Source organism: Nicotiana tabacum, chromosome 3 (assembly GCF_000715075.1).
Source record: "Nicotiana tabacum cultivar K326 chromosome 3, ASM71507v2, whole genome shotgun sequence".
In the NCBI taxonomy this organism is placed as follows: Eukaryota; Viridiplantae; Streptophyta; class Magnoliopsida; order Solanales; family Solanaceae; genus Nicotiana; species Nicotiana tabacum.
In genome coordinates this window covers 208,020,113-208,308,470 of record NC_134082.1, presented here as the reverse complement: position 1 = coordinate 208,308,470, position 288,358 = coordinate 208,020,113, and the positions used below count along the sequence as shown (strand labels likewise).

Here is a 288,358-nt window from a genome sequence, read left to right as displayed (position 1 = left end):
TTCACCTGCGGCCTCTTGTGCCTGCAAATCATTGTTGAAGGTGATATTTCTCAACTCTTCTCGTAGATAATGGATGGTGGCCTTATATTCCTTTTCCTTTTCCTTCTCCCCCCAGGCTAACCTCTCCTGAATTTTATCATCAAAGGCATGGACATGAGGCCTTTTGGCGGGCCTCTTGGGCTCTGGCTCGTTGTTTACATAAGATATTTACTCAAACCAAGCAGCATAATTTGGATCTACTTCCCCTTTGGCTATGTTTGGTACCTGGGTGCCATTTTTTAGATACCGGTAGCTATTCCAATCCTGCTAAACTATAGCCTCGGGCAATGCAGCTTCCGGATGTAACTCTATGACCTGGGTGCTTAGATCTTCATCTTCAGGCACAATCTGATACCTTCCCAATTGCCTCAAGACCCTCTGCAGTGCATATGGATGAATACTCCTTACGCCCATTAACCTCAGGTAGCCTTTGGTAGCAGTCATATAGATGGCTTCTATCCTCGGGAGCCATCCTATAGTCCACTCAACTTGACCTGCATTAAGAACTTTCAAGTGAGAGAACCATGCTTCAAACCCTTCTGGTGCGTTGTAATCTTTTACCCTCTCCTCGTAACTAGTGATGAAGTTATTCGGGCTCGAACCATAACTCATGAATCTGGGTTGATGGCGAAGGTGATCGATCAACCACATTTGCAGAAGAATGTTGCAACCTTCAAAAAATTGAGCCCCTGCTTTGCATAGAGTCAATGCTCGATAAATATCCGCCAGCACCAATGGGGCAAGTGTATTATCTTCCTTGGTAGTGAGGATTTGTGCAATTCTAGCCATACAAATATCCACCGTCCCTTTCTCATTTGGAAAAATGATGATCCCCAAGAATGCCACAATGAATGCGAACCGGCGATGAATCTGCCAAAGGCCCTTGTCTTGCTTGTTGCTCAAACCTTTTTCATGCATTTCAAAACCAGCAGAGTGCCCGAACCTGAAGTATAAAAAATGGAAAGCACAACACCTGTTGCTCACACGTTCTTTATTCGTCTGTTTACTAATATTCAGGAGGTCAAAGAACTTGTGCACTGATGGAGCCCTTGGAAATATAAGTCATTGCTTCCTCAAATCCTGTCTGAATTCAATGTACCCGGCTATTTCCTCCAAAGTAGGAGTGATCTCAAAATCCAAGAAACGAAAGACATTGTGGACAGGATCCCAGAAAGTTACCAAAGCCTTGATCAAATATTCCCGTGGTTTGATCTCAAAAATGTTTATAAGAGCACCCAACTGCTTTTTCACCCATTTCTGACCATCTTCGTCTAGATTATTCCACCACATACGCAAGTGTAGCTGAGTCTGTTCCCTGACCACTTCTGGCGGTTCCTGGATGGTATTCATTTGTTCCTGTGGAAGATTAAGGTTAGGGTTGACTCGAGTGGACCCTTTTGTAAACAATATTTTTTTTTGGAAGAAGAAAAGAAAAAGAAAGGGAAAAGAAAAGAAGAAAAAAACCATAATTTCTTCCCCTATATGCCAACTTTAGCCAAGTGACTGTTTTTGCAAATGCGGCCCCTTCCCAATTTCATGCGAATTTTGAGGCCGGGGGGAATTATTTTATGACCCTACACAAACTTGTCTATTCTTTTACGAAAAAAGCCTTTCGACAATGGCTATCTCCGCAAGAACGGTTTAAGACATTGCCGAAGCTGGATCGGCTTATTTTGACCAAAAATCAAGATTGCATTCATTCAACCACCAACTCTCTTTTCTTGTTTTTCTTTCTTTTTTTTTCAAAAATAAGGCCGAACCTTATGTAGGTTGCCTACGTAGCCCACATCCGGTGAGAATCAGACCTGCGTAGTTCGATCAGTTTTGACACAGTGTTTGACTCTTTTGAAATAACTCTTTTTGAAAAATTTTAGCAGAGTTTCAGGACGTTTTTCAAATACCGGGATTTTTAGAACTGGGCTTTATTTCCTTCCCTATATCACTCTTGGTTTTTATTTTTGCTTTATTTTCCCTGGCCGGTCAGCATGCATGCCAAAACAAATAAATGTTCACATAGAACGTAAAATGCATCAGGATGGTCTATTATTTCGGGCACACCTATCCTAGACGGACCCAACCCCTGTGTTGAGTCCCTTAAGTCAAATGTATATGACGCAAACAAACGTTCCTACTAGGGATCCGACATGAGGCTGTGTTTTTCTAGGTTTAAATCCTGGGGTTTTGTTCTAGACTTGGGTACCCGAGCGGACAACTAGGGCCGAGGAGGGGGCGACGTACCGGGAGCACTGAAGTCTACCTGGCCTTGTCGCTTGCCCAGCCTCGTTCTATTTTGTATAATTTCTATAGAAAAAGCGGGCTACGCGAACGTATGCACCATTTCTAGAAGACTCAGATGGGTGGCGTAAGAAGACAGTTCTATACAATTCAAATAATAATAAAGCAGTAAACAAATACATTTAGCACAAAAGATTCACAGAATACAGTAATATTGATAATAAATGAAGCCAAGTAAAAATCATTAATAAACTCGAAGTCTTGAACCCTGAACCAGAGATTCTGGGTTCGGTTATCAGACCTAGATAGTGTCACACCTCCTTTTTACCTACACCCCGTAAAGGGCATAAGGGAGTTTTTCCAACTTAAAGTGACAATCGAAACGGGATTAATTATTGAATTCAGAGTCGCCACTTGGGATAATTTATGGTGTCCCAAGTCACCAGTTTAGATCCCGAATCAAGGAAAAGATTGACTCTGTTATATAGTCTGCGAACACAGAAATCCGGGTAAGGAATTATGTTAACCCGGGATAAGATATTAAGCATTCCCGAGTTCTGTGGTTCTAGCACGGTCGCTTTGATCATACTTGGCTTATTAAAATTGTTTAATTACTGACTTTAGATCTTATGTGAATTTACCCTTTACCGCTTTTTAATTAAGAAAATTATCTTGAAACGGGTCACGCGTACGTGTACCTATCTGTTTGGCGTGTCAAAATCATGTCACGCGAACGTGTCCACAATTAATAACGCATTATTATTATTATTAAGAAAATTTAGTCAAAGTTGCGCGAACGCATACTCCAAATTAGTTTTTTTTTTTAAAACGTAATTATGTTACGCGAACGTATACACAATCACAGTGGTATATTAAATGGGCCTAAAACAAACTACAAACATTTGCTGCTTACACCTAACACGAGAATTAATAAAGGGTCGTGTGTTAAGGTTTGTTTGGTGCGGCACCCCCTTGACTCCAACTTTAAAGGGAATTCATGTTAACTCCCAAAGGCCACGACCGCGTCCAATGTAACGACTCGCCTCCGACCTTTTTTTCTTTTTTTTTTTAAAAAAAAAAACTTAATTACTTACTCGTTAATGAAGCGGGGATTATGCCATTGTCCAGGGCAAATAAAGAATTGTTTGTTATAAGAGTGGGTTGATTATTTAAAGCAATTGTTTGGGCTTAGCGTGAAGCCCAACAGCCTACATGGCACAAAGCTGCTCCAAAACTGCCTTTTCATTACGTTGGGCCCGAAAGAAAGCCCAAACTAGAGGACGAACCAGTTCCGGCAGCTTTGGGTCCTGAGATCGAACCTTCACATGACATAAAACAGGAGGCACTCAAATCCACAACTGCGAATCATATCATTGCATGGAAATTTAAAACAAATATTTGTCCTCTTTTACACAAATACCATGGCATATTTAACCTTAATGGATTTCTGTACAGAAAATACAATAGGACAATGATCCTTTTTGCCACCCAACATTTATACCCATCATCATTTTAACCAGTCAGCATACAGATCCTCAAGGTGACAGGAGTAAAAAAATCTGCTAGCCTATATTCCTAACAAGAAATGATATCTCAACCTTTACTGAATAGGGCAACAATCAACAATCTACACCAAACAATCCACTGATTCCAACTGTACTAGCACAGACGTAATACCACAACTTGAATGTAAAAATGACTTCGATTCTAACTCGTGCAAAACTAAAAGAGCTAAACTCACAAATTATTCCCTCAATACAAACCACGTTCAAAAGTAAAGGCAAAGATGAGCACACGGAGAAGCAAAATTCGACAATGAATGCAGAACTTGCTAAGACAGAACGTAAAGGAGCAGCATTTAATGAACCAACACGTTCCAGATTTCGACTACATCATGTTCATTGACAAAAATACTAATCGGAACATCTTCTACCTGGTTCAATGAAACAGTAATTTCATTGACATTTTCCGATGTTTTTCTCTTTGTTTTGGTTTTTATTCCTGAATCCCTCTTCCGCCTCTTAGCTCTCTTTTTCTCTGCCTTGAAAGGCAAGAAATGATGCCTTTATAGGCAAGAAAGTAGGGCAGCAAAGAGTGAGTTTAGTTTTGCAGTTGAACCCTTTTTGAATTTTCATTTTTGCTCTCATATCCTCAGTTTTAAAATCAGTATTTCATATAAGTCCCAATCCCAGCTTCTAGGAAGCTTCCCTATTCAGTTACAAGAGATTCCCCCACCTAAATTTCCTATACTAACCCCTAGACCCTCTTTTTTTACTTTGGGAACCAAATGGGTCATATTGACCCAATAGCTCAAACAGACATGGGCTCAAATCCGACCCAATGACCTAAATCAACCCCATTGGGGTGAGGTCTGCAATGGCTTCAAAGCCCAAACAACAAGATGAACTAAATAAAATCAGTCAAAAAAACAAAGGGCAAGCATTTGAGTGATTTCAAGAATTAAAACCTACACTAATCAACTGATTATTACACAAATAAACAAGAAATTAACCAAGTCATCAAAATAATCCTAATTAAATTAACTAGGTGACTAAACGATATATGAAGCCAGAACTTTAAATGAGCTGATAACACAACTAAGGAAACAGAGACAACTTTCACAAAGAAAGATGAAAAAGAAAAACAACTAACAGAAGATAGTCTACACCCGAAGGGTTGGTCGAGTTTCAACAAGACTAGTAGAAGAAAATTAAACCAAAGCAAAGGGAAGGAGAGGAAAATAAAACAGTAAAAGAAAGACCAGACAAAAGAGGAGAAGGGAACCTACCGATTCAGACTCGAAATCTATCGGAGACACAGGGTCTAACAAAATTAACGCCGATCATTTGAATCCAGACTTCAAAACTCGAAGAACAACCCTTATGACCATGCATGCACCAGGTCCGATAGAAAAGGGCTTTTGAACTTTAAAGGCTCGAACTCAGATCTAAGATTCGAGAAGCTCTGGCAAGATTTGAGGAAAACGGAGTGAGGATTCGGCATGAGGGGGTCGTAGTGGCTATGTGGTGTTAATCTGGGGCCATTTGGGAAATGTTAAGTTTTTGGACTAATCTTCGATTTAAGATTCGAGATGAACCAGTGGGACTCAAAGGACACAGGTTAGGGATTTGGGAAGAGGACATGAAGGAGGTCTTAGGGTGTATGTTTGGTGGCGATTTGCGGTGGCGCCGCCACCGACAGTGGAGGACTTGGGGGCGGCTAACTAGGGTTTCGGGGGTGTTTATGATGAAGGTGATGAGCAGAAAGGAGTTCAGAGGGGGGGTAGGGTTATTCGGACATTTATATATCAAATGGCCCTAGCGTCTGAGCCGTTAGATTGATTAACCTTGACGGCTGAGATCCACCCCAAGTGAAACGAGGTCGTTTTGATAAAGGGGAAGGTTGGACCAGGTCAAGGTGGTATTGGGCCGGATAGGGGTGAAGAATCCATTTGGGCTAAGTTTTTTTAGACCAAAATTGGCCCAATTTCTAGTCTCTTTCACAAATTGTCCAAAATTCTTTTCCTTTTCTCTATTCTTTTGTTTTCAAAATTAAAACTTCAAAATCTAAATTAATTCTTGATAAAATTATCCTACAAAGTAAAATAAATAAATTAACTTTAAATAAGTATTACCACAAATAATTAGATACCAAATTAAAAGAAAGACTACCCAAATTTGAAGCTAATCAATTAAAAATGCAAAATAAGTTACTTTTTTTCTTTTGATTTTTCCATTTTTATAAAACAATTAAATGACTAATTAATTTTTAAGAAAATGCAAAGTTAAACTCTAAATGCAAATGCGATATATTTTTTATTTTTCATTAATGAAATAGAATAAACATGCACAGACAAATGCAAACAATTAACAGAAAATGCCACAAAAATCCAACAAATTGCAAACAATGGAAAAAATTATTATATTTTGAATTTGTAGGAGTAATTCATATAGGGCAAAAATCACGTGCTCACAGATATGATAGGGTGACGTGGGATCACCCCTGGGTATGCACATTGTAAGGCTACATGTCGGTTTGATGGCATTGGGAACAACTCTTGACACATTCGAGGACGAATGTGTGTTTAAGTGGGGGAGGATGTAACGACCCGACCTATTATTTTTTGCATTTCCATACCGTTTAGATATTTGAAGTCTTGAGTACCGTTGTTTTGTGTATTATGACTTGCGAGAGTGGTCAAATTTTATTTTCAGATGAATCAAAATTTAATTGAAAGAATAATTCATGTTTTGGAAGCTTATGTTGAATAAATGGATCGGATGGTAGATATGTGTAAATGATCCCGAAATAGATTTTTGATGATTCCAATAGCTCCATATGGTGATTTTGGACTTAGGAGCGTATCCAGAATTCTTTTTGGAAGTCTATAGTTAAATTAGGCTTGAAATGGCGAAAATAGGAAATTTGAGTTTGAAAGTTTGACCGGGGAGTTGACTTTTTGATATCAGGATCAAAATACTATTCTGAAAATTTGAACAGCTCTGTTATGTCATTTATGGCCTGTGCGCAAAATTTGAGTTCAATCGGAATTGATTTGATAGGTTTCAGCATCGAATGTAGAAATTGGAATTGGTTAGTTTTGAATAGGCTTGAATTGGGGTGTGATTCATGTTTTAGTATTGTTCAATGTAATTTGAGATATCGACTAAGTTTGTGCCATATTATGTGACTTGTTAGTACATTTGGTTGGGGTCCTATGTGGCTCGGATGAGTTTTGGAAGAGTTTTTGGAAGAAATTGGTATTTTGAGCATAAACATGTAATGATCCAAAGGTCCATTTTTAGTTCTAGAGATCAAAATTTGATTTTGAGACTTCCAGAATTTTTATAATGAATTATAGGAGCAATCTGGAAAGTTTGGTCTAATTTCGTCAAGTCGCGATTCGGTTTTTAACGTGAAACATGAGTTAATTGTTTAACGAGCGAAATGGGTATCACACTAAGCAAATGAGCTCCAAATTGAGTTTCGATTGAAGGGCTAGGTCCGTATTATTATTTGTGACTCATAGGAATAAGAATCGTCGAATTCCGAGTTTGTATGATAGAGTTAGAGCATTTTTAGTGAAATTAAAGACTGCTAGTGCAGCATGATCTGGTGCGCACCTTTAGCGACCAGAGTTGACACTTTTAGCGACGGGAATTGGGCCTTAGCGACCAGAATCATGTTTTTAATGTTGTTCTGGTTTTTTAGCCCATTTTGACATTTTTGGGAGAAAGAACACGGCCTGGGGCGATTTTTGAGCAAGAAATCATGGGAAATCTTGAGGTAAGTCATTTGTGATCATTTCTACTCCATAATATTGAATTATTATCGAATAATCCGACTAGATTACATATTTTTGAGGTGTAAATTGAGGATTTGGACTTAGGGATTTGAAAATAAGATTTGAAGATTTGGAGGCCGAGTTGTTATCGGAATTTAGTAATTTTGGTATGGTTGGACTCGTGGTTGAATGGGTTGTCGGATTTTGTGAGTTTCGTCAGATTCCGAGATGTGGGCCCCACGGGCGATTTTTAGTTAAATTTCGGATTTTTGTGAAAAATTAATATTTTTTACATGGAATTAATTTATATAAATTGTATTGACTGAATCACATTAATTGTGGATAGATTCAAGGCGTTCGAATGCCGATTTACGAGGCAAGGGCATAGTGGAGTAAAGAACTTCACGGTTTGAGATAAGTAACTCTTTTAAACTTAGTGTTGAGGGTATAAACCCCGAATTATATGTTATGTGATTGATGTTGAGGTGACGCACATGTTAGGTGACAGGCGTGTGGGCGTGCACCCTGTGAATAATGACTCTGTTGTCCGTGCAGCACGTGAGTTGTCCGTGCATATACTGATATTGATACTATAGCACGTGAGTTGTCCGTGCAGATACTGATATTGATACTATAGCATGTGAGTTGTTCGTGCAGCACGTGAGTTGTCCGTGCAGACTTTAGCGCTTGGGCTGTAGGAGCCCATCCGGAATCTGCACACCCCCAGTGAGCGCAGGCGACTATAAATAAATGATTCGGGTTGCACGCCGCAACGAGCCTTCGGGCTATATATATATGGATCGGGTTGCACGCCGCAACGCGTATAGTACAATGTTGAGTGATTGAGAGTGTTGAGTATTGAGCATGGTAAAAGATAATGCGAGGCAGTGAGATTGAGTACTCTGAGAGTGTGAGTACATGAGTTCATTACTGAGAGGCATTGCATTTGGCATGTATACTTGAGATATATGCATAGAGTTGCATTTCTTTCTGCTGCCTGGTTTTGGTGACATTCATGATATTACCTGTATCTTGACATGTAGGCATAGAGATGTACTTTCCTCATGCCATTTGAAAAATGAAATCTCCTATTTTGAAAGAAAGTTTTATGGAAAAATCACAGTTTTTACACTTACTCATAGTTTGGTGATTTTAGTGAAAAGAATTGAGTTTTACTGTTACACTTGAAAAGAAAATGCTTATTTTTCCTGAACTGTGAACAGCTGAGCATTTTATTATTAATTTATTCTTTGTGCTGCTTATGAATATTATTGTGAAGTATTACTGGATGTGGGTATGGACCCTAACCTTGGTACAAGTTCGTCACTGCTTTCAACCTGAGTTTAGGTTTGTTACTTATTGAGTACATGAGGTCGGTTGTACTCATACTGCACTTCATGCACATTGCGTGCAGATTTTGGATGTCGATGTCGCCGTGTTTGATGAGAGCTGACTTGGAATATGTTCCGGCGTCCCTATTGTAGCTGCCTCTTGTTCATGGTAGCCTTAGAATCATTAAACTCTGTTTATGTACTTTTCAAATAGAAGATGTATTTGTTTCATATCAGTTTTGTAAATTCTACTCATAGAAGCTCATGATTTGTATTACCAGTCCTTAGGAGGTGTATAAGAGATCATTTATTTTTCCTCAGTATGTTATATTTTTATTGTATTTGATGAGTTGGCTTACCTAGCAGGATGGGTTAGGTGCCATCACGACTAGTTGGATTTCGGGTCGTGACACTAGGACCCAGTAGTAAAAGAAACCTACTTGAATCATAGTAGTCAATAAAGTCAAGTAGCCACATAGAACCAAAAAAATGAAGGAAACAGTCTAGCACATAGCAAGGAGATCAACACACAGAAACAAGAAAAGTCTTTAAACTCATAGCAATAAGTGAAGAAAAAGAAAAATTTATAAGGAATTAGGATTTTAATAGAGCTGAGTTAAAAAGGTAAGAACTTTAGAAGCAGTCAAGTTAAACAAAGAAAAGGATCTAAACACAAAGAACTCAGTCGAGACCAGTATACATGCAAGACAAACAAAGACAGCTTCAGAACTCAAAAATACCTAGGGTTGCAACACGATGAACTAGTTAGAAGTAAAATATGAACAAATCGATTAAACATAATGGAATCATAAAACAATACTGAAAATCGGAGAAGTGATCTTTTAAAAAGAGTTTAAGAAACCCTAATTTGAAAATGAAGAGTCACTTTGAAAGAAAATCGAAGAACCTTTGAGAAAACACCAAAAAGTTCATAACATGCACAGATCTAAGAAAGATCTGAAAGAAAATCGGAAAGCTCTTAAAGCTAGGGTTTCAGAGAACCCAGAAAAAGTGAGAAAAGACTTTGAAAAGTTACCGATCTAGCCAGAAAAGTCATGGATCTGACTTGATCGGCCATGAGTGGCCGCAAAAAGGCCATAGATAGAAGTTGAGCCAAGACTGGACTAGATCCCTTTGAGATCTATCCATGAAATCACGGAAACAAACGACCAGGAGCCATAGGAGATCGGTACACCTCTCAAACAGCCGTGGGAGTCCATGGATTAGGTGAAGATCAAAGGGGATTAGGGTAGATTTGGGTGGCAGCGGCTAGGGTTAGCTTTAGGTTCTCAGAGAGAGTTTGAGAGGAGAAGGGATTCAAGGGCAGCAGGTTGGTAGAAATGATTTAGGTTTAGGGGTTGTTCTGGGTTAAAAATGGTAAGGTGAAATAGTACGGCCTAGATTAAAAGGGGTAGGTGGGGGTCCGGGTTTGGGTTGGGTTTAAAAGGGTTAGGGGCGAGTTTTAATTGGAATTGGGTTGGGAAATTTGGGGTCTAATTTAGGCTATAATTGAAATACAAATGGGATGTTATTTAAATAGCCATATTTTCCTTTTTAATTTATAAAAATAGTCAATAGCTTCTAAAAATAAAATGAAAATACTAAAATAATTTATAACACATAAATAACAATTTAAAAATACAAGACTCAATTTTATGAATATAAGACACAGTTAAACCTTAAAATGACTAATATTGCAATTATGTGCAATTTAGCTTTAAAAATACTAAATGAAATTGTAAAAATATGTAAAAATTATTTGAGCCATATTTCGGCATAAATATAAAAATTCAATAGATGAATTATCAAGATAATAAATTTTGGAAATAATTACTGAGATTTTATGGATAAAAAAGGGGAAACGACCTTTATGAAAAATGCATATTCTTAGAGGCTTGTAGACATATGTCATGTACGTAAGATAATGTATGGCCTTGTCGGCCTATATTCTGGGTACACATGAAAAAATTGGGTATCAACAATATGTCGTTTCACATCGTTTCGGCAAGCCTACTCTCTGAGAAACGAGGGGACTATCTGTATACGGGTGAAATCGAATCCATGACTCAATTTTCCGATGAGTCAAACGGAGCAGGAACGTGATCGTAATGAATCAGAGTCAGAGCGAGGAGCTCCTCGTATCGGGGCTCGGGCAAAACACCTACCCTCGGGGATATCGGGGTCATATCCCCCGGGTTCGATTTAAGGATCGAGGCTTCGGAGAGCATTACTAAACGGCTGCACGACTAACAAAGGGCTGTGATGTCCATGCTTGATCGGATATCACGGTGTGAATCTCGGCCCGTATCGGCGAAAAATCAATGATTAGCAAAACGGAAGATTTTTACCTTTTTTAGAATTGTGGTTAGGGTAAAACTCTCAAACTATATAAAGGAGAGTCTGATTATTCATTAGACACTTTGTAATATGCATATCAAGGCAATATACCGTTATTTTTTTCTGTTCTTACTTTTGTTCATCAAGTTCTCTATTATTGTTAGCTCGGGACTGAAGACAAACACTTCATTAAGTTATTACTGAGTCCGGGATCACTGCCGCTATTGATTTGACAATTTATTACGTTTTTTATTTATTAATCTAACGCTATTAACCGTTTGTATTGAATTAATCCGCATATCTTTAAAACCATTTATAAATTTAATTGTTATCCGTTTTTTAGGGTAAACAATTCTCTTTGTTAAGTACTTCATTTCGTTCCAATTTAATTCTCATGATTTTCCTCATTAGAAAGCCTTATAAGCTAAATAACTGATTCTGGAAAAAATAAGAAATATAATCCGTGATTTGATTGTTCTCCATCCCGGAAACTACAGAATGGTTCTTTACACTTTCAGTAATACTTTTGCTCAAGATTCAAGAATATTGATAATTTAGTTCAGACCACCAAACTAACCTTTGAAATCATGGATAAGTAATGAAGGATGCAAAAGTGTAATGTCGTCTTCTTGAGCCGAGTGTCAATCGAAAATAGCCTCTCAGCCTCTCTATCCCTTCGAGATAGAGGTAAGGTCTGCGTATTCACTACCCTTCACATACCTCACATGTGAGATTTTACTGGGTTGTTGTTATTGTTGATGATGCAAAAGTTTAATGCACCAAGTTCAAATAATGCAAGAAAAATAGAGTTGATGGGGATTTTAAAGAACCTTAGCTCACATCCTAGAGATTCAAAGGCACCAGAAAGGTAAAATACTCTAAATTTACTTTTGACTATAACATCCTCCAAGCAAAGTCTTATTATTCATGTTTTGCCAGAAACAAGGTAAATTAAGTCTAGTTGAGTGTAATGCATATGAATTTCAACCGAGTAGCAAAATAGATGTTGAGGTTGAATTGCAAGTATTTTGACTTAAACCAACCTACGAAGTCAGCGAACCATAAATGAACCTTAACTAGTCATTCTCTTGATCAATTAGCAATTATAAACTAAATCAAGTGTATAATACCATAAAAATAAAATCATGTATATAACAACATAATAAACTACTAGTAGTACCTATAGCTAAGAAGATAAATATGGCACACTTTTTTTGAAAAGTTTTTTTAGACGGCCATAACTTGTAGTAACTAATTTAGCGGGTAACTTTTTGTTTTCCTTGGCTTCTCTTGAATCTTGATTTTCCTTTACCTCTTCCTTGGTTTCTTTTTGGTCTTGATTTGCCTTTTCCTTTGCCTCTTCCTTGGCCTCTTTCAGAGCCTGAATTAAGTTATTCAAGCAAATTTCAGGCCCTCCTGAAGTATTCTTGTGTATCAAATATTCAGCCACATCACAAGGACTCATGTTTACTTCCTCTAGTAATCGTTGAATTTCTTCAAACAAATCGTGAGTTTCAATTCTCAAGTAATTCTTAGCCAATACTTTGAATGCTTCAAATTTGCAATACGACATCTCAATGTGCATATCCATCCGTCCTCTGCGTATCAGAGCTGGATCAAGTTTTTCCTTATAATTAGTCGTAAATATAATGATTCTTTCTTGACCACAAGCTGACCATATTCCATCAATGCAATTCAACAGCCCTGAAAGTGTAAGTTTGCTGGATTTTTTCTTCTCGCTATCTGAGTCTGAGTCTGAATCGGAATCCGAATCCGAATCTGAGTCATCATCGTCAGAATTTTCTTCTTTCTTTTTCTTCTTTCTCTTGCCTGTCAAATCAACAGAGCAATCAATATCTTCAACGACAATAATAGACTTGCTTGTTGTTTCCATGAGCAACTTCTTAAGACCTAAGTTATTTTTAACTGAGGTAAGCTCAAGATCATAAATATCATAGTTCAAGAAATTCGCAATAGCTGCAATCATTGTTGATTTCCCCGTTCCTGGTGGACCGTAAAGAAGATAGCCGCGCTTCCATGCCTTGCCTACACTAGAATAAAAATTCTTCCCCTCACTAAAAGCAACGAGATCGTTTTTTATTTCCTCTTTTTTCTTAGGGTCCATAGCCAAAGTATCAAAAGTTGCAGGATGCTCGAAATTAATATGCTTCCACATACCATACCAACGTGTATAATAATTATCCCCATTATTGTCATTACAGTAAATCCTCTGTTTCTTGTTTTTGAATTCAATCGCTTTGCCTTCTTCCATCACATACTTCAAGTATTTTTCTGTGACAATTTCTCGATATTCTTGATTGAACGTTAAACTGTAACTTTTCTTCTCAATTGGAAGGGAATTATGCCCTTGAGAATCGTCCCTCAATGTTTCCTTATGAAAGCGCCAACAAAGTTTCGCACCTTGAAATTCATCAATAGTTGATTCTCCTTCATCCAAAATAACAGCACAAGACTTGATGTTCTTGAATTTTTCAGCTTTGAGATGTTTAGCATCATTGCTTATAGACTTCGTACTCAAATAATTGTTGACATGGTTGTAAATTTCATTGTTTATACCACTGGAGAATTCATCAATGGTGATTTCTACATAAGGGTAGAAGTAATTTTCAAGTCGATTCCAGAAGGTTTCGATTCGCCTACGGATTATTTGAGGGAAGAGTTGTTGAATTGTGCCCCATATGAACATTATTCCAGCAAGCCTGGACCCAACTTCGGTCAATGAAGTTCCCATGTTGTTTTTCCTTCAACAACATAAATTTTTAAGGGGTGTATGCTTAATACGAGAATATATATAGATATAGAATTGGAAGATGTGCAAGTTATTACCCAAAAAAACATTGTCTGGTCCTTGTCGGACAAGGAAGTCGACTAGTTTAACTCGGCAACAAAAGAGCCTTTTTTAGCAGTATTTTAATTATACTAGGATTCTAATTATATATATGGAAATTGTAAAAAAAAAATTATATTATTAGTGAAGTTTTAACCTGTGATAATTTGTTAGTTTCCATTTTTATCATATAAATAATCTATTACTAATTTTTTTTGGTCAAATCTATTACTAATACTTATAGAAAAAGTAGTCTTATGCACGTGTACTAGTGTTATTTATTATTTATTACACTAAAAACTAGTCGTATGCATGGGTTCAAAGCAACAAAAAAAAAAAAAAAAAAAAAAACTCCTATATAAAATTTCTAGGGTAGACAAAAAAGTTAAATGAAAAATGTGTTCCTAACACTTTTAATGTAAACTAGTCTCTCTACACGTGCACGGTGGGAAATTCAATCCGGATGGAACTAAATATTTCACATTTATAGGCTTCGACGGATTTAGATTTGGCAAAAGATTACTCCTCTTCAGGTGCAGATGAGGTTTATGGGGAAGAGGAGACAAGGGCTGACGCTTAAGCATCGGCTAGTGGAACCACTCCTGTATTGTTTGGGTACGACCGGACAACTACCGATATCTATTAATATCTTTTCTTAGAATGTTCTTTAGAAATATATATCTATCTATCTATATCGTAAACTATCGGATCGGGTATTACTTAGATGTGAAACTTGCAGACCTCATAGGTTGTAATATTTTTCTTACGGGGGGAACGAAATAAAAGAATATATAGACTAGTAGAGACCCTCTATGTAGTTGTCTATCTAGGGCGATCGATGTACATCTTTCCCTATAGCCCTGGGGCTGTGTCTCGTGAATTCCATATCATTTTTCTAGAATATGTACTAAAAATTAGTTAATGCACATATATTTGAAAATATTTATGTAAATTTTATTTATTCTCATGATCTCAAGAATATTTTTAAATATTAACTTAAGCTTAATTCATATCTTTCAACCTTGAAAATAATTGTTCATAATATCTTATGTGTGCTTCTAAATTATATACCAATTAATCAAGTTTATTTGGTAGAAGGAAAAACGAAATTAATCTATAAACATATGTTATTTCCAAACATCGCATGCCTACAAATTAATATATTTCAAAATTATCACATAATAAATATCTACCTTTAACTCTAGTAGAAACTTATAAATTTCATAAATCACAAAGCGTAAATGTTAATATAGACATAAATTATAAGTTTAGTGAGAAACTTGTAACTTTGGTTTCGTCAAACTGCTCCAATCTCTCCAAGCAACGGCTAGAACTAACATCATTTGAGTCCGGAAAATCATGTCATTCGACGCGTTTGAAGACAAAAAAACTTTTCATAGTCAATGTCCATGGATCACTTTTGAGTGATGAACTCCAGTACTCTCAGAGAATTCTTTTCAAATAGAAAGAGTTTGTTTTAATAATTGAAAATCTGTCGCATTACCGATTTTGATGGCACACTTTGGAATTGGTGGGCGTGAAATAAAATTCAATATTAATTCAATATTGACAGTAAAAATCCTTGCTATATGGGTGTGTTTGGTAGGAAGGAAAATGTTTTCCTGGAAAATGAATGGTGTTATCACTTATTTTCTCATGTTTGTTAGTGAGTGTTTTTAGTGTTTGATTAGAGAGTAGAAAATCTTTTTTTAGGAAAATAAATTTCTATGTTACTCTCCTCACCTCCATCCTCCCCCCAAATCCCATGTGTCCTGTGCTCCCCCACCCCCACCCCAAACAATTACATTTTTCTTCAAAAATTCAATTATTCTTCTGGAAAATTCACATAAACCCAAAAGAACTAATATGTTGATTTACTTTTTCACACAAGAACGTTAAAATTTGAGGTCCATAACTGAAAAAAATGTTTTTTCTTGTTAGAAACAAAATAAAAGTACTTTTTCTACAACACAAAAAGTATTCATTTTGTTGAAATAAAAGAAATTACTTTTTCTATATCATAGAAAAGAAAATACTCTATCTATAACATGAGAAAAAAGTACTCTAAACAATATTTTTATTATATAACCTCTTGCAACATATAAGATTCAGGTTAACAACGATAAACGTCTCATACACAGATAAAAGAGAAGAAATATAAGCAACTCCATAATAACCATTCTCAATATAGGAGTACTCAAGAAGCAAGTAGGCATGAGAAAAACCATCACAGAAGTATCACACACCATATTAGACAAGCAACAAAATATTTTTCTATAACAATTGCTTCCTATTCTAGCTTTGTTCTTCCAACCCCATTTGTGTATTTTAGTATTGTCGCTTGAATCTTTCCGGCCAAACCTTGGGGAGATTCTGATTTTTTGCCATGAATGCCTTAGCTAACATCTCTTTGCACCAAATAATCAAAAGCTTCACCTAAGAACTCTTCTTTATAACCTTCTGTTGCCACAATTTCTTCGTACAATCTTGTCACATCTAGTCGACTATCAGCTATCTTACTGATTGTCGTCACTTCTCCAAGCTTTGTTGATATATCACCGACCACATCTTACATCAGAAGAACGACTTCTTTTACGACTTGCTTTGACTTGAGAAGTTTCACTTACTACGCCTTGCACATCTTTTTCCTTTGATGGTCCTTCAATGTCATTATCATTACCTTTCTCCGGACTATAATCCAAGCCTATATCATCAAGGGACTTAGCACAATCACCCCTAGCTCGATCATTCCCGCACACAAGGGACATTTCTTCAAACATTTCAATCTTTCTAATATTCAAAATTAATTAAAAACTTAATATTTAATATGTTACCCACTGCAAACCAAGGGTAATAATGATGGTTGTTCCTTATCTCCGATTGGATAGTATCATTCAGTGATTTCACAAGGGTTGGATAGAGCTTCAAAATTGCTTGAAGTACTGTGTGGAAACATCGATGAACAGATTCAATCGACCTATAAAAATGCGACCCTATCTTGCGAAACCGTTCATTAAAACCAACAATGTCTAAGAAAATTAGTACTTGTTCTTGCGCGGACATATTTTTGGTTGATCTCAAGAATTTTTTCTTCTAAGAGCATTACACAATTCAAAAAATATGGGTTGGCTCATTCTTATCTGACTTATACAATGAACAGTACTTCCATTCAAAATGCTATTCATGTAAAATTCCCTCTCTTGGTCTTTATTGGTATAAGGTGCCCTAGGAATGTTACTTTGATTTTCATAGACTAAAATAATTGCAGCCCCGACAGCTAAGACAGATGTGGCTGCTGCTCCAACTATTGCATCATCTTCGTCAGTTTCAATCGAATTCATCTGTTGCAACCCAACTTTAGAACTTCTACTCATAAAAAAGGATTGATAAAAACATTAAAGAGAGCCTAAAAGAAAAGCCACATTGCACAGCATATAAGCTAGTCTGACCACACAACAATCAAATTTCCATGTTGTGAGTGAAGCCATATTGCTAAAATTTCATTGAACTTGAATCATATATTATCTTCTTGATCAACAGTATCCTAGCTAGAAAAGCTTCCAAGTTCAACACTTGTGCTTTGATAGGTAACATTAACTTCCAGTATTACATTGTTTTGTTTCATAACTTGAAAGACAAAAGAGGACATAGAACTTGATATCATACAGAAATTAATATTAAGCAGCAAAAATAACAAGAAAGTGGATCATGAACAAACAAACTCTATCAAATCCCAACATGAAGAACATTTACCAAAAATTTCGAATACTTAGATAAACCAAACTAACTGAAGATGTACTAATTTTGACTATATTCAGGTCAGAAATTACATTTTAGGATTCTAAATATTAAAAATTTGAACTCGTGAATTAATCTCTTGTATTGCAATGGATATCAGGCAGAGCATTAGACTATTATTCATCATTTCATCATGCAAAAATAGAAGGAACTGAAGAAAAGTTTAAAACCCTAAAACAAACGCAGGGAAGGGGGCGTGCGTTCCCTAAAATCAAGAGCCCAAGAGCGAAATTGAGGGAGATTTTAGACAGCAAGCTGGGCGTTTTGGTGCGATGGCAAAGATCTTAAAATTCGAGACTGGAGAGAGAGAGAAATCGGAGTGAACCGAGATGAGAGAAGGGAGAGAAATCAGAGAATGAAGAGAGAGAAATCGGAAAAAGAAATCGACTGATTTGGGAACCAACGATTTGGGGGGGGAGGGGAGAAGCCAGATCGTGCGTTTTGTTTTTAGGAAAATATTTTCCCTTCAAATTTTAGGGAAAACATTTTTCCAATTGAAGAAAAATGAATTGATTGGGAAAATATTTTCCAAACTATTTGTGTCAATCGAACATGAGAAAATGGGAAAATATTTTCCAGAAAATGTTTTCCTCCATAACAAACACACCCTATATGTTGATTCAAAATCATTTCATAATAGGTAAGGGGAGGAAAAAAAATCGTGTATTCATTTAAATTATTGAGGAACATAGAAAACCCACTATATATACTGTGCCATGTTGCTACTATAAATTAGTATGGAGTTAAGAATGTATATTATTTCGTATACAGATCACATTCCAACTAACTAAAAATAACTGCAACGAGGAGGAATAATTCTATCAAGCAGACGAATGGTCTGTGCCCCATTGATCTGGACAGAAAGTTATGACAAATTGATCGGATGAACAGCCAACCACAGGTGAAGGTGTGTCAAAAGCATAAGTAACGTAAGAGGGACAAGATTTCTTGAATAAACTCGAGTACACACTTGGCTTGCATTTGTCAGGGCTCCCATATTTGTTCCTGCAACAAAATGAGTCCAGATTGAATGCCAAGCAAGCACTTTTACATGCCACCACTTGTCCTTCATCATTTATAACCTGTCAAAAATATAAACTATGTGCCTTAAAGTGTACTTCCCTGATAATTTAAGTATTTAGATGAGATGGTCACACAATTCAATAAACCTGAAGCTCTGGTGGGCACATGGCATTCAAGTTTCTTGAGCAACTTGTAATGACGCACTTTGATGCTGAAGGTTTTGATGTTATAGAAACAGGGAGGTTATATCCGTCAACTAAGCTCACATCGTAGAAACTTGGTTGTTTTTTGTCAAATTGTATAGACATTTCTACTAGTGTAACTGGAGGAAGGCCTATGGTTCCTTCACATTCGAGTTTTCCGTCACAATCGCCTGTTTCGCAGGCGGGTTTGTGATTGGTGGGATCGTCGAAATTGCAACCAGTTCGAGCCCAAATGCGTCCACTCCAATCCCCTGGGGCACCATATCTGCGAGTTCGGCCTGGTGGAAGGTAGAAGCCGCCGTTTGCTATAACTGGATGGCCTGCATTTGGGGCTGTTGCTGGCCATATAGGAAAGGGGCATTTGTTATTGATGTAGATGATGCATGCCTCCACCTCTCCGAGTTTACCTGTATAAAAATGATACCAAGTACTCTTTTTTAACTTTAACTTTAAATAACTTTTATATTCAACCAAATATTGTACAAATACCAGCTTAAACTTTGAAAAAAAAAAAAAAAAGCCATTTGTAGCATTTTCAAACGTCAAAGGATAGCTGGAGATATGGATAAATTAAAATGAATTAAAGAAAAGATTCAAGGGGAAAAAAGAAATTCTGAAACAGCAACTACATTTGAGTTATCTTAAATACCTGATGTAGTGAAGTGCCATGTCAAGAAGAGAAGGATTGCTGGAGATATCGATGAAAACTTCATCCTGATAATTTGCAATTTTGACGAATGTAAGGAGCTAAATTAAGAATGTATTTATAGTTTGGATATTAATAGAAGTGGTCCAAATCCTTCTTTGATTTTACTTCAAGTCTTTTACATAGACAGTCTTTGAAAATAAGAAACAACCTTAAAGAGAACAGATGTTTTACCTCTCCCTTTAAAGTATGATTTATCTTCCAATGGAAGGCTATACATCATAAATGAGCCCTGGCATTTTGCCACAGGCTTAATGTATGTGAGGTAGCCGGTAGGTTGAGCTAATCAACGTAGAGTATTTCTTTCTTTATTTCTTTTTCAGCAAAACATAGTCTTCAAGAAATAGTTCACTCCAGCTATATAGGTTGCAGGGCAATGCTAAATTTACGATTGAGTGATAAGTTGAAGTAAAATATACTATATTGTATCACTTAACTATGATCAAATAAAAAGCCTAATGTAAAAGACACGCATCATGTGATGCATGGACGGTAAAAACTTATCCGGTGGTTATACCAATCCAATAACTAAATGACACTTGTCACTTAATCTAACTACAACTATTAATGCTTAATCATAGTTAACTTTCATTTGTTTTGCACATAATCTAAATTAATAATTAAATATACCAAATAATCTAGCTAGCTATTCCGAAGGTGTTTCTTTGTTCTTTAACTGGACAATGCTTTTGAAATTCTAGATTAGCAAAACGATAAAAATTATTCGCATAAACACTTAAATTGATCATCTCTTTTTTATTTCTTCTTCTCACTGTTTAACCAAAAATCTGAGTCCTTGGTCAAAGCTAAAAAAGAAATTCGGGTTACTGATAATCAGGAGACAAAAAATAAAATACTTTTGAGAACAATGGTAGAAGGTAAATAGATAAGTATTTCAATGAATTCTCAATAGTATTCCGTGTCCTTACAAATGATGATACTTCTTCCTTTTATAGATCATTCTAGGTAAAGGAATAAAGACTCAACTTTAATGATATAATCATGAGCAATAAATGACATTAAATAAGCCGTTATACAATCATTCCTATTAAATACCAACTTTATAACGTATCAAACGTTTAATAATGAATTTGGACTCTTTTCTGTCATCTGATCCTTGTTTTCAATGCCTTCTAATCCGTTGGCTGTAAATAATTTAAATTGGTACGAGACTCGTATCTATACGTCGTCTCGTGCCTATTTAAATTCTTCTTCCCGTGGCTGTTTTCACCGTGCCTCTTAGTCAATTGCTGTTCTTTGACCATTCAACTAATCCACGTGTCATGCCACATCATTTTTAATATAAATTCAGTTTTTTTCCAATACAGATAGTCCCCCCACTTTCCATTTTTTTATCAATTAAATAATTGGGAAGTGGATCTTCATGTAAAAAGAACTTTTGCCACAATTAATGCTCATGACAGTACTAACGTCTCAGCAGTCTTTTCCATTTAATGTTCTGTCCATGTGTCATTTTATAATTGATTCCGCCATTCATACCCTTCTTCGAGACTTCTTCATTCTCACTATTTACGAAGTGATAGCTGCCTTTATTATAGGCTTTTCATCATTATACTTAAAAAGTTGACGGTTCCCATTTTACACATAACTTTGTCTTCCTTTGTCTTCTTCACAAATCTTCAGCACATACTTCCTTCTTAACAATGTCTTCTTCAAACCCTAACCGTAAAAAAGTTCCAATTCTAGATCAGTTCCCCAACGCCCCTATTAGACACAGAAGAGGCGGAGGAAGTAGGCTTCGAACAGGGTTAGAATCTACGCGAGGCGGCTCCTCTGGTTCTTCTTCAAGGAGTTTTGTCCCAAAAGCCCCTTCTTCTAAAAGTAAGGAAATTCTTGATACTTCTCAAGAACCCTCAGTTGATGATATAGTTCCCGGCGATTTGTCTTTTGAAAGTGACAAAACGTCTCTTCAAAAACAAATTAAAAATTTAGAAAGAGCCGATACTTACCCAACATTAGTAACCGAGCTTACAATCCCCACCATAAGAAGAGATTGTAACTGGAAGGATAGTCTCCAAATGTCAATTCCTTCCCCAAATCAAAGAATTTCCTCTTTTAGAAATGGGTATTCTTCTGTTTACACTTACCCCTTCACTTTAGGTTTTAATCCTCCGATTGACCCAGTTATTCTCGATTTTTGTCTTTTCTTTACAATTTGTTTGGCCCAAATTGGTCCATTGGTGTGGAGAACAGTGGCTTGTTTGAGATATTTATCATCCAAGGCCAATGTCAATTTCACCTTTTCTCATCTCATTCATCTATACCATCCCAACTTAATACGCCATGGGGTTTTCACCTTAACTGCAAGGAGCAAAAAAGTTTTGGTAAACCCTGAGGATGATAAAGATCGTGGATGGTATATCCGTTACGTTGTTGTCCGTACTGTGGATTTGATTGGCGAAACAAATATTCCCTTTCCTGAGAAGTGGAATTTTGAACGTAAGTTTCCTCTTATTTACCGTACCTACTTTTGAGAATTTCAAAAGAATGTTGTTTTTAACCTCGTCCCTTCTTGGTTTTTTGTAGCAACCATGAGAGATGTGGAACCTATTACCAACTTTCGTGGTTGGGTAGACTCACTTTTGAAGATTGCTACTAGGGAGCAGAGAACTTGGAAATCAATTTCTTCTTTACATGGCTGGAAAGTCAAAACACATGGTATCCCCTCTTTTTTTTTAAAAACTTTTGTTTTACATGTTAAGCACTTTTTCCTCAACTTTAATCATGTATATCCATTCTTTAATCAGGATTTGGTATTAGAGGAATGACAACTGAAGTAGCTATGGCCATTCGCATGTCTGCGAATGCTGCTCTGGATTTAGATAAGGCTCGAGCCTTGCTGCCTAAAAGAAAAGCTACAAAGGAAAGTTCTGAAGAAGAAGAGGAGGGTACCTCCCTAATTACCAGGCCAAGGGCCAGGAGACGAATAATCATTGATAATGAAATTGAAAACACTCCTGCTCGTACCTCCGCCACCGAGCCTGTTTTGATTCAATCTGATGAGGATGCCGAACCAAGAGATAATAATGAGTCAATTCAGCACCTTTTTGACAGTGGTTTCGGGAGTGGCGAGCTCGGACCTGTTTTTGATGAAGCTCCTCTTTCCTCATTTATTCCTATTTCCTCCATTCCTCTGCCAGCCGTAAGTGTTTCTTTACCAGCTTTAACAACTTCCGTTTGTTTGCCAATTTCTACCGCTCTTATATTTGTTCCCTTGGCTGCTTCAACCGCACCTGCTTCTGCTCCGGTGTTGGTTTCTACATCTTTTCCCTCCATTCCTTCCGCTGCTCCTCTTCCCTCTGTTCATCATACAGAGACAGGTTCTAGCAGCGGAAATATGACAATGAGAAGTGTTACTTTGGAGGTTCCTGCCAATCATAGCCTCCTGAGGAAGACCGACAGAGCCAATGTTTGGCTCGAACCTCTAATTGGAGATATCGAGAAGAAGAAGATGGAGAGCCATAGCTGCTTAACTTTGATGAATGACGTAGTTCATTCTACTTTGAAGGTATTTCTACCAACAAGTTTTTTTCTTTTTTTTTTTAAATTATCTTCAATTTCTCATTTCCATGACTTACCTCTGTAGGCTAACCTTATTAGCACGGAATTAATGAGAAGAATTTCCTTACTGGAAAGAAAAGCTCGTGAGTCTGAAAAGTCTGTCCACGAGGCTGAGGAAATAGCTAGGGGAGCCCAACTTGAAGCAACCAATTGGAAGGAGCAGTTCGAAAATGCTCAAGGGACCATAGAAGAGTTGCAAGAAGATAAAAATCTCCTAGAGCAGCAAAACCGTGGTTTAACTTCTGAACTGGCAACAGTCAAAGCCTCTTCAAGCCAATTGAAAAGAGACAAAGAGCTTTTGGAATGCTCTTTGTCAGAACAATTATCCAGAGCTAGTGAAGAAGTTAGAGAGCTGAAGGCACTTTTGGCTAAAAAGGAAGAATATGCAGGAGAGTTAGTGCAAAGCTTGACTCAAGCTCAGGCTGACTTACAGACTTCTTCTGACGAGATTCAAGCCTTGAAAAGTTCTCATGCTTCTCTTGAAGCTTCCCTTGATTCCCATTTAGCTGAAAATCAAATTTTAAAAAACGATCTTGCTATGTGGGAAAAGGAATATGGACTTCTAGAGGAAAATTTTAACATAGAAGTGAGTTGGGATTTTCTGAATTCTCGTCGTGATGCTTTGACGGAAGCTGCTCAAGAGGGTTTTGACTTGCAGTCTGAACTGGCCAAAGTCATAGATACCATCGAGAAAAGCCAACAGTCTACTGATACTCCTTCTCCTGCCCTTGAAGTTCCTGAAAATGTTGCTATTCCAGCTTCAGAGGGTGAAACTTCTACAACCCAGTCTGTGGAAGTTGAAGCTTCCGTGACAACCCCCTCAATTGAATGATGGTTTTATCCCTTAGTTTTTTTAAAGGATTTTTTGGTGAAAGTCCCCAGTTATCATAATGGGGCACTTGTATAAACTTTTATTGACTAAGTTTCTACTTAGTCTTTTTAATTATATCAAGAAGTTTTGTTAGTACTTCAATGTGTTCTACTCTTGCATTTTCCTTACTAATTTAGGACTTATAGAATAGTTTAGCATTTTTATCCTTTGAAAATGCTTTATGATTCTTCCCATGACTTATTGACATGAGGCTTATAAAAGAGGGCCCTTTTATTTTATCGACACTTAATGAAGAAGACGTCTCAACTTCATAATGGTGTTAAAATACGATGAAAGTAATAGTAAAACACACGTTTTGTATGAAACAACTTTGGCAAGTTTTCATTCATAAACTTTTAACAAGTGTTTGACTGTTACATGTATTACAATACATCTACAACTTTTCTCGTAACTGTTTTTCTTGTAACAGATTTGTAAATAACATAAACTAAACAAGGTTTTTTTTATAACCTGTTTCAGTACATAGTCATGACCCTATCTTTACATGTTAAGAAGGGTTTGAGAGGTGACTTTGTTTATGAGTTTGAGAGATGACTCTGTTGTTCTCATGAATGCTGAAGACTTCGTAACTTCTTCTCAACACTTGCTTCTTTGTGGCCGATTTTTGTTCGATACTCATATCTGTTTCTTTGCACCTATCTGTGTATAATATGTAGTCTCCCAAGTGTTTGAGCGGTGAAGTATGAAGCCTCGAGCACTTGTTTATTTCTTTTACTTTGGCCCTTTTCCTGAAACAGAAAGATATACGGGACTCGACGGTGTGATTATAGATGAAGACTGCCTAACTCGTGTGTATTTCCATCAGATTAATTGTAACCCTGGGCTAGGAATTTAAGCATACTCCATTTTGCCTTGCAGGTTGTGACTCATCATTTGGCACGAGTTAGGATATTTAGCCTAGCATCTAAAATCGTTAGTAAAATATTAATAAACCAAGAGAAGAATTTTTAAAAGTAATACCTGACTGTAGGTACTTTCTTAAAAGTAATATCTTTTTAAGTGGACAGCATTCCAATGTGAGGGTAAAACTTTACCATCCATTGTTTCCAACTGATATGCTCCTTTTCCCGCAATGCCACGGACTTTGTATGGTACTTCCCATGTTGGACTTAGCTTTCCTGAGTTAACAGCTTTTGCAGATTTGAACACCTTTTTAAGCACGAAGTCTCCAATTTTGAAAAATCTGAGGCGTGTTTTCCTGTTGTAATATCATTCTATTACTTGCTTTTGTGCTGCCATCCTTATCAAAGCAGCTTCTCTTCTTCCTTCAAGTAAATCTAGGCTAACCCGCATCTCCTCATTATTGGATTCCTCTGTTGCCTGATCGTACCGTGTGCTTGGCTCACCTATTTCAACTGGTATTAAGGCTTCCGTACCATAAACCATCGAATATGGTGTTTCTCCAGTGCCTGTTTGGTCGTTGTACGATAAGCCCATAGTACTCCGGGTAACACCTCAGCCAATTACCTTTTGAATCTTGTAACCTCTTTTTCAAGTTATTGATAATAACTTTGTTAGTTGATTCCGCTTGTCCATTCCCCACTGGATGATATGGCGTAGATGTTATTCTTTTGATCTGCCAACTTCGAAGAAATTTTGTAACTTGTGCTCCAATGAATTGTGGTCCATTGTCACATACGATCTCCTTTGGTACTCCAAAGCGGCATATTATATTTCGCCATATGAAGTCTTTAACTTCTTTTTCTCGTACCTGTTTAAATGCCCCTGCTTCTACCCATTTAGTGAAATAATTTGTAAGTACAAGTAGAAATTTTACCTGACCTTTTGCTTGTGGAAGTGGACCTACGATATCCATTCCCCATTTCATAAAGGGCCAAGGGGCTAAAACAGGATGTAGTAACTCAGCTGGTTTGTGCATATTATTGTCGTACCTTTGACATTTATCACACTTGGACACGAAACTGGTTGCCTCTTCTTCCATCTTAGGCCAATAATATCCTGTGCGAATTAATGTTCTTACCAGTGACCGTCCTACTGCGTGATTCCCACAATGTCCTTCATGTACTTCTCTCATGACATATTCGGTTTGAGAAGGGCCGAGACACCTTGCTAGTGGTCCGCCAAACATCTTTCGATAAAGATTACCTTGATATAAACAATATCGTGCAGCTTTTTTGCGAAGCGCGTAAGCCTTTCCTTTGTCATTTGGCACGGTTCCGTGCTGTAAAAAGGCAACAATTTCATTTCTCCAATCCCATGTTAGATGATTAAAATTTACCTCGTTTTTGTCAGGTTCAAGAACGGAATGAAATAGATGTATGACTGAAGCATCTGTATTGTTTGCCACGTCTGCTGCGGATGCAAGGTTTGCTAAAGCATCTGCCTCTACATTCTCATCTCTTGGGACTTGCACTACTTTCCAAGTTTGGAATTGCTTTATTAACTTCCGTACCTTTGCGAGGTATTCTTACATTCGTGACTCTCTGGCTGTGTAAGTCCCCAGCATCTGATTAACCACGAGTTGAGAATCACTCTTGATTATAATCTGTGTTATGCCGAGTTCTCGTGCCAATTCTAAACCTGCAATTACAGCTTCATATTCTGCTTCATTGTTAGTTATAGAATGACATTTTATAGCCTGTCTAATGGTCTCACCCGCAGGTGGTACGAGGACTATTCCTAAGCCTGCCCCTTTTACATTAGATGAACCGTCAGTGTATAAAACCCAAGTCCCCGGGTTCGCACCATTAAAAACTAATAATTCTTTTTCTGCTTCTAAATGCATCCCCTGGCTAAAATCAGCCACGAAATCAGCTAGTACTTGAGACTTTATAGCGGTCCTGGGTTGATAAATAACTTCATATTCACTTAGTTCTATAGCCCATTTTGCTAATCTTCCTGAAAGTTCATGTTTATGCAAAATATTTCGAAGCGGAAAAGCAGTAACTACAACAATGGGATGACATTGAAAATAAGGTCTTAACTTTCTAGATGCCATGACCAAAGCTAATGCTAATTTTTCTAGCTGTGGGTATCGTGTCTCAGTTTCCAATAAGGACTTACTTACGTAATAAATAGGAGATTGTTTACCTTGGTCCTCGCGGACTAAAACAGCACTTACCGCGACTTCAGATACGGCCAGATAAATGAGAAGTTTTTCCCCTACCTTCGGTTTTGCCAACAACGGTGGTTTTGACAAATAAGTTTTCAAATTTCTAAGGGCTTGCTGACAATCTTCATTCCATTCAAAATGATCTTGCTTTTTAAGTGCAGAGAAAAACTTAAAACACCTTTCTGAGGATTTGGAAATAAATCTCCCCAAAGCTGCAATTCTTCCCGTTAATCGTTGCACTTCCTTTTTATTAGTAAGGATATCCGGGATTTCTTCTATTGCTTTGATCTGAGAAGGATTTACTTCAATACCACGGTTAGAAACAAGAAAACCCAAAAACTTACCTGATGCAACTCCAAATGCACATTTTTCTGGGTTGAGTTTCATATTAAATTTTCGCAAAATTTCAAAAGTAATAGATAGATGAGAAATATGATCATGAGATTGCTGGGTTTTGACGAGCATATCGTCTATATATACCTCCATTGTTTTCCCTAAATGTTCTTGGAACATTTTGGTGACCAACCTTTGATAGGTTGCCCCAGCATTTTTGAGATACCAAAGGGCATTACTTTATAACAATAAGTCCCCCTGTCTGTGATGAAAGAAGTTCTTTTTTCATCACCGGGATCCATTTTGATTTGATTATATCCTGAGTATGCATCTAAAAAACTTAAAAGTTCATGACCTGCGGTCGCATCAATTAGTTGATCTATATGTGGTAAGGGAAAGGAATCTTTTGGACAGGCTTTATTTAAATCAGTATAATCTACACAAACACGCCACTTACCATTTTTCTTGGGTACAACCACCGTGTTAGCTAACCAAGTTGGATATTTTACCTCACGGATTGATCCGATTTTTAATAATTTTTGGACTTCATCCTGAATCACCTGGTTCTTGAAAGCACCTTGTTTCCGTTTCTTTTGCTTTATTGGTGTGAAAGAAGGGTCCTCGTTGAGTTTGTGAGTCATCACATTTGGTGGTATCCCTGTCATATCAGCGTGGGACCAAGCAAAGCAATCTAAGTTAGCTTTTAAAAATTCGATTATCATACCTCGCATGTTCGTGTTTAAATTAGCCCCGATATAAACCTTCCGTTCAGGCCGTTGATCAAATAACATCACTGCATCAAGCTCTTCAATCGTCGTTTTGATGCTTTCATTCTCTTCAGGTTCTTGAATTGTGTCAGGCCTTGAGTCCAAATCTGTTTTCTCTTGTTCAGTTGAAGTTTGATCTTTTTTACCTTCAACTGTTTCCTGTAATTGCTATTTTGCTTTATTTACGGCGCTCGTACTTGTTACAGCGTTGACATTTCTGGCCATCTGCTGATCCCCACGAATTTGACAAATTCCCCATGGTGATGGGAATTTGATAACCTGATGCAGGGTTGATGGGACAGCATCCATATCGTGTATCCATGGCCTTCCCATGATCATATTGTAGGCCATTTCCATATCAACTACCTGAAATTTAGTTTCCTTCACAACACCCATAGCAAAAGTTGTTAGTATTACCTCACCTTTTGTTACTACACTTGAGTTGTCGAAGCCTGACAAGGTGTGCGCCTTGGGTAACATTTTGTCTTCAGCTTGCATTTCCCGCAGTACCCTTAGTAATATAATATTTACAGAACTTCCTGGATCAATCAAAACTCGTTTTACATTAGTATCATGTACAAGTAAAGATATTACCAGTGCATCATTATGTGGAGTTGTCACTCCTTCGGTATCTGCGTCATCGAACGAAATGCTTTCATTGTCAAGGACCTGCCGCACCCGTTTCCCGTATGTAATCGTTACCTTAGAAACCTTATTGGAAGCTGTGTAAGTTATGCCATGAATATCTTCTCCCCCGCTTATGACATTCACTGTCCTCTTGGGTGAAGGAGGTTGTGGTGGTTCTTGTCTGTTTTTCATATAAGCTTGTTTTCCTTTCTCACTAAATAACTCAGTGAGGTATCCTTGCTTCAATAAATGATCTACTTCACTTTGCAGGAATCTGCATTCTGAAGTTTTGTGCTCGTGATCGTTGTGAAATTCGCACCAATGATCCGGATTGCGTCTACTTGGATTTGACCGCATTTCTTTCGGCCACCGTACCTTATCTCCCATGCTTCTTAAAACAGCTACGAGCTCGGAGGTAGAGACGTTAAAATTATATCCACCGAATCGTGCCTTTAAACTCCTGTCATCATCACGTGATTCTTGTCTATTCCGATCATTCCTGAACTTTGAAGAAGAGCCAGAATCCCGGTTCCTTGACTTTTGATCGTATTGCTGGTTATCTTGCTTCGACCGTGGGTCCTTTCCTGCGGGTCCCATATATGGATCGTACCTATTTTTACCTGATCTTTTTTCAGAATCTGACCTTCGGGTACCGCCCCTTTCTTCATGATGGAGCTTAGGTACGGTATCTTCTTCGATTCGCAGCTTCGTGCTATACCTGTTGTAAACATCATTCCATGTGGTTGCAGGAAATTCTCGAAGACTTTCTTTGAGTCGTCTCGTGGCTTCAGAACTTTTGTCATTTAAATTACTTGCAAAAGCTATAGCAGCCCAATTGTCTGGCACACGAGGTAGAGTCATTCTTTCACGTTGGAATCTATCAACGAAGTTTCTAAGCAACTCTGAATCCCCTTGTTTGATTTTGAAAATATCTTCCATCCTTTTCTCAACTTTTTGTGCTCCCGAATGTGCTTTAATAAAAGAATCTGCAAGCTCAGCAAAAGAATTAATAGAATTTTCAGATAAAAGAGAATACCAGGTTAATGCACCCTTGGTGAGTGTTTCTCCAAATTTCTTGACAAATACTGATTCAATTTCTTGTTTGGTCAAGTCGTTGCCTTTCACGCCGGTTGTAAATGCAGCCACGTGGTCACGTGGGTCTGTAGTACCATCATATTTCGGGATGTCAGGCATTTTGAATTTTTTCGGAATTGGAAGGGGAGCAGCACTAGGCTTCCATGGTTGTTGTGAGTATTTGTCCATGTCTACTCCTTTTATTACAGGTGGAACTCCAGGGATTTGTTCTATTCGCTCATTTTGTTCCTTCAGCTGTTTCTGCAAGGTTAGTACTAAATTTTGCAAATATGAATTATTTAAATTACCTGGTCCCCCTTCTTGTGGTTCACTGGGGGTTGCTCCGTTTCCAGAATTATCAAGACCAGAACGGGGGTTCTCCAATGTATTATTATTAGGAGTTGGTGTAGGTGGCGCAGCAGGCAATCGACTAACAAGTGCCTGAAGAGCTTTGCCAACTTGTGCATCGATTAGCTTTTGCAAAGTTTCAGTTGTAACTCCTTCAAAATGTTCAGATTGCTCTTGTTGATCAGCACGGGATTCAGTAACAGGAGTGCCTTCACGAGATTGACGTGGTGAATTTAAAGGAGAGGGAACCACGATATCTTGATTTTGATGTATTTGATTCTCATGGTTTCCCAATGTGTTGTTACTGTTGTTGTCGGCGTTATTGTTTGACATGGTGACGATAATAGATAAGATATAGCTTAAAAGGAAAGATTATCAGATTCCCGGTAACGGAACCAATTTGTTTAACCAAAAATCTGAGTCCTTGGTCAAAGCTAAAAAAGAAATTCGGGTTACTGATAATCAGGAGACAAAAAATAAAATACTTTTGAGAACAATGGTAGAAGGTAAATAGATAAGTATTTCAATGAATTCTCAATAGTATTCTGTGTCCTTACAAATGATGATACTTCTTCCTTTTATAGATCATTCTAGGTAAAGGAATAAAGCCTCAGCTTTAATGATATAATCATGAGCAATAAATGACATTAAATAAGCCGTTATACAATCATTCCTATTAAATATCAACTTTATAACGTATCAAACGTTTAATAATGAATTTGGACTCCTTTCTGTCATCTGATCCTTGCTTTCAATGCCTTCTAATCCGTTGGCTGTAAATAATTTAAATTGGTACGAGACTCGTATCTATACGTCGTCTCGTGCCTATTTAAATTCTTCTTTCCGTGGCTGTTTTCACCGTGCCTCTTAGTCAATTGCTGTTCTTTGACCATTCAACTAATCCACGTGTCATGCCACATCATTTTTAATATAAATTCAGTTTTTTTCCAATACACTCACCGAACTTAAACAATTAGCTAAAGTAAATTAAATTAAACGAATATATTCTTGACCTTACAGTGGCCGATCAAATGGTGTATTATGTGTAATAATGGTTAGTCAATATTAATAAGAACTATATTTCTAAGGATTAAGAACTTTCAAGTTTATGGTTTTCGCAATCTTGTATTTATTCCTATAATTAATTATTGTAAAAGAAAACAAGATTTTGCCCAGGTATTAACAAAGAAACAGGATTAGAACTTAGATTAAGTTAGGGGGAGGGTGAAGATCACTATGAATCTCTAGAGTCACTTAAGTAGATAATACAAGATGCAGCAAGAATACCAAGAGGATGATTGCGGGAAATAAAACAAAGAAAGTGACAGCAACCCTAGAAGTATGTAACGTTAGTTATTATATAATTCCACTAGTCTCTTTTAAATTTCTTTATTTATTAAAAAGTAAAATTCCTAAAAGACCGAGTTTATCTCCTATATTTAATTTAACTACACCTGGAGGCAAGTTTTTCCCTGCATGGACCGAGTCCAAAACTAAAGTATTTTCCATGTAAACAATCCTCCCCTTTCACTTGTAGGACAAATTTTGCGGATTCATAATTTTAATACGTGGATGTAGAATATCATCAAAGAGCGGAGTTAGGTATGGGAGTTAGGTGGACGAAAGGGGTTCAGCCTTTCGTCAACAATGGATCTATGTTTAATATTATGGGAGTTCAATCACCCATTAACTTTGAATAGAAAAATTAGTAATTCTTATAAATATATTAACTGAACACCCTATCTCAGGAAAAATAGTTAAGCACCCACGAGTTAAGAAAAGAAAAAAAATGCCACTCCCTTTCGCCCAATTTTTTTCTTTCTAGCTAGTATACATAGATTATACAATTATTATACATATACAAATATAGTATATGACTTATGCATATATTATATATCTGACGGCTATTTTTAATTTAAGCGATTATGCACGCGGTATTTGGATTAATTCTACTTTAGTTTCTTACTATGTGCAATAGATTTCAAGCAGATGACGGTGAATGTGGTCGTAGCATTAACAAAAGCTACACTACCACTGTACAACAAAGTAGCTTAATTATGTACTGCCGTTAACTGTTACAGTAATTAAGTTGGAGACTTGAGTTAATTCATGCTTCCAATAATTTCTAACTCGAAATCTTTAATTGTAGTAGTAGTTAGTAAGTACTCCCTCCTGTCCAAAATAAGTGATTTTTTAGTTTTTTTCTTGTGGTCCAAAATAAGTTATTTTTTCCATATTTCAAGATGAATTAATTACTTTTTTCCTACATTACCCTTGGAGTAATTAATGTTGAAGTATGTATTAGGAGTGTTTATGTGAAAAGATAGTAAAGGTTAATATGATCAATTTCATTGTTAATTAATGTTAAAAGATAAATTTCTTAATATGCATGAAAACAACAAAAAAATCATTTATTTTGGACCGGAGCGAGTACACACCATAGTAAATGAGTAATCACAAATCTGTCTCCCTAGTGTCACTTAGCAGCATCTAGCCTATTTAATCCATCCCATAGCCTAGTTAAGCCATTTCAAACGCTCCGCCGTTTGACTCCCATTGGAACCAATCATTAATTCCTACTTACTAAATCAATGCGCGTCACTGTCTTCACTTTTTTTATTCAAATCATCCTCATCATCTCAAGATTGCTAACTAGTAGGTTTTACTCTTTTACTTGTATATTTTGAATTTCTATTTTATTTTATTAATTTAAAAAAGAAAAAAGCAATTCAGTGCACTAAATTCCGCTAGGAGTAGAGATAGCAGTGCGGCGGGGTAGAGGCAGTTGCGGTGCGGATTTAAGTTTAACCCGCGAAACTTCAACCCGCACCACATAGCGAAATTTTTTATTTTCAACCCGCCCGAGTGAACCCGCCCTGCCCCGTCGCAGCTAACGAAAAACTTCTGTTTTCTTCTATACGCTCTTTGTGAGCAAGTTCGTTTGAAACTTTTTGTTCTCTGTAACTTTAATTTTCTGAAGTATGTTTATTTAAGTCAGTTAACAAATTCTCATTTGTTAAATGATCTTTGAAATTTTCTTTTAGCTCTGGTAATTATATATTATTACTATTATTGAGTCTTAAATAAATTCATACTTCTACGTTGGCTACTGCATTAACTTTGTTTCTTCTCAATGTTATTTTATTTAGCATTAGCAGATTTTATTTCAAAAAGAAAAAAGGAAATAAAACATGAATGAGAAAAGAAAAAAGAAAAGAGGAAAGGAAGAATCATATTTTTCCAGTTAATAATAACCAGAACCTTTAAATATCAAACATACAAAATCTCTTTTTAGGGAAAAGTATAAGAAGAAATGCTCCAACAGTATGTGTATTGAGAAAAAACTGAGTCTGAATATTGAAAATGACGTGTCATGACACGTGGACTGGTTAAAAGGTCAAAACGCAATAAATAGCCAAGAGGCATGGGCGATAACAGATAGGGGGACAAGAAAGCAACATGGGTGTGGACCGTTACTAAAGTAGGTACGAGTCTCGTACCTATTCGAGTCGTTTAAAGATCAAAGATCAGAAGAAGTTGAAGATACGAATCTGATGACGTAAAAGAGTTTAAATACAGCATTAAATGTCAAATACGTTAGAGAATCTGAATTAAATAGAAATGATTGTGTAACGTTTCTTTTAAATATCATTTATTGCTCATAATTGTCTCATTAAGACAAAGACATTATATCTTCTCCTAGAATCAACTATAAAAGGGGAGAGACTCAACATCTGTAAGGACACGAAATACTATTGAGATCTTACTGAAATACAAAACTATTTACTGTTTTACCTTCATTCTCAAAAATATTTTATTTTCGTCTCCTGATTATCAATAACCCGAATTTCTTTCTAGCTTTGACCAAAGACTCAGATTTTTGGTTAAACAAATTGGTTCCGTTACCGGGAATCTGATAATCTTTTCTTTTAAGCTACATCTTGTCCATTGTTATCACCATGTCAAACAACAACACCAACAATAACAATGAAAACACTTTGGGAAACCCTGAAAATCAAATCCATCAAAATCAAGGAGATTTACATAACATTGAAGTGGTTCCCTCCCCTCAAAATTCACCACTGTCACACCTCCTTTTTACGCACCCGAGGGGCGCAGGGGAGTTTTTTCCAATTAAAGGACAATCGAAACGGGATTGGTTTAATTATTTCAGAGTCGCCACTTGGGAGATTTAGGGTGTCCCAAGTCACCAATTTTAATCCCGAATCGAGGAAAAGAATGACTCCATATTACAGTCTGCATACCAGAAATCCGGATAAGGAATTCTGTTAACCCGGGAGAAGGTGTTAGGCATTCCCGAGTTCCGTGGTTCTAGCACGGTCGCTCAACTGTTATATTCGGCTTGATTATCTGATTTTATACAAGTATGACCTTATATGCAAATTCTAACTTTTAACCGCTTTATTATTATTGTTTTTACAAGAATGTGAACATCGCTTAAAATATATCTTTGGACTGTGTCACATGAAATGCACCCACAATCCGAAACATATTTTATTTGATGTTTTAGGATTTGGATTTGGGTCGCATGAAATGCACACCCGAGTTTAGGAAAATTAAATTATTAAAGACGCGCCTAAAGCGACTATCGCGTTATTATTTTGCGGAGGCCGTAAAATTCGCTAATCGACCCTCCTGAATTCTAAGTAATTTTAAACAAGTATTTACTGAGGGCCCCGCAATTTGTATTTTTTATTCGGCGAGGCTCATCTCATTATGATTTTTTTAAAGAATTTGCAACGTCATGGAAATGCATCCCGGGCCACGCCACAATCAATGCGCCCGTGACTAGAGACATATTTCGACTCCGTTGAGATTTGGATTTGGGTCACATAAATGTGCACCCGAGTTTAGGGAGATAACATTATTAAAGGCGCGCCTAAAGCAACTAGCGCATTGTTATTTTTGGTAAGGCCGTGAAATTTGCTAAACGGCCCGTCCCAGAATCTAAATATTTTAATAAGGCTCCTATTAATCCCAACTTTGCTAGCGTATTGTTATTGTTATTGAATCCAACGTCTATTACTAAAAATGAGAAATATGGCTTTAACGCTAGTAGTCATGATTTTTTTCATTTTAGACGTCCACATACTTATTGCAACGAGAGTACATAATACACGTGAGTACTTACATTCGCAACAATTCACTGGACGTCAAATTGTTCCCTTAATAAACACAAATATATGCATAGAAGTAAACATTCTCGTAAAAACTTAAGTCCACGATACATTCTCTCATTTTCTTTAAGCATATGCAGTAACTAATCATAAGATGAACATTTTAACAAAGAAATGAAAATTGCATTGTTGACATTCATCTTAAACCATAATATGTGAAACGAACAAAATGAAACAAGGGACGAAGAACACCAACCTTCGAACCTCGACAATCCTAGAACGACAAACAGTGCCTCCTACAGAACTTGAACCGGACTTCACCGAACAAGGAACAACAACGAAACCCCGGAACAAACTCGACGAAGCGGACCTCGACTCAACTTTGGACTTTGGACTGGAACTCGACTCAGCTTTTTGGGCTTTGGACTGGAACTCGACCTCAACTCGACCTCACAGACGGATTGTTTGGTCGACGACTGTGGAGCTCGCAACGGCAATAATGGCGGATTCAAGGAGGAGGAAGGCGATGGTTATGGCGGTGTTTGGACAGTGTCAAGGAGTTGGTCGTTGCTATATTTTTCCGGCGCGACGTCTGTGTACGTGAAGCTGCAGTTGGAGAGGTCGTTTGGGCAGTTGGCGATGGGGTGTTTGGTGGGGGTGACGACGCTGAGGAGGCTGGTGGCGACGTGAGGAGGTGGTGGTCGACGCGGGTCATGGCGTTTGGACAGTGGTAGACGATGGAGGAGTTGGGTGGTCGTTCATGGAGGCAGGCTGGTTGGGTTTTGACGGAGGGTCGACGATGGAGTGTTTGGCGTGGAGGTGACGGGTTCTGCTTGGGTGGTCTAGCGTCGGGTTGTTGGTGGTTTTCCGGCGTTGATGGAGGTCAGCTGGTAGGAGTTGGGAGGAGACGGGGTGGAGGTCGGAGGCTTGGTGGACGTAGGGTGGTTGCCTGGAGGTTTTGGCGATGGGAGGAGAGCCGTAGGTTTTTTTTTTCTTTTTTCTTTGAAGAAGCTAGAGGAACAGTCGTTCCTTTTTCAAAATTAAAAAAAAAAGTTCCCCCCGTCCTGAAGAAAGAGGAACAGTAGTATGTTCCTTTCAAAATTTCAAAATCTCCCGTTTTTTCAACTTTTTCCAAAAGTCCTTTTGTTGGTCCCCCGTGTTTTGTAACATGCCCATGAAAATGAGCCCCACGCGTGGTGGGGTTCGAGGCATATGTCCCCCACGCGTGGTGGGGTTCCCCATGTGTCCTGGACACGGTTTATTATGGGCTAGGTCCGAAAATTAGGCCTAGAACCGGGTAGTTTGAACCCGAATATTATTCTTTTGCCCGGACCCGAGAAATAGGAACACGTTGTTTAACTAGTCTTATGTAAGCAAAATAACTACAAAAAATAAGACTAGTATTTAAACAAAGTTACATATTTTTAAATATTTTCAAGATTTTAAAATAGCTACAAAAATATTAATAAAACTATTTTTTTGTAATTTTCGTTTTTAAATATTAAGATAAAATATGAGGTAATATTTTTGTATTTTTCAAAGTTAAAAATGACTATAAAACCTTAATAGAACTATATTTTTTTTTGTAATTTTCGAAATTACATAAAGTACAAAAATAAAGTGCAATTTTTGTATTTTTCAAGTTTATGAGATTCATAAACTAAAATTTATATATATTTTTTTTGAAATTTTCTTTTTGCAACGAAATAAAGTAAAATAGTTAAAATAGCTATACTAGACCCAATTTCACATATTCACGCTAAAAATGTGAAAATTCTCGGGGAGGGTCAAAAATCACGTGCTTACAACCACGTCAATCTCGTGAAGACACTTCTGAATCTCGTGCTGATCAACAAGAACAATCTGAACACTTTGAAGGTGGTACAAATGAAGCTTTACAAAAGCTAATTGATGCACAGGTCGGCAAAGCTCTTCAGGCTCTAGTTAGTCGATTGTCTGCTGCACCACCCACACCAACTCCTAATAATAATACATTGGAGAATCCCCGTTCTGGTCTTGTTAATTCTTGAAATGGAGGAATCACCAGTGAACCACAGGAAGGGGAACCAGGTAATTCAAATAATTCCTATTTGCAAAATTTAGTACTAACCTTGCAGAAACAGATTAAGGAATAAAATGAATGTATTGAGCAAATCCCTGGAGTTCCGCCTGTAATAAAAGGAGTTGACATGGACAAATACTCACAACAACCTTGGAAGCCAAGTGTTTCTCCCCTTCCAATTCCGAAAAAGTTCAAAATGCCTGACATCCCGAAATATGATGGTACTACAGACCCACGTGACTGCATTTACAACAGGCGTAAAAGGCAATGACTTGACCAAACAAGAAATTGAATCAGTACTGGTCAAGAAATTTGGAGAAACACTCACCAAGGGTGCATTAACCTCGTATTCTCTTTTATCTGAAAATTCTATAAATTCTTTTGCTGAGCTAGCAGATTCTTTTATTAAAGCACATTCGGGAGCACAAAAGGTTGAGAAAAGAATGGAAGATATTTTCAAAATCAAACAAGGAGGTTCAGAGCTGCTCAGAGACTTTGTTGATAGATTCCAGCGTGAAAGAATGACTCTACCCCGTGTTCCTGACAACTGGGCTGCAATAGCTTTTGCAAGTAATTTAAATGACAAAAGTTCTGAAGCCACGAGAAGACTCAAAGAAAGCCTTCGAGAATTCCCTGCAACCACGTGGAATGATGTTTACAACAGGTATAGTACGAAGCTGCGAATTGAAGAAGATACCGTACCTAAGTTTCATCATGAAGAAAGGGGTGGTTCCAGAAGATCAGAAACCGAAAAAAGATCAGGTAAAATAGGTACGATCCATATATGGGACCTGTAGGAAAAGACCCACGGTCAAAACAAGATAGCCAGCAATATGATCAAAAATCGAGGAATAGGGACTCTGGTTCTTCATCGAAATTCAGAAATGATCGGAACAGACAAGAGTCGCGAGATGATGACAGAAGATTAAAGGCACGGTTCGGCAGATATAACTTTAATATCACTACCTCCGAGCTCGTGGCTGTTTTGAGAAGTATGGGAGATAAGGTGCGGTGGCCAAAAGAGATGCGGTCAAATCCAAATAGACGCAATCCAGATCATTGGTGCGAATTCCACAATGATCACGGACACAAAACTTCAGAATGTAGATTCTTGCAGAGTGAAGTGGATCATCTATTGAAGCAAGGGTACCTCACTAACTTACTTAGTGAAAAAGGTAAACAAGCCTATATGAAAAATAGGCAAGAGCCACCAAAGCCTCCTTCACCCAAGAGAACAGTGAATGTGATAAGTGGGGGAGAAGATATTCACGGCATAACCTACACAGCTTCCAACAAGGTTTCTAAAGTAACAATTACACACGGGAAACGGGTACGACAGGTTTTAGAAAATGAAAGTATTTCATTCGATGATGCAGATACCGAAGGAGTGATCACCCCACATAATGACGCACTGGTAATATCTTTACTTGTACATGATACTAATGTAAAACGAGTTTTGATTGATCCAGGGAGTTCCATAAATATTATACTACTAAGGGTATTACGTGAAATGCAAGCTGAAGATAAAATGATACCCAAGGCGCATACCTTGTCAGGCTTCGACAATTCAAGTGTGGTAACAAAAAGGAGAGGTAATTCTAACAACTTTTGCTGCAGGTATTGTTAAAGAAACTAAATTTCAGGTAGTCGATATGGAAATGGCCTACAATATGATCATGGGGAGGCCTTGGATCCATGATATGGATGCTGTTTCGTCAACTCTACATCAAGTTATGAAATTTCCATCACCGTGGGGGATTTGTCAAATTCAAGGGGATCAGCAAACAGCGAGGAGTATCAACACTGTAACAGATACGAGCACCGTAAACAAAGAAAAATAGCAATTACAGGAAAAAGTTGAAGGTGTCAGCAATCAAACCTCAACTGAGCGAGAGAAAACAGATTTAGACTCGAGACCTGATACAATTCAAGAACCTGAGGAGAATGAAAATATCAAAACAACCATCAAAAAACTCGAGGTTGTGATATTATTTGAGCAATGGCCTGAACGGAAAGTTTAGGCTGGAGCTAATTTAAACTCAAACATGCGAGGTATGTTAATTGAATTTCTAAAATCTAACGTGGACTGTTTTACTTGGTCCCATGCTGACATGACAGGGATACCACCGGATGTGATGACTCACAAATTAAACTAAGACCCATCCTTTACACCAATAAAGCAAAAGAAAAGAAAGCAAGGGGCTTTCAAAAACCAGGTGATTCAAGATGAGGTCCAAAAGCTATTAAAAATTGGGTCAATCCGCGAGGTAAAATACCCTAATTGGTTAGCCAACACAGTTGGTGTACCTAAGAAAAATGGTAAGTGGCGAGTCTGTGTAGATTATACAGATCTTAATAAAGCTTGTCCACAAGATTCTTTTCCTTTACCACATATAGATCAATTAATTGATGCAACTGCAGGACATGAACTTTTAAGTTTTTTAGATGCATATTCAGGGTACAACCAAATTAAAATGGACCCTAGTGATGAAGAAAAAACTTCTTTCATCACAGACAGGGGGACTTACTATTATAAAGTAATGCCCTTTGGTCTCAAAAATGCTGGGGCAACCTATCAAAGGTTGGTCACCAAAATGTTCCAAGAACATTTAGGAAAGACAATGGAGGTATATATAGATGATATGCTCGTCAAAACCCAACAGTCTCATGATCATATTTCTCATCTATATGTTACATTTGAAATTTCGCGAAAATTTAATATGAAACTCAACCCAGAAAAATGTGCATTTGGAGTTGCGTCAGGTAAATTTTTGGGTTTTCTTGTTTCTAACCGTGGTATTGAGGTAAATCCTTCTCAGATTAAAGCAATAGAAGAAATCCATGATATCCTTACTAATAAAAAGGAAGTTCAAAGATTAACGAGAAGAATTGCAGCTTTGGGGAGATTTATTTCCAAATCCTCAGAAAAGTGTTTTAAGTTTTTCTCTGCACTCAAAAAACAAGATCATTTTGAATGGAATGAAGATTGACAACAAGCCCTTAGAAATTTGAAAGCTTATTTGTCAAAACCACCGTTATTGGCAAAACCAAAGGTGAGAGAAAAGCTTCTCATCTATCTGGCTGTATCTGAAGTTGCGGTAAGTGCTGTTTTAGTCCGTGAGGACCAAGGTAAACAATCTCCTATTTATTATGTAAGTAAGCCCATATTAGATGTTGAGACACGATACCCACAGCTAGAAAAGTTAGCATTAGCTTTGATCATGGCATCTAGAAAATTAAGACATTATCTTCAATGTCATCCCATTATTGTAGTTACTGTTTTTCCGCTTCGAAATATTTTGCATAAACACGAACTGTTAGGAAGATTAGCAAAATGGGCTATAGAACTAAGTGAATACGAAATCATTTATCAACCCAGTACCGCTATAAAATCTCAAGTACTAGATGATTTCGTGGCTGATTTTAGCCAGGGGATGCATTTAGAAGCAGAAAAAGAATTACAAGTTTTTAATGGTGCAAACCCGGGGACTTGGGTTTTATTCACTGATGGATCATCTAATATAAAAGGAGCAGGTCTGGGTATAGTTCTCATACCACCTACGGGTGAAATTATTAGGCAAGCTATAAAATATCATTCTATAACTAACAATGAAGCAGAGTACGAAGCTGTAATTGCAGGTTTGGAATTGGCAAGAGAACTCGGCATAACACAAATTATAATCAAGAGTGATTCTCAACTCGTGGTCAATCAAATGCTGGGGACTTATACAGCCAGGGAAACTCGAATGCAAGAATATCTCGAAAAGGTACGGGAACTAATTAAGCAATTCCAAACTTGGAAGGTAATGCAGATCCCAAGAGATGAGAATGTGGAGGCAGATGTTTTAGCTAATCTCGCATCTGCAGCTGACGTAGCAAACGACACAAATGCTTCAGTCACACATTTATTTCATTCCGTTCTCGAACCTGATAAGAATAGGGTAAATTTTAATCAACTAACATGGGATTGGAGAAACGAAATTATTGCTTTTTTACAGCACGGAACCGTGCCTATTGACAAAGGGAAGGCTCATGCGCTTCGCAAAAAAGCCGCTCGATATTGTTTTTATCAAGGAAATCTTTATCGAAAGTTGTTCGGTGGACCACTAGCACGGTCTCTCGGACCCTCTCAAACAGAATATGTGATGAGGGAAGTGCACGAAAGACATTGTGGAAATCACGCAGGGGGAAGGTCGTTGGTAAGAACATTGATTCGAGCAGGATATTATTGGCCTAAGATGGAAGAAAAGGCAAACAGTTTCATGTCCAAATGTGATAAATGTCAAAGATACGGCAACAATATGCACAGACCAGCTGAGTTACTACACCCTATTATAGCCCTGTGGCCCTTTATGAAATGGGGAATGGATACCGTAGGTCCACTTCCACAATCAAAAGGTCAGGTAAAGTTTCTACTTGTACTCACAGATTATTTCACTAAATGGGTAGAAGTAGGAGCATTTAAACAGGTACGAGAGAAGGAATTTAAAGACTTCATATGGCGAAATATAATATGCCGCTTTGGAGCACCAAAGGAGATCGTGTGTGACAATGGACCACAATTCATAGGAGCTCAAATCACAGAATTTCTTCAAAGTTGGCAGATTAAAAGGATAACGGCTACGCTATACCATCCAGTGGGTAATTGACAAACGGAATCTACTAACAAAGTCATTATCAACAACTTAAAGAAGAGGTTACAGGATTCAAAAGGTAATTGGCCTGAGGTATTACCTGGAGTATTATGGGCTTATCGTACAACGGCAAAAACAAGCACTGGAGAAACACCATTTTCAATGGTTTATGGTGCGGAAGCCTTAATTCCAGTTGAAATAGGTGAACCAAGCACACGGTACGTTCGGGCAACGGAGGAATCTAATAATGAAGAGATGCGGGTCAACCTTGATTTGCTTGAAGAAAGAAGAGAAGCTGCATTGATAAGAATGGCAACACAAAAGCAAGTAATTGAACGATATTACAATAGGAAAGCACGCCTCAGATTTTTCAAAATTGGGGACTTCGTACTTAAAAAGGTGTTCCAATCTGCAAAGGCTGCTAATTCAGGAAAGCTAAGTCCAACGTGGGAAGACCATACAAAGTTCGTCACATTGCGGGAAAAGGAGCATACGAGTTGGAGACAATGAACGACAAAGTTTTACCCTCACATTGGAATGCCGCTCATTTAAAGAGGTATTACTTCTAAAAAAGTACCCACGGTCAGGTATCGCCATGTTAATAATTTTTCTTTTGAATTATTAAAGTTTTACTAACGATTTTAGATGTTAGGCAAAAACCCTAACTCGTGCCAAATGATGAGTCACGACCTGCAAGGCAAAATGGAGTGTTCTAAAATTCCCAGCCCAGGGTTACAATTAATCTGATGGAAATACACATGAGTTAGGCAGTCTTCATCTATAATCACACCTCTGAGTCCCGTATCTTTTTCTGTTTCAAGAAAAGGACCAAATAAAAAGAAATAAACAAGTGTTCGAGGCTTCATACTTCACCGCTCAAACACTTGAGGGACTACATATTATACACAGATATGTACGAATATCGAACAAAAGTCGGCCACAAAGAGACAAGTGTTGAGAAAAAGTTACGAAGTCTTCAGCATTCATCATCGTGTTCAACAAACACAAGACATTCATCATAATGTTTTTCCCATGAGAACAACAGAGTCATCTCTCAAACTCATAAAGGCTATGTACTAAAACAGGTTATAAAGAAAAACCTTGTTTATTTCACCACTGTAAAAATCTGTTACAAGAAAAACAGTTATGAGAAAGTCATAGATGGATTTTAATACATGTAATAGTCAAAAAAACTTGTAAAAGTTCATGAATAAAACTTGTCACAGTTGTTTCATACAAAATATGTGTATTCCTATTTCTTTCATCGTATTATAACACCATTGTGAAGTTGAGACGTCTTCTTCATTAAGTGTCGATAAAATAAAATGGTCCTCTTTTATAAACCTCATGTTAATAAGTCATGAGAAGAATCATAAAGCATTTTCAAAGGATAAAAATTCTAAACTATTCTATAAGTCCTAAATAAGTAAGGAAAAGGCAAGAATAGAACACATTGAAGTACTAACAAAACTTCTTAATATAATTAAAAAGACTAAGTAGAAACTTAGTCAATAAAAGTTTATACAAGGGCCCCATTATGATAACTGGGGACTTTCACCAAAAAATCCCTTAAAAGCTATGGGATAAAACCATCATCCAATTGAAGGGGTTAGCACATCAGAAGTTGCAATATTAATTTCATTTTCAGCCACAGGTACGGTGGCAACTTCTGAAGAAGCAGCAACAGGAACGGTTTCAATTGAGCTTGAAATGTTAGAATCAACGAGGGAAGCAAGAGTCACGGAAGCTTCAGCTTCCATAAACTGGGTCATAGAAGTTTCACCCTCTGAAGCTGGAATTGCAACATTTTCAACTTCAACTGCCATAGCAACGACTTCTTCATTTAAAGGTTCTTCAGCCACGGGAGCTTCAATTGACGGAGAAGGAAAGTCAAGTGGTTGTTGGGTTCTCTCAATGGTCTCTAAAACTTTGGCCAACTCTGAGTTTAAATCAAAGTTTTCTTGACTGGACTCCATTAAAGCATCACGGCGAGAGTTTAGAAAAGCCCAACTCACCTCTATGTTAAAATTCTCCTCAAGAAGTTCATACTCCCTTTCCCATATAGCAAGATCATTCTTTAACGCTTGATTTTCAGCTAAAGAGGATTCAAGGGATGCTTCAAGGGAGGCATGAGAACTCTCTAAGGTACGTACCTTATCAGAAGAGATTTTTAAATCAGCTTGAGCTTGAGTCAAGCTTTGCACTAACTCCCCTGCATACTCTTCTTTCTTGGCCAAGAGTACCTTAAGTTCTCTGATCTCTTCACTACAATTTGATAGTTGTTCTGAAAATGAACACTCAAGGCGCTCCTTATCTTTCTCAAATTGGCTTGAAGAAGCCTTGGCAACTGCTAGCTCAGAAGTCAAACCTCGCTTTTGTTGCTCCAGGAGATTTCTACTCTCTAGCAATTCTTCTATAGTTCCCTGAGCATTCTCAAACTGTTCTTTCCAATTGGCTGCTTCTAGCTGTGCTCCTCTGGCTATTTCATCAGCCTCGTGGATAGACTTTTCAGACTCACAGGCTTTCTTTTCTAGAAGGGAAATTCTTCCCATCAATTCTGTACCAATGAGGTTAGCCTGCAGTGACAATTCATAGAAATAAGAATTTTTTTTTAAAAAAAAAAATTGTTAGTAAGTGAAGGAAGAATACCTTCAAAGTAGAATGAACAATGTCATTCATCAAAGTTAAGCAACTATGGCTGTCCATCTTCTTCGTCTCAATATCTCCAATCAAAGGCCTAAGCCAGTTATCTGCTCCACCAGACTTCCTTAAAAGGCTGTTGTTAGCAGGAACTTCAAGCGTAACACTCCTCATAGCCAAGCTTCTGCTACTAGAACCCTCCTCTGCATATTGAACCGAGGAAGGGGGAACTATAGAAGGAAGAGTGGTAGAAGAAGTGAAAATAACATGAGTCATAGGACTCGAAGCAGGTAAGGGAGCAGAAGTAGGTAAAAAAGCAGGAAAAGAAGGAATGGGAACAGAGGAAGAAAGAGGAACTTCATCTAAATCTGGACCTAGTTCTCCACTTTCAAAACCACCAACGAAGAGACGATGAATAGATTCGTTGGTGTCCCTCGGAGTGGTTTTATCTTCAGAGGGAATGTGAACTGGTTCAGTAAGAGAGGCATAGACAGGGGTAACTTCAACTTCATTCTCGGAAACTATGCGTCTCCTGGCTCTTGGTCTAGCTATCAAAGAGGTGTTTTCGTCTTCATCGTCCTCAGAATCTTCTTCTACAACTTTCCTATTTGACAGCCTAGCTTGAGTTCTCTCCACAGAAAGAGAAGTACCAGAAGAGGCTCGAAGGGTAGTAGCCACTTCGGTTGTCATTCCTCGAATAGCAAATCCTGACAAAAAGAAGGATTTAAAAAAAAAGAAGTTAGGAAAAATAAAGGACTTGTCATACGAAAAATGATAAAGAAATGCATACCGTGAGTTTTCACTTTCCAACCATGTAAATTGGAAATGGATTTCCACGTTCTCGCCTCCATAGGCACGACTTTCATGATTAAATCTACCCAACCACGAAAATTAGGAACGGGTTCCACATCTCCCATGGTTGTTATAGAAAAGCAAAAAAGGATGAAATTAGAAAAGAAGTTGAAATTCTTAAGAGGTAAGAACGGTAAGTAAAAAAAAACTTACGTGCAAAGTTCCACTTCTCAGGGAAGGGGATATTTGTTTCCCCCACCAAATGAACTGTGCGTACCGCAACATAACGGCTGTACCACTCGCGGTCCTTGTCATCTTCAGGGCTTACTAAGACCCTTTTACTTCTTGCAGTTAGAGTAAAAACTCCATTGCAAAATAACTTGGGGTGGTAAAGATGAATAAGGTGGGGAAAGGAAAAATCAACACCGGCTTTAACAGATAAATACCTCAAACAAGCCACTGTTCTCCATACAAGGGGACCAATTTGTCCCAAACAAATTTTGAAAAAACGACAGAAATCAAGTATGACTGGGTCAATAGCAGGAATAAATCCCAAAGTGAAGGGGTAAGTATAAACAAAAGAAAATCCAATCCTAAAAGAAGATATTCTTTGATTTGGATTAGGGATTACTATACGAAAATCACTTCTCCAGTTGCAATCTTTTCGAACAATAGAAACCAAAGGTTCAGTGATTAAAGAAGGAAAAGTGTCAGCTTTCTCTAAATTGACAACTTGCTCACGAAGAGATTTCCTATCATTCTCAAAAGATAGGTCGTTGGGTACTATTTCCTCAACTAAAGGCTCTTGAAGAGGCTCAGGAAGTTCTTTACCTTTAGAGGAAGATTTCTTAGTGATAGAACCTCTGGAAATAGTACCGGAGCTAGAAGAAGGCATGACAGAACCAGAGACACCACCACAAACGGATCCTAGGCTACGAAGCCCGCCTCCTCTTCCTCTTCTATGTCTTACAGGGGCATTGGGGAAGCTATCAAGAATTGGGATTCTTTTAGGGTTAGGATTCGGAGATGTCATTGCAGAGAAAAGGATGAACTCAAGGAGAAAGGAGTAGAAATAAAGAGTAAAGGATCTGTTAAGGGTTTATGAAGAAAAGGACAAAGGGAAAAAGGATATATATGTATATAATAGCAACCAAGCAAAGAAGTGTAATGATGGAAAGCCTAAAATAAAGGCAACTATCGCTTCATGAATATAAGGGATGAATAAACCTTGGAAAAGGCTGCAAAATTACTAAACCAATCGGAAGGTAACACGTGTGCAGAGCATTAAATAGAAAAGACAACTGGGGCATCAGCACTATCATAGCATTGATTACAACAAAAAATCCCCTTTTTGTGAAGGTCCACTTCCCAAATATTTAATGGATAAATAAATGGAAAGTGGGGGGACTATCTGTATTGGGAAAAAACTGAGTCTGAATATTGAAAATGACGTGTCATGACACGTGGAGTGGTCAAAAGGTCAAAGCGCAATGAATAGCCAAGAGGCACGGGTGACAACAGATAGGGGGAAAAGAAAGCAACATAGGTGTGGACCGTTACTAAAGTAGGTACGAGTCTCGTACCTATTCGAGTCGTTTAAAGATCAAAGATCAGAAGAAGTTGAAGATACGAATCTGATGACGTAAAAGAGTTTAAATACAACATTAAATATCAAATACGTTAGAGAATCTGAATTAAATAGAAATGATCTTTTAAATATCATTTATTGCTCATAATTGCCTCATTAAGACAAATGCATTATATCTTCTCCTAGAATCAACTATAAAAGGGGAGAGACTCAACATCTGTAAGGACACGAAATACTATTGAGATCTTACTGAAATACAAAACTATTTACTGTTTTACCTTCGTTCTCAAAAATATTTTATTTTCGTCTCCTGATTATCAGTAACCCGAATTTCTTTCTAGCTTTGACCAAAGACTCAGATTTTTGGTTAAACAGTATGTACACTCAGTGAAAAGTTTGCTTGAAACTGACGAATCCGCCTCACATGATTATCAACCCGCAACCGCTTTTAATTTTTAAAAGAATGTTCAAACTTGCCCTCGCATCGCCCCATTGCCATCCCTAGCCTAGGAGTCGAGGGGGTGGCTTACTCTTTAGATCTATTGTAGGTAATGCTATTTTGTATTTCTAAATAGACTTTTTTCTACGGCTAGTTGAACTTTTGGAAACAATTATAAGCATTGATTCTGAACTTAGTCAGGAACAGGTTAACATGAAGGCATCTATGTTGATTGAATAAACAGGTAATACTTCAAGGATTGCATACAAGTATTCGTAACACGCAGCGGAAGATAATAACAATCCTAAGAAGATCCTTTCATGTTTAAAATTTATTTACATGTCAAAGATCGGATCTAAGATGTACCCGGTGAAGAGAGTCGTTTCAAAATTCTTCAATAGTGCGAAGACTCTATGTGTATCCACACCGAGATCGATCCTTGCTATCAAATCTTTGATTAATGAAACTCGCGAACAAATTGAATAAAAAGTACAGTGCTAAGTTTTTCTTAAAAAAACCTTCACCCTTAATGTAAGTATAGCATTCTTCCTAGTAATGAATATTGTTCTCTTGGTCTTTTGGTTCTATTGAATATTCTGTACGCCTCTGTTTCTTTTGATGATACATGTATATATATTGTTAATCACCAACACTTTCCCATTAGGTTATGGAAAAGTTAGAAACAATAGTTTACGTTTTTCCAAGTCCATTCCACAATTGAATTTTATGGAAAATTACAAATCCCATTCTAAATGGGTATACGTAACGTAAGTGCGTGTCCTTCGTGGACTTTCCATGTCCAACTCCAACTTGGATAAAAAAATATTTATTAATATTATACACATCATTATATATAATAAATATTAATAATGAGTACTATATATATATATATATATATATATATATATATATATATATATATATATATATATATATATATTTCAACCAAGAGATATAATTCAATTTTCTATTCCAAATAGAAAAGTTCAATTTGTTCACAATATTAATTATATTCTCTGTGCTAGTAAAGAATATAATAATATTTCATTTGGACTAATACCTAAATTTATTTGACTAATTAAATTCTTAATTTAATTATCAAATAATAAAGTAATCAATTCTTTAACAAAGATTAGAACACTCGTTAGTGTGTCGACCCCATAAGTTCAATATACTAAGCCGATAGTAAACTGATCACATCAATATACTAATCAAGGGTGATGTCTAGTAACACTCCTTAACGACCGGATAGAATGAAGTATACGATTTACTCTCAAGAACCAGTAGAAAAATAAAGTAATATTTCCTTCTGTCCTTATAGCTCTGAATCACCCTAGGATATGGTTCGACTGTCAAATCCTAATAGGCGACCAACTATGTGTTCATGTCAAATATAATCGACCATTGAATAACCTAAGAAACTCTTTTCTTCTTTTATTCAATTGCCCTGGCCAAGGTCTTAGTTTGGTCGTTTATAATTCATGATAACATAGAGCTTAAACTCATTACCAAGAGTTGACAGATTCCATCTTGATCAATCACTCATTCTACAAGTATTTAATTGTACCCAATATCTTTTCAACTATCGCCCTAGGGCCATAGGTGTCTAGTATCAAAGCACAATAAATAACTTGTTAATTACTATGACGATCTCAGGTCAAAGGAAACTCTTACTTCACATTCTTCAAGAAAATATCCTATTGGCAGTTTATGATAATTCTAACCATTAAAAATTATCCAATGAGTCGGTTCAATGATCATATCTCCATATGCATCATCTATCTATGTGATTTAGTTAATGAGATCAACTAATTTTTATTTCATAAAGACAATTACATAAATATTGATCTAACCGGATTACTAATGTCCAAATTAATAATCTTACGATCAAGATCAAATTTAGATTAAATTATAAGAAACTTTACTCTCATTATCATGATCTCCATCACGATGATAAGTCTCATAATTTAATCAAGGACCTTATCAAATTAATCAAGCAATTAGTAATAACTATAATAAAAGAATATCAAATGCCATATATTTTTGTAATATATAACGTTCACAAAAATATATTCAAATCATCAAATATGAGATTGGATAGGGCATATCTACTATATTTCTAACAATATGAACTTACTAGTAGGATTAATGATATTTGAATTGAAACAATATGTATTGAACATAGTTGGGACTTCAATTTTTTCGTGGTCAAATTGGTACTGAAAACTAGTTCCTTCTGGATCTTTAAATTGCCAATAAGTTCTAAGAAATATTTAAATTTTGGATAACTGAGATTCAAAATTGCTGACTAGGTCTTATTGATTAGCAACCTAACCAATCCACCCTATCTATCACTTTTTTATTATTATTTTTTTGTTGTTGTTATTTTCTTAAAGAAAAAAGCAGTTTAGTGCACTGATTCTTAAAAAGGGATCGTCGATATTAGTTTCATTATATGCAATTTTATCTTATATTTTCGCAAGAAACCATTTTACTATTTGAACGCATGAAAATAATAATTATTGATTCTCGACAAAATTGGGAACAAGTAAATATAAGAGTATCTATATTTATCGAATGAACTGGTAAATATTCAATTACTAGTAGGATGAATATTATTTGAATTATTGTTACTGAAAACTAGTTCCTTCTGCATGCTAAATCTTATGTATGTCAATACAATTCAGAGAAGTATTCAAATTTATGGGGACTGAGATTATCTTGGCACTATAAACTATTACCTCCCCGGGGCGAAGCTGTGTTGGCCCAAGGGTGATCAATTAACTACATATCTACGAAAAATTATATTATGTATAAGATAAAATATTACTTGTTATTGATTAAAATAAACTTTGAACACCCTTACATAACACACTGGCAAAGGGTGTTCAAAATTTAAACATCTTTATTGAATTCCTGGTTTCGCCATTGACCCGCCCAAAAAAAATACTCAAGAGAAATCGAAGAAGACCTAATTGGCCCACATTGCACTTTATGTGCAACAAGAAGTGACAGACTTAGGTAATATGGCATTAAAAATTGTGGGTTGGGTTGTTTATGTTTATAAAAATGTGATAGGCTTTTGCATCCTTGTTACTCCCAACACAAACACACAAATCGCTGTATTAAATAGAGTGGGTGTATATTTAACTGTAACTGGTCCTATATATTTTGTCTCAAGCTGTTTGATTTCTAGGAGTGTGTAAATATATGACTACTCATTCAAATTTGAATACTCTTTTGAGTCCTTATATGCACAGGTTTTAGTATATTCTCTTTCATTTCTCTTTTGACTACCTCGGCGTCACCAAAACCCCATTTGACCACCATTCATTTTCCCTCCTTTTGCCAAATTCTTTAGGCTTTAAACCCCAAATCTCATTTCTACTTCTTTCAGTCATTTCATCAAACAGGTGTCTTTCGTCCCTATAGTCAGTCATGAATAATAGAGGAGAAGCCAATAATAGCATAGACACTGAGCCCACTTCTCTCAAGGTCAGTTTCCAAGACCTTAGTATTAGCAATACTAACAGTACTAGCATTGATTTTTGTAGTACTAGCTTTACCCTATCTGAGAATAATAGCATAGGCAGTAAACTGAGTTCTGATGGTGGTTTTGAAGGGAAAAAAATGGAATCTTTGAATGTTGAATTGGAAAAGGCTGTTGAATATGTTGACAGTGAGAATACCAGTTTTAGTTCAGTTAGTTATTGTAACAGTGCTGACCCAAATGAGGCTAGTTTCAGGGGCATTTGTGCATCAAAACCTCACAAGGGTAACGATATTCGGTGGGATGCAATACAATATGTGAAAGGGAAAAATGGAGAGTTGGGCTTGGCCCATTTTAGGCTTTTGAAAAAACTGGGATTTGGTGATATAGGGAGCGTTTATTTGGCGGAGCTAAGGGGGATGGGTTGCTTGTTTGCAATGAAAGTAATGGACAAAGGGATGTTAGCTGGGCGGAAGAAGGTGATGAGAGCTCAAACTGAGAGGGAAATTTTGGGCTTGTTAGACCATCCGTTCCTCCCAACCCTTTATTCACATTTCGAGACAGAGAAGTTTTCGTGTTTGCTGATGGAGTTCTGTAGTGGGGGAGATCTTCATTTGCTCAGGCAGCGCCAGCCCGGCAAGCATTTTACAGAACAAGCTGCAAGGTTTGTCTTTTATTCTAGTTTCTGGATTTTTCAACTGTGTAGTTGCCAATTTGACTGCATATGTATCAAAATTTTCAATTTTTACTTGTTCCTTTGTTTCTCATAGTACTACCATTGGTATCTGGATTAAGTGTGTTATGTCGCTAGATGCTGTTTGATAAACTTAGTGCTCTGTTGCTAGTCACTTCATCACCGGTCTGACTTGCTGATTTTCCTTGAGTTCCCTGTGCAGCGTGTGTTACATTGGAGTTTTAATGGCAATTGCTCATTATTTTCAATCTTTTGTGTCCCCGGTTTCAAATCCCAGGAATGCAGATTGTTAAACACCTCCACTTAGTGTTAGCCACTGTTGAAGCATTAGGTTATACACTCTGCTTTCATCAAATCCATGAAAAATTGGAAATTCAGAATCTTGTAATTATATTCGAAATATTTAAGCATGGTCTATAGTATGATATTGGTCTGAGATGAATGTAAATGGGGAACATGGTCTATTCTTACTGGACCTTAATGCCATGCAACTTTGCATTTTATTTGGTCTCATTTTGGTATTAAACTTCCAATTTTCTGTCTATTTGAAGTCTCATAAAGAGTTTGTTTCCTTTTCCTGGTGTCAGGTTTTATGTATCAGAGGTGTTGCTCGCCCTTGAGTATTTACACATGATGGGAGTTGTATACAGAGATTTAAAGCCTGAAAATGTTTTGGTTAGGGAAGATGGCCATATAATGCTTTCAGATTTTGATCTATCGTTGAGATGTTGTGTTAGTCCCACTCTTCTAAGATCCAGTGATGAGCCATCTTGTGCTATCTCTTCATACTGTATCCAGCCATCATGCATTGATCCAGCGTGCAAATTACCTGTCTGTGTAGAGCCTTCATGCTTTCAACCTTCGTGTTTTAAGCCTCGTCTCCTCAACCAAAAAACAACCAAAATGAGAGATGATCGTGCACCTGTGGTGTCTGCTGGTTCACTTCCTGTGCTGGTCGCAGAGCCAACTGCAGCTCGATCGATGTCCTTTGTTGGAACCCATGAATATTTAGCCCCAGAAATAATTAGAGGAGATGGTCATGGTAGTGCTGTTGATTGGTGGACATTTGGCATTTTCCTGTACGAGTTACTCCACGGGAAGACACCATTTAAAGGCAATGGAAACAGAGAGACATTATTTAACGTTGTTGGTCAACCTCTAAAGTTTCCTGAGGGATCGACAGTTAGTTTTGCTGCAAAAGATTTGATCCGAGGTCTACTTATGAAGGATCCTCAAAAAAGACTAGGATTTAAAAGAGGTGCTACGGAGATCAAACAACATCCTTTTTTTGAAAGCGTTAACTGGGCTCTCATTCGAAGTACTCATCCTCCAGAGATTCCTAAACCAGTTGATCTTACATTTTTTAAACAATCCTGCAAGTCATCGTCTTATGCAAACGAGAAGGCTGCTTCTGATTCGGATAGGTCATCTGGTCCTTACTTAGATTTTGAATTTTTCTGAATAAATTTTGGAGGGTGCATTTGTAGGTGTCATTCTTGATGCAACTAAATGACCATCTTTGATGTTCATTTTGGTCAGAAAGTAATTTATTTCACTTTACAATTATGTTTTCTTTATTACATGCCAGAAGTATACAAGAAGTCTCCCACCAACTTTCTTCTTTTAACTGCTTTCCAATAGAAACATACAAAAAGATAAAGGAATTGGAATCTCCTGAAAATGGTTTTCCTTTTCATGTTAAATACTTTCAGTAAAGTGAAAGGAATATAAAAGTAGCAGAGAATACCTTTTCTATTCATTGTTTCATTCTGTTAATTAGATACTCGTTGATGACCCTCCGTTTGAGGTGGTGAAACCACACTTTTCAGGACACACTTTAACAGAGGCTATCTTTGTCTTGAACAAGGACAACACAAGGACTTTTCCTATAAAAACATCTTCTGCAGTTTATATAAAGCAACTTCAGCATGTGGACAAATGATGATAAAGTTTTCTTTTGTTACAAATTTTTGCAGTGTTGAGTCAGTGTCGTTTTCCACCTTATATGTCAGCGTTGCTTTGACTGAGGATGCTAAAAGGGGGGGCTTATTTTGGGTATTTTCTTTCTTTCTTTCCATACTGTACTTGAAAAAAAGAGGAAACTTGGGTGTATTTGGTACGAGGGAAAATATTTTTTAATTTTCTTATGTTTGATTGACTTAAATGTTTTGAAAAATATTTTTCTCATGAGCTTATTTTCCTCCAATATTTTTCAAAAAAAAAAGAAAAAGATTTTCCAAAACTCTTTTTCAACCTTCTCCACCTTATTCCTTATCCCCACCGACCCACTCCCAACCACTCTTACCCACCCACCCCCACACCCCAACCTCGCCCACCACCCACCATAAATAGAAGTATTATTAAGAGTATTTTCTTTTCATGATGTAAAAAAAATATTTTATTTCGTTTCAACAAAACGAGTACTTTCTTTTCATGACGTATAATAACATTTTCTTTCATTTCAACAAAACGAGTACTTTCTTTTCATGATGTAGAAAAAATATTTGTTTTCTATTCAACAAACTAAGTATTTTCTTTTCATTTCATGATGTAGAAAAAATATTTTCTTTCATTCAACAAACTGAGTAATTTCTTTTATTTTGTAGAAAGGATGCTTTCTTTTTCAACAAAATAAAGTATTTTCCTTTTATGTGATCATATTATGTGATCTTGTACATCCATATTATTCCGGCTCCACTTAGCTATAATTCAAAAATTAGCTCATAAGGCGAAAGGTTGCGGACTGTCAACTAGTTCTAGTATATTTGACTGACACCATATGTTTGGACCCGTCTAACTTTGATTTTAAAATCCAGCTCATCAGGTAAAAGATTGCAGATTGCTTATAAGCTGTTCATTAGAAAATTGATGCTGAAAAAAAGATAAAGAGATGGAACGATCATCTATGCCGAAAGTAGGGAGTTCAAATCGAGCTGAAAAACTGCACCAAAACGAAAAGTCAAATTAAACCGACAAAAAAACCCGATTAGATTTGATTTGATTTGGTTTGACATTGAGTTAAAAAACCCGAACCAAACCAATATACAAATATATAAGTTTTATATATATATATATATATATATATATATATATATACTTTTAAGACTTTATATTGAATTTTCTTTAAAAAATATCTAGAAATATTTGGGATCCTCTCATGGGATGCAATATTTAATAAAACTATGAATTGCATTTATTTTTATTTACTTTAAATTATGGCTCGTATCGCTTTCTTATCAAGTGTTATTGAAATACGTTAATTATCTCTTTGTTCTTCAATATTCACATGTCAAAATTTCTTATATCTTTTTCGAATTTGAAGCGGTATTTCGATAATTTAAAATTAAATAGAACATATCATTATTTAGGTATCATATTGATTTTTATGTTTAATTATTAAATTAGGTTAACTTTGAAAGCGTACATCAATGAAAAATACTTGTTAGACAACTAAGAAAATAACTATCATGTGTTACTAAAGAGATTCTCCTATAAGAATATTTTAATAGATTATATGTTTGTCAATTTTTTAAATTTTTAGTAAACATATATTCACTTATCAAAATATTATTTATAACTCTCACAAAGTTAGATTAAAATAATATTCATGTAACAAAAAAAACCCGAAAAATCGGACAAAACCAAACCAATCCAAACCGATGATATAGCGGTTTGGTTTAGTTTTGATAAAATCCGAACCAACCCAGTCCATGTACACCCCTAGCCAAAAAAATTCCATTATAATGCCAATCATGAATCCGAAAAATTTATTCTTGTGTGCATACAACAGGCCATAAAATGTCAGCTACATCTTGGATATGGCTCCATGATAAATCCTTATTGTTCCTACCTTTAATGACTCTTATTGATCGACGTAGCAATCTCATTAATATTGTAATATTGCTTTTCGAACTTTTAGAACTTTGATGGCTATGTTCAACATTAAAATGTAGAAAGAAGCATCTACAGATTGTTCAAGGGTGAAATCTGACAAATACTGGCGGATTCGTCAAAGATGGTTATAGAATATGCTCCACGACGAGTCAATTTTTTTAATTAACATCATAGCATCTTATTGAGATGGAATTTACAAGAATATTGTGGTCCTAAAAACCCACAAACTGCTTCTGAACTTTTTTTTTTTTTATAGTTTAATAATAATTAATAAGCTACATCCTCCGGTCCTTTTTATTTGTTATTTAAGTTTTGGCATTATTCTTAAAAACCAATGTGATAAAATTAGTTATATGTTATGGAATAAAAGCAATTTAGTAAAACATGAACAAGAAATAAAAGCAATTTAGTAAAACATGAACAAGAAATAGAGATAGAGAGAAGGAAGAGATTTTCTTCTTCAATTGTGTGTATTTTCTTATCTATTACAAAGCCTTTATATAGGCATGAAAAGTGAAGAAAATATGTCATGGAATATGTCATTGAACATAGAAAATATGTCATTGAATATGTCATTAACCATTTGAGAGAAAGATCATGGAGGAAGAGTAGACATCCACCATATTTTGATTTTTATCATAACACTCCCCCTTGGATGTCCATAAATAATGTGCCTCGTTAAAACCTTATTAGGAAAAAATCCTAATGAAGGAAAAAGAGTACACATATTTAGAAATACGCCTTTTGGTTGCCTCGTTAAAAACCTTGCAAGGAAAACCCAATGGGACAAAACCTTGTAAGGAAAAAAGAGTACAACGCGTATTAACTCCCCTGATGAGATCATCAGTTCACATCGTTGAGCCTTCGTATCCCAATCTTGTACACTAGTTTCTTGAAGGTTGACGCCGGTAGATATTTGGTGAACAAATCAGCCATATTATCACTTGAACGGATCCGTTGCACATTAATATCACTATTCTTTTGAAGATTATGTGTGAACAATAATTTAGGTGAAATGTGCTTTGTCCTAACTCCTTTATGAATCCTCCCTTTAATTGGGCTATGCATGTTGTATTTTCTTCATACAAAACTGTGGGTAGTTTATCACACTTCAAACCACATTTGTCTCGAATAAGATGTATAGTAGACCTCAACCATACACATTCTCGACTTGCTTCATGAATAGCAATTATCTCAGCATGATTAGAAGAAGTACCCACGATTGATTGCTTAGTCGATCGCCAAGATATGACAGTGCCACACATGTAAACACATAACATGTTTGAGATCAAGTCTTATGTTTGTCAGATAAATACTCCACATTGACATAACCAACAAGATCGGTATTGCAATCATTGCCATAAAATAAGCTCACATCGGTAATCCTCCTTAGATAACGCAATGTGTGCTTGATTTTATTCCAATTTCTCCTTGAGCGGAGCTATATCTTGCTAAGACATTAACTGAAAAAGTTATGTCATGCCTTGTAGTGTTAGCAAGATATATTAGCGCACCAATTGCATTAAGATATGGTACTTTAGGACCAAGAAGCGCTTCATTATTTTCATGAGGTCGGAGTGGATCTTTATTTATATCGAGTAATCTCACAACCATCGGGGTACTTAATGGATGTGCTTTATCCACATAGAAGCTCTTTAAAATCTTTTTAGTGTATGCTGATTGAAGGACAAAAATTCTATCTTTCATATATTCAATTTGTAGACCAAGACAAAATTTTGTCTTTCCAAGATCTTTCATTCCAAATTCTTTCTTTAAACAGTCTACTGCTTTAGGAAGCTCTCCGGGAGTTCTAATGATATTTGAATCATCAACATACATGGCGATTATAACAAATTCAAATCCATATCCTTTTATAAGGACACAAGGATAAATTGAATTATTCTTATACCCTTCTTTCAACAAGTACTCTCTCGGGCAATTATACCACATGCGCCCTGATTGTTTCAATCCGTATAAGGATTTTTGAAGCTTTATTTAATAAATTTCTTGGAAACCTTAATATGTTCCAAGACAATTTAAATCTTTCAATGATATCCACTATACGCATATCAAGTTTTTCATATATTGCCAGATTAAAACCTGAAGTGACTATATCCACTATAAGAGAACATGTCTTCATATATTCAATGTGGGGATATTTACTAATTTTTTTGTGCCACAAGTCGTCTTTATGTCTATCAACTTGAACCTTTCGCACAATAACACATTTATACCTCAATTGACTTTATACTTTCAGGTGTTGGATTATCCGTCCAACTTCACATTTTTCAAGTGAAGTCAATTTCATTGCGTATTTTTTATTTGGCCAATCTTTTATCCGTCCAAATTTCATGACAGATTTGATCTCAAGATCCTCGTCAATATTAATCATATTGAGCGCCACATTATATTAACAATATTGTCGACAATCATTTTATGTCAGTTCCATTATTACCCAATAACGACATAACTTATTGAGATCTCTTTATTTCATTATTTTCAGGTACCTGAGCCTCTCCCATGAGGTCTTATGAAGTGTTATGTCGTGGTGCTCTTCTAGGGCACTTGCCTCCTTATTATGACCATTTTGAATATTTGCCCCTCTCCTTCTTCAAGGAGTTTTATCTTTGGAACCGATTGGTCTGTTACACTTCATGCGTGCCATAGACTCTGTCCCTCATGGACTTTATTCTATTTGGAGCATTAGCAGCTGAAATATGACATTTAGCTTTGGGTCAGCAAATGCGTCTGGCAATAATTTGTAAATGAATTATCACTTGAACTTCAAGATTATATTTTCTTGTGCGAGGATCTATATGTATTCATAATAATTCATTTCACGTATCACTTTCTCAGCTGCCCATTTTCTCTCCCTAATGTTGGAATCACCAACACATTTCCCAACCATCTTTGGGAACTCATCTTTGTGCATTTTGGTGGCATAATTAAATCATATAGCACATCCATATTTCAATATAGAAATTATTTGGTTCCTAACCCTGAACCGATTGTGATAGGGAGAAATTTTTATAACTTGGCTAGATGCGTACAAGTGCTGCTGTATATTAAATAATAAATCTCATACCAAATTTTATTTTTGGGAGTTTTGTTCTCATAACCAATGATTTAGCTATAATTGGAGGCATATAATTTCTGCTAAACCAACTTGGATTTAAACTAGTATTATTAAGATAAATCATCATAATTTATATTCTGGAATTGTGCTCTAATAATTTGAGCAAGCAATCTTGCAAAAACCAAACTGCAAGTTGATAACAAATGCACATGTGACCATAAAATAAATGCATCTATTAAAATCATATTATAGTAAACGGTCCACATGGCAGGTGACTGGGCCCATATATTTATCACCTTTTATTCGTTCGAGAAATTAAGGGATTCAATCCCAACCTTAATGGTATATCATGAGAATAAGCAGCACAGGAGAATTCTTAAAGAATCTTCTATTCTTCAATATATGTCAATATAATTCTTAATTAATTTTTCGCATCATAATTGAACAGAGATGGTCAACCGGTCATGCCAATTTAATATTTGTTTTAGTAAACCTCTAGTTTACTTGTGGCATATGATTCCAGCATCATGCTTATATTTGTGTAGTACAAATAGAAAGAAGATCGGGTAGCGTTTCATATTTACCCGGTATGATTATAGAAATATGAAGATATTCAATCTTCCTTTCATTTATAGTCTCAATATGCCAATCACTTTGACTTATATATTTGAAACTCAAAAAGTTTCTTTTGAGACTTTACAATATCAATGTCATGAATAATTTTATTCATCAGGATAGTAACAAATTAGTTTTTTCGGAGTTCTTAACAACTTTTGTACAACAAGATATTTTATCATACCATTCATATGGTAAATGTCTCCTTCACGGAGAAAATTATATCATAATAAATTATCATGGTCAGAATTATCATAAGCAAAATCATTTCTTGCTTTAATTTTGCCTTTAATAACTTTTATAAGGCATGACAAAATAATATTTGGCATATCATATGTACGCGACCAATGACATATTCATGTAACCACACAATAATATTTATTCTCTTTATTTTACTCAAACCTCCCTTAGAGGTGAGTTGTGTGGCATTCATATAATCATGAATTGCATATCTTTATTCATTAGTTTTATCACATATTGCCATATTCAACTTTAGGAATGGGTTTGCATTCTTAATGCTTATCACAAGTCACATTCTCTTCAAGGAATGGATCATAATCAGCGACGTGCTTTATTATTTTCATACCAATTTGATGGTAAGCATTGCCTTCACATTTTGAAGGACTATTTTGAGAACCCTTATTGTTCTCCTTTTATAATCATAGTGATGATTATTATTATTTTGATATTTGGAACGCCCACGTTCATTGTTCAACTACTTGTCTTCATTGAAACTTATTATGCATTGTTATCACATTCACTTCAAGAATGGAGCAAATCAAGTGGATAATTTTTATGCCTTTTCATGAAAAATATATTATTTTTCTTTAGTCATCATTATCATTAATATGGTACATTGGGACTCAAACCCAATGTCTTACCAATATAAAGGCATGTTTGGCCATAATAAATTGGGACTCAAACCCAACTCTTATCATTATGGAGCATCAGGACTTGATCCCGATATCTTACCCTCAATCAATGGCATAATAGGCTAAACAATATTGAGATTGATTCTCAAGCCTTAATTTCAATCACATGCCAAGAAAGTTATACACAACTAATTTGCAACTTAGCAAATCAAATTTGCTTTCTTAAATAAGTGTACAAATCTCAAATCAGCGTAAAGCTTTATTAATTATTTGTAGCATCTATATGAAATACAATTGTTTGTAGTCAGAATATTTCTTCTAAATTCTATTAGAGTTTAAGAGGATCATAAAATCATTGTCATAATATTTATTGAGTCTCTCTCAAAAATATTGTTGTTTTCGGGGTATACCCTACCTATTGGATTTGATTTAACGTCATGACTTTCCTTCACTCAATTCAACCAAGCAATTAGTGAATAAATTTATCAAAAGTACACCTAACACATATATAGTAGCAATACATAAATTCAGCGTTTATATTACCTGAAAAGTGACATTATAGGTAACAACTTACCAGTTGTAGCTTGTGCATCATTCATATAAAATACTTAAAAATGGTAAGTCAGTAGCAAGCATCAAGTAGGTCATGGATACTCAAAAATACCTCTTCTAGTAGTCATACTAATCATTGTTTGCTTTCAAATGATACAACCATAAATTATGAAGTATACTTTCAACTAGCTGGTTTGTTTTCCAAATATCAAAGAAGTAATTAATCAACCTAGATAAAGATGTGAAGTATTTCTTGTTTTCTTCAAGACGATTTATGCTTTTAATCAGTATGACCAATTTTATTTTAGTTTTTATTCCTTTTTTTTGTACTATATGCAAGTGTAAAAATCCAAAAGGAAAAAAAAATATTCATCCAAGTAAAAGAAAATGTTTAAAGCGGCAGGACAGATTGAAGATAGTTAACACATAAATATGCATAGGACAATTTATATAAAATATCCTTGGTTACCATGACATGCATCATATCAACAATTAACTGCTACTATGATTTTCACATATAGAACTTCGAAAATTTTATTCCATTCATGTGATATAAAAGATGTAATATTAATATGTGCTTATGCAATACAAGTGTAGTACGAAGTTGTGTGCATATGAGATTTTAAAGGAATGACAAGTATAAGATAATCATACCTTCTTACATTTCATTACTTACCATATGTAATTTCTCTTTACATTTAACCATGTGATGATATGTATGGCTTCTAATTGTAATCTTTCTGGATGTAGGAAAAATTTTGTAGATATATATATACAATGTGATAAAATTAGTTATATGTTATGGAATAAAAGCAATTTAGTAAAACATGAACAAGAAATAAAAGCAATTTAGTAAAACATGAACAAGAAATAGAGATAGAGAGAAGGAAGAGATTTTCTTCTTCAATTGTGTGTATTTTCTTATCTATTACAAAGCCTTTATATAGGCATGAAAAGTGAAGAAAATATGTCATGGAATATGTCATTGAACATAGAAAATATGTCATTGAATATGTCATTAACCATTTGAGAGAAAGATCATGGAGGAAGAGTAGACATCCACCATATTTTGATTTTTATCATAACATTATAGAGGTTATTTGACTAAATTACTTTATCTCTTCCTTAAATGAGTAATTATATTATGCTTAGCAACCAGAGGCGAATCAAATATTTGAAGTTTATGGATCCTATAGCGACCAAAGTTGTATCCAGTGTAGAAATTATGGGTTCAACCAGGGGCGGATTTAATGGGAGGGGGTGGTTCACGTGAACCAATCCTCCTTTCCCTAAACCTTGTATAGCACCAGTAAATTTCAGTACAAAATACTTGAATTTGTATGGGTGAACCCATACTCAAGTGAACATTGTAATGCACTGGTAGAGAAGTGCACCTTCCATCCACTGGGTAGGTGGTTCGAATCCCCGCAATACCCTTTTTAAAATTATCCATTATTTCACTTTTTAATTAATAAATTGGCTACATACCCATGGTCCTGGGCCCGCAGTTTAAAGTTTCCCATGCTCTTTAGCACACATGTTCTTTTTTTCTTTTCCTCTCTTTATTACTACATAACTGCTTCTTAGTCTTTCAGTTATACTTTCAAAATCCCTAAATTAAAAATACCTCTCCACACAAAACTCTCTGGCGCTCTAAGTCTTCTGCAAATTAGCAAAATACCAACTTTTCTACAAATAAAAGTCACATATTTTTCCAGTTTCTTTATCAATCTCACTTCTTCTTTTGTTTCTTTATCTTTTTTCTTTGATATATGAAGTTGGGTTGAAAAAAAATAACGTTCATGAAGCCAGATTATTCAATAATGGTGTTCATATATTTAACATTCTTTTCCAGTGGGCTATGCAAGGGTGTTCAAAGTCTATTTTTTTTTAAAAATAAGTAATAGTTTACCCTATACATAGTATAATTTTTCGGTGAACGATGGTCAATTTGTCGTACATAGCTTCGCCCTGGGTGCACCCATTCTCGTGAAATCCTGGATACACCTCTGGGTTCAACTGAACACATAGCTTTCGCTCATACCCTATATTTTTGCCTAGAAAATCATTAAACATATACAAATAATAACTTTGAACCCATTAAATTAGATGAAGATGTGGTATAATTGTTAATCTGAATCCATAAAGTTCAAATCCTGATTTTGCCTCTGATAGCAACTTTAACTTAATATAAAATAATAACTAGCTTCGCAATTTAATATTTATAGATATTTAATGACTTTATTACTAAATATGCATGATATGGGCAAAAGATGTTGGGTTCATGTCACATGAACCCATATACTGTATACTAGATCCCAAGCGTGAAATTAAAGAAATAATAATACATTCTTATTTTTATCAGGTGACAAATATTTTGTCTAAAGTAACTAATAAAAAGGGCGGGAGGAGGTAACATACCCGTTGAATATATTACTTCTTCCAGTCCACAATAAGTAACTATTTCGTTTTTGGCACATTCTTAATAAAATATAAACTCCTAAAAAATAAATAAGTATTTTGACTAAATTACCTTTAATTAGATTTTGCATATTGTTAATTTGACACATTAAAATATGTAAATAGGGACAAATTTGAAAAACTATTGTTTTTATTGGGTAATAAAAGACTTTTATTCATAATAAATAAACTTCAAGAGTTATTACAAAAGGGAGATTCTCCTAGGTAACAAGGTACCTATTCTATCTCTTTCAAAAGCAGTACAAACAAAAGCGTAAAAATTGTATGGGGTAGCCACTTTTTAAATTGGTATTTACTTTTTATCCAGCATTTTCAATGTTTGGCAATAGTAGCCACTAGTCTATTAAAATTAATATGAAAAGACTGTGTTACCCTTTCTTCTATCTCTTTCATGTTAGGGAGAAGAACTATGCCGCCGTCTGTGAGACTTTTTCTCCATAATGGGTTCGCCGGAAAATGGATAATTCGCTGGTCGGAATACCCGAAACCAGGAGATAGTCCTTGAAAATGGAAGTTATCACGTGACACCCAATTTCTGAGTCTTGGTGCTATGGAACAGAAGAGACTATGAGAGAGGAATAGGTCTTGTTTGGCTTTCGAATAGGAACAAATTAGAACATTATTATCCTTGGTACATTAAAAAGTTACAATTAATTCTTTTTTTTGGCTATCAATCCATGACCTATTTAAGTGGAGATAATGTTTAGTAAATGATTAGTTTATTGAGCCCTCTGTCTTTTCACATTGAGCTTAATACCTAGGTCCTGAACTTAGGCTAAGAAATCCAAAAGTTAAGGACAATAGGTCCTGAACTTAGATTAACAAGCTCAAAAGTTAAGGATAATAGGTCCTGAACTTAGGCTAACAAGCTCAAAAGTTAAGGACACTTGGTCCTGAACTTATCGTTACAAGTTCAAAAGTTAAGGACACTTGGTCCTGAACTTAGACTAACAAGCTCAAAAGTTAAGGACAATAGGTCCTGAACTTACGGTTACAAGTTCAAAGGTTAAGGACATGTCGTCCTGAAGTCCTAAAGTTAAGGACATGTAGTCCTGAAATTAAGTCAAAAGTTAAGGACATGAGTAGAACGATATTTTCGTCCAGGCAGTTAAAGTTTATTAAAGCAGTGGCTAAAGACTTAGAATTTTAAATAGTGGCTTAAAAGTAAAAACATGTGTTATTAGTGGCTAACCGTACACTTCCTCCAACAAAAGCGGGGGGAGGGGGGCAAAAGATAAGTGAACAATCTTCCAAAAATGTCCATTTTGCATGCATTTTTTGCTAATTGGTCCGCCACTCCATTAGCTTCTCTAAACACATGCTTTAGTGGTGGATCACTCGCGCTCCTCAATAGGGACCTGCAATCATCAACCAAGTTTTTATAGAGACAATTATTATTAGCCAGTAGATTAATAAGTTCTTGACAGTCCGTTTCAATTACTACTGGCATCAAACCCCTTTCAATAGCTAGTTTAACCCCGTGAAGCAATGCTAGTATTTCCATGTAAATATTTGACTCGTGTTTTATGCTCATGCTAAAGCTCAAGACCCATTTTTTATTACTGGCCCTAAATACTCCTCCTATACTCCCCCCTCCTGGATTACCAACACAAAAATTATATTAATTAAAAAAATATATGAATACATTCATGGAATATAGCGAGATAGTGAATACAATGAAATACATAAAATACAGCGGGATACATTGAAATATAATGGAAAAAAAAGACAATGAATATAATGAAATACATAGAATAACGCGAGATACATTGAAATACAATGAAAAAAAGGTAACAGACTCTTCAAGTTGCTCAGCCTCAAACTCTGTCGTCTTTGTTCAAGAATAATCCTAATGTCGTCTCGTCTAGAGCGTCCAAAGAGCACAATCACAGAATCACACATGATTTATATTGTCGGCGATGAGCTTGATGAGGGAGAACAGATAGATGGAGATACCGGGGCTTCCAGGTAGAGCTATTTGCAGATAAGTTTGAAAACAACTCAGAGTTGGTCTCAGAACCAACATTATTTGATAAAACATGTCTTCAGAAACTTCTCGAAAACTTTCCTTTTGAAACTATTATCAAACTTAATTCCATTCAAATGGGTTTTTGGAGAAATTCTTGAAATTGTGCTTAGGTTAGCTTTCTGGGAAGAAGAAAGAAGGAAGAAATATGAGATTGACTTATTTTCTCCTTACAGCAATAAGCAGATCAGAGTAAAGCGCAAAATATTAGGTAGTTTCGAAGGAGGCGGTGAAGATGTGTAACTGAAAGAGGAAAGAGAAAGGAGGAGAGAGGGAAGCGAGAGGAGGAGAAAAAAATAATACACAGCGTATTTAATGGCTTAAAGGTAGGAAGTGGCCATAAATAGATATTTTCCTATAAAAATTAAAAGATAGCTATAAGAGATAATTTTTTAAAAGGGTATTTATTTAAAATAAATAAGGTGTTCCTTCCTGATTTCAACATTATAAACTTCAACATTATAAAAAGTCACGAATGCGGAAGGCCCGTTTCCTCCTAATTAATTGGAGTGCCCAAATTAGCATGACAATAACATTATGTCATTAACCTTGATCTCGGTAATCTCAAAGAGAAAAGAGATAAACCATTTTGGATATCTCGTTAAATGTTTGTCCACATATGAAATGCAGCTTGTTTTTACCGTAACTAAACTCTATAATTAAGGCACAAGAAAGTCAATCGATTTCAACATATTCCCTAGTTAAGTAGAAGTGATAAGCGCCATTAATTAGCGCTTAATACAACACAAATCAATGGCTAAATTAGATTCAAATTCTCCTTGTAAATTCCCAACGATCCAAAAATGTGAATCAAAGGGGAGAGAAAATCACACAGTAGTAGCAGACATGGATGGAACTTTACTAGTTGGACGTAGCTCTTTCCCTTATTTTGCACTTGTTGCATTCGAAGTTGGTGGTATTTTTAGGCTTCTTTTTTTAGTATTATCATCTCCATTAGCTGGACTTCTATATTATTTCATCTCTGAATCCGCAGGTATAAGGGTCTTAATTTTTGTGACATTTGCTGGGATGAAAGTGTCCGATATCGAGTCCGTGGCACGTGCTGTTTTGCCCAAATTCTATTCTACTGACTTGCACCCTGAGACATGGCGTGTTTTCTCGTCATGTGGGAAAAGATGTGTTCTTACAGCGAATCCTAGGATTATGGTTGAACCATTTTTGAAGGAATATTTAGGTGCTGATTTGGTTATTGGGACTGAGATATCTATGCATAAAGGAAGAGCCACTGGATTTGTGAATAAACCTGGAATTCTTGTTGGTGAAAATAAGGCTGTGGCTCTTAAAAAGGCCTTTGGTTCTACATCTGCACCTGATATTGGACTTGGTGATCGCAAAACTGATTTTCCCTTCATGAATTTATGCAAGGTTTGTATTCTATTTCTTTTGTCAACTGTTTTATTAAAAGCCACAATTTTATATGAGTTTAACTTTTATATTCTCGTAGTGTAGAAGAATATGTACAATATCAAGTCACTTAAAAGATAATTTCAGGTAATCATTTACAAAAATAAGAATATTGTACCTAAAAAATAGGGGAAGTTACCTGTTAAAACACGTTAAAATACATTTAGTGCATTTAGATCCTTCTTTATTTGGAAACCTTGTACCTATTTTATTATTGACGATCAACATGATTTTATAGCTATACAAATGACACGATATGACATGTTCAAGATCACAAGTTCTAAGAGTACGATTCATATGTACCAAAAGTCGTTCTTCTTAATTGTGTGCTGTGAAACACCGATCTATAAAATGAAAATAAGAGAGCAGCAACTTATTACTAGCACAAACAAGATCGTCTCAAATGCAAGTGATAAAATAACCTGCTATTACGTTTTTAAATGTATTATTAATATAAAAAAATTTACATTTAAGATAGAAATAATATGATCCATCTTCTATTACTCCTTTGCAGGAAAGCTACATAGTACGACCAGAACCTGATGTGAAGCCTTTGAGCCAAGACAAATTACCAAAGCCTATAGTTTTCCACGACGGCCGACTTGTTCAAAAACCAAGTCCTTTAATGGCACTTATGATAATTCTTTGGATCCCAATTGGTTTCCTCTTATCATGCTTGCGTATAGCCGCTGGTTCACTCCTACCAATGCCACTAGTCTATTACGCTTTTTGGGCTCTTGGTGTTCGGGTCAAAGTCAAAGGCAACCCACCTCCTCCGGCCCAAAAATCCACGGGCCAAACCGGTGTCCTATTCATTTGCTCTCATCGGACTCTTCTCGACCCAATTTTCCTATCAACAGCCCTTGGCCGGCCCATCCCTGCGGTCACATACTCACTGTCTCGGCTCTCTGAGATCATTTCACCTATTAAAACGGTTCGTCTTAGCCGTGATCGCGTAACGGATGCTAATATGATCAAGAAATTGTTAGAAGAAGGTGATTTGGTTATATGCCCCGAAGGGACAACGTGTAGGGAACCATTTTTACTTAGATTTTCGGCTTTATTCGCAGAATTGACCGATGAACTTGTTCCTGTTGCTATGTCTAATAAAATGAGCATGTTCCATGGCACAACGGCTAGAGGATGGAAAGGAATGGATCCATTTTATTTTTTCATGAATCCTAGTCCTGCATATGAAGTTACATTTTTGAATAAATTGCCATATGATTTGACATGTAGAGCTGGAAAATCAAGTCACGATGTGGCGAATTATATACAGAGGACTATTGCTGCAACGTTATCGTATGAGTGCACTAATTTTACTAGGAAGGATAAGTACAGTGCTTTGGCTGGAAATGATGGAACTGTGACAACAAAACCTGGACTTGCAGCCAAGAAAGTGATGGGCTGTTAATAGAGAAAAAATTGTATGGGGTTTACAAATTGTATTCAGAAGTTTTTATTTGTGGTCATGTTCCAAATTGTAAAGAGAATTAAACAGTTAACAGTTGACGAGAAAAAACAGAAATAAACTACAAAACCTCATTAAAGTGATTAGTCGTTTGGCTTCGAATCTCCATACACTAGTTGTATGAGGTATTTTTTTTTGTCTCACAGTTTTGTGAACCCAAATTTTTGGGGACCCAGAAGTGTAAGATTGGGGTCCACAAATTTTGTGAGACAAAAAGGAGCTTCACACAACTAATGTCAGTTGTGTGAGGCACCCAATAAAATTTCTCGACTAAACAAGAGTGTCATAGTTACATAATTTAGGGTGTGTTTGGTATAACGGAAAATATAAGAAAATATTTTTTTGGAAAACAAGTAGTAATATTATTCATTTTTCGGTGTTTGGTCACGCAAATTAATGAAGATAACTTCTCAAGAATATTCATAAATAATTTAGATATAATAAACACGAAGCCATAAACTTTCGAACCAACAACCTTCCGAACCCACAAATTTAATAAACTTCTGAACTGCTAAATTTTCGAAACCGCGAACTTTCGAACCCGTAAACTTCTAAACACATAAACCCCCGAACTCATTATTTTGGAACTTATAAAATTTCGGACCTGTAAACCGAAAGATGAAAAAATTAAAACTGAAAATATATTTTTTAAAAAAAATTCCAAAGGGAGGGGGCAGGGGCGGGGGGAGGGGTATGTGCAGAAAAACGAAAAAATAGAAATTTAAAAATTACAAAAAAAAAAGTAAACTTTTTTTGTGAGGGGGCGGGTGGCAATGGGGTTGGCGGGGAGGAGAAGCGGAAATCAGAATAGGAGCCAGAGCATGAAGAGGATCAGACTGCAGGTAATGGGAATGGTGTGAGTGAGGAGGGAACATCAAAGAAGAAGAAAAAGAAGAAGAGTAAGGAAAAAAATGGAGAGGAACTCCCTGTTGCAAGTGAAGGTAAAAAGAAAAAGAAGAACTCCAAGACCTAAGATGATGAATAAATCTGTAAGGTCTTGCAGACCTGATTAGATGAGGAGAGGGGGAGGGGGTAGCAGGATGGGTGGTGACGGAAAAAAAATTAAAATAAAAAAAATGCCTTTTGGAGAGAAGGGGTGGGGTGGGTAGGCGTAGGGTGGGGCTGGGTGGGTTGGTGCGGGGTGGGAAAGGTTGAGAAGGAGTTTTGAAAAATATTTTTAATTCTCTTGATAAGGAACACATTTTCCTCCAATTGGAGGAAAATAAGTTGAAAATATTTTTTAAAACATTTAAGCCAACCAAACATGAGAACATTGGAAACATTTTTCGGAAAATATTTTCCTTCATACCAAACACAACCTTAAACATTGCATTTTGAAATTCAGATTGAACATATTCTTCTTAATTAAATTTGTCCAATCATGCGAATTAAAAAGTGGTATTATCACTTTTAGCCCGCGTTAGAATCTATTTACTTCGAAAAATTGTATAAAATTTGTATATTTTTTAATATAACATACAAAATATTATTTTCAATGCGGCTATACAGTGTCATTTTCCCAATTAAAAACAATTCTTCGGGATACTTATTTCTAATGCATTTTTTGCAAGAAATGAATGGAAAAAGAGCAAACACGATTCAATTGAGATTTGTACATTGTGCAGTATAAAAGCTTCAACTTTCTTAAAAAGGTTTTCTTTTAATGAATAATATTTTATAAAAAAGAATGAAGTCACTGGTTGATGGTGATAGAATCTAGGATTGCATGAACAATTAAACTCTAATTTCTAGAGAATTCAGAGACAAGAGGGGTTGCTCTGATGGTAAGCAACCTCCACTTCCAACCAAAAGGTTGTGAGTTCGAGTCTCCCCAAGAGCAAGGTGGGAAGTTCTTGGCGGGAAGGATGTCGGGGGCCTATTTGGAAACAGCCTCTCTACCCTAGGATAGGAGTAAGGTCTGCGTACACACTACCCTCCCCAGACCCCACTAAGTGGGATTATACTGGGTTGTTGTTGTTGTTTCTAGAGAATTCAGAGAAGGAGAAGAGGAGGAAGAAAGACGAAGTTGATTTCTAATTCTCTTATCAATGTACATTCCATTTCACAGTATTTAACTATACTCTAACAACTTAACTAATCACTCATGTGTCTATCACATGTGTCAGTGTGTATTGTCTAAAATGCCTCTTCTTACATTCTATCCTTTAACTCTCAATACTCCCCCTCAAGCTGGAGGGTGGAATATATCTATCACACCAAGCTTGGATACTAGGAAACAATGTTTTGCAACAGTCAATCCCTTTGTTAGGAGATCAGCTAACTACAAAGAAGAAGAAACATGGCATGGATGTATGAGCCCTGCTTTGATCTTCTCTCTTACACAGTGACAATCTATCTCGATATGCTTTGTTCTCTCATGAAATATTGGATTTCCAGCAATTTGAATGGCTGCATTGTTGTCACAGAACAGAGAAACAAGTTTAGACACTTTGATCCCCAAGTCTTCCAACATTCCTGTCAGCCATGTGATTTCTGCAGTTGCAGCTGCCATGCTTCTGTATTCAGCTTCTGCTGAACTCCTGCAGGTTGTTTCTTTGATTTCCATGAAATCAAGGAATTCCCTAGCTTCACAACATAACTTGTCACAGACCTTCTTGTGTTAAGGCATGATGCCCAATCTGAATCAGAGTATGCACTAAGTTGCTCAACTCTTGCTTCCATCAATAACTCCATTCCTGGTGCTCCCTTGATGTATCTCACCACTCTCAATGCTGCCTCCATGTGTGATTGTTTGGGATTTTGCATAAATTGACTCTAGGTTTGTACTGCAAAGCTTATGTCAAGACTAGTGATAGTTAAGCATAACAATCTTCCTATCAGTCTTTGATAAGCTGATTTGTCTTCCAACTCTGAATCTCCTATCTTCCCAATGCTTGTGTCATATTCCACTGTTGTCAATTTTTGATTCAACTCTATAGGAGTTGCAATTGGCCTTGCACCACTCAAACCTGTCTCCGAGATTAATTCCAAAACATACTTTCTCTGATTAAGTAGGATCCCCTTCTTTGATCTTGAGACTTCAATTCCCAGGAAATATCTTAATGTGCCTAAGTCCTTAACTTTGAACTTACTATGTAAAATTATCTTGGCATCATTAATTAGACTGGAGCAGCTCCCAGTAATTAGCAAATCATCCATATATATCAGTATAATGACCACCTCTTCTCCTTGGTGCTTTGTGAATAAGGAGTGATCAAATGCACTCTGTTTATAGCCATTCTGAGTAAGTGCATCAGTGAGTTTTATGTTCCATTGCCTGGATGTTTGTTTGAGACCATAGAGAGATTTCATAAGCCTGCATACCCTCAACTCCCCCTGCTTGTGAAATCCCTGAAGTAACTTCATATAAACCTCCTCATAGAGATCTCCTTGTATAAAGGCATTGCTCACACCCATTTGATATAGAATCCATCCTTTTGCAACAGGTATACTAATAATGGTCCTGATTGTGACCATTTTGGCTACAGGGGAAAAAGTGTCATGGTAGCCCAGCCCTTCCTTTTGATTATATCCATTTGCAACCAGCCTTGCCTTGTATCTTTATACCTCTCCATTAGATTTGTATTTAATTTTGTACACCCATTTTGATCCAATAGCCTGCTTCCCAGCTGGTAAATCCACTATCTCCCAAGTGTTATTTTCCTCAAGTGCTTTGATCTCCTCTTTCATAGCTGCAACCGATCTGCTGTCATTGGAAGCCTGTTGGAAAGTGCTGGGTTCCACTTCAGCTGAAAATGCCTCCAAATATGCTTGATAACCTGATGAGAGATTAGCGTAAGTCAAAGTATTAGATAAGGGGTATAGACAGCAACCAGTGAACTTCTTGGTGGTCTGATAGTCCTTTAGCCAAACTACAGGCTTTGATGTCCTTGTTGTCTTCCTAGGACCTTGATCATCAACATGTGCCATTCTGCTTGTGTGAGGAGCAATAGCAATCTCTGTCGTACATTGTTTGGGAGCAATTCAGCTGAAATATCTTGCACTTCATGTTCACCTTCAACTGCTTCTGTATTTGGAGTTGTAGAATCAGTATCCAGCATTTCTGGAACTGGTATATTGACATCTCCTTTGACTAGATCATTGTCTCTGGGTGGAATAAGGACATCTGTGGCTATAGTGGGGTATGATTCTTGTGCAGTAGTAGTTGAAGCTGATGATGAGTAATCAGGTTGTATTGACACAGTTGTTTGGATAGGAAAACAGTCTTCTATAGTAGTTGTATTTTCTCTGAAAGGAAAACTATGTTCTCTAAAACTAACATCCCCGCTTACAAATATAGAGTTAGTTTCCAAGTCAAACAATCTATATCCTTTCTGAACTTCTGAGTATCCTATGAGGACTGATTTTCTTGCCCTCTTTGCAAACTTGTCTCCCTTTGGCAAATTGCTAGCAAAGCATAAACATCCAAATACTTTCAAGTGATCAATAGCAGGTAGTTTGTTATACAAAATCTCATAAGGAGACTTTCCATGTAACAAAGATGTAGGCCATTTATTGATCAAGGATACTACAGTCTTAATACAGTCTCCCCAAAACCTGCTAGGAATACAACTCTGAAAGCTTAATGCTCTAGCTACTTCAAATATATGCCTCTGTTTCCTTTCCACTACCCCATTCTGTTGGGATGTGTAAGGAAACTGCTTTGATGCACAATACCTAAAGATGCTAATAACTCATTACAGCTAGATACCATGATAAGAATGGACATTGGGTCTAACTCAACCCCAAAATCTAGCTTATGAGGTGAGGATTGCCCAAACCATATAAGGAGACCAAGGACCTCAAATCCCTCCGATGTGGGACAACTCAACACCCCCCTCACGCCGAGACCTCTGGAGCGTGGACAACATAAATGGGGGCCCAACATCGGTAACAATAATTGGGGTGGGCCTGGCTCTGATACCATGATAGAATCTAGGATTGCATGAACAATTAAACCCTAGTTTCTAGAGAATTCAAAGAATGAGGAGAGGAGGAAGAAAGACGAAGTTGATTTCTAATTCTCTTATCACTATACATTCCATTACATTGTATTTAACTATACTCTAACAGGTTAACTAATCACTCACGTGTCTATCACATGTGTGAGTGTGTATTGTCTAAAATGCCCATTCTTACATTCTATCCTTTAACTCTCAATAATAGGCATAAGTTCTTTCCTTTTTTTAATTGTTTTAACTTTTCTCATATCACTTAATTGAAGAAACATGTATTATTATTATGTGTTAGCATCATACTGTCACTATAATTAGTTACTTACCTTAATATATACAGGAAAGTAATCCACAAAAGTGTGTCTCAATATGAAAAAGTAGTTCACTTCTAAGTGCAACAAGAGACTACGCGCAAAGCATAGAAGTGTGGTTGTCTGAACTGTGATGGATTATCGACTATTTCTTCTTCTATATTTCATGTCCATTTTCCCCGACCTTTCTCATTCTTCTCTTCGGTTATCCTTATGGAACAGTTATAATGAAACGTAATTCCTATCATCTCTCTCTTTTACAAGTTAATATATTACTTATTTGAATAATGTTTAACAGTACAATGCCTTTGCTTTTCTTTTTTTCCCAAGAAAATCATCAATTATGAAATTGAAAACTTGTTCTTCGTCGACTTCAATTGATCCAACACGTGTCACTCAAATTTCATGGCATCCCAGGTTTGTTACCCTGTAATATTTAGTCTTTATATGGTTGATATCCGACAATTGCAAAGAATTCCGCTTTATGAGTAATGTGATGCTTGATATTGATTTTGTGGAGTTTTTGTTTAAGATGAAATAGTCTTAAAATTAGAGTGAATGGAAAATGGGATTTGGATTCGGATTTGGTCAAATGATCGATCGATTGATTAATTTTTTGGACCAAATTTATTTGTTAATAGTGAATATTAACGTGATATAATCCGTGTTTGTAACAGATGTTTTCCATTCCGTATATTGTGTTGCAACACTAAGCAATAAGCAGCCTAGTGCACCTCCCACAATGGTGCAAGTGCTCCTCCCACCAAGCAAGTGTACATTCCACCATGTAAGTGCTTCCTCTATGATAGCCTAGTGCTTGTTGTACCATGGAGGGGGCGGATTTCTCTCAAATAACTGCTATAAATAGAGCATAAGTTGGAGATAAAGAATAACACATCGGAAAAAACACTCGAAACACTCTGTATACACTGGATATACACTTTGTATATACTAGATATACACTCTGTATACACTGCGTATACACTGAAAAAATGAATTGCAATCTGATATTCTCTTCAGTAAGAATTCAACATTGGCTATACTTTGCATTCCTTTCTCTCAGAATTTCCATTCAACTTCTAAGTTGTCCTTTTTATTCTGCATTGTTTTTAACTACAAACAAAACATCCATAAGTGTGATTTGCTGCCGAACTTTGTGTTCGCTAAAACATTGGGGTTTGAAGCACCGCTACACCAGTGTGTAATTCATTCTATCCTGAGAGGAAATAATCCATAACCTTGGGTACTAGGAGGGGATTAAATTCCTTAAGGAAACACTGTGAATTCAGTGGGCTCGAATTAATTTCTGTTTTATTTATATTTACGTTTATAAGCTAACGTTCTAATTTCCAGAATCATTATTTACAAGTACAGAAGAAACAACAAGCTTAAGGAATTTAATAACTTTTATTTCTGTATTTGTGTTATTCTTAATATTCTGGAAACTAAAACCTTTGTGGTTTTTGTGTACTCCCGTTTGGAGAGTAAAGCCTTCGTGGCGGTTTGTTGGAGATTAAAATCTACGTGATTTTTACTCCAGTTTTAAAGCCTTCATGGCATTTTGTTGAAGATTAAAATCTACGTGATTTTTCACTCCAGTTTTAAACGTTTGATTGTATCATTTTTACAGTAAAAATGGCGAATGACGGAAATCAAGTTGTTCCGATGATGACTGCCAACGCATCGACAAGTCGAACTCCGGCGTTGGAACCGACAAAGAAACCCAGAAAAATTTTTGGGATGGATTTCAAGAGCTGGCAGCAAAAGATGTTCTTCTACTTGACTACGTTATGTCTACAGAAGTTCATCAAGGAAGATGTTCCTGATCTTCCAGATGAAACTCCAGAGAATGATAGCTTTCTCGTGATTGAGGCGTGGAAGCATTCTGACTTCTTGTGCAGGAATTATATTCTTAGCGGACTGGAGGATAATCTGTATAATGTATACAGTGGCGTGGAGACGTCAAAAGAATTGTGGAATGCACTTGAAAAGAAGTACAAAACTGAAGATGCCGGGATGAAGAAATTCGTCGCCGCAAAATTTTTGGACTACAAAATGGTAGATAGCAAGTCTGTTATTACCCAAGTCCAAGAATTGCAAGTGATTATTCATGATCTACTTGCTGAAGGTATGTTTCAAATAAATACTGATATTGAAAGTAAAATTTTTAGTAATTTTACTAACGAAATTTTCATTGAAGGTCTTGTCATCAATGAAGCATTCCAAGTAGCAGCAATAATTGAGAAGTTGCCTCCATTGTGGAAGGACTTCAAAAATTATTTGAAACACAAACGAAAGGAGATGTCCCTTGAAGATCTCATTGTTCGATTGAGAATCGAAGAGGACAATAAAGCTGCTGAGAGAAGAGGTCGTAGAAATTCAACAATAATGGGAGCAAATATTGTTGAAGATAACAAAAAGAGAAAGAAGGCTTCTGGCCCGAAATACAACCCAAGCAAGAAGCGGTTCAGTGGAAACTGCTACAACTGTGGGAAAACCGGACACAAATCTACGGAGTGTCGTGCTCGGAAGAAAGACAAGCAAAGGGGTCAAGCAAACATGGTAGAAAAGCATGATGATGTTGATGACTTGTGAGCCATGCTTTCTGAATGCAACCTGGTAGGAAACCCAACGGAGAGGTGGATTGATTCTGGAGCCACTCGCCATATTTGTGCTGTGAGGGAAGCATTTTCTACATATGTTTCTGCTGGACCCGAAGAGACGCTCTCTATGGGAAATGCTGCTACAGCAAAAATTGAAGGATACGAAAAGATATTTCTCAAGATGACTTCTGGCAAGGTCATGACTTTGAACAACGTCCTTCATGCTCCCGAGATTAGGAAGAACTTAGTCTCTACTGGACTTCATGTAAAACACGGTTTCAAGTGCGTTATTATATCTGGCAAGGTAGTGATTAGTAAGAATGAAATGTTTGTAGGAAAAGGTTACCTTACTGAGAGCCTTTTCAAGATGAATGTAATAGTTGTTGAAAATAATAATAAAACTCCAGCTTCTTCTTACTTACTTAAGTCAGATGATTTATGGCATGTACGTTTGGGTCATGTCAATTATAAAACCTTGCGAAAAATGATAAACTTGGAAGTATTGCCTAAGTTTGAATGCGAAAAATCAAAATGTCAAATATGTGTGGAATCTAAGTATGTTAAACATCCTTATAAGTCGGTTGAAAGGAATTCAAATCCTTTAGACTTAATTCACACAGATATTTGTGACATGAAGTCAATACCATCTCGCGGTGGAAAGAAGTATTTCATAATTTTTATTGACGATAGTACTCGATATTGCTATGTTTACTTACTTAATAGTAAAGATGAAGCAATAGACGCATTCTAGCAATACAAAAATGAAGTTGAAACGCAACTTAACAAGAAAATCAAAATGATAAGAAGTGATAGGGGTGGTGAATATGAATCTCCTTTTGAACAAATATGTTTAGAATATGGAATTATTCATCAAACAACAGCCCCTTACACGCCCCAATCCAATGGGATTGCGAAAAGAAAGAATCGTTCATTAAAGGAGATGATGAACGCATTGTTGATAAGTTCTGGTTTGCCACAGAACTTGTGGGGGGAAGCCGTTCTTACGGCCAGCCGAATACTAAATCGAGTACCCCATAGTAAAACACAATCCATTCCATATGAAAAATGGAAAGGAAGGAAGCCCAACTTGAATTATTTTAAAGTGTGGGGGTGTTTGGCAAAAGTGCAAGTTCCTAAACCCAAAAGGGTAAAAATAGGACCGAAAATAGTTGATTGTGTTTTCATAGGATATGTGACTAATAGTAAAGCATATCGATTTCTGGTTCATAAATCAGAAAATCTCGACATTCATAATAATACGGTTATAGAATCAGATAATGCTGAGTTCTTTGAAAATATATATATCCGTATAAAAAGGAATACGAGTCGATTGGTGAAGGATCTAAACGACCTCGGGAAGAAACAAAAGAAAGTACATTTAATCAGGGGGGTCCAAGACGTAGTAAACATCAAAGAACGTCTACTTCGTTTGGACCAGATTTTGTGACTTTCTTATTGGAAAATGAGCCTCGAACATTTAAAAAAACTATGTCTTCTTCGGAATCATTGTTCTGGAAAGAGGCAGTCAATAGTGAAATAGAATCCATATTGAACAACCATACATGGGAATTGGTTGATCTTCCTCCTGGAAATAAACCTTTGGGTTCTAAATGGATTTTTAAGAGAAAAATGAAAGATGATGGCACTATTGATAAATTTAAGGCAAGACTTGTTGTCAAAGGGTATATACAACGAGAAGGTCTTGACTACTTTGATACATACTCCCCAGTTACGAGGATTACGTCCATACGGATGTTAGTAGCATTAGCTGCAGTGTATGGTCTTGAAATTCATCAAATGGATGTTAAAACGGCCTTCTTAAATGGAGAGTTGGAGGAAGAAATTTACATGGAACAACCTGAAGGGTTTGTGGTTCCAGGTAAAGAAAATAAGGTATGTAGACTTGTTAAGTCCCTTTACGAACTAAAACAAGCACTCAAACAATGGCATGCGAAATTTGACCAAACAATGTTGTCAAATGGTTTTAAGATAAATGAATGTGATAAATGTGTGTACATTAAAAATATTCCAAATCACATAGTCATTGTTTTCCTATATGTGGATGATATGCTGATAATGAGTAATAACTTTGCCAACATAAATGCTACTAAGCGTATGCTAACTAGCAAGTTTAATATGAAGGACTTGGGAATTGCAGATTTAATTCTGGGGATTAAGATCCAAAAGATTCCTCAAGGTCTGGCATTGTCACAATCTCATTATATTAAGACAGTACTTGAAAAATTCAAGCACTTGGGCTTTAAAGTTGCAAAGACTCCAATTGACGTAAATCTTACACTAGCAAAGAATAAAGGCCAAAGCATATCACAATTGGATTATGCTCATGTGTTGGGATGCTTAATGTACATCATGAATTGTACACAACCAGATATAGCTTGTGCTATAAGTAAACTAAGTCGATACACGAGCAATCCAGGTCAATCTCATTGGATGGCGATGAAACGAGTTTTGGGATACTTAGAACATACACAAAACTTTGATTTGCACTACAGTAAATATCTTGCGGTGATTGAAGGATATTGTGATGCAAATTGGATCACCGGTTCAACTGATTCGAAGTCCACAAGTGGATATGTATTCACTATTGGTGGAGGAGCGGTATCTTGGAAGTCGTCCAAACAAACATGTATTGCCCGCTCTACAATGGAGGCTGAGTTCATAGCCTTAGATAAAGCCGGTGAAGAAGCTGAATGGCTCCAGAATTTCTTGGAAGACATTCCATTTTGGCCCAAACCGTTGGCACCAATATGCATACACTGTGATAGCCAAGCGGCAATTGGAAGGGCTGGGAGCGTTATGTATAACGGTAAATCTCGTCATATACGACGAAGACATAAAACCGTTAGGCAACTTCTCTCTAGAGGAATTATCACGATTGACTATGTAAAGTCAAGTGATAATGTGTCAAATCCACTTACAAAAGGCCTAACTAAAGAGGTAGTTGAGAAATCATCGAGGGGAATGGGACTATGGCCGAGAACAAGTCATTGTGGCGGTAACTCTACCTAGAAGACTGGAGATCCCAAGATCTAGGTTCAAGGAGATAAAACAAAGTCATTAATGACGGTTCAACATTGTCAACAAAATTTTTTTTTAGTCCATTCTCGTGATGAGACAATGTTCAGTACCAAGGATAAAGCATTAAGGCTTTTTAATGATTTCTAAATTTGATACAGGGTATATCAAATAGTGTATCTATGGGATGACACATTTAGGAATCACCTATGTAAGTGTGAAGTGTTAGCCGCTTCAAGGAGAATTTTGCAAGGCCAATTCTCTACGCACTTATGAAACCAGGCAGTGTTCATGGCTGAAACGAACACAACAATGAGAACCAAAGACGGTTAAGGGATTGATTGTGTGACTTATGGTTGTCTAGGTATACACTAAAGTTCAACGGTTCAAAGATATCAAATCTACCGATTGACCGAGTATATCCGACATAAGTTCACTACGGAAAGTTTAAAGGGAAACCTACTTATCCAGATGCAATTAATTCTTGCTTGCAAATCACACAAGTTTTTCATGCATCTTCCGTGATATAGCTATTCCCCATTCATGTGGGGGATTGTTGAGTTTTTGTTTAAGATGAAATAGTCTTAAAATTAGAGTGAATGGGAAATGGGATTTGGATTTGGATTTGGATTCGGATTTGGTCAAATGATCGATCGATTGATTAATTTTTTGGACCAAATTTATTTGTTAATAGTGAATATTAACGTGATATAATCCGTGTTTGTAACGGATGTTTTCCAATCCGTGTATTGTGTTGCAACACTAAGCAATAAGCAGCTTAGTGCACCTCCCACAATGGTGCAAGTGCTCCTCCCACCAAGCAAGTGTACATTCCACCATGTAAGTGCTTCCTCCATGATAGCCTAGTGCTTGTTGCACCATGGAAGGGGAGAATTTCTCTCAAATAACTGCTATAAATAGATCATAAGTTGGAGAGAAAGAATAACACATTGGATATACACTTAATATACACTCTGTATACACTTAATATACACTCTGTATATACTGGATATATACTCTGTATACACTACGTATACACTGAAAAAACGAAGTGCAATCTGATATTCTCTTCAGTAAGAATTCAACATTGGCTATACTTTGCATTCCTTCCTCTCAGAATTTCCATTCGACTTCTGAGTTGTCCTCCTTATTCTGCATTGTTTTTAACTACAAACAAAGCATCTATAAGTGTGATTTGCTGCCGAACTTTGTGTTCGCTGAAACATTGGGGTTTGAAGTACCGCTACACCAGTGTGTAATTCGTTCTATCCTGGGAGGAAACAATCCATAACCTTGGGTACTAGGAGGGGATTAAATTCCTTAAGGAAACACTGTGAATTCAGTGGGCTCGAATTAATTTCTGTTTTATTTATATTTACGTTTATAAGCTAACGTTCTAATTTCCAGAATCATTATTTACAAGTACAGAAGGAACAACACTTTGTTGATAGCACACAAGTTGATTGGTCAGTCAGAATCTCTTCCAACTCATCTCTCTGGTTAGCCTTTTTCCTCTTTCTTGCAGCTGCTCTCTATTCCTCTCTTTCTTTCTGAATTTTGGGAAACAACCTCTTGCATAAATACAGGGTAAGGTTGCGTACAATAGATCCTTGTGGTCCGGTTCTTCCCCGGACCATGCGCATAGCGGAAGCTTAGTGCATTGGGCTGTCTTTCAGTAGTGCAATTAATTAAAGGTCATTTAATGTAGTTACTACTTGGTATGAGAGAAAATAACTTCTTATTAACACTGCCGATTACTTGAGTGTTTAGTTATTATTTTTGTTTACTTGTCAGTCAACTACGACTCAATTCGATATAAAGTATCTATTCGGACCCTAATCATTTCCAAACTATACAATATAAAGATTTCACCTTTTAAGGCTAAATAAAACCAGAGGTTATCTAAATGCCACAGAAATCCTTATATATACTTGCATACAAAATCTCTAAAAGTAGTATAAAAGACTGTTTTCTAGTACTATTACTTACTAAGAATATACAAAGCCAGCCTTTTCTTTATATAGGCTAAAGGTAGACTGGAGAAATCCACGGTAGCTGACAATGTATCAGGAGAGAGCATAGAAAGTGAAGTTCGGACAAGCTCCGGCATGTTTCTTGTCAAAGCTCAGGTTAATTCATGTCCTGACTCTCTTGTCGGTGTTGCTATTACTTCTCCTTTTTGAATTTTAATATTGTTAGAAGTATTAGATGAGAAAGAACACTTAACATTTAATTTGTTTCTCTTCGTTAAAGGATGAAGTTGTTGCTAATGTCGAGGCCAGAATAGCTGCTTGGACATTTCTCCCAGAAGGTACTTTGGAATCTGTGGTGTTGATTGGCTTCATCGCTACATGCCTAAACTGAATTTCTTACTTTGTATAGTAACTTGTTATTCAGAGAATGGAGAATCAATTCAGATATTGCATTATGAACACGGGCAAAAATACGAGCCTCATTATGATTTTTTTACGGACAAGGTCAATCAAGAGATTGGTGGCCATCGTGTAGCTACTGTCCTTATGTATTTATCAGGTGTTGAAAAGGGTGGAGAAACAATTTTTCCTAGATCAGAGGTAATTCGGGTTTTGTATGATTGTTCTTTCTTTTTTCTCCATAGTTAGCGAAGAAAATTTTCTTCTCTTCTTTGTTATTATTGAGTTGTGTCCCACATCAGTGGGTTATGGGTATCTTGGTCTCCTTATATGCTCTAGGGCAATCCTCACCTCACAAGCTAGCTTTTGGGGTTGAGTTAGGCTGCAGAATCTCAGCCAAAGGGTGATGATTGGTCTTATTGTGCTAAATATGGTTATGCAGGTACGTTTGTCACCATGAATTTCAATGTGGCATATTCATGTAGGATGTATTATTAGCCATTTTCAGTAAGGCACATTGTATTTCGATAATAAAAGGAGAGGCGGATCCAAGATTTAAACCTGATTAATTCAACCCTTAAGTTGTTTGACACTAAAATCAATGTCCTTTTGAAATCATGGGTTCAAAATTAAATATTTGCTGAAATTTTAGTGATTATGTTCCGTATCGAAAAATACTAGATTCAGTTAAACCCATGAAATAGGTTGCATCTGCCTCTGAATAAAAGTAGGAAGGGTGATGCATTGTTGTTTTTCAGTCTACATCCAAATGCAACAACTGATCCTTTGAGCTTGCATGGAAGTTGCCCTGTCATTGAAGGCGAAAAGTGGTCTACTACGAAGTGGATTCATGTAAGGTCCATTGACGACACACCATCATCAACGTAACAGATCAGTGTGTCGATCAGAATCCTGAATGCTCCGAGCGGGCTGCTGCTGGTGAATGTGATAAAAATCCTTCTTACATGGTGGGCTATGAAGATCTTAATTTGTAGGTCATTGTAGGAAGAGTTGTAATGTGTGCTCATGATAGGAATACATACTCGGACTTTTCTATATCATTTTACCAGTAGAGAAAAGTGTATCCTCAATTGTTGTGTATCTGTTTGTACATTAAGAATAGAGCAATTTACTTTTCGTTTATCACATTATTTGGTAACTTGGTACTATAGAGCCCTGTGCCTCACTGCCTTGCTTGATGAGTTTATCTAATCTGATTCATCTAGCTTGTCAAAATTATCATAAGCGTAAAAGTTCTTAATTTAAGCATCAATTAATAATTAAATAATGGACTTTTAACTTGGGATAGAAAGATGCCCATTTTCTCCCCTGCTTAATTATTTCATACGTAAAGATGGAAATTCTAACGGCCAAGTGCCAACCAGAGAAGATAAAGAGGAAAATTATGAAAAACATAATAGCCCACAGAAAAAACCGTTAGTTTAGTTAGAAAATTAATGAACAGTTGAAAAACAAAAATCCAAAGAAAAAACAATGAGAAATATTCATCAAATATTTCCAACACAACTTTGATTAATCCATGACTACATTACAGAGATCATCATCTTCATTCCGGCGACAAGGATCCTCCGGCCGCATTTGGGATAACAGACTCAATACACCGGTTGATGGCGGGCCACCAACAGCCATTGCTCATGGAATCGGAAATTCTCAAAAATATAGAAGAATCCAATTTGACGAGGTTTCAAATGTTGCCACCACATCAATCGAAACGGAGACAAATAAAAACTCTTATGCAGCGACAGCCTCTGAACCATCTTCTAGATCTAAAAGTAAGCCGCCCAGGTGCTCTTTCATTGCCATTTTTAGAGGATGCACTAAAACTCATGCATCCTAAAAGTTTTGTAGGAGCTTTTCTTTTTTTATTTTCATGTGCCAAATGTTGTATTGCTACGCTAATTGTCAGATGTTCTTTTCAAGCAAGGATCATTATTACATAATGAAAGGCAACATTATCTATCGATTTTCTTTTTCCCTATAAAAAATCAATGTTACACAGAATTTTTTAACGAGTGTGATAGGGGTGTAGAAAATTTAACGTACCCGTACAAGAACTTGTATACACTCGTACCCAGCTTGTAGCAATAGACCAATTTGTACAACATAAATGAAATCCATTCATTGCTCATTTTGGCAAAGATGATCCGATTCTCAAGGATATAGAATTTCCAAAGTTTGGATCTTTTAAATTGATTCGTCATGAAAACATATTGGCTGCGCAATAAAATCAAGGGATAATTTCACATAAGTATACTTGGGGAAGCACTTTTCAGTTGCCTAACCCACAAATACAGTTTTCATGCGGTAGCCCACAAATAATTTTCAGCCGCCTAACCCACAACTTCATCAACTACACCCAAAACGCCTAAATCAAATTTCACTTTTTTCTTTCATTTTTATCTTTACCCTTTTTCCATTTTCATTCTTATTTATTTTTTACTTCCCTCTGTATAGTACTTCCTAAACTTCACAATATCAGGAAGTTAAAGTAAAAAATAAAAATATATTCATTCTTAGAGTCTATAATTTTATTTTTATATTTTTTTGCAAAATTTAAAGTTTTGTAAGGGAAATTCTTATTTCACTGGAAAAAATAAAAATTTACATTATTAAACACCTTATATACATTGTTATACACACAAATATACATGGTTATAATTATGTATAATCTTGTATACTTGTGTATAATCATGTATAATTCTATATAACTACGAGAATACCCACAAATATACATGATTATACAACGTATATAAATGTATATACAACATATACATCATTCTTCCTCCCTTCACAAGTTATTTAAAGTGAGAAGAAGAAGAAGGAGAAGAACAAGCAAAATTACCAAAACCCAAAAAGGAGATTTCATAACTTAGAAAAACAAGAACTTATTCTATTGAGCCGCTGTGTAAAAACCAAGAAGAACAAGTGAAGGGATATGAGTATGTCCATGGGCAAGAAAAATCGTAAATCCAAAACCAAAAGCAAGCAGAGAAAACCCAAGTTTTCTCCTAAAAAATCTCAACCGTCAGATCATATGCCGGTAACGTCCACCGCTAGCACTCATGATCATCAGAATTCTCAACAGCTCAATCTCTTTCCTTTGCACCCAGAAAATTTAGTCGACGACAAAGACAGTGGGGTGGGGAGCAAGAGATTGAAAATGAAAGAGAAAGTGGAATGGAGAGAAAGTCTGAAAGAGAATTTGGGAATCGAAAAATTTCCTCTGCATAAAGAAAAAGAGTGGGGGCGGCGATGGCTAATCAGTGAAAAAAAATTTCAACAATATAGAACTGGGCCATACCGGATAAGAAGGAAAAATATGGGCGGTATTTTGTTAATAGTGGGCCAAGTGACATAGAGTGTAATTTCTTCTAAAATCAATGGTCTAAAATCAAATTTTAGTAAGAGAAACACATTCAAAAAGTTAGTGTAACGTAACCTTTTTTTATTCGTATTGTTTTTGTAATGTAATATTATTACAAGACATAAAATACTTAAGTTATAATAATATTACTATATACTATGTTTTATAAGTTAATTCAAGTTAAGATGTTAACCATACATTTGCAATAAATTACTTTGATTTTGTCATAAAAAAAATTATTTACTAATATAAGGATCTAACCAGTTTACTTCAGAATTCTTAAATATTTCTATTGTTAAAGTAGGCTTTCTATTTATAAAGATTTTTTTTTCTACAAACTTCAAAAAGATTCTCTAAACGACAATAAAATGATAAAATTCGTTATTAACAATTTTGGGACCCCATAAAATTGGGGACCTAAAGCAAATGCTTTAGTGCTTCTCTCTTGAGCCGCCCCTATCAGATTGTTAATTGTGAGCTTTTTCCATTACATGAAATAATTGCTACAAGTATGGATAACATGAACCAGCTGTGCGATCAAATCATTTCCACTCTCATGGAACAGAAAATGTTGAAGAAAACTCCTTTCTCTCAATTTTCGTGTTAGCATACACTACAGGATAGAATTCAAAAAATGGCCAAGGCTATACATTCAGATGGAAGTTTTAAGAGAAGGAAAGAGTCGGCTCCTGTGTAGTATCAAGCAGCGCAACATTTGAGTATGTGTTGCAGATGTTTATGCAATGGTTTAGAAGCCAAGTTTGTGATACTTGGTGTAGTCAATCTCTTTCATTCTAATACAACACAACATATTTTCCGGCAAATCCTCTGCCTTGTTTCCCTGCACCATATATACAAGTAACATCAGATACAAGTCTTCAAGAGGTAGCCAAATCCTCTTTAGAGTTGTTAATAGCTACCTGAATTGTCAGACCGAAGTCAAGGACACAGTTTTTCAATCTGTCTTTAAACGATTCCACTCCTTTTCTAGCGAGGTAGTTGAATCTGTGAATGTCTAAATCAATTTCAAAATAGTTTTCTCCCTGCAACAGCCAACGCAAAAGATTTCAGTATGAACACCAAGAGAATTTGTTTGATTTTACATGCAAAATACATGAATGTCCGTACACAGCAAAAGGAGTGAATATCCTCATGAAAAGTTATAAGCTGTTGTTTAATTTGCACGACAAAAATGTGATCACGAAGATCTGTTCGAATATTCCTTTGTCCAGGTTCCACCACCATGCAAAAAGTGGCTTTCATTTGATGGAGAGGCATAAAAAGTTTTGTTGAAAGTTTGTTTTCGTAAGAGATAAAATCTGATATATCGTTTGTATGCAGTATAAAAATGTCAATATTTTAAGGGGTACAGTTAAAAAGTCTTGTTCTTTTTTACAAGTCTCATAAAGGTCGATTCAGAGTTCAATCTCAGAGCGTAAATATAACCAAGTCAGAAGAAAACAAATGCAATGATGCTAACTGCACAAAGTTTTTTAGATTAACGTACCAAATAAAATTCATGTTGAGGACGTGAGAGCACAGGCTTTTCATTGTATGCATTCAAGAGTTTCTTCTCGGCTGCACTTAATTGAAGATCATCCATGTTTGCAACTCGGCCCAAGAATTTCAATCTTTCCCTGAAGGGTGCATTTGTGTCCATGGGAAAACTTTTGATCTTCTCTATTTCGTCATGTATTAATCTCTGTCGCACAGATAGCAAGGAAAAGAATAACTAATCAGCAATTTATTGAAAAAGGGCAAATCTATATGTACACAGTAAAAACAAATATAATAGGTTGTACCTGTCTTACTAAGTGTTACTGAGAAATCAGAAAATGTAGTCATGTAAAGAAAATTCACCATCCTTACCTGGAGATTTTCTTGAAATTGGACTGGCATTTCTTTTGAGTAATTATCTGAAAGTTTGAAGTAGAGAACGATATTCATCCCTTCTCCATCGTATTCATTCTGGAAGATTGCTGGAGGGTATAACGGTATCTGAAACGAGAGAACCGTCAATCAATTTTTGGGACAAGCAGTCATTCATTAATAGCATAACATTAGCCAAAATCTTCTTTGCCAGCATCTTCACTTGGCAGGTTTTAATTGCCAGATCTGAGCAACAAAAAATAAATCTAATCTCGGAATAAGATATGAAAAGAAAAATATTCTAATACCTGAAGATTCACAACAAGAATAGCAGGAACTTCACTAGATGAATCGATGGCTGGAAGTTCCACAAAACGTGCAATATGATCAATTTTCCTTGCTGACAAGAATACATCAGCCCCAAAAGGATAAAATGCAGCACAGTTTGGAGCAAACTCTTTCTTCTTATCCCTGCCAGAGAATTTAGAGGGATTCAACTTGATATTCAATTGAACAAAAATAAACACAAGGAATTTACTCAAGAAAGAAATGGACAAAGTTGGAGACATGTCTTTTATAATCTCATGTCACAGATAGAGTCCATCATCAGTAGCTTTCTCTTACCTGAAGTAATTTTTACCACGGACCTTGAAAGTATTTGGCTCAACTGATGACCAGCAGTCGGACATTTTCCTCTCCAACGGGCTGCAAGGAATTTGAGAACCAGCTATTGGTCTTTGCAGAACGGCTTTTGGCGATACTGGAGATAGAAAAGCAGACAAGTCAGTAACATAACACAATTACATTTTCAAGGTTAACGTGAATTCAGCTGTAGCTCAATCTAGAAAAAGTTAACACCCTCAATTGTCATCTATGATTTTTTCCTGGAAAATGGTAGCAGTATACTCATCAGCACTAGAGACATGCTATCCACCCTATTTACAGATCAACTAGACAAAATCGTGTTCATCTTACAAGAACTACTAACATTTAATGTACGTTTAGATAGGTTACAGTTATGCATGGATCACTGATCAATCTGACCAACTACAAATGAAGTAATAGCATACTAATCTCAAAATGTTTTTAAGGTTTCAGAAGCGGTTTATGCAAGAAAAGCAGCCAATTGGAGACTTTGGTGCCATTAACAGTATATACAAGGTAAAAGCACTTACATAATGCTGAACTTGAAGTTGTTTCTCTCCATTTAAAGGATAACATCTGCGTTAGGGATGATTTTCTACGGGTGCGTGGTGAGCTTGGGTTTAGCGACTTTTTCTTTTCATCTGAAGAGGCAACGCAAGCAAGACAAGGCAGGCATGGGTTCTGACTTCCACAATTGTGGAAAAATCCCGTTTCAACCCTAGCACCAACTCGATCCATGCTTCGGGGCGTTTTATCAATAGGGCTTGGGCCACCCATCTCATTTTGAGGATTGTTGGACTTAAATTGAGAATCTGCTGATGAGTTTCTTTTCGCAACATCCTCTTTGACAACATTTGGTTCTTCACATCCAAACGGTTGTTCATGTTTTGCCAGGAGGTCAGAAGTAGCATTTCCATTGTGATACACAAAATCAGAAAACCTTGGAGAAACCCCATTCGAAAAAGAACCATTTTGTGAAAAGACTGCACAATTGTGAAATAACCATATAATATCGATTAGAGATCCTGCCTAAACAATGCAATGACCTTGAACTTCTGACGAGGCAGATGACTTACCATCTTGAACGCTATGAAAATCATCATCACAGTCAGATTCAATCACCATCTCGGGGTCAAACCAAGACTCTGCATTTCCTGTTTAGCCCACACAATATCACAAAAACAAATTTGAGTCGTCCTCTATATAAGCCTCCAAGTACAGAAATTTAAGATCTTTACTAAATAGATAGAAACATTTCCATAAGGGTGTTGACTAACATACACAAAAACCAAATGAGATTGGAAACTCAATAAAAGAAAAATAAATAAAAATGAAAAAGTTCATAAACAAATACTCTCAACAAAATATTTCAATACTCAAGTCATCCAAAGCTAATAGCAAGAAATCAACTACGTAGATTCAAAGAGCAACTAAAATTTACCTAGGTACTCAATTTGTTTAATGAATCTAATCAACAACTGCATCTCTAATTTTACCTATTTTCGAGCTAACAAAAACACCAATAACGACCCAGTATATTCCCACAAGTGCGGTCTGGGATGGTTAGATGTACCCAGCCTCACCCCTACCCTGGACGGGCAGAGAGACTGTTTCGGATAGACTCTATCTATTTTCGAGCTAGATGGGGAAAAATCTTAAAATGGAAAAATTGAAAAAACAAGCTAAGGATCAAAATTTCATGATTTCAGAAGGAAAATAGAAAGGGATAACAATAAATAAAGTACCTTGAAATGCAGGATTATTGTATGAAAGATCTGCAGAAGCAGATGGTTCAATCTTACTGAGATTATGAGAAGCCGAATGGGATTTTGACACATTTCTACTTCTGCTAATTTTATGTTTCTTCCTATGAACAAATTTCCGCCCCTTAATTCCTACACACCCTTTAGGTTTCGATCCACATACTCCCATTTTTTCCTCTTTCAGCTCTCAGGAAAAAAAAAACAAGAACTGAAATTCTCAAAATTTGAGACAATGACTCACCAACAAGAACATATATACACAACAGACAGATTCTTGATGCTAATTATCAATATTCACGTTTATTATTTATTGGGTTTAGGAATCAAATATCTAATCAATATAAGTGCAGCAATTTGTACAGAAACTACTAGTGTTAGAAAAGTTAAGGGACAACTATATATAAAAATAGGTTTAGTTAAATGTTGAGTTGGGAATTAATAGGAGTGGATGATTGGTCAACGACAAAATACTTCGACTGTGGATGAGCAGTTTGATACGAAATTTCCTATGAGCTTGGTCCCGCGTCTCTTCATTATTGCCACGTACCTACCCATACTCAAATTTACCTCTCCTTTAGAATACGCGCTTAAAAAAGTGATTTTTTTTAATTTATTTTTTACCTTTTTTACTGTTTAGTTTAGACTTTTAAATTGTTTTTGCATTGACGAATATGCATATGTCTTCCTTTTGTTTAGGGCGAATGTTGTGTTTAACTAGTTTATCCCGTGTTAATAAATGAAAGGTTCACTTTGTATTAATAAAATAACCATGTTTAAATTGAAGAACGAATTTCAATATCTTGGAAATCAAAACAAGACGTCTTTAGAAACCATAAATAACTTACAGTAGATTTTCAAGAACATTCAACTGCTAGTTTTCAAAAATTGGAACAAAGAACAAGTTTTGAATACAAATGTCGGGATTTTTACATAAATATCTAATCAGTTTATTATTTATTATTTCTAGTCGGTATACGTAAGTTATACATATGTATATATAAATTATAAATAAATTATGTATATTATACATATATTGACTATTTTTAGTTTAAGCGATTTGACGGACGACTATTTGAGTTAATTCTTCTATTAAATATATGCATCATAAATTCAGATTTTAATACGATAACTAAGGATTAGACAAAGAGATTAATTCATAGATTGACTATCACTGTAAAAATAGTCAAATCATAATCAATCTTATAAATATTGATTTGGTAGGAAATGGGACACGATGTTCCCTCACATCACCATGTGAATACGAATGAAATAGATCTAGATAAAGCATAATGAAATATAAGAATTTAAAACTAAAGTATACTTTTTTTATTCAGACATTAGATAGCATTACTAATATTCACTAATTGTTATTCAACGTATTATAGTTCCTATGTTATAAAGTTTTATGCTTGCAAACCAAACTATTCTATTTTATGTTGTTAAAAAGCAAGATAACGTGAAGTAACAACATAAACAAATTAATTAGGTAACTGTATGGGTCCAAATTTGACCGACCATGACCGACGACGAGTATGACGATTGACGGAACCTCCTTGAATTGACGCCATAAGGGAGACGACCTTGAGACAAACCAGAGACGGAACGACCCTTATAATAATGCATGGCCATCAGGGGACATGAGGAATATTCCTCCGAATATTCCTTATATTTTGTCTTTTACAGTTTAGAAGAATTTCTCTCTTAGTATAAAAGGAGGACAATAACTTTGTAACCGGCATTAAACACTCAGGAGACATTACTATTTATGATTGAAAAGAAACCTCGTGACCGATCTTCACTTTGTCTATCGATCTTTCTAGAGATTATTATCCTCATCTAAGATTTGCCCATTTATCTTTGATTGATTTGCTCAAAAAAGTTTTAATATCTTTTGAGTCAAACAATAACTAATTAATCATATCTTTCCTTTTTGTCTCGTTCGTAAGAACATACATCGCTAATGACTTTGTGCTATTTTACAATTAAATAGGTAACTTGATCACATGTTATATTCTATAGGCTTTACCTCAAAGTTAAGATAAGATATTAAACAAGAATTAAAACTAGAGAGAATTCGGCGAAAAGGATCTTTACATAAATAGCCGATAATATTGATTGTTTACTTTTTTTAACCGTATACATAGATTATACACTGTTATAAATAATTATATACATATAATACATAAATTATATTATATCATACCTTAACCGGCTATTTTTAATTGAAGTAGTTGGTTAAACGATTATTTGAGTTAATTCCTAAAAAAGAAAGGTAAAAAGGGAGAGCGGATGGCGCGTGAAGGAATCTTAAAATTTTTTAGATACGAGGCCGAGTTGTTAGGCTAAATACGTGACATCCACGACCTTTGAACTGTTGAAGAAATGGTCCGTGAAACTAACGCGTCTTGAATAAAAGGGTTAAGGAACATTGAAATAACGTTGTGAGCCCCACGTGTTGCTATTTATTTTGTGGACCCACTGCTTCACCACTTCTCTATTGCCCACTCTTGGCCCGCCCAACACTTAAAGCGCCCATGGACCAGTTGGGCTCTTCTATGTATCAGGCTTGACTTGATTTAACAAAAATATATGTCTTATATGTGTATAATATATATATTATATGTGTATAATTTATGTATATGGCTAGAAAAAATAAACAATGATTATGGACGGCTATTTGTGTAAAAATACCGACTTGATTTGAGGACCCAAACAAAGATACTTCGAATGATTTCCGACATACACCTGTATTGAATTCTTCGAAAATGCATTATTTTTGAAAATTTTGGCACACCTCCAACGGTATTTTTGTAGTAATGAAAGCAGAAATAATAGTGAAAACGAAAATTCCAGTAGACAAACTTGCATGAAGAGGAATAATTTAACTATAAAAGAATTTTTTAATGATCTCGAGGTAACTCAAAAATATAGGTGTTTGTGGGTTCAATATGAGAATTAATATGGATTAAATTATAAGAAATTTTTGAAATCAAAAAATAAATATTTGTGGACGATGTGAATATCATTTGATTAATGAGTCTGAGCAACAAGCTTATTCTGATCCATTCAAGTGTATATAGGATATCGGCCTTGATTTTTGGTGTTATTAATTAGAAATAATGTGGAGTGCTTAACGTGCACGGAGATAGCCTTGATTTTAGGTCTCCATCTTCGGTTGGTGTGTTTGGATAGTATTTCCTCTTTAGAGGAAAAACGTCTGCTGTTTCTAAATTATATGATTTCTTACTTATTTCCTTAATCCAGTTGCTCAAAACTAAAAATATCTGATGGGGATATGGTCCAAAGTCAGCAGAGAGGAAGAAAACAAAGTAGAAGTTGAATCTTGTTTGAAACGTGGAGATAGCAACACCTTTATAATTAGCTGTCGGAAAATTGCCTCACACATCTTCTAGTCAAGGCATCATATGCATTTAATTTATCGTACCAGACACTATTTATTCACATGCTGATTTTACTCCAATGTTCAGTGTTTCATAGTCATTTATATTTGGAATCTTCTCCTAAAATCCATTGACTTCTCGAACTGCAGCATTGGGCCTATCACCTCAAGCATGATTAACCGAACGCTGTTTGTCGAAAAATTTTATATTGTATGGGTTAAATATTTTGTTTTATATGTTTATTTTGAATTTTGATTACACTTAACTAAATTCTTGCCTTCGTCACGCCACTAGGTTGTCTACGTCCCTAGCTGCCTGATCAGTTCAATGACATATTTGTTGTTCATGAGTCACAATCAGCCAAAGTAAGAAGGCAATACCAGTTTTCTGCAATAAATTTCTCGTCCATGTATACGGATGTGACTTTAAAAATGTGTTACTGTTGGGTTTTGTTATTAATAACAAAAGAAGGTGTGAATGGAAAATGACGAGAAAAGAAATGGAGGGAAGTGAAGTTTTGAATTAGTTCACTTTACTAATGCACTTTGTCCCTCGGTGGAAGAAGAAATCTTTGTGTATATATATATAAGCTCATCATCTAGCTCTTAAAGAGTTAAGAAGAAGTGGTGCCTCGCGCCGTCATCGTCATCGCTCGCTCGGCTTGGCCAGCTTCGGCTTTGGCTTCGGATTTGGTCAAAGATTGATTGATTAATTTTTTTGGACAAAATTCTTTTCAATTAATTAATTAAATTAATTAACGAAAATTCAATCCGGGTAACCCATGACCCGCGACCCGGTCCAGTCCGGTCCATTTTCTTTCCCGGATTATTTTAAATCCGCTAGTTGTTTCCCGCGATTTTTTCCATTTGTTCCAACAACTATGGTTGTTCTGAAAGGTTGCAAACCTTTTCGGAAACAGTGCCAAATTTGGCTATAAATAGAGGGTCTTAGCCTCATTTTCAACCACCGAAAAATCTGAAATTTCTCCCCTCAAACTTCTGCATTCTGCATCGTTTTCCAAAACCAAAAACATAAGCATTTTGTGTGATTTGCTCCGCCATTTGAGTTCGACGAAATTCTGTGATTTGAAGTGCCGCTATCACAGAATAGTTATTCTGTTCTATCCTAGGAGGAATTAATCTGCAACCTTGCGCATTGTGAGGGGATTAAATTCCTTAAGGGAACACAAGAAACTTGTGGGCTCAGAATTGTCTGCTTTTGTTTTTAAACTAAGTTTGTTCATTTACTGATTTTTGAATACAGAGTTCTAACAAGCTTAAGGAATTTAACGTTTTATTTTTGTATTCAATCTCACTTTCTGCTTTGGGAGACTGAAATCTTATTGATTTTCTACTCCCGTTTTGGAGATTAAAATCTTCGGATTTTCTATTCCTGTTTGAGATTAAAGTCTTTGTGAATTTCTAATCAATCCGAGATATAAAAACTCGGTTGTTTGTATGTTGTTTGAAGATATAAAAACTTCACCGAGATACTAATTATGTTTGTCAATTTCTTTTACAGAAATATGACAACGAGTGCGGAACAACATAATGGTTCTGTTGGGACTACTGCTGCAACGACAATTGCGTCTTCAAGTCGCACAACTCCTGCACCGGCAGAAAAACCCGAAAAGTTTTCCGGTGTGGACTTTAAGTGTTGGTAGCAGAAAATGTTCCTCTACCTGACCACACTCAGTTTACAGCGCTTTATCAGCGAAGACATTCCAGTTCTGGGAGAAGAAACTCCTGAAAATGAACGATTTGTGGTCACTGAGGCATGGAAGTATTCTGACATTTTATGAAAAAACTATATTTTAAGTTGCTTGGAAGACGGCTTGTACAATGTTTATAGCGTCATGAAAACATCAAGAGAATTATGGAATGCTCTTGAAAAGAAGTACAAGACTGAAGATGATGGATTAAAGAAGTTTGTGGCAGCCAAATTTGTGGATTTCAAAATGGTTGACAGTAAATCTGTCATAACGCAAGTCCAAGAATTGTACGTTATTGTTCATGACCTCCTTGCTGAAGGTATAAAATGAGTCAATATTTTTATTCAAGATATTGATTATTTTACTAATTATAAATTTATAATTGAAGGTATGGTCATAAATGAAGCGTTTCAAGTTGCGGCATTTATTGAAAAGTTGCCTCCGTTGTGGAAAGATTTTAAGAATTACTTGAAACATAAGCGCAAAGAGATGACGCTTAAAGACCTTATTATTCATCTACGGATTGAAGAGGACAACAAGACTGGTGAGAAGAAATCTCGTGGAAATTCAACAATAATGGGTGCAAATATTGTTGAGGAAGCTTCAACGAGTAAAAAGAGAAAGAAGTCGTCTAGACCAAAGAATTATCCAAGCAAGAAGAGGTTCAAAGGTAATTGCCACAACTGTGAAAAGGTTGGACACACGGCTATTGAATGTCGTGCACCAAAGAAGGACAAGAGGAAAAATCAAGCAAACATGATTGAGAAGAATGATGAAATAGACGACTTATGTGCCATGCTTTCAGAATGGAACCTAGTCAGAAATCCTAGAGAATGGTGGATTGATTCAGGAGCAACTCGACATGTTTGTGCTAACAAGGAGTTGTTTACTTCTTATGCTCCTGCTAGACCCAACGAGACAGTGTTCATGGCAAATTTTGCTACTGCAAAAATTGAAGGAACGGGCAAGATAGCTTTGAAGATGACTTCTGGAAAAATTGTGACTCTAAAAGATGTTCTTCATGTTCCTGAAATGCGGAAGAATTTAGTCTCGGCATCACTTCTAGTCAAGAATGGCTTTAAGTAGTTTTTTGTTTCCGACAAGGTTGTAGTTAGTAAGAATGAAATGTATGTAGGAAAAGGTTACCTGACTGAGGGCCTTTTTAAACTCAATGTAATTACCATTGATATGAATAAAATTTCAGCTTCTTCTTACTTGCTTGAGTCAAATAATTTATGGCATGAACGTTTAGGCCACGTCAACTTCAAAACTTTGCGAAAAATGATTAATTTGAAAGTATTTCCTATGTTTGAAATGTCAAATATGTGTGGAATCAAAGTATGTTAAGCATCCTTATAAGTCAGTTGAAAGGAATTCAAATCCTTTAGGCTTAATTTACACGGATATTTGCGACATGAAGTCAATACCATCTTGTCATAATTTTCATTGACGACAGTACTTGATATTGCTATATTTATTTACTTAATAGTAAAGGTGAAGCAATAGACGCATTCAAACAGTATGAAAATGAAGTTGAAATGCAATTAAACAAAAAGATCAAAATGATATGAAGTGATGGAGGCGGCGAATATGAATCTCCTTTTGAAGAAATATGGTTGGAAAATGGCAATATTCACCAAACAACTGCCCCTTACTCACCGCAATCTAATGGAATTGCAGAAAGAAAGAATAGACCGTTAAAAGAGATGATGAACACCTTGTTAATAAGTTCTTGTTTACCTTAGAACTTGTGGGGGAAGCTATTCTTACAGCTAATCGAATACTGAATCGAGTTCCCCATAGCAAAACACAATCCATTTCATATAAAAAATGGAAAGGAAGGAAACCCAACTTAAAATATTTTAAAATATGGGGGTGTTTGATTAAAGTGCAACTTCCTAAACCCAAAAGGGTAAAAATTGGACCAAAAACTGTTGATTGCGTTTTCATAGGATATGCAACAAATAGTAAGGCATATCATTTTCTGGTTCATAAATCAGAAAATTCCAACATTCATATTAATACGGTAATTGAATCGGATAATGCTGAATTTTTTGAGAATATTTATCCGTATAAAATGAAATGTGAGTCGTCTAATGAAAAATCTAAGCGACCTCGGGAAGAAGCAAAGGAAAGTACGTTTGATGAGGAAAATCCAAGGCGTAGTAAACATCAAAGGACATTTACTTCCTTTGGACCAGATTTTCTGGCATTCTTATTGGAAAATGAGCCTCAAATGTTCAAAGAAGCAATGTCTTCCTCGGAAGCACAATATTGGAAAGAGGGAGCCGATAGTGAGATAGAATCCATATTAAGTAATCATACTTGGGAATTAGTTGATCTTCCTCCGAGAAATAAACCTTTAGATTCTAAATGGATTTTCAAAAGGAAAATGAAAGTTGATGGTACTATTGACAAATATAAGGCAAGATTAGTTGTTAAAGGGTTTAGACAACGAGAGGGTCTTGATTACTTTGACACATACTCATCGATAATAAGGATTACATCTATCCGGTTGTTAATAGCTTTAGCCGCCATGTATGGCCTTCAAATCCATCAGATGGATGTAAAGACGACCTTCTTAAATGGAGATTTAGAGGAAGAAATCTATATGGAACAACCTAAAGGGTTTGTAGTTCCCGGAAAAGAAAAGAATATATGTCGACTTGTTAAGTCACTTTACAGACTAAAACAAGCAACAAAACAATGGCATGCGAAATTTGACCAAACAATGTTGTCAAATGGTTTCAAGATCAATGAGTGTGACAAATGTGTTTACATTAAGAATAGTCCAAATCAAATAGTCATTGTTTGTTTATATGTGGATGATATGTTGATAATGAGTAACCAAATTGCTAACATAAATGCTACTAAGTGCATGCTTACTAGTAATTTGATATGAAAGATTTATGAGTTGCCAATTTAATTTTGGGAATTAAGATCCTACAGACTCCTCAAGGTCTAGCTTTGTCTCAATCTAATTATATTAAAATGGTTCTTGAAAGGTTCAAATATTTGGACTTTAAAGAAGCAAAAACGCCAATTGATTTAAACCATACTCTTGTAAAGAATAAAGGTCAAAGCAAATCTCAATTGGAATATGCTCGAGTGTTGGGAAGTTTGATGTACATTATGAATTGTACACGACCTGATATAGCTTGTGCAATAAGCAAGCTTAGTCGATACACAAGTAATCCCAACCAAGCTCATTGGATAGCAATGAAACGAGTTTTGGGATATTTGAAATATACTCAAGACTATGAATTCATTACAATAATTATCCCGCAGTTATTGAGGGATATAGTGATGCAAATTGGATCATTGGAAACAAAATCCACAAGTGGATACGTTTTTGCCATTGGTAGAGGAGCAATGTCTTGGAAGTCATCCAAACAGACATGCATCAGTTGCTCTACAATGGATTCTGAGTTTATAGCTTTAGACAAGGCCGGTGAAGAAGCTGAATGGCTCCGGAATTTCTTAGAAGACATTCCTTTTTGGCCCAAACATTTGGCACTGCAGTCAAGCAACAATAGGAAGGGCTGGGAGCGTTATGCATAACGGAAAATCTCGTCACATTCGGCGAAGGCATAATACCGTTAGCCAACTACTCTCTAGTGGAATTATCACAATTGACTATGTAAAGTCAAAAGATAATGTATCAGATCCGCTTACAAAAGGCCTACCTAGAGAGGCGGTTGAGAAGTCATCAAAGGGAATGGGACTATGGCCGAGGACAAGTCACTATGGCGGTAACTCTATCTAGAAGACTAGAGATCCCAAGATCTAGGTTCAAGGAGATCAAACAAAGTCATTAGTGACGGTTCAACATTGTCAAATAAAATTTTGGTCCATTCTCATTGTTTAACCAAAAAATAAATTTTTAGTCAAAGCTAGAATTTAGAAGAATACGGGTTACTGATAATCAAAAGAGTGTATAAAAGGAAGTAATTTAGGTAGCAAGAGAGTAATCAAGAGAAAAAATAAGTAAACCAAAGTTTATATTAATAGTATTTTGTGTCCTTACAATTGATCAGATATCTCCTTTTTATAGATATTTTGGAGATATATGTTTTGCCCAAATCATAATGAGGCTATTATGAGTAATTAAAGACATTGAATGCTACGTTACATAATCATTACATTCAATACAAATTCTCTAACGTATTCCACATTTAATACCTATTAAATGCCGTATCTGCACTCTTTTCTATTGTCAGATTCATTCCTTTTGATTCTCGGACATAAATGACTTAGATAGGTACGGGCGCTGGGTTATTTGTACACCTGCTCGTGCCTCTTCCTCTGCCATTTGCTCGTATCTGTTGCAACCCGTGCCTCTTGGCTAGTTATAATTCTTTGATCATTTGACCAGTCTACGTGTTTCGACACGTCACCTTTATATTTGAATACAATATTTTCCAATACAGATAGTCCCCCCACTTTCCATTTATTCATCAGTTGAATATTTGGGAAGTGGATTTCATTAAAAGAGAATTATTGTCACCATTAATGCTATGACAAAATTGACGCTTCAATTGTCGCTTTCATTTAATGCTCCATACATGTGTCAATTTTCCATTGGTTCTGCAGTTTTGCAGCCCTTTTCAAGGCTTTTTACGGCTCCACTATACACGAAGTGCCAGTTATCATTATTATGGTCCTTCCGTCACTGCCCTTTTACCTTTGGTGGTGGCTTATTAATATAAATATAACTTTTTTCCTTGTCTTTTACCACATAAAGCTTATTGAACACTTAATTCCTCAAATCTCAGTTCTCTTCTTCCTCACATTATTCTTCTTCGCCATGTCTTCACCAAATCCTAACCCTAGGAGAGTTCCCATTGTTGATACCTTCCCTAATGCCCCCATTAGACATAGAAAGGGAGGTAGGCTTCGTAGCTTAGGGTCTACTCGCGGTGGTGGTTCGTCTATACCTTCTCCTAGTTCTGGTCCTTCTTCTAGAACCAGAGGTTCCCTTTCTCACAAATCTTCTTCTAGGGATAAAGAACCTTCTGAACCATTACGTGAGCCTTTAGTAGAGGAGATAGTCCCTACAGAACTATCTTTTTACCATGATAGGGAATCTCTCAGAAACCAGGTTTCCGCTTTAGATCGTGTTGACGCTTACCCCACTCAAATAACAGAAGTTTTGACTCTTGTAGTTCGCAAAGACTGCCATTGGAGTAATAATTTTCCCATTATTATCCCTAATCCAAATCAGAGAATTACTTCTTACTTGATTGGGTTCTCTTTTGTTTATACATACCCTTTTACTTTAGGGTTCAAACCAGCCATTGACCCAGTCATTCTTGAATTTTGCCGTTTTTTAAATATTTGTTTGGGTCAAATTGGCCCAATCATATGGAGGGTTGTTGCCTGTTTGAGGCATTTAACCAATATGGCTGATGTTTCCTTTACTTTCCCTCACCTGATTTATCTTTACTCTCCTAGATTTTTTCGTAATGGCGTTTTTACCCTATTGGCCAGGAGTAAGAGGGTTTTAGTGAGCCCTGAAGATGACAAGGACCGTGGCTAGTACACCCGATTTGTTGCCGCCCCCACTATTAGTTTAGTTGGTGAGAATAACGTTCCCTTCCCTGAGAAGTGGAATTTTGCACGTAAGTCTTTTATCCATCTCGTGCCTTTTTCCTTCAAGTTTATCAACTTATCTAATTTTGCTTTTTTTAGCAACCATGGGAGTGGTGGAGGATATCCCCAATTTCCGTGGTTGGGTAGATAAATTGCTAAAGACCGCACCAATAGATGGTAAGTCTTGGAAAACCCTTTCTAACCGTTACGGTTGAAAAGTAAAGACTCATGGTAAGAGTTTTTATTTCATCTTTCACGCATGTATATATTTTTCTTTATTGTTCTAACTTCCATCCTTCTTTTTATCAGGATTTGCTATTTGAGGAGTTACTGCTGAAGCGGTTGCGGCCTCTCGTGTCTCTTCGAGAACCCGTACTCCTTCGGGAACCTGTATCTCTTTAGAAAGAGCCCGAGAAATAGTCTTGGGTTCTTCCTCTGCAAAAAGGAAAACTGTTGATGAAGAAGACTCTGAAGAAGAGGAAGATGGGGGTTCCCTGGTGACGAGGCCACGAGCTAGGAGACGCATCATCTCTGATGACGAAGCTGAAGTTTCCCCTCGTTTTTCTGTTCCTCCTATTGAAACACCAGTAATAATTCCTGACGATGACATCACTCCCCATGATACTCATGAGTCTATTGATCAACTTTTCTTCAGTGGTTTTGGTAGTGGAAGTTTAGGTCCTGTTTTAGATGAAATACCCTTATCTTCTTTTTCAACTCCCGTGCCCGTGATTCCTTCTTTACTAGCCCCAGTTGTTTCTGTTCCTTTTTCTACTGTTTTCACTTCCTCTACCGTTCTTCCTTCGACAATTCCCCCTCCTATAATTCACCATACGGAAGTGGGCTCCTCAAGTAGAAGTGCCACTATGAGGAGGGTAACCATTGAAGTTCCTGCTGATAGCAGCCTTTTGAGGAAGTTAGGTCAGGCAGATGTATGGCTGGAACCTTTAATTGGTCCAATTGAAAAAGCAAAGCTGGAGAGCCATAGTTCCCTGACTCTAATGAATGATATCGTGCATGCCACTTTGAAGGTATTTTCCTTCTCTCCCTTCTTTACTTTGTAAATTTTTTTTTATCTTTGGGATTCTTATTTCCCTTCCCTTCCTTTTTTTAGGCCAATCTTATCGGCACAGAAATGATGAACAGAATCCCTCTCTTGGAGAAGGTAGCACGTGATTCTCAGTTGGAGGCGATCAATTGGAAAGAACAATTTGAGAGTACACAAATTGATATGGAAGATTTACAAGAAAGCAATAGTACCTTAGAGCAGCAGGTGCGGGCTTTAACTTCAGAGTTAGCGGTTGTAAAAGCTTCCTCAAGCCAAGCAGAAAAGGACAAAAAACATCTCGAATCTTCCGTCTCAGAGCAACTATCTAAGGCCAGAGAAGAGAACAGAGAGTTGAAGGCTCTTTTGAGTCAAAAGGAAGTTTACGCTGGGGAGCTCGTGCAAAGCTTAACTCAAGCACAAGAAGACCTTCGAGTCTCGGCTGATAAGGTTCATGCTTTAGAGAGCTCCCATGCCTCTCTTCAAGCTTCTTACAACTCCGCCTTGACTGAAAATGAAGAGCTAAAGAATGAGATTGCTGATTGGGAAAAAGATTATGAAACCCTTGAAGAAAAATCTGTTGTTGAGGTAAGTTGAGCATTTTTGAATTCACGTCGTGATACCCTAATTGAAGTTGGCCAAGAAAACTTCAACCTGGAGTCGGAGTTATCTAAGATCAATGAAACTATTGAAAAAGCTCAGCAAACTCAAGACTTCCCTCCTCCCGTGGTTGAAGCTCTCGTGAATATTGAAGCTGATACGGGTATCCCAACTCTTTCAAGCTCAATCGAGCCTGTTGCTGCAAGTCAAGTTGAAACCGCATCTGTTGATGCACCTGCCCAAATTGAGCCCTCTACTATAGATGTTCCTGCTTCAGTTCTACAAACTTCTCAGTGACCAGTTTTAATCATTTGAATGATTTTGTTTTTGTTTTTATTTTGGAAAATTGTAATCAAACCCTTAGCTTCATTTGAGGGTTGATTTTGGAAACGCAAGTCCCCAAGTCTTTTATGGGGCAATCTGTATAAACAATTTCATAGTTTATGACTAACTTCGAACTTAGTCTTAGATTTTTTTACATATTAAGAAGTTTTTCATGTTATTATCTTAAACTTCTGTTTGCTTTATTCTTGCCTTTATTTTTAAGGACTTACATAATAATTTGCATTTTTGTTTTTCGAAAATGTCTGTTAACCTCATGACTAATTAATTTAAACATGAGTTTTATAAAAGATGACCCTTTTATATTTCGACACTTAATGAAGAAGACGTCTCAACTTCATAATGGTATTGTCATACGATAAAAGAAATAGGAAAATACATGTTTCTTTGAAATAACTTTGACAAGTTTTGAATAATACTTTACATGTATTTGAATTACATCTATAACTTTTTCATAACTATTTTTCTTGTAACAGATATTTTCAAAAGAATAATAGACACGGGGTTTTTTCTTATAACCTGTTTTAGTACATAGCCTTTACCCTAACTATAGTGAAGTTTTTCTTTGGCCTTAGCTCGTGGCTCCATCTCATGACCTTGTGACTTTTACTCTGCACTTGACTCTTTTAGGCTTGATTTTTCCTTAATTTTCTTTGCCTTCTTTATACACATGTGTGTGTATATTATGTAGTCTCCCAAGTGTTTGGGTGTTGAAGTATGAAGCCTCGAGTACTTGATAGTTTCTCTCATTTGGTCCTTTTCCTGAAAAGGAAAAACATACGGGACTCGGAGGTGCGATTATAGATGAAGTCTGCTTAACCCGTTTGAATTTCTATCTGAATAATTGTAACCCTAGGCCAGGAATTTTAGGTTATTCCGTGTGCCTTACAGGTCGTGACTCATCATTTTAGTACGGGTTAGCTTTTTGCCTTTCATCTAAAATCGTTAGTAAAATTTTAACAATTCAAAAGTTAAATTTAAAATGGTGATACATGACCGTGGGTATTCCTTAGAAATAGTATCTCTTCAAATGAACATCATTCCAATGTGAAGGTAGTATCTTGCCATCCATTGTCTCCAGCTCATATGCCCCATTTCCTGTAATATCACGAACTCTATAGGGTCTTTCCCATGTTGGACTTAATTTACCCGCATAAGCCGCCTTTGTAGATTGAAAACCCTTTTTAAGCACGAAGTCCCCCACTTTGAAGAATCTGAGGCGTGCTATTCGGTTGTAATATCGTTCTGTGACTTGCTTTTGTGATGCCATTCTTATTAATGCAGCTTCTCTCCTCCCCTCGAGTAAATCTAGATTGACCCGCATCTCCTCGTCATTATATTCTTGTGTCGCCTGTGTGAACCGTGTACTTAGTTCCCCTATCTCAACTGGAATTAAAGCCTCAGCTCCATAAACCAATGAAAACGGTGTTTCTCCTGTACTTATTTTTGCAGTTGTGCGATATGCCCATAAAACTCCAGGTAGCACTTCAGGCTAGTTACCTTTTGATTCCTCTAATCGTTTCTTTAAATTATTGATAATAACCTTGCTCGTTGATTCTGCTTGCCCATTACCCATCGGATGATAAGGTGTTGACGTAATCCTTTTAATTTGCCAACTTTAAAAGAATTCCATGATTTGAGCTCCAATAAATTGAGGGCCATTATCACACACGATCTCTTTTGGTACACCGAATCGGCATATGATATTCCGCCAAATAAAATCTTTGACTTCCTTTTCTTGCACCTGCTTAAATGCTCCTGCCTCCACCCATTTAGTAAAATAATCAGTGAGTACGAGCAGAAACTTTACCTGTCCTTTTGCTTGTGGTAATGGACCCATGATATCTATTCCCCATTTCATAAATGGCCATGGCGCAATGACCGGGTGTAATAACTCCGCAGGTCTATGCATATTGTTACCGTACCTTTGACGTTTATCACATTTGGCCACGAAACTTTCTGCTTCTTCTTCCATTTTAGGCCAGTAATAACCTGCCCTAATTAAGGTTCTTACCAATGATCTTCCTCCTGCGTGATTCCCGCAATGTCCCTCGTGTATTTCTTTCATTACATACTCCGTTTTCGAAGGTCCGAGGCATCTTGCTAAGGGACCACCCAACATTTTACGATATAAATTGCCTTGCTTTAAGCAGTACCGAGCAGCCTTCTTTCGAAGCGCATGAGTTTTCTTCTTATCATTAGGGACGGTACCATACTGCAAAAAAGCAACAATCTCGTTCCTCCAATCCCAAGTTAAATTATTAAAATTTACCTCATTCTTATCAGGATCGAGAACTGGATGAAATAAATGTATAACTGAGGTGTTTGCATCGCTTGCCACATCAGCTGCAGATGCGAGATTAGCTAGTGCGTCCGCTTCAACATTTTTATCCCTTGGTATTTGTATAACTTTTCAGGTTTGAAATTGCTTTATCAATTCCCGTACCTTTTCTAAGTATTGTTGCATCCTTGCTTCCCTAGCTCTATAAGTCCTTAGCATTTGATTAACCACGAGTTGCGAATCACTCTTAATTATAATCTGATTTATGCCAAGCTCTCGTGCCAATTCTAGACTTGCAATCATAGCCTCATACTCTGCTTCATTATTAGTTATGTAGTGACATTTAATAGCTTGTCGAATGGTCTCGCCCAACCTGCACCTTTTACATTAGATGAGCCATCAGTGAATAAAGTCTAAGTTCCCGGGTTAATTCCATTGAATACCTGTAATTCTTTTTCTGCTTCTAATTGCATCCCTTGGCTAAAATCAGCCACGCAATCAGCTAACACTTGTGATTTTATAGCAGTTCTAGGTTGGTATGTGATTTTGTATTCACTTAACTCTATTGTCCACTTAGCTAACCTACCTGATAACTCATGCTTATGATATATATTACATAAAGGGTAGGCAGCTACTACGGCAATAGGATGACACTGAAAGTAAGGTCTTAACTTTCTAGATGCCATGATTAATGCAAGTGCAAGTTTTTCTAACTGAGGATACCGCGTCTCCGCATCTAACAAAGATTTACTAACATAGTAGATAGGGGATTGTTTACCTTGTTCTTCTTGGACCAAAACAGCGCTTACCGCAACTTCCGAAATAGCAAGGTAAATGAGTAGTCTTTCCCCAGCCTTTAGTTTTGCCAGCAAAGGTGGATTTGATAAGTATGTTTTTAAATTTCTGAGTGCCTGTTGACATTCCTCATTCCATTCAAAATGATCCTGCTTCTTAAGGGCTGAGAAGAATTTAAAACACTTTTCTGATGATTTAGAAATGAATCTTCCCAAGGCTGCAATTCTCCCTGTTAATCTTTGAACTTCTTTCTTGTTTGAAAGTATGTCAGGGATTTCCTCGATGGCCTTGATCTGTGCAGGATTCACTTCAATACCACGGTTAGAAACAAGAAAACCCAAAAATTTACCTGATGCAATGCCAAATGCACATTTTTCGGGATTTAACTTCATATTAAATTTGCGCAAAATTGAAAATATGTCAGATAAGTGTTATATGTGATCTTTTGAATACTAAGTTTTAACAAGCATATCATCTATATATACCTCCATAGTCTTTCCTAAATGCTCTTGAAACATTTTAGTAACTAACCTCTGATACGTTACACCTGCATTCTTTAGACCAAAGGGCATTATTTTATAACAGTAAGTCCCCTTGTCTGTTATGAATGAAGTTTTTTCTTCATCTCCTGGATCCATTTTAATCTGATTATAACCTGAATATGCATCTAAAAAACTTAATAGTTCATGACCTGCAGTTGCATCAATCAATTGATCTATGTGTGGTAGTGGAAAAGAATCTTTAGGGCAAGCTTTATTAAGATCTGTGTAATCTACACAAACCCGCCACTTACCATTCTTCTTTGGAACTACAACAGTGTTAGTTAACCCGTTAGGATACTTTACCTCACGATGGAACCAATTTTTAGCAATTTTTGGACTTATTCTTTAATCACCTCATTCTTAAAAGTTCCTTGCTTTCTTTTCTTTTGCTTGACAAGAGGGTATGATGGATCTTCATTTAGTTTATGAGTCATCACCTCCGGTGGTATTCCTGTCATGTCAGAATGGGACCAATCAAAGCAGTCCACATTAGTTTTCAAAAATTCAATTAACTTACCTCTCATACCTTGGCTAAGATTGGCTCCAACATAGACTTTTTTATCAGGCCATTGAGCAAATAACACGACAGGCTCTAATTCCTCTATTGTTGTTTTGATATTTTCATTCTTTTCTAGTTCTTGAATGGTATCAGGCCTTGAATCTACATCTGTTTGCCCTTGTTTAGTTGAGGTTTGTGTTGTGGTGACCTCAACTGCCTTCTGTGATTGCTATTTACCTTCATTTCTCGTGCTTGTATCTGCAACAGAGTTGATAGCCCTAGTTGTATGTTGATCTCCACGAATTTGATAGATTCCCCATGGCGATGGAAATTTAATAACTTGATGCAAGGTTGAAGGAACAACATCCATTTCGTGGATCCATGGTCTCCCAAGAATCATGTTGTAAGCCATCTCCATATCTACCACCTGGAACTTTGTATATTTAACGACTCCTTCAGCGAATGTGGTGAGTGTTACCTATCATTTCGTGAGGACACTAGAATTATCAAATCCAGATAGAGTATGCGCCTTTGGTATCACTTTATCTTTAGCTTGCATCTCACGTGATACCCTTAGTAAAATAATGTTCACGGAACTACCTGGATCAATCAAAACTCGTTTCACATGAGTATCATATATAATTAAAGATATTACCAGTGCGTCGTTATGAGGGGTTAATACGCCATCTGCATCTGCGTCATTGAATGTAATGTTGTCTTCCTCTAAATCATGTCGCACTCGTTTCCCTTGGGTAATTGTTTCTTTGGAAATTTTGTTAGTTTCAGTATACGATATATCATTGACGTCACGTTGATAGTTCTTTTGGGAGAAGGTGGTTTTGGAGGCTCCTGCATGTTCTTCATGTAAGCTTGCTTACCTTTCTCACTGAACAACTCAGTAAGATATCCTTGTTTTAATAAATGATCAACTTCACTTTGTACAAATCTACAATCTGTGATTTTATGTCCGTGGTCATTATGAAACTCACACCAATGGTCAGGGTTGCGCCTGTTTGGATTCGATCTCATTTCCTTTGGCCATCGAACCTTATCTCCCATGCTTCTCAAAATAGCTACAAGCTCGGAGGTGCTGACGTTGAAGTTGTAACCACCGAATCTTGCTTTCAAATTTCTATCATCATCTCGTGACTTATAGTTGTTTCGCATTCCTAAATCTTGATGAAAAATCCGATTCTCTGTTTCTTGATCTGTGATCGTACCTTTGATTATCCTGCTTTGACCGTGAGTCCTTTCCCGCAGGTCCCATGTAAGGCTCGTACCTATTTTTACCGGATCTTTTTTCGATCTCCGCACGTCTCGAACTTACCTCTTCTTCTTTTTGAAATCGTGGAACAGTATCTTCCTCAATCCTCAGCTTCGTGCTATACCTGTTATAAACATCATTCCACGTTGTAGCCGGGAATTCTCGAAGGCTTTCCTTGAGTCTCCTCGTAGCTTCCGAGCTTTTTTCATTCAAATTACTTGTGAAAGTTATAGCTGCCCAATTGTCAGGTACACGTGGCAATGTCATTCTTTCACATTGAAATCTATCCACGAATTCTCTAAGCTGTTCTGATTCCCCTTGCTTGATTTTGAAACTATCCTCCATTCTTTTCTCTACTTTTTGAGCTCCCGAGTGTGCTTTAATGAAAGAATCTGCAAGCTCAGCAAAAGAATTTATAGAATTTTTGGGTAAAAGAGAATACCATGTTAACGCTCCTTTGGTGAGCATTTCACCAAATTTTTTGACTAATACTGATTCAATCTCCTACTTAGTCAAATCGTTGCCTTTTACACCCGTTGTGAATGCACTCACATGATTTCGTGGGTCTGTTGTTCCATCATATTTTGGAATATCAGTCATTTTGAACTTTTTTGAAATTGGGAGTGGAGCAGCACTTGGCTTCCAGGGTTTTTGCGAATATCTATCCATATCTACCCCTTTGATTATGGGCGGCACCCCGGGAATCTGCTTTATGCGCTCACTTTGCTCCTTGAGCTGTTTCTGCAAGGTTAGTACTAAATTTTGTAAATCTGAATTAACTAAATTACCTGGTTCTCCATCTTGCGATTCGCTGGGGGTTTCACCGTTGCCTGAATTAACAAGTCCGGAACGAGGGTTCTCCAGAGTGTTATTATTTGGAGTAGGTGTGGGTGGTGCAGCAGGTAACTGGCTAACCAAGGCCTGAACAGCTTTATTGACCTGTGCGGTAATAAGTTTTTGTAAAGCCTCATCCATAGCTTCAACATTTTCGAATTGAGCCTGTCCATCTGTATGAGATCCCTCAGGAGTGCCTTCACGAGATCGCCGAGGAGAGCCTTGTGGAGAAATAATCAGTGTGTTATTATCCTGAGGGTCTCTCTGAAGTTGTTGGTTTATTTGGTTTTCTTGGTTTCCTTGAATGTTGTCATTGTTGTTCGACATAGTTGATGCAACAAGGAAAGTTAAGCGAAAAGAAGATAGATTATCAGATTCCCGGTAACGGAACCAATTTGTTTAACCAAAAAATAAAATTTTAGTCAAAGCTAGAATTTAGAAGAACACAGGTTACTGATAATCAAAAGAGTGTATAAAAAGAAGTAATTTAGGTAGCAAGAGAGTAATCAAGAGAAAAAACAAGTAAACCAAAGTTTATATCAATAGTATTTCGTGTCCTTACAATTGATGAGATATCTCCCTTTTATAGATATCTTGGAGATATACGTTTTGCCCAAATCATAATGAGGTTATTATGAGTAATTAAAGACATTGAATTCTACGTTACATAATTATTATATTCAATACAAATTCTCTAACGTATTCCACATTTAATGTCTATTAAATGCCGTATCTGCACTCTTTTCTATTGTCAGATTCATTCCTTTTGATTCTCGAACATAAATGATTTAGATAGGTATGAGCGCTGGGTTATTTGTATACCTGTCCGTGCCTCTTCCTCTGCCATTTGCTCGTATCTGTTGCAACTCGTGCCTCTTGTCTAGTTGTAATTCTTTGATCATTTGACCAGTCTACGTGTTTCGACACGTCACCTTTATATTTAAATACAATTTTTCCCAATACACTCATGATGCAGACAATGTTCAGTACCAAGGATAAAGCGTTAGGACTTTTTAATGGTTTCTAAGTTTGATATAGGGTATATCAAATAGTGTATCTACGGGATAACACATTTAGGAATCACCTATATAAGTGTGAAGTGTAAGCTGCTTCAAGGAGAATGTTGTAAGGTCAGTTCTCTACGCACTTATAAAACCAGGCGGTGTTCATGGCTGAAACGAACACAACAATGAGAACCAAAGACGGTTAAGGATTGATTGTGTGACATATAGTTGTCTAGGTATACACCAAAGTTCGACGGTTCAAAGATATCAAATCTACCGATTGATCGAGTATATCCGACATATGTTCACTATGGAAAGTTCAAAGGGAAACCTACTTATCCAGATGCGGTTAATCCTTACTTGCGAATCACACACAATTTTTCATATATTTTTGTTTCGGATAGCCATTCCCCATTCATGTGGGGGATTGTTGGGTTTTGTTATTAATAACAAAAGAAGGTGTGAATGGAAAATGGTGGGAAAAGAAATGGAGGGAAGTGGAATTTTGAATTAGTTCACTTTACTAATGCCCTTTGTCCCTCATTGGAAGAAGGAAAGAAAATCTTTGTGTATATATATAGAAGCTCATCTTCTAGCTCTTAAAGATTTAAGAAGAAGTGGTGCCTCGCGCACCCGTCGTCGTCGTCGCTCGCTTGGCTCGGCTTCGACTTCCGATTCGGATTTAGATTAGGCCAAAGATTGATTGATTAATCTTTTTGGACAAAATTCTTTTCAATTAATTAATTAAATTAATTAACGAAAATTCAATCCGGGTAACCCATGACCCGCGACCCGTCCGGTCCGTTTTCTTTCCCAGATTATTTTAAATCCGTTAGTTGTTTCCCGCGATTTCTTCCATCTGTTCCAACAGTTATGGCTGTTCTGAAAGGTTGCAAACCTTTTCAGAAACAGTGCCAGATTTGGCTATAAATAGAGGGTCTTAGCCTCATTTTCAACCACCGAAAAATCTGAAATCTCTCCCCTCAAACTTCTGCATTGTTTCCCAAAACCAAAAACGTAAGCATTTTGTGTGATTTGCTCCGTCATTTGAGTTCGACGAAATTCTATGATTTGAAGTGCCGCTATCACAGAATAGTTATTTCGTTCTATCCTGGGAGGAATTAATCCGCAACCTTAGGTAATGTGAAGGGATTAAATTCCTTAAGGAAACACAAGAAACTTGTGGGCTCGGAATTTTTTGCTTTTGTTTTTAAACTAAGTTTGTTCATTTACTGATTTTTGAATACAGAGTTCTAAGAGTTACTAGCGCACAATTACCTAAATATCATATTTTTAAAGTCTGATTTGAAATATGCTTTAGACTTAACTCAACCTTGAAATTCATGTAGCGACAATTGTATCGGACCATATTAAGAGACTACGGCCATACCTTAATCAGTTGGTATTCTAATACCCTCTGTATGCTCATGGAGTGTGAATAACATATGGCAATCCAATATTGAGTAATTTATAAATATAAGAGATGGATCTAGCTCTAATTAATACCATTTTAAGAAGAAAAAAAAAAGAACTTAGACTAATTAATTCAACCTCAAAAGTTAGCACAAAAAAATACTACACCCCATACATCAGCCAATGTGTGAATGTGAAACTCTGAAATGTTCTTCAATGATTTGATCTGACATACTATTTCAACTTCATGTGCAATGTATTACAGTATTTAAGAAATTGGTGTCACTACCCAAGTTGTGAAATAAGAGTACGTAGCACACAACTAGAAAGGAGCAACAACAACTAATGGCTACACCACTCTTATCAGCCTGCTGAACGCTTAAATATGGCCACTTGCTATTTTTACTTATCCTTCTGATTCAATTCTGCAAGCACATGTTATACCTTCTTTTATTTTTCTTAAATTCTATGAACTTATCTCACATTTGAACTTAAGAAGATCTGGCATTCTCTAGGAAGACGGACATGACTACGTTGATTTTTATTAATTTAGAGTAGTCTTCAAAAGTTTTAACGTCAAAGGGCTAAATATACCCCTCTACTTTCAAATATTGTTTATCTATACCCTTTATTATATTATTGGGTTATTCATACCCCTACCGTCATACTTTGGAACAAAAATACCCCTATTGTCATACTTTGAAATAAAAATACCCCTATTTTGGATGGAGTGCACCGTGACAATACCAGATTAAAGTATGACAATAGGAGTATTTTTATTCCAAAGTATAACGATAGGGGTATGGATAGCCCAATAGTATAACGAAGGGTACATGTAAATAATATTTGAAAGTAGGGAGGTATATTTAACCCTTTTCGGAAGCTTAAACCAACATAATGCTTAATGTTACATGAACGTAAATCCTTGTGATTAGGACATGTGATTTTTTAGCAGCACCTAACTTTAGCTTCAATTATCCATAATAAGGCACCAAGAACATACTAACCTCCTTGACAGACTCGGATAGTTTCACATAATCCATTGCATTTCAATGTTTATAATTACACATTTTAGTGATACCATAAGTTTAAGACAATGCACTGTATGTGGAGTCTATTACTCAGATGGTCACTCAACTATCCGAAAGTATCAAACAAAGTCATGTTTTTTTTTTGTAAAAAATCATTTAACTATGTCTATAGTATTCATAAGATCACTCTATTACAAACAAACAAAAAGTATGACTTTACTAGGTAATTTCGAATAGTTGAATGACCATTTGAGTAATGTTATATCGTAAAAAAATGGTGAAAATATCACGGGCTAGCCAGTTTTCGGACTGGTAATTAAAAAATAGCCAACGTTTGCAAAGTCATTGAAAAATAGTCACTATTTTGCCGCAACACGGAAAGTTCCAGCATAATATACTGGAGATTGATACACCTGTGTATGCACTTCCACCATATTATGCTGGAACTCCAACACACGGAAAGTTGCAGCATACTGGAGATTGGAGCACCTGTGTATGAACTTCCAACATATTATACTGGAACTCCAGTATATTATGCTGGAAGTCGAGTATATTATGCTGGAACTCCAGTATATTCTGGAAGTCCAATATAACATAATATACTCCAGTATATCATGCTGGAATATTTTTCGGATTTTGAATAGTGTTTTCATTCAAATTTATCTTTATATGAAAAGTGGCTAAATTTCGATTACTTTTAAAGTTATGGCTATTTTTCAATTACCACTTATAAATCTGGCTATTTTTTAATTTCGCCCAAAAGAAAATGTTTGCCTAAATGAACAATATAAAGATAGTCTCTAGCTAACATAGCGGAAGCTTCTGTCTTTTTTCTGCTGGGAAGTGAAAGTTAGGTTTCTTGGTGTATAATCAAAAGTGGGATGCCCTCAGAAATCAGAAATCATATAATTCTCTTATCTCTATATTCGCTTAGTGTGAATCCTTGGATTAAAGCATTACATTTCTACTGTATACATTTTCCATCTCAGAATCTCTTCTTGCGATTAAAAGGCCTAAATTCATTAGGGACCACGCACTGCTGGTCCAGATTGTGATTCTAACAACATACTGTTTGATGAATTTGATTTTGATTACAACTACAGGTGCTAATTGATCAATGCTGATACTTTGAGTGCGTCACTTCAGTTATTTTTTCCCTGTATTATATTCTTGGCTCCTATTGTCAAATTACTTAACTAACACCAGTAAATATGGGAAGGGCCAAATCTAGACTCTAAATTAAGTAGTAAACAGTGAGGTCCCCATTGGCTGATTTGCATGAAAATGAGTAAAAGAAAGTATAGGAAGTGTTCTCGCATAGACAAATCAATTACTCCTATAAAGTAAAAAAAAGGATATCTCACTTTACTATAAACTTGGTGACCCACTCCCCCCATGCGAGACCGGAGACCGTCGGCCAGTCCTTCAATTGTTAATACTTAGTACTCATATGCGTTGACGGAGGCAGGATCTCCGCGAAGGAATTAAAAAGAAAAAAGTTAAAAAAGATTATAGCTAGAGAGAATTGAACATGACCTTACAATGGTTTTTAACCCCTTTAACGAATAAGCTACACTTTTGGGCTGGATTCAAAAATTAATATATAGAGGTAAAAAAAAAAGATTACCTTATATACAGTGTAATTTTTTGGCGAAGGAGATTCGAGTGAACCCTTCCGCGCCTAAATCCGCCCCTGCTCACATACGATAATTACATCAGATCAAATAAATTAACCAGCCACAAGTTAAAGTAAGAATATGTATCACTTAAGTACATGATTAAATAATAAGGTAAAAAATATGTATACAAAATACTGTGTATGATTTTTCCTTCACCCCACATCCTCTAACATTTCCTTCCTTTTTTGGCTTTTGGACATAACGAACTTTAACTTTTCCACATTATATATTCATGTAAAGCAAATGGAAATCTTTCATGAAAGATCAATAATTAGAGCAACATAGGATTGCCTATATTAGTCTGCTATATCATGGCCATGAAATACTCCTTTCTCCTTACTCATGAAATAATCTGAAGCTAACTCACTTGGCAATTAAGAACATAGAGTTATGGGTGGTGATGGTGCTATACGCAGGGTTAATGGTATGAAGGCTTTCTTGGGGTTTCTTCTTTTACTTAGTTTACTATGGCTTGTATTCAATGGGAGTCTAGCCAAGCAGGCAACAGCTTCCACCAAAACAATCAATCATTTAGATGTTTGGAAGACAATACAAACTGAAAGACATTATCTTCAAAAGAATTCAAATCTCAATTATGCGAGCGGAAGAAGAGCGTCTACTGGACTCAACGCTATTCGGAACAGGTATTCTCTCTCTATATATATATGCGCATTAGTATCACTTGCATGCAAAAACATTAGAAATGTATTTTTAGTTGTAGTATATTTTCTAGTATACCTTATATCCTAGCAGCCGTGTGACCTAGAAGTCATAAGCTCAAGCCGTGAAAACAGCCTCTTCCAAAAATATAAGGTAAGGGTTTGTAAAATAGACCCAATATGGTCTGGCCTTTCTCCGGAACCTGTTTATTGGTGGAGCTTAGTGCACCGCACTGCCTATTTTACTTGTAATATTAATCTTGATAGTATACTCTATCAATATATAGACGTTAAACATTTTATGTATATTCTTGGTTTTTTCAGGGAAGCAGGGAAGGCAGCCAGGGCTGCAACCAAAATAGTCGACGATAGGGCAATCAAACCTTTAGATGTTTGGAAGATAATAGAAGCTGAGAGGCAATATCTTGAAAGGAATCCAAATGTCAATTATGTGAGCAAAAGAAGAGTGCCTACTGGACCAAATGCCATACACAATAGGTATATACTGTTCTACATATGCATTAGTATGTTACAAATGAGACAAACTTACGTTATAGTTTATGATGTTTATTTATGTTTCTTGGTTTTCAGGAAAATAGGGAAGTATAGGGAGCCACCAACTCGAGCTTGAGCTTAAGAAAACAATTGAAAGTACTCTAGTAGAGTAACAAGATCCTTCAACAATATTTACAACATACAAACAGTGATCACAAGTAGGTGTTTCCTTAGAATGTACTAGTAGCTCTGCATCTATAGGCAGACAGATGCGGATGTAGCCTTATTTAAGTTGTTTAGCTAAATCAGTATAATTTCGACAGTGAATATAAATATATGTGAAAATAAGCGAAATTTTAACAAATATTAAATTTTGAAATCATAATTTTAAAAGTGCAATGAATTAAAATCCATAAAATTTAAATTATGGATCTATATGTGCTTAGGACTTCCGAGATATTGTTTGTAGAGAAGTAGAATGAAATCCTAAGGAGATTTAAATTAACGAGGGAAAGTAAATTGGAAAGTAAAACTTTTCAAGACTTATGAAAGATGAAAGTAGGATGTGATTTGATTGTATGTGCTACCCACTTTTTTGTTCCTTTTTACTCGCTCCATGCCATGTCTGTGCCAAAAAGAATGACTAATTTCCCTTTATGCAATGATTTATAACCATACAAAATATATGTGTTTTATTTTATACTACAAGTTCAAAAATCTTCTCTCTTTTCTTAAATTTTGTACCCAGTCAAATAGGTTGAAATAAATTGAAACGAGGGAGTAGTATTTTAGGAGGGTGTCATTTATAATTTGGACACTGCAAAAGATAGACAGAAATTATGGATAAATGCATGAAAAATGGGGAGTTTCCAAGATATTAATTTGTTTTGGGGAGTCTTTCTTGAATGATTATGTTGGCACTTTTAACGATTCAAAGGAACAAGTAGTTTTTGCTTCTGGTTTGAGTGGAATTATTTTTTTCTTTAAGTAGCAAATATCACAAGGTAAAGCTAAGCTCCTAAACAAGACTCAGTTAAAGTTTACTTTTGTCCAACATTTTTAGCCGTGACTGGTGCCCAGTAAACTGCAATTATTAGATTTAATCATCACTTAGCTTAATGTTTCAATTTTCGGTGGCATTCTAGATGTTCAAAAAGTTGGTCAGAGTGTTCAAAAGGTAGAATTCTGGTTTTTGAAAGAGAATAAAGATTAATCATAAAAAAAGAAGATTAGCATATGCACATGCATGATCATAACCTCCACTCAATCCCTTCCCTGAGTTATTTTAACCATTACATCCACGGACAATCAAGTGGTCAAAAGTCTACCATTCACATTGCAATTTCACGAGTTTAATAATGTCAAAAAAATTCTTTGGTTCGGGTGAAATCCGGAGATCTACGAAGGAAGGGGTCTTCGACAGGGGTGAAGTCGTAACAAGGTAGCCGTAGGGGAACCTGTGGCTGGATTGAATCTTTCGCGATGGAAATATGACCAATCTACATAAGATTTCGCACTCACTTGTTAGCTATGTGAAAACAAATATTGATGAAAAAAGTTTATATCTTTAATAAGTTGCCATTTGGTCAAAATTCGATTAAACCTAAGGCTGAAATATATTATGAGACATGTGATTTGTGTTCGTGAAAAGTCGCAACACTGAGTCACTGACCATACCTCTAACTAAAGAAGCTCCCCAAAAATCATCTTCAAAGACAGAGATTTTGAAATTAACCTGAAATTACTAATTAACGTAAACCGAAGATGAAAAATACAATTCTCTATTATTATTATCTAACAACGTCACATTCATGTATGCTTTCAAGTTCACAAAAATTTTGGATAATTAAAGATGAAAAAATGACTCCAAAAAACATCAATAGAAAATACAAAACTCAATATGAAACCTTAACAATTAGATGCTCCATTTAATTAATCTTGGCTTGTGAACATGAAAGAAAAGGAGGGTTTAAGTATTTCAACAGACACCTGATAACAAAGTGACCATGAAAATCAAGCATGTAAACAGAACGAAACATGATCTTCTATAATAAACATGGAGTATTAAACATAACATCCCAAACAAGGATCTTGAATATGTCTAGACAACTTATTTATAGAAAAGCTATATAATATTTTAACATATACATGCACACATAAATCCAAAAACACTCACACAGCACAAATTTATATGTCAAACTCAGGTTCAATTTTTCCCCAAATCAAACCAAATAGATGCCGGATTTTTCGTTGGTTTGATTGGATATTTTGGTTTGGCGTGGTTTTTCAGTTTTTGCTATACACAACTGGTTGCAAGCAACACATGAGTAGCAAAGGCCATTGATTCAACATTAAGAAGCAAACACCCCACCCAATTGCTTCCGAACAAGAGCTAAACTAGCAGTAATATAGACCAGTTTCAAGAAATGAGACGTTTAGTTGAGGATCCTCCGAGTACATAACATCCAATGTTATACGCAACAATAATCACATACATGAAGAACAATAAACAGTCGCTTCCTATACTACATATTTCAAACAAGCAAAATACTTGAGAATAATTTGTGCATTTTGCAAATATAATACAGCTATATTCTTAAGTGTGTACTCCTGAGCCAATCAAAATGGTGTTGTGCCACTTACACCAATAGGAACTGAAAACTTACAGCAGGATGCATCATATTCACTTGGTTTGAAACACATTGAAATGCTTTGAAAATTCCGGCTTCAAATAGGACTGCTCGTAGTACCTTCTTTGCCAAATAGTAACGGAAATTCATCATATTGTTCGGAGAAACCCCGTCTTTCACCCATGCTCTTAAGTGCTTCATAAACCTGATACATAGACCACCTGTCCTTGGGCCGAAAAGCCACTGAATTACAAGCAATTCTTAGAAATTGTACAATCTCTTCATCATGCCCCTTCCCACATATGTTCTGGTCGATTGCATCTTTAATGCGACCTGAAACAGAGAGCTGATTTACCCAGTCCACCAAGTTACCCTTGAAGCCCTCTTCACCAGCAGTAACTTCAAGAGGTTTTTGTCCAGTAGCCAACTCCAAAAGCACTACCCCGAAGCTGTAAGCATCCCCTTTCAGTGAAGGCACCATTGTGCTAGAGTACTCCGGAGCTACATAACCAAATTCACCCAACTCCCCATTCACAAAACTAGACTCTTTTGCATCTGAAGGAGTCATCAGCCTTGCCAGCCCAAAATCCGTTAATCTAGCATCCAAGTCTTCATCGAGGAAAAAAACATTAGAACATATGTTTTGGTGCAAGATAGGTGGGTGGCAACCATGATGTAACCAAGCAAGGCCCCTAGCAGCACCCAGACCAATTCTAAACCGAGTAGGCCAATCTAATTCACTTGCATTCCGATTCAAGAATGAAGACAAAGTACCATTCGACAGGTGCTTGTAAACCAAAAGCTTCTCCTCTTCAACAACACAGTACCCCAGAAGTGGCACCAAATTAGGATGCCTAAGTTGACTTAACCTATTCATCTCAACCCGAAACTGCTTCTCGCTCAGTTTGCAAGCATTAAGCCGCTTAATGGCAAGCGCAGAACCATCGCGTAACACAGCGTTATAAGTGGTCCCCGTTCTAGTCGAGTTGATAACATTGTCCCTGCTGAAACTATTTGTGGCGACCAACAAATCAACTAATCTAACCTTAACAAGCGGTTTCTGAAACAACATAACCTGAGTGAGCTTGTGAGCCCTCAGCTTCTCAGCCCAACTATCTGAGTCGTCGCCTCTACCAATCCCATACCCTTTCTTCCTCTTCCCGGCCTTGGTGAAATACCAATACCAGGCACCAAAACCCAACAACATAGAAGCAGCAGCACCAAAGACCCCTGCCGCAATAATAATAGCCAAGTTTTTCTTACTGAGTCCTCCACATTTCCCCAAAGGTCCACCACAGAGTCCACTATTTCCTTCAAAGTTAGCCGAATCGGCCGAGTCAAAAGCTGCCGGAATTCTACCGGAAAGTTGATTGTTTGCCACAGATAAAGTTTTGAGCCTACTGAAACTAGAAAATTCAGGGGGAATATTTCCAGAAAGTTTGTTATCATTGAGCATTAATTTATTCAAATAAGCGCATTTAACTAGATCCGCCGGGATAGAGCCAGAGAAATCGTTACTGGACAAATCTAGGGTTGTTAAAAAAGGGAGCCAAGTACAAATTTTCGAAGGAATTGGACCTGAAAAGCGGTTACCGGAAAGATCAAGGGTTGTTAAGCTGGCACAATACTCTAACGATTCTGTTACCTTCCCGCCGAGGTTCATGGTCTGAAGAGCGAGGCCGTTGATGCGATTTTCGCGTTCGTTCCAGCAATTGACACCTGCAAACTTGCAGATAGCGCCGACAGTGGAATTGGTAAAGTCCCATGAGTTCAGATTCCCGCTTGGATCTTCTAAGGATTTTTTGAACCCTTCTAAACATTTGAGATCATCTTCAACTACAGCAGCATCGTGAAACTGAGGAAATACAAGAACAAGCAGAATTAACAGAAATCTAAAACGAGTCATCGTGTAATTGAGCAGAGCCTCCTAGGGTTTTTAGGGATTTAACAGCTCTGTGTAATTGGTACGAGGTGTTTGATAATATGTACAAGAGAAATGGGCAGGAAATAGCAAAGCTAAGGAAGATGAAGACGGCTGAGGCATTGACTTGACAATATGAAAACCCAGTCTGTAATTACAGATTCTTTTTTTCTCTGTATTTTACTAGTATTGCTATTACATTAGTGGAGCCTTTTGGAGGGTGATACATTAATTAATGCATAAAGACAAATGGAAATTGTTAATGAATAAAGGCCAATTTTGACTATCAAAATGGCTTAAAGGAAGAATTTACAACTCTTTAAAGTATTGATGTTAGAATAAGTAAAGTTTTAGTCCCCTAAAAATTGGCTAGATAGTTAAAGCGTAGATTCAAATATTCTTGTTATATTCCGTTTATGGCTGCGCCTAGAATACCCAATTAATGTAAACTTTTTATTCTAAAGAACGAATTTGTTTATTCTACAAAATCTTTTTGAATTTTTTGGTTGACTAATACGAATGTACCCGCGTAGAAAAAAAAATTCCTTACCCAACAAAAGTTTATTCTTATAGTAACCTAGTGAGATATTTAGTTAAGAATCTTTAATTAAGAATAAAGGGATTCTATTCATCCCACCATAATCATTTACGATATTTTTGAATTATTGACTTTGACCTATATTACCCTATGAGTTATTTGTAGGGGTGGACCTTCGAGCAGTTCGGATTGAATATGAAAATCTCGGTTTGGATTTTCAATTTTCGGATTGAAGAAATGACAATCCAAATTCAATTCAAATAAGCTCGGATTGGACCGGATTTTTTAAGTTTAATTTTGGATTTTCGGTTTTGAGCTTATAAATTGAGATGTTTCATCAATATCCAAATGAAGTGCTTATGTTAAATTGCCACGAAAATTCTTCATTCTCACTGCAATTATCCAAATAAAGTATTCAAGCAATGAAATTATTATCAAGAAAATGCAACAGAAACATTAATACGGCTGATAATAAGTAGCAATAGTAAAATAATATCCAAATAGAAAGTATTCTCACAATAACTTAGTAATTAATATTGAATATATGAGATAATATCTAATGCGTATGGTGTTGAATTTATTACTACTGACATATGGATAATGGGCTAAATATAAAGTATAAAAAATTTAGCTTTTTTTGATATCCAAAAATTCGAAGCACTAAATCCAATATCCAATTCAAATCCAAAATTTTTAAAAATCAGATCCAAAATGTAATCCGTAATTCGAAAATCCAAACTAAAAATTCAAAAAAATTAGTTTTGGTTTGGATCTCGCATTTGTCCAAACTGTGTCCACCCCTATTATTTGGTACGTTTTAACACGGTATAAGCTTTAATAATCATTGAATTAATTGTTGAATCTATAATATATATAAAGTTAGGGAATAGAAAAGATGACTTCGCACTCTCTAAAGCCAAGAATCTTACTTATCTTTTTTCTCCTTTTTTTAAATTATTTTCCTCATCCATTCTATTAGTTTAGCTTATATAAAAAGTCTAAATTCTATATTAAATTCGTAAACGTTATGGTTCTTCTCCTCTTCCCTTTAATTAATTTTTTATGAATGTGCCTTATAACGTATCAAAAGTAGGAAATAAAAAGATAAGAACCAAAGCATCATATATATATGCTGCCATAGTAATTCTAATACATTACCTCTGCCAGGCTGAGTTATTCAGGTACGGTCCATCCTATTTAGTTTTGATTGTGCATTGGAAAATTTACCAGCGTATCTTCACTTAAAGTCCACCAATGAGGTTCACTGTATTTTTAGTTATTTACTTTAGTTGAACTTTATTTGTACGTGCCATCTTTTTAGCATTTCAAATGTACTCATTTTTCCGGGCAAAGATACGCCGACGTTTTTGTTAAAAAGTTTATACTTTTGGGTTCCATAATTGCTTCTTACTCTGTATTTGCTAAATTTTGTTAAATCGTGATATGCCACCAACATCAAGGAGCGCCGTACTATCAATGGTATCTACCTTAACGTTGGATGCATTTCTTCTAGGGTAATATATTCTTTTTTTGGTTAATTTCACTCTCGGAATTCATTTTCTACTCCTATTTGTATTATTTTTTTAATTTTAATATAAAATTCACAATATTTTTCGAGTAGATGTTCAGGAATTTGACTTGATGTGATTTTAGAAGCTGCTTATGAAATTCAATGATTTTAAAATAGAGGCAAAACCTTACTTCCCTAATAACAAATGCTGATTTGCCTAGCATTTGCTGTGAAATTGAAAATAAGTTGCATAATGGGACATTCTTTGGTTGGTATACATAGATTTATTTTTTACTATAATTACTATTTTTCTATTGATAATTAAATTTTAACATTTGCTAAAAGAGGAGTTGAATAAAGTTCTGATTTCGAAAAATGGGAGTGGTCCTGTGGCATATAATGGTAAAACTGTTGGTTAGGAGGAAATGTTGACTTGTGCTATACAGTTATGTTCCAAAGCTAATTTCAACTTGAGAAATCATAAGAAGTTTTTATTTTTATTTTTATGCATGTAATAGCTTTACCCAATTGCTTTACTTAATTAGGCTATCTAATCTTTTGTCTAGCAATTCAAAATAATGTTTAAATATTCTAGAAATTATGTATATATACAGATTGGAGTCATGCCTTAACTCCTCCATCATGATGATGGAACTATAAAGTTAAAAAAAAGAAGAAGAAGATGTTCGTATGCAAGGAAAAGTTTCTTTCTTTTTGTTTCTTTAAGTATTTCTTTATTTTCATTGACAAAGATTGGAATCTCATACGAAATTATGCTCATCTATTTAAGCTTTGCATATTCTTATTCTTATTGTTTTATGTTTATCGTTACGCCGAATAATCATCAACCAAACGTAATTCGTAAATTTTACTATTTTTGTGCTTGTAAGAGATTATCTTTTAAGACCGCGCGAATCGCGGACAAATTCCCTAGTTAAGTATAAGTGGAGGGAAGACTGATAATGAAAGCATAATGGAATGCGTAGGGTTTGGGGGAGGACGTTGAGTTTCACTCTAGAAGAAAACGACGGATCAAAACTAAAGCTAATCCAGCAATCGAATTCCAAGGGCACCATTAATTGTTTTGCAGAAACTTAACCAACACTATCCTTTACGTGGCTGTGTTACTGGAGACTTGCGGCATGTTTGGCCAAGTTAGAAAAAATCAGCTTAGTTTGAGAAGTGTTTTTTTAGAAAAAAGTATTTTTTTTAAAAGTAAAAAAAAACATTTTGTATTTGGCTAATTAATTTGAAAAACACTTTTAAATAATAATTTGTGTTTGGCCAAACTTTTGAAAAAGTACTTTTATGTGTCAAATTATAAATAAGGACATGAAGAGATTTATTTAATAGTTAATATTATATAAGTAGATAAATAATTATAAATATTTATTATTAAAGATAATAATTAAATTTTTTATTTTGTTTAAGTAAAATACAAAAATAAAATTAAAAAGTACTTCATTTTTGCAAGATAATTTAAATATATCAAAAAATCATTTAATAAATATGAAAGTTTATCTCAAAAGTCATTTTATATTACTTAATAGTTTAAACTAAGTATTTGGTATATATAATATTTTGTCAAGTGTATTTTTTGGTAGGAAGAAAAGTCAAAACTACTTCTGCTTCTGCAGAAACTACTTTTTTCTGCTTCTTCAAAACTGCTTCTGCTTCTAGCCAAAAACACTTTTTTCCGAAAAAAGCTTGGCCAAACACATCAAATTGAGCAAAAAACACTTTTTTGGAAGAAAAAAAACACTTTTGGCCTGGAAGAAGCTTGGCCAAACAGGCTATTAAACTTGAGAGATAAAACTTGATTAGCTTGAGTACTAATTACACAAAGTACTTATTAATGATTTATATTATTAAACAAAAAGTGTTAGATTCATTTAATTTGTTACTTATTACAGATGGATAATGAGTTTAGTTAACGCTAATGTCGGATTTTCCCTATTAGTAAAAGTTAGCAATACTAGGCACATGGCTCTTATTACAGTTGTTGGATCACTATCTTATACAGTACTCCTATATTTACTTTGAGAAACGCTATTATATTTGTTGAATCTTAATTTTCGAATGAATTTAATGTTAAGGATAAGACTCCATTCTGCTGCTATACGCTCTACGAATCCTTTTAGTAATATTTATGTTCCTAAATATTGCAATGGCACGATATTAAATGTAAATACATATTGTAAATGCTTATAATATAAAGAAACCTCTAAACGATAGATAATAATCTCCTATGACCGGTTACGATTTGAACAAATATAAAAATTTACAAAGATCTCATGTTATTTCGTTATCTTCTTTTGTGTTATTCTATTGCTACTTTTTTTTAAAAAAAAAAAAGAATCATATTAAATTAACATTTTTAATGAGTTATAAATCGATTTCGTTTCTGGGGTTGTTCCGCATTTGCCCATAGTGGTCTAGTTCCATGTGGCCGGTGCAAATGTAGTTGGTGAAGGCGATGTTGTTCAGCTCCAAAAATTTTGGTTTTGACTTTTGACGATTCAATTTCGTTTTTTTTATCTAAATTATTTCTTATTTATAACCTCCCTCCCCCAACCTAATTTATGTGTGAATTTGGCCAACTTTCAAAGTTGATCGGAGTTGGATAAGTTAATCTGCATAAATAAAAATGTATATATTTGAAAAAAAACTATAAAACAAAAGACTGCGCGTTGTAATTTCACCCATTAAAATAACGCTGGAGCGCACCTTTAACTACTCGTTAGTGTCACCTAATTAAACTATTTAAAAGTGATAACCTCTTTGAGACACGAGCATTATAATATTAGGGTCTATTTAGAAAGTCAACTGTAATTATATGGGATAGTAAGTACACGATATAGTAACCGCAATGACATATTTGTTTGCTAGAACGTTTTAGGGTGTAATTTTTATTGTCATGTCTGGTTGGACAGTTATTACACAGTTAAATAAATGTTTTTTCATATTAACCTATCGAAATATATTAAATAATTATCAATTGACAAATAATATCTTAAAAATAGTAATTATCTTCCCATACCTAACACGTGAAATTATATTGAGATTGTTGTTCTTGTAAAGGCAGTAAGTATCTTCCAAATAAATAATATTTTAAAAAATAAATAATTATAAATTGGTAACGTATATCGGAAAACTATATTTTATCTTGACTATTTTCAAATAAATAATATATTAACTTAAAATAACTAATAAAAGTTTCAACTATGAATTTAAAATTTTACCAACTTATATGAGTAAATATGAAATTTATGATTTTCTACACTTTTTAAATAACAAAAACATAAATATGAGTTTAAAAGATTCTTTTATTAATAATGATTTTATACTAATAAATAGAAAACAAAGTTAGTAGGGACTAAGTGTCACGCCCTAACCTTGGGAGGCGTGGCTGGCACCCGGTACCGCACTGGCCCGAGCGAACCACTCTGCAACTTTTTTTTCTTTTTTTGAAACTATCATGGGCCAACATGGTCACAGCTCGTAATGTATAACTATAAGTGGGCAACATTATATCACTGAACCATTTTTCTTAAAACATGAATACACATGGGTCATCAAGGCCTCTGACATACTGTACAAAATGAACCTCTATCTACAAAGCCTCTAAGATTATTTGACATCAAATGGGACAGGGTACCGGCCTACCCATAAGTTTGTAGCAAAATTCTGACAAGAAGACACATAGACTCGGCTGCACTCTGAATAAGGTGGAGTCTTACCGATCCTTAGCTGAATGCTGACCTCATGTACTATGAGGGCTCGTCAAACTGATTGTCTATACCTGCAGGCATGAATGCAGCGTCCCCAACAAAAGGACATCAGTACAAATAATGTACCGAGTATGTAAGGCACATAAATAAGTATATAAAAGACATGGAAGAAACATGGAGTAAATGACTCAACCTGTAAGTCTGGATAACTCTGTAAATCATGAAATAACTTTTTAAATCATGAAATACTTATAGTGTCATACATATGCGTATGAATGTCATGTCGTGCATAGGTACATGTGTTCATAACATCATCAAGCCTCTAAGGGCATCCCATCATATCATCTCGGCCACTGTGGGCAAAATAATCAACGTATACCAGCTGATCAGGTGGTGGTGTGTATATAATGCAGTAACCTTTTTCCATATCCCTTATACATATATACGTGTATAAAACGCCATGTGGTCATGAGTCAATGCGTTAATAGGATTTTCTCGGAATGCCATAAAAATTAATATGTCTTTCGGATAAAGGTAATCAAATACGTATTTTTCTGAGACTCATGAACAGAAGATATAATAATAATTCACATAGGGAATCAAGAATATAGATACCTCTAGTATTTTTATGAATAGAGTCATTTATGAAAATTGTACCTTTACTCGTTTTGTTTGTGACGTATAGATCATGCCAAAAAAATAAGGGATAACCTTAATATAACCTGAGCCAATTCTCTTAACAATCCGTCCAAGAAACTCTTCTCTCCTTTCATCTATGTCCTTCATTTTTCAATTTCATTTGGTCCTTTTTCCCCTCCTTTCGTCTCCTCCCATACACCTCCTGTCACCCATGTGTCATCCACTCCCAATAACAGCTCGAAGCTCCAGTCAAACCATCATACCAAACACATATCCTCCTCTGCACATTCTGTCATAACATAGGCAACAATCTGAACTTCGAGAAACACAACAAGCTTTACATTATGCATATTAATTTGGTCACTCCCCTTAATCTATTTATCAATAAAGTGACATCATTGAAATTAGTCCTTATATTGTGAGAAACTAGAGCAAATAATGGACAATTGAAGAATTCAAGCTATCATCTATTACACAGTAATACTCTAGACAAAACAAAGCTACTTTCGAAGCTATAATAGGTCATAAAACCAGGACAAAGTTCTTAAATCTAGGCTGCCAACTATTTGACAGATGTTTAAAATTTGATAATCTTCATTTTGCATGAACTCCACGTATCCTTTTGTTGCCACGTAATTCCCTTGTAGGGGGTTAATCTTTATTTAGTTAGGTAATATTCTATTACCCAATAATTAACCAATAATCCACGTAATTAAGAATTATCTTAAATTACTTAAAATACTACTCACTTTTAGTACACTTTATATACCTCACTAACATGGTCATGTGGTACCATATAAAATTAATATATACACTATTATTTCATTAAAATATCCATATAAAAATATATATATTTTCTCAACTTATAATTTTCTTAATCTCATATAAAGAGTAAAAAATTTAGTACGCTTAATTCTTAAAATGGTAAAAAGATGATCTTCTTTTCTTGTGAAAAAAAAATAATTCATATCTTTACATTAAAGAAAATCTCACAAAACTTTCCCATATTTTGTGTATAATTTAAAGCATATTCAAAAGTAGTAATATTAATAACTATATAAAATCATATTGTTCAGACTTTTTTTTTACAAAAATTTCCACTCAAAATATCATATGAAATGTATATAACGGTATCATATTGTTAAACTTACAGGGTCTTACAATAATAGTCAAAATCCTTTATAATCTCATGAATGATCTTAGTTAATCCCTTCAAGCTCATATGAATTACTACAACTTATCCTAATATTAAAGTACACGATGTAACACACAAAATTGTGTTTAGCAACTAAGAAAAAAAAAAGAAAAATATGAGAAGTTGCAAAATGATATGGAAGCACACCGTAAGAAAACATATTGGAAGGTAAAAAATAAGAATAAGAGAAATAGAAAATAAAATATTATAAAAAGAATAGTACTTAATGTATTAGAAAAATAAAAATAAAAAAGATTAGAAAAGTCACATTATCTTATAATTACACAACGTAATTACCACTAATTCTCATATTCCTCTTGAGAATTAGAGAGTGTAATTATACCCTCCAAAACAATCATGTTAAAATGTGCAATTACATCCAATTACACTCAAATTTAATTTCTAGGTGGGTTTCCAAACAGTCTCTTGCTTTTCTTTATTTTTACTATGAGTAAATTTTGTCATTTTAAGACTTAGCAAAGTCATAATTTTATGAGGCTACGGAAACTATAAGGGAATGTAGAATTTTTTAAAAACGCAAGAAGAACAAGTTAAAAACTTCTAATTAAGTCTCTAATTTAACTGTATTATACAGTCGAAACTGGAGTTTTAAAACATTTCTTCTTTTTTTCTGTTCTTTTTAAAAGTTTCTAGTTTTAAATTAAAAAGAAAAACCAACCTTAACTAGTGCACAATATTAACTCCTATATGGTTAGCTAGTCATAGATGATAGGATATAGAGTTGAGATACAGGGTGGTCTTGAATTGAGGTTGGGACAATTTGTCTAACTATAAATTCAGTTATACTTGTACATATTCACTTGGGATAAAATACTTTTGTATACGGTGGAAATCGGAGCTATCCGATTTCGTTCTTCGATGAAAAAGGTGATATCACGTCGAGAGGCCAGGACGCCGAGCTCGGGGTCGAGGCTCCTTTCCAATATCGAGGTCGAGGTCGAAATCATTTGCCGAGGTCGGAAGAAGGCATACCTCGAGCTAATACCGTTATGATTCAGTAACAGAAAGAGCAAGATACCCGCAACGGCCCGAAGGTCACGACGTAAATTGCAGAATGGATTGGCCCTTGGCAGTTAGACAACTGTCAAATATGATTTCCTACTGTAATTAGAAGTGTACCTTATTTAAATGAAAGATACATTTTTTGACTGATAAGAGAAAACATGCACTTTATTCTCTAGCTATTTTACTTACTGTTCATTAGAGTTGCTTTATAACTTGTTGTTCCCACTATTCCACATCGAGATTGTCATAGTTCGAGGTTGAGATTTGGCTTGCACATTGGTTTGACTTATTTTATTCTCCAATTTATATATTTAATTCCTTGTTTATCAATTGATATTGGATTAAATCACATATCCTTAAAACCAAAATATAAGTTTAATTGTTACTCGAATTTTATGGTAAACAGTTTAGCGCCCACCATGTGGCTAAGGATAATATTGATTGTTTCAGTGCTGATTCTGATAACACACGTTATTTTCACACTTGTTCATGTCAAGAATTTTTGTTCTCGGGTTAAAACATGTCAAACTCACAAAAACGCACCTGTACATAGTGTTGATTGTCTTGGATTTCACGGGGAAAACGATAACGTAATTGCTCCAGGAGCCGGGGTGCCACCGGCTAATCTCGGGGGAGTACCAGTCGTCGATCCAGTCTATATTGTCACACCTCCTTTTTGTGCGCCTACCCCGAAGGATAAATGCGTGAGGGAGTTTTTCCAATTTAAGTGATAATATTCGAAATGAAATTATTTATTTAATTCAAAGTCGCCACTTGGGAAAGGTTTGGCTTTTGGTGTCTCAAGTCACCGATTTATCTTGAATCCCAATTCGAGGAAAATATTCGACTTTCCAAATGAAGTCTGCGAACCAGAAATTCTAAGTAAGGAATTCTGTTGACCCGAGGGAAGGTGTTAGGCACCCACAGATCTCGTGGTTCTAGCACGGTCGCTTAAATTGTTATAATGGCTAAATATCTGATTTTAATACATGTTATAACTTGTGTGCTTTTATTGAGTTTAAACCGCTTTTATTATTATTATTTTTTATAGAATTGCAACGTCGAGAAAACGTATCTCAAACCTCGTCACAATCAATGTACCTGTGGTCATAGACACATTTCGACTCCGTTGAGATTTGGATTTAGGTCACATAAATGCGCACCCAAGTTTAGGAAAGTAATATTATTAAAAACGTGCCTAAAGAGACTAACACGTTATTATTTTTGGGGACGACCGTGAAATTCGCTAAACGGCCCATCCCAAGTTCTAAGTATTTAATATATACATTTATGAGGGCCTCGAGGTTTGTGCGTTTTATTCGGCGAGGCTCGTCTCATTTATTTTTAAAAGGATAATCTTAAAATGACTACATTTTCTATTTTTATTCGTCTCAAAAATGAAAGAAGAAATATATGCTAATTAAATTACATGCTTGGCAAGTTCGGGCCTCTTATCAATTATTAGGTTACAAAAGATGCTAACGCAAAATTGCGATCGAATTTGCTCAAAAGGAAATTGTTTCGTGTCTTATTCTATAATTGAACATTACCAAAAAATGAAATTATAAATAAAATATGGAATTGACAAACAATATTATCAAAACAAACAAATTAGTCTTTAACTAATTTAGACTTCACATTATTAGATGAATTGAATCATTGGAACTAATTATTTATTTTTTTAAAACTATTTGAAACTGAACCAACCTTGACTACCAATGCATACGAAAGTTGTTAAAACTTAATCGACACTTTGAAAATCTATTACATTTAAAGGAACTCTAACAAGCCTTGTTCGAAATCAACTCATGCCTATTAAGTTAATGACCTTAGCCTTACTACATCGAATCAAACTTCAAATATGGCAGACCTACTGATTCTGCGAAATTACTGACTTAGTATCCTACTTTACTAATTTGAGTCAACATTTAACATGCTTATTTTCAGATTATCACTACGGGATATTTAGGTTGAGGCATGCCATATTAAACAACACCAATAGTTTATGGCCCTCATAATTTTAAAATAAGAAGTTATTCGAACAATTAGATTTGAGGCGTGCCATAAACAAGATCAAGTAACCCATGACCCTCGTTTAATTAGTTTTAGCTCTTTAAAAATCGAGGTATGCTATCAGTTGAATTTTTCATGGCCCTCGCAAACCTTTTTATTAATTTGAAATTTCGTAGTTGCTTTAGGCGCGCTATTTAAATTGATTTTCTTTTATTTATTAATTTTGGGTGTGCATTTCATGTGATCCAATTTCAATTCTTAACAACGTTAAATAAAACGTGTCGCGAACCGCGGGTGCATTTCAATGTAACGTGGTTTGCGATATGTTTTAAATAACCTTGAATTAATTTTTAAATAAATAAAAGCAGTTTTAAAGTTAAAAGGGCATGTAGTTTTAAAATGTGTAATTAAATCAGATAATTGAGCCAATAATAATAGTTGAGCGACCGTACTAGAACCACGGAACCCGAAAATGCCTAACACCTTCTTCCGGGTTAAAAGAATTCCTTACTCGGATTTTTGTGTTCGTAGACCATAAATAAGAGTCATCTTTCCTCGATTCAGGATTTAAACCGGTGACTTGAGACACCATAAATTATCTCAAGTGGCGACCCTGAATTTTAAATAAAATAAATCTCGTTTGGATTGTCACTTTAATTGGACAAACTCCCTTATACCATTTGGATTTTTGTGTTCGCATTTGTCATTCCAGTCTTTGTAGTCAATGAAGTTTCATCCAAGCACTTATAATTATTTCAAATCAATATTTTAAACCCTCTAACTGCATGTGTTCTTCAAACGACGTGATGTGGATGCCACATTAGTATCCACATCAGATTTTCTTTATTATTTAATTTTTTTTAAATATTATTCAAAAATTATATTTTTTTCTTTTCCATCCTACCATCTCCTTCATTACCTTAATCCTCACTCACCATCTTTATTCTCCACAATTCACTACACATTTACCATCACCTTCAAAATAGCCCATTAAGTAACATTACAATGTTATGATACAAACAATGAGAGAAAGAATTTATTTAACTCTTGTTTTCCAACGGTAATCACTTTTTACTCTTCCCTTTTCTTTTTCTTTTTCAACTCAACTCTTAAAAACTGGCCCACCAACACCTGCAATTCTTTTCCGATCACCTTTCACATCCAACACTCCACCAAAACACCACTAATCAACTACCAAAAAGAATCGATCCGAAATGACTCCTAAAAACCATCTCACTAAAAACTTACCCTAAGTTTTTTAAGATGCCTTTACCGGAAAACGGCTCGTCGGAGATCTTTTTGTACTTTTTCTATTTCTTTTCCTTGCAAAAACTTGTCCTCAGAAGCTTGGGGGTGAGAAAATGGGGGATTTAGAAAGGAACTTTCTTTGTAAGTTGTTACAATTTGGGAATGTTTCGAATCTGGGGCAAAGAACATTTGTGGTAGATGAGAGGTGAAAAAAATGATATGTGTATCACACTGTGTATCATATTTGTATCTATTATGTATCACATGTATATCCATGTATACCTGTGTGTGAGATACATGCGTGATACATGTTTGATACATGTGTCGCAGAAGACTTTTTTGAACTCGATTTAATTACAAATTTTAATGTAAAACTAGTGCAAATCATCTCCAATCTTACTCAAATTTTGTATATTAACCTATCTATATATTTTCAATGAATTTCAACTATGCCCATTGAAAAAGTTCCTCTTTTGTTTAGATTTTTGGAATATTGTATATATTTTTATATTTCATCACCTTATTTGCTACCTCATCCATAAAATTTCCTTTCCGTCTTGTATCTAGTGTTGTTAATCACGCTTAAAAATATGGAAGGTGATTTTTGCATGTGATTCTTTGAGAGAAAGAACCCTATTATTTGGTTTTTTAATTTTTGTTGGCCAGTTTTGGTAATTCTATGATCAATGACTAGAGGTTGGTAAATTGAGATTTATTTGGGACATTTGTGTAAGTTTCCAAAGTAAAATACGAGGGGCATTTGCATCTATTCTCGTTTTTTGTGTCACGTTTTAACTTGTGCCCACTTTACAAAAAAAATTGCAAGCGTACCCGCTTTTTCGCATAACTTCAGCATACGAGGCTAAAGTAGCAAAGACAATTACGCAAAACTTCAGCATTCTAGTAGTCGGGCCTGAAGTTCAGCTCTAGAGCTGAAGTTTTTTATTTTTTAACTGGCGAACTTCAGCTCTAGAGCTGAAGTTTTTGTTTTTGTAACTGGCGAACTTCAGCTCTAGAGCTGAAGTTTTTGTTTTGTAACTGGCGAACTTCAGCTCTAGAGCTGAAGCACCACAATTAGCAGTGATTTTTTAAGAAAAATAGTGTACATCTTCTCCGCTCAAACACGAATAAACATACAAAAACTCCAAAATTTTACGGCGCATCCTATTGGTAACTTAAACTCTTTCCTAAGACTAATTTGCTGTAAATTTGGAGCAGAAGTACAACTGCCGAACTGTTCAATTAAAAAAAATTGACCTTATAACTAAATCAGCATTGCTTCTAGAGATAAATATCAGTTTGTTTTGTAACTTGAAGAAGAAAACGAAGGAGGAGGAGGAGGCTAAAATTATTTAAAAAGTGGGTACAAGTTAAATTTTTTTTAAAAATCGGGTATATGTTAAATGGGGGCGACCAAATAGGGCGCACCGTGCAATTTTTACAAAATACAGCTATTTAAAGTTTTTATCTTATATGGGCTGCTATTTCAGTTTAAGATTCTAAGTTAATTATCATTTTTAATAGATTATTAATTTTTTTAATTTATAATTACTTAATAAATAATTTAATTATGTAAATATGTTTTATACCATAACTAGATTATAATTTTAACTCAAACAAAAAAATTCAAAGATGTTCCGATGTTGGGATGTGGAGTTGAGGACGAGGAATTGAGGGTTACAATTCAAAATTTGAAAATTCTCGAAAGCATTCCGCGCTTGGTGGGACCCACCTCCTCAATTTTATGCGCGCTTTTCAACTTACCCAAACTAGCAACTGAAAAACACCTCAAAAGTGTGAACTGAAGCGGCGATTCTCTTCACATTAAAAAAAGAGAAGAGCAAAATTCTGTTCACTTGACTGCCTCAAATTATTACGGCCATTGATGAGCTATAGAAGCAGATTTAACATTTTAAATCAGTAAGGTAAAATACTAGTCGATCCCCTTTTTATTTGTCACATTGAATTGATGAATTCTATTTAGTATAAATAAATAATCGTATTAAATTATTTTAACTAAGTATTTGTTTGATCCAGTGTTGGTTTGGATAGTAGAAGATGGAGGCTCTGAAGAAAGTATATGCGGAGATAATTCTGAATATGGCAAAGGAGGCGGCAGCTCGGGTCATGGCCTCAGAGCAAAAAGCCCTTAAATTTCAGCAGGATTTGCATTCCACTAAAGAGGAAGCCCTTCGAATGCTTCTTCGTTTGAAATTAATGATTGATACTAAGGTAGTTCCAAATTGTGAATATTCTACTTAAGCTGCCTACTTGTTTGATTGATTGAGTTGTTTGGTTTGGCGACTAATCATTTCTCTTCATTTGTATCGAATTTAATTTTTGTTTTTGAAGCAACTATACATTGAATAATCTTATTCTTAGTATAATATAATGAGTGCTCCATTAGATTTATCTGTCTTTAGAGTTTAGGAGAGTAATGCTATATTTTTCTCCATCTCTTGTTTTTTCGTTTGTTTTTGTTTAGCGTAGGACACTTTAACAAAGGCTCAGTCGATAAACATAAAAATTATTTGATTATGTTCGTCCTCACATGTCTGTTAGTTCAACCAATACACTGTTGCAGTTATTTTAATGTATTTTGTTATATATCCTTCTACCGGCTATATGATTGATAGGCTTTCTCGATCATATAGCACTCCCTAAAAGATGTGACTAATTGCGACTTCTAAATTTTGTTGAATTTTATAGCATTATACTGAATAGAACTCATAACAGATTGAGTGCTATACCAGCAATGGTAACCATAAAAAGAAAAACAACAAGAAGACTATTAGTAACTTGAAGTAGCAAGACAACCAGGCGTGTTTAGAAGGAAAAACGTGATGGAACTGGGAAAAAAATTTTATAATGACTTCAGTGAGTCCAGGGCAAAAGAACTCAGAGCTTACTTCTTGCACAGATGTTCTCCGTTGTCTAACATCAATGGAGTTAAAGTACCACAGAGGTCACTAATTAAAATTATGCTGGTGCTAGTTATGTAGCTGGGTATTGCTTCTTCCCTTCAAAATTCTGAGACTTAATTAGCATGTCACCAGATTTTTTTATTTTTTTTGAATCTAAATGCGTGCATGTGGATTTAAAAGCTGAGATATTTGGTGAAACAACTGTACTATGTACATGTCTGTTATTGGTTTTCTATTCTTTGAGGTGATTTCACTAGAAAGACATAATAGTATATCCTAGCAGGATGTTGATTCCTATATCTCACAGTTTCAAGTGGTCTGACTTACCTTTATTGCAGACAACTGAAGCTGAAAGATTGTCCCAAAATAAGCAAAGAAGAATTGACGAATTAGAAGCTCAGCTTAATGAAGCGGAAGGGATGATAATAGATCTTAGGGCAGAATTATACAACGTGCGGGAGCAGTTGAATGAGGCGAAGACTAAGCATCTCCATCACTTGAGACCACATGTAAAAGAGGATTTGGTTTGTTGCAAGAGTATTAAGTCAAAGCTAAATAATTCTGAGTCATTAAAGTTCCCTACTGAATTGGGATCCAATGTCTGCAAATCAGCAGACATGTCAGACATAGAATTGTGCAATTACTCAACAGACAATCATATTTTGGCTGTGGAGATTGTGAAAAGCAATGAGCCCGAGATTTATCAAAATGGACATTGTGCAATAGAGATGAGCCTAGCAGATGAGAGATTGCATTCTGGAGATGATCCAAGTTTTCCCATTGAAGTTACGCAGGTTACTGAACCAAGTGGACGAGATGCTGGAGCACACAATGTGCCAGTGACTAAAGCTAAGAAAATAGAGAATTTAGTTGGTGAAAAACCACTTAAAGGCCTTTCCTCTAAGCAGCGGCCCTATACATTCCGAGGAAAAAGACGAAGAAAAGCTCAATATGGCAAAACCAAAAATAGCTCTTGCAAGGTTCGTTGTAATAAGCTCATGTTGTCACAACGACCATTGACAACAATTTCTCGTTCTGCAAGATACTTGCATGCAGGCACTTATTATGATAGTCCTGATAGTCCTTCCACTAATACCGAGAGAAAAAACGTAGCAGGAAGTTCTTTCTTGTTGGGCAAAAGAGAGCCACAAAACAAGGATCTAACCATTGCTGTTGCTCCTAGAAGCATTAGGAAAAGACGCGTCAAATACTTGGACAATAGTTTTCCTGCATCATTGTCACATAGCTCCCATTCTAATCACCCGATCAGACCTGGTCAGCAGTGTCCATCTTTTTCTCATAGCAAGTCTAATGCAGTTGAATGCACTGTGAAATCCACTAAATTAACAAATGAATGTGATATTGAAGAAGGTGCGGGTTTTCTAATAGATAACAAGATATGTAGAAAGTCTGCAAGTGCAGATTCAAACGAGGACAAAGAGTTGATAGATGTCTCGGTGATGGTAGAGGAGGGCGATGATAAATCACTGCTTGACGTGACCATGTTACCAGTTGAATCTATCTTTGGAGACGACAAAACATCTGAAGGAAGTAAGGAATCACCTGTTCAAGGTAACAATAAGACGCCTCTCAAGTATACATTCAGCAGGAAGCGTAAGAAGGATTCTGTGTTGAACCCAAATGAGAACCCTTCTCCAGTAAGCTCAATGAAGAAAAGGTCTGCAGAGATAGAAAACATTGATCCAAGATTGAAGGATTCACCTTTAAGAAGTAAACAGTTGGTGCAGGTTGCTCGTCAGGTTAGTAGTAGTAAAACTCAATAATTTCAGGAGTCCATATTATTTGCTCTGTGACATTTTGAATTGTGCTTACAGTTTTATGCTGTGTTCTGATGACACATCTTTGATAAGTTGATATCTCTATTCCCCAACATCTGGAAATCCTCTGAGTAAGTTAACAGAGGCATATGATTAAGACAAAAAGGTCTTTTGGAAGTAGTAGTTTTTCACTAATTAAATGTTACTATCATTTACTTTGAAATAATGCTCACTTAGGAACTGAGATCATCTAGTTTAATGCTGTTGCATACTTGCAATTCTCAAGAATACTTCTCTGTTTGTTAAATGAGAGGACCAATTAATTGAAATAGAATCAGAGTTCTGGATGGAAATCTTCTTAGCTGACAATAATAGCTCGTGAAACTATTGTATACATTGGTGTTTCAGCTTTATCCACATCTACTTGATCAGATTCATTTATGAAAATATACATTGTGCCTTTTATTTCTTTTAATAGCTTTGTTAGATGTCTGAAATTTCTGGATATTTTGCTTTCCTCCAATTTTGCAGCTTGTCTCTCTGTCTGGAAGAAGCTGGTGGTAGTAGTTTCGCAGTCCTTATGGGTGTTCAAGAACATAATTTTACAAGGTTTTTGAGCAATGTAGTCGCATATTTATTCAATTTCCTGGTACTGCAGCAATGGCTTAATTTATAGTAGATGGGCTGTTCTTTTCCATCTCTGGCGGATCATCGTGTAATTATCCAGGCATTATGATAGTTGAGCTGTTTTTTGAGTGTCATTATCTACTATTTTCTTCTTTATTTTGAGGAAGCAGCACAATGGGTTTCAACCTATTGAAGGTGTATAAGCCAGTTTATCTTTAGGCAAAAATTATCCATGATAAACTGCTTTTGGCACAAGCAAAGTGGTGAACCTAATCTTTGCTTGGTAGCTTTCCAGAAACATAATCTCACATATTCTTGAGCAGTTTCTGTCGAAAGATTTCTTCGTTAAGGTGTTTTGTGTGTCGCAAGAAGTTAAAATAATAAAAATGAATTTACACTAGAGGACGAAAAGATCAAGTGTGTGACTCATTTTTATGAGACTCCCATTGTCTACTGCCCATGACCATCCACCTTCGTTTCAAATTTGACCAAATGCCAGAAGAAAAAAGCCTTTTCTACTTCTATTTACCTTGGTTGGGTAACTTTTCACTAAAACTCCCAACAACAAGCAATACAACTAAAGACCAACATTCCAAGACGGGGGTTCTCGTAAATAACATGTCTCTTTTCGAATATAACACAATTATTTGATAAATAAAATTCAGAACATAATACAAGAAGAGCTAAAATGCAGATGAACTGCTACAATTGATGAGAACAAGTCCCAGCCGTGGATAATATTCAACTTAAAATCATATTGATGCATGATTGTTCTTGTTTTTAATAAATGGTAATTCACCAGCCAGTTTGGACATCTTTTCATCGTCTGTGCAAAGCAATGTGAGTCTATGGCAACAAGAACAAGTTGTTCTCTCTTGTTTAACCATTCGGAGTCCAAAAATCACAACACGATTGATTTGATTTTTTTTGTCTTGAAAGTCCACTAAAGGGATAAAGCGCTCCCGAACATAATGTTTTTTAGTTAGTGTTTGGCCATAGATTCCCAAATTTGTTTTGAAAAATCTGATTTGGGTGAAGTTTGGTTTGAAGATGAAAATGTGTTTGGAAATCAGTTTTCAAAACATATTTCACTTTTTTTGGAAAAAACATGAAATATGACTTATATCTACAAGTTCTAAAAACTATCACAATATCCAACAGTATCTTCATCAATAACATTCATTATATTATCGCAAACCATAGTCCTGAACATAAATAAAATTGGTACAAAATTATCATTTGTATAATGACTACATAATACACTATGAGATGACCGAGAAGATGAAACAACATTGTTACAAAATAATAAATGGTGGACTCTTTTATAAAATACAAAAGTTTGGGGCAAGTTTTAAAAAATGTAACAGTAATATTTTGGGCCCTGGTTTTGGGATTTGGGAATTTGTCGAAATATGGATAAAATTTATGAACAATCATGTATTTGCCAAAAAAACCCAAATAATTTTGGCAAAATCTATGACGAAACGGTCCTTATTTCCAAGGCTCAAAGTGCAACGAAGTTATTCAAAACATAGCTTGAAACTGTTCAAGTAAACATCAAATGTAAACTTTGACCAACTTATCCTCTTTTTTCTGCAGGATTGTTCTCAATTACTTGCTATTTTGTGGGTTCATGTATAATGATAATGGTTTCTTTCATTCTTGTCCTTCCAATCCTGTGGCCACAATATGATGTCTTGTTTCTATGTTGCAAAAAAGTAGAAGAAATTCAAGCAATAGTGGCTGAACAAAGTAGTAATAGGATTTTACTCATTCGGTGTTTGAGGGACATGGTTGGCCTGAACCAACAAAAATATGTTTGGATAGTAATAGTGATGATGTGCACATATCGGACACAAGTGGGGTCATATTGTGTTAATGGAAAACATCAAAGGACGTTGGCGTGCCTTTAGGCTCCCCCATGTACTCTTGACACATTCCTTCCACTTCTCTTATCACATCGGATTCCCTACTTTTTACTACCTCCGTTGTTCGGACTAACTTGCGCACATTTCGATTAATACCACATAGGTATTTGTTACCTCCCAATAACACAAGTACGAAGTAAATTTATCCATCAAGGCTTGGACATATGAAAAGAAATAGTATTTTTGCTTCCGCTAAAAATGTAAATTTAAAACTTCATGGTTTTCAATCCACTTCATTGACCATCAGGTCTTCGCCCTTTGACCCTACTCATTCAGCTCTTAGCATGCCCTCAGCCTCATATGCCTAATACTGGAATGCACTGCCGTTTTTTAAAATTTTTTTTATTTATTAATGTTCGAATTATTATGATCAATAGTCACCATTTCACCTTTAATGCGTATGCTACTTATCAATTTAAAACTCACTTATCTTAAGTATTGGATGCTTGGACAGATGAAAGATTTTACAAGAGTTAAATGTACTATCAAGAAAACGCCGCCAATCTCACCCTCTAAAGATAAGGGCGCAATAATAAGTATTCAAAAAGGGGCAAAGGTCTCAAAATCATTCAGAGTTAGAGAAAAATATTAAGTTAATGCATCAACAAAATTGTCCTTTTAACTGATTATGTGGGGAAAAAAAGGAAAAACTATTGTAGAGAAGCAGGATTTCAAATTTCAAGGTGGTGATTGGTATAAGAACAGAATATTCTTAAGTTTAAATTGCTTTTTGGTATCATGTTAATGGTAAAAAGCCGGTGCACGCCTGAAATTGCAAAAAAGCCAAACAGTAACAAACAATTAAGTAAAGATAGAATAAATCAGTAGAAGCAAATGATAAGATACAGCAAAAGCAGAGTGCAGAGGTTTCTGTGATTGTTTATGAGAATGTTTTCTTGTCCCTCAAAAGACACTCTCTCTTGTCACATCACCTGATCATTAATAACCATGGCATTTCACGTAAATATACACCAAACTCATGGGTTATGTTTCCCTTGTACCCTCTCTATAAAAATCTCTTTTACCCCATTCTCTCTTAAACATTGTGTTAAGAAAATAGCAATGGTGGTGGTTGTAGGAATGGAGGATAGAAAGAAAGAAGATAAATTACAAGCAGTATGGTTTGCTGCTGGAGTGGCTGCTTTAATGGCATGTTTGGAACGTGCTATGTTAGTTTCCTTTGTAGAGCAGTGGCGAGTGATTGCATTTCTTGCTCTTAATCTCTTGCTTTTAGCTATTCTTTTCACATCTAGAAGTACAATAGTTGAAGAAACCAGTCCAGAATGCATCAGCAACACTACTGATCAATCCAAGATTGAGGTGAGAACATGTTGAATTGTATGACCATTACATTTACCTGCCGTTTGGCCGTAATATTTGGGATCTTTTTTTTTAAATTTTATTTTCAAATATTTGTTTGTTTATAGATTTTAACTATTTTTTAGCAGAATTGAAAACAAAATCTTCAAATCTCAAAAACGGCTCTAGTGTAATTTTTTTGAATTTTTTTACTTATAAAATTTTAAATTATTTTGAAGCAAAATGCATGTCCAAATACATTTTATATAAGTAGACAAGCCTTAGACTATAGTGATGCATTTTAAAGTCGTAAGGGACTAGTCCCAAAACAGACAATATCATTAATGTGCTAGGTTGTTATAATTTGAACTTTCAAAAACTATTTTTCATCTCATCTTCGAAAACTTATTTTTTCAAAGTTCCAACCAAATTTATGGGCAAAGGCTAGCTTAAACGCTTGAGCTATTTTAAGTTGTTGCTCGGACTCTTAAGAATGCAGTTTGTGTGCATGTCGGCTCCATAAAAAATAGTGTATGTTTGGAGTATCCGATAGAATGTGACATTATTTTCGAAAAGTTCCAACAATATATATTTTAAGAGCACACTTTATTTTATTTATTAATTATGTCACACGTTCCTCACGTGCGAATCTGATTCTTTTTTTCTTTTTTAGCAGCAAAGCACCACATGATTTTGCAAATTTATTTATTTACATTTATTATATCTTCAACAGAAAAAGAGGGTGGAAGAATGCAAGAAACCTTTGGTGGTGCCTTCTGCAGATGAAATATCAGAAGAAGAAGCAAAGAATGTCAAAGAGAATTATACAATAATAGACAAGAGTGAAAACAAAGAAGACCAATTAGATGATTCTATAGATGAAACTCAGCAAATTTCAATGGAGGAATTAAATGAGAGAGCAGAGGCATTTATAGCAATGTTCAGACAACATTTAATATCTGATGCAAAGGCTTATAGTTATAGCAAAAGCTGCAGAATTCGAACTCCAATTACACTCAAAGGAGGTGACAAAAATTTTACCAAATGTAGACCCATTTATTAATTAGGCCAACTAGTCTAGTTGGTGATCAAGGTGGTTCTTCACATTCAAAATAGCATTTTATTTTACTCTTTGTAATGCTAAACATTTTTTTTTCTTCTGAATAGAAGACCTATCTTGATCTTTAGTTTACAAGTTACACATACCATTCTATTTTCTTTTAACTATTACTCCATCCGATCCACTTTAAGTAATTTTTTTGATTTTTTTTTGTGGTCCACAATATTTTATTTTTTAAATATCAAACAAGAATTAACTTTTTTTTTTAAAGTTGCTCTTGGAGTAGAGTTTAGGAGTATTTGTTGTATTTCCAATGAACAAATTAAGGTTAATATGGTTAATTATATTGTTAATTAATGATAAAAGATAAATTTCTTAATATGTGTGAAAACAGTCAAAATCACTTAAAATGCACCGGAGGGAGTATTTAGTAGCAACCAAAGGGTTTCTCTTGTTGTTCCAATTGCCACAATTTTGAAGCTGTGTGTATCCTCATTATATTTCAGGTACAATATAATCTATATAGGCAAAGAACAAAAACTGATGTTTCTCAAGCTCTTGAAATGCAGTATTTTCTATTCGAATGAAAGAGAAAATATCCTTTTTAAATTTATTCGCATTCAATATTTAAATCAAACCATTGAACGCAAGATATGTGTCTTTCCATTGAACACAAGATATGTGTCTTTTACGCACGCTTTATCAGTTAATTATGTGTCTTTTACACACGCTTTATCAGTTAATTATAGTAAAGAACAACGATCCAATAAAATTTTACTAGTGGAGTCTGAGGAGGGTAGTGTGTATACAGACCTTATCCCTATCCTGAGGGAGTAGAGAGACTGTTTTCGAAAGACCCTCGGCTCAAGAAGACGAAAAAAGACAATAGTAGTACCACCAATAAAAGAGACAATATTAGTACCACCGATAAAACAGTTAATTATGGTAAAGTGACATGAATTTTTACTTTAATTTTTGACTTATAAAGTTAATTAAACTGTACTATAAACATTGAATGCGAATAAATATTTTTGGTGTCTTCTCAAATTTTGAACTCAACTAAGATAAAAGAGCAATGATATTTATAGCCCGTTTGGCCAAGCTGCAAAAATCAGATTATTTTGAGAAATATTTTTTTTAAAAGTATTTTTCTCAAAAGTACTTTTAGTGAGAAACAGTTTGTGTTTGGCTAATGCGAAACACCTCAATTTTTAGCCACAAGTGCTTTTTGGCCAAAAATAGCTTGCCAAACAGGCTATTAGACAACTTTAAAAGGACATGATTAGTAGTCTTTTTTACTTTACATGCTTCGGCAGACCTTTTTGTTTCAAGTGAGTATATGATAGTAAGCGTGAAGGTAAATTAATTACATAACATTTGCACCTATCATACCAGCCACATTCTGGCCTGCAATTAGAAGAGCACGCGTAGTATCTTGTTTTCTCTAGAATGCTAGACTGATCTAAACATTTTTATTCTTCTGTATATTTGCAAAACTAGTTGGGTATACCCTTTCTTCAAATTGGATGAGCCGCTGACTTTTTTTTAATTACCTATGTATACATGCGGAAGGTCTATCGAAAACAGTCTCTCGATCCTTTTAGAGTAGGGTAAAGTTACGTACATCCTACTCTCTTCAGATCCCACTCGTAAAATTATATTGGATGATTGTTGTTGTTGTATTACATGCGGAAGGGAAAGGGGAAAACCTTAAATGGAACTGATAGATAATGTATGAAGAGTGAGTTTAATTTATATACATAGATATACCCGTATTGGGAAAAATTGAGTTTACATATTAAAGTGGAATAAAGATGACGTGTCAAGACACGTAGACTAGTCAAAGAATTACAGCTGGCAAAGAGACACGAGTTGCAACAGATACGAGCAAAGGCAAAGAAAGAGGCACGAACAGATATTCAAAGGACTCGGCGCCCGTACCTATTTAAGTCATTTAGGTCCAGGAATCAAGGGGAATGAATCTGACAATATATGATAGTACAGATACAGTATTTAGTGAGCATTAAATACTGAATACGTTAGAAAATCTGTATTAAATATAATGATTGTGTAATGTAGCATTCAATGTCTTCAATTACTCATAATAGCCTTATTATGACAAGGGCAAAACGCATATCTCCCAAATAGCTATAAAAGGAAGATAACTGATCAATTGTAAGGACACAAAAGACTATTTGAATATATTGATTTACTTGTTTTTCTTCTGATTATATTATTGCTAGCCAAATTACTTTCTTTCATACATTCTTTTGATTATCAGTAACCCGAGTTCTTCTAAATTAAAGCTTTGACCGAAATCCCATTTTTTGGTTAAACAATACCAGATCCCTTTTACCTAGGTAATTAACCTTTTTCAATATTACAAATACCTTTTGTTCAAAGATGGTTACTGAAGATAATTTTTGAGTGACTTGACTTGATAATTAACTATTATTTTAAATTAAAGTTTTAAGCGTTACTGACCCTCTTCCATCACTTTGTCATTTGATTTGTCAGGAGGAGAGTGCAATTGTAAAAATTACACGGGGCGCCTTATTTGGTCGCCCCCATTTAATCTATACCTATTTTTTTAAAAAAAGCTTTAATTTGTACCTACTTTTTAAATAATTTCAGCCCCCTTTATGCTCCTCATTCTCCTCCTTCGTCTTCTTCTTCTTATTCTTCTTCTTCTTCTGTTGCTGTTGCTGCTGTTGGTGCTTCTATGAAACTTCAGTTCATGAGGATGATTGTCATAAGTATGTTTATCAGATTATTTAAAAATAAATTATAAATAACTTTCTAAGGTAAGTTTTGAAGAAGATAATAGTAACTTGTTGGATTCAGCTTTGTACATTATGAATGCATTTTAACCTGTTGTATTAATCATTTATCTAGTTTTTTAAGTTACTAATTCTACTTATGATAAATTTATTATCGGTACAAAAAATCAATTACATAATAGCATAAAACATCCTGAAGTTCATCAAATATAGAACAAAACTTCAACTAAAACATGCTAAAGTTCAGCAAATAGAGAACAAAACTTCAGCTACTAGAATGCTTAAGTTCAACAATTACAAACAAAAACTTCAGCCAACACTAAGTTTATGTGAAAAATTTCAGCTAAAACATGCTGAAGTTTAGCAATTACAAACAAAAACTTCAGCAAATAGCGAACAAAACTTCAGCTACTAGAATGCTTAAGTTTAGCAATTACAAACAAAAATTTCAGTCTGTATGCTGAAATTACGCGAAAAAGTAGGTACGCTTGCAATTTTTTTTTGTAAAACGAATACAAGTTAAAACATGATCCAAAAGGCGGGTATAAATACAAATGCTACAGTGTAATTTCTCTATGGACCAAAATGGTTTGGCATTAAAGGTTGAAAGCAAGTACAAGCAGATGGAGGGAGTACTATTTAATAAAAAAGAAATAAGAGCATTAAGTACGATATACACTTGGGGAGCCTCGAAGACCATCAACAATGAATAACTTTATCATCAATGGGCGTAGCGGAATGAATGCGAGATTTTTACATTCCTATACACTATATGAAACTATATTATATTCCTCAATTAAATTTTACTATAATTATATTTTATTTACCCAATTACTATTTATATACATTTTAAGGGAATTAATAATATTAATTAGTATCCTAAAATAACTCTACCGTGTAAGTTTGCTCTCATACGCCTCTTATTTATGCTTAATTTATTTTTCTCAGTTTAACTATTACGTTAGGGATTAATTTCCAGTTACTATTTGAATTATAATTGATGTAGAAATTATTTTGCAGAAAGCTCGTATTCAGATATGGCTATTTGAGCAGAAGGATCTGAGGATTGAAGGGCGTATTATTGTATGTTATTTATTTATTTGTATAGAAGAATGAAGATTTATGTAAAACAAAGGAAAAGAGAGCAGCAATTCCATTATTGACAGCCATAAAAAAGCTTTGAAGCTTTGAATTTGATTTGGGTTTTAAAAACCCATTATTTGTTTGGATTGGGTGTTGTTGCAAATCATTGAGAATATGGTTTGGAGTTTATATCTCAATTTTGAGGGTGTTTTGCTGAAGATTAGACTTGATTTTTGCTGAATTTCTGATTGAAACTTGAAGAAGAAGAAGATGTGATATACATTATATTCATGAAATTGTAGTAAAATTGTAGAAAATTTATATTATATTATATATGAAATTTATTTTTACTATGTATAAATCAGATACAAAAGACATATTGTATAAATTTGTATAAAAATTATATTTAAGTTGTATGCTATTGTAGTTGTATTTAACTGGGTAGAAATAATGTGTGAAAGTTGTAGATAAATTGTATAATATATAATTAGTTGTATAAAATTTATTTTTACTATGTATAAATCAGATACAAAATATACAAAAGACATATTGTATAAAATTTATATTTAAGTTGTATGTTATTGTAGTTGTATTTAACTGGGTAGAAATAATGTGTGAAAATTGTAGATAAGTTGTAGATAAATTGTATAATATATAATTAGTTGTATAAAATTTATTTTTACTATGTATAAATCAGATACAAAAGACATATTGTATAAAATTTGTATTTAAATGGTATGACATTATAGTTGTATATAACCGAATAGAAATAATATGTGAAAAATTATTAAAAAACCCAACAGAACCAACGGTTTGGAACCTGAGGGAGTAGTACGACATTTAGACAAAAAGATTCCATGAAATCAGATAAACCTGAGTGAATTCCATGCTGCACCACAGCACTAAGAACTGGGAAAAAGAAAGTAATGCTACAACTCACAGTTAATGGAGTTTGACTAAAATAAAAAAAAACTCATCTTAATTATGAAATTGTTGGAATCTTTTAGTAGAAATCCCTCAACTTTGATAAGAGCAACTGAGACTTACATGCTAATATCCAAATAACTTAATCCATATTACACTTAAACAATCAACCAATTAACTTCGTCTAAACTTGGAATCGGCTATACACTTTTGACAAAACTAGAAAAGACGAAAAGCAATTAAAAGTAGCACAGCCAGAATGAAGTCAAAGAAACCGTTGCGTCAATACTGTAACTCGTAAGAACAACAAGACCATCCCAAGGGTATAGCAAACAAAATCTGGAAAAAAGAGGAGAAAAAAAGAGAAAGAGTATAACTAAATCCGATTTGGGATTGTATATATTTTGTAAACAAAACTTGTTTATGCCAGCTAATTAGCTAAACATGGACAGTAAGAGTAATAAAGTTTCAAATAGTGTATAGGAATGAAAAAATCCCATTTTTTTTATCCTTAACCAAACATTTCGAGCCTTGGAAATGAAGAAATCCTGATAAGGAGCATTTTCTTCTTTAATGAGTCTTATTGTACGCAAATCTAGATTAGTCAGGCCAATGAATTCTGAATACCAAATGTAATACAAAAAAAATCAAGGGATACCTTTGATCAATCGGTCTTTTTTCTTCTACGTCTATATTATGACAGGGGATGTCTACATTATTAACGTAGCTTGTGTTGATTTGGTGAAGGGCGATAAAAGGTAATGCAAATTTCATGCTACGAATTCAGCCCAAAGATCCAGTCCGTCCCAGCTAGATATTTGCCAACCAAGCATATGTCCTAAATTCTGACCTACCAACACGAACATCTCATCCTAGTTAGCCCAGAAATCATCAACCAGGGTATCTTCTATTACTACTTGACAAATAAATAAAACTCTCAAGGGAATAAAGGGGAATGTGGCTTGACTAACATCATTTCTAAAAGAGAGGGATGAGCAACAAATATTTATTAATTTCACGTCTCCAAGTGTTTTTTGAAAGGAAAACCAAGAGGGGTAGAAGAGTTGACTATTTTGGCATAGCTTTTTTTGGGATGAACAATGTGATTTTTTTTTCTTCGAGAAATTGCAGTTGCAAAATTGCCATAGTTCGAAGAGCAATGTTACGAGTACAAAATCATTCTTATGAGCGGAAGGTCTGTCGAAAATAACTTCTTTACATAAATGATATCAGTAGTCACCTTAAAGAGATACTATTTAGGAATTAGTCAGTACGTCATAAATATCAGTTTTTCAAGACAAAAATGTTTTGAATTGACTTGGAATTAATATTTTTAGTTTAAAATTTCAATACAAAATAAATATTAGGTAATCTTTAAATAGCATCCCTGAAAATAATTATATGTGCACTTCTCCCCACACAGTAGGGATAAAGTATGCATACACATTATCCGCTATATACTTTACTTGTAAAACTATATTGGGTATGTTATTATTCGTGTTGTATTTTTATGGTGGCAGGCCTCGCTTTCCATTTGCACATAGTTCAAAAGGAATAAGCTTAAGACTAAAAATCACATTACCTCACGACCTTCTTGCTTTATTCTTAAACTGATCAATTTGCACTATTTTTATTCTAATTAATTCTACTTAGCTTGCTTGCACGACATTCTCTTTGCTAACTTTAAAAAAAGGGAGCAAGTCAAGCACAAACTTTGAATGTTATTTACTCTCCATTCTAAAATTTTATACTCATTCCGTTCACTTTTATTTGTCCACTATACTAAATCAAGAGAAAGCCAATCTTTTTTTTTTCTATTTTACCTTATCATTAATTACTCATTCCCAAAAATTTTAAAAATATTATCATTATTATGGGTAAAATTATAAAATATATATATCATTTGTTATTTCTTAAAAGACGTAACAGGTCCAAAGATAACTAAAAGTGAACTCATTACGAAGAAAGGCTTATACGTTTCCGTAATGGCCGGCTTCAATCCCATCAAAGTTATAATTAATTTTGGTAGAATGTCACAACCCGAGAAAGCTACTGCTATTGATATGTCGGACGTCGAAATCCATCGTCGTTAAATATTAATCATGCATTTCTTTTAAGCAATCTAGATACTCTAGTTCTCCGATCCGTGGACCACTTTACTAGTTAATGTCCTTGAGCCGAAGGTCATCTCAATATTCCATCCTCATATGTTTTTATTAAGATTATGATGTCCTGAATCTAAATACAGATATTACATCTAATAGTATAAAAAATAATTTTGAAACTCCAAGAATGAAAAAAGACTAAAAAATGTGTGAAATTCAAAAGTAGTCATATTTATAAGTGATCGTTCAAAAATAGCCACAGTTTTAAAAGTCATCGAAATTTAGCCACTTTTTATGTAAAGATAAATATGAATGACAACACTGTTCAAAATCCGAAAATACTCCAACATAATATACTGGAATTCTAGTATAATATACTGGAACTCCAGTATATTATACTGGAGTTCCAGCATAAGTATACTGGACTTCCAGCAAAGTATACTGCAACTCGAGTATATTATACTGGAGCTAGTATAGTATATCGGTCCAGCATAATTTGCTGGAAGTTCATACACAGGTGCACCGAACTCCAATATATTATGCTGGACTGGTCTCTATTGCATCAAAATAATGGCTATTTTTCAATGGCTTGGCAAACGCTGATTATTTTTGAATGACCAGTCCGAAAACTGACTAGCCCGTGCTATTTTAATCTAAAAAATGCCATCAATCATACTAGTATAAAAAACAAGTTTTGAAAACTCCACGCCAAGAATGAAGAATCTGTCACCATACAACTGGTGGATAATTATAATGTTGGGATGGTTCAACTTGGACAAGAAATATTTATTATGATAGTTACTACCTTGAAGTAATAGGTCGTTTCACGACCTTCTCTCAATAATAATTCACATTTTATGTTTTAATGATGGAGGCCTAAATTAAACAATTACAGCTTAAGTACTGATAATCCGACTTACTGCTCATGACAGTACGAGCCAAATGGTCAGAGATGATTCTAAGATTTTAGATCAATAAACATCTAACACTAATATGCCACCTACTAGTTTGTTATAGAAGGTACAAACTTGATATAAATATAAATATATTTAAAATTGTTCAACCATAGAGGGTACTGCAGCATCGTTGCTATACTTCACCTATCCATGTTTTTGGTAGTGAAAACATATCTTATTACGTGATAAATAGTGGTGTGAAAATGGTTAATAGGAGACCGCTAACCACTCATATTATCCATTAAAAAATGGGTTGGATAATCGACTTTTAAAAACGGATCAAATATGGATAAGAATCATATTATTCACTTCGAAAATGAATACCCAATGGATAACTTATTAGTTTAGTTTTTACATTTGTAAAATCTTAAATTGGGCGGGTCCTCAAATTTAGGAGATTAGGTATTCTCCCAAAAGTAAGCATATTCAAGAAGCCATAAATAATATAGATATTCACATTATACGCCTATTAACCTAGTTTTTATCTGTATTAAATACGGGTCAGATCGATTAATTTATCCATTTTTACATTACCTGTTTTTGACCCGTCTATATCCGACCCGACCGTTTGCGACCCTAGTGATGAATTCGAGACTTGGGAGACGATGTCATCTCACGCAAATGATGCAGATATGTACGGTTGTAAAAAAGGGTTAGTTTAGTTAGGTATCGTGTTTGATTGAAAGTAATTAACAAATGCACGTCTTAGACAGTTTGATCTGGCCATGTGGTATGATAACTTCTAGACACAGCTAAAAAGTTGCACACGAGACTTAAATGAACTTGTTGTAAAAGTACAACATAATCGTAAAACTGATAGAACCTTGTGTGGCCTATATTCTGTTCCAATTTCTACCTGGTTGAACTACTCAGTGAAAATAAAATAGACTTTTAGAGAAGCTTCTCAAATGGGCAATTCAACCACCTTTGACATTTCGTTCTTTCTCTTCAAGTCTTGGAATTATCGCTTAAATTAGGTGGTTTTCGACCTTCTTGGGGCTGTCTTTTTCGTCCAGTCCATGACATTTTCTTCTATCAAGGCGACCAATACAATAATAGCTTTACCCAGAGCCTAAAAGCCAGCCATGTGTATATTCTTCAGCTATCCAACTTGACAAGAAAGAGATGTCATCTCTTTGAGTTTGAGGAATGGACTTTATTTCAAATCATGGGTAACAGGCAACGAAAATCAAGACGAAAAGCAATTCGGTTGTGGTTTATCAAAAGACGAAGCAAAGCTGATGCATCGCATTTAAGCGAAGTTTCAGGTTTATTTCATTTCTTGGTAATCTTGATAGAGTCTTGTCTTGATGTTATTCGTTTAATTCGTTTTATGTATTCAAAGTTCTTTTGGTTGGTTTCCACAGATAACGACGAACAAGATGATGAATGCATGGATGGTTTTTTTGGTAGGTCACTGGACATGGAACCATGCATTAGAAACAATGAATTAAGGTGAGCATTTCGGTTTGTATATCATGTTATAGACTTTAATGCTTTACAGGATAATACATTTTTGGGGGAAATAATTCGATATTTGCTCTGTAGAATCTTTGTTGGTACATGGAATGTTGCAGGAAGATCTCCCGTGGGAAGTCTAGCTCTAGATTTGATTGAGTGGCTCCATCTGAAAGAACCAGCTGATATTTATGTTCTTGGGTATGTATAAAAATCAAAAGACAACATTCTTTACTCATCACACTTAAAGAATTGGTCATTTAAGAAAGCTTTTCCTCTAGCAGCTTTCAAGAAATAGTACCTCTAAAGACTAAAACAGTAATTGGAGCAGAAGATCCAACAGAAGCAACTAACTGGAACTCGCTCATCGGTAAAACTCTAAATAGCAAGTATGGTGGTGCCTGGTTGACACCCATGATCATTCCAGTCACGAATGACAATTATCAATATGATGGAGCTGCTGAATCGGATAGGAGACTGAGTGACTATGAAATATCAAGTCCAGCAAGAGGTCAGACTAGAACCAAATGTGAGCTTTCAGATCGTGTTGGTAGGTACAAATTGATGGCGAGCAAGAAGATGGTTGGTGTCTTCATTAGTGTCTGGATGAGAAGGGCATTGCTAAAGAAACATCGTGTCTCGGAGGTGAAAGTCTCTTCAGTAGCTTGTGGTATTATGGGCTATTTGGGAAACAAAGGATCAGTCTCTGTGAGCATGTCCATAGGAGGAACTAGTTTTTGTTTTGTGGCAGCTCACTTAGCCTCAGGAGAAAAGAAAGGTGATGAAGGGAAAAGGAACCATCAAGTCTCGGAAATTTTTAGGAGAACATCTTTCCCTCGGCAGCCAGAAGACAGACGTAAAGGTCTTCCTCTCACCATCTTAGGACATGAGTAAGTCAGTCTTTCTCATACCCAACTAATTACAAGAGTTGTCCTAACATGAATGTATCTGGTCAACACCGTTGTAACATAGATTCAACATATTGTGTTCAATATAAAAACATAGGCAGAGGAATTTCCTTTCAGAATCAAACTACAAGAATGATAATGGAAATAATAATAGTCAGAAAGTAATTGGATTCAAAGTAAAGATATAGACCTGAGAGGCTAAGCAGATCTTTTATAATTACTAAAACTCCACTGCATAACAAAAGGATGACATGTTTTCACCTAAGATGACAAGATGCATTTTCTTGTAGAACAGCCAGATATTTTGGTTTGGAGATCTCAACTACAGATTATACTTGGAAGACAACTTAGCAAGGGAATTAATAAAGCAGCAAAATTGGAGTGCCCTGCAAGAGTTTGACCAGTTGCGGAAGGAACTCGAAGAAGGTGGAGTGTTTCAGGGTTGGAAAGAGGGAAATATAGAGTTTGCACCCACATACAAATATTCTTCTTACAATTGCAATCGTTATTCTGGTGGACTTCCAAGCAGAGCTGGGGAGAAGCAAAGAACTCCAGCATGGTACAATCATCACTTGACATTTTTTCCTAGTACTTTTGACAGTTAAACATCCCCACCCCTTGCGAAAAGGCACTAGTTGCTATCCCCCAGAAAATTGAAAAACCTCAGGTCTAGTCCCTTTGTCCAAAACTGATGGTTTAAATTAAACAAAAGAAAGATTCTATAGGAATCTGACCAAGTAATGGTCATTGCTAGCCCCTATGTGCTCATACTTACTATCATGACATTTGGAATGTTGATGGCAGGTGCGATAGGATCCTATGGTATGGTAAGGGAGTTAAACAGCTTTCCTATTTCCGCAGTGAAAGCAAGTTCTCTGACCATCGGCCCGTCTCTGCTTTATTCTCTATACATGTTGAAGATCAAAAGTGTGCCCGTTCAGGTCTGGTTTCATTTCCTCCATCAGTCCCCTCCACAATTCCTAGTAAAGCTGTAAGTATCTGACTCATTGTTCACTGTAGTTTCTTGGCTCTTTAGCTGATTATGGATGACTTTTTGAATGTCAATTTACAAAGTTCTAAAGTTGAGGACATGTTGGCAGGCAGCCAGGTACAGGGCAAGGGTAGTAGAGATGCTAGATCTCCAGTCTTATCATTGATTGTGAGGGATATATAAGGATCAACAACATATGAGCAAACAGAAAATCCAATAGATGACTTCCTATTCAGCCGAACAAAACAATTCATATTCTTACAACAATCACTTCCAATCCTTCAAAAAAGCATTCTGGTGGATTCACTTTCAAGCTCCCCATAATACCACAATAATGGGAGGTAGAGCATGGGCGGTGACAACCATTTTATTAGGATATTAGAGACAAGTACATTTAACTTTCTTCTTTACCAATGCAAAAGATTGCTGAAAGAGCAGAAATACAACTATCCTCATGGTAACAGTATGTTTTATTTTACAGTTTTCATTAAATTTGTTCTTTGGGAAGTATTGGGGAAATGAGTAGAAAAGTAGGAGTGTCAATTTTGCAAACTAGACCTATCTATAGTAGAACAAAGCTTAGCCAAGCCAGTGGAAGACATAAGAGCAGAAACGTAAGCACCTCAGTGTCCTGCTTTTGACTATCATCAGCTTAATGTCAGGGACTACTTACAAGAAGCTCATATTCATCACCTGCTTGAAGAATTTCACCTAATGCCTCTGCATTGTCCCTATGACAACTGGGAGATACCGACCTCTGTAGCTCATCACCAAGGGAAGCACATCTTTTTCTGATTCAGAAGGCTGCTTGCTTCCAGTCAAGGACACAAAAATAGTTGACAAATCTAAAGCATGGGTGCTCATTCCATAAGTGTCATTTTGAGGTGTGAAAGAGTTTTCTCAGTAATACAATAGGAGATTACGAGACTGTAACAGCAAACGTGGAACGTGTCATGAAAATTTGAGATCCACTGCAAATTCATTCTCTTCCACCAATGAGGTGAACTAGTAAATAATTAGCTATAAGTAGAGGAGTCCAAACAATATCGATTAAAGGATATCTGGCTAACTCCTGCATTTCCATATGTTCTTTTGTGATTCTCTCTATCATTGATGCTTTCCTCTCTGAAACACTTAACTTCTCTTCAAGCTGAAAAACGCCACACAGCTCAACATACTAAGTTCTCCTAATACTAATAACCAGACAATACAGCAACATAAAAAAGGAAATGAGAGCAGTTAGGCTTAACAAAAACGTAATAAGTTGCCTGCCTATGAATATTCTGTTCAACTTGGTATTCCTCTTTTTCCTTAGTGATCTGGGAACTGTCTGAGCCAGCTTATTCTGGAGGTCTGTTTTGACAGCTTCAGCATCTTCTGCTTTGGTTTTTGCAGAACCTGCTAGTGAAGATTTAAAAATTCTTGATCCCCTTGAAAAAGCTATCGTATAGAAAAGCAGCAATAGAATTTTTGAAATCTTTAAATTTGAACATCCTTATAATAGAAGAAACTCCCCAACAAATCAAAAAAAGAGAGCGCTTATCTGTGTGCGTTAACACACCAGGATTTGATGCTGGCTCGCTGCAATTATCATTTTGGAATGTAGAGACTATTGTCTATTGTCTCATGGAATTTCCTGCATCCACTTTAGTAGAAGAAAACTCAGCCATTTAACAGCAGGTCAGCTAAATCTCAACATGGTGAAGTCACAAAATTCAAATGAAATGAGCTATGGAGTTGGAGCAGAAACAGATAAATTTATATCTGGCCACTAAATCTTCTGTGCTCGAGCTAACGTGTCACTTTGATAAATAAATTTGAGATATCCAGTTCCCTCAAGAAAAGAAGTATACTAACAAGACTGGCACTAATTAAAAGGTTTTTCTGCCAAATTAGAAACTCAGAGTTTTAAATTACTATCACAATAGTGGAGAATATTTGCTCTGCATCTCCATGTCTACACTTTCCCGGTTGAACAACTAATGTGCATGAGTGCCAATGGAGGGAATATGTACTAGTTCCAGTGATAACACCGCTGGATCACGTTCAATTTATATTATTTGCATACTTCTGAGCCAGAACTGAACAAGAAATATAGGCTAGAGGACTGGGCTTAATAAAAAATTCTTTGTTTCTGTTACTATACAATATCACCAAATTAATCTTGAAAAGCGAAACAACAACAACAACAACAACAACTGCCCAGTATAGTCCCACAAAGTGGGGTCTGGGGAGGGTAATACGTACAGAGGCCTTACCCCTACCCGAAAGGGCAGAGAGGTTGTTTCCAATCGACCCTCGGCTCAGGAAAGGAAAAGAAAAACAAAAAAAAAAAAAAAAGAGCATTAGTAACTCCAGCAGAAATAACATAAATAATTATCTAAACATAAAAACCATAAATAAAATGGCATGCAATAATATCAAACAGTAACTACCATAAGGGGGCACAATCCAATACACAAATCATCTATGGAGAGCCCTACCCAAGCCTCACCCAACCCCATGAAAGGAGTACGAAAAATTCTAGGAGCCCCTATCCTACAACCCTGATACTAGACCTCCAGACTTTCCTATCAAGGGCCATGTTCTCGGAAATCCGCATTCTAGCCATGTCCTGCCTAATCACCTCTTCCCAATACCTCTTAGGCCTCCCTCTGCCTCGACTCAAGCCGACCACCGTCAGCCGCTCACAACTCCTCACCGGGGCATCAGGGCTTCTCCTCCGCACATGCCCGAACCACCTGAGCCTCGCTTCTCGCATCTTCTCATCCACTGGGGCCACCCCCACCTTCTCCCGAATAACTCCATTCTTAATCTTATCTAACCTGGTGAGCTCGCACATCCACCTGAGCATCCTCATCTCCGCAACCTTCATTCTCTGAACATGAGAGTTCTTCACCGGCCAGCACTCCGCCCCATACAACATGGCAGGTTTAACCACAGCTCTATAAAACTTCCCCTTGAAAAGCGAAATAAAAACCACATAATCATTGTATAACTGTAGATTCTAATTCAGAAGGTCAAAGTATTCGTCTTTCTCATTTAAAAAGAAGCCACAAATTATGATCACCCCCAAGCATAATTACGTTTTGCTAGTTATCATGACATACCCAAAGATTGTAAGCATGTCTAAACAACAATATACATTGATCATCTTCAAACATCAAGTACTACAAACTGAATCAGGCATTAATGTAATGCCAAGTTGGTTGTACTACTTAGGCCATGACATGTATAAATGCAAATTAGATCCTAAAATATTAGCAGCAGCCAAGTAAGAGTTAGCTCTTCTAACATCAGCCTGGATTGACTAGAGACTGTTTTATCTCCGAGCCTGCACTTAGCTGTCCTATGTTTGAAAAAACTACAGTATGGAAGGGCAGCCCGGTGCACTAGGCTCCCGCTATGCGCGGGGTTCGGGGAAGCCGGACCACAAGGGTCTATTGTGCGCAGCCTTACCCTGCATTTCTGCAAGAGGATGTTTTCACTGCTCGAACTCGTGGCCTCCTGATCACATGGCAGCAACTTTTACCGGTTACTCCAAGACTCCCTTTGAAAAAACTACAGTATAAGAGCTATAAACCTTATCTGCAAAGAAAGAAAAGAAATCTACTGGTAGTACCTAATTAGCCTGACTTCATACTTCCATTTCAATAGTAAAACATTACTGCCTATTAAGGACACACAAAAATTAACTCCTAATATTTGCAGGGGAAAAAATTCATATGCCACATAATGGAATCACATAAAAACTAAAATAAGATGACGTCCATGTTAATAGAAGTGAAAACTACCGATAACTTACTTCAACAAACAGTACCTTATCTGTGCATTGAGTTCATGCATTTTCTCAATGAAGCCATCTCTGCATAGGCATTGATAGATAGAATAAGAAAGACAATTGCAAAGACATTCTAAATGTAGTTAGTCTTAAAGATGCAGTTTCTACTTAGCCAAAGTGATTGTAATAGAACAAAGAGAGTTGAGAAGTTTTAACTGAAGGAAGCATGTCATTACCGAGTTTCTGCCTCTTTGTTCTTTTCACGTTCAGAATATCATCAATCGACCAGTGAGTTCATATAAGAAACAGCGTTATTGTTAGCAAGCCAATGCAGTAATGTTCAGATATACAAATATAAATAAGTAGAAATACAAATCTAATACAAACTTCAACAATCATTACAAGCTAACAGAGAACTAAGTGCGCCTTAAAGGAGAATATAACTTCGAGTAGATATTTTTTACCTCAAGTGCCTCTACATCAGATCCATAAATAGATAATTCATCTTGAATCAAACCGATCCTAAACTATAACATAAAATTGAAACAGATCTCTTAGAAATAGGAGAAAAGTAATTTTCTGGAGTTAACATTCAGCTAATTAAATTGTTTCAATTAGCTTAAAAAGTTCACCAGTAAATATCAGCGAATTCAAATACTAAACAAATGGAAAACCTCCTAGGGCTTGAATAGCAGATTCTTTCCTGGCTAATTCAACCTCGTAGCCTTTGAGCTCTTGCTCAGCAAATTCCTTCTGGTGTTTTGCCTCTTCAAACTCAGCATTTGCAATTGCAAGCTCCAATTGAAGCTCTTGACTTTGTTTCTTCAGATTTATTATTCTTCCCTCTGAAAATTTCGAAATATTAGAATACAAAATCAATTTCAATTTGTATCAATTTTCAGTTTTCAAAATTCGTTGAATTATCAATTGAAGAATGCGAGTTCTATTGGAGGAAATGAGGGAGCAAAACGAACCTCCTTGAGATTTTTCAGATGCAAAGTCGCGGAATAGAATTTAGAGTTAGGAATTGCTTCTAAGAATCATTTCCCGCCATCTCTTCCTTGTCTGAGAAGCTGTTTCAAAATATCTCGTCATGTAAAAATTTCACTCCATACCCAGTTAACCTGAACTCACTTTTTAAAAAAACTTTAATCTGTACCCAATTTGTGCAAACTTCAGATACCGCCCGCCTCTTTTTCGCCATAGTGACAACAAATTCTTGGTACCCTCAGATTTAACAATGGTGAATCAGGCTTCTTCTTTCATATATGTTGTATCAGTTTATGAGTTTTACAGTTTTTGCAACTTGAGATAAATTTTGTCCAAAGTTTGTGTGAGGTAGTGCAAACTTCAGATTTATTTTGGTAAGCAAATAGTTATTCTCATCCCAAACTCAAAATAATCCATAACATAAGCCGTTTGGAACTCTAGCAATCTTCAAGCTGCATTCACTATGCATAAGCAATGGATCGGACGAGTTTTGTGTTAACTATTATCCTATTTTATATATTTAGTTCGTTTTTTTATTAAATTATGGTTAATGAACAAACTGAAACACGCCTATGTACTTCTTATGAAATGTATTATATAATTTAAATGAAATAAACTCAAGCTATGGGAGCAAACTTCTTTCGATTTTTTACAGGAAGCTAAAAGAAAGACCAAAACCATATTACTAGTTTGGTTTATCTTCAGAAGCTTTTATTCTACATCCCTGCCTCTTGAGTAATTTTTCCTTAGAGAATGTCAACTGCTGCTGGGAAGGAACAAAGATGATATTTCGAAGAAAGTTATAACTGGAGAGGTGAGTGGCTCATCAACTTTATCGAGGCCTCAAGAAAAATTTAAAATAAAGAATAGCATATGAGCACAACAATCGTGTTGTCGTTTAATTTTTTTTACAAGCAATAATAACATTTAATGAAATGCTGGTTAAAAAGAAACTAAAAGATTTGAGAATTTAAAGAGGATTAGGTATTCCATGAGCAGAGTGATGGAGAGGCCAGAGAAACTATTGAGCCACTTTAGCATAATAGCCCTCTGCTTTACCAACTGTAAATTGTTGAAACAGAGCCATAAATATTAGTCACCAAACACAGAAATACAATTTGAAATTCCATAATACAGTGGACACAGGCTCATACACCTCAAGAAATTGACTAAGTTTTTGGTTGTTTCCTGTAAAGCATATTCTACAACACAGGGTCACATTCAGGAATATCACCTTCTGGTATCCACACACGAAGAAGCTGGTCATAAAACGAGCAAGTAGCAATGACATTATTCTTACCCCTACCGTTCCTCCCTAATCCTCTTTGCCAATCAGCTCCATATGCCAGGGAACCATGTTTGTTGTAGGTTTCAATTACTTCAGCTGTATCCCCTTTAACTTTAACAACTGCAAATCCATTGTGCATACAAGCTGTCAAGACTAGGTTAGGTACAGAAGGATGGTACTTAATTCTCCAAACTCCTCCACCTAAGGAGATTGATGTCTCGTGTACAGGTTTTGAAATTGATCTTACATCCCATACCCTCAGGTGTTCATCATAGCAACCGGTGAGTAAGGTGTAAGGATCACTTGGACGCTTAGTAATGCAGCAAATCCCCATTGTGTGAACCTTTCTATTTTGGAATGCCAAGTTAGATGGATCTTCTCGCAAATCCCAGCAACTAAATTTGCAGTCATCTGACCCTGTGTACACTAGCTGTGGTTGGTGGATATCAAAAGAGGCAGCCCAAAGTTCAAAGTCATGTGCTTTCCAGTCTCTGGAAATGCTTAGTTGAGACTCAAGGAGTGAAATTATTGAGACTGACCCATCAGAAAGCCCCACAGCGAGGGATGTAGCTGATGGGTTCCAGTCTATACACAAGCACATAGAGGAACTGACATGTTCATCACATACCTCTAGCAAATGATTCCCTATAAGAAAGAAGAAGATGTCATTGTAGCATGGTAGTGCTTCAGTTAATGCAAAAGTACAGTGTTAAATGAAGAAAGGTACCACAAGGACCACCAGTGCTAAATGAAAAAGGATAGAAAAGCCGATGACAATATGATATGTATAAGTCCATGTACTCGGACGAATCAGAACAAAATCATAATACTTGTTAGAATTTACTGAGCACCAAAGCATGTATGTTCCAGCCCCCCGCCGAAAAAGCAAATAATCTCTAGTAAGATAGTAAAGATGGAGATAATGATTGAAGCGCTCAAACAAAAGAACTAACTTATCAAGTGTTTCAAACTCTAAAATATATCATTTCACACTGTAACACCAAAGAGAAGTGCTGACAGGTCATTGCTTCTTGTCATGAGAACAGACAACTAGGTAGTTTTATTAATATTCAGCATGCACAACATTGGACTTTAACACTCAGTTAAAAATATGCCCCCTATGATCTATGCATTCCGAGCTACCATAGTATGATCACTCACAAGACAAGAATTATCAATACCAAAAACATGAGTCTTTCATTATTACTTTGAGTAACCGCTTGAGTTGGCTAGCCATTTACTTATTAAAGATTAAAGGCCAAATATATATGTGCCCCTTAAATTTATCTGACTTGTTCATTTAGACACATGAACTCAGGCTAGTACCAAGTGGACAACAAAAGTGTACCAACTAGACATATTTTCTCTAATTATACCTAAATTATTAATTGTCTAATTGGTACACTTTTTAATGAGTTTAGATGTCCAAAAAATAGTAGCCTGAGTTCAAGTGTCTAAATAAAAAAATCAGACAAGTTTATGGGGCCGCATATATATTTGGCCAAGATTAAAAAAGAATGATATTGGAACTGACGGAAAGTTTTTGATAGCTAAGTTAAGAAAAATTCAGTTTCTAATGAAGGTGGTTATGAAGTTCGTATTACACCTAGGTCATTGACACATCGTACTGTGATTCTTACAATCTACACATTCTTAAAACTTTCCAGTCTTTCCTTTCCTTTGGTTCAATCTTATAGTGAGAAAAGAAAACTGTGTAATTCTATTAATATTCTACCTACACATTGAACTCCTATACTCTGTCAAAATATATGCCCTCACACTTGTGATTTATGCATTCCAAGCTACTTATGAAGTATGAAGACTCACAAGAAAAAAAAATGTTGGTATCAAAAAACTTAAGAGTCGTTGACCACTACTCTGAGTAACCACTTTACTTTGCTAGAGAATTACTTATAAAGACTTTAAAAGATGATATTTCAACGGAGGGACACTTATTGATAGCTAAGTTCTTTTTTCAAATAAAAATATTCAGTTTCTAATGGAAGTGGTTAAGCAACATGTATTACATCTAAGACATTGACACATCGTACTCCAATTCCTACAATCTACACATTACTTAAAAAAATTCAGTCTTTCCTTCCTTCCAGCAACTGCTATATACAAATGTAATAAAAGTAAGAAAATAATATCACATACAGTTATTTATTCATGATCTGACAGTAACCAGAGGGACTTCTTCATATTCCAATGATACAATACAACATACTACACACCCTTACAATATCACATTATAGGAATCCAAAATACCCATTTCACTTCACTTTACAACTTGGTATTCATTAACTGTAAAGAATATTAGTTCTTTTCTCCGTCACTTAACATTTTCCACAATGACAATTATAAAATATCACACAAGAGGAGACGCTCCAACATACCAGGAATTTCTGATTCATTCAAACAAGATTCAAGTCTGTGAACTCTCACATAACCATTAGCATCAGCTTGAGCAAGTGATGGACCCACATTTCCACCAACTGGGCTCCATTTTATATCAAAAATACCAGCTGTTTGTACTCTGTGTGTCAAGCTAAGTCGACTGGATTCAGCATCAACATCAAAGAGGGATATACTGCCAGTTCTACTAGGCTGATCTCCTTCTTGTAAAGTATAGGTGCAAGCGGCGAGAACATTATGGAAAGATTCGTGTAGACAAAACTCCACAGCATCGGCATTTCCATCAAGGTGGCAATGAGCTATATCCATACCTGCATAAGTTTAACAAATATGGTGAATGAGAAAAAATAAATCAGGTAAGTTGGACAATTCGTCGACCAGGTTGTGAACTATAAACTATAAGAGAAATATGTTTTCTCAAAGAAAGATAATTAAAAGAAAAAGAACGAAATTGACCTTTTTAGTGCAGCGAACCAGGGCGTGTCCAACGATCTACTATCTACGGCTACCTTGAACGGCTGTCGAACTCCGGAAAGAACAAAGTAACGCCTCTGTTATAGTTGCGCAAAACAGCAACAGGTAGAGGCTACAAGAAGAGATGCTCTTTAGAGTTGCCCGAAATGTGAAATTCAATTGAGCATGAAGATGGCATGGCCACTAGGGATACGCCAAAATGAAGGCAGATGGCGGACCACCTTTGCTCAAAATGCTGGATTTTGGGCTTAATGGGTCAATATTGGGTCTTCTTGTTCGACTGCTGTTACAGCAATTTTGGGCAGATGGCGGACGTCAGCTTGACGTGGGGGAGGGGGGAGGGAAGGATTGTATCAGTTACATCCTAATTTAATTTTAAGGATGCTCTCTTTATTAAGGTTTAGTATATAAATAGTAATATATATAGAGAATATAATTTTTAAGGAACCTAAAGAAAAATAATAAATAAATAAATTTCCCTTTAATCGGCCTAAAATAGTCCTTTTTCGGCGGGGGGCTGGAACATACATGCTTTGGTGCTCAGTAAATTCTAACAAGTATTATGATTTTGTTCTGATTCGTCCGAGTACATGGACTTATACATATCATATTGTCATCGGCTTTTCTATCCTTTTTCATTTAGCACTGGTGGTCCTTGTGGTACCTTTCTTCATTTAACACTGTACTTTTGCATTAACTGAAGCACTACCATGCTACAATGACATCTTCTTCTTTCTTATAGGGAATCATTTGCTAGAGGTATGTGATGAACATGTCAGTTCCTCTATGTGCTTGTGTATAGAACTGGAACCCATCAGCTACATCCCTCGCTGTGGGGCTTTCTGATGGGTCAGTCTCAATAATTTCACTCCTTGAGTCTCAACTAAGCATTTCCAGAGACTGGAAAGCACATGATTTTGAACTTTGGGCTGCCTCTTTTGGCCTTAGCATAATTAGTAGCTGCCCTGAAATAGAAACTTTATGCTTTATGTATTGATAGCTGATTCCCTCATAGTGCTAGTCTGCTAGATGCATCAATGGCAATAGTTCCAAAACGTTCAAGATTCCATCAGACAGAGAGAGCATAATCATAACTTACAAATATCAGTTTTTTTGGCATCTAATATCTTCCTATATTTGGTGAATAATTGTGATAAACAGTAGAAATTGCTGTATGTAGTAAGGTTAAATCACCAACTACTATACTTCTCACTATTATTCGTATTGCTCGTCTATATTTACCATTGTTATTGAATTTCAACAAACACCATAAAATAGTCAAGAAACAGGAGTTTCTCGTTAACTTTCATAGATGATATATACCATTGACAATCAAGACATAATTGAACACAGCTAGTCCTTAGATTCAATAGATTTTGAAAGTTAACTAATCCAAGTAGACTTAGCAAAGTAAACATAAAGGAAGGAACAAGTGAATGAATCCAAAAACACTAGCTAGCTAGTTACTAACAAAATACTCCTAATCTACAATTTGTGGCATCATATATGCAAATTCAGATAGTCCTTTATTCACCTCAGATCACATCCAAATAAACATCATACGCACCAAGAGATGATTATAACTCTTCACATTCTGTTATCCTTGTGAAATATTCCTGAAAGAAACTAAGATTTCAACAAGCTAACTTATGACTCCAGCAACCAGCAACCATAAGAAAGTCACAACAAAGAAGACTAACAGTGAATTCACTCAACTGTCATCATCCTAAAGTGTCTATCACAAGAAAAATGCAAGGAAAGTTCTAAAAATCAGACCTAAACAAAGTAATCATACGGTAAGCCTAACACATAGTCGTGTACTCACAACTATTATTATACAAGCAAATGAATTAAACAGCATGAACGTGATACAGATGATATTTGCCTACTAAAGGGAAAAGCTCGGAACAGCAGTTCATTCAATCAGCAGTACAACCAAAAGAGAACGAAACATACCTTTGAAATTGAAATTGAATCGAGCTCGGAACACTGGAACAGGACAGCAGCGTCTTCGACTCTTCGTTTGCCCGGAATTTGTGAGGAGTGAGGAATCGAATCGAGCTGGAAATCGCCGCCTATAACCCTAAATTAGTTTGATGCAGAAAATCAGAAATTAAAAAAATTATGCGTCTGAACTCTGAACTCAAAAAGTTCAAAACTTAAAAATATAAAAACTCAGAAGAAACCTCAGAGAGTACTGGGATGAGACTTACAAAAGTAGTGAAGTTAACGGGTGAAGATGAGATGAGACTCGAGCTCGACTGTCGACTGGTCGTAAGTCGTAAGTCGTAAGTCGTAGACTCGCAGTCGATTCTCGACTCAGATGACATCCTAAGCCCTAATGCCCTAATGCCCTAATGCCATTCAGATGGTCTAAGAGAGTAACTAAGGCTGTAAGTGGTAAGAGGAGATTAGAGAGGAAGAGTAATGGGCTTGGGGCTTGGGTAATTGGGCTTGGGGGAGCTGGGTGGGACGGTATGGCCGTATGGGTATTGGGCTATAGTCATTCGGTAATTGGGCTTAGATATAGTCATATATATTATATAGGTTCACCAATTTATATAGGTTCGGTTCGGAATTCGGTTTTTCGGATTTTATGCCCATCCCTATCATATACTGAACCGAATTACCGAAATACCGAAATTTTTGTACCGAAATACCGAAAAAACCGAAACCGAAATACCAAATTAATTCGGTTTGGTTCGGAATTCGATTTTTCGGATTTTATGCCCACCCCTAACGCCAGCCCCCTCTCACTCTATATCAGTTATACAAAGCTCCTAAAATCATGTTTTCACTCCATTTTCCAAAAGTTGAAATATTTCTCTCTTTCATACAAATTAACCCAAATCTCATCCACTTCACACAAATTCATCGACATTATTTCTAAAATTGCAGTAGCAAAGAGATCTCCATTACAATCATTAAAAAGCTTCGCAACTTTGAATTCAACATTTGGGTTTTATGAATTTGTGAATTGTTTGGATTGGGTATTCTAGCAAATGATTGAGAATATAAATTGGAGTTTATATCTCAATTTTGAGAGAGATTGGTTAAGTTTAGAGTTGTTTTTAGGTAAAATTTCATATTGAAACTCGAAGAAGAAGTTTCTGAATTGTATCACGATTGTATGATAATTGTATCAGATTTGTTTCATAATTGTATCACAATTGTATCAAATTTGTATTTAACTTGTATCTGATACATTAATATATAATAATACCGGATACAATACGAATACAATTATAATACAATGTTGTATCAGAATTTAAGTTTAGAGTTATGATTGAAACTTGAAGAAGATGAAGATTAGAATTGTATCACGATTGTATTATAATTGTATTTGTACCATAAGTGTTGCAGAAATTATATCACAAATGTATGATAATTGTATACGGTGATGAGCAATTGTAAGTTTGTGACCAATTTCACATTTGAATTGTGTATGAGCCATTATCCTATTAGTAATAGTTTTGCTAGAGTTTAACGATTTTTAAATATTGTTGAAGAAACTTTTAGCAACTGATTTTTTTTGCCATCACATGACATTATATTCCGTGTGTATAGATTTCTTATTGCAAAGATATTTTTACTTTTTTTTGTTGCTATTATGGAAAGCATATATGTGTTATTGGATTTGTTAGATTAGGGATAACTTTTCTAACATTATAAGGATAATAGAAGCATAAAATATATAGTAGTATTTGAAGGTTCCAACCAAAACCATTCAACAACTGAAGCAAAATTACCAACTTCTTGTTGAAGACTTGCAACTATCGAAGAGAGAGAGAAGATGAGATCGACGTACTGAAAAAATTAGGATGCATCAAATGGGGAAAAATGTGAAAAAAGGAAAGGACATAATTGAATCTCTTAATTCAAGGTATTAATAATAGGATGGGAGCTTTTTAAGGGAGGAACGTATACAATTTGTAAGAAAAATCTAGATACTTCTTGAAAACTACAAAATCTAGAGAAAATAAATTAATAAGTTCCTACTATAGTATATATAAGAGAAAAACGGACTTTAGTCTTTGCTTTAGGCCTTTTCCTGATGTTTCTTGGCAACTAAGTATAAACAAATGAGGAATTTATACAACCTTTAAAGACTTATTTATAGAGACTTTTTCCTTCTTATACCATATATGAAACCTTATTATCAAAAATGTGCATAGTTTCATATTTACCTGCCATGTTCATAGTTTTTCTATAATTATTATACCATTCATTAAATACTAATTATTAGGAGTCGATTCCTTCCTAATTAGGCGCGCTACAAATCAGGAACAAAATATTCTAATTGATTTAGCGACCTTCAAATCAAATTTGAAACGCAAATCCTATATCTTCAATTTAAAATCAAATTACATAGACTCTTTTCTGCATCTGTTCTTCGATATTTTTCCTTAAGCCACAAATAAAAAATAAAAAAAAGACAAAATCGTCAACAAATTCGAATCAAACTCAATTCTGCAAAAGCTCAGTTCGTCGACATTCTCTCTACATCTCTCTCTATTTCTCAATCACAAATTTCAGTAATACAAAGCAAATGAAAAGAGAGCAGCAATTCCACCATTGACAGCCATTAAAAAGCTTGAAAGTTTTGAATTCAAATTTGGGTTTTCAAAAATCCTTATTTGTTTGGATTGGGTGTTGTTGAAAATAATCGGGAATATGGTTTGGAGTTTATATCTCAATTTTGAGGGGTTTTGGTGAAGATTAGACTTGGTTTTGCGAATTTAAGATTGAAACTCGAAAAAGAAGACATATTGTAGAAATTGTAGATAAATTATAAATTATTTGTATTTTGATTGTAGATGCTTTATTTTTTGTTTTTACAAATAAAAAACAGCTAAAACTTTTACAAATCTTCTGAAAAACGCAATTATATCAAAAATCTCAATTATGCTACAATTGAATGAGAATTGAGATATAAAAATTCAATGTACCTAGTTTGTAGATATTTTGTAGATAAATTGTAGATTATTTGTATTCTAATTGTAGATGCTTTGTTTTCTGTTTTCACAAATCAAAAACGACTAAAACTTCTACAAATCTTCTGCAAAAAACGGAATTATGTCGAAAATCCCAAATTAGTACCCCAGCTATTAATTTGGAACCATCTCCAAATACCCCTAATCAGAGCAACACAATAGGCGAGGGTACATCTTCTCAAAGCAACATAATAGGCGAAACTGAGTGTAGCAGTACCCGCGGGCCGCGGACGCTTCTTACTATTTCTCCTGCAGGGTTAGTCCATTCTTGTACTATTACTTTTGGTATATTTTTATTGATATATGGTATGCCTTTAAATAATGTCTTCTAGTTTGTTCAGGTTAGAGCCTTCATTTGAATGCTCCGAGTGTATAACTAAGTCTTTCAAGCATGAACTTTATCCTAATGGAGTCAACTGGAAAAGCGTCTCAAATGAGATAAAAAACTTTTATTTTGGAAAATTCAAGGTATAATCCATCACAATTGGATTTAGAAAGTATATTAACTTTTATATGTAACTTATTAATGTTATTACTTTATAAAATTATTTCAGAAGGTATTCTACTGGGATTCTTCAATTGATAGTGTGGTGCGGATCCAATGGGAGCGTAGGGCATCAAAAAGATACAGTGATTTTGTTAGCAAACTAAAATCAAATGGAGTGCAACTGGGCACTATTCCAAATAATGTGTGGGAAAGTTGGTTGAGACTTTGGAAAGATCCTAAGTGTGTTGAAAAGTCAGAAATAAATTCAAAAAATCGTTGTGCTGGGAGCGGAGTTGCCACAGGGACTCACACAGGTGGCTCTATCAATGTTGGGGAGCATCGCAAGAGACTTGTAAGTGGATAGGACTTGTGCTTTTTGCAGTCAGTCACATGAGTTTTTTTTAAGTATGGAGTCTAATGATCTTTGAGTAATTTTTTATCTCGGCTTGTTCATTAATTGGTAAACATACTTTCCATTCCTTCACTAGTCAGATTTAGGAGTATCATCCTTTATTATACTTCTTGTTTTCTTGATATGTTATTATGCAGTTACATATTTGATCTCTCTAGGATCAGTAAAAACATGTCCCGTTCTTTCTTGTTTAATTCTTTCACCTTCTTGGAATTCTTGTCTGCCTTTGCTTCTGATAAAAATAAGTTGTTTTTTCTCAATGGAGTTATGTTGGTCAAAATGGGGTTCTTGAGATTCTGTTTATGTGTTTTGTCAAAATGCACTTACCTCTGTTAGTTTATATAAGTGTCCTCAATTTTGCAATGAAGGATTGAACTAAAAAGAGAAGATATTTTGGTTTTATCTGTAAACTTTGTGTGATTCTGTTTATGTGTTTTGTCAAAATGCACTTACCTGTGTTAGTTTATATAAGTGTCCTCAATTTTGCAATGAAGGATTGAACTAAAAAGAGAAGATATTTTGGTTTTATCTGTAAACTTTGTGTGAAGATTCTTTATCTAATGTTTATTATTTTAATATTCTCCATGTCATTGCACATTTCTATCTCTTTATTTGTTTTTGTTGGATACAAGTAAGTTGGCTACTCGGGATTGAGGTTTCTTATAAAATGAGACGTGGTTGAAGTATAACATCACTGTTGATCTTTCATAAAAGTAGGTGCATTGAATTTATTCATGCTGCTGTATTGAGCAATAGTATTTTGTAATAGCACAACCTGACATAGGTCTTGTGATACATGGTCTTGTGATACATCTCTTACTTAGAGAGAATGCACCATAGTGAAAATTCTGGCACAATTATTGAGAAGCTGCTTAATTGAATAACTTTTGTATAGGCTGTTAAAAATGGTCGAGATCCAACACCAAGTGAGTTGCATTTGCACGTCCATACACATGGTAATGATGGAACATCTTTTGTTGCTGAGAAATCCCGAATCGTACATGTAAGATAACTTTTTAAATAATTTTATTGACTTTACTTTCATATATATTTTTTCATTTTGTAAATTGAATGCTCAATATTATTTAGTTTTTTAGAGCACTAATTATTTACTTTTCTACAGGAAAAATATCAGGAGATATTACAACAACAAACACAAACTCAATCTGATATTGACCAGTGTAAAGCATTTTATCAAGCCGCGGGAGGAGAAAAGAAAAGAAGAGTATATGGTCTTGGATCTCAAGCAAAATGCTACTACGGGCCAGATCTTCATGGCTCTTTTGGATCTGATGCTACATCGTCAGCAACACCTCGAAATGCTCAATCAACACCGATAGGGAATCTGGATGAGTTAGTGATGCGATTGATTCCTGCACTGACAGATCATATAGTTCCTGTAATCGTTGAGCGGGTACGCGAATTAGTTTCCTTACCCTCGCACAACCAAATACTGATGTGGCACCTACAGTTCCTACATCCTGTACTGCTGCTAACATTGATGAGGTTCATCCAATGGGTTCTGATGATGACCGTAACTCTCCAGCCTCACATAGTTAGCCTACTTTATTTGGACTTTATTGTTGGTCCTTATGGATTTTTGTACTTAATGATACGATTATATGCATTATGCTATATATTTTGGACCTTGTTAAATATATTGTTAATTTATATTAATATCAGTGACTTTTTATTAAATGTATTTAATTAATAGCTTTTATATAATATGCTTGAACAGATTACATTTAAAATAATAAATAAAAAGAATTTTTAAAAACAACAATATATTAAAAATAAATTAGCGACGGATGCTTTTCGTAGCTACAATTATCGCGTAAAATTAAAATCTTGCGACGAATTGGCGACGAAAGATTTTTATTGCAAAATGCCTGGAGAATTAGCTATAACACGTCTAGCGACGGACGATTTCGTTGCTATAGGAACAAACGACGAATTTTGTTATGTATTGCAGCGACGAAAGGCGTCAAAATTGCGACAGAAACAAGCAATACATCGACGCTTATTTCCCTCGCAAAACTTTGCTACAGATATATTCCGTCGCTAATCCGTCGCCAATTCTGCGACAGCTTGGTTTTTTTCGTCACTATGAGCTTAGCTACGAGCATTTTAGGGACAAACTTGAATCCGTCGCTAATTCGTCGCTAAACAACTGTAGCGACGGAAAACATTGATTTAGCGACGGAATATGGCCGTCGCTAAACGCTGTTTTTTTTTGTAGTGTGAGAATTGGAATATTAAAATTCAATATACCCAGTTTGTAGATGAATTGTAGATTATTTGTATTCTGATTGTAGATGCATTGTTTTTTGTTTTCACAAATCCAAAACGACTAAAACTTCTACAAAATCTTCTGCAAAAAACACAATTATGTCTAAAATACAGTGCTATATTTTTACAGTGAAATGTACTTTGGTTCTTAGTTCTTAATTTTCAGGTGAGTTTATTCCTAAGTTCAAAAGAAGCTTAAAATCTAGTAACTCACTCTCGGTAATCCAAAAGTGCTAGCTACTCCATTCATTTTAGAAGCGTGATTGAATGATGATTGAAGGATTCTATCTCAATCTATTCTCTGTATATTAGACTGCAAACAAAGTTGGCCTTGGAACATAGTCAAGCTAGTGTATGGTAATTGGTATGAAAACTGATTTGACGTTCAAGTTCTATGCAAGTGGCCAGCTCTTCTTTTTCTTTTCTTACAAATCTGATCAAGTTTTTCTTTTACCGCTATTTTCTCTTTCATTAATTTAACTAATATCTCAATATCTTTGTTGCATGCTACTTTGTTTCTCTCTTGAAGTAACTATCAAAGGAAATACTGTTTATAATGCATTAATTGTACCCTTAAAATACACTATGATATAGAATTAGTAATTTGATATACTAAATGTAATTATATCAAACCTTAAATATTGAGGGTAATAAGGTTTCCTGTATGATATAGGAATGTAAAAATCTTTTATTTTATATTCCCTACAACTGCTTTTACAAAATTACTTTTAGTACAAAACAAATCACAAGAGACTCCAAATAGAACAGTGAGCTTGAGGACGAAATTTTCGCAAATTAAAATACCAAACATTCGCTTCCTATTTTTCCGCTCAGAAAATTGATTTGGATATTGATCCATATACCAGTTGGAATTGTACTTATTATATACCATACAATATACATTATACTTATTGCTCATATTACAAAAAATGAAATTATTAAATTTGGAATATAGACTATATATAATATACAATGTATAAATCATGTATAAATTACAGTACATAATTATACACGACATAAACCATATTACATCAGATATTATATCAAGTATAAACCATGTATAATCGAAAATATATATAACGATAATTCCGGTTTATTGCAATATTTAATTAGGACTAGTGGTACAATAATGGAATAATTCCTAAATTCCATTATATCTTTACGGAATAGTAATATTTATTTATATATGATAATGACATAATGTATATCATTTGTATTTATTTGTGCAATTTATTTAAAAAAATTGTAGATTTATTTGTGTTAATAAATCTAAATTTTAAAGTGATAGAGTAATCATAAAGAGAAGGGAATAAATTGACAACAATTAAAAGTGATCCCCTTAATATGAGGGTCGGTAGTTATTGGTTTCTAAACCTAATAACTACTACACGTAAGCTTCTTGTAATACAATTGTTATTAAATCTGCTATTTTTAAATAAACCAAAAGTAATGTTGTTTATGAAATAAATTCTTAATTAGTGCCCTACAACGTAAAAATCCCAATTAATTAAATATTTTAGGATAACATTAATATTACTTTGGTAATTTAGATTATTTAAAATGCCTAATTATATTTGCTAAAATTATATACTTGAATAAAATGTTAATCATAAAATGCGGCAAGACTGGTTAAATAACTATTGCTTTAACTTAGAAACAAAATATTCTACAGAATTAGGAACATTCTCTTGTTTGATCATAAAATAAAAATAAAAATGCTTTTTGCGAATGGCAATGATAATAAATATTATAAATGAATGAATGATAAAGACTTAGTGACGATGATAGCTACTTTGTTATTATAATTTAAAATATAATTAAATTCTAATAGCCGACTCAAAATGTGACTATTTATCAATGTCTCTGTTTTGTCATTGGTTTTGTCACAAGGAGAGTGTAATTTCTCTATGGACCGAAATGTTTTTGCATATTAAAGGTTGAAAGCTACTGCCTGCAAGTAGCATTAACCAGGAAAAATATTAGGGTAGAGGCAGTACAATCATACACGAGTAGCTACAGCGTGAAAATTGAGGAATAATACTCCAATATAATTTGGAAGGAAAAGAGGAAGAAATAATTAGCCCAAATAGCCGTTTATCTAACCATTTAAACTAAACATAGTTGGTGGCAGGGGCGACTCAACAATATCTGAGGCCTAAAGCAAAGCCTTAATAAGAGGCCTTATATATATATGTATAATAATTTAATGAGCATCGTTTTTTGAAAAATTAGACAAGCGAGGATGTGAAATGAAAAAAATAAGAACTTGGTTTTATAAAGTACAAAAAGATGAATGAATTTAATGTTGATTGCATCACAACTGAAATGGAAGAACCCAGAAAACATACTTCCTTCGTCCCAACTTATGTGACTCCTTTTTTTTAGTCAGCCCCCTTTCTATATTTGGTAACAATTCAACTTTAGATTTTTCTTTTTACCCTTAATGACATGATTTCTAGCCTACAAATTTTTATGATTTATTTTAGATTACAAGTTTCAAAACTCTTCCTTTATTTCATAAATTCCATGTCCAGTCAAACACTTTCATATAAATTGAGAAGGAGATAGTATAATTTATGTAAGGAAAATAAGTGATAAGTTAGATTATTAGATATAATTATGTGACTAACTAATGAATAGTGAAATATAATTCAGTAGAAACATAAATTAAGAGTGACAGAAAATTATTTTGGTTTTATTAATTAGTGGAAGAAATTGAGTTATTAAAAATTATTATGTCAATAAAAAAATAAATTTATCAACAATAAGAAATAATTATATAAATAATATACTGTTATACACAGAGAAATAGTAATTTTGGGGCCCTTAAATTTTTGGGGCCTAATCACTTGCTTTAGGGTCTGGCCGCCCCTGGTTGGTGGATGTATAATATATGCATAATTTATGTATATATATGTATAATTATATACAATCAATGTATAATTTATGTATATGGCTAAAAAAAGTTAATAATGAATATGATCGGTCATTTATGTAAAAATCCCAAGAAGAAGAAAAAAAGTAAAAGGGCATTGCCGTGAAAGCATTCTTATTGACGTGCGCTTCACGAAACAAGGCGAAGTCAACATATTTCACATGGTTATTTAATTTAAAAGTTACTACCAGGGGCAAGGTAAAAGTCGAGTTACGGATTTGACCGAACCAATAACTTTTGTTGAAAAATTCATTAAATATATGTACATTATTAAATTTAGAATCTAATAGAAATCATTACTTTAGCATCCAAAACTCATAAAATTGAAATTCTGGCTCTACCTCTGATTACCACTCCATTTATTTAGTTTGATTGAGCACGAATTGTAGAAAATATTATATTTTTTAAAACTTATGATCTTAAACATATCATAATATTTGTGTCAGCGTAAGACTTTTACATCTTGTGTTTTTTAAACATTTCCATAATATTTGTATGACTATAAAAAGATATCATTTTGAGTAAAGTTGAAAGTTTTTTCAATTTAAGAAAACTATCAACTACTCCCTCCGTTCACTTTTAATTGTCCACTTTGAACTTCTTACGCCCCTTAAGAAACAATAAATAAAATATGTATTTTACAATTTTACCCATAATAATGATAGCATTTCCAAAAGTCTTGGGAAATGAGTACTTAATGATAAGGGTAAAACAGGAAAAAAAATTATCTTTATCTTGATTTAGTATAGTGGACAAGTAAAAGTAAAAATATATTTTTAATATAGTGAACAAGTAAAAGTGAACGGAGGAAGTAATTAAAAAGAAAATGTTGCCCTTAAAATAGAATAGAGGGAGTACTATTTAACAAAAAGAAATAGTTGCATTAATGAAGTACTCCTAGTAGGATATATTTTGGGAAGCCTCCGAGAATGGGATCAAAAATGGATTCCTTACTACCAAGAGGTGTGGTCGGATGGATATGGTTCATCTATCTTTAGTAAAAGATTTCAGATTCGAGCCATAAGAATGAAGAAACCCTTTTAGAGGCTTTCCTTATTTCCGCAGTGAAAGCAAGTTCTCTGAATATCGGCCCGCCACTGTTTTATTCTCTATACATATTGAAGATCAAAAGTGTGCCCGTTCAAGTCTGGTCTCATTTCCTCCTTCAGTCCCCTCCCCAATTCCTAGTAAAGATGTAAAGTATCTGACTCACTGTTCACTGTAGTCTCTTGGCTCTCAAGCTGATTATGGATGACTTTTTGAATGTCAATTTACAAAGCTGATATTACAAAGTTCTAAAGTTGAGCACATGTTGGCAGGTAGCCAGGTACAGTGCAAGGGTAATAGAGATGCTAGATCTCCAGTCTTATCACTGATTGTGAGGGATATATAAGGATCAACATGTGTGCAAACAGGAAAATCCAATTGATGACTTCCCATTCAGCTGAACTAAAAAATTCATATTCTTACAAGTTACAACTCAATCGTTCCAATCCTTCAAAAAAAAGCATTTTCTGGTGGATTCACTTTCAAGCACCCCCCCCCCCCCCCCCCGCGCGGGTAACACCAACAATAGGAGGTGGGGACCATGGGCGACGGGCGGTATGTCCCAGTGGTAAAAGTATGTTTTCATTTTACAGCTTTCATTACACTTGTTCTTTGGAAGTATAGAGGAAGTAGAAAAACTAGGAGTGTCAATTATGCAAACTAGCCATATCTATAGTAGAGCAAAGCTTAGCCAAAAGTAAATCCAGTGGAAGACATAAGAGCAGATATGTAAGCACCTCAATGTCCTGCGTTTGACTATCATCAGCGTAATGTCCGGGACTACTTACAAGAAGCTAATTTTCATCGCCTGCTTGAACAATTTCACTTAATGCCTCTGTGTTGTCCCTATGGCAACTGGGACATACCGACCTCTTTTGTAGCTCATCACCAAGGGAAGCACATCTGTTTTCCAATTCAGAAGTCTGCTTGCTTCTAGTCAAGGATACAATAATTGCTGACGAATGTAAAGCATGAGTGCTAATTCCATAAGTATCATTTTGAGGCGTGAAAGAGTTTTTCAGGAATAGAATAAGATAATTTTTGCAGAAAAAGTGGAACGTCTCATAAAATTTCGAGATCCACTGTCGACTAATTTCTCTTTTCACCAATGAGTTGAACATAGTAAACAATTAGCTATAAGTAGCAGGACTCCAAACAATAACGATTTAAGGATATCTGGCTAACTCCTGCATTTCCATATTTTCTTTTGTGATTCCCTCTATCAGCGATGCTTTCCTTTCCAAAATATTCAACTCCTCTTGAAGCTGAAAAACACCACACAGATCGATGTACTTAGTTCTCCAAATACTAATAACCAGACATATAGCAATAGAAGAAAGGAAATGACAACAGACAAGCCTAACAAAAACATAATTACTTGCCTGAGTATGAATATTCTGTTCAACTTGGTATTCCTCTTCTTCCTTAGTGATCTGGAAAACTATCTGAGCCAACTTATTCTGGAGGTCTCTTTTGACAGCTTCAGCATCTTCTGCTTTGGCTTTTGCTGGACCTGCTTGTGGAGGTGTAAAACAATTCTTTATCAACTTGAAGAAGCTGTTGTATTGAAGCAACAATAGAACTTTGGAAGTCTTTAAATTTGAACATCCATATAATACAAGAAACACCCCAACACATCGCAAAAAGAAGAGCGCTTATCTATGTGCGATAACACACCAGGCTTTGATGCTGACTCGCTGCAATTATCATTTTGGAATATAGAGGCTCTTGTCTCATGGAATTTCCTGCATCCAGTTCAGTAGAAAAAAGTTAAGCCATTTAACAGCAGATCAGCTAGATTTCAATATAGTGTAGTCACAAAATCCCAATGAATAAGCCTCAAGTTAGAACAGAAACAGGTAGATTTATCTCTGGCCACAATATCTTCGGTGGTCGAGTTAACGAGTCACTTTGATTACTACATTTGAGATATAAGTGCCTCGCAAGACTGGCAACTAGATAACAGTTTTATCTGCCAAATTAAAGAAACATGGTTTTAAATAATAAATACGACCACAACAGTGGAGAATATTTACTCTGCATTGGACTCTCCTTGTCTAGACTGTGCCAGTAGAACAACTAATGTGCATGAGTGTGACAGGAGGGAATATGTAATAAATCAGCGATAAGACTGCTTGATCACACCCAATTTATACAATTGACATAATTCTGATATCAGAACTTAAATAATTGAGATACAATATGGGCTAGATGACTGGCAACTTAATCAAAAAGTCTTTGTTTCTGTTACCATACAATATCACCAAATTATTTTGAAAAGCAAAACAAAAACCACATAATCATTGTAAAAGTAGATTTTAAAGCAGAAAATCAAGTGCTTCTCTTTCTCATTTAACAGCTATGATCACTCCCCAAGCATAATTACTTTTTGCTAGTAATCATGACATGAAAGTTTATAAGCATGACTAAACAACAATATAGATAGATGATCTCCATTCTTCAAGTATTACAAACTGAAGCAGCCGTTAGAGCAATGCCATGCGGTATTACTTAGGCCATGGTATGTATAAATGCAAATTAGATCTCCTATAATAAGAGCAGAAGCCAAGCAATGCCAAGTAAGTATTACTTGGGCCAGGTATGTGTAAATGCAAATTAGATATAAGAAGAACAATGACTAAGTTAGCTCTTCTAATTAACATCAGCATGGATTGACAAGAGACTATTTTATTTCTCCGTCCGTACTTAGCTATTGTATGTATGAAAAAAATCTACAGTCCTGGAGCTTTACACCTTATTGACATTTTTTGTGAAAAAAAAAAATCAAATTAGCTACCAAACTAACCTAAGTTCATGCAGTCATTTCAATAGTTAAAGATTACTGCTTATTAAGGACGCACAATAGAAGAGAGCACTACCCATTAATTAATTCAACAAACTGTACCTTATCTGTGCATTGAGATCCAACATTTTCTCAATGAAGTCGTCTCTGCATAAGCAACGATAGATACAACAAGAAAGAGAATTTCGATGAGATTCTTTTCACAATGCTAAATTGAGTTAAAGATGCATTTTCTACTTAGTAAAAGTGATTGTAATAGAACAAAAAGAGTTGAAACGTAAACTGAAGGAAGCATGTAGTTACCGAGTTTCTGCTTCTTTGTTCTTTTCACAGTTCAGATATCATCAATTGACCAAGGAGTTTATAAGAAGAAACAGGGTCATTATTAGCAAGCCAATACAAAAAATAATGTTCAAATTTACAAATATAAATAAGTACAAATACAAATCTAATATAAACAAGTACAGACATCAACAATCAATACAAGCCAAGGGAGCATTAAGTGCGCCTTAAAGGAGAACATAACCTCAAGTCAACTTTTACCTTAAGAGCCTCTACATCAGATCCGTAGGCTGATAGTTCATCTTGAATAGAAACGATCCTTTCCTATAATGTAATTGTAAAAGGATCTCTTAGAAAATCGCAAAAAGTATTGTTCAGGTTTTAAAATTTCAACTAATTTTTTTTTCAGTAACTAATTAAATATGTTTCGATAAGCTTAAAACGTAGACCAAAAAACGTAACCGTATATAAAAATACGAATGAGATTGACAACCTCTAGGGTTTGAATAGCAGATTCATTCCTGGCCAATTCAACTTCGTAGCCTTTGAGCTCTTGGTCAGCAGTCTCCTTCTGATGTTTTGCCTCTTCAACCTCAGTGTTTGCAGTTTCAAGCTCCGATTGAAGCTCTTGACTTCGTTTCTTCAAATTTATTATTCTTCGCTCTGAAAATTTTGAAGTATTATAGCTCAAAAATCAATTTTAGTTTGTATCAGTTTCCAGTTAACAAATACGTTGAATCATCAAGTGAAAAATTTCATACGAGTTTCGAAGGAGGAAATGAAGAAGGAAAACGAACCTCCTTGAGATTTTTCAGATGCGAAGTCGCGGATTAGAGTGAGGAATTGCTTCTGAGAATCGTTTCCCGCCATCTCTTCTTTTTCTAGAGTAGCTGTTTCGAAATTTTGAACTATTCTGTATTCCCTTTATGTTCTTTATAGTGGAGTAGTGGACCGCGTTGATCTCGTGAATGGGGCTCGCGTGTTACTTGGGCTATTAGCCCATTATTAATTCACGCAAGCCCAAAAATTACCAGCCCATGTCCATTTTCAGTCGCAAACTGCCAGTCCTCATATTTTGTGATAGACCTTTTTAAAATCACTATTTATACTTTAATTTCATTAAGAATTTTTTTTGAGAAAATAGCTCTGCGTCACAATTTTAAAACAAGCTCGCCAATATTTTGAAGCATCCGCAAGAATTTTAAAGCACCAGAAATCTAACAATCACTAGAATTTTCATCGTCAAAATTTTGTCAAATTAATTCAATGAGCGAGAATGAAATCGACAGGGTAACAGAGAGAAGAGGAGCTGAAGAAAACTTGGAGAGAAATCTATGAGATTTTCATTTCCTCTTCATGCTACAGTGAGTGATGTACCTCATATATATATATACATAGACAAGCTAACTATAACTTTTTAACCGACTAAGCTAACTCCTAAGATAAATAACTGACTCATTAGCTAGCCAACTAACTATTACACGTCAGCTTGTTATGCTCTCAACACTTTTCCTCAAGCTAATGCTTTGAATTATATTTTCAACTCCAAGTTGATTCAATAGAACTTCATGATATGTTTTCCCAATGCTCTTAATCAGCAAATCTGCTAGTTGATCCTTTGTTCAGAGAGGATAAGTTATGATTACTCCTTGGCTCAGTTTTTTTCTCACTAAGTGACAGTCTATGTCTATGTGTTTGGTTCATTCATGAAAGGATTTGTTGCTATATAGATGGCAGCTTTGCTGTCACAAAACAGATCAACAGGTTGGTGCAGTTCATTTCCAAGTTCCTTAAACAGACCTATCAGCCATGCAACTTCAGCCACACAGGATGCCATGCTTCTAAATTCAGCTACAGCTGGACTTCTAGCTACAGATTCCTGTTTCTTTGACTTTCATTACACTAAGGCTTCTCCAAATTTCACAAGATAGCCTGTAACAGATCTCCTGGTCTGCAGGCAAGAGCCCCAGTCAGAGTCACAGAAGGCCTGCAGATGCTTGGTCTTTTCTGATGGCATTAGGAGTCTCAGACCTGGTGATGCTTTCAGATATCTAATAATCCTTAGAGTAGTTTCCATGTGTGATTGTTTTGGGGGATGCATATACTGGCTCAACACATGTACTCTAAATGAGATATCTGGTCTAGTCATAGTCAAGTACAAAAGTCTGCCTACAAGCCTGTGTTATTCTCTAGCATCATTTAGTATAGGATCTTAATGACCCGCACCTTTGTTAAATGTTCGGTCATACTCCATTGAAGTAAGCTTTTAATTGCACTTCAAAATACCAGTTGTATTTGCTCCAATTTCAGAGATCAACTCCAAGGAATGCTTCCTTTGACACATGTGTATTCCTCTTTTTGACCTGGAAAATTCACTACCTAAGAAGAATTTTAGTTCCCCCAAGTTTTTCATCTTGAACTTCTTCTAAAGGTCTTCCCTGGTTTTGATTAATAGATCAATATTGCTTCCTGTGATGATCAAGACATCAACATAGATTAGGATCACAATTATGTCACTTCCTAGCTTCTGTGTGAATAGTGAGTAGTCAAAGTGGCTTTGAGAAAACCCAACTACTGTAGAGCTTCAGTCAACTTGAGATTCCACTGTCTTGGTGCTTGTTTCAGACCATACAGTAATTTGTGTAGTTTGCAGACTTGTTTGGTCTCCCCTGTCTTGCAAACCCATTTGGAATAGTCATGTAAACCTCTTCTAATAGATCTCCTTACAAGAAGGCATTGTGAACATCCATTTGATAAATGAACCAATGTCTAGAAGCTGTCACAACCACTATTGATCTAACAGTAACCATTTTAGCTACTGGTGAAAATATTTCTTTGTAGTCTAACCCTGCTTGTTGACTATAACCCTTTGCTACCGATCGTGCCTTGTACCTCTCCACTTCTCCTGATGATTTATATTTAACCTTGAACACCCATTTGCATCCAATAGGAGTTTTTCCCTTAAGCAGGTCCACAATGCTCCAAGTTTTGTTTTCTTCAAGTGTTGTAATCTCTAATTTCATGGCTTCAGTCCACTTTGGATCTGCAGCTACTTCCTTGTAACTAGAAGGATCCACAATAGAGGAGTAGGAGTTTAAGGCAACCTTATAAGAGGGAGTCAAATGTTTATAATAGACATAGGATGATAAAGGATAAGTACAATTGGATTTTTTGGTAATGATAAAATCATATATCCACAAAGGTTGTTTAACAGTTCTAGAGGATTTTCTAAATGCTTCAATTTGTTGTTGCTCAGGAACATGTAATAAACTGATGACAGAGTCATCATTACCATATTATCAGGTGCAGTTGGACATATAGAGTGATACACAACAATGGAAGGAATTGGAGGTGGAGGAATTTCTCTGTCTAATTCTTCTTGAGTAGGTGGAGTAATTGATATGTTATCAGGTGTTGTGTTTGGAAAAAGTTTTGGTTGATCAGGTGAAGGTTCTAACACTGGAAACAAAGGTAGTGTAGAGGGTTTAAAGTGTTTAAAGGGAAATAAGTCTTCTCTGAAGACTATATTTCTACTAACAAAAAAAGCTCTAGCATGTAGGTCATAGAGTTTATAACCTTTTGAGTGGAAGAATACCCCATTAAGGCAGCAGGAATGGTTCTTGGTGATATTTTATCAGTAACACTTGGATTTGATGCATAGGCAAGACAACCAAAGGTTCTCAAATGGCCAAGGTTAGGAGGATGTGAGTGTAACATTTCAAAGGATGATTTGTTCTACAATATAGCAGAGAGTAACCTATTGAGTAGATAGACAGTTGTAGAAACACATTCTCCCCAAAACTTCACAGGTACAACACCTTGAAACCTCAGAGACCTAGCTACATTAAAATTGACCTATGCTTTCTCTCAACTACACCATTCTGCTAAGGTGTATAGACACATGGGCTCTGGTGTACAATGCCATTTTCCTTAATCGTCTCATCAAACTGAGAATTAAAGAATTCACAGCCTCTATTTGTTCTCAAAGTCTGAACATTAGAATATAACATATTCTTTACTAAAGCCAGAAACTATTTCACAATAACAAAAGTTTCAGCTTTATTATTCAACAACAATATCCAAGTATACCTGGATAAATCATCCACTAATGCTAGAAAATATCTCTTATCATCATGTGTAGGTACTCTATAAGGACCCCAAACATCACCATGTACTAGTTGGAAAGGTTTATTTGAACTAGTAGTGATGATAGAAAAGGAGAGTTTTGACTGTTTTGCAAGTGGACATACAATGCAGTGATGGTTTTTATCTAATTTGGATTGTTTCAAGGGCTCTATTTTGCTGAGTACATCTAAAGGAGCATGACCTAGTCTATTATGAAATACAAATAGTGGAACATTAGCAGACACAAAATTGCAAGCTTCTCTGTTAGGCTTCTGTAACTATAATTGTGCTGGTATCATGACCCTAACCCTAATCCCGGTCGTGATGGCGCCTCTCGTGAAGACAAGGCCAGCCAGTTTAACTCAATTCATCTTTTTAAGCAGTTAATCAATACAAAAATAGTCTAAACATAATTTAATAATACTAAATAGCGGAAATATCAATAACAATGCGGAAAAATCCAACCCGACACAGCCCTAACCGGAGTGTCACAAGTCACGAGCATCTACTAGAGTATAAATACAACTGAAAGTCTGAAGTGTACAAATACAGACTAATGAAATGAAGAGAGAGAGAAGCAGTGCTGCGAACGCCGACAACTACCTTGCTAAACTTCGATGACTTTGCCTCCGATCAGCCAAAACCCGCTACCGGGTGTATAAATACCTGAATCTGCACTCAAGGTGCAGGGAGTAAAGTGAGTACTACAACTCAGTGAGTAATAATCATAACTAAAGTCTGAATGGTAAGAAATCACAAAAAACATATCAAGATGTTGTATAGAAGCTGTTCAAAAACCAGTAAGAAAGCAGTGAAGCTGTAAAAATCCCTTAAAACATCTTAGCTCAATTTAAACTTCTTTGAAAATGACTTTTTCCAACAGCTACGTAAATGAATGCAAAATAGTTAGTGCAGATAGGCACAGAAATCTACCCCTCGGGCACAAATACCATAGCCTAATAGGTAAATGACCGGTAAATACAAAAGATAAACACATAAAGGTTCGCCCCTCGGGCTCAATATCAATAACTCTGCCCCTCGGGAAATATCTCAGAACAATACCAGCCCCTCGGGCAATCACATAGAATGGTACCAGCCCCTCGGGCAATCACATAGAACAATACCAGCCCCTCGGGCTATCACATAGAACAATATCAGCCCCTAGGGCTATATCTCATATCACAATAGGTACCCACGCTCACTGTGGGTGTACAGACTCTGGGAGGGGCCCCTTACGGCCCAAGCGCAATAACAAGTCATCTCGTGGCATCAAATCTAGGCCCTTGACCTCATATCAATCAAGCCACCTCGTGGCATATATATGTATCTCAGGCCCTCGGCCTCATATCAATATCAGTGTATCCTCACAACTAGGCCCTCGGCCTTACTCAGTCCGAAAATCATCACAAGCCCCTTGGGCAATAGTAAAAGAAATTTCTCAGCCCAAAACATCATTTAAAAATATCATTTAAGTCTCAAAACTGAGTAAAAATGGCTGAGTAGTAAAACAGTGGAAAATAACATGATTGAGTTCAAGTAATAAGTCAAAACAGTGAGGAAATAGCAATAAAAATCCCCGAAGGGTACAAATAGTTGTCACGAAGCCCCAAATATGGCAATCAGCCCAAACCACGATGATAGCAAATAAGTTTCAGTCAAATACGCGGTAAAATCATCAGTCGGGACGGACCAAGTCACAATCCCCAATAGTGCACGACCCCACGCTCATTATCAAGCGTGTGTCTCACCTCAATATAGCACTACGATGTGTAATCCGGGGTTTCAAACCCTCAGAGCATCATTTACAATCATTACTCACCTCGAACCGACTAAATCTCTAGCTCGCAATGCTTTTGCCCCTCAAATCGGCATCCACGCGCGTCGAATCTATCCAAAATCAGAACGAGAACATCAAAATATGCTAAGGGAACAAAGCCCAAGCGAAAGCAATCAATAAAAGGCACAAATACCGAAATTAGCAAAACCCAAGCCCCGGGCCCGCTTCTCAAAACTTAGCAATTTTCATATCAATAGATTCCTCATCTCCCCATGAGTCTGCATATTAAGAATACCAAAATCGGAGTTCAAATGACCCCTCAAATCCTCAATTTAAGGCCTCTTATTCTCAAGCCCTAATCCTCCATTTTAGCCCTTTAATTCCCTTAATTTCAGTCTTAATTCATGAAATACTACCATAGAAATGTGTTTTAGGCCCAAAATCCTTACCTTAACGAAGTTCCCTTGAAATCCCTCTTCCAAATCGTACAAAAGATCTCAAGCCGAAGTAAAAAATGGTGGAGTAACTCAAACTCGCGAAATGAAATAACTTATATGTTCTGCCCAGGCCTTTTGATGTTCCAAACATCAATACCACACAAGGGGGGGGGGGGTGATTTGTGTGGTACCCAATTTTCGATCTAGAAGAACCTGGTTCTTCTAGGTGTTCTACCTAATATTGTTTGCGGAATTAAAAGTACAGAAATTAAAGAACACAGAGATTTTTACGTGGAAAACACTTGTCTCAAAAGGTGAAAAAACTATGACCTACTACTCAGTAGGATTTTCCCAAACATCCACTAAAATCAATGAGCCAAAACAGCATTTATAAAGCTCTTGTAAACCTAAGGATTAACTCTAATCCCAGTGTGGCACACAGCCTCAACTGTTGCGACACCTTCAAGTTAACTGTAACTTGAATACTCAAAGTACCTAATACAATTGCTTCTATGAAAGCTGGAAAGGTACAAGTTTAAACCATCACTACAATTGAACTAGAATAAGAATAAACACAATGGAACTGATTCTTCTATCTCGTTCAAGTAGCTGCAGGAGTGCACACTTTTATCTCACATAAATTGCTTGCAAAATTGCCTTGCTCTTTTGCTCTCAATTTAGTTTAACTCCTGCGTATGTGCATACATGTAAAAGAGAACAAACTCAGTTATTTATTGAGTTAGTAATCAGAGTTTGATTGAGACTCAAATGATGATCCTCCATCGAATTTGAGTCCTTGAACAATACAAACTCCAACCCTTATCCTTGATCCGGATTGAGTTCTCTTCTCATAAGGAGACTTCTTCTCCTTATCCCATATGCAATCTTTTTTATCAGTTCAGAAGATATTCAGAAGATATTGTTGTTTTATCCCTAAGACTTATCTTCTTCACGTGTATCTCATATGCATAGGTTGATAACCACTGTGTCTCATAAGATGGACCTGGTCCATCACTGAGTTCATTTGTCATTCTTCAAAACTTCAATTGAACTTGGGCAAACAAATTCCCCCTTTTTGATGATGACAAACTCTGTGCTTTTATTGATTAGAGAACCTGTGGAACTCAGCTAAATTATCAACACTTTTACTTAGGAAATTTAACTCATCATTAAGGACCAGATTTAATCAGGTTATAATTATCACTTTTTCAGAATATAAAGTAAAGAACAATATTTCTTTCCCCTTTTGGCATCATCGAAAAGTTGCATATAATGTGAATCCCAGATTGTAATAGTTACTCATGGCCACTGGGGCAACTGCAAGTGAAAGCATGGTTTAGTGAAACAATAATCAATCTTGACAAAAAAACTTAACTATTAAGAACATGATCATCACAAAGCAAGAGAAAAGCAAATTGTCATTGATAAGGAAATGCTTCTACAAACCAGTCCACAAAAAGAAAGAAAAAACATCCAACCATGAGCAAAAAAGAATCAAAGAAAAATCCCTAATCTTGGTCACTGGGGGGTTTTACTAGACTGGTTCAAGGACAATGCTGGAGGACCTAAGGCTTGGAGGACTAGAGGGTTGGGATTGGAGAAGATTGAGCATTGTTTGAAGCATCCCTTTACCCTTTTCCTTTTCCTTTGTTAGCTCATCTTTTAGGCTATTCCTCTCATTTTCCAGTTCAGCAACACGAGCCTGGAGCCTAGCAATCTCAGCATCCTTTGTCCCGCACTCTTGAACCAAGGCCCTAACCTTGCTATTCACAGGAGTCTTCAGAGATGAACTAGATTCAACTGGGGCTACACTGAGGAGATAGTCACAAGCCTGCAGGGTTTTGACACCAAAATGGTCCTTGTTGGAAGCCATCTCCCATTTCTTCAACGGAACATTCAACCTATCCAGCACAGTCATCAATATGAACCCATAAGGAGTAGCATGTGCCTTGGAACCATTTTATGACCCTGTCCAGCAACTTGACAATGAAGGTAGGCCAGTTAATCTGCTTTCCCCTCACAAGGCATTCCAGAAAAACCAAGTCCATGTAGTTAGCAGTATGCCTTCTCTCTTGTCTGAGCAGCAGACACTTGTTCACAAATTCAAATAGCACCTTGTGCTCAGGCTTCATCTCACTCTTCTAAACAAATCTTGCCTCTGGCACATCTTCAATAGAATCTGTATCACAAAAGTTTATGGTTATTTGGAGAGCACTAGGAAGATCATCTAGACAAGGCCACCTCTGCCTAGTGTAGTCATCATAACCTTCACAGGGTATGTCCAGAATCTTGCCCAATTTAGGTGCATCAAACTGCACCTTCACTCCCCTAACCACACTGGTGACTACCCCATTTTTCATAGTAGCATTAGCCATGAACTCGATCAGCTCCTTTCTTGCCAACCTTCCATCTAATTGAAGAACCATGTCCTTCCAGCCTTGTGCACCTATGGCATCCACCAATTTGATCATGCCTGGCTCCTCCAGATCTTTCAGCAACCTCCCCTTCAGAATCTTCCTCCTGCCAAAGATGGCAAATCGATCTTGTTCCTTTTAAGACTCCTCATCTTCTTCTTCTCCACTCCATTCTTCTTCTTCTTCTTCTTCTTCAGTAACTTTTACCTGTTTTCCCTTCACTGCAGACCTAGTTCTTTTGGCCAAGGAGGCTTCAGCAGATACAAATTTTGAAGACTTCTTTGCAGGAGTCTTGGTTCCTTTTGGTTTGGCAATGGGAACCTCCACAGTTGTACCTCTCTCTTGATGGATCAGTTCCATCTTCTCCTCTTCTTCTTCAACAGCCTCAGAACTTTCCATAACTTTTGCCTTTTCTTTTTCCTTCTTCTTTTTCTTACTTTCCTCTAAAGTTTCTGTAGTTCTGCCTCGCTTTGCTTGACCCTGCTCCTTGTTGCTCTTCCTTTAGGTAATGAAGGAACAACAGACTTGGAAGATGACACCTTGCTTTTCTTTGTTGGTTTGGAAGCAATTGGGATCTTTTGGGAAGAAGCCTTGTGCTTCTTTGGATCATATCTGGCCCCAACCTTCTTCAAGATGTCGGCCAAGGTTTCCTCCACAGATGAACCAGGTTCATCTTGCTGCTTACTCAGATGAACAAGGCCTTCAACAGCCTCTCCAGAACCACTTTCTCCTGACTTGATGCCACCCTCTTCCACGCTACCACAGATAGCAAGAACCTCTCCTTGCTTTTTCTTTCCCTTTCTACTAGACCCAGCCCCTTATACATTTTTCATAGATCCCACCAACACAAACCTATTTTCTTCCCTTTCTACCACATCAGAAAATGTAAAACAAGTAATTACCTCTCCTGGGGTTTCTTGATTTTTGTCAGTGTCAGAAGACCCATGTTCTTCTCCTTCGCTGGCAGAGATAAATATCTCAGGCTCAGAGCTTGAGTCAGATTCTGGGCTTTCTTTCCTATGGCTAACTTTCAGTTTTTCATTTAAGGCTTTTCTCAAGGAACCAGAAGCTACAATTTTCCTGGCCAGCATTTTCTGGCGACGAAATCTAGGTTTTGGGGGTTTCAATAGGAGGTGTTGATGATGAAGTATTAGGGGATACTGGTGGTGGAGTACCTGGATTGTCTTGAGGGTTTGTCATAGTAGAGTATTTCTAGGAATTTTGGGAATTTTGGAGATGAAAAGGATGATCAGAATTTTGGAAGAGGTGAATGACGGTTATGAACAAAAAGAAAGAATGTGGTGTGTATTTAAAGAGGGGTTATGATTAAGTACAGTAACAACAGGCTTTTTCAGTAGTCAATTAGAGGTCTAATCACATTAGAATTCCAGTCTCTTGGTGATTAATGGGCGATACTGGTTTTTAGGAAAAAGTCCCATTTTATTTAGACTCCTAGGATAATGAAACTGGTTCAATGCTCAACGGATAGAATTTTTGGAAATTTGGTGCAATTAGGACTTTTGCACACGATCGAAAAATTTATCTTTCTAATTGTGCAAAGTATAGAAACATACCTGAACTTTCTCATGAGCATATACTGATGAACCTAGTTCTTCAAGTAAAACTTCTCTTGATCATGCCTCAAATGTCAGAATAGAAAAACTTTGTAAGAGATTAGTGAGTCATATAAATACATGTCACAGGAGTATACTGGTTAAAGTATGAAACTGAGTAAGAATTAGTCTAGATATTTACATAATATTAAGAACGTCTAACCAATTTTTTTTATTGTGCATTCTGAACTGGACCTTTTAGGTGATTTTAATCATCCCTAATTCCAACCTGTTCCTTTCAAAGTTTTCTCTACTTAGTGCTTTAGTGAAGATGTCAGCTATTTGTTTATCAGTGGAACAGAATTCTATTGATATTAACCCTTTCTCATAGTTATCTCTTAAGAAGTGGTGTCTAACATCTATGTGCTTGGTCCTTTTATGATGAACAGGGTTCTTTGTCATACTTATAGCACTACTGTTATCACAAAATATTGGAATGCATCCCACTTCAATTCCAAAGTCTACCAGCTGTTGTTTGATCCATAGCAATTGAGCACAACAAGAAGCAACAACAACATATTTGGCTTCAGCGGTAGATAAAGCTACTGAATTTTGCTTTTTGGTAGCCCATGACACAAGACATGAACCAAGGAAATGTGCCATATCTGAAGTGCTCTTTCTGTCCACTAGGAAACCTGCATAATCAGCATCAGCATATCCTACTAGATCAAAATTACTACCTTTGGGATACCAAAGACACAGATCAGTGATGCCTTTCAGATATCTCAATATCCTCTTGACAGCAGTCAAGTGTGACTCTTTTGGATTTGCCTGGAAATGAGCACAAAGCCCTACATTGAAAACAATGTTAGGTCTACTGGCAGTAAGATACAAGAGTGAACCAATCATACCCCTATACAACTTTTGATCAGCTGATGAATCAGGATCATCAACATCTAATTTAGTGGCAGTTGCAATATGTGTATCTATTTCTTTGGAGTCCTCCATTTTAAACTTTTTGATTAGTTCTTTCGTATACTTCTGCTGATGGATCATGGCCATTTGGGCTTTGTTTGATCTGCAAGCCTAAGAAAAAGTTTAGTTCACCCATCATACCTATTTCAAACTCACTTCCCATTAGTTTTGCAAAGTCCTTACTCAACCTATCAGTAGTGGCCCCAAATATTATGTCATCAACTTATATTTGCACAACAAGGAGGTCTTTACCTTTTTTTCTTAGGAAAAAAATGCTGTCAATTTTACCTCTTTTGTACCCATGCTCCAGTAAGAATTTTGATAGTCGTTCATACCAAGCTCTTAGGGCCTGCTTGAGCCCATATAGAGCCTTGTCCATATTGTACACATGATCAGGACATTCCTTGCTTTCAAAACCTGGAGGTTGTTTCACAAACACTTCTTCCTTGAGGTAGCCATTCAGGAAGGCACTTTTGATATCCATCTAATGGAGAGTGAATTCCATTTGTACTGCAAAGGCTATGAGGAGTCTGATTGCCTCTAGTCTTGCAACTAGAGCAAAGGTCTCATCATAGTCAATACCTTCCTTTTGGCTGTAGCCCTGAACCACCAGCCTTGCCTTATTTCTTGTAACTGTTCCATCTTCATCAAGTTTGTTCCTGAATACCCATTTTGTACTAATGACTGATCTGTCCTTGGGTCTTGGAACTAGATGCCAGACTTGACTTCTTTCAAATTGGTTGAGTTCCTCCTGCATAGCATTAACCCAATCTGCATCCTGCAAAGCCTCAACAACATTTTTAGGTTCAATAGGAGATAGAAAAGCATCAAATGCACACATCTTTAGTTGTGATCTAGTTTTGACTCCAGATGTTGGATCAGTAATGATGTTCTCAATGGGATGAGAACTTTGATAGTTGTGGGACTATACCACCAACTGGTTTTTACTAGATGATTCTCCTTTGTTCTGTTGCTGAGGAATAGGTTCATAGATAGGTTCTTGTAGAGAGTTTGTTTCAATTTCTCCCTGATTAGTTCTCCCTGTCAGGTTGCCCTGAGTGGAAGAACCTGTTCCATCACCTGTTCCTTCTTTTGATGCTACTTCAGTCAATTCTTTTACCAGTCCAATTGCTTCATCTTCATGTTCCTGTCTCTCAGAAAGAATGTTAGTTTCATCAAATACAACATGCACACTTTCTTCTACACACAAAGTTCTTTTATTGAACACTTTATATGCTTTGCTATGTTAAGAATATCCCAAGAATACTCCCTCATCACTTCTGGGATCAAACTTACCTAGGGAGTTTTTTCCATTATTGTGCACATAGCACTTGCAACCAAATACCCTAAGATGGGATATGTTTGGTTTTATCCCTTTAAGTAACTCATAGGTAGTTTTCTCAACAAGAGGTCTAGTCATGCATCTATATTATGTAACATGCAGTGTTTACAGGCTCTACCTAGAAGCTGTGAGGTAATTTACTAGAGAGAAACATGGTCCTTTCCATATCCTCAAGGGTCCTGTTCTTTCTTTCAACTACTCCATTTTGCTGAGGAGTCCTAGGGGCAGAGAAGTTGTTATCTATACCATTTTCATCACAATATTCAGCAAATTTTGCATTTTCAAATTCAGTTCCATGATCAGACCTAATGGATGCAAGTTGATTTCCTAATTGTTTCTGAGTTTTTCTAACAAAAGCAGTAAACATTTCAAATGCCTCATCTTTAGATGTCAGAAATAGTGCCCAGGTAAATCTAGAATAATCATCAACGAGCACCATCACATATTTCTTTCCACCTCTGCTCATGGTTCTCATTGGACCACAGAGATCCATATGAACCAGTTGCAACGTTTTGGACGTACTTACCATTTTCTTGGATTTGAAGGATGACCTTACCTGCTTCCCCCTTGCACATGCTTCACAAACTTTGTCTTCCTTGAACTTGATATTAGGTAACCCTATCACCAAGTCCTTGGAGACTAATTTGTTTAGCTGATTTAGACTGGCATGGATAAGTCTTTTGTGCCACAGGAGGGGATCATTGACTAACACACTTAAGCAAGTGAGTTCATTTTCTGAAAAATTTGACAAATCTACAATGTAAATATTGTTAACTCTTTTTCCCTGCAAAACAATCTTGTCAGTGGTAATGTTAATCACAAAACATTTGGTAGAGGTGAAAGCTACAAGGTTTCCTCTGTCACACAGTTGTGACACACTGATTAGGCTATATTTCTAGCCATCTATCAAGATGGAATGAGAGTCTGTCTTACCTACTTTTCCAACCCCAATGATCTCATCTTTCTTTCCATTACCAAAGGAGACATTACCTCCTTTTAGGTTCTCAAATGAAAGGAACTGGTCCTTGTTCCCAGTCATGTGCTTTGAGCAACCACTATACATGTACCATATTTGGCTACTCCCTTTCACTTGAACCTGCAAAAAGAAATCAGGGGTTAGTCTTAGGAACCCAAACTAGTTTGGGTCCTTTCTACGGGCAAAAGGATGAATCAGATTTTTTCTTGCCCAACCAGGCAGCTTGTATTTCTCTTGAACAAAAGCTTTGTTCTTTTGACTAGCCTTTTCTTTTGCATTGCATTCATTTTTATAATGGCCAGTCTTACCACAATGTGTGCAAATTTTATTCTCAGGAAGTGTGAGGTATTTATTTTTGGGGTCCTATTTTGGAGCTTGAGTCCCATAACCAAGTCCTCTTTTGTTGCTACTGTGATGCTCTTGCAACCAGGAAAGTGCATCAGAAGCTTTATTCCATTTGCAAGTTCTGTCTAGTTCAGGTTTCACCTATCCTAGATCTTCTTTTAGGACCTTAATCAATTCATCTTTCATTTTTCCTAGATTTTCTTCTAGAGTGAGAAATGAGTGATAAGCTTTCTTCTTTCCTGTTCCTAGTTTCAATTTTAGGTTTTCAGACCTAAGTTCTAGAACACTATTTTCAAGTTCAAGAACCTGGTTCTTCAACTCAGCATTTTTGTTATCACTTTCATCAGCCCTAGATTCTAGACTTTTGAATTTTTCTTTTAGGATAACACATTCCCTAGACAGAACTTCCTTTTCATTGTTAACTATCTCAGATTCATCAATGAAGTCTAGTAATAGCTCAGCCAACCTTTCTTTAGACAAAAAATTAATTTTGTCTTTGAGATGCAGAATACTTACCTCTTACTCATCATATGATTCTCCAATATCCATAAGAGCTTGCTCTTCTTCATCTTCATCTTCTGAGTCTTCATCAAAGGTTTCACCCCAAGCAGCAACCATAGCCTTGGTTGAACCTTTGTTTCTTTTGGGTTGAACTTGTTCCTTCTTCCTGTTTTTTCGTTCAGCCCTTTCTTTCTTCCACTCAATTTCCCACTGAGGGCAATTCTTGATCATGTAGTCAGTCTTACCACACTTATAGCAGCCGTCATTGGTCTGTTTCTCAGGAGCTCTTATTTTGTTGAAGGTTGTACCTCTTGATGAACCCTTTCCTCTCATCAGGTACTTTTTGAAATATCTAGTGATCATAGCCATATCATCATCTTCCAGATCTGAACCTTCTGTAATTTTGAGAGCTAGGCTTCTCTCCTTCTTGGGTGTATCCATCTTCCTGGTTTGCCTTCTTAGTTCATACGAAGTAAGATTTCTAATCAGTTCATCAAGTCTGAGAGTAGCCATATTCTTGGATTCCTGAATAGCAGTGATTTTGCTTTCCCAAGCAACTGGAAGAACTCTTGTCAGAATTTTCTCAACCTTGTCTTCTTCAAGAATAACCCTTCCAAGAGATTTAAATTCATTTGTCAGTATAGTGAACCTAGTATACATCTCTTGAATAGTTTCTCCATCTTTCATAGTAAAATTCTCATATTGAGAATACAACAGTGTTCCTCTAGATCTCTTCACTTGAGGTGTTCCTTCATGAGCCACTTGCAAAGTATCCCATATCTCTTTGGCAGTAGTACAACTTTGGATCCTGCTGTACTCATCTGGACTCAGTCCACATACAAGACATTTCTTGGCCTTAGCATTTTTCTCCCACTTTTCAAGTCTTCAGCAGTGTAGTCAGCCCTTGTCTTTGGCACATCCACTCCTTCATCATTTTTCATTGTAGTTGCCAAAGGACCATCAAAGACTATGTCCCAGAGTTCATAGTCTTCCCCTATGATGTGATCCTTCATCCATGTTCTTCCACCAAGAATAGTACTGATCATTAAAAAGTGGAGGCCTGGCAGTGGATTGCCCTTCCCAGTTCCCAGGTGGTGCACTCATGTTGATCTTTTTCTAAGGTGTTAGCCTCTTCAAGGATAACCTGCTCTGATACCAATTGATGTTTTAAGCGTCAATACCACACAAGAGGGGGGGGGGGTGATTTGTGTGGTACCCAACTTTCGATCTAGAAGAACCTGGTTCTTCTAGGTGTTCTACCTAATACTGTTTGCAGAATTAAAAGTACAGAAATTAAAGAACACAATGATTTTTACGTGGAAAACACCTGGCTCAAAAGGTGAGAAAACCACGAACTACTACTCAGTAGGATTTTCCCAAGCATCCACTAAAATCAATGAGCCAAAACAGCATTTACAAAACTCTTATAAACCTAAGGATTAACTCTAATCCCAGTGTGGCACATAGCCTCAACTGTTGCGACACCTTCAAGTTAACTGTAACTTGAATACTCAAAGTACCTAATACAATTGCTTCTATGAAAGCTGGAAAGGTACAAGTTTAAACCACCTACTATAATTGAACTAGAATAAGAATAAACACAATGGAACTGGTTCTTCTATCTCGTTCAAGTAGCTACAGGAGTGCACACTTTTATCTCACATAAATTGCTTGCAAAATTGCCTTGCTCTTTTGCTCTCAATTTAGTTTAACTTCTGCGTATGTGCATACCTATAAAAGAGAACAAACTCAGTTATTTATTGAGTTAGTAATCAGAGTTTGATTGAGACTCAAATGCTGATCCTCCATCGAATTTGACTCCTTGAACAATACAAACTCCAACCCTTATCCTTGATCCGGATTGAGTTCTCTTCTCACAAGGAGACTTCTTCTCCTTATCCTATATGCAATCTTTTCGATCAGTTCAGAAGATATTGTTGCTTTATCCCTAAGACTTATCTTCTTCACGTGCATCTCATATGCATAGGTTGATAACCACTATGTCTCATAAGATGGACTTGGTCCATCAGTGAGTTCATTTGTCATTCTTCAAAACTTTAACTGAACTTGGGCCAATACCTTTCTGCATCTACGTACTTTAACCGCATCTGCGGTACCGCATATGCGGCCCAACCATCGCTTATGCGGTCCTTCACTTAAAACCCACAATCGCATCTGCGATAAGACTTCCGCATCTGTGGCTTTGCAGATGCGGCCACTTGACCGCTTCTGCGGTATCTGCACAGCTGACCAACTTCGCTTCTGTGATCAACTATCCGCTTATGCGGCGCCGTACCTGCGGTCCTCAAACTGCAGGTGCGAAAATACCAGAAGCAGCAATATCAGCTGCTGCAACATAAATTCCAATTTCTCCGTTAACCATCCGAAATCACCCCGAGGCCCCCCGGGACCTCAACCAAAAGCACAAACATAACCCAGTACCTTATTCAAACTTGTTCCAATCATCAAGACACCACAAACAACATCAAATCTACCAAATCACATCGATTTCAAGCCTAAGTTTCTAAAATCTTCCTAAATATGCTTTTGATAAAAAACCCAACCAAACCATGTCCGAATAACCTGAAATTTTGCACACACATCACAAATGATACAACGAAGCTACTTCAACTTTTGAAATTCCATTCCGCCCCTATATCAAAATCTCACCAATCAACTGGAAAACGTCAAAATCTTAATTTTGCCAATTCAAGCCTAAACCTTCCATGGACTTCCAAAATGCATTCTGATCACGCTCCTAAGTCCCAAATCACCTAACAGAGCTAACCAAATCATAAAAATTCCGATCCGAGATCATATACGAACAAGTCAAATCTTGGTCAAACCTTTCCAAATTTAAAGCTTCAAACTGAGAATTGTTCTTCCAAATTCATTCTGATTACCGTGAAAACCAAAACTAACGATTTACATAAGTCATAATACATCACACGGGGCAATTCATTCCTGAGAACTGGCGAGAAAGGTGCAAATGCTCAAAACGACCGGTCGGTTCGTTACATCCTCCCTCACTTAAACATATTCATCCTCGAACGTGCCCAGAGTTGTTCCAAAAGCCAACCAATCGCTGAATAACCTTACCATGCGTATACTCGGGGGTGATCCCACGTCACCCTATCTCATATAGGTTCGATAACACAATATAACTGAAATTTCACAACCCAATCTGACCCATAAACATAGAATCACATTTCCACTTCTAACATCATCAATACGATCAGAATCTCACATTTATACTGTGAATGAGTCCGAACAAGCTGTAACAAACCATATATGCTAATATCGGCACGATCACATGATATGCCACATAACTCATACACTTGTAGTGATAACTTCTAATCACAACAACTGCACACAACACCCGAATACCGATGGAAAAACTCTTATCAACTAAAGCCTTATTCCAACACCTTCATATACTGCCAATGGTGAATGAGACACGTAATAAACAGTAACCATTTCTCAGATCAACCATTCAAGAAGCCATTACTCCTTTGGCAAAGACCATAGCAAATTCCTGAGCCGAACCTCGATATTATCCTTCCAATATGCTGAAATCGAATCCCTTCGTATTCATTAAAGATCCCAATGATCTCATCTAATCCAACACACCACTTTGGTGACATGACACACCAATACAGGCTAAAACCGCAACTTGTGCAATCCGCACACCAATAAGCAATGGTCCGAACATACTCAAATCATGAAAATGACCCAAATGAAAGAGTTGTATCTCAAGCTCACCAGTACCACCACAACACAAGACTGAAAACCCGTCTCACATCATAGGAACAGAATACATAAATCTAACCCGCAAGGTCATACCCCCACATAACTTTGCTGCGATGCGCGATCCCATCCAAACACTGCTCCACATGAAACACCTCAGGTCATTATGCTCGAAATCGACAACCACGCGCAATTTGATGTCTGGAACCAAAGCAAGTCATCATAACCACGGTGAATAAAATACATAACACCGCACAAACCCGAAAGGACATAACCGATATGCTATCCACCGAGCAACACCTAATTACTCTTCCTGTTCGACTTCCACTATGAGACCCCAATGGAATCTCACCATACGTGCCTATAACCAACACTTCATAACATCTCGCAACACAGAAAGGTAGCTCATAGATATCCCCGGATTACTAATAAGCTCAATAACAATCGAATCAACACATCCTTCAACAATACAATTTGGTGCCAACCAAGCCGACTCAAGTTAGAATACGCATCCATATTGGCCTGCCAACGAACTCCTTATCAAGGAAATCATGAAGTTGCTCCTTCTACCTCTATAACTCTGTCGGTGCCATACGATACACAGTGCCCGACATCAAATCAATACCAAAACCAACAACCTTGCCCGTCGATATGCCCGGCCAGAAGAAACACATCCGAAAAAGTCCCTCACTATCGAAACTGAATCAATGGTAGACGTCACTACACTGACATCCATCACGAAAGCACAAATAAGAAAAACAATCCTTCCTAGACGTCCACTGGGTCTTCGAAATATAAAACCACTTCAATAGGACATAATCCATCGAACCTCGCCACTCCATCTGTGGCATTCCCAGCATAGCCAACATCGCCGCCTTAGCTCAATAGTCAAGAATAACACGAAACAAAGACAACCAGTCTATACCCAATGTTACGTCAAAATCTAACATACCAAGCAGCAAAAGATCCACTTGGGTCTCCAAACCCCGATAGTCACTATCCAGTGCTGATATACGCTACCCGCAACCACAACATGACCTGTATATGAGAACTCCTAGTCTACAACTCCATATGGCACATGACTCAACACACCTGATCCCAATTCCGTCGTCCGAATGCATGCCACACCTCAAATACCCAATCATTCCACGAAAGATACTCTAAAATTCCCCTGTTCCACCAAGCAAACTCGAATATCAGCAGTCGATCTAAAAAGAAAGCGCTGCAGTACTACCGAAGTACCATCAACTTAATCACATTACCTTTTTCTGAAACATACACCCTCGTCAAATCACTCTGATTAGCAATACCATTTCCTTAATCATCTGAAGCTCATTTCTCTAATCATCTGAAATTGTCGTGCTGCCTAAGAATTTTATGACATTCCATTCAGAACTGAACCGTAACCTTACACACGCAAATCTCAATCCTCTATAACATACCGCATATACCATACCATCCTAGGATAACGTGAGAATTTCATCTTCCTTCCGAGCCACAAACACCTACGTACCCAACTAGTCAAGAACTTTCCATTGATCCTACCTAGAAGAAAAAATCACTATACATCCCATGCTCCTCATGCCCACAAAAAATATACATCTCCAACCGAGGTAGAAACCATCAAGAACTCTCCGAATTTCCACGTGCACAAACTAGATCATCAGGACTGAATCCTTCTAACTCGACCAAGCTACGCAGGTCACTAAAACCCAAGAGAATAGCCGCAAAACACCTGTAGAAACTCATTATCTCGTAAGCAACCAAAGAACTAATCATATCCTTACCATACCGACTCGGCCTACCACCAAGTTGTACCATCTATCCGAGATTCCTTCTAATTTACCTTCAACTTGATACTCCTTCTTTCTATAACATCACAATTCCTCAACCCAGACTTACCACACGGGACCTAAGCATAAAGCCACACCGTCTAAGGCTCATAAGCCGCCGAATACTTTCTTAGACATCCCCATAAAGAACCACGTTCAAAATACTTTACTCTGAAGAGATTTCCTGCGAATCTAAATCTGTTACCTTTATCTTCCTGATATTGATACATAGAATCCCATAATTAACATTAGGAAATACCACAAGTCTTGACATCTTCCAATGAAAACTCGATTTCTAACCACATATACAACTTTGAAATACCCAATCGTTACATGTAGAATCTTGAACACATTAGAACCATTCTCGAGAGTCATTCACTCTATTCAACTACAATTAGCCTGATCAAACAAACAGAACCACCCGTGCCTCAATAGCATTCCTACACCGCGGAGTGTAAGCTCATCATAGAACAACCAAGCCACTTCCTGCTCTATGCACCGAGCATCCATTAACAACAACAACTCAAGACATTCCGTGATTCTCATACACCTATGAAGTATTACATAACCTTTGTCAAAATTTTCCTTTACTCAAGACATCCTCGATCTCAATCCCCGTAAGCCATAACTAATTCACTAGTATGCCTCAAACTGGAACCAACATAGCATATAACCGTACAATCAACTAATCAATAGCAAACTCCCCCACTTAGCTCGAAGCCATAGATCAAAACACACACAATAACTCATAACGCATATACTTTATTGTTACTATAATACCATAGTGAGATTAACTCAATCCTTCATAAGTTCGTGGAACACAGATCATCTGGTACTTCATATCTTCTGCAAATCTTGCATTCACCCTCGTAGCAGCTAAATCCACTCTCTTGAGCGACCCAAAGTTTAAATTTCAACACGTGTATTTCACTTGTAAATGAGATCTTCTAACAGACAACATAAGGATCACACAACTTCAGAACACTCCGCAGGAGATAACCCACCCGCTTCGCCTCAAACTAACATTTCTGCATACCATCCACCGTCATACACATTACACAGTCACTTAGTCTTCCTGAGTCTGAACTCATACAACAACATGAAATTTACTTCACTCTCAACTAGGAGACATGAAAAGATTTTTCACGCACCCATAACTTGGGGATATATCTCGAATCAATATGGAATTCAAGCACCTAATAGTTCTTCTATCCTCCAGCAAATCCTCCTTGTCGCTTCCAAATCATATGGATACATCTCGCTGTACTAACATACTCATCACATAGATATCCAGCCGTCACTTCTACTAATAGGGGCACTATTGAATATATAAGGTCAAAAACACGTGCCCACACAATCAGCACCTCGGTGCTCAAGCCATAGGCAAAGATCCGGCCTCTAGTCCTCCAGACTGGCCCAACATCAACTCACAGAGATCACATCTCGCCCCTCGTTCAAGGAATCACAATCCATCAATGCACATCTGATATTGAGCGCTCATGCGTGCATACAAACGCGTGGAAGGAATTTCAAGAGTTACATTTCAAGCTGAATCAAAGATGCCCGATAAGAATTCAAGAATGTGAAGTTTTTCCTAAAGGTTCTGCAGCCTCTCGAGGATAAATACAGACGTCTCCGTACCTATCCGCGAGAATCTACTAAACCTGCTCATGACTCGTGAGACCTATGTAACCTAGGCTTTGATACCAAGTTGTCACGACCCTAACCCCAATCCCGGTCGTGATGGCGCCTCTCGTGAAGACAAGGCCAGCCAGTTTAACCCAATTCATCTTTTTATGCAGTTAATCAACACAAAAATAGTCTAAACATGATTTAATAATACTGAATAGCGGAAATATCAATAACAATGCGGAAAAATCCAACCCGACACAGCCCTAACCGGGGTGTCACAAGTCACGAGCATCTACTAGGGTATAAATACAACTGAAAGTCTGAAGTGTATAAATACAGACTAATGAAATGAAGAGAGAGAGAAGCAGTGCTGCGAACGTCGGTAGCTACCTTGCTAAACTCTGCTGACTTTGCCTCCGATTAGCCAAAACCCGCTACCGGGTGTATAAATACCTGAATCTGCACATAAGGTGTAGGGAGTAAAGTGAGTACTCCAAATCAATGAGTAATAATCATAACTAAAGTCTGAATGGTAAGAAATCACGCAAATCATATCAAGATGTTGTATAGAAGTAGTTCAAAAACCAGCAAGAAAGTAGTGAAGCTGTAAAAATCCCTTAAAACATCTTAGCTCAATTTAAACTTCTTTGAAAATGACTTTTTCCAACAGCTATGCAAATGAATGCTAAATAGTTAGTGCAGATAGGCACAGAAATTCGCCCCTCAGGCACAAATACCATAGTTTAACAGGTAAATGACAGGTAAATATGAAAGATAAACACATAAAGGTTTGTCCCTCGGGCTCAATGTCAACAACTCCGCCCCTCGGGCAATATCTCAGAACAATACCAGCCCCTCGGGCAATCACATAGAAGGGTACCAGCCCCTCGGGCAATCACATAGAACAATACCAGCCCCTCGGGCTATCACATAGAACAATATCAGCCCCTCGGGCTATATCTCACATCACAATGGATACCCGCGCTCACTGGGGGTGTACAGACTTCGGGAGGGCCCCTTCACGGCCCAAGCACAATAACAAGTCATCTCGTGGCATCAAATCTAGGCCCTCGGCCTCATATCAATCAAGCCATCTCGTGGCGTATATATGTATCTCAGGCCCTCGGCCTCATATCAATATCAGTGTATCCTCACAACTAGGCCCTCGACCTTACTCAGTCCGAAAATTATCACAAGCCCCTCGGGCAATAGTAAAACAGTATTTCTCAGCCCAAAACATCATCTAAAAATATCATTTAAGTCTCAAAACTGAGTAAAAATGGATGAGTAGTAAAACAGTAGAAAATGACATAACTGAGTTCAAGTAATAAGTCAAGACAGTGAGGAAATAGCAATAAAAATTTCCGAAGGGTTCAAATAGTTGGCACGAAGCCCCAAATATGACAATCAGCCCAAACCATGATGATAACAAATAAGTTTCAGTCAAATACGCGGTAAACTCATCAATCGGGACGGACCAAGTCACAATCCCCAATAGTGCACGACCCCACGCTCGTCATCAAGCGTATGTCTCACCTCAATATAGCACTACGATGTGCAATCCGGGGTTTCAAACCCTCAGAGCATCATTTACAATCATTAGTCACCTCGAACCGGCTAAATCTCTAGCTCATGATGCTTTTGCCCCACAAATCGGCATCCACGCGCGTCGAATCTATCCAAAATCAGAACGAGAACATCAAAATATGCTAAGGGAACAAAGCCCAAGCGAAAGTAATCAATAAAGGGCACAAATCCCGAAATTAGCAAAACCCGAGCCTCAGGCTCGCTTCATGAAACTCAAATATTTTCACATCAATAAATTCCTCATCTCCCCACGAGTCTATGCATATCAAGAATACCAAAATTGGAGTTCAAATGACCCCTCAAATCCTCAATTTAAGGCCTCTTATTCTTAAGCCATAATCCTCCATTTTTAGCCCTCTAATTCCCTTAATTTCAGTCTTAATTAATGAAATACTACCATAGAAATGTGTTTTAGGTCCAATGTCCTTACTTTAATGAAGTTCCCTTGAAATCCCTCTTCCAAATCATCCAAAAGCTCTCAAGCCAAAGTAAAAAATGGTGGAATAACTCAAACTCGCGAAATGAAATAACTTATATGTTCTGCCTAGGCCTTTCCGCATCTGCATACTTTAACCGCATCTGCGATACCACATATGCGGACCAACCACCGCTTCTGCGGTCCTTCACTTAAAACCCACAATCATATCTGCGATAAGACTTCCGCATCTGCGGCTTCGAAGATGCGGCCACTTGACCGCTTCTGCGGTATCTGCACACCTGACCAGCTTCGCTTCTGCGACCAACTATCCGCCTATGCAGCCCTGCACCTGCGGTCATCAAACCGTAGGTGCGAAAATACCAGAAGCAACAGTATTAGCTACTGCAACACAAATTTCAGTTTCTCCGTTAACCATCTGAACCCCGAGGAGGGACCTCAACCAAAAGCACAAACATAACCCACTACCTTATTCAAACTTGTTCCAATTATCAAGACACCTCAAACAACATCAAATCTTCCAAATCACATCGATTTCAAGCCTAAGTTTCTAAAATCTTCCAAAATACGCTTTTGATTGAAAACCCAACCAAACCATGTTCGAATGACCTCACAAATGACACACTGAAGCTATTGCAACTTCTGAAATTCCATTCCGCCCCTATATCAAAATCTCACCTATCAACCATAAAACGCCAAAATCTTAATTTCGTCAATTCAAGCCTAAACCTTCCATGGACTTCCAAAATGCATTCCGATCACGCTCCTAAGTCCCAAATCACCTAACACAGCTAACCAAATCATAAAAATTCTGATCCGAGATCATATACAAACAAGTCAAATATTGGTCAAACCTTTCCAAATTTAAAACTTCAAACTGAGAATTGTTTTTCTAAATTCATTCTGATTACCCTGAAAACCAAAACCAACGATTTACATAAGTCATAATACATCACACGGGGCAAGTCATGCCCGATAACTGGCGAGCAATGTGCAAAATCTCAAAACGACCGATCAGGTCGTTACAGTTGGTAATTGAACTTATGTTGAGGTTGGCTTCAAGTAGTATAGGGTACAATCTTCTACACCAATCCCCCACCTGTTCACTGAAGAGGTCTAGGAAGTGGCAGAAGTCAGGAAAAAATGCCACATAACATTTCAGTTCTTTTGTCAACTGTAAGACAGATAAAAGGTTAAACTTGAAGTTAGTAATATGCATCACATCTTGTATTTTCTGATCCCTGAATATACTAGATGTCCCTGTGTTTGAAATTGACATAACATTACTAGTTGGTAGATGCATTTTTTTACCTTTTAGACTAGACTCTTTGTCCAACTTGTTTAACAAAGTAGAATTTTCTACCATGTGATTAGTAGCTCCATTATAAATTATTCACATATCATCAAATATTCTGGATAGGAAGGAAAATATACCTGTTGCTGCTGGTTGAGCAGAGCCTATTTCCTCATTCATTTTGTCAAACATCTATAGGATTTGTTGGTACTGTTCTAGAGTAAAGTAGGGTGCTGAGAAGGGTCGTATTATCAGCTGATTTTTGCCACTATCACCATGGTATCCTCCACTGTTGTTACTTGCAAAATTAGCTACGGAAAAGGGCTCTTGGCTATCAGTAGTATGCATCAGTGATCCAGTTGTTGTAGTCATAGACGAGGTTAAAATTCTTTCTAGGTTTCTGATGAAATCTACCTCTAGCAGCCACAAGAACAATAATATCATGGTTCTTTATAGGCACACCTATGTGTACAATTGCCCTCTGGCTTTTCCTTTCCATTATCATAGAGTAAAGCTTGTTAACCGAGGAAGTTGGTATCATCATGAGCAGTTGACTTCTAGCTTGCTCATACGACTCATTTAGCCCCGTAAGGAACTGTAGAAACTTCAATCTCTCCATGAACACAAAAATTTCGATTTCTCATAGTCACACCCAAGGACTGGAGCTAGACTATCAAACTCAGCCTACTGTAGACGCAATTTTGAAAAATAGGAAGAAATTGAGAATGTACCTTGATTGATTGTAGCAATGTCCTTATGAATCTGAAAAATTCTGGAGAGATCAACTTTATCGAACCTCTCTTTAAGATCATTCCACACAGCACTTGCATTTGAGGAGTAAACAATTCCACAGAGTAATTTCGGCGATACACAGTTCATTATCCACGATAGCACTATTGCATTAAATTTCTCCCATAGATCCAATATATTTGGACAATAATTTCCTCGCTTGCATGTACTGTCTATAGACCCTAGCTTATTTCGCCCTAAAATGGCGATTCTCATTGCACGACTCCACACCGAGTAATTTTTTAGACCTCGTAGTTGTAATGAAATCAAAATTGCTCCTGAATTATCGTTTCAATTCAGGAACAGAGGATGATTATGACTTAGCTTCTCAGGAACTTCATTATCAATTTCCGCCATTGTGATACAGAGCTGAGCAATTAAACTCGAACTTACAAACATACAATTAAGCGGTTTAGATTTGAGCAATAGGCTCTGATACCATGTCAAATTAATCCAATGAGCGAGAATGAAATCGATAGAGTAATAGAGAGAAGAGGAGCTGAAGAAAACTTGAAGAGAAATTTATGAGATTCTCATTTCTTCTGCATGCTACAGTGGGTGGTGTACCTCATATATATACAAAGACAAGCTAACTACATCTTTTTAACCGAATAAGCTAACTCCAAACATAAATAATTGACTCATTAGCTAACTAACTAACTAACTATTACACATCAGCTTGTTATGCTCTCAACAAATTTTGAAGCACCCAATATTAGGACGATCACCAGAGTTTTCAGCCACAATGCTAAAAAATTCTAGCTATTCATCAAGACTTATGGCAAAATTTTGACATTTACCATAACTACTACGTGCTTTAAAATTCATAAAATGGACTAGGGAGCAAGTATCCACCTTAAGTTAATCAAAGCAATTTTAGCCCAACGACATCCAATTTTATAATTTCAGCTTGAATTTGAAATGAACTAGTTATAGTACATCTACTGATTGTTTGTATGGATATGATACAGATCTAAAATTTCAAAATGCATTCAATGAAATTGATAAGATATTATATTAATATTAGTACGGTTCTGCCATTGGTTGCTCTAAGAGGAGGTTAGAAGGATTAGAGACGGAGGTACAAAAGGGACGTAAAAATTATAACACCTGCAGCATAACTGCTTCCATGTTCGAACTACTAGCAGAGTTTTTTTTTTGTTTACTTCATTTAGTATAAGTTTTAATGATTTACTTCTAGTTATATGATAAAAATAGAAGAGAAGTAAATATCAAATACTTTTGGAAAGAGGGATTTGATTTTTTTCTTGATTTTTTCTCATGTTGACGATTTTATTTAATTATTGTAAAGGAAATATTAGACAGTTTGTAGAAATTAGAGGCGACGAAGCTCCTGTAAGGCTGTATTTTAAAGGCTCTAGGAATTTATTTTTTTGGGAATAAATATATATTTAATCAAATAGAAGTTGATATGAACTTACAATAGCTTAATAGCTAAAAATAAAATCTAAAGAGAGGTGAACTTCAATAACAGAGAGAGAAACTCCAGCTTCTATCTAGAAAACCTCTATCACATTATCACCTAATATACCTTGCCCGCTACCTGAATGTCTACCTCAGACACTAAAATGGAGATGCCTACAATCCCCTAAAAGCCTCCAGATATTGAAAAATAAAAATATGCTCAACCCCTGGTAATCCCCATCTTACGTTCAAAGATACATTACTAAGGGGAGAGGAAGGTATTGATATTAACATTGATGCTACCTCCTCCATACTTGAAAGTGTATCAATCCCTAATGCAATATGCACTCAAATGAAAGAATTGACTACTAAAAAAAGGGTCACTTTGTCTCAAGAAGATCGAAATCGCATATATATACCATAGAATTCTCCATCAAATATTGAAAAAATAAAAGTCCAGAACTGTAGAAAGTGAAAGAAAACTTTCCCCTAATTGATTTAGGGACGGATTATTACATAGCAAAATTTCAGAAAGAGGAAAGTATGATATCGGCTCTACATTATGTCTCAATGTCAAAGATCGGAGCCAAACTTTGGGTAACGGAAGCAAAACAAACTCTCACTGATGTATGGCTTCGTCTCCGTCACCTACCTACTGAATTTTATGATGGAATTATTCTCCAAAAAATAGAAAAAAAATAATTCAATATTAGATAATAAAAATTGCATGCATGACAATATTGGGGATAACGACACGTCTAATTATGAGGTCCCTAGTGTCATAAGTAAATCTCCATGCATGCACGCTAATCTTTCTACTAATTCTACTACTATGGAAAATCAATTAGGCCACCTCATAAATAACCTAATTACTTCTCACAATAACAGTTTCCTTATTTCTTCCTTTATTAGAGATAACACTTCTAATATTAATCTACACCTGTCAAAAGACCCTCTGAACACAAGCCAAATGGCTGAAAGCCATAAACACGTGGCTAAGTCCATGCATGCAAAATCTATTAAAATATCTCCCATGTTAACTCACTCTAATTGCATGCACATAGATGCAATCATTTCTTACTCCCCAAACTCTTCTAATTTAAACGATAATAACGGTACTAACATGTCATTGTCAAGAGAATCGACTCAGGTATGTTAAAGCTATTTCTTCTTTCTTTTTGGCATTATCTATACGACACAAATGAAACGAGCAAGTACACAATTTTCATAAATTACTTTATACATAGAAATGCTAGAGATGCGTATATTCTTATTTTCCCATAAGTCTTATTATTCTATTGTTTGTTCATGGGACGCAAAAAATAGATAAGTTTATAAAGTTTATTTCATGATATTAATCAAAGGCATAATGGTCTAATGACACTCCAGAAGATTTTTTTGACGTACTTATTATTCAATGCATTCATTTACATTGACCCATGACCAGATGACATTATAGACGCGTATATATATATATGGGATATGGAAAAAGGTTGCGGTGTTATAAATACATCACCACCTGATCAGTTGGTATATGTTGATGATTTCGCCTACAGTGGCTGAGATGATATGATGGGATGCCCTCAGAGGCTTGATGATATTATGTACACCTATACCTATGCATGACATGACATTTATACGCATGTGCATGACATTATAAATGTTTCAAGATTTCCAAAGTTATTTAGACTTACAGGTGGAATTCTTTATTCCATGTTTCATCTATGTCTTTTATGTACTGATTTTTATGCCTTACATACTTAGTATATTATTCGTACTGACGCCCTATTTTCTGGGGCCTGCGTTTCATGGCTGCAGGTGTAGGTAGACAAAATGACGGTCCCCCTACTTAGGATCCTTGACCAGCGAGAGTTGGCGTGCTCCATTTGATCCGGAGCTGCTTTTGATTTTGGTACGATATGCTTATATACATCTATGGGTATGACGTGGCCCAGTCCCATCCTTGTACAATTGTATATTCTGTTATAGGTATGTAGACAATATGTATAGTTGGATAGTATGTGGCCTTGCCGGCTTCTAGTTTTAGATATATAGTTGTCTATAGCATCCTTGTCGGTTTTCCCTACGTATTCCACACGTATATGTCCATATGTCTTTTGGGCAGGTTTCCCTCACGTATGTTATTCTCATAATTCAACAGATATTATTCATATTTATATCTTAGACGCATGCTCAAGGGTGTTCCACATGTAGGACTTGGGCGCGCCCGCGGCCATCCCTCTAACACACGCCAACCATGACGAAACACGTAATAGCGAGATCGGAATAGGAAACAATTCGTATGAAATGCTTGACACAATAACGTTGCTTACTACAAAAACTTTTGTCAAGAGAATCGACTCAGGTATGTTAAGGCTATTCCTTCTTTCTTTTTGGCATGATCTATACGACACAAACGAAACGAGCAAATGCACAACTTCCATAAATTACTCTATTTGTAGAAATGCTAGAGATACGTATATTCTTATTTTCCTATAAGTCTTATTATTTTATCGTTTGTCATGTTTCTTAGAAAATACGTAAGTTGATAATGTTTATTTCATGATATTAATCAAAGGCATAATGGTCTTATGACACTCCGAAAGATTTTATTGACGTATTTCTCATGCATTGGATGACATTATATACGCGTATATATGTTAATATATATATATATATGGGATATGGGAAAAGGTTACGACATTATATACGCACCACCACCTGATCAGCTGGTATATGTTGATGATTTTGCCCACAGTGGCCGAGATGATATGATGGGATACCCTCAGAGGCTTGATGATGTTATGAACACCTATACCTATGCATGACACGACATTTATACGCACGTGCGTGACATTATAAATATTTCAGAATTTACAAAGTTATTTAGACTTACAGGTGGAATTCTTTATTCTATGTTTCATCTACGTCTTTTATGTACTGATTTTTATGACTTACATAATCAGTACATTATTCGTACTGACGCCCTATTTTTCGGGGTCTGCATTTCATGCCCGCAGGTGCAGGTAGACAAGCTGATGGTCCCCCTCCTTAGGATCCTTGATCAGCGAGAGTTGGCGTGCTCCATTTGATCCAGAACTGGTTTTAATTTTGGTACGATATGCGTGTATACATATATGGGTATGATGTGGCCTAGTCCCTTCCTTGTACAATTGTAAATTCTGTTACAGGTCTGTAAACAGTATGTATAGTTGGATAGTATGTGGCCTTGCCGGCTTCCAATTTTGGATATATAGTTGTCTATAGCAGCCTTGTCGGCTCGCCCTACGTATTTTGCACGTATATGTATATATGTCTTTTGGGCAAGTTTCCCTCACGTATGTTATTCTTATAATTTATCAAATGTTATTCATGTTTATATCTTAGACGCATGCTCAAGGGTGTTCGACATGTAGGACTCGAGCACCGTCGTAGCCATCAGTTTGGATTGTGACATAACAATGCCAAAAATCCCACTAAACAACCGAAGAAGATATCGCCTCCTCTAAATCCTCTATCGCCATTGTCCCTTGAACATGACAAACTTTCCCCCACTTCCTCAACAACTTCAAAACCCTCATCAAAACCCTTCAATAATCTATGCTTGGCCTTCTATGCCCGAAGATCATTACCCACTATCCTGAATAGAACTAGGGTTAATGTGGATGGGCCTCATGTTCAATGCCACAATCAATAGCCAGAAAAGTGTGATCCTAATCCAAAACTCACGTTACTTAACCCAACTAGTGGCCGAAGGATTACACCTAGCCATAAGCAACAACATGTCATATGTGGGTGAATAACATTCTCCAACCCCTAGAACCATCAATGAACCCCAACCTAGTTTAGAAAATGAGAGCTCAATGGAACCTACCTCCTCACTTCAATCCCATTCCCATACTACCCCAAAACCTGGGTTTGGATATTCCCTTTCTTCCACCAAAAGTTCTGACTACAGTCAACCCAATCTTGATGCAATGAGAGATCCCACAACCTCAGTTGCAACCACAGAATCATACCAGTGCCAATGGAGGACATGAACCAAAATCCTTCAATGGTACCAAACGTAGGCAATCCAGTAGAAGAGGAAATGATCGAACAAATAGACTTAGTAGGAGAATCAGTGGTTGAATTGTCAAACCTAAATGAGGTAACAGTCTTTTTCTTCAAGGAAACTCAAGAGAAGAGGCACATTCTAGTATGTCCTCGAAACCTCTACAACTGTGCAATAGATATTCGTCCCCCACAAGATCCAACTATGTGCAACAAGGCAATTATCCCGGTCACATCTCTAAGGAGGAACTCAACTCCTCCGAGGAGAATGATGGAAAATGATCACCCACCAACACAAAATGTTAACATGTTGAGTGCAACAAACTTTATTATTTGGAACATTAGGGGTGAAAATAATGATGACTTTAGGAGGAATTTTAGGGAGCTTATGGGTCAACACAGGCCATGCATGGTTACACTTCTTGAAACTAGAATGCATAAATATGTCACTCTTTTGAACGAGTTTGGGTTTTCTAAGATGATCGAGATACCAGCAGAAGACCAAGCAGTTGGTATGGTTATTCTCTACAATCATGCTAAAGTGAATGTTCCTAACTTTATCCATAAAAACTATGAAATACATGCTACCATTGAGGTATGCCCCATTAGACTTACTTGGTTATTTTCTTCAATCTATGCTAGCATAAATTCTGTTGTTAGATACCAAATATGAAAAGAATATTGAAAATATTTCGGATAATTATAAAGGGCCTTGGTTAGTTGGGGGTAATTTTAACTATATGTTTAAAGCTAATGAGAAATTATAAGGTAGGTCATTAAACCGTAAAAGGGCTGCCCAACTTTGGTCTAGTTTAAATTACTGTAATTTAATTGATCTTGGTTACAAAGGTTGCAAATACACTTGGTACAACCATAGATTCTCTAATAATAGCCTTACTATGGAACGTCTTGATAAAGTTTTTGGTAATGACCAATGGATACAAACCTTTACAAATGCTTCTATTACTCACCTCCCAAAAACTCACTCGGACCACAATTCTTTACTTGTTAATCCCATTCCTAAACAAATCCCCTAATACCCAAAACCATTCCGGCTAGAACCTTTTTGGTGTAGGCACCCAGATTTTAAAAATATTGTATCAAATGCTTGGTGTGTAATAATGTAATGACTCGACCGGTCGTTTTGAACTTTTGCACTTCGCTTGCTAGTTCATGGGCATGAATAGCCCCGTGTGATGTATTATGGCCTATGTAAATCATCGGTTTTAGTTTTCAGGGTAATCAGAATGAATTTTGAAGAACAGTTCTCAGTTTGAAGCTTAAAATTTGAAAGGTTTGACCAAGTTTTGACTTGTTAGTATATGATCTCGGATAGGAATTTTTATGACTTGGTTAACTCCTTTAGGTTATTTGGGACTTAGGAGCATGATCGGAATGTATTTTGGAGGTCCGTGGAAGGTTTAGGATTGAATTGGCGAAATAGGAATTTTGGCGTTTTCTGGTTGATAGGTGAGATTTTCATATAGGGGTCGGAATAGAATTCCGGAAATTGTAGTAGGTCCGTTGTGTTATTTGAGATGAGTGTGAAAAAAATCAGGTCATTCGGACGTAGTTTGATAGACTTTTTGATCGAAAGCAAAATTTGGAAGTTTTTGGAATTCTTAGGCTTGAATCCGATGTGATTTTGGTGTTTTGATGTTGTTTTGAGCATTCTGAAGGTTGGAACAAGTTTTAATGAGGTTATGGAATATGTTGGCATGTTTGGTTGAGGTCCCGAAGGCCTCGGGTGAGTTTCGGGTGGTAAACGGATCAATTTTTGGACTTTGGACTTGGCAGTTTTTGCTGGTTGTGTTGTAGACGATTTGTTCTTCGCATTCGCGATCAGGGACTCACGTTCGCGAAGGGTGTTCTTTGAAGCGTTGAATTCTTTCTTCGCGTTCACTCTTTGGGTGTCGCGTTCGCGATGTTGTGATGTTGTGTTCTTCGCGTTCGCGGTCAGGATGTCGCGTTCGCGTAGTTATGTCCCCCAGTAGGTATCGCGTTCGCGTGGCTTGTGTTGCGAACGCGTAGAGCATTTTGGGAGCCAATATTTTTCTTCATCGCGAACGCGATGGTCGTCCCACGTTCGCGAAAGAGGAGGCCTGGGCAACTTTATAAAGTACTCCATTTCGAGGATTTCAGCCATTTTGCATTTTTGGAGCTATAGAGCTCGGGAGAAGGCTATTTTGGAGGGGATTTTCAGAGAATGGATTGGGGTAAGTGTTCTTCACCCAAATTTAGTGTAATACCATGATTTTGTCTTAACTTTTATCATTTAATTTGGGAAATTGGGATGAAAACTTGAAGAAAAATTGGAGAGTTGAATTGGGAATTTGAGGGGCCATTTGAGGTTCGATTTTGATGTTCTTGGTATGTATAGACTCTGTTGATACCCAATTTTTTTCTATGTATTTTTTATACCCAAAATACTTTCAAAATAGCATATATGTGCATATATAAGCACACCCAAGAGTTTGGCATTTTTTAATGACTTTTAAACCAAGTTATTGCCTATTTTTATACCATAAAATTCAATAATTATTCCCAAAATTATAATTTTGGTGAATAACTTATTTTATCCTCACATTTATGCCAAAATATAATAAGGTGATTTTTGCATATTTTTACAAATTTATTTGACATTTTTAAAGCTAAATTGCATATAATTACAATTATAGCCTATTTTGTAATTGATAGCATTTTATAATTATAAAATTAACCCCAGTATTTTTAAATTAATATTTACATAATATTTGTTTACCAAGTACTTTTAATTTATTTTAAAATCGTTATTGCTATTTTTATAAAAGACAAAATGGGAAAAGTGGCTATTTACAATCTAGCCTCAATTGCTTTCAATTTCAGCCAATTTGGCATCCCTAATTAACCCAAATTCGAGCCCAAACTACCCAGCCCAATTGCCTTTAACCCGACCTAGCAACCGACCCAGCCCATAACCCCTTTCAATCTCGGTTGTTGATCATTTAGATCAACGACCCCCGTTGCCCCTTTCCTTTTTAATTTCAAACGACCCCTAAACCTACCCCATTCTTTCAGATACACCGCCTCTAATTCCTCTCTTCTCTTAAATGCTCTCAAAATCCTAATCGCCGCCTACCCCTCTTCGACCTGAAATCCACCAGAATCCATGGCTGCTCTTGCCATGGACGACCTATACGCACCTCCTACTGCTCCCACATGCCTGATGCCTGAAGATTCAAGCCAGTCTTCAAGGATCTTCACCCAGACCTTCGTCAATTCAAGGTTTTCAACCATCTCCGGCCGTGCTCCGACATATCTTAGCCTCCTGAGCCTGGTTCCGACCTTATCGACTCAGATCTGATCTTGTATTTTCCAAGCCTTTCTCGTCCTTTAGGGTTCTCAGAAATCCTAGCCTATTCAAGGTTCTTTTTCATTTATTCGTTTAGATCTGTGCTAGATCTATGCTATATGTGAAGTTTATAGCATTTTCCCCAAATTTCCTTTTCAAAACCCTTTGATTTTATATTAGGGTTTCTGTGTCTGTCTATTAATGCTTTGTTCGATTCATCTGCTTAGCATCTCTAGGTCTAGTTGGTATTGAAAACCCTAATTTTCGAGATTTGCTTGAGTTTCTGAGTCTACATGTTAGTGTTCGTTTGATTTACTGCTTAAGTGGTGAAAACCCTAATTTTTAGGGTTTATTTGAGATTCTGAGACTGTTGGTGTGTTTATCTGCTTATCTCCTCTAAACTCGACTGATTTCGAAAACCCTAGTTCTTTGGGGCCTATTCAAGTCCTTTGAGTTTGTTTGTGCAAATCGTCTGTTTAAAATAGCTCAATTTGATTCTTTTGCTTCAACATCTCTTTTCCTTTATGTGATTTCTTTTTGTTCCGAGTTCCTGCTATCTGTCAAACTCGACTATGGTTTTCACTCGGCTCTTTGCACGCTCTTGACCCTTTTCTCTATTACTAAGCCACTGAGACCTAACTATCATGTTTCGAATGTTTGCTCTATGCTATTGCTGTATGCTGTTTCTTTTGCCATAGCTTGGCCTCACATGTCTGCTACTTGTGCATTCATTATATACTGAGTCCCTTATGCAATTGATTTTCAAACTCGTAATTGATTTCAAAACTTTTCCTTCCGTGAGATTCTGATTTTTACTAGCCTGTCAAGGGTTAATTGATTCTCTTTTCTTGTTTGGCCTTACTGAATCTTTCTAAAAATAATTACAATCATATACTTAGACTTAATTGCCTACTGTATGATTTTACTGTTTCTTTTATGGTAATAGCCATTCTGTTCACAGATTGATTTTTCTTTCCTTATTTGGATCCTGTTAGTATCAGTTTGAATAAGAATCCCTTGACTAAAGGGAAGTATTGTGTTAATTGATTTTGATTGTGATCATGCCCATATTTGTGTTAAAATTGTACTTATTACCTTACTCTCTACTCGTTTTCAAAACTATAAATACCTATACTCTTCTCTTTCAAAACAAAAATAGACACACAACATAAGTCACTACTTCTTGTCTCAAATACATCTAAAATTTCTTAAGCCTTCAAATTCTCTGAACTCACAAGTTCAAACTTCCTTCTCTGATTGTGGTTTTGGCTAAAGAATACTGCTGTTTCTTTGTTTACTTTCTCTGCAACTGGTATGTCTCTCCTTGTTTAAATTCTGCCTATCCACTACATGTTTATTCTTCAGCCTCTCCTCTGTTTGTCTTACTGTTTCGATGCTATAATTTCTGCAAGTTTTACTTACTGTTTTCTCTATGTTTAAATAAATTCCCACTCCCCAATTCCCTTTGTATGTTGAGTTATGGTTCAGAAAAACATGACAACATTTAACATTGTTGTTCATGTATATGGACTGGACTCCCCGAGTCCTAAACTCTTTCAATCCTCATTCCCCTTCCCCTTTATGTGTATTCTGAGCCTGAGACTTTGGTCTAGCAGTGTCCTAATCACTGTCCAGACCATAGTCTGACCTTCAATAGGTCTGTGCTCTTATTTGTTAGCTGAACAGGCTTGGTCAGGGGTGGTTAGGGGTGTGCCAGCCTACTTTGTGCCTAGGCATGACCACCAGCCTGCCTTGGCACTCCCTAACCCCTCTATTGCACTTGCACTCATTCTTAGAACATTAAGTTCTGCCCCTCTCTTGTGAGCCTTCTGCTTTGGGATCCATGAGCTCCCTCTGAACTTGGACACCTGATAGTTGGCTCTTCCACACTGCACTATGACTCTTTCTAATCAATATCTTGGGTGTAAGCACTGCCTGGAGTTCTTGAAACTCCTTGGATATCTGAAACACCCTAGATAAGAGAAGGCTTTGGAAATCTGGATCTTGGAAGTGGTTCAATTTCATATTGTTAGATACTAAGTCTGAATTAGGTTCCTTGGATGCAACTGTAATTTTTGATGTATTTTTAATTTCTGTCTTACTTTTTTGGTCTGTAATAATTTGTATAAACTCTCGGATCTAGTGAAAAGGGAGGGTTTTTTACTTTTATGCACAAAGGGTAGAACCATACTTATAGGACTTTTACTGTTAACCTATGAAATTTCACAAGTAGAAACCATGCCTGTAGGATCTAACTTTCTCATTTCTGCAACTATGCATATAGATACCATGCCTATAGGGATTTGCATTCCTGCATTTATAATGACGTTAGGCAAACCGTAGGTTAATAATAAATCATCATATAGATATCATGTTTATAAGGCTATTAACGTTTTAAAAAGGTATTAAAATCAGTAACTCGTAGAGATCATGCCTATAGGAACTTCAAGCCAGAACCGTCTCACTTATCTAAAACAGTACCGATTTTTACCAAAACAAACAAATTTCTGCACGCTTTCTGAACTCTTTAAATTTTTCTCATAATCAATTCAGTGCATGTTTTCTGAAACTTACTGCTTTTTGATAAATATTTTCCAAATCATCCTAAACCTACTTTTTTATACTTCTCTGATAAACCTTTGGGTCAGTCTGCAACTAAATTCTTTGTTAAAACTCGGCAACTCTTTTTCTTAAACAATATGTTTTCTGAAACTCGTTTAAAACCATTTTCTTGTATTAAGTCTGCAATTTTTTCTGAAACCTATATTATTCTGCAACTCCTTTGCAATCATTAGTTCTACCCCACACTTAGATAAAAACGTGTTAATCAAGTGGCTCGGTCTCTGGCAACTGCATTCGAGTGAGTCTAATGCGGACTTCCTGTCTAAAAATATGTGTTGAACTAGTCCACTTACCTCTTTAATTTAATTTAAGACCAAACCAGTACTTGCAAGACATGCTAAACTATGTGGTTTATATGATTTAAGGAGGTTTACGTGAGTCTTACTTGCTTATCTTCTTTCCACTTTATTGCATTATGTGTTTTTGATTGATGCCTTAGTATTTTATCCTTTGAAACTCTCAAAAGGCCTCAAATCCCTTTCTCTTTAGAATTAGTAGTCCTAAACGCCTTCGGGACTGATAGGATTGGGACGGATACTAACATGCAATAAGTAACAAAACTTTTCGCGCTTTAATACCTTAACGGGGTGGGAAGGGCTGAATATGGATATGATGACCGGTGCGCTAATATCACGTGTGACCCCTCTTCTGATGAGTGATTGTTGGATATTGCATTGATGTGATCCATATTATCGGTAAATCTAGGACTCCTCTCCCTTTACTTGTTAATTTTTAGTTTTCTTTTAAAACTAACTTTTTCTAAACTCTCTACTTCTTCAACTCTTAAACTTGTTTGCAAAACTATGTGAAGCCCTTTGCTTTATTTTTGTACTTGTCTTCTTAAAGTCACAATTGTAGCATGGTCGGGAACCACACTTGTGGATCATAAGGGGTGCCTAACACCTTCCCCTCGGGATAATTTCTAGCCCTTACCCTAATCTCTGGTCTCTTCATCTCAAACTCTTCTAAAAAGTGTCCTAATGCACTATAATCATTAGGTGACGACTCTTCAGCTCTTATAAACCCAATTCTCGAAAGGGAATAGAGTTTTCCTCCCAATGTCGTATACCCGATTTCAACCCATTAGAAAAGGGGGCGTCGACAGCATGTCGACTCTGCTGGGGAATTCTTTAGGCTTTTACCATTGCATGTTGCTTGTGATTTTACTATCTCATTAATTTCTTTATTTACTGTCTTTTATTCTTTCAATACGAAACTGACTTGGCTCTTCATGTCTTTTCTTTCCTTTAACTGCTTTCCTTTACTGCTTTATTTCAATGTTGTTGTAATCACGAGCAATTATTTATCTTATGACTGTGGAAATACATGTCAATTTGTTTCATTCTTGTAAACTGCATCTTCAACATCATATTCCACTCGTGCCAAACAAATACCATATCAACGATTATAATGAGTGGTTGTGCTCTTCCGATACTATCACCCTTTAAATTTGGCAAAGGCGTATTTGCGGTAAAATCAGTCGATCAGCGGTGCAGTCGATGGTTCCGTGCCTTTCCCTCTTGAGTTGTCCGCTCAAGGGTACCTGTCTAATACCCCAATAGAAACCTTACTCTATTTAACTGTACATGCATCATGGTCAAACCTAGCCGAGTCAGTTATGTTGTCCACATAATAACTCATTAAGATAGCCTAATCCAAAAGTCCATCGGGTTTCCCCGAAACCCAAACGGACACCTACATGTTCTGTGCATTTATTTGGAGGACTAAATGCTTGCTATGCTAATTATTGGTTTAAATAGTCGAGTCTGGTGGGGTAAGGGTATAACACTCTGTTTTGCAGAAAATGAGGCACGAAGTCCCCAGATTTGGCATGGTAACCAACATTCATCCAATGCTGCTAAATTGGTGGAAAGACCTCCACTCCAGTGATCAGATGCTCGTCCGCAAATACTTAGGGAATTTGCCTTCCCTTCTAGAAATCCAGCCTGACAACAAAATCATAGAGGCTGCAACACTGTTCTGGGATAGTAACCGGTCTGTATTCCACTTCGGGGACCTTGAAATGACTCCTTTGCTCAAGGAAATAGGAGGTTTAGCTGGTATTCCTTGGGAGACTCCGGGTTTGCTTATGCTAGAGAATCGCAAGGGTAGGGGTTTCTTTAAGATGATGGGACTGAAAAAGAATCCAGACTTGACCTGTTTGAAAGACTCCTACATCCCATTCGACTATCCGCACGAGAGATACGGCCATAGCAAGTCATACCGCACCTACTCAGACGAATTCGCCCTTACCTCACTAGGGAACATTCACAGAAGGGTCTTCGTATTCATGTTTTGTTTCCTGGGGATGATAGTGTTCCCTATGAAGAAGGCTAGGATCCACACCAGACTGGCCATGGTAACCAAGACTCTAATGGAAGGAATTGGCGGGCAGCCCTTCAGTATAGTGCCCATGATCGTTCCTGAAATATACCGAGCCCTGGACAACTGTCAGCAAAAGGCCAATCATTTTGAGGGATGCCATTTATTACTTCAGCTCTGGCTTATGGAGCACCTCCAGAAAGGAGAATACCGGCAAGAGATCCTATGCAGAGACTGGGATGATCACATCGCCTTCCACCAGCCAAGGCGTATGAATTATATGCCTAACATGTTTGCTCAGCCATAGGATGCTGGAGGATGGGTAGAGTTATTTGAGAATCTGAAAGAAGAGCAGGTACAGTGGATGGACGAGTGGTTCCCTACATAAGAATTCATTGTTCGATCCCGAGACGCACCATTTATCATACTCATTGTCTGAGAGGAACTTATCCCTATGTTTCCCTCCGGGCCATGATGCAGGCTGGAAGAAAGCAAATCATACCAAAGGTCAACAAAATGAGTCACTTCAGGGCTAACTTCCAGGACGATGATAGCCCTCACAAGTACCAAGCTCGGCACATGTGGCATTGCAAGCTCGTTTTGGGGAAAGAATCTGTTGAGCCAGACAGGTATCACACCGGTTGTGTGCCGCACTATTCGGGTTGGTTGGAAGATAATCACAATGGTATGGGTCAGCCCGGGTTCATCCGAGGTCACAAGGTCATCGACGAGAAAGCTGAAGTATGGGTTAAGTAAAATCAATTGCGCAAGAGGATTCGAGAGTGTGAAAGTGAGCATCGGGAAATACAAGAAGCCTATCAGAAGATGATCGAGGAATGGAAGGATATGGCTATCAGCGCCAACAAGCAACTAGGGTATTTGGAGCGGGGTCTAGTGGAGCTAGAAGGAAAGTTCATCAAGATGATTGAAGACTGTCAAAACGCTGAAGGGAATGCAGGCGGACATTTGGCCCAAGCTTATCTACTGCTAGGACTGCACGAGCTGGTGAAGCTGTTCGAGGGAGACAAAGATGCCGAATCTGGGGAAGGTCCTTCTGGGACCAAGTAGTTAGGAGTCTTTCATTTTGTTGTAATAAGGCCAATGACTACTAGTGACATTTTACTTTCTGTTATTTAGTGTCGTTTTGGATTCGTCTTATTTTTATCAATAAAATGAGGCATTTAGCATTATAAGTTCTCCAAAATAATTTTTCGCTAGGCCTATCTCGGGCACAACGAGGCACCCAAATCAGGACGCGATATATATCCTTGCACAATGTGTTTAAATACTGCAACAGTTTTCCTCATAATCCGCACTAACTTGTTACCTTTTGTTTTTCTTTTATTATTCCCCTCCCCAAAGGTTAGTTCGTGCATTTTGGCACCATCATCATACAGTACGAGATCCAAGGGCCCTCCACCTCCTCCTTCTTCGAGTCCTATCAGGAACAAAAACAAAAGTAGAATGGAAGATTCAAGCACCAGAAAGGAAAGAACTGAGATTCCTCAGGGTACCCCGGTTGCTAAGGAAACTGCTGGCCAACTTGAGCAGAAATTATTGAAGTTCCGAGAAGAACTGGATCAAGTTTAGAACTTGGCAAATTTATCATTCTCTCTCACCGCTCCTGATGTCAACTTTCCAAATGCTCAAAATCCCGCACCTCCACAGAACACCCCACAACCACATATTCAACCCACTCATGCTCAACACTGCAACACATGCCACACTCCAAACAACACTCCACTACTCATTCCTGAACCACTGAACACCACAAACGACCACCTCCACAACACTCCCATCTACGTAGATACCATACCCCACTACACTCAACCAATCTCAAGTGTACCTGAGTTTGATGACAAAGACTCTCTTATTAGAAACTTGGCAGCAGAACTCAAGAAGTTGACCAGCCGAGTCTAGGGCATGGAAAGAAACAAAGGTATAGAGGGGCTGAATTATGAGGACCTCTGCATTCAGCCAGATGTTGAACTTCCAGAGGGGTACAAACCTCCCAAGTTTGAAATGTTCGATGGCACGGAAGATCCCAGAGTCCATTTGAGGACATATTGTGATAAGATGGTCGGAGTCGGAAGGGATGAGAAAATCCGTATGAAACTCTTCATGAGAAGCTTGAAAGGGGATGCTTTATCTTGGCACATCAGTCAGGACCCCAAGAAATGGACAAGCTAGGTAGGTATGGCATCAGATTTCATGGATAGGTTCAGATTCAATACAGAGAATGCACCGAATGTATTCTACATCCAGAATTTAAAGAAGAAGCCTACCTAGACATTCTGCGAGTATGCTACTCGTTGGAGATCAGAGGCTGCTAAGGCCAGGCCGACCTTAGAAGAGGAACAGATGAAAAGATTCTTCATTAGGGCTCAGGATCCACAATATTACGAGAGGTTGATGCTGATCGGGGGTCAGAAATTCTCCAATATCATCAAGTTGGGAGAAAGAATTGAGGAAGGCATTAAGAATGGTATGGTTACTAATCTTGAAGCATTGCAGGCCACCAACAAGGCTTTACAGTCTAGTGGCATGTCCAAGAAGAAGGATGTGAGTGTCGTGATGGTCACATAGGGAGCCAAATCACCACTAAAATACCACACTTACCCGTCACCTCCACTTACATATCAGCCTACCCGAATTACCAAGCACTCACACCCTCTTACCAAAATCCACCACCCGTTTACCAATCATCTCCACCTCCCACCTATCAACCCACTTTACCCAGATACTCTCAACCTGCACCTGTTTACCAAGCTTATAATGCCCAACCCTCTCACTACCAATCACCTCCCACTCGCCAGAATTTCCCTAGACCAAGACCAAATTTTGACTGCAGACCTCCCAGACAATACACAACCATCGCTGAGCCAATTGACCAGCTATATGAGAGACTTAAAGCTGTTGGTTACGTCTCCCCTATCCCTGCCATAACTCCAGAAAATCCTTCCCAGTGGGTCAACCCTAATAAGACCTGGGCGTACCACTCCGGCATGAAGGGACATACCATTGACGAGTGCCGCTCGTTGAAGGACAAGATTCAAACTCTGATCGACAATAAGGTTATCGTAGCAAAGGAGCTTGCTCCTAATGTCCGCAACAACCCTCTGCCTGGCCACAAAGGTGGAGACATTCACATGATCGAGATCGAAGATAACTGGGACCCCAAGGGGTCGATAAGATTGATTGTTGAGGGTGATGAGCCAAAGAAACCGGCGGTCACGCTTAACACAATTGTTGTGAAGAATCAGCCCTCCAAGGGCGATGAAGTAAATATGTCTATACCTCTCGAATTTGAAGCACCTTCTTCTGCAAAGGCGCCCGGACCAATTGAGGTTGAGTTTGGAGTCCCGAAGGCACCTGCACCTTTCGAAGTTGTTGTGTTACCACCAAGGGTACCTATTCCTGTAGCAATGTCTGACATAACACCGTTCCACTCAAATGCCATACTATGGGATTACACAGCTGAAGCGAGGAGGAAAGGGAAGACCAAGATGGGAGAAGCAATTGCTGCGCAGGGTATGACCAGAACAGGCAGGGTTTACACTCCAGAGCACCTAGCTGAGTCCAGTAAGCAGGCCTCTGGACGGATTATTGAAACTGGGCCCGATGATCTTTGGAGGAAAATACAAGCTAAGGAGTACTCGGTCGTTGAGCAGTTGAACAAAACACCAGCGCAGATCTCCATCCTAGCTCTTCTGCAGAGCTCTGACGCGCACAAAAATACCTTGATGAAGATATTGAGCGAAGCTTATGTGCCCAGCAACATAACTGGAGGCGAAATGGCAAATATGGTAGGGCAGGTACTGGAAAGCCACAAGATCACCTTCCATGAAGATGAGCTGCCGTCGGAAGGACTGAGTCACAACAAGGCCCTGTACATCATCGTGCAATGCGAGGATTACTTCATCACTAGAGTCCTGATCGACGGAGGATCCAGCCTCAACATCTGTCCGCTGATCACTCTCAGAACATTGGGAAAGAGCCTGCACGAGATCAAAGATGGAGCCATCAATGTCAAAGCCTTCAATGGGTCTCAAAGGTCTACTATTGGAGAGATTAGTCTATTCCTGCAAATGGGACCAATTTGGTTCGATGTTGACTTTCAAGTGATAGATGTCCCAACATCCTACAACTTGTTGTTGGGACGACCATGGATCCACACCGCTGGACCTGTAGCATCGACCCTGCATCAGGCAGTGAAGTTCGAATGGAATCACCAAGAGGTGATTATTCATGGTGATGGTAGCAACCCCATATATAGTTGCCAGACCATCCCGATGATTGTAGGCAGAAGGAGAATAGGCGGAGAAACATACCACCACATTGAAAGGGTCAACGCTGTAGACAAGGATAAATGGTGGGATAACAAGATTGAAAGTATCTTGAATTGGTGTAGGTATGAACCTGGAAAGGGACTCGGCAAAAACCTCCAGGGAATCACCAAATCCATCAAGCTGAAGAAACATGGTACTACATTCGGTTTGGGGTATGAATACACTTGGAAGGAGTTCGATGACTGGTCACCACCATGGCGCGGCCCCTACTATCCACTTGAGCATCCGATACCTCGCCTGGAGCAGACTTTCCAGCCGGCAGACGTTATATATGGATCAGAGGAAGATGAAGCATTAGCAGCTATGAAGAATCTGTTCCTGGGGGATGATGATATGGACTGCTGTGTTATTTTCGAGGAGGAAGGCCCTTCTATACAAGCTGTAAACCGAGGAGAGCGCCTCAGCAATTGGTCAATCAACCACTAGAGCCCGGAAAGCTTCGGGGTAGCAAGGCTAAACAAAAGCACCATGCATCACATTTTTACTTTTTACTAGCTGATTTTATTTCCGCATTGTCTTTAATTTTGAAAAGAGCTCCGATGTTCAAAACAATTAGGAATTCAATCAATGCATTTCAGTTTATTATATATCTCTCTCTTATTATTTTCCCCATCATTTACTTTATTTACACAACATTACTATTACTTACCTTGACGATGAACCAACGATTGTGACTTGCAACGAGACAACGCAACAAACAGATATAAATTCAAAAGAGGATGATATACCAGAAGAGGTCGTCAAAGAAGTCGAGAATTTTGAGAATAGACCTAAATATAACTTGGATGAAACTGAAGTCATTAATTTGGGAGATACAGATAATGTCAAAGAAACGCGCATCAATGTTCAACTGTCACTATCATAGAAGAAAGAGTACACGGAATTCCTAAAGGAATATGAAGACATATTTGCCTGGTCGTATGATGATATGACTGGTCTCAGTACATCCATTGTAGCTCACAAACTGCCAACAGATCCAACATGTCCGCCGGTAAAACAGAAGCTCAGGAAATTCAAACCCGATATGAGTTTGAAAATCAAAGAAGAGGTTACCAAGCAAGAGAAAGCCAAGGTTCTCAGGGTAGTAGAGTATCCGATATGGTTAGACAACATCGTGCCAGTACCAAAGAAGGATGGGAAAGTTAGAGTCTGTGTCAACTACCAGGATCTTAACCGGGCCAGTCCTAAAGACGACTTCCCCTTACCTAACATACACATTCTTATCGACAATTGCGCCAAGCATGAGTTGTATTCTTTTGTTGATTGTTTCGCTGGATATCATCAGATATGGATGGATGAGGAAGATGTAGAGAAAACGGCTTTCATCACGCCGTGGGGAATGTACTGTTACAAAATGATGCCATTCGGTTTGAAGAATGTTGGTGCCACCTATATGAGAGCCATGTCTACCATCTTCCATGACATGATACACAAGGGGATCGAGGTATATGTAGATGACATCATCATCAAATCGAAGAAAGCCATGGATCACATAGAAGACCTAAGAAAGTTCTTCAACAGACTGAGGAGGTACAATCTGAAACTGAATCCCGCCAAGTGTGCATTCGGGGTTCCTGCTGGAAAATTATTAGGTTTCATCGTGAGTCGTCGAGGAATAGAATTGGATCCATCAAAGGTCAAAGTTATCCAAGAATTGCCGCCGCCAAAAAACAAAAAGGACGTGATGAGTTTCCTGGGGAGACTCAACTATATCAGCCGGTTCAAAGCTCAGTCCACGGTCATTTGGGAACCTATCTTCAAAATGTTGAAAAAGGACGCTGCTACCAAGTGGACTGATGATTGTCAGAAAGCTTTTGACAGAATTAAGGAATACCTGTCAATGCCGCCGGTCTTGGTTCCGCCTGAGCCAGGAAGACCCCTATTGCTTTACCTTGCGGTATTGGATGGAGCATTCGGTTGTGTTCTGGGACAACACGTTGAAATAGGGAGAAAGGAGCAAGATATCTACTATCTCAGTAAGAAGTTCACACCGTACGAGGCCCGATATTCTCTTTTAGAGTGCACTTGTTGTGCTCTGACTTGGGTCGCGCAGAAGTTGAGGCATTACTTTTGTGCTTACACTACTTATCGCATATCAAGGATGGACCCGCTGAAGTATATCTTCCAGAAATCCATGCCCACCAGCAAGCTCGCCAAGTGGAAAATCCTGCTAAGTGAATTTGACATTGTTTACGTGAACCAAAAAGCAATCAAAGGGCAAGCCTTAGCGGATCATCTCGCCGAGAATCCCGTGGACGGAGAATACGAGCCCCTAAAAACGTATTTTCCCGATGAAGAGGTATCTTTCATAGGAGAATATATTGCAGAATCCTATGATGGTTGGAGGTTGTTTTTTGACGGAGCTGCAAATTTCAAAGGAGTTGGCATAGGAGCAGTCCTATGATCAGAAACCGGCCAGCACTACCCGGTATCCGCCAAGCTCAGGTTCCTTTGCACCAATAATATGGCCGAATATGAAGACTGCATCTTGGGGATCAAAATGGCCATTGACATGAACATTCAGGAGTTGCTAGTGATCGGGGATTCAAACTTGCTCATACATCAGGTTCGAGAAGAGTGGGCAACCAAGAACTCTAAGATACTTCCCTACTTGCATCACATACAGGAGTTGAGGAAAATGTTCATAAAGACGGAATTTCAGCACGTCCCCAGAGTCCAGAACGAGTTTGCTGATGCATTAGCTACTTTATCGTCCATGATCCAGCATCCAGATACAAATTTCATTGATCCCATCCCAGTAAAGATTCATGATCAGCCAGCTTATTGTGCTCATGTCGAGGAGGAAGCAGATGGAAAACCATGGTTCCATGACATCAAGGAGTACTTGACAACATGGGAATATCCAAAACTTGCCGATGCTACTCAGAAGCGCACACTTAGTATGTTATCCAACAACTTCTTTCACAGTGGAGGAACCCTATACAGGAGGACTCCCGATTTGGGTTTACTAAGGTATGTCGAAGCGAAAGAAGCATCCAGGCTATTGGATGAAGTGCATGCAGGGACCTGCGGGCCGTACATGAATGGTTTTGTCTTAGCAAAGAAGATACTCCGAGCAGGGTATTTTTGGATGACTATGGAAACAGACTGTATCTAGTATGTTCGCAAATGCCATCGCTGTCAGATACATGCAGATATGATAAAGGTGCCTCCGAACGAGCTTACTGCAACAAGCTCACCATGGTCGTTCGCCGTTTGGGGAATGGATGTTATCGGACCTATCGAGCCTGCCGCGTCAAACGGGCACATGTTCATCTTAGTAGCAATTGATTGTTTCACCAAATGGGTCGAATCAGCATCATACAAGGCGGGCACTAAGAAGGTTATGGCAGATTTCATCCGCGACCACATTGTTTGTTGGTTCGGAATTCCAGAATCAATCATCACCGATAATGGTTCCAATCTCAACAGCGATTTGATAAAAGCAATGTGTGAAACATTCAAGATCAAACATAAGAACTCCACAACCTACAGGCCTCAAATGAATGGAGCTGTGGAGGCAGCCAACAAGAATATAAAGAAAATTCTAAGGAAGATGATCGAAAGGCACAAACAATGGAATGATAAATTATCATTCGCCTTATTGGGATACCGCATCACAGTCCGCACATCGACCGGAGAAACTCCCTACATGCTAGTTTATGGTACAGAGGTGGTCATCCCCGCCGAAGTCGAAATTCCCTCCTTAAGGATCATACAAGAAGCAGAGTTAGATGATGCAGAATGGGTAAAGGGTCTCTACAAGCAGTTAGCCCTTATAGATGGGAAAAGGACGAATGCAGTTTGCCACGGTCAGTTGTATCAAAACAGAATGTCCAAAGCTTTCAACAAAAGAGTCAAGCCGAGTAAGTTTACACCAAGGCAGCTTGTGTTGAAGAAAATATTCCCACATCAAGATGAAGCCAAGGGGAAGTTCTCTCCCAATTGGCAGGGTCCGTACATGGTTCACCGGGTTCTAACTGGAGGAGCCCTTATTCTTGCAGAGATGGATGGAGAAGTCTGGCCGAAGCCAACCAATTCAGATGCAGTGAAACGATATTATGTGTAACCACTTATGATTCCATTTATGATGTAACTTGAACTACGCCTGACCTGATTCCCATTTAAGAGGGGATACGTAGGCATCCCTATGGGTTTGGTCACAATTTAATAAAATTTTATTTTCCCCGCTATTGGAACTGGGGCAGAATTTTGAGGAGGACCCTCAAAATTCCGAAGTTGATTTTAGTCCATGCATCGCCGAAAGCGCCAGCCTAGTAAACTGGGGCAGAATTTTGAGGAGGACCCTCAAAATTCCGAAGATGATTTTCTTAGCCATTCAGCACAGCCGTCAGAAATATCCGCTCAGCAAACCGGGGCAGAATTTTGAGGAGGACCCTCAAAATTCCGAAACAGAAAGAGGTTGCAATGTCTTGAACCCCGTCGTAGTCATTGATTCATCAAAAGAAAACTATTTTCTATTATATACTTACGTTGTATTTACTAAAGCATGCATTACTATTATCCGAATTGCTGTTGTTTACCGATGCTACCCCAATGATACATAACGTCAAGAGCCAGGGGAAGACGAACTAACCTTTCCCCCCTTTTTAGAACTCACGATTTTTCTTTGGATGCAGGCACTCGACTTGCAGTATCGAAGTATATTTATGTACGCATACTTTCCCAAGAATATAACTTCTCAGAATCATCACTTGCCCGCAATTGCTATCCGTACACAATCTCCCCAGCAATCATATTGTCGTAATTAACTATCAGCTAAGAAATCTTCTATTATTCGCTCTTTACATTCTTGCATTGCATAAGACTACTTTTTTCCTTTCGAGACTAAGCTCTGTCTCCATCTACATTTTGCATAAGGCTACTTATCTACCTTTCGAGACTAAGCACTATCTCCATCTGCATGTTTCTGCATAAGGCTACTTATTTGCCTTTCGAGACTAAGCACTGTCTCCATCTGCATTTTTCTGCATAAGGTTACTTTTCTGACTTCCGAGGTTAAGCTCTACCTTCATCATCATCTGCATAAGGCTACTTATCTGCCTTTCGAGCCTAAGCACTGTTTCTATCTGCATTTTTCTGCATAAGGATACTCATCTGCCTTCCGAGGTTAAGCTCTACCTCCATCATCATCTGCATAAGGCTACTTATCTGCCTTCTGAGACTAAGCTCTGTCTCTATCTGCATTATTTGCAAAAGGCTACTTATCTGCCTTTCGAGACTAAGCCCTGTCTCCATCTGCATAAGGCTACTCTATCTGCCTTCCGAAACTAAGCATTGTCTCCATCCTGCATGGATGAAATATCGCCTCTTTACTTTTCTCGCACTGCTACAACATCGCCACCTTCATTTAAATTCTGTACTGGCTGAAAAATCACCATTTCTTGCATAGGCTAAAAGATCACCACCTTTTGCATTTCATGGGCTGAAAGATCGCCAACCAATTCAAAGGCATTATAGTTCGGAGGCACCATCTACATGGCCTGAGAACATCATTTCATGGCCTGTGAATTTTTATTTACGCTCTTCATAGCCCGGGACGTCATGGTCCAAGGACGTCATCCTAACCGTCGAAAGACAACATTCATGATCCGATGAGAACTTGCATCACGTTTAAGTTTATGCACGATATACGCTCGTATTGCTTACTTGCAGGTACACTGGTTGGCAACGACCGTCTCAGCAGGAGCGATCCCGCTCCGGTTCCCGCAGCCTATCGATTTTCAGAAACCTCTCTCACTTTAAACATCGCGTCCGTCGTTTCGAATCTCCATCGGCATATTTCATCAATGGTTCCTGAACTACATATGGCCTGATTCCTGTAAGACCAGGGATATGTAGGCAGCTCAGAAACCAGAGCTCGGTCAAAATTCTTTTCAAATCGCCATTTCCGGTCAAAATTGGCCATCTTGTCTTTACCCGGCAACTCTTTCATCCTCCTCGGGTAAAAAGGGGCAGCTGTTGATACCCAATTTTTCCCTATGTATTTTTTGTACCCAAAATACTTTCAAAATAGCATATATGTGCATATATAAGCACACCCAAGAGTTTGACATTTTTTAATGATTTTTAAACCAAGTTATTGCCTATTTTTATACCATAAAATCCGATAATTATTCCCAAAATTATCATTTTGGTGAATAACATATTTTATCCTCACATTTATGCAAAATATAATTAAGGTGTTTTTTGCATATTTTTACAAATTCATTTGACATTTTTAAAGCTAAATTGCATATAATTGCAATTATAGCATATTTTGTAATTGATAGCATTTTATAATTATAAAAGTAACCCTATAATTTTTAAATTAATATTTATATAATATTTGTTTACCCAGCACTTTTAATTTGTTTTAAAATCGTTATTGCTATTTTTATAAAAGACAAAATGAGAAAAGTGGCTATTTACAATCTAGCCTGAATTGCTTTCAATTTCAGCCAATTTGGCATCCCTAATTAACCCAAATTCGAGCCCCAACTATCCACCCCAATTGCCTTTAACCCCACCCAGCCCATAACCCCTTTCAATCTCGGCCGTTGATCATTTAGATCAACGACCCCCGCTGATCATTTCCTTTTTAATTTCAAACGACCCCTAAACCTACCCCATTCTCTCAGTTACGCTGCCTCTAATTCCTCTCTTCTCTCAAATACTCTCAAAACCCTAATTTCCGCCTACCCCTCTTCGACCTCAAATCCACCAGAATCCATGGCTGCTCTAGCCATGGACGACCTATGCGCATGTCCTACTGCTCTCACATGCCAGATGCCTGAAGATTCGAGGCCAGTCTTCGAGGATCTTCACCCAGACCTTCGTCGATTCAAGGTTTTCAGCCATCTCCGGCCGTGCTCCGGCATATCTTAGCCTCCTGAGCCTGGTTCTGACCTTATCGACTCAGATCTGATCTTGTATTTTCCAAGCCTTTCTCGTCCTTTAGGGTTCTCAGAAACCCTAGCCTATTCAAGGTTCTTTTTCGTTTAATCATTTAGATCTGTGCTAGATCTATGCTATATGTGACGTTTAAAGCATTTTCCCCAAATTTCATTTTCAAAACCTTTTGATTTTAAATTAGGGTTTCTGAGTTTGTCAGTTAATGCTTTGTTCGATTCATCTACTTAGCATCTCTAGGTCTAGTTGGTATTGAAAACCCTAATTTTCGAGATTTGCTTGAGTTTCTGAGTCTACATGTTAGTGTTCGTTTGATTTACTACTTAAGTGGTGAAAACCCTAATTTTTAGGGTTTATTTGAGATTCTGAGACTATTGGTGTGTTTATCTGCTTATCTCCTCTAAACTCAACTGATTTCGAAAACCCTAGTTCTTTGGGGCCTATTCAAGTCCTTTGAGTTTGTTTGTGCAAATCGTCTATTTAAAATTGCTCAATTTGATTCTTTTGCTTCAGCATCTCTTTTCCTTTATGTGATTTCTTTTTGTTCCGAGTTCTTGCTACCTGTCAAACTCGACTATGGTTTTTACTCGTCTCTTTGCACGCTCCTGACCCTTTTCTCTATTACTAAACCACTTAGACCTAACTAGAATGTTTCGAATGTTTGCTCTATGCTATTGCTGTATGCTGTTTCTTTTGCCATAGCTTGGCCTCACAAGTCTGCTACTTGTGCATTCATTATATACTGAGTCCCTTCTGCGATTGATTTTCAAACGCGTAGTTGATTTCAAAACTTTTCCTTCTGTGAGATTCTGATTTTTACTAGCCTGTCAAGGGTTAATTGATTCTCATTCCTTGTTTAGCCTTACTGAATCTTTCCAAAAATAATTTCAATCATGTACTTAGACTTAATTGCCTACTGTATGATTTTACTGTTTCTTTTATGGTAATAGTCATTCTGTTCACAGATTGATTTTTCTTTCCTTATTTGGATCCTGTTAGTATCTGTTTGAATAAGAATCCCCTTATTAAAGGGAAGTCTTGTGTTAATTGACTCTGATTGTGATCGTGCCCATATTTATGTTTAAATTCTGCCTCTCCACTACATGTTTATTCTTCAGCCTCTCCTCTGTTTGTCTTACTGTTTCGATGCTATAATTTCTGCAAGTTTTACTTACTGTTTTTCTCTGTGTTTACATAAATTCCCACTCCCCAATTCCCTTTGTATATTGAGTTATGGTTAAGAAAAACATGACAATATTTAACATTGTTGTTCATGTATATGAACTGGACTCCTTGAGTCCTAAACTCTTTCAATCCCTATTCCCCTTCCCCTTTATGTGTATTTTGAGCCTGAGACTTTGGTCTAGCAACGTCCTAATCACTGTCCAGAAGATAGTCTGATCTTCAACAGGTCTATGCTCCTCTTTGTTGGCTGAACAGGCTTGGTTAGGGGTGTGCCAGCCTACTTTGTGCCTAGGCATGACCACCAGCCTGCCTTGGCACTCCCTAACCCCTCTATTGCACTTGCACTCATTCTTAGAACATTAAGTTCTGCCCCTCTCTTGTGAGCCTTGCTTTGGGATCTATGAGCTCCCTCTGAACTTGGACACCTGAGAGTTGGCTCTTCCACACTGCACTATGACTCTTTCTAATCAATATCTTGGGTGTAAGCATTGCCTGGAGTTCTTGAAACTCCTTGGATATCTGAAACACCCTAGATAAGAGAAGACTTTGGAAATTTGGATCTCGGAAGTGGTTCAATCTCATATTGTTAGATACTAAGTCTGAATTAGGTTCCTTGGATGCAGCTGTAATTTCTGATGTATTTTTAATTTCTGTCTTACTTTTTTGGTCTGTAATAATTTGTATAAACTCGAGGATCTAGTGAAAAGGGAGGGGGTTTTGCTTTTATGCACAAAGGGTAGAAACCATGCCTATAGGACTTTTACTGTTAACCTATGCAATTTCACAAGTAGAAACCATGCCTGTAGGATTTAACTTTCTGATTTCTACAACTATGCATATAGATACCATGCTTATAGGGATTTGCATTCCTGCATTTATGATGTCGTTAGACAAACCATAGGTTAATAATAAACCAGCATATAGATATCATGTTTATAAGGCTGTTAACGTTTGAAAAAGGTATTAAATCAGTAACTCGTAGAGATCATGCCTATAGGAACTTCAAGCCAGAACTGTCTCACTCGTCAAAAACAATACTGATTTTTACCAAGACAAACAAATTTCTGCACGCTTTCTGAACTCTTTATACTTTTCTTATAATCAATTCAGTGCATGTTTTCTGAAACTTACTGCTTTCTGATAAACATTTTCCAAATCAGCCTAAACCTACTTTTTTTATACTTCTCTGATAAACCTTTGGGTTAGTCTGCAACTAAATTCTTTGTTAAAACTCGGCAGCTCTTTTTCTTAAACAATATGTTTTCTAAAACTTGTTTAAAACCATTTTCTTGTGTTAAGTCTGCAATCTTTTCTGAAACCTATCTTATTCTGCAACTCCTTTACAATCAATAGTTCTACCCCACACTTAGATAAAAGCGTGTTAATCAAGTGGCTCGGTCTCTGGCAACTGCATTCGAGTGGGCCTAATGTGGACTTCCTGTCTAAAAATATGTGTTGAACCAGTCCTCTTACCGCTTTAATTTAATTTAAGACCAAACTAGTACTTGCAAGACATGCTAAACTATGTGGTTTATCTGATTTAAGGAGGTTTACGTGAGCCTTACTTGCTTATCTGCTTTTCCCTTTATTGCATTATGTGTTTTTGATTGTCGCCTTAGTATTTTATCCTTTGAAACTCTCAAAAGGCCCCAAATCCCTTTCCCTTTAGGATTAGTAGTCCTAAACGCCTTCGGGACTGATAGGATTGGGACGGGTACTAGCATGCAATAAGTAACGAAACTTTCCGCGCTTTAATATCTTAACGGGGTGGGACGGGTAGAATATGGATATGATGACCGGTGCACTAATATCACGTGCGACCCCTCTTCTGAGGAGTGATTGCTGGATATTGCATTGATGTGATCCATATTATCGGTAAACCTAGCACCCCTCTCCCCTTTACTTGTTAATTTTTAGTTTTCTTTTAAAACTAACTTTTTCTAAACTCTCTACTTCTTTTATTTTTAAACTTGTTTGCAAAACTATGTGAAGCCCTTTGCCTTATTTTTCTACTTGTCTTCTTAAAGTCACAATTGTAGCATGGTCGTGAACCACACTTGTGGATCCTGAGAGGTGCCTAACACCTTCCCCTCGGGATAATTTCTAGCCCTTACCCTAATCTCTGGTCTCTTCATCTCAAACTCTTCTGAAAGGTGTCCTAATGCACTATAATCATTAGGTGGCGACTCTTCAACTCTTATAAACCCAATTCTCGAAAGACAATGTCGTATACCCAATTTCGACCCATTAGAAAAAGGGGGTGTCGACAGACTCATGGTAGAATGAGATTCTATTGATGTGATTTTTATCAGATTCCGAGACATGGGCCCGGGAGTCGGGTTTGGCCAATTTCGAGATTTTTGAGTTAATTCAATTATTTTCTCTTGGGCCTTGTTCCTTTAGCGTGTATTAATGATATGAAACTGATTTTGGTTAGATTCAAAGCAATTGGAGACTGATTCGATAGGCAAAGGCATCGCAGGCTAGAGTTTGGACCAGATAGAGGTAAGTAATGATTGTAAATGCAGTCCTGAGGGTTTGAAACCCCGGATTTCACATCATTGTGCTATTTTGAGGTGACACACACGCTAGATGATGAGCGTGGGGTCGTGCACCATTGGGTATTGTGACTTATGTCCGTCCCGTATGACTGTTTAACTGCGTAGTTGAATGAAAATTATTTGTTATCATCATGTTTTGGGCTAAATTCTATGTTTGGGCCTCGTGCCAACTGTTTTGGACCCTTATGGGAATTTTACTACTTTTCCTAACTGTTTTGACTTAATAATTGTACTCAGTCATGCTGCATTCTTTGAAATTTCCTAACTCAGCCTTATTTACTACATCTTGGTACTATAAATGATATTTGAGCTGAATGCCCCATTTTACTGATAGTTCGAGTGACTTGTGAGGTTGATGGCTGAGAGAGGCCGAAGGCCTAATTATGAGATTGATGACTAAGATAGACCGAGGGTCTGAGTGTGAGGTTAATGACTAAGAGAGGTTGAGGACCTGGTTGTGAGGATTATATATATGGGGATCGGGCTGCACGCCGCAACGATATAGCGTTTGGGCTGTAGGAGCCCCTCCGGAGCCTGCACACCCTAGTGAGCTCAGTCAACTATATATATGGATCGGGCTGCACGCCGCAGCGATATATGGATCGGGTTGCACGCCGCAGTGGTTATTATATAGTACCTATTGAGCGTGGGTGCTGAGTGTGAGCGTTGATTGGTAAGAGTTGAGTCATGAGTGACTGAGAGGCTAGCTCAATGGGCTATATATACATGTATACGAGTGATGATTTGCCTGACGGGCCTGATTATTAACTTTCTTGTTTTACTCCTCCTTAAAGTGAGTTCCTATTGAAAATGTTGATTTAATTACTGCTTTCACTCATATTTAGACTGAGCCTCTATTGAAAATGTTAAACAAATATTTTTAAACAACTTTCCTTTAAACTGAAGGTTTTACAAGGTATTCGGAATTTAGTTACTGATTTGGCTTTGTTACTTTCACTGAGATTTTTATGTTACAAAATGGTTATGAATTTCTGTTTGCCCGAGGGGCTCTATACAAATTAAGTTTTGGCCGAGGGGCCGATTATGGTTTTCATCACTTTCACTATATATTTCATTAAACCTCTATTGAAAATGTTAGAACGATATTTTTCTAAAGCATTTTACTAAAGTTGGAAATTTAACGAAATGATTTGATGTGTATCCTATTTTAGAAATATGCGGTATCCACTGTGGTGCCATGATATGGTTTACGTGATTTCTTACTGCTCAGACTTTATTTACTTTTATTACTTATTGAGTTGGAGTACTCACATTACTCTCTGCACCTTGTGTGCAGATTCAGGTATTTTTGAACCCGGTAGCGGGTGTTGATCGCTCAGAGGCAGAGTCATCGGAGTTTAGCAAGGTAGTTGTCGGGCGTTCGCAACACAGCTTTTCTCCCTCTTATTTTTATTAGACTGTATTTAGTACATTTTCAGACTTTTTATTGCATTTAGATTTTAGTAGATGCTCATGACTAGTGACACCCCGATGGCGGGCTTATGTAATTATTCCACACTATTCTTTTAATTTTACATCATGATATTATTGATTAATAAATGGTATAAAAATAACTTTTATGGAATAATGGTATATTCGGGAGTTGTATCGGCTGTCCTAGTTTCACGATAGGCGCCATCACGACCGAGTCGGTTTTTGGGTAGTGACAAGTTGGCATCAAAGCCTAGGTTACGTAGGTCTCACGAGTCATGAGCAGGTTTAGTAGAGTTTCGCGGATCGGTACGGAGACGTCTGTACTTATCCTCGGGAGGCTGCAGAACCTTTAGGAAAAACTTCACATTCTTGAATTCTTGTCGTGCGTCCTTGATTCAGCTTGAAATGTAACTCTTGAAATTCCTTCCACGCGTTCATATGTGCGCATGAGCGCTCAGTATTAGATATGCATCAATGGCTTGTGATTCCCTGATTGAGGGGCGAGATGTGATCTCTGTGTGTTGATGTTGGGCTAGTCTGGAGGACATGAGGCCGAGTTTTGCCTATAGCTTGAGCACCGAGGCATTGGTTGTGAGAGAACGTGCTTTTGGATTTGTATGTCTGATAGTGTCCCTATTATTGGGAGTGATGACTGGATAACTATGTGATGAGTATGATATGACTACGAGATGTGCGTATATGATTTGAACGAGACAACAAAGGTCTGCTTGGGGGTAGTAAGAACTATCCGGTGCTTGATTTCCATCGTGATTTGATGTATAGCCCGAGTTGTAGTTGGGTTGAAGGACCTTTTCATGTTGCCTAGTTGGGAAGTGAAATAAATTTCACGTTGTGATATGATTTCAGACTCAGGAAGATTAAGTAACTGCATAATGTTTATGCCATTAGAGGGGTATGAAGAGATGCTAGTTAGAGGCGAAGCAGGTGGGTTATCTCCTGCGAATTGTTCTAAAGTGTGCGTGATCCTTATGCCGTTTATTGGAAGATCTCTGTTACCAGTGAAAGATATGTGTTACAATTTGAATTTGGGTTGCTTAAGAGAGTGGGCTTGACTGTTATGAGGGTAAATGGGAGATTTGCAGAAGATTTAAAGTACTATATGGTCTGTGTTTCACGAGCTTATGAAGGATTGAGTTTAATCTCACTATGGTATTATGGCAATAATAGAGTATATGCGTTAGGAGTTATTATGTGTTTTGATTTATGGCTTTGAGCCAAGTGGGGGAGTCTGCTATTGATTAATTGATTGCACGGTTATGTGCTATGTTGATTCCAGTTTGAGGCGTATGTGCGAACCAGTTATGACTTACGAAGGTTGAGGCCGAGGATGACTCGAGTGAAGGAAATTTCAATAAAGGTTATGTTATGCTTTATGGGTGTATGAGAATCATGGAATGACTTGACTTGTTATTGGCAAGGATGTACAGTGCATAGAGCAGGAAGTGGTGTACTAGCAAGGAAACATATAAATTTGAGGGTAATTCGGAAGGAACTCGGAGAATTTGGACAGTTTGGTAGTAGGCTGGATCGGCAGGGTAATAGATATAATCGGTTCTTGGGTGCTTATGATGCACTGGATTTCTACAGGTGTTTCATAGCAATGCTCTTAGGTTTTGATGGCCTGCATAGCTGGGTTGAGTTAGAGGAATTTAGTTTTGACGGTGCAACTAGACTTCAGAGAGTTCTTGATGGTTTCAACCACGGTTAGAGATGTATATTTTCTACTGGCATGAGGAGCATGAGATTTATAATGATTTTCTCCTAGATGAGATCAAATGGAAAAGTTCTTGGCTGGTTGAGTACGTAGTTGCTTGTAGCTCAGAGTGGATTGTGAAGTTATCATATTTATCATTGGATGGTATGGTGTATGCGGTATGTTGTGTGGGGTTGAGATTTGCATGTGTAAGGTCACTGTTCAGTCTTGAAAGGAAGGTCATAAATTCTTAGGCAGCATGGATAGCTTCAGACGACTAGATGAACGAGATCACTGATTGGTGTGGCTTGATAAAGGTATACATTTCAGAAAGGGCAATGTGTATGAGTTATGGATGCTTTATTGGTATTGAGGCACTAACTTGTCTGATTGACTGCTGATATTCAAGGTTTGCTTGGTGGCACAAAAGAATTTTTGAAGTACCCCTCGTGGGATGATCGAATAGTAGGGATGCGTTAGATATTCGGGTGGTGGAGTTAGGATCAGATATGGTGATTCGTGTGCTTTACGGATTTGGAGACTGGGGGTTCCCGTAAACAGGTTATTTGGCGGTTGTGGACTGTAAAGATGTGGGTAAGCTAGTCAGATGATAGCTTGTGCTATGTTTCAGTCATTGTGAACCTTCGGAGGGTTATTTATCTGCTATGGGTGACCAGAGTTGATGTGTGATTCATTGGTAGGCCCAATATGGATGCGTTTTCACCAGGTCGGGATTGTTGACTCCGAACTGTTATTGTTGAGAGATGTGCCATTCGATTGTTGTTGATCTTATCCGTGTTCTAGAGTGATCTATAAGTTACTCTTCTATGTTACGAGGGGTTGTGATTTGTTAGTTATATGCGCATATGGTGTGATTCCATTTGAGCTTTATAGCAGAATTCAAGCGAGACGGGTAATTAGGCATTGCATGAGTTGTCGCGCATTGGGTATGTTCTTTCAGACTGACATGGCATTGCGTCATTTGCTTCTCCATGGTTATGATGATTCACTTTTGGGTGCTAGGCATCAAAGTGTGCTTGGTTGATGATTTTGAGCATGGTGATTTGAGGTGTCTCATGGGAGCCAGTGTTTGGATAGGGTCGCGCATTGCAGCGAAGTTATGTCGAGCTATGATCCTTCGGAGTTGGATTCGTGTGTTATGTTCCTGCCACGTGTGATGGGTTCTCATCATTTTATTGTGGTGGTACTGTCGAGATTGCGGTACAACTCTCTCATTTGAGTCATTCTCATGATTTGAGTATGTTCGAGTTGTTGCTTATTGGTGTGCGGATTGCACGAGTTGTGGTTTTAGATGGTATTGATGTGTCATGTCACCAGTGTAGTTGTGTTGAATTAGATGAGATCATTGGGGATCTATAATGAATACAAACGGATTCGGTTTCAGCGTGTTGGAAGGATATTATCGATGTTCTGCTCAGAAGTTTGCTATGGTCTTTGCCAAAGGAGAAGGGCTTCACAGATGGTTGATCTGAGGAATGGTTATGGCTTTTTACGTATTTCATTTATCAGTTACAGTATACAAAAGTGTTGGAATGAGGCTTTATTTGATAAAAGGCTTATTATCGAAATTCAGATGTTTTGAGCAACTGCTATGATTAGAAGTTATCGCTACAAGTGCTTGAGTTATGTGGTATGTCATGTAATTGCACCCAAGGTTGCAGGAATGGGTTATTATAGCTGGTTCGGGCTTATTCAGAGCATAGATGTGAGATTCTAATCTTGTAGATGGTTTCAGAAGTGGAAATGTGGTTCTAAGGTTTATGGGCTAGGTTGGATTGTGAAATTTCAGTTACATTGTGTTATCGGACCTATATGAGATAGGGTCACGTGGGATCACCCCCGGGTATATGCATGCAAGGTTACACAACGACTTGTTGGTTTTCGAAACAACTGTGGGCACGATCGAGGACGAACGTATGTTTAAGTGGGGGAGGATGTAATGACCCGACTGATTGTTTTGAGCTTTTGCACTTCGCTCGCCAGTTCTTGGGCATGACTAGCCCCGTGTGATGTATTATTACCTATGTAAATTATCGGTTTTGGTTTTCAGGGTAATCAGAATGAATTTTGAAGAACAGTTCTTAGTTTGAAGCTTAAAATTTGAAAGGTTTGACCAAGTTTTGATTTGTTAGTATATAATCTCGGATTGGAATTTTTATGACTTGGTTAGATACGTTAGGTGATTTGAGACTTAGGAGCATGATAGGAATGTATTTTGGAGGTCCGTGGAAGGTTTAGGCTTGAATTGGCCAAATTGGATTTTTGACGTTTTCCGGTTGATAGGCAAAATTTTGATATCGGGGTCGGAATGGAATTCCGGAAGTTGAAGTAGGTCTGTTGTGTCATTTGGGATGTGTGTGCAAAATTTCAGGTCATTCAGACGTGGTTTGATAGACTTTTTGATCGAACATAGAATTTGGAAGTTTTTGGAATTCTTAGGCTTGAATCCGATGTGATTTTGGTGTTTTGATGTTGTTTTGGGCGTTCCGAAGGTTGGAACAAGTTTGAATGAGGTTATGGGATATGTTGACATGTTTGGTTGAGGTCCCGAGGGCCTCGGGTAAGTTTCGGATGGTAAACGAATCAATTTTTGGACTTTGGGCTTGACAATTTTTGCTGGTTTTGTTGCAGACGATTTGTTCTTCACGTTCACGAAGGGTGTTCTCTGAGACGGTGTTCTGTCTTCGCATTCTCTCTTTGAGTGTCGCGTTCGCGATGTTGTGATGTTGTGTTCTTCGAGTTTGCGGTCAGGATGTCGCGTTCGCGTAGTTATGTCCCCAGTAGGTATCGTGTTCGCGTGGCTTGTGTCGCGAACACGTAGAGCATTTTGGGAGCCGATATTTTTCTTCATCGCGGACACGATGGTCGTCCCGCGTTCGCGAAAGAGGAGGCCTGGGAAGCTTTATAAAGTTCTCTATTTCGAGGATTTCGGCCATTTTTGTATTTTTGGAGCTATGGAGCACGGGAAAAGACGATTTTGGAGGGGATTTTTAGAGAATGGATTGGGGTAAATGTTCTTCACCCAAATTTGGTTTAATATTATGATTTTGTCTTAACTTTTATCATTTAATTTGGGAAATTGGGATGAAAATTTGAAGAAAAATTGGAGAGTTGAATTAGGGATTTGAGGGGTCATTTGAGGTCTGATTTTGATGTTCTTGGTATGTATAGACTCGTGGGAGGATGACAATTCTATTGATGTGATTTTTATTAGATTTTGAGACATGGGCCCGGGGGTCTTGTTTGGCTAATTTCGGGATTTTTGAGTTAATTCAATTATTTTCGCTTGGGTCTTGTTCCTTTAGCATGTATTAATGATATGGAACTGATTTTGGTTAGATTCGGAGCAATTGGAGACTAATTCAAGAGGCAAAGGCATCGCGGACTAGAGTTTGGACCGGATAGAGGTAACAAATGATTGTAAATGCCGTCCTGAGGGTTTGAAACCTCGGATTTTACATCGTTGTGCTATTTTGTGGTGACGCACACGCTAGATGGCGAGCGTGGGGTCGTGCACCGTTGGGGATTATGACTTATATCCATCCCGTATGACTGTTTAACTGCGTATTTGAATGAAAATTGTTTGTTATCATCATGTTTTGGACTAAATGTTATGTTTGGGTCTCGTGCCAACTGTTTTGGGCCCTTATGGGACTTTTACTACTTTTTCTCACTGTTTTGACTTAATAATTTTACTCAGTCATGCTGCATTCTTTGAAATTTCCTAACTCATCCTTATTTACTACATCTTGGTACTATAAATGATATTTGAACTGAATGCCCCATTTTACTGATAGTTCGAGTGACTTGTGAGGTTGGTGGCGGAGAGAGGCCGAAGGCCTAATTATGAGATTGATGACTGAGATAGACCGAGGGTCTGAGTGTGAGGTTAATGACTAAGAGAGGTTGAGGACCTGGTTGTGAGGATTATATATTTGTGGATCGGGCTGCACGCCGCAGAAATATATACAAAAAGTGTATAAAATTTATATAATTTTCGTATATAACATACAAAATGTATGTGTATATATATATGTATGTATATGGATCGGGCTGCACGCCGCAGTGATATATGGATTGGGCACCGTAGCGATATGTTAGATCGGGCTGCACGCCACAGCGATATAGCGCTTGGGCTATAGGAGCCTCTCCGGAGTCTGCACACCCTCAGTGAGCGCAGTCGACTATATATATGGATCGGACTGCAAGCCGCAACGATATATGGATCGGGATGCATGCTGCAGCGGTTATTATGGGGTACTTATTGAGCGTGAGTGCTGAGTGTGAGCGCTGATTGGTAAGGGTTGAGCCGTGAGTGACTAAGAGGCTTGCCCGAGGGGCTATATATACATCTATACGAGTGATGTTTTGCCTGAGGGGCCTAATTATGAACTTACTGGTTTCACTCCTCCTTAAAGTGAGTTCCTATTGAAAATGTTGATTTAATTACTACTTTCACTCATCTTTAGACTGAGCCTCTATCAAAATGTTAAAAAAATATTTTTAAACAAATTTCTTTTAAACTGAAGTTTTTAGAAGGTATTCGGAATTTAGTCATTGATTTGGCTTTGTTACTTCCACTGAGATTTTTAAGTTACGAAATGATTATGAATTTCTGTTTGCTCGAGGGGTTGTATACGAATTATGTTTTAGCCGAGGGGCCGATTATGGTTTTTATCACTTTCACTATATATTTCATTATACCTCTATTGAAAAGGTTTGAAAGATATTTTTCTAAATAATTTTACCGATGTTGGAAATTTAACGAAATGATTTGATGTATATCATGTTTTGGAAATATGCGGTATCCACTATGGTTCCATGATGTGGTTTACGTGATTTCATACTACTCAGACTTTATTTATTTTTATTACTTACTGAGTTGGAGTACTCACATTACTCCCTGCACCTTGTGTGCCGATTCAGGTATTTCTGAACCTGGTAGTGGGTGTTGATCGCTCAGAGGCAGAGTCATCGGAGTTTAGCAAGGTAGTTGCCCGGTGTTCGCAGCACAGCTTTTCTCCCTCTTATTTTCATTAGACTGTATTTAGTACATTTTCAGACATTTCGTTTTATTCAGATTTTAGTAGATGCTCATGACTAGTGACACTCTAATGTCGGGCTTGTGTAATTATTCCGCACTATTCTTTTAATTTTACATCCCGAGATTATTGATTAATAAATGGTATAAAATAACTTTTATTGAATAATGATAGATTTGGGAGTTGTATCGGCTGGCCTAGTTTCACGATAGACGCCATCACGACCGGGTCAGTTTTTGGCTCGTGACAAATAATTCCTTCACTATGGCTACATCCATTTTAGAGATAAAATTATTAACTGGAAAAATACTGTTTGTGGTGACATTTTAAAAAATAAGAGACGCATTCTAACAAGACTCAATGGCATCCAAAAATCTATTTCTTACCATACTAGTACCTTCATACAAAATTTAGAAGCTTCCCTAAAAAATAACTTTAATATCATTCTAAAAATATAGGAAGACTGCTAGAAACTCCGATCTAGAATCTATTGGTTAAATGAAAGCGATGCTAATACAAAACTTTATCAAATTATGACTACAAATAGGAAGAGAAAAAATAAAATTATTTTCTTTAAGGATGATAATAACAACTAGATGGATGACCCACATGCCATCATGAATCATACTTTAATTACTTTAGGAATGTTTTTACAACTTCTCATGTCAATAGCAATTGGAACAACATTAAAAGTTATCCTAAAAGTTTTAATAATATTAATCTCTCCTCCCTTGATAATCCTATCACTGAATCTAAAATTAGTAAAGCTTGTTTTTCTTTTAAACCTTACAAAGTCGGGCCCGGATGGCCTTCACCTTTCTTTTTTCAAAAATATTGGAACACAATAGGGAATTCAGTGATTAGCTTATGCCAAGGTATTTTCAATAATGGTAGTATTCCAGATGGTATAAACGACACTCTTCTCTGCCTAATTCCCAAGATTCCCAGTGCTAACAACTTAAATTTTTTAGGCGTATTGGATTATGTAACACAATCAACAAGATCATTACTAAAATTATCAGTAATCGCTTAAAACCTTTCCTAAACTCTTTAATCAACCCCTGTCAATCTAGTTTCTTGAAAAATAGAAAGGTTTGTGATAATGTCATCATTATCCAAGAGCTTATCCTCAAAATGAATAAATATCGTGGTAGAAAGCACAACATGATTCTAAAAATAGATCCCGAAAAGGCTTTTGACCGACTTGAATGGTCCTTTTGTCTATAGAGCCCTCACATTATTTGGATTCACTCCAAATATTATTAAGCTTATAATGAATTGTGTTTTATCCAGTAGAAAAGTTGTCCTTGTCAATGACTCTTGAACATATTAGTTTACTCCCTGTAGAGCCATTAAGCAAGGTGATCCTATGTCACCATATCTATTCATTCTTTGTATGGAAATATTTTCTACTCTTATTAACCACAAATTAGATAATAGATTTTGGCATCCAGTTACCATAGGTAAAAACAATCACCAACTATACCATCATTTTTTTGCAAATGATCTTACCCTAAGGGCACAAATTAACAAAAATCCTGCCACTACTATAAAGCAATGCATGGATCTATTTTGCAGCATGTCAGATCAAAGCATTGTTGATACCCAAATTTACCCTCACATTTTATAAAAATCATGTATACTTTCAAAAGTATTTTTTATATATTCATAATTTTTAAAGTTTTAAAATTGATTTTCTTGCACTTAAATTATTCAAATATTTATTAATTACCCTTTTAAATTACTCTATAATGAATTAATCATTAAAATTCATTATTTACATTTACATATATGTTTTATAATATTTTATTTTATTTCATATATTTATCTTTGCATTTTTGAGCTATTTACATAATTTTACAATAATAGCCTATATTCTATGCATAATTATATTTATTACATTATTCATTCTAAAATAATATTTCTATATTTTTTATAATACTAAGTTATTATTTTCAATTATTTTATTACATAAGTAATATTTTTATTAATTATTAATTATTTTTTTATAAATTTTCTAGTAAACTTCATATATTTAATTTATAGCCCCAACATAGGGCTAATTTCGGTCAAATATTTAACCTAAATCATTAGCCCAACACGTCCAACCCAAACCAAACGACCCTCTCTAAATAACCCAGTCGCAACCCGTTTAAACGACCCGCCCTGCTCCCCTTCTGATTTTGGCCGTGATCTCAAATGATCAACTGTCCACAATAGCCCTTCCCCTTTCCTTATATCTCCCTAACCCAAACCCTAAAGAAATTTCCACCTAACAGTCGTCCTTGAATCCTCTCTATTCTCTTCTTCTATGAGAAACCCTAGCTGCCATTTCCCTTAATACTCTCTGATTTCGACCTTAATATGGAATTCCTCCATGATTTTCTTTCCATATATGCTCTGTCTCTTTGTTACTTACACGATTATGGCATTACCTAGTGCTTTCCTATTTTTGGCAAGTACTACGCCCTGAATCATGTGCAATCGTCTTCAATCTTCAAGATCTATACGGTATTTCGTCTGTATACATGCATAGCAATGTGATATGGGGCCGATTCACCAAGATCTTTGGTCGATTTTTGATTTCTGTCGAACTACGATTTTTTCGGGTTTTCTCCTTATCTGATTCGAAATTGATTTTGCATGATATTCTTTCATTTATTATGTTTGATTGATTGTTTTTCTTGTTTGTTAGTTTGAATTTTACTACTATATAAACCACTCACTTGATTCCCTTTAGACAAGCCTAAAATCAATGTATTCTTACTCTCACTAGTCCTATACAATTATGAAATTCGAGCTCTTGGCTGGCTGAAAGCCAAGGCCACCAGAATTCAATTATTCGACCTCTCTCGGTGCGAGCACTGCCCGGGGTTCACCTGAAGCCCTTGGGAACTCTAATGCACTGAGAATTTTGGAGTTTCTACTAATCTCTTTGTGTTACTGATAAGCAAGCTGTTGGCTCTTAGTCTTTATGTAATGACCCGACCAGTCGTTTTAAGAATTTACGCCCTGATCTCCTATTAACTATTTTTCCCGTGTTTTTTCTGCTATTTTTATTCGCCGAGATATTTGGTTTTGAGTTTCGGAGTGTTTTGGGACACTTAGTCCCTAAATGAGAGCCTAAGGTTTGGAAATTTGATCGTAGTTGGAACAGTATAAAGACAGACTCGGAATGAAATTACGTTGGTTCCGTTAGCTCCGTTGGGTAATTTCGGGCTTAGGGGCGTGTTCAGATTGTGTTTTGGAGGTCCGTAGCTAATTTAGGTTTGAAATGCCGAAAGTTGAGTTTTTGGAAGTTTCCGGTTCGATAGTTATATTTTGATCTAAGGGTCGGAATGGGATTCCAGAAGTTGTAGTAGCTCCGTAATGTTGAATGTGACGTTTGTGCAAAATTTCAGGTCATTCGGACGAGGTTTGATAGACTTTTTGATCGAAAGCGTAAATGGAGAGTTTTGGAGTTCTTAGGCTTGAATCCACAGTTAATTCGATGTTTGATGTTGTTTTAGGTGTTTTAAGGATTAGTATAAGTTTGGATAGTGGTATATGACTTGTTTGTGCTTTTGGTTGAGGTCTCGGGGGGTCTCGGGATGATTTTGGGTGGTTAACGGGAAGTTGAAAAGTTGAAGTTTGCAGCTGAAGTGTTTGGGCTGCTATCATAACCGCATATGCAGTTGAGAGGTCACAGATGCAACTCCCGCAGATGCGGAGTCAAGCCACAGAAGCGACCAAGAGGAAACAAGGCTGAAAGCGCAGATGCAGAAGTTTAGCAGCACCTACGAGTCCGCAGATGCGGTGACGGGGGGCACAAGTGCAGAAAAGGAGAACTTATGGGAAACCACATAAGCGGTAGTTTTTGCATATAAGCGGTCTGCATGTACGTAAATTTGGACCACAGATGCGGTATCGCTGGATAGAACATATAAAGAGTTACCTTCGCGAATTTGAGTTATTCTTTCACTATTTTCATCCGGAAATTGAGCTTTTGGGGAGGTTTTTGAGAGGGAATTCAAGGGATCTTCGAGGAGGTAAGATTCTTGGAACCTAAACTCGTTATTATGGTGATTTTTATCATTCTAAGCATAAAAATTTAAGGAAAATCAGTAGTAAATTGAGGGTTAGGGCTCTATTATTTGGAGGGTTTTGAGTGACGATTTGAAGGGCCATTTGAGGTCCGATTTTGGTACTTTTGGTATGAATGAGCTCGTGAGAGTGTGAGGATTCTGAAAATATAAATTTTACCCGATTCCGAGACGTGGGTCCGAGGGGCATTTTGGTTATTTTATCTAATTTCGCGTATTAGCTTAGAATTTATTGTAGAATCAGTTACTTAAAGTGTTATTTACATTATTCAAATGAACTGAATAGATTTGGGCTATTTGGAGTCGAGTACTCATGGCAAAGACATGGTTTCAGGTTGACTTTGAGCCGGTACGAGGTAAGTGGCTTGCCTAACCTTGTGCGGGGAACATTCCCCTTAGAATTGGGTATTATTGATAGTTGAAATGCCTTGTACGTGAGGTGATGAGTGCGTACTTGTGTTAATTATTGAAAATCCGATTTTCATTAAGTAATTACTAGTATGTTTCTTTTCCTGTTTATACTACTTGCAATTTAAGCATGTTGTTAGCTTAGGAAAGCATGTCTAATTGACTTAATTGTCTTACTTGCTCAAACTGCCTTATTTGGATTACATGCAGCATGCTAGGTTAGAAATACCTGTTTTACCTTGGTATGGAACTTGAATTGAACTATGTACTCTTCTTATTTTAGTTGTGTTTTACTTTGGGACTACGGGACAGTATCCCGGGAGATCCTCCTGTATGTTTACTTTGGGACTACGGAACGATATTCCGGGATACCCCCCTGCACAGTTACATTGGAACTACGAGACCGCACCCAGTAGATTCTCCCTGTACTGAGTATTTACATTTGGGACTACGGATCGGTATTCCGGGAGATCCCCTCGCATTATGAGTTGGACTACGGGACAGTATACCGGGAGATCTACTGGATATTTATATTTGGGACTACAAGACGGTATCCTAGGAGATCCCCGATTGTTATTTTTGTGATGAGCTGTATTCTTTCTGTGTTTACTTTGCCTCTGTAGTAGTTTTTGTTGTCCTTTATATCCTGTGTTACTTTTACTGTTGTACTTATTTATATTGTTTTTTCCTACACTATGAACCTTATATTTTATTTAGCCTCAGTAGGGCCCTGACCTTCCTCGTCACTACCCGACCGAGGCTAGACTTGGCACTTACTGAGTACCGCTGTGGTGTACTCGTGCCTTTTCTGCGCATGTTTTTCATGTGCAGATCCAGGTACTTCCACTCAGACTTATCACACTTGAGACGAGGCGCTTGTAGAGACTACGAGGTATATCTACCGCGTCCGCAAACCGAAGAGCCCCTATCTACTCTCCCTTTTGTATTAGCCCTTCTGTACTTTCGTTTCTTTGTTAGATATTCTGGAGTTAGATGCTTGTAGACATTCAAAGGCTTGTGATGAGATTCCAGATTTTGGGAAATGTTACTAGTTTCGAGAGTTGTTATTGTGTATGCTGAGAGGCATTTTAAATACTGTTTTATTTCACTATTCCGGTTTTTAATTATTTCTTCCGCAATGGTTATTTATACTCTGCATTTTAGGCTTTCCTAGTCGTAGAGACTAGGTACCGTCACGATGGTTAACGGAGGGCGCGCTTTGGTCGTGCAAACTTTAACTATTAATTTATATCACAACAGTTGTCACAACTCCTTTTTACCCACCCACCCACCGAGGACGGTATATACGGGAGTTTTTCCAATTAAAGTACATTAATCGAGATGGGATTATTTTGTTTATCAGAGTCGCCACTTGGAATAAATTATGGTGTCCCAAGTCACCGGTTTATTTTAAATCCCAAATCGAGGAAGTTTTATTTTTAAAGAGTCTGCGAACCAGAAATTCTAGATAAGGAATTCTGTTAACCCGGGAGAAGGTGTTAGGCATTCCCGGGTTCCGTGGTTCTAGCACGGTCGCTTAGTGATTATTACTTGGCTTAATTGTTTACTACTCATTTTTAGGACCTATGTGTAATTATCTTTTACCACTTTTAAAAACACTTGAATTATTCGCGATTAAAGGATCGAATTACGCGCACGTATACTCTTTTCCTTAGGCGCGTTAAAAATCATGTCACGTGAATGTGTCCACGATTAATACCGCTTTATTTATTTATTAAGAAAATTTGTGTGAAGTTGCGCGAACGCATACCTCAAGTCTTTTAAGAATTTAATTTACAATTATGTTACGCGAACATATACATAATTGCAATACTAATCTAAATCGGACCTAAAGTAAGCTACGATTATTTAAGGTTATTTTAATACTAAGTTAATGTTCATGTGAGGGCCATAGATTATGAATTTTATATGGCACCCCTCGAAGCAGAAACTTGAAGAACTTTTGAAGCTAAAAGAAAACAGCGTTGTCCATATTCAAAGGATTGTGAAGTTCTTTGCAGACTTTTGGAGCTTCCAAGCCTCTACATGTATAGATGATATGATAGCCCATGTAGATACTAACTTGAACCTATAGTAATTTTATAAAGAAAGTAACAGTAACTTGAACCTACAACATTCGCAAATGGGTTAGCCTTTTGGTCAATTAACCCAAATCAACATCTGTATGCCATCTCAAGAGTTTGCACGCTAGGCTAACATACCAATTGACAATAGTATTTTTTATGACCCCGTATGCGCCTACAGTGATTTCAAAGCAACTTTTTGTGGACTTTAAAAGTAATTTATACTACTGGAGCAAGTCCACATTACTAGAACAAAGTGAACAATAAAGTGAATAATCTCACTTAAACATCAGCTACACAAGTTTCAAAATAAAGTGAACAATTGCTCAGATTTCAACAGAAGCCTTTTTAGGTGTTTTTTTTTTTAAAAAAAAAATAGCAACCTATAGACTACTCTTGTAACTACATGTAGTTTTTTTTAATCTTGACAAGAACGATTAATAAACAAAATATGACTCTTAAATAAAAAAAAGACTTGATTAAAAAAAAAAACACGGTAACATTCGTTGTTGATGAAATGGAAAGCAAATACTCTTCTGGACTATTTTGCCATTTTTTAAAGCATTTTTACAAGTTAATGTCCCAGAGTATTATTTTAACAACTAATACAATCCAAATTTGCAAAAAAAAATATCAGGACCACACTGCTTTTGGCCTGGAATACACTTGCAAAAATCATTCTCCAAAATGACTAATCCACATGTAGAGAGCAAAGATACAGAAGCAACACAACCTTCATGACTAAATAAATGAAAGCAATTGTATCATTTTAGGCCTTTCTGACTAAATCGATGAAATTTCTTTAAAAAAAATACAATTGTTCTCAATAGAATACTCAGTTTCTAGAAGGAAGTGTTTCAAATTAACGAGTGAAGTTCATCTCCATTTAGAAAAATTAACAAAGAAAGAGCCACATATTTTTCCACTTGTGTTGCTACTTATAATATGAATCAAACAATAAAATCGTACATCATATGACAAACAATATCAGACTTTATTTATTTGACAAATTCGTCACAGTAGACAAGAGCAATAGCAACCAAATAAAAGCTGAGAAATATAGGAATCTAGCCCAGCCAACGCAAATTCAGCAGTCAAAATCAACAGGAATCCAACGGCAAACCCGCAGCTCATATATATATATATATATATATATATATATATATATATATATATATATATATATATATATATATATATATATACACACACACACACACACACACACACCTTCTGCTCAAATATCCGAAAATCTTCAGATTTTTTGAACGATTTGGGGACCAATGGAGGGCATGGATTGATTTACATCTATCCACGACCCCAATTAGTCCAGCAATCGTCCTTTTGTACGAAAAATCCGCGGTTTCGAGGGAATAATGGTACTCCTTTATGACAAATCCGTTGGAAATAGAGGTGATGTGGAGAGGGGGGACCAACGAGTGAGCTCGGGCGAGTCAATGGTGAGTTTGAGAGTTGGGGAAGATGATGAACAATAGAAAGGGGGCGCCACAGCTGTTTGGTCTCTAGGGTTAGGGAATTTGGGGGCAAAAATTATAAGAGAGGTTTTATATTAAGGGAAACGGGCGGGTCATTTGGTGGGTCAAAACCCGGTTGGGCTGAGGCGGATAAGAGGGTGTTTGGGCCTAGAGAGTTAATATTTAGGGATTTTTACCGATCTATACCATATATCAAACCTTATTACCTTCATTGTTTAAGGATTGTGTTAATTACATTTAAGCATACCAAATTACCATTTATATACCATAATTCAAATTAAGGGTATAATTATTCCTTCATTTATTGTAGGCGTGATTTTAGGACCGTATTTTCACGTTATTTCGTTTACCCGCCTCTCTCTCCTCCCACCCCCCACACCCCCTACGATTTACCTTCAGTTAATTCCCCCCCCACCCCCACGATTTACCTTCAGTTTTTCCTCCATTCTCGTACAATCTCTTCTCACCCACAATTACCATCACTTTCTTCTCCACTTAATTACCTTCAGTTGTATCCCCCACGATTTGAATTCACTTCCATCTTTGTCTTCAACTCCTAAATCATGAAAAAAACCAACACTCCCCAAAAAAAATCATCAAAAGCTATATTAGCTGATATTTCAACCTTTGATTTGGGTGTTTTAACACCAAAATCACCACCCAAAAACCCACAATCGATGCATGCAAGTGAACAAACTACTGGTATTTCATCTCCTAGACAAATTCGTGCGGAAATGAGAAGCAAGCATTTGCACGATGTTGATGTTGGTGGAGTTGATAAACTAGTCGAGAAACAACTCAAACGCAAGGGGAAAGAGTTGAGTGTAGATGACGATTTTGTAGATGATTCCCCCAAAGTTCCATCTGTGAAAAAACACAAGGTCTCTCCTTCTTCATCAAAACCAATAAAGAAGAAACCCTAAAAAAAGTACCAAAATTGGTTCACCAAAAAATTTCAATAAAGGTAAACACTATTTATGTTTCCTCACTGTTTTGTAGTTTGATTTTGGTTGTAAAAATCTGTTGTTCAAGTGTTAATTTAGTGTTCAAGTGTATTTTGGTAAAATGTGGTATTGTCCTAATTTTGTAGATTATTTGTCGCAATTTTGTAGGTTTAATGGAACTGTGATTATTAGACAGTCTATAACTGTAGTTAGTTTGTAGTTGATTTGTAGTCTGATCGTTAAATTGTAGAGATGGTATTTTTCATTGCAACCTGTATTGCTGCTACATTTAACTTCATTCTAAATACAATTAATCTACATTTTGTGAGTTACTTGAAGTAACTGTTACATTCTGTAGATAATGTTTACACGTGCATTGTTCTTCTTTGATTGTTCAAGTGTATTTTGGTAAAATGTGGTATTGTCCTAATTTTGTAGATTATTTGTCGCAATTTTGTAGGTTTAATGGAACTGTGATTATTAGACAGTCTATAACTGTAGTTAGTTTGTAGTTGTTTTGTAGTCTGATCGTTAAATTGTAGAGATTGTATTTTTCATTGCAACCTGTATTGCTGCTACATTTAACTTCATTCTAAATACAATTAATCTACATTTTGTGAGTTACTTGAAGTAACTGTTTTGTAGATTCTTTGTCTCAATTTTGTAGTTTAATTGGAACTGTGACTCTTAGACAGTGTATAAATATAGTTAGTTTGTAGTTGATGCGTAGTCTGATGGTTAAATTGTAGATATGATATTTTTTATTGTAGCCTGCATAGCTCATATATTTAACTTCATTCTAACTACAGTTAATCTACATTTATATGAGATACTTGAAGTAACTGTTACATCCTGTAGATAATGTTTACACGTGCATTGCTCTTCTGTTATTGTTTTGTAGTTATAGGTGTGGGTAGGCTATTCTTCTTCTAGTTATATTTTGTATTTGTCATGTAGTTATATGTAGATTACTGCTTCCTTTTTATGAAAACTACTAATGTTCATTAATTTTATATTTTATACAGAATGGACCTTACTTTGCACAACAAAATGTTGATTATGGTGTGCTTAGATTCCACAGTTTGTGTGATCCTAGCATACCTAGCCAGATACAAGCTTTACTCTCTCCGAATGCTTTAAGGGTTTTCAAAAAAACTTGTTTTGGTTACTTATTAGGTCTCCCCATAATCTGTATGCAAAACCAATCACTTCATCTTCTGATGAAGTATGAATTGACAAAGTCTACTGACTCATATTTTTCAGTACTATTTAAGGGTGAAAAATTGAATTTTTCCTTGAGAGAATTTGGGTTGATAACTAGTCTTAATTGTGTGAATAAGTTTTCAGACTATGGTTACACTTCCACCTATGTTAGCCCTTTAATGAATACATATTTTCCGAACAAAGAAAGGGTTGAGAAATGGCATTTGAAAAATGTAGTGACTAATAAAGCATGGGCAAACGATGTGGATGCGGTGAAGTTGTGCATTCTTTATATGTTGGAATTTTTTGTTTGTCCTTCTGATAAAGACCATGTGACTTTCATAGACAAGTTTATGTTCTTTCTAATAGAGTCTGGTAATTTTGAGTCATACCCATGGGGTATCAAATCCTTCAAGCAGGTTATTGAATCTGTCCGACATCGTCTTAATCCCCATGTACATTCTTATCTGATACGGGGATGCTCATTAGCCTTACAAGTGTGGCTATATGAGTGTTGCTCGTCCGTTATTACCGAGCTTGCTACGAGATGTTCTGAATCTATACCTCGCATTTTAAGATGGTCAGCTACAAAGGGGCAGATTTGGTTAACTGCAATTGAAGAGAAGATGATCAAGCCTGAGTGGATCAAGGTATTTTTTTCCACTTTTGTATGATGCTACAATTACATTCATAATAACTACATTGAATCTACATTTTTTTGTCACTTGAATTAACTGTTATTTTCATCATTCAGTTCACAAACATGATTGAATCTAGAGAAGAGCTTAGAGTGCTTAATCTGCCAGACAAGATTCAATATGAAGATGAACATGGTGCTCAACCTTCACATGTTCCAACTGTTGCTTCTCCATCATTTGAACCCAAATATACAGATTGTCAAGAGGACATTGAATCTGTCAGTAGCAAGCTCAGGAAGTTGGAAAAGGGGATTGTGCAGGTATTATGAATAACTACAATATATTGACATAATTTGCTACATTTTGACTTCATTACATAACAATTATAGTATGTTATACATTGTAGTTAATTTGTGGTATAAATCTATAACAATTATAGTTTGTTGAATTGTAGTGTAACTGTAGCAGTTAGAATAAGATTACCAACTAATTATATATTTAATTTTTAGGTTGATGGAAAGTTAGATGCCTTTAGGAAGGCTGTTTTTGAGGAACTCTCAAAGCCTTCGAGAGCTCATAGATCAATCTTTGAAGAGTGTTATGAATGTGATAAACAAGAGGTTTGATTTGGACGAGTCAAAGGTAAGAATTTACATATAATTTTGTACTAAGACTAATTAAGACATATGAATAAAGTAGTCTCAAATATTCCCCAAAATTGTAGTTTGCTGGTAGTTCAACAAAAAATAATTACCAACATCAAGGAGAGAACAACCAGCAATTCCAGTTCAATGCTGGTGATCAACTGCATGGAAGCACAAGCAATACAGGTATCTAAAAAATTCTTACATACATATCTACAAATTTCAAGACAACATTATTTAATTATACTAATCATTTTTTTACTATGTGTTGCAGCTACAATTTCTCCAGAACATTTTCAACCACATGTTGACTTATATCCTGACTTCCAAGAAGCAGCTGAGGCATATAAAGCAGGTACAGAACCATTCCTTCATTACAATAAGGTTTTTATGCAAAATTTTAATAATTTACACCTTAACTACATATTCCTACATATATCTACAATTCTCATTTCCAATTATTCATTCAAGCTGAAGTTTCAGCAGAACATCTACAAGGAAATATTGAGGAAGAACCAGTAATTGATGAAGTAGCTGAGGCAACAAACAGGTAATATATTCTCTATATTCTCTATAACTCCATAATACTGTTCATATCTACATAGATCTACACTTATCTACAGAAGGTGAAGTTCCACAGTCGCCAATTCACGGTGTGACTGTGACTGAAGTTGTTCCTGAAGGCATTGATAAAAAAGGTTGTTCCTGAAGGCATTGACAACAAAGGTTTGACATTGGATAACTTTGAGCTGCCAGAAAACTTATCACAGTTGGTCATGTATGGCGAGCCCATACCAGATGAATCAACCCCTGTTCATCCCGGTAGAACCAGGCAACCGGGAAAACATGCACGATCACCTTTCACATCTTTGTATAGTTCTGGAGGCAGCACATCTGGCGGACCTAAATTTTTTTACCTCAAGCACCCCTTCACAAGTGTCATAGGTGAAAATGTAGATCCTGAATTGACAGAAAGGTTCATCAACTGGTTATACATTCGTAGTGATAAAGTATCTAGGAGGTATGAATGCTTCATTTTACACTGTCTGGTCACCATTTTTATACTTTAAAATTGTAATTCATTTTGTCAATTTTTTGTATTTGATATTTTTTTGTTATTACAGGAGGAAATATTACTTTTCCAAGAAGGATAACCAAATCAAGCCTTGGTTGGATTTTGGTTGTGAAAAGATTGATAAGAAGGACTGGTTTTATGCCCTTGCTCACCCCGGACAAGTCATCAATAACACAGTAAGTATAAAGAACAGAATCATTCACAATATCTGTTTTGTCTTCAGCTGTGTAGTGTAATTGTAGTTTATTTTTCAGCTATGATGTGTAATTGTAGTAATATTGTAGACAACATATATATGTTACTATATTTATGTCTCAGCTGTGAAATTTTGCTTTTTATGGACCTTATGTATCATATGTGATGATGATTGTATGTACAAACTGGAATTTTGGTACTTTTGACTGACTTGGAATCTCTGTGTACCACAACTGTAGTTACCTTGTAGTAATATTGTAGAGCTTGTGATTGTGCCTATTAATATTAACTGTAGGTTGAACTTGCTGATTATTTGGACCTTAAGTTAGGTGGTATGTTTCATTTGTTCCTCTGTATAGTGAATAAATGTAGACAGTGCATAAATATAGTTAATGTGTAGTTGTTTTGTAGTCTGATGGGTCAATTGTACATATAGTACTTGTTCACTATGGTTCATACAAACTACAATTAAATTACATTTTGTGAGGTACTTGGACTAACTGTTATATTTCTATAGTTATAGTGTAGCTAATTTGCAGCAATCTGTTAGAGTTTTTAATAAATTCAAATTGTAGTTAATCTGTAGATGTTTTGTAGACAAGTGTGGTTACACCGTACCTTATTGTATATGTTTATTCTATTTTGGCAGCACATTGATATTATTATGTATTATCTGCGAAAAAGAGGCAAATATGGCCCCAACAATAATACTATGTTCACAACAACAGATTGCTTGTTCAAGACAAAAATTGAAAGAATCTATGAAAAATTCATAAGTTCTCTACCGGAACAAAGGTATTCGGTTGTTAAACCCGAGGATGATGTTGGAGAATACATTCTTGGGTACAGAATTCTTGCTAATGTTGCCTGGGATCTTGTTGACTATGTGCTCATACCTGTGAACCTTGTAGAGAACTTCCATTGGTTGTTGCTAGTTTTTGACATAAAGGACAGACAACTTTATGTTTATGATTCCATGGTGAGAGCAAACCGTCATAAAACAGTTGAGACATTGGTTGACAAGTTTTCAATCATTATCCCTCTGTATTTGTCATGCACTGGTTTCTATTGTAAACGTAAAGACATTAACTTCAAGACCACAAAGGCATACATCGAGAAACCAGTTACGGACCCTCTCGACATACAATGGATGGTTGCTGAGATTTCACAACAAAAGGAAGGCTCAGTGTAAAAAAATAATCTCCCTTTCTATATGTTTAATTATTTTATTTTAATCATTTGTTATATAATGAAAAATTCTCATCTTATGCAGCGATTGTGGTGTATTTGTGGCTGCATTTGTGGAGTATGTTAGCCTTGGAGATTTGGCAATCCCAAAGGAAGATCTTTCTGATATTGACCAACACCGTAGACGCTATGGAGCTCTACTGTGGGACTATGCAACAAAGAAGCAAGAAGATGGGTCAATCAGTGAGAGTGAGGTTACTGGCAGGCTAGCAAGGAGGAAGGGTGCTCCAGCAAAAAACGAGAGAACTAGAGTGCAACGAAAGAAGAAATAGACTATTGTGTTCCTAGTTTGGTCTGTGAAATTTGGTAGTTGAATTGGAAAACAATGTAGGAAATATGCCGTTTTGGTTTTCTACAACACTTTTTGTTGATTACATTATACTCGAGTACTCTGATTACATTTTTACAGCAACAACTTTGTCTTACAATTTGACTTTAATCTTCAAGTTATTTTTATAAATACCTTCAAGTGCCAAGTAATATCTGTATATAACTGTCATTTGTTACACAACATAAAGATAAAATAAATACAGGAATCATATAAATAATTTAGCTATCTTTTATCAACAAGGTTTATCAAAAAAATTCAATTTATCTACATTTAAACTATGTTAAACTACATTTTAACTACAACTCCTCTACATATGAATAACAAGACTACAGTTCTAACACAGTTAAACTACATATTCACTACAATCTGGATACAATTTACGTTGAATGCATTCTTTATTAATATCAGTTTTTTGTATACAGTAAATATTAAAGTTTAACTATTCTATAAAAAAAGACAACTTTAGATGCTTGACAGAATACATAAAAACATAAATAGTGCATATACACAAATTGATATTTATACTTCTTATTCATCTTCAAAAACTTAAACAATTACACAAGAAAATCCGATAATTTGAGCTCACTAACATTTATTTTGAATAACTATTCTAACTACATGATATTCATTTCTTTTTCGGCGCATTCTTGCAAGTTCTTTTGTTATGCCCTTCACCTCCACAATTGCCACATGACACCTTGTATTTCTTTGACTTTATTTCATCAAATGTTTTATATCTTTCCTTGTGAGGTCTCCCTGGTTGCCTTTTATCTCCCGCCGGTGGCTTTACTACCTCATCCAAAATATGTTGTGGCACATCCCATTTGCCTTCATCAGGAAGAGGATTTACTGGCATTTCATAGGTAAGCAGAAGGCTCTTCCTTGTGTAATACGGAGAGCAATAGTTTTCGTATGTTTCATTCCTATGCCTTAATGCTGCCAAAGCATGAACACATGGAAGTTCATCAAGTTGGAATTGTCCACAGCTACATTTCTTGTTTTCTAGACACACAATGTACCGCTTCACACCATCTAACACAGTATGTATATGATCTGTTGAAGCCCTCACCTACAATTGAATACCAAACAGAAATAATAATACATCAATCATTAAAATGGATTATCAACAATTTACCTACAAATCAGCAACAAATATAGTACAACTCATCTACAAACTATTATTACCGACAATTTGACTACAGTTTAACTACAATCTGGAAACACTGCAGCTAGTACTTTTTTGATTCTCCTGCACCAAAAAAAATATCTTACCCTTAGTTTCTGAGATAATGTACTGTTGTCTTCCAATTCTTTGTTGTATTTGTGACCAAGGTATGTGAAAGTACCCTTTGCCTTCGATAACTTTTCTTTTGTCCAACGTTCAAGAAGAGTCCTCATATACTCAAATATATCAAATATTGGCAGCTCTCTTGCATCTTTTGTTACAGCATTCAACGACTCGGCAATGTTTGACGTCATAGTAAAAGTTCTATTCACCGTTGCATGTACTCTTGACCATCTATGATAGCCAATATCATATAGGTAAGACTTTACACGCAGGTCTACCTCTTCAATCTTCAACATCCTTTCATTAAATTCATCCAGAGTGTATGACCGTGCTGTAGCAAAGTACAATTCATGTAATTGTAGATGTCCCTTCTTGAATTTTGACCTTATATTTGTCCATATATGCCACATGCAAGAGTAGTGTGTCATGCCCGGATAGACAACTGATGTTACCTTCAGTATACTCTCATGCCTATCTGAAATAACACACATTGAAGGTGTTTCACCATATGCCTCCTTGAATTGCTCAAAGAACCACTTCCAAGACGCGTCGTTTTCAGAATCAACCACAGCATATGCCAAGGGAAAAATAGTACCTACATTTTTAAGACATAAAATATGATTAAATAACAACTACAATATATATTGAGAATATAGACAAGTTAACTACATTCTTTTATATAACTACAAAATAACTACAACATAACTACAATTTAACTGCATTTTAAAGACTGTCTACAAAATAAGTACAAAATTATTCCATTATTTACCTGCTGCATCCATGGTGCTTGTTGTCAGCATAATCCCCCTGTAGGCTGACTTTAAGAATGTCCCATCAACCACTACTACCGGCCTACAATGTTGCCAACCATTTATTGATGTACAAAGAGCAACAAATGCGTATAAGAAGCAATCATCTGCTGCCTTCTTCAATTTAACAACAGAACAAGGATAATTCTTCTCAAGAATATAAAAATATTTGGGTAATTTGTTGTAGGAGTCACACGGATTCCCTCTCAAAAACTGTAAAGCTTTTTCCTTTGCTCTCCATGCTTGCATGTAGCTTAGGTTCAGTCCATGTTCGGATAACATGTCAGTTTGTATGTCCTTTGGTGTGTAAACAGTCTTAGGATCACAATACTTTGGAACGACCATGCTACCAAGTACTGCTGCAGTACGTTTGCGTTGTATGAATGTTTCGTCCATTAGGCAGCATGTGTGTTGACGGCTGAAACTTCTTATCTTGAACATTGCCGAATCATTAATTGACATTGCCTTGAAATGCCATTTACAGCTTTCAGCAACACATATAAGCCAGTAGCTACAAAAGAAATACAGTATTTACACAAATTTATGAAAAACTACAATTAACTACAAACTGACTACAATTTATCTACAATTTTATAAAACCCACCTATCTTCAACCATACACTGATTTTGTTGATATATTATCCACAAATAACTATATACCTTCTATGACTAGATCTTTTTACTCTGAACTGGAACTTGTGCATCACTGAATAATTCTTCATTGCAGCAGCTACTGTTTGCTTGTCCTGATAAACTTGTCCTTCTTCAATATATGTTTGCGTAGATTCAGTTATTATTTCACTTTGATATTCCTCTATAGCTGGTGAGGATGGAAATTCAAGTAAGTTTAGGGATCCAGACGAACCTGCAAACAATAAATTCATAAATGTAGTTTCTATGTAGATAATTTTGAAAGCAACATTGCTTTATCCTTTTCAGTACTATGTGAGCTTTGTAGTTTAATTGTAGGTAATTGTAGTAATATTGTAGATAACATAGTAACACCATAACTCTCTGCAATGTCAAATCAAACATACTTGCACTGGTGCTTTCATGTTGATTGCCAATTCCATATTGAAATCTCTTACGCTTATACATAAAGGATACGAACCTAAGTTTTTATTCTCCTTTTTGGTTTCCATGTACACACGAACCCCCATATCATTCCTAATCTCCATTGGAGGACAATTCTCGTTCACAATGTATTTGATTTCTATAATTTTATCCGATGTATCAATCGATAATTGTTCTGCAATTGTAGAACTGAGAATTCCGTAACTTGTATTATCATCTACCACAATGACATCAACTTCAAAATTTCTAAATCTGCCATAGTTATCCCAATTACCATTCGATTTCAGCATTATTGGGATTTTTGACATGATTTCGTGTAGTTGATAGGAAAAAAGACGAAGAACAGATATAGTTTCGATAATTTGAGTACTGATATCGACGAAGAGCAATTTTGTATTCTACAATTTGTATTGAGCTTCAGTAGCTTGCGATTTTTGAGAATTGTAGTCCCGTGAGAGAAGAGAGATCTCTTTCTGTTGAGGAAGGAGAGAATTACGCAACTGGTTCCTTCATCAGATCTGGTGCCTTCATCAGGAAGAGAGATCTCCTTCAGTTTCAAAATTCGAATAAAATCGTTGACAGAATCATATCAGATCTGGTGCCTTCATTTTAGGGCTTTTTTAATGGCAAAATCTACCTATTTTTGGATTGGTATATAATTTGTAGTAAAAGTGTGGACTACACGGGTAAATAACAAATTATAAACATTTTTGGTAATAAGATTTGATATATGGTATAGATAGGTAAAAATCCCTAATATTTAATGGGAAGAAATTGGGGTGTTAAAGTGGCCCAAAACCAAATGAAAACTCTTGTCTTCAATTAATTTCTTTTATTCCTTTCTTTTCTCTTTCTTCTTTTTTTTTAATTATATCCTAAAATTAAAAAGAATCCTACATTATCAAAAAAAATGTAAAATCAAGCTAATTAACTAATTATAAAAGCTATTTAATCCTAAATTAAAAGAGAAAAATCAATAACTTAAAAACAAAGGAAAAAATGTTCAAATTGGCCATTTTTCTGATTTTCATTTTTAATAAAGCGAATAATTAATTAATTAATCCTAAAAATATAAAAATAAATCCTAAATGCAATGCATGATATTTTTTTGTATTTTTTATAATTTAAATAAAACTTAAACATGCACAAAATGTAAACAATTAAGAAAAATCTAAGAAAAATTCCTAAAAATGGCAAATAAATAAGAAAAAATCTATTTTCTTAGATTTTGTAGGAGTATTTCATGTATGGCAAAAATCACGTGCTCACAACGATTTTATTCTCTTTTGCTTGTATCCATGTCATTCAGGCCTTTGTGAACCAATATGATATTGCTTGCCTCTGTTCGTATTCATGTTTGTCTTAGCCTTATCCTATACCACTATATTTTTCTAGTATCTGAACCTACTTGAATTTTGAGCTTCGATGCATGCCTATTATATGTGCGCAATTTTGAATAATTTCTGATTACTTTCAGCCTACTCCGCTATTCTAATTACTAGTTGCTCTTCAAAATCGTTTTCTCATGCCTTACCTTGGATTCTTGCATTCTTAAGGAGGTTATCTCCTGCCCAGAATTTGCTTGAGAGAATTTCTTTCTAATGAATCCTCATGTATGTTCTACTGTTCTCCTACTTACACGAGCCTTATGTGCCCATTATTATCTCAATATTTTAGCCAAACATGTTGCTAATTTTGTATTTGGTTAATTCTGCATTCTTCAGTGTTTCCTTGGCTTCTAGTTAAACCCCAATATGCTTGGTTTTTAGCATTATGCATAAATTGACTGGCTTAAGTTCTGAAGTATGTCTATCCTTTAACCTTAAGATTGATATATCTTCCTACTATGATGTCTTTGGACTTAGAAAGTTTTGTGATTAGGATTCTTATCGACTGTTATAAACCTTTTCTACTTGTTTGTTTACTTTGTATTCTCTGAGTATGACTTTATTAGACCTTCATGCCTTAAATTCTTGATTTTGAGCCTTTTTAGGTTAATTCATGCTTTACAATAATCTTGTTGTTCATAAAACTAAGCATGTATTCTTACCATGTTGACCTAAGTGATATGCCTCCTCAACTCTGCTAATGTTGCACATACTATACTCTTTCACTTTTTTTGAATTAATATTGTCATTCTTTATGCTAAACTAATCTATTAAGGTCGTTCTCTGTTGATCCTTCAGCTTTCATAATTAGATCCCCTGCTTGAAATTGTCTTAAGTTGCTTTTGACCATGTTAGTATTTGAAACTTCTTTGGAAATAGTCTGCTATCCTATGATGATCAATCATGTCCCCTAAACCTAGAAAATGTAAACATGAACCTGCATATGTGTGTCCTGCCAGCATGCATATGCATCTTGGTGGTAATTAGCTTTACAATCCTAAGAAATAAGTATGTGCACTTCCTGCTCTGTTTAGTTAGTTCAACATATAGTTTGTTGCTTATGTGATCATGGGTGAGTCATTCGTTTGGTCTTGGTGTCTGGTTCTATGTGATTTTGGGCTTGATTGTTGGATTTAGACTTACTAGGCTGATCTTATGAGCTGGAACTTGAGTTTACTGGAGCTGTCGAAGGCTTAGAGAAACACTGGTTATTTGTACTAGACCTATCATTGGGCCTATAATTCTCTTCTTCTGTAGTTGTTCATATTTGATTTGTATTATTCCACTCAGACTGTAATAACTTGTAATAACGAATGATGACAAAAATTAATAAAAAGGGGGTTATGGTATTCTAATACTTGCATGGAAGGTTAGAAAACATGCATATAGGGTCTATGTGTTCTATTTTCTATTACGTCCAGCATGCCTTATTTGTTGTTTCGTTTAGTGTGTGTTGCACACTAATAGGAATCTTGCCTACCGAGAAAGCTGTGATTTCATTGCTGTTTCTGCTTGCTGAGCTCCTTATTACACCAAAATGGAAAATAAAAAGCTAAGCTAGCTAAGCCTATCAACTACGAGTTACAAGATTCCTATCTATAAATCTCTTGAAGCTTGATCTTGAATCTTGGCTAGATCTTATTGCGGACTCCGATCTGAATCTTGATGCTCGCAAGTTGTAGGTGTCGTTTCTTTCTGCAGCATTGAGTCAAAACATGATTGGCGGAGTTTGTGACTTCAATCAGATTTTGAGCAATTCGCCTTTGTTCGCTTCAACATTTGAGCTCATTTCTTTTTGTTCTTTTCTTCTTTTCTTTATTCTGGATTGAGACTCATTCCGTAGGCCATCTCGAACCTCTGTGCCTCGACGTCAACATGCTTAAGATACCAAAACAAACAAACGAACGAAATCTTCTGCCCCAGTTTTCACTAGGAAAATTTCGTGAGTTAGTTGTGACACATATCTAAGCGATCAAATCAGAATTGTGTATCCTTGTGAACAACTTCCTTCGAAAAATCTCGGAATCCGGGCACGTGGGCCCGGGATCGAAATTTAGGAAACTTGTGTTAATGGTTGGGGAATTTCTTAAATAGCTAGAATTCGATCTTGTGAGGTTATATTAATTAGTTCTTACTTCGTTTAAATAGTTTGGGATTGTTCGACTTCGAATTAAGGACTTGGGCTCATTCTTGGAAATTGGAAGTGCACTTTGGAGCGAGGTGAGTCTCCTTTCTAACCTTGTAAGAGTGAATTGTCCCCATAGGTATAATAATTGAATAAATTTCCTTATATGCGGGGGCTACGTACGTACTAGGTGACGAGAGTCCATGCGTAGCGACTTATATGCTAAGTCCGGGTAGTGTAGGGCCCAAAAGCATGTTTTATGTGTTGTTCTTGCAACTTGATGTTAAATTTGGGACTTGTATGAATTATTTGATTAAGGTAAATGCTACTAGTAAGGTAATTTCTATACAATTTCATCTTTAAAGGGAGAATTTAGGCTTTCCTATGTTATACATTGCTCCTCAGATATATGTTATTGTCTGCCTGTGATGTTCTCATTTATGTTTGACCGCGTCGCATGGATGATTCGCGAGCGGGTTAATAGATGCATCTATGGTTCGAGCCGTTCGACCCTCGGCAGTGCACATTTATTTTTATGTTGGATCGGGCCGTACTTTCCTCGGTGATTATCTGCGCATGAGTTATTTAGATTTCTACTTGTGGGTTAAACTTCATAATTGTTTTAATATATATGAACGAACACTCTTTATGAAAGGTTAAAGGAAGAATTTCTATTTCATACTTGTTATTCTTATGACTTGAGTTATTCTTGCTTATTATAAATTCTTCTCATTTTTACTTGACCTTAGTAAGTATCGAGTCGACCTCTCGCCTCTACTTCTTCGAGATTAGACGGGATATTTACTGGGTACATATTATTTATATACTCATTCTACACTTCTGTACTTAAATGTACATGATCTGAGGCAGGTGGATCTGGATATCATTCTGGTGCGCATCAGTGAGCACATTTGGGACTTCTACGGTGAGCTGCTTCTCCTTCATGTCGATCCGCAACCGAAGAAGTCTTTCTTTGTACTTTTATTTTTCTGTCTATCCTGATTCAGACAGTAGGAGAGTGTATTATTCTTTTGTATATTCTACTAGATGCTCGTACTTGTGACACCAGGTCTTGGCACACACACGCATCAGTAGACTTATTCTTTTGGATTTGTAATATTATATTACTTACAATATCTATCTCTTTTAGTCTTAAATCCAAATTGGAATGGTTATTTCACTTAAATCCTGATAAAATCAACATAAGATGTTAGAAATGTTCCGCAGTGGCTTGCCTGGCAGCGGTGCTGGGCGCTCTCACAACCTATTATGGAAATGGGTCGTGACAACTTACTAGCAAATCTTGTTACAAACTAATCACTAGCCACTCTCCCCACAGACAAAGACTTTAGTTGGATTTGAGATCTGAATTGTCCTAACAAATTAAAATACTTAGTCTGGAAATGCTACCATGAGAGACTACCTACTAGAAGCTACTTAAATCACATTGGCATGAACAATGACCCTATCTGCACGTTTTGTAAACTTCACAGCGAGACCATTAATCATATCTTCCTTAAGTGCAAAGCTGTTAAGGAATTTTGGTTACTCTTAGGCCTGGATACATGTACCTTGGGATAATAATACCAACTTGATCACTAATATTCGTGACCATAATAAAAATCTAAGAAATAGTATCATTAGGCTGAATGACTTCTTCCTGTTTGCTATCGGGAACATTTGGATTAAAAGAAATAATAACTTGTATAACAACACTACTTACAAGGTTTATTTAAAAAATGTCTACAAACAAGTTGAGGAATTCAAGCTTCTGACAGAGAAGGAATCCATTCCTCAGCAAAAGATCCCTATCACTATTACATGGCTTAAGCCGTCACGCGACTGTGTCAAACTCAATATCGATGGCTCTTTTAAGGAAAACACATCCCTTTGCAGCTACAATGATCTCTTTAAGGATATCTTGGGTCATTGGATACTCGGCTTTCAAGGATCAAACACTGGATTATCTCCTCTGCATGCTGAGTTGATGGCTCTAAAAGAAGGCCTGCATATTGCTCATGAACAAGGATATTCTTCCATTGAAGTGGAAACTGACTCAACTAATGTCATTAATTGTATAGACCAGGAATACACAATTTTTAACGATATTATTCATGATTGTAGGTTATTAATGATCCAGGTGAAGGTTCAAACAATCCACCACAGTTTCAGGGAAGCCAACAATAAGCAGGCTCACAAGCTGGCTAAAAGTGCTCTTCAGGATATTAATGGCAGGGATCTTAAGATTATGTACTATCCTCCGTTTTTTGTAACTACTACACTGTCGTCAGATCATGAAGGAACTGCTTACCTAGTTAAATATTTTAGTAAGGATGTTTGCACTAATCTTGAATCAATTGGAAATCAAAATGTCCTAATTAAGCGACATATCTAAGCTTGGTAATAGCCAAGTAGGAAATGTCCACTCGAACATAGTTTCTGATGTAAACTCTATTCCCTAATTTCTATATATTTATATATATAGTGTTTAACCAAAAATCTGAGTCTTTGGTCAAAGCTAGAAATAAAGAGAAATTCGGGTTACTGATAATCAAGAGACAAAAATAATAAAAGATTTTTGAGAGCAATAGTAAAACAGTAAATAATTTTGTATTTCAGTGATCTCAATAGTATTTCGTGTCCTACAGATGCTGAGACCTTCTCCTTTTATAGTTGATTATAGGAGAGTGTGTAATGCCTTTGTCTTAATGAGGCAATTATGAGCAATAAATGACATTAAAAGAAATGTTACTCAGTCATTCTTATTAAATACTTATTCTCTAGCGTATTTAGCATTTAATGTTGAATTTGGCCTCTTTTGCGTTGTCAGGTTCATTTCTTCAATTCCTTCTGATCTTCGGGCTTTAAATGATTCGAATAGGTACGAGACTCGTGCCATTTGAGTAGCGACTCGTGCCTTCTTAAGTTTCTTCTCCCCGTATCTGTTGTTGCCCGTGCCTCTTGACTGATTACCGTACTTTGACCATTTGACCAGTCCACGTATCATGACACGTCATCTTCAATATGTAAATCCAGTTTTTTTCCAATACAGATAGTCCCCCCACTTTCCATTTATTTATCAATTAAATATTTGGGAAGTGGTTCTTCATTAAAAAGAGAATTTTTGCCATAATCAATGCTATGACAATACTGACGCTTCAGTTGTCTTTTCTATTTAATGCACTGCACACGTGTCACTTTCCTATTAGCTCTGCAATTTTTCAGCCTTTTTTCAAGGCTTCTTCAACTCCACTATTCACGAAGTGATAGTTGCCTTTATTATAGGTTTTCCATCATTACACTTCTTGGCCTTTGACGGTTGCTATTATATACAAATTTAACCCTTTTTCCCTTGTCTTCTTCTTCATAAACCTTTATCAAGTACTTTACTCTTTACTTCTATTCAGTTCTTCCTTAGTTCACCTCTTTCTACCATGTCATCTTCAAACCCTAACCCTAGAAAAGTTTCAATTCTTGACAATTTTCCCAATGCCTCTGTTAGACATAGAAGGGGTAGAGGAGACAGACTTCGTAGCCTAGGGTCTGTTTGTGGTAGTAGTTCTGGTTCCATTACACCTTCTTCTAGTTCTGGCCTTGTTACCAGAGGTACTTTCAGTCGAAAATCCTCTTCTAAAGGCAAAGAACCTTCTGAGCCTCTTCAAGAACCTTTAGTTGAGGAAATAGTTCCAAATGACCTATCTTTTGAGCATGATAGAGAATCTCTTCGTGAACAAGTTACTAATTTAGATAGAGCTGACACCTATCCCTCTCTAATTACTGAACCTTTGATTTCCATTATTCGAAAAGATTGCCGTTAGAGAAGTGATCTTCGTATAGTAATCCCTAATCCAAACCAGAGAATATCTTCTTATAGGATTGGATTTTCTTTTGTTTATACTTATCCCTTCACTTTGGGATTTATTCCTGCTATCGACTCAGTTATACTTGATTTTTGTCATTTTTTAAAATTTGTTTGGGAAAAATTGGCCCCCTCGTATGGAGAGCAGTGGCTTGTTTAAGATATTTATCTGTCAAAGCTGATGTTGACTTTACCTTTCCCCTTCTTATTCATCTTTACCACCCCAAGCTATTCTGCAATGGTGTTTTTACCTTAACTACAAGAAGTAAAAGGGTCTTGGTAAGCCCTGAAGATGATAAAGATCGTGGCTGGTACACCCGTTATGTTGCGGTACACACAGTTGGTTTGGTGGGTGAAACAAATATTCCCTTTCCTAAAAAATGAAACCTTGCACGTAGGTCTTTCTTCCTTACCGTACCTATTTTTAAGAATTTTAACTCCTTCTCTAATTTCATTCTTTTTTGCTTTTTTGTAGCAACCATGGGAGACGTGGAACCCGTTCCTAATTTCCGTGGTTGGGTAGATGCAATTTTGAAAGCCGTGCCTATGGAGGCACGAACCTTGAAGTCCATTTCCAATCTACATGGTTGGAAAGTGAAAACTCACGGTATGCATCTCTTATGCTTTTTCGTATGTTAAATTTTTTCTCCTCTTTTGTTTTTTTGTTAACTTTTTACCCTTCTTTTTGTCAGGATTTGCTATTCGAGGAATGACAGCTGAAGTGGCTATCGCCCTTCGAGCCTCTTCTGGAACTCCCCTCTATTTGGAAAGAACTCAGGCTACGCTGTCAAAGAGAAAAAATGTTGAAGAAAATTCCGAGGAAGATGAAGATGAAGACAGTTCTTTGGTGGCTAGGCCAAGAGCTAGGAGACACATCATTTATGAAGATGAGGCCGAAGTTTCTCCTGCCCGTGCTTCTCTTAACGAACCTGTTCACCTTGTTTTTGATGACGAGACCGTCCCCCAAGGCACTAATGAATCCATTCAACGTCTTTCATTAGTGGTTTCGAAAGTGGTGAGATAGGTCCGGTTTTGGATGAACCTCCTCTTTCTTCCTCTGTTCCCGTTCCTTCTATTCCTCCTTTAGCTACAAATGCCTCTTTGCCCACTTTATCTGCTCCTGCTCCCTTACCTGTTTCTACTGCCCCAGCTTCGACTCCTGTTATTTTTACTTCTTCTTTCGCTCATCCTTCCATAGCTACCCCTTCCTCTGTTCAACATACAGAGGAGGGCTCCACTAGCAGAAGTTTGGCTATGAGGAGCGTGACACTCGAAGTTCCTGCTAATAACAGTCTCCTAAGGAAATCTAGTAGAGCAGATGTCTGGCTCGAGCCTTTAATTGGAGATATTGAAAAGAAGAAAATGAACAGCCACAGTTGCTTAACTTTGATGAATGACATAGTTCATTCTACTTTAAAGGTATTTTTCCTTTATTTACTTACAAGTTTTTTTTACTTCTAGATTCTTACTTTCATTTTACCATTGTAGGCTAACCTTATTGGCACAGAATTGATGGGAAGAATTTCCCTTCTAGAAAAGAAGGCCCGTGAGTCTGAAAAATCTATCCTCGAGGCTGAGAGAATAGCTAAGGGAGCCCAGCTAGAAGCAGCTAATTGGAAGGAGCAGCTTGAAAATGCTCAAGGAACTATAGAAGAATTGCAAGAGAGTAGAGATCACCTGGAGCAGCAGAAGCGAGCACTGACCTCTGAATTAGCAGTTGTCAAGGCTTCTTCAAGCCAATTTGAGAAGGATAAGGAGCGCCTTGAGTGTTCCTTTTCAGAACAGTTGTCAATGTTAAGTGAAGAGATCAGAGAACTTAGGGCACTTCTGAGCAAAAAAAAAAGAATATGCAGGAGAATTGGTACAAAGCTTGACTCAAGCTCAAGCTGATTTAAGAACCTCTTCTAATAAAGTACGTGCTTTAGAGAGTTCTCATGCCTCCCTTCGTGTTTCTGTTGATTCAACCTTAGCTGAAAACGAAGAGCTAAAGAAGGAGCTTGCTGTGTGGGAGAAAGATTATGAAACTCTCGAAGATAAGTTAGACTTGGAAGTGAGTTGGGCTTTTCTGAACTCTCGTCGTGATGCTTTAACTGAGGCCAGTCAAGAAAACTTTGATTTGGAATCAGAATTGGCAAAAGTTTTAGACGCTATTGAAAAGACTCAACAACCACTTGACTTTACTTCTCCGGTGATTGAGACTCCCGTGGCTGAAAAACCTGCAAATGAAGAAGCTACGACTGAAGCTCTAGAAGTTGAAAACGTTGCAGCTCAAGTTCCCGAGGGTGAAACTTTCATGACTCAGTCAACAGAAGCTGAAGCTTCTGTGACTTTTGCTGCCCTCGCTGATCCTATCACTTCAAGTCAAGCTGACACCGCACATGTTGCTTCTTCAGAAGTTGATACCATGCCTATGGTTGTTCCTGAAAACGAAGCTAATATCACAACTTCTGATATTACAGCACCTCAATGACCAGTTTATGTTTCTGAACTTGTCTTTATATTTTTCTTTTTTTGAATGGTGGTTTATCCCTTGGTTAGTTTTTAAGGGATTTTTGGAAAAAGTCCTCAGTTATCATGATGGGGTACTTGTATAAACATTTTGTTGACTAAATTTCTACTTAGTCTTTTTAATTATATTGAGAAGTTTTTCCAGTACTTTTATATGTTCTATTCTTGCCTTTTTCATTTCTTTAGGACTTAAAGAATAGTTTAGCATTTTTATCCTCTGAAAATGCTTTATGATTATTCTCATAACTTATTAAAATGAGGTTTATAAAAGAAGACCCTTTTATATTTATCGACACTTAATGAAGAAGACGTCTCAACTTCATAATGGTGTTATAATACGATGAAAAGAAATAGGAACACACATGTTTTGTTTGAAATAACTTTGACAAGTTTTTATTCATGAACTTTGACAAGTTGTTTGAATAATACATTACATGTGTTTGAAATACATCTATAACTTTCTCGTAACTATTTTTCTTGTAATAGATTTTTACAAAATAAAAATAAATCATACAAGGTTTCTTCTTATAACCTGTTTCAGTACACAGTCATGACCCTATTTTTATATGTATTAAATAAATATAGTTATAAAATTAATTACACACATAAAAGTAAATAACGAAAATTTAAAATAAAATTAAAACTCAATATATTAAAAATAAATGAGAGAAATCTGAGAAATAGTCATGCAAGATAAAGTCAACTTAAATTTTATGAGTAATAGAAAACTATATTTATTTTATTATATTACTGTAGTAAGTTACTAAAAATTTTATGTCATAATTTAATAATGCTAACTAACGGATAATACAACTAAAATAAGCAAGGAACAAAAAAAAATATAAATTTTAGAAAAAATATAGAAATATAAGACTTATAAGTACAATTATGATGAGATAATTTGTACATATAATCATAATTGAAACTGTCACGACCCAAAATTTGTTAAAGGTCGTGATGGCGCCGGACACCACTCTCAGACAAGCCAACACTAAATAGTTAATTAAATTCTCATTTTTATATTCTTGAAATCATAAATTTCCTTCAATTTTAACTAGTAAAAGATGAACTTCACATATTAAATAATAATATTTTCCACTTTTGATGAGTTTTCAATGTCTTTGCCTTATGTTTCTTATGTTTTGATGATCTAACAAACTTATTGTCAAGAACTAGATAAAAAACCTCACCCACCTGGTGTACTCTTCAAATGAACAATGTTCAGTCTAATCTCCAGCAAGTTAGTGAACAACAACACAACAGGGACCTGGTCCCTTGGGGTTCTCCGACAGAAGTACAAGTCAACTGTACAAATGGAACATAACAGCAGATAGTGACTATCTGCAACTGTTACAAAGAGGAACACAACAGGGACCTGGTCCCTTAGGGTTTTCTGACAGAAGTACAAGTCAACTATATAGCTGGAATGTTACTGCAGAACGTGAATGTCCGCAACTGTACACGCGATAGTGCAACAGACAGTGCAACAGTCACTTCTCATTAGGAAGAAGCGTGCGTCAAGATTTGGCATCACCATTGTGATGTCTTTTGTAGTATAACAACCTGGTGCAAGGCACAACACTTCACTTGAGCATTCAGTGATATTCTCTCAAGCATTAAAGTCACTGGTGTGTCAAGAACAAGAAGACAACTCCACTATAGGATCAGTTTCACAATGAGTCTATGTATATCTATAGTTGAGTTGTAATCTTGTTATTTGTTCTTCATTGTAACTCCTATCTTGCTTTCTTAGAAGCCTTGTTTTAGGAAATCCAAAATCCGTAAACTTCTAAGTTTATGTTGTGACTAAGTTTAGTCATAAGTTTAAAGCCTTTGTAACTAGAGAGTCACAAAGTGTCTTGTGATAAGAGTATCACATGTTAGTTAAGTTGAATCCTTTGTAGTAGAGGTATTACAAAGTGGCTTGTAATAGTAAGATTACAAGTTAGTGAAGTTGAAAGCCTACAAGGGTAGGTCGTGGTTTTTGTCCCCTTATGTGGGATTTTTTCACGTAAAAATCTTGTGTCTCATTTATTTTCAGTTTTACTAGCATTCTCAGCATAACCTTATAGAGGACCAGGTACTCTACTATTTGGTGGACTCATATAAACTAACAATTGGTATCAGAGCAGGTTCTTTCTAAAAGGCTAATACCTAGAAAGGATCTCAATGGCTGCTCTACCCAACTTTGAGGAAGGACAATCAACCTACAAACCTCCTTGATTCAATGGTCAATACTACGGTTGGTGGAAGACTCGCATGCATAATTTTATAATGGCTGAAGATTCAGAACTATGGGACATCATCTGTGATGGTCCATATTTTCCTATAAAAAAAACTTGAAGAAACTGGACCAATGGTGCCGAAAGACAGAAAAGAGTACAACGACATTGACAGAAAAGCCGTCGAAAAGAACTATGGCGCCAAGAAAATCTTGGTGTGTGGCATAGGACCCGATGAGTACAACAGAGTCTCAGCTTGTGATACTGCTAAAGAAATATGGGAAGTATTGCAAACCGCACATGAAGGGACTACTCAGGTTAAACAGTCCAAGATCGATATACTCACCACAGAGTATGAGCTCTTTAGGATGAAGGATGATGAGTCTATACAGGATATGCATACCAGATTCACCTCCATCATAAATGAGCTTTATTCACTTGGAGATATTATTCCCAGAAACAAGCTTAAGGAAAATCCTAAGTGTTCTACCTGGTTCTTGGGAAAGTAAGGTTAATGCCATCACTGAAGCTAAAGATCTACAAACTCTAACCATGGACGAATTGATTGGTAATTTGAAGACATACGAGATGAAAAGAAAGAAAAATAGTGAAAAGAGAGAGCCGAAGAAGGAAAAGAACCCGGTACTCAAGGCTGAAAGCAGTGACTCAAGTGATAAAAATAGTGATATGGCCTATCTTACTAAAAGATTTCAAAAGATGGTTCGTAGAAATGGTGGTATACCAAAGAGGGGCAGTTCAAGTAAGGCAAGGAACAATGATCTTTGTCATAGGTGTGGAAAGACAAGGCATTTCATCAAAGACTACCCACTCATGAAACAGGAGCAACACAAACAAAATCCTAACAAAGCAGTAAAAAGGAACCTGGTTCCAGACAAACGATTCAATCAAAAAAGTGCAGCTGACAATATTGTGAAGCGGGCTCTTGCTGCTTGGGGAGACTCCTCCAGTGAATCAGAAAGGGAACCAGATACAGAAAATAGTTCCATGATGGCAGTGGAAACTGAAGCAATGAAGTATGACTCACTGTTCGCGCTAATGGCTCAGTCTGATGAGGATGAAGAAGATGAAGATGATGAGGTAAATTTCAGGGATTTTCAGAGAAATCTAAAATCCTACTCTTCTAAGAATTTAAGGTCATTAGCAAATGTTCTAATTGATGCTTATTATAGCCTTGATAATGATAAGGAGATCCTGACCATAGAACTAGGAGAAGCTGAACAATCGAGAGATGATTTGGTGGTCTGTGTAGTGGACCTAAATGAGACCATAGTTAATCTTGAAAAAGAAAAAGAATCTCTAAATGAAAAAATAACTAGTGTAGAAAAAAAAAAGATGATCTGATGGTAGTGGTCTTTGACTTGAAGGAAACAATATAAGGTCTCAGTAATGAGAAACACACTCTAGAAGAAAAACTTTCAGCCACTAAGCAAGAGAGGGATGATTTTTTGGTGATAATCACTGACCTAGAGGAAACCATTGAGGGACTCAATAGAGAACATAGGACTGTGAGTCTTGGGAAATGGAATGAAGTAGCTAGTGAGACACACATCAAGCTTGAACATGAATTAAATAATGTGAAAACTAGTCTATGTGGTGAACTTGAGAAAAATCGGCAACTTCAAGCTGAATTGGAGAAAGTAAAAATTAAGCTTGAGAAATCTCTGAAGTGGACCTGGTCCTCAGATGCTATCATTGTCATGTATTTAAATAATAGTGAAAACAGGTAGGGAATCGGGTTTCAAAGGAAGAAAATTCCTTACAACCCTCACAGCAAGTACGTCACTATTCCTAATAGCTGGTTGTGTACCCACTGTGGGAACAATGGGCACTTCAAAGAAAATTGCCAGGCCAGGGTTCAATCTGTTCAGAAAACCAAAGTGTTTACTGAAAAAGTGACTACTATCAAGGGACTAGGTGTCGGTCATCACCTGCATGGAGTAGAAAAGCCCTTATCCATCTATTTTATCATAACAAGGGACCCAAACTAGTTTAGGTTCATAAATCTAACCTATAATGTGCATGTGCAGGGAACAGTGAGAGAAAGCGGACTACAATAAACCATGGAAAATGGATGCTCAAAGCACGTGACTGGAAGAACCATAGATTGTTTCTCACTGAAAGCCCTGCAGGAAGGGAATGTACCCCATGAAAAAGGAAAGGGTACATTCTCAGTGCTGGAAAAGTTGGAAAATCTCCTTGTCACTCAAATTGAGAATGTGTACTGTGTGGATGGCCTGAAGTACAGTCTCCTGAGTGTCTCTCAAATCTGCGATAAAGGGAATAAAGAGTTCTTATCAATAGTGTGCATAGGTACCAATCTGGTAACTGGGAAAGTGGTCTTAGTGGCCAAAAGAAACAAGAACATCTATGTTGCTGACTTTAAATCTTTACAAGCTGGTGATATGAGATGCTTGAAGTCAGTTGATAATGATGCAAAACTTTGGCATGGAAGATCTGGGCAAGCAAGCTTCTCACTTCTGAATAAATTGATTCAGAAGGACCTGGTTCGCGGTCTGTCAAATTCAAGATTCACCTAGACACGGGTTCTTAGAACAAAGGATAGGACTTTCGAGGTGTTTTAGGGACTTTGTCAAGAAGATCCAAGTGAAGATAAAATTGAAGGCAGTATGCATCAGATCTGACCACAGGACTGAATGTGACAACGCCAAATTTGATGAGCTTGTAACAAAATAGAATCACACACAACTTCTCAGCACCAAGGACTCCACAGCAAAATGGTGTTGCTGAAAGAAAGAACAAAACTCTGGAAGACATGGCATGGACAATGCTCATCGATAGTGGAATCGCCAAGAAAATTCTGGGCAAAAGCAATAAACTCTGCTTGCTACTTGGTGAACAAGTGTATGATCAGCTCCCTCCTAAACAAAATCCACTATGAGCTGCCAAATGGAAGAGAACCAAGGACAACTTATTTGAGAGTCTTTTTGAATAAAAATGCCATGGTTTCAACAATAGAAAGGACCAGCTTGGGAAGTTTGATGCAAAAGGCGATGAAGGAATCCTTCTGGGATACTCCCCACAAAGCAAAAGCCACAAAGTCTACAACAAAATAGCATACTAGTGGAAAGAAGTGTTCATGTGCTATTCAACGAGACACCTTCTTCTAACAAAGGAGGAAACATTAATGATCAATATAATGAACCATGTCTGGCACCTGGGAAATATCTGAGGTTTCAAATGGGAAGGCTGATATGATGAGTAAGATGAAGAAGACAGGTGAAAGACAATGCAACATTCTCTTCCACTTCTCATAAGGAACTTGGTACTTCAATTACTACTATTGAAACTGAAGAAAGAGTGGAGATGCAGTGCAAGGTACTCCACAAGTAACATAACAAGGAGTGCAGGGAAATCCAATTAACCTACCAAGTTCCTCTACCAATCAAACCTCAGTCCCAAACTAGAAACACAAAAGCTCCCATCTACCTGATAACATGATCACTCCTCTTCATTCTAGTGTTAGACAAGAATCAAAAATTCAAAAAAAAAATTGTCCCTTCTGTATTTCCATTCCAGAATAGAATTCAATGTCAAGTCCCAAGGAGTCCTACTTGAAGGCTGCCAAAAGAAGTGTGAGATACCTAAAGGCACAGTTATGAACTGCGAAAGAAGAGCTACTAAAAATTTTTTCAAAAACAAATGTTCGGGCATCAGGTTCTTGTACCACAGGTTAGTAGTAATGTGCTTGTTCTGCATGCCTTCTCAAAATGCTAACAAAATTAACTCAATTGCCACATCATCCGACTCTTCAAAGTCTGCATGTCATGTCTTGTCTTCAAATCCCTTCATCCTCTTTGCACGATAACATTTTCCCACAAACCTACCACCGTTTTCAGAACTATTCAGAACATGTTTCTCTTTCTTCTCATCATTAGTCTTTTTTTCAATAAAACTTTCTTTGTCCCTCACAGCAAGTCATGAACCTTCGTCTCTTTTGTATAGCTGTGATCCTCTCCTCATCTCTTTCTCTCACTCTACTTGTCTTCCAAATACTCCTATAATGGCAATCGGACGATCACTTCCTTCTCCCACCATCAACACCACTCCCACTTCCCTATCATCCTTAAAATCATCCCTAGAGATTCACTATTCCACTCCTTCCAATACTACTGTATCCACACCCGGTTCCTCCTCTTTTCTTATAGGCTTTCCTTTTCTGATAAACCCTGTTTTCCTCTCATGTAATAAAAACTCTATGTCTCGTCATTCCAGTGATCTCATCAAAGAACACTCAGGGGGTTTCACCTCTCAAGTGTCAGAAGTTTCTGAGGATGATCCTGATTAGTATCTGAACTCCTCCATTTTGGACTTAGTGATTCTCACAGAGCTACCAGAAAAGGAAGCAGCGTATAACATCATAGCTATCACTGCTGAGAGTCTAATGAATGAAGGAGCATATCTTTCGTCTAAGTATCAGGGGGAAGAAACTCCATTACCAAGCGATGTAAGAACCATAGTACTCCTTGAGTCTTTGGCTCATGAGACGTTCCCAGAAAGACCTACTGAAGAACCTAATTCTCTTCCAGGCAAACCCACTTCTACACCTCCTGATCACCCTAAGCTCTTAGAATCCTCCTCCAAGTCACCCACTATCAGGTCACAGCAGAAAGAGGGTTTTGAGTCTACATTGCAGAAAAGTAAGAGGAGTGCCAAGACAAGGAAAAAGAGGTTGATGAATCAAGGGGAACTTGTTACTGACAAGAATGTTCCAATAAGTGGGATTGAAAAAAATACTCCAAAGGAACCTGGTTCCTTAGTGAAACAATCTATAAAAGCTCAAAAGTCGGTGGATAAAGCTTTCGATGAAACTATTGAGAAATGAAATGGTGCATTCGTGAAGGGCAGCAGCAAGTCTAAGAAGAGTCTAGTTGAGCAAGCCACATCTGAAGATGATACTATCGGGCTAGTAAGCTACAAAGAAAAGTCTGTTGAAGGATCTAGCAAACAAAAAACGGGAAACTGTTAGAGAACCTGGTGCTCTGAGGACCATGCCCAGTGATAGTGGTCTTTGGCAGCAGATATTAAGAACTCAGAAAGTCTTATAGAGCCCCGAGTAGTTTACCGGACAAATTGAGGTAGTACATTTGACCCAGCAATTTCAGAAATGGCCGATATGAGATAAATTCTGGAGATAGTGGAATTTCAGCAATAGGAGCACTTATTTCAAGGGAGCATGCCTCTGGTGTACGAAGATGCAGTGCAAACTTTCTACGCATCTCTCTTCACTGTTGAGGGGGATCAATTTGTGCGCTAGTAAATAGAGTAGACATTGTACTCGACGCTTCAGCATTGGGAAAGGTTCTCAGAATTCCATGTGAAGGAATGTCCTCAGTCAAAGGTATCTGTGGTGTCAACTTTATGAGAGCTATCATGAAAGAGCAAGCTATTCAGCAGGGGGAACAGGTGCGTAAGAAGGTATTACTTCCTGTGTATCAGCTTCTTTTTGAACTGGTCAATAAGGTGCTCTTACCTCGTTCTGAGAGATGGTCCATTGTTACAAAATCGGATATGATCTTAATAGAGGCACTTGATGAGTTTATCCCAATAAATCTGCCAGCAATCATGATAGATCATATGCAAAAGGTGAAAATATTTAAAGGTGGGAATCATGGGCTACCATATGGTTTTCTCCTCACTCAAGTGTTCAGATATTACAATGTCCCCTTGGGTAATCCCAGAGTAGGCACACGCAAGAAAACCTTCTCTAAAACCACTCTGGAAGAATGTGAGTGTGTAGAAAGAGTTGGTGGAATCATCTCGATAATTTCTCAGCTGATCAATGCTCAAAACGCAGCTTCTAAAGAGATCAGAAGGTTAAGGGCGCAAAACGCCATACTAGAAACTCATCTCAGTCAAGCAGTTAAAGGACCCGATTCCATTAATGAATAAGTTGCCCATATGAAAAAGGGAAATGATAAGCTTCGTGCAAAACTACTTGAAGAACAACTGTCTGCAAATGCCCGATTGGACCTGGTTCTCAAAACCATTGTTGTCTCCTCTTCCAAGCCTCCCTCTTCTAGTGCCCCCTAGGATCCTCTCAGTGGCCAGCTCTTTTTCTTTGCTCTAAATATTTTGTGGCTGTTGTTTTCTTTTTGTTGTCTTTTTGTGATAGGCATGCTGGATTTCACCACTACTACTCCTGTTTTGCTCAGTCCATTGTTAATATTAATGAAACAGCTCCTCTTTTTGCATGAACAATGCTGCCTTCCTCTAGCTTTTTTTTCTGTCATGTTGTATGCACATGTGTGGCATGAGTTGCTTGTGTTGGACTTATTTATGCTAATTGCCTGCTTGTGTATCTTTTTAATGATGCCAAAAGGGGGGAAAAGTAAGGTCATGAGGGTCAGGGAGTCAGGAGGAACTTGCTGCAAATATAAAGGGATCTCATTAACTGATTAAGGGGGAATCAAAAGCAAAAGGGTCAGGGGGAACATGTGTAGTTTCTAGTACCTTATCTGGCTATCTCTGCTCTAAACAAATACCATCACTGCCTAAGTTTTTCATCATCAAAAAGGGGGAAATTGATAGGTTTTCAATATCTTTGCCTTATTCTTCTTATGTTTTGATGATCTAACAAACTTATTGTCAAGAACCAGATAAAGAACCTCACCCACCTAGTGTACTCTACAAATGAACAATGTTCAGTCTGATCTCCAGCAAGTGAGTGAACAACCACGCACCAAGAACACAATAGGGACCTGGTCCCTTGGGGTTCTCCGACAGAAGTACAAGTCAACTGTACAGATGGAATATAACATCAGATAGTGACTATCCGCAACTGTTACATAGAGGAACACAATAGGGACCTGTCCCTTAGGGTTCTCTAACAGAAGTACAAGTCAACTATACAGTTGGAACGCAACTGCAGAATGTGACTACCCGCAATTGTACCCACGGCAGTGCAGCAGATAGTGCAGCAGTCACTTCTCATTGGGAAGAAGCGTATACCAAGATTTGACAACAAGGGGGAGCCATAATATTTGCCCTCAACCGGATATTATGATGCGAATCCCGCCCGATATTAAATGTGGATCGATATTTACCGAAAAAGAAGATTTTTACCTTATTTAGACTTGTATTAGGATTGAAATTCTCCTACATATAAAGGGAAGAATTTTTTCACTTTAACAGGTTTTTGACACGCATATAAAAGTAATAAAAGCTCATTTTTATCTTCTAGCTATTATTCGAAGTGTTCTTCAGTTACTCTCTTCTTTAATCGCAACCGAGCTCATATCGAGGGTTCGATCGAGGCCGAATTTCGGTGTTTAACTTGAGACCAGACTTGATTGTTAAATTACGATTGGTTTGATAGTTCTTATCTCTTTGATTTAATAACTTTTTATTCTTATGTCATTCGTATTGAATTAAATCATGTATCCTTTAAACCGCGTACAAATTTAATTGTTACTCATTTTTAAGGGTAAACGCTAATTGCTGAACTGATGTTTATTTTGGGCACAATTCAGCAACTCTTTCCCTATGCTCTTTGCAAACGCATCAAATATTTGTGGAGCCGATTGACCAATTTCTTCTACCTTTATGTCCAAATTACCATTGATGAATATTCGACAAAAGAACAAGAAACGGACTATCTACTCCAACGACTATGGGGATAATTGGTATTGGAATGGTAAAGGTATGTGGAGAGACATTAATTTTGAGCATCCTGCAACATTTGATACTCTAGTTGTGGACCCTAAGAAGAAGGAGGAAACAATTATCGATCTCATTACTTTAAGCAAAGGGAAGGACTATTATTCCAAGGTTGGTAAGGCTTGGAAGCGCAGCTATCTTCTTTATGGTCCGCCGGGGATAGGAAAATCAACAATGATTGCAGCTATCCCTAACTTCTAACTTCTTGAATTATGATATATGATCTTGAGCTCACATTTGTTAAGGACAACTCGGGGCTTAAGAAGTTGCTCATGGAAACAACAAGCAAGTCTATTATTGTAATTGAAGACATTGATTGCTCTATTGATCTCACTGGCAAGAGAAAGAAGAAAAAGAAGAAAAATGAGGAACAGCTACCAAAGATTAGAAAGAAGACTCGGACTTGGCTACAGAAAAAGAAAGTGAAAATAAGGAAACTGGCAAACTTACACTTCCAAGACTGTTGAATTTCATTGATGGAATATGGTCAGCTTGTGTTCAAGAGAGGCTAATCTTATTTACAACCAATCATAATTAAGGACAAACTTGATCCATCTCTCATACGCCGAGGACGGATGGACATGCACACTGATGTCATACTGTAGATATGAAGCATTCAAAGTGTTGGCTAAGAATTACTTAGATATTAAAACACACCCTCTCTTCCAACAAATTCAAGGTTTACTAGAGGAAATAAACATGAGTCCATGCAATGTTGCAGAGAACTTGGTGCCCAAAAACTCCTCAGGAATGTCTGAGATTTGCTTGGAGAACTTAATCCATGTTTTGAAGAAATCCAAGAAAACATCCAGTTTGAATTCCCAGAAAAACAAAAAGTTCCCCACAAAATTGGTCAAACCATATGGCCGTCTCAGAAGGTTTTTGAATAATTCTTCACGTCTAATAACTTCAACTAGTCCTACTTTCCTTTTTTTCTTCTCGGAAAATGACCAAAACTACCCTCAAACTATTCGATATGGTACAAATATGTCATCCGTCCATCTATTGAGTCGTAAGGGCATAAGTGAGCCTGAAAGATAACGATGGTGACTTTTTTGGCTCAATAAATAAACGGAGGGCATATTTGTACAAAATCAAATAGTCTGATGACATTTTTGGCCATTTTCCCTTTTTTCTCTGCGGCTGCGGGGTGTATTATTTTTCCATGTATACTGTTAGTGTTTATATTAACTAGAACTAAATATTGCACATACATTTTTTTTCCATGTATCGTGCATTCTATTTTAATGTTATACTTGTTTTAATATAGGAAAAATGACATTATACAGCCGTTATCAAAATAATAGCCAACCTCTCTCTTTTTCCATGTATCATGCATTTTACTTTAATATTACTCATTTTTATATAGGGAAAATGACACTGTATAGTCATTCTTAAATAATCGTCGAAAAAATATAGTATATATATACACACATTTATGTATGTTATAAACAAAAAAATATATAAATTTTATATACTTTTATGGTACTAAATATAATTAGTTTCGGCCTGTCACTTAAAAGTGGTCGTTGCCCTTTATTAATTAATATAAATAGGTAACTGAAGAAAACTTTAAGTTGGGTCATGTACTAATGCAGAGCCAGTGGGCATTAAATGAAGGGAAAATGACTATGTATAGCCGTTGTAAAAATAATAGCTGAAAAAAATGTATAAAATTTATATATTTTTTGTATATATATACATTTTGTATGTTATATACAAAATTATACGAGTTTTATACACTTTTTCGGCTACCAAATATAAATAGTTTTTGGCGTGGGCTAAAAGTGATAATACCTCTTAAATGAATGTTCTGAAAGATTGGGCCTTCATGTTTGGCTCTCAACCCATTTGTTTAAATGCAGCGAATTAGTAAAAATAGCACGGGCTAGCCAGTTTTCGGACTGGTCATTGAAAAATAATCAGCATTTATAAAGTCATTGAAAAATAGCCACTATTTTGCTGCAACACGGAAAGTTCCAGCACAATATACTGGAGATTGGTCACCTTTGTATGAACTTCCAGCATATTATGTTGGAACTCCAACATGCGGAAAGTTCCAGCATAATATACTAGAGATTGGAGCACTTGTGTATGAACTTCCAGTATATTATGATGGACTGGTATATTATATTGGAACTCCAGTATAATAATATATTGGAACTCCAGTATAATAATATACTGGAGTTCCAGTATATTATGCTGGAATATTTTCCGGATTTTGAACAGTGTTTTCGTTCAAATTTATCTTTACATAAAAAGTTGCTAAATTTTGATTATTTTTAAAATTGTGGCTATTTTTCGATGATCACTTGTATATTTGGCTATTTTTAAATTTCGATGTTATCATAAACGACTAACAGCTGGACTTAGTCAATTCAACAGTCGAAAATAAACCAAGTACTAATTATTTATGTTTTGGCAAAGATACTTCTTTTAAGAAAATATAATGTTTTGGTTAATTATGTCTAACAATATTTTGGACTTCCCCCATACGAGTCATAGGGAAGAAGAAAAAAGAGGAAGAAATTAAGATGAAATGGAAGGATGACCAGGAAGCCAAAGTCTTTTGGTCTAAGAAAATGTGAAATTGAAAGAAGTATTCAAATGTGTCCACGTGACACATGCAATAGACCAAAGACTATTCGACTCTCAGATGCATACTCATTCAAGCTCGTGGGTTGACTAATTGACTTAACAATTTGGAAATGTACTTAAATTTGGCTATAAATTAGCTGGAAATGGAGGGTTTGTGTACTTCTCATCATATTTCATTAGTCATTGAAGCAGGAAAAAAAGAAGAGATTGAGGGGATCTTGTCGCTGGAGAGATGGCACTTAGCATTCAATTGGTAAAATGCCAAAAATGGAACCTAAGTGCCTCTGTCTTTCGACACGATGCCCACAATTTCTGTTGCATATATAATTCATACATGCTAGGAAAGATAAAAGTCTGAGTATGATACATCAACCATCTACTCAATACGATTTTGTAATGGCTTCATTTTCTGGTTCAGTAAGGTCAGGACTATGGTTTTAATTTCTCCTTCATTTGGCTGCTGCAACTCTTCCTTTTGCTTGTGTATATATCGGAGGCAATGTGTTTGTTTCTACATTTCTTACTTTATTATTTTATACTCTAGGTTCCACAATAGGTGTCTTTATTGATCCTTGCAACTATAGATCTTGGGTCCATTGCAGGTCCTTTTTAATCATCCTCTTATCATTTTCAGCACTATTGAGAAATATAATGCTGGAAAAATACTATTCTTTCGGTGTATAAGGCTTAATTCATCTAATTAATTATTTCTCTTTTTGTGATTTGAATAACAATTTCTTAATTGTTTGACTACACATAATGTACAATAAAATCTTTTATAGTTGAAAGTACTTTTTAGAAGAATTCAAATTTCGTACTAAAAAGAGCTCTTTTTCAAAAAAAAAAAAAAAAAATACAAACCTCTTTCTCCCTGTCATTTTTGTTGAAAGTGAAATCCTTTGACTGATAATGATATCTTAAAGTTAGTCCTTTCATTGTGGAAACTGGTTTTAGCAATTGCCCCTCTAGATAAAAAAGGAAATCAGATGTAGAATGTAGCCTCAATTTTGATTCTGTGACCAAGCATTTAATAAAGTAGATCCTGTCGCATATATAGTAGCCATTTTCCTATGACGCACAATGACTAATTCAACTTTTAGACGTTGTGAATTTTGATTTAGAAAGTGCAGATTCTAAAAGACACATCAGATTTTATCTATATTCTTTTCGTCATGCACATATATGATTCCAGCTGGATGCTGTGAGAGTCTTGCCAAATCTGCAAACTCAGCTTTGAAATAGTCTTTACATTGGAAGGTTTGATCTTTTTCAAGACCCTTAGCTCATTAACGGCAATTTCTGTATTAATTACTATATTTAATCATGCAGGTAGAGGAAATAATAAAGAGTACGGTTTGGTACATAGGGGTGGGCATGGCTAATGAATTTATTTTATGCTTCTAGACTTACTACATGCAAGACTATTAGCAAAGTGTTTCGTTTCTTTACGTTTGGTCGTTAATTTGCCCATTAGACGTTGATTTTCCATTATAAAATAGAAGTGGTTAGTAGGAGAGATCTGGTCCAGGCACTTAGCTTATACTCCCTCCGGTATATGAGTGATTTTTTGACTGTTTTCACACATATTAAGAAATTCACCTTTTAACATTAATTAACAATAAAATTGACCAAATTAACCTTTACTATCTCTTCACATAAACACTCCTAACACATACTCCAATATTAATTACTCCAAGGGCAATGTAGGAAAAAAATAATTAATTCATTTTTGAAATCTGAAAAAATCACTTATTTTGGACCACAAGAAAAAAGTCAAAAAATCACTTATTTTGGACCGGAGGGAGTATTAAATATATTCATAGCGTCGGTAGACAACTCACCTACTATATTTATTTCAATATTTTAAGTCCTAATATTTAATCTTGTTATTGTAGCTCCACCCAACTATTTAATAATTTGGTTATTTTACCAACCGGTTGGTTAATATGGTTGTAGACAATAAATTTGCGTCGAGAAAATAAAATCAAGACCGAAAATATCGTAACAATCGTAGTATTTTATTTCAAATATTTTGAGTGTTACAATCTCTATGAAATTCTTCTTTTCAGTAGTAAATAAATTCAAGGGCCTTTGAGCTTGATCTTGAATATGTATTTGTTGCCTCGAACGATGATCTTGTTCTTGAGCTTGAGCTTGAGCTTGATTGCTTGAACTTGACCTTGATTTGTTCTTCGTTCTTGAAATTGAACTTGATTTCTTCTTCGTTCTTGAGCTTGGAATTGATTTCTTGAACTTGAGGCTTGAAGCTTGAAACTTGTGGAGGAATTTGCAGTGTTTGATCCACGAGCTCTTTCTTGCTTCTTGTTATAACTTCTGGTCTCTTTTTTTAGGAAGACTCATATTTATAGTTGTGGAAGGGAGGAGTTGTGATAAGAACAAACTCTTTCCGACCAATCAAATTGAAGTGTGACATGGCCGCATTTGATTGGCAAGAACATGTCACTTGCACACGTGGCGCGATTTCATTGGCCTTTTAGTGTGACTGGGCATGCCTTGTCATTGTGACATGTGGCATGGTCCTATTGGCTCTTCCGCTTGACTTGGCGCGCCACGTCATTTGACACGTGGCACCAAACTGGGCCTTTAGGAAGATGTCATTTTGGGTTTAATGAAGTGGGCTCATCACTTTAGCCCAATTAAATGGACTGGTCCAATGGATTAAGGCTTATTTATTTAATCCATATATATTGGACTTATATAATTAATTCAATCATATTAGCCCATAATATTTATTTGGACCAATATATCTTGAATTTAAAATATAGACCAAATTAATTTTATGGATTTAAATCCAATAAATTTTGTATGCCTACAAATGCCCCTACTTCAAGACTTTTCAAAATATCAACTTATTGACTTCTAAAAGATGATGCTTGAAGTACCATGCTTAAACGATCTCCAAGCTTTCCAACCTGAACTGATTTATTCTTTTAATCTATAATCCATGTCAAGACTTTAATTTGTAATGAACATTCCATATAAGCAAATAGCACAGTGAGAGATAAGTTCATTAGACAAAGTGAGTCATGGCAACTTTAAGTTAAATCTGCAACGCAGTTAAGGTCAAGTGACCAAAGACTACAAAAAATATTATTTTAATATTAAGCTTGGCCTCCAAATGTGCTTTCATTTGCAAAGAATTGACGCAAATTATCGTGACTACTTCAAATAACTTGACTATGAGACTTAAAAGCTAATTGCCACATTGATTAGGCATATCTTGGAACTTGAATTTAATCAACGAATTTGAAAATGTCACTTTTTCTTAACTTAGAAAAGCACCTTCGTTGTAGCGTCCATTGACACGTTGCTTTTCAGTTATAACAATTTGTACTCTTTTCAAAGTACGTTCCTTGTTTAATGGAATTTGGTCTCAACATTACTTGGTTAAAGAAATAACCATGCATTATCGATTCCTTTTTGGAGTTGGTCGCCGAGTCCATATCAGAGACAATTTGTTGAGCCGCCTTAGCAGTCCAAGTTTTTTTCGAGGACTGATTTCCGTGATTCCCACCTACGGAAATCTATATAAACCCATGTGCTTGTAATCGTGAATCTTCAATTCGCAATTTTCTCAAGCCACTTGAGTCTAGTTTTGTGTATTCGGAAGCATTAACGAGAAGGTAATTTCTTCTTCTTCTTTTGTGCTTTTCTTGTTTTGTCATTTTTTTTATAGGTCAAGTGAGAAAGATATGTTCTTGTTCAACGAAATGATCCATACATGAAGAAGACAATCTTGAGGTGTGAGGGAATGAGTACTCATCCTTGCCCGACTATCGGAGAGATTACTCTCAATGTGGCCCAACTATCGGAGAGATTACTTTCAAAACGGCCCGACTATCGGAGAGATTACTCTCAATTTGGCCCGACTATCGGAGAGATTACTCTCAAAATGACCCGACTACCGGAGAGATTACTCTCAAAATGACCCGACTATCGGAGAGATTACTCTCAAAATGACCCGACTATCGGAGAGATTACTCTCAATGTGGCCTGACTATCGGAGAGATTACTCTCAAAATGACCCAACTATCGGAGAGATTACTCTCAAAATGACCCGGCTATCGGAGAGATCACTCTCAATGTGGCTCGACTATCGGAGAGGCCAACTTAAGGTGCAAAGGGACTCATATGTCCACCTTAAGATTGGAAAGTTGTAGTTTCAACTTGAAGACGACATCGACTTGAACACTTGGAAAACTTTGAAGATTTGGCGGACTTTGCAGACTTCAACTCGAAGATTCGGAGGGCTTAAACAATTCAACTTTAAGATCGGCGAATTTGAAGACTGAAACTTGAAGACCGGCGAACTAGAAGACTTCAACTTTGAGACTTGGAGGGCCTAAATATTTCAACATGAAGATCGGTGAATTTGAAGACTTCAACTTGAAGATCGACGGACTTGAAGACTTCAATTTTGAGACATGGAGGGCCTAAATATTTCAACTTGAAGATCGGCGAATTTGAAGAATTTAACTTGAAGACCGACGGAGTTGAAGATTTCAACTTGGGGACTTCAACTTGAATACCGACGGACTTGAAGACTTCAGCTTGGAGACTTCGAGGACTTAAATATTTCAGCTTCTCTTTTGCTTTACATTGTCCGACATTTACCTTAATCGCATAATTTTCAGCTTTACGCGCTTGTAACAAAAGATTCATATCTTGTCATGGGAGAGCCCAAATAATGAACCGTTTGATGACTTCAATATCTAAAATATATCCAATACTTAGAATCAAAAACCTTAAGAATCGTGCCGGATAATATTTTGAAACCAACTTTAGATTTCACCATGTTGAAAATTTCAGATTTGCGCAGTCTCACCAAAAAATTCATATCTCGGTGTAGAAATATCCAAATTGCAAACGGTTTGATTTCAAGAAAACTAGACTTCAAGATCTAGAACATATCCAAAATTCTCATTAAAAAAATTTCACAATCGTCCCAGATAATATTTTGAAATCAACTTTATATTGAACCATGCCATCAATTCCAGATTTGCGCAGTCTCACCAAAAAAAATTATATCTCGGTGTAGAAATATCGAAATTTCAAACCATTTGATTTCAAGAAAACTAGACTTCAATATATGAACATATCCAAAATTCTCAATCAAACAACTTCAAAATTGTCCCAGATAATATTTTGAAATCAATTTTATATTGCACCACGCTATCAATTCCAGATTTGCGCAGTCTCCCCAAAAAAATCATATCTTGGTATAGAAGCCTCAAGATCGGAAGATGTCTTACTTGTCATCAATCGAAATTTAAGGGCTATATTCTCACAAATATCTTGGGTTCAAGTATCACCGAATTTGAAACGTTGTGCCAAGCAATCTTTTCCTTATACTTGTGTTTCCTTTTGATGCCTCTCTTCTCTTCCTCTTTTTTTTAAGGCAGAGGGCGGACTTGGAGACCAACAAACCTGAAGGTTTGGAGAACCTGAAGACATAAGAATCCCTGGACTTCAATGCAAATACTTGACATCCTCCTAAAATCGGCCCATTGAAGATATCAATTTACCATGGAGGGTTATCCCCTTAAATCAAATGAGATCAAAGTTCAACATGAGGATAGCATTTCAGTTTGATCTTACATTCCTTCATACTTCATTCGAACGACAATTGGGGCAATATGTATCTTTTGAACTTATGCGACTTAACTTAGAATGAAACTCTAAGCTGCCTACGTACCTCAGTAAAGAGGATCAAGTCATACTGTAGTTCAGAATGGGTAGATTTTTTCCCTTTTTTTACGTCCTAACTTTTACCTAGACCGCCACTTTTGAGATTTTCAACCTAGCGGACTTTTTTCTTTTTCTTTTTTTGGGCCGTACACAGTTTATACTTTTGCGGGCCAGGATTGTAGCAACATGCAGTTTAGGCTCATGTGTCAAGAAGCGTTTTAACTTCAAGGATAATACTTATTCAAAAACTTGCCATTGATAGGGCTGATTCTCATTCCATCTACATCAACCAGCTTGTAAGCTACACTTGAGTAAGCTTCTTGTATAACATATGGCCCATCCCATTTTGAAGTGAACTTCCCTACAGGTTTATGGGAAGTAATTATGGGTCTTCGTATGGCAAGGACTTTATCTCCTACTTGAAAGGATCTCGGGCGAACTCTTTTATTGAAGGCGCGAGACAACCGAGCTTGATAACATTTAAGACTCTGTTGAGCTCCCAACCTCTTCTCATCAAGAGACTCCAACTATGCTAATCGAAGTCTAACATTTTCTTCATCAGTGATCCCTTCTTGAATAGCCAGACGTAATGAAGGTATTTGACACTCAAGTGGCAAGACGGCTTCAACTCCATAAACTAGTGAATAAGGAGTTGCTTGTGTTGGCGTGCGGTAAGTCGTCCTATATGCCCATAGAGCTTCTTCCATATGGCCATTCCAATCTCGTTTGGATTTGGAGACGACTTTTTTTAGCAAGTTGCATAGAGTTTTGTTGAATGCCTTAGCTAGACCATTGGCGGCAGCATTGTACATCGAAGAGTTACGTTGCTTGAAGTCAAAGAGATCACAAATCTTGTTCATCAACTTATTATCGAATGGCTTTCCATTATTCGTTATTATGTAGTGAGGAATGCCAAAGCGATAAATAATGTTTACTCTGATGAAATTTGCAACATTTTCCTTCTTTACTTCCTTGAGAGCAACAACTTCAGCCCATTTTGAGAAGTAGTCGGTTGCAACCAGGATGTGTAGGTGCCCACTAGAGGACTTTGGCAGTGGTCCAACAACATCCAATCCCCAAGCTTCAAATGGCCAGGATGCCACAGTCGGGTGCAATACTTCAGGAGGTTGGTGAATAAAATTTGCATGGAATTGACAAGCCTTGCATCTTCGATCATAGTCCAAGCAATCTTTTACCATTGTTGGCCAATAATATCTCATCCTTTTTATATGGAAGTGGAGCTTTGGTCCAGACTGGTGTGACCCACATACCCCAGAATGCACTTCTTGCAAAGCTTGGAGTGCTTCATCTTCTCCTAAGCATCGTAAGAGTACTCCCTTGAATGATCTTCTGTATAGGGTATCTTTGTAGTAAAGGAAGCGAGGTGCACGACGACGGATTTCAGTTCTTCTCTGCGGATTTTCTGGAAGTAGCCCATAGCACAAGTAGTCAATAATGGGTTGTCGCTATTCTTCTCTCTCGACTTCAGAAATAGCAACAAGATGCTTGAGTTCATTTTCTTCACCTTCAACATCACTTGGCGGCGGTACTACCCATTTTTGGCAGACAGTAACTTGCGCTTGATCAGGCAGGGTTAAAATATGAAGCTAGGGCAGCTAAAGCATCTGCCTTCTTATTTTCTTTCCTTGGAACATGCTGAATAGTCACATCACCGAGCCACCCCATTAACGTTTTAGCTTAATCATGATATGGGCATAGTTCAGGCTTCTTGACCTCGTAACTACCTAAAAGTTGATTGACCACTAACTGAGAGTCGCTAAAAACTTGCAATTGCAACAGCTTCATTTCGACAGCCATTTCAAGCCCAAGTATTAGTGCTTGATACTTAGTAATGTTGTTAGAGTAGAGTTGCGTCAACGTAAAAGAGTAGGGCAGAACTTCACCTTGAGAAGTGACAAATACTACACCAGCACCAGCTCTTCCGCGATGTGCAGCACCATCAAAGTACATCTTCCATGGAGGCTGAACTTTGATGACCATGGCATCCTCATCAGGTAGTTTGTCAGTTAGCTCCCAATCATCAGGTATAGGGTGATCTTCTAAGAAGTCCGCTAACGCTTGTCCTTTTATATCTTTCTAATGGATGTACACGATTTCAAATTGTTGAAACTAGAGGTACCACCTTGTTAGTCGATCACTAAGGACAGGTTTTGACATCACGAACTTGATGGGATTTGCCTTAGAAACAAAACGAACAACATGAGCTTGAAAGTAGTGCTTCAACTTTTAAATTGAGAAGACTAGCGCCAAACACAATTTTTCAATTGGCGAATAATTCAGCTCATTCGGTGTCATCATCCTGCTCAAGTAGTAAAGAGAGTTTTCTTTCCCTTCACTATTTTCTTGGGCCAACAGTGCTCCAACAGATCTTTCTTGTGCCGAAATGTATAGTATCAATGGCTTTCCAGGTATAGGGGCTGCTAAAATTGGAGGCTTCATCAAGTAGGATTTAATGCTCACAAAGGCATTACTGCACGCTTGGTTCCATTTGAAAGGGACGCCTTTCTTCATAAGGCGACTGAATGGTTGACACCTCCCAGCTAGGTTCGAGATGAATCTCCTAAGGTACGCTAACTTTCCTTGCAGACTTTTCAATTCATGGATATCTTGAGGCTCAGGCATTTTCAAAATGTCATCCACTTTGGCTTGATCAATTTCGATCCCTCGATGTTGGACAACGAAACCAAGGAACTTTCCAGAAGTAACTCCAAAGGCACATTTCAATGGATTCATCCTAAGTTGGTATCTCCGGAGCAATTCAAATACCATCTTCAAGTCCTTCAAGTGGTCGCCCTTCTCTCTTGATTTTACCACCAAGTCATCAACATAGCATTCGACATTCTTGTGGAGAAGATTGTCAAAAATATTTTGCATAGCCCTTTGGTAAGTAGCATCAACGTTCTTCAAGCCAAAAGGCATTACCTTGTAGCAATAATTACTCTTTGGGGTACAGAATGCAGTAAGCTCTTCATCTTTTGGTGCCATGTGTATTTGATTATAGCCTGATGAACCATCCATAAATGACATTGCCTCGTACCCAGTAGTAGCATCGATCATCAGTTCTGGAATGGGAAGCGGGAACTCATCTTTCGAACACGCATTGTTAAGATCCCTAAAGTCAACGCACACTCGAATCTGGCCATTTTTCTTCCTTACAGGGACAATATTTGAAACCCATGTTGGGTATTTGACTTTACGAATAAAGCCAGTTTCAATGAGTTTGTTAACTTCTATTTCAATCAAGGGAACCAAGTCCGGCCTAAAATGCCTTTGAGCTTGTTTAATAGGGCGAGCACCATTTTTGACTGCAAGGTGGTGGACTGCTACTTTCCGGTCCAAGCCAGGCATCTCTTTGTAACTCCAAGCGAAGACATCCCTGAACTCCTTGAGTAACTCAATATAAGTGCTCTCTTCATCAGCTTCTAGTAAAGCACTTAGGTAGGTGGGTCTTGGCTCTTCATCGGTGCCAAGGTTGACTTCTTTTAAGGCATCAACTGTCGTCTTCACTCCTTCTTCAAGTTCAGGTAGAGCATCTTTCGCATCTTCATCTCCTTGAGGGTACCCATCGTTGAGGGATATGTGATAATACGGTGAAATATGCTCCAATTCTACATTATCCTCCATTGAAGACGGAACACCATTCTCGCTTGTATAGTGACATGATATGAAGAACCTACATTTTCTTCATCTTCGTCACATTCCTTTGTGTAGACCACAGTATATGGCTTTACCTTTAGTACTTCTTCACATGAAACCACAAGTTTTGTTTGTCGCCTCATTCTTGAAGGACCCAAACTTTGGAAATCATTAGAGATATTCTGGATCTTGGGTAGAGCGGGTGTTCTTATACTTTGAAAATTTCTCTGGAACTTGTTCCCCTTCTTTAATGGACCCAATCTCTCAAATACGGAAGTTCTTACAGTTGATTTTCCAAGTCGGTCAAAGACAAAAGGCCCGTTAGAAGTGACAGATCCATCTTCTACAGTGATGTAAT

At 36.6% G+C, this 288,358-nt stretch overlaps 18 protein-coding genes, 1 long non-coding RNA gene and 2 pseudogenes across 22 annotated transcripts; 12 read left to right on the top strand and 9 right to left on the bottom strand.

Moving 5' to 3' along the window:
- Positions 1–12,402: 12,402 nt before the first annotated feature.
- LOC107803783 (AAA-ATPase At3g28610-like) lies at positions 12,403–14,135 on the bottom strand. Its single transcript, XM_016627551.2, has one exon. It carries the CDS (start codon positions 13,976–13,978, stop codon positions 12,413–12,415), a length of 1,566 nt encoding a protein of 521 aa, XP_016483037.1. The 5' UTR covers positions 13,979–14,135; the 3' UTR covers positions 12,403–12,412.
- A 4,383-nt stretch (positions 14,136–18,518) lies between these two features.
- On the bottom strand, positions 18,519–30,848 carry LOC107803782 (uncharacterized). Its single transcript, XM_075250493.1, has 4 exons — positions 30,115–30,848; positions 19,748–19,812; positions 19,042–19,505; positions 18,519–18,954 (listed from the first exon to the last, which is right to left on the bottom strand). Exons 1-4 carry the CDS (start codon positions 30,831–30,833, stop codon positions 18,694–18,696), a joined length of 1,509 nt encoding a protein of 502 aa, XP_075106594.1. The 5' UTR covers positions 30,834–30,848; the 3' UTR covers positions 18,519–18,693.
- LOC142179592 (uncharacterized) lies at positions 21,162–24,353 on the top strand. The gene is made up of 2 exons (XM_075250492.1): positions 21,162–23,333; positions 23,412–24,353. Exons 1-2 carry the CDS (start codon positions 22,590–22,592, stop codon positions 24,216–24,218), a joined length of 1,551 nt encoding a protein of 516 aa, XP_075106593.1. The 5' UTR covers positions 21,162–22,589; the 3' UTR covers positions 24,219–24,353.
- A 20,028-nt stretch (positions 30,849–50,876) lies between the features above and the next one.
- Positions 50,877–53,578, top strand: LOC107828236 (serine/threonine-protein kinase D6PK-like). The gene is made up of 2 exons (XM_016655518.2): positions 50,877–51,947; positions 52,565–53,578. Exons 1-2 carry the CDS (start codon positions 51,232–51,234, stop codon positions 53,436–53,438), a joined length of 1,590 nt encoding a protein of 529 aa, XP_016511004.2. The 5' UTR covers positions 50,877–51,231; the 3' UTR covers positions 53,439–53,578.
- Positions 53,579–66,189: 12,611 nt separating this feature from the next.
- On the top strand, positions 66,190–68,681 carry LOC107824205 (glycerol-3-phosphate acyltransferase RAM2). Its single transcript, XM_016650949.2, has 2 exons — positions 66,190–66,879; positions 67,433–68,681. Exons 1-2 carry the CDS (start codon positions 66,247–66,249, stop codon positions 68,330–68,332), a joined length of 1,533 nt encoding a protein of 510 aa, XP_016506435.2. The 5' UTR covers positions 66,190–66,246; the 3' UTR covers positions 68,333–68,681.
- A 3,269-nt stretch (positions 68,682–71,950) lies between these two features.
- On the bottom strand, positions 71,951–73,118 carry LOC142178904 (uncharacterized). The gene is made up of 3 exons (XM_075248718.1): positions 73,101–73,118; positions 72,405–73,047; positions 71,951–72,348 (listed from the first exon to the last, which is right to left on the bottom strand). The coding sequence occupies exons 1-3, from the start codon at positions 73,116–73,118 to the stop codon at positions 71,951–71,953; spliced, it is 1,059 nt and encodes a 352-aa protein (XP_075104819.1).
- A 670-nt stretch (positions 73,119–73,788) lies between these two features.
- On the top strand, positions 73,789–82,696 carry LOC107764200 (putative prolyl 4-hydroxylase 7; annotated as a pseudogene).
- Positions 82,697–85,510: 2,814 nt separating this feature from the next.
- On the bottom strand, positions 85,511–89,730 carry LOC107773918 (uncharacterized). The gene is made up of 9 exons (XM_016593349.2): positions 89,311–89,730; positions 88,642–88,719; positions 88,096–88,548; positions 87,545–87,680; positions 87,229–87,391; positions 86,921–87,049; positions 86,559–86,753; positions 85,972–86,094; positions 85,511–85,892 (listed from the first exon to the last, which is right to left on the bottom strand). The coding sequence occupies exons 1-9, from the start codon at positions 89,495–89,497 to the stop codon at positions 85,800–85,802; spliced, it is 1,557 nt and encodes a 518-aa protein (XP_016448835.1). The 5' UTR covers positions 89,498–89,730; the 3' UTR covers positions 85,511–85,799.
- A 23,652-nt stretch (positions 89,731–113,382) lies between these two features.
- Positions 113,383–115,159, top strand: LOC107826786 (uncharacterized). The gene is made up of 3 exons (XM_016653814.2): positions 113,383–114,005; positions 114,345–114,518; positions 114,612–115,159. Exons 1-3 carry the CDS (start codon positions 113,752–113,754, stop codon positions 114,649–114,651), a joined length of 468 nt encoding a protein of 155 aa, XP_016509300.1. The 5' UTR covers positions 113,383–113,751; the 3' UTR covers positions 114,652–115,159.
- A 1,773-nt stretch (positions 115,160–116,932) lies between these two features.
- Positions 116,933–119,421, bottom strand: LOC107826781 (inactive LRR receptor-like serine/threonine-protein kinase BIR2). The gene has a single exon (XM_016653809.2). It carries the CDS (start codon positions 119,049–119,051, stop codon positions 117,243–117,245), a length of 1,809 nt encoding a protein of 602 aa, XP_016509295.2. The 5' UTR covers positions 119,052–119,421; the 3' UTR covers positions 116,933–117,242.
- Positions 119,422–124,616: 5,195 nt separating this feature from the next.
- LOC107826785 (uncharacterized) lies at positions 124,617–126,008 on the bottom strand. The gene is made up of 2 exons (XR_012704504.1): positions 125,503–126,008; positions 124,617–124,916 (listed from the first exon to the last, which is right to left on the bottom strand). It is a non-coding gene; the product is annotated as an uncharacterized LOC107826785 (long non-coding RNA).
- A 6,729-nt stretch (positions 126,009–132,737) lies between these two features.
- LOC107826780 (uncharacterized) lies at positions 132,738–136,617 on the top strand. Its single transcript, XM_016653808.2, has 4 exons — positions 132,738–132,891; positions 133,004–133,198; positions 134,229–135,650; positions 136,200–136,617. Exons 2-4 carry the CDS (start codon positions 133,025–133,027, stop codon positions 136,230–136,232), a joined length of 1,629 nt encoding a protein of 542 aa, XP_016509294.2. The 5' UTR covers positions 132,738–132,891; positions 133,004–133,024; the 3' UTR covers positions 136,233–136,617.
- Positions 136,618–139,247: 2,630 nt separating this feature from the next.
- On the top strand, positions 139,248–140,709 carry LOC107826784 (uncharacterized). The gene is made up of 2 exons (XM_016653812.2): positions 139,248–139,543; positions 140,256–140,709. The coding sequence occupies exons 1-2, from the start codon at positions 139,286–139,288 to the stop codon at positions 140,583–140,585; spliced, it is 588 nt and encodes a 195-aa protein (XP_016509298.1). The 5' UTR covers positions 139,248–139,285; the 3' UTR covers positions 140,586–140,709.
- An 8,442-nt stretch (positions 140,710–149,151) lies between these two features.
- LOC107826778 (type I inositol polyphosphate 5-phosphatase 4) lies at positions 149,152–152,874 on the top strand. Of its 2 annotated transcripts, none has more exons than XM_016653807.2 (7): positions 149,152–149,698; positions 149,798–149,885; positions 149,979–150,089; positions 150,173–150,778; positions 151,092–151,355; positions 151,601–151,787; positions 151,901–152,874. In XM_016653807.2, exons 1-7 carry the CDS (start codon positions 149,599–149,601, stop codon positions 151,919–151,921), a joined length of 1,377 nt encoding a protein of 458 aa, XP_016509293.1. In that variant the 5' UTR covers positions 149,152–149,598; the 3' UTR covers positions 151,922–152,874. The 2 variants fall into 2 exon arrangements, with proteins under 2 accessions (XP_016509293.1, XP_016509292.1); XM_016653806.2 differs by having other exon boundaries at positions 151,897–152,874.
- Positions 152,875–157,563: 4,689 nt separating this feature from the next.
- Positions 157,564–163,125, bottom strand: LOC107772927 (uncharacterized). 2 transcript variants are annotated; one of them, XM_075250491.1, is made up of 5 exons: positions 162,949–163,122; positions 162,692–162,818; positions 160,718–160,847; positions 160,243–160,572; positions 157,564–158,491 (listed from the first exon to the last, which is right to left on the bottom strand). In XM_075250491.1, exons 4-5 carry the CDS (start codon positions 160,568–160,570, stop codon positions 157,761–157,763), a joined length of 1,059 nt encoding a protein of 352 aa, XP_075106592.1. In that variant the 5' UTR covers positions 160,571–160,572; positions 160,718–160,847; positions 162,692–162,818; positions 162,949–163,122; the 3' UTR covers positions 157,564–157,760. The 2 variants fall into 2 exon arrangements, with proteins under 2 accessions (XP_075106592.1, XP_075106591.1); XM_075250490.1 differs by lacking the exon at positions 160,718–160,847 and having other exon boundaries at positions 162,949–163,125.
- Positions 163,126–164,565: 1,440 nt separating this feature from the next.
- Positions 164,566–168,820, top strand: LOC142178899 (uncharacterized). The gene is made up of 7 exons (XM_075248704.1): positions 164,566–164,618; positions 165,833–165,985; positions 166,071–166,197; positions 166,284–166,568; positions 167,524–167,631; positions 167,752–168,134; positions 168,601–168,820. The coding sequence occupies exons 1-7, from the start codon at positions 164,566–164,568 to the stop codon at positions 168,818–168,820; spliced, it is 1,329 nt and encodes a 442-aa protein (XP_075104805.1).
- Positions 168,821–173,465: 4,645 nt separating this feature from the next.
- Positions 173,466–176,875, bottom strand: LOC107826783 (uncharacterized). 2 transcript variants are annotated; one of them, XM_016653810.2, is made up of 9 exons: positions 176,782–176,875; positions 176,478–176,647; positions 176,246–176,308; positions 176,006–176,025; positions 175,805–175,849; positions 174,577–174,644; positions 174,282–174,415; positions 174,076–174,164; positions 173,466–173,826 (listed from the first exon to the last, which is right to left on the bottom strand). In XM_016653810.2, exons 1-9 carry the CDS (start codon positions 176,852–176,854, stop codon positions 173,694–173,696), a joined length of 795 nt encoding a protein of 264 aa, XP_016509296.1. In that variant the 5' UTR covers positions 176,855–176,875; the 3' UTR covers positions 173,466–173,693. The 2 variants fall into 2 exon arrangements, with proteins under 2 accessions (XP_016509296.1, XP_016509297.1); XM_016653811.2 differs by having other exon boundaries at positions 174,282–174,412.
- A 70,589-nt stretch (positions 176,876–247,464) lies between these two features.
- LOC107826370 (uncharacterized) lies at positions 247,465–253,006 on the top strand. Its single transcript, XM_075248697.1, has 11 exons — positions 247,465–247,668; positions 248,757–249,584; positions 249,689–249,892; positions 250,098–250,214; positions 250,297–250,402; positions 250,491–250,571; positions 250,703–250,755; positions 250,900–251,237; positions 251,341–251,467; positions 252,136–252,674; positions 252,760–253,006. The coding sequence occupies exons 1-11, from the start codon at positions 247,465–247,467 to the stop codon at positions 253,004–253,006; spliced, it is 2,844 nt and encodes a 947-aa protein (XP_075104798.1).
- A 684-nt stretch (positions 253,007–253,690) lies between these two features.
- LOC107826372 (uncharacterized) lies at positions 253,691–256,544 on the bottom strand. Its single transcript, XM_075248692.1, has 5 exons — positions 256,274–256,544; positions 255,823–256,027; positions 255,123–255,673; positions 254,338–254,948; positions 253,691–254,134 (listed from the first exon to the last, which is right to left on the bottom strand). Exons 1-5 carry the CDS (start codon positions 256,542–256,544, stop codon positions 253,691–253,693), a joined length of 2,082 nt encoding a protein of 693 aa, XP_075104793.1.
- An 11,928-nt stretch (positions 256,545–268,472) lies between these two features.
- Positions 268,473–268,847, top strand: LOC142178893 (uncharacterized). The gene has a single exon (XM_075248685.1). It carries the CDS (start codon positions 268,473–268,475, stop codon positions 268,845–268,847), a length of 375 nt encoding a protein of 124 aa, XP_075104786.1.
- Positions 268,848–275,940: 7,093 nt separating this feature from the next.
- Positions 275,941–277,077, top strand: LOC142178888 (AAA-ATPase At3g28540-like; annotated as a pseudogene).
- The last annotated feature ends 11,281 nt before the right edge of the window (positions 277,078–288,358 follow it).

Excerpts from the sequence above, each read along its gene's own strand:
- LOC107826784 (XM_016653812.2), top strand. The coding sequence starts at position 139,286 with ATGGTGGTGGTTGTAGGAATGGAGGATAGAAAGAAAGAAGATAAATTA. Across the intron at positions 139,544-140,255 it reads CTGATCAATCCAAGATTGAG|AAAAAGAGGGTGGAAGAATG; the intron begins GTGAGAACATGT and ends TATCTTCAACAG.
- LOC107803782 (XM_075250493.1), bottom strand. The coding sequence starts at position 30,833 with ATGTCAAACAATAACGCCGACAACAACAGTAACAACACATTGGGAAAC. Across the intron at positions 19,506-19,747 it reads ATGGCACTTCACTACATCAG|GTAAACTCGGAGAGGTGGAG; the intron begins GTATTTAAGATA and ends ATTTTTATACAG. Across the intron at positions 18,955-19,041 it reads TGTGCCCACCAGAGCTTCAG|GTTATAAATGATGAAGGACA; the intron begins GTTTATTGAATT and ends TATTTTTGACAG.
- LOC107826780 (XM_016653808.2), top strand. The coding sequence starts at position 133,025 with ATGGAGGCTCTGAAGAAAGTATATGCGGAGATAATTCTGAATATGGCA. Across the intron at positions 133,199-134,228 it reads AATTAATGATTGATACTAAG|ACAACTGAAGCTGAAAGATT; the intron begins GTAGTTCCAAAT and ends CCTTTATTGCAG. Across the intron at positions 135,651-136,199 it reads TGGTGCAGGTTGCTCGTCAG|CTTGTCTCTCTGTCTGGAAG; the intron begins GTTAGTAGTAGT and ends CCAATTTTGCAG.
- LOC142179592 (XM_075250492.1), top strand. The coding sequence starts at position 22,590 with ATGACAACTGAAGTAGCTATGGCCATTCGCATGTCTGCGAATGCTGCT. Across the intron at positions 23,334-23,411 it reads TAGTTCATTCTACTTTGAAG|GCTAACCTTATTAGCACGGA; the intron begins GTATTTCTACCA and ends TTACCTCTGTAG.
- LOC107826786 (XM_016653814.2), top strand. The coding sequence starts at position 113,752 with ATGGGTGGTGATGGTGCTATACGCAGGGTTAATGGTATGAAGGCTTTC. Across the intron at positions 114,006-114,344 it reads CTCAACGCTATTCGGAACAG|GGAAGCAGGGAAGGCAGCCA; the intron begins GTATTCTCTCTC and ends TGGTTTTTTCAG. Across the intron at positions 114,519-114,611 it reads CCAAATGCCATACACAATAG|GAAAATAGGGAAGTATAGGG; the intron begins GTATATACTGTT and ends CTTGGTTTTCAG.
- LOC107826778 (XM_016653806.2), top strand. The coding sequence starts at position 149,599 with ATGGGTAACAGGCAACGAAAATCAAGACGAAAAGCAATTCGGTTGTGG. Across the intron at positions 149,886-149,978 it reads ATTAGAAACAATGAATTAAG|AATCTTTGTTGGTACATGGA; the intron begins GTGAGCATTTCG and ends TTTGCTCTGTAG. Across the intron at positions 150,090-150,172 it reads GCTGATATTTATGTTCTTGG|CTTTCAAGAAATAGTACCTC; the intron begins GTATGTATAAAA and ends TTCCTCTAGCAG.
- LOC107824205 (XM_016650949.2), top strand. The coding sequence starts at position 66,247 with ATGGCTAAATTAGATTCAAATTCTCCTTGTAAATTCCCAACGATCCAA. Across the intron at positions 66,880-67,432 it reads CCTTCATGAATTTATGCAAG|GAAAGCTACATAGTACGACC; the intron begins GTTTGTATTCTA and ends ACTCCTTTGCAG.
- LOC107826783 (XM_016653810.2), bottom strand. The coding sequence starts at position 176,854 with ATGGCGGGAAACGATTCTCAGAAGCAATTCCTCACTCTAATCCGCGAC. Across the intron at positions 176,026-176,245 it reads CTGATGTAGAGGCTCTTAAG|AACAAAGAAGCAGAAACTCG; the intron begins GTAAAAGTTGAC and ends AACTGTGAAAAG. Across the intron at positions 174,645-175,804 it reads GATCTCAATGCACAGATAAG|GAAATTCCATGAGACAAGAG; the intron begins GTACAGTTTGTT and ends AACTGGATGCAG.
- LOC107803783 (XM_016627551.2), bottom strand. The coding sequence starts at position 13,978 with ATGGGAACTTCATTGACCGAAGTTGGGTCCAGGCTTGCTGGAATAATG.
- LOC107826781 (XM_016653809.2), bottom strand. The coding sequence starts at position 119,051 with ATGACTCGTTTTAGATTTCTGTTAATTCTGCTTGTTCTTGTATTTCCT.
- LOC107828236 (XM_016655518.2), top strand. The coding sequence starts at position 51,232 with ATGAATAATAGAGGAGAAGCCAATAATAGCATAGACACTGAGCCCACT. Across the intron at positions 51,948-52,564 it reads TTTACAGAACAAGCTGCAAG|GTTTTATGTATCAGAGGTGT; the intron begins GTTTGTCTTTTA and ends TCCTGGTGTCAG.
- LOC142178893 (XM_075248685.1), top strand. The coding sequence starts at position 268,473 with ATGGTGCCGAAAGACAGAAAAGAGTACAACGACATTGACAGAAAAGCC.
- LOC142178904 (XM_075248718.1), bottom strand. Across the intron at positions 72,349-72,404 it reads AAATACAGAAGCAGTTGAAG|AGATTGCTATTGCTCCTCAC; the intron begins GTGAACATGAAG and ends AATGTACGACAG.
- LOC107826370 (XM_075248697.1), top strand. The coding sequence starts at position 247,465 with ATGCATGCAAGTGAACAAACTACTGGTATTTCATCTCCTAGACAAATT. Across the intron at positions 250,403-250,490 it reads TGGAAGCACAAGCAATACAG|CTACAATTTCTCCAGAACAT; the intron begins GTATCTAAAAAA and ends TATGTGTTGCAG. Across the intron at positions 251,468-252,135 it reads GACAAGTCATCAATAACACA|CACATTGATATTATTATGTA; the intron begins GTAAGTATAAAG and ends CTATTTTGGCAG.
- LOC107772927 (XM_075250490.1), bottom strand. The coding sequence starts at position 163,065 with ATGTCATCTGAGTCGAGAATCGACTGCGAGTCTACGACTTACGACTTA. Across the intron at positions 162,819-162,948 it reads CCGTTAACTTCACTACTTTT|GGTTATAGGCGGCGATTTCC; the intron begins GTAAGTCTCATC and ends AAACTAATTTAG. Across the intron at positions 160,573-162,691 it reads ATTCAATTTCAATTTCAAAG|GTATGGATATAGCTCATTGC; the intron begins GTATGTTTCGTT and ends AAACTTATGCAG.
- LOC142178899 (XM_075248704.1), top strand. The coding sequence starts at position 164,566 with ATGGGGAAAAATGTGAAAAAAGGAAAGGACATAATTGAATCTCTTAAT. Across the intron at positions 166,198-166,283 it reads TTTATTTTGGAAAATTCAAG|AAGGTATTCTACTGGGATTC; the intron begins GTATAATCCATC and ends AAATTATTTCAG. Across the intron at positions 166,569-167,523 it reads GGGAGCATCGCAAGAGACTT|GCTGTTAAAAATGGTCGAGA; the intron begins GTAAGTGGATAG and ends ACTTTTGTATAG.
- LOC107826372 (XM_075248692.1), bottom strand. The coding sequence starts at position 256,544 with ATGTCAAAAATCCCAATAATGCTGAAATCGAATGGTAATTGGGATAAC. Across the intron at positions 256,028-256,273 it reads AAAGGAGAATAAAAACTTAG|GTTCGTCTGGATCCCTAAAC; the intron begins GTTCGTATCCTT and ends TATTGTTTGCAG. Across the intron at positions 254,949-255,122 it reads AAGCACCATGGATGCAGCAG|GTACTATTTTTCCCTTGGCA; the intron begins GTAAATAATGGA and ends TTAAAAATGTAG.
- LOC107773918 (XM_016593349.2), bottom strand. The coding sequence starts at position 89,497 with ATGGGAGTATGTGGATCGAAACCTAAAGGGTGTGTAGGAATTAAGGGG. Across the intron at positions 86,095-86,558 it reads CTCAACATGAATTTTATTTG|GGAGAAAACTATTTTGAAAT; the intron begins GTACGTTAATCT and ends TGGCTGTTGCAG. Across the intron at positions 85,893-85,971 it reads ACTTCGGTCTGACAATTCAG|GGAAACAAGGCAGAGGATTT; the intron begins GTAGCTATTAAC and ends TATATGGTGCAG.